The sequence below is a fragment of the Carcharodon carcharias genome, chromosome 14 (assembly GCF_017639515.1).
Source record: "Carcharodon carcharias isolate sCarCar2 chromosome 14, sCarCar2.pri, whole genome shotgun sequence".
Lineage (NCBI taxonomy): Eukaryota > Metazoa > Chordata > Chondrichthyes > Lamniformes > Lamnidae > Carcharodon > Carcharodon carcharias.
In genome coordinates, this window is record NC_054480.1 from 128,128,165 (window position 1) to 128,416,522 (window position 288,358).

The 288,358-nt window shown below is 45.2% G+C and overlaps 4 protein-coding genes across 17 annotated transcripts; 1 reads left to right on the top strand and 3 right to left on the bottom strand.

The window, feature by feature from the left end:
* Window positions 1-10,594: 10,594 nt before the first annotated feature.
* On the bottom strand, window positions 10,595-138,388 carry mef2b (myocyte enhancer factor 2b). The gene is made up of 9 exons (XM_041203711.1): window positions 137,894-138,388; window positions 78,818-78,950; window positions 69,478-69,681; window positions 65,677-65,817; window positions 59,671-59,851; window positions 25,502-25,671; window positions 23,996-24,098; window positions 14,248-14,398; window positions 10,595-12,913 (listed from the first exon to the last, which is right to left on the bottom strand). The coding sequence occupies exons 2-9, from the start codon at window positions 78,869-78,871 to the stop codon at window positions 12,607-12,609; spliced, it is 1,311 nt and encodes a 436-aa protein (XP_041059645.1). The 5' UTR covers window positions 78,872-78,950; window positions 137,894-138,388; the 3' UTR covers window positions 10,595-12,606.
* Window positions 138,389-219,666: 81,278 nt separating this feature from the next.
* tmem221 (transmembrane protein 221) lies at window positions 219,667-236,175 on the top strand. The gene is made up of 2 exons (XM_041204844.1): window positions 219,667-219,754; window positions 235,210-236,175. The coding sequence occupies exon 2, from the start codon at window positions 235,254-235,256 to the stop codon at window positions 235,695-235,697; it is 444 nt and encodes a 147-aa protein (XP_041060778.1). The 5' UTR covers window positions 219,667-219,754; window positions 235,210-235,253; the 3' UTR covers window positions 235,698-236,175.
* borcs8 (BLOC-1 related complex subunit 8) lies at window positions 225,495-249,545 on the bottom strand. 14 transcript variants are annotated; one of them, XR_005945156.1, is made up of 8 exons: window positions 249,442-249,512; window positions 247,539-247,651; window positions 246,375-246,439; window positions 244,214-244,321; window positions 242,085-242,112; window positions 240,880-241,702; window positions 239,258-239,337; window positions 232,444-233,086 (listed from the first exon to the last, which is right to left on the bottom strand). XR_005945156.1 is itself a non-coding variant. In XM_041204838.1 (6 exons), exons 1-5 carry the CDS (start codon window positions 249,491-249,493, stop codon window positions 242,119-242,121), a joined length of 417 nt encoding a protein of 138 aa, XP_041060772.1. In that variant the 5' UTR covers window positions 249,494-249,512; the 3' UTR covers window positions 225,495-225,660; window positions 242,085-242,118. The 14 variants fall into 14 exon arrangements, 9 of the variants coding, with proteins under 9 accessions (XP_041060772.1, XP_041060770.1, XP_041060776.1 ...); XR_005945159.1 differs by lacking the exon at window positions 240,880-241,702 and having other exon boundaries at window positions 232,974-233,086; XR_005945158.1 differs by lacking the exon at window positions 240,880-241,702 and having other exon boundaries at window positions 232,974-233,086; window positions 242,085-242,170.
* A 16,683-nt stretch (window positions 249,546-266,228) lies between these two features.
* mrpl34 (mitochondrial ribosomal protein L34) lies at window positions 266,229-274,567 on the bottom strand. Its single transcript, XM_041204919.1, has 2 exons — window positions 274,460-274,567; window positions 266,229-266,658 (listed from the first exon to the last, which is right to left on the bottom strand). The coding sequence occupies exons 1-2, from the start codon at window positions 274,492-274,494 to the stop codon at window positions 266,337-266,339; spliced, it is 357 nt and encodes a 118-aa protein (XP_041060853.1). The 5' UTR covers window positions 274,495-274,567; the 3' UTR covers window positions 266,229-266,336.
* Between the last annotated feature and the right edge of the window lie 13,791 nt (window positions 274,568-288,358).

Consider the following 288,358-nt stretch of genomic DNA (forward strand, 5'->3'; position numbering starts at 1 on the left):
AGAGGGTCATCAGAGCTGTAGGCTCCATGCTGCTAATAGGGGGCTACATGCCTGAAAGGCTCAGGTCCAGTGGAGGGATTTCCTTTCCATGATGTCTCACCTGCCTGCGCATATCCCAACTTTTTAATATTTCATGCACAGAGCAAGGAGGGCATCCCTTGCAGTTTCTGACCTGTGTTAGCAGCATCCATCTTTCCTGGTGGCGCTGCCAAGGTTGTAGAGGTGTCGGCCTTCTGATTTGACATGCAGCATTGAAATCCCATCCTTTACAGGATTACAAGTTTGGAAGTGGCCAATTAGGTGACTGCCTCCCATGGATTGAGCACTGGTCATGCTGTCAGGCTTGGGACCCCCATTTTGTCCCAATGTCAGGGTGTGAAAGCCAGTTGGAAAATTCTGCCACTTGCTTCTCCAGTTTGAATGAGTCTAGGACTAGGGGGTCACAGGCTCAGTATAAGGAATCGGCCATTTATGATTGCAATGAGGGGAGACATCTTCACTGAGAGGGTTGTGAATCTTTGGAATTCTCTATCCCAGAGAACTGTAGATGCTCCATCATTGAATATATTTAAGACTGAGGTCGATAGATTTTTGAACTCTTTAAGGGGTTTAATCAAATGGGGAGAGGGTGGGAAAGTGGAGTTGAGATCAAATGTCAGCAATGGCCTTACTGAATGGTATAGCAGGCTTGAGGGGCTGCATAGTATATGACTACTCCTGGTTCTTATGTTATTTTACATCCAACTGAGAGGGCAAACACAGTCTCAGATTAACACCTCTGATTGTGCAGTCCTCTCTCAGTACTGTTCTTGGATGTCTGCATTGACTTTTGTGCTCGAGTCTCTAGAGACTTTGGACTTGAACCCACAATCTGCTGACTCAGAGACAAGCATTTTACCCACTAGGCTGAAAAATACCTGGGGGTGGGGGGATGGGGGAAGGTGAATGCCACCCCCTCCCCAGAAAAGACCCGCCCCGCAGCCATTATGGATTTGGGACTTCCGTTCCTCATTGGGGTGGAAGTCCCGCTCTCTGGAGCAGCCAGCCAATCGGATTGGCTGGCAGCTCCATCAGTCCCGGCTACGCCAGGAAGGTGTCAGGCGCTGTTGCCAGGACTGCAGAGGGACAAGAAGATCAAGGCCCACGGGCTCCTGGGGCAGTTAGATCTGGGGTCTCAGGCCAGGAGTGTTTGGGAAGGTTAGGTAGAGGGTGGAGTGTGGGTGGGGAGAGGGTAGGTTTAAGGAAGGCAGTGGGTAGGAAGGAGGGGGCTGTTCGACCTAAGGTGGGGGGGGGTGGCGGGGAGCACCTCGTGGTTGGCTAAGGGCAGCCCCTAAAGAGCCTCCCTTCCTTCCCGCCCTTTAATCATTTCAGTTAAAAAACTGGGCTGTCCGCTCCTGTCTGGCTGCCCACGCCAAACGTTTCATGCTGTGGGCAGCATTTTAACAGGGTCAATTGGCTTCATAACAAGCCTGATTGACCCTTAATTATCCATATACATATGGCCGGTAGGCTGCTGATTTGAGCAGCCGCCTGGCCGCCTACCCCCTGTATTATGGGGGGGGGGCTCGGGAAGATGGTTGGATGCCCCCCCCCACCCCCACAAACCCTGGTGGGAATCACTGGGGCCCATAAAGCCCAGCCCATGGTTGACAGTTCCATTTTGCATATTATAAGCACTAACATTAATTTTCTATTCCTCCGTAAGTGGAAGGGAAGGGATTGATGGACAAAAATAATCACTCACAGCGAAACAGAATGTGACTCGTTCTGTCAGTGTGGCAAAAAAATCAGCAGCAGTGTAAATAAGCACAAATTCAACAAGAAACTGCCTTAAAGTAACAACACAACCTGAGGGGGGTAAGGCAAAAGAAATATCTGCCCATCTTGAATAGCCCAGAGGAGAGCAGGTGTGTGGTTACTGCTGTGGGATCCCAGCTATATATTAATTAGGAATCACAAGAGGCTAGACAATCTGTGTATAAATAATACATCATTATCAATTTTTCAATGCTCATGGAAAAGGAGATAGCTTTTAATGGCTTGTGTGTTCTCAGTTGAGAAATCGAGTTATCTCTTTCACTCAGTGACATAATTATCTAATGCTTTCTGAATAATACAAGTTCCCAACCTCCTACGTGGTCAGAGTGTGTGGGGGTTTTGCTCAGGTGGAGGGAAGAATTTGGATTGGTCAAGAGCTGAAGTGACTGACATTTTGTTCAGCACGTTACAGAAGGACAGGGAGGCAGCCCAGTTTATATCTTTAGCCCGGCTTGTAACAGGCTTCTTCTTATCACCCAACACCCCTCGCTCCTTGCCAGAGGGTTTCAACTTTTTAATGGGAAATCTGTGGGTTGAGGACACTGTCTGTCAGGGGAGGCGCGAAAGGCTCCTCAGTATCTCCTTGTGTTTTGTGACCAAGTGAGTGGTGTTAAAGAGATGCTGTTTGTGCTGTGTTACAAGAGTAAACTTGGCTTTAAGATGATTCAAAGACTGAGCGAAAAAAAACACGTAGTAAAGGAAGAGAGAAGCAGACAGAGAGATAGGGCAAGAGAGAGAGGATGATGCAGCAAGAGAGAGAGTGAAAGAGGAACAAAGAAAGGAGAGACAAAGAACAAGGGAGTGATACATAGAGAGAAAGAGAGTCAGAAGACAGAGAGAAATAGACATAGACAGAGAAAGATGAAGAGAGAGAAAGTAAAATATGGAGATAGAGAAAGACAGATGAAAAGGTACAATCTAACCCTTGTATAACGGTGTTCCTTGTACTAAAACATTTTCCAGTAATTAAAATTAAGAAAACCCAAATCACACAGGATAATAAGAACTTAGAGCTAAAAAATGGGATAATCAGATACCTTGAATTACGCAAGTCTCAATTAAGAGTAGACAGTACATAAAACAGACAGGCACTGTCCAGCATGAACTATTGGACAACAAGCACAGCAGCAAAATTTCCTCTGTTCTTGTATTGAAGCTGATGACACTTTTTAAATGCAAATCTTTACGGGCAGGATTTTGAGTTCGGTGTGCAGGTGTGGTCGGCGCGCCTGGGAGTGGCTGGGAAACGGGCCAATGTCAGTGATTGGCTCCCAACCATGATTTCATGCTGGCTGGCCAATTAACGGCCAGACAGTATTAAAGGCACGCTGAAATGCTCAGTGTTGCCGGGGCGGGAGCAGGAGGAGGGCGAGCGCTGAATTCAGCACGGGCGCGGGGAGCACTCACAGAAAGCACCCTGAAGGCAGAGAGCTGCCTCAGGGGGCTGAAGAATTCAAAAGCCATAAATAAAGATTTTCAAATGCTGAAAAAATTTCCACACTTCAGGATAAGTCACCTGAACATATGGTGATGTAAAATCTGTCCAAACATTTTTATCTTTTTTACAATTTATATTGGAAACCTTATCCCGCCCTTGGATGAGGTTTCCTCAAAAAGGCAAAGGCCGCCTGGCTGATTCGCCCGCCTGCTAACTGTATCGTTGGACGGGCAGCGAAAAATCACCATTGAGGCTTTAATAGGCCTCTTAATTATCAGTGGGCGCGCTACCAACTCTCACACGCGCCCGCCAGCCAAAGTATCATGAGTGAGAGATGACGTCGGGATGCTTGCCTGCATCATCATGCAATATTTCATGCTCGAGCCTCTTGGCTCTTGTTGTAGAAGAGGTAGAGGAACAGAGGGACCTTGGAGTGCATGTCCACAGATTTGGAGTGTACCTCCACCACTGACACTGACAGTAGCAGCAGTGTGCACCATCTACGAGATGCACTGCACAGCAACTCACCAAGCCTCCTTGGACAGCACTTTCCAAACCCATGACTGCTACCACCTAGAAGGACAAGGGCAGCAGGCACATGGGAACACCACCACCTGGAAGAACCACTCTAAGCCACTCACCATCCTGACTTGGAAATATGTCACCATTCCTTCACTGTTGCTGGGTCAAAATCCTGGGAATCTCTCCCTAACAGCACTGTGGATATACCTACACCACATGGATTGCATGTCCCATGAATGAATAAAAAAAAAAATTCCTGTAGGCAGCAGGACAGGTAGATAAGGTGGCTAAGAAGGCATAGAGAATACTTTCCTTTATTTCACAGAATCACACAGTGCAGAAGAGGCCCTTCGGCCCATCGAATCTGCACCGACATGTGAGAAACACCTGACCTACCTACCTAATCCCATTTACCAGCACTTGGCCCATAGCCTTGAATGTTATGAAGTGCCAAGTGCTCAAGGCACTTTGCTGAGGCATAGTATATAAGAGCAAGGAGATCATACTAAAACTGAATGAAACACTAGTTAGACCACAGCTAGAGTACTGTGTACAGTTCTAGCCATCACATTACAGGAAAAATGTGATCATGCCAGAGAGGGTACAGAAGGGACTTATGAAGATGCCGTGAGGAATGGAGAAATTTACCGGAAAAGATTGTATAAACTGGTGTTTCTTTTTTGGAATAGTAAAGGCTGAGGGAAGATTTAATTGAGTTGCACAAAGTCCTGGATAGAGTGGATAGGAAGGAGTTATTTCCATTAGCAGAGATTTAAAGTAATCAGTAGAAGAATTGGAGGGCAGCTGAGAATAAACGTTTCCACTCAGAGGGTGCTGCGAGTCTGGAACTCACTGCCTGAAAGGATGGTAGAGAGACTAAAACCCTCACTACACTAAAAAACATTTTGGATATGCACTTGAAATTTCATAGCCGACAAGACCGAGGACCAATAGGCGGAAAGTGTGATGGAGCCGGATATTTCTTCTCTGGCTGATACAGACGTGATGGGCCAAATGGTCTCCTTTGCGCTATAAATTTTCTTTGCTTCTATGATTGTTATTTTACGGGAGATTTTAACTTGCCCAAATCACTTATGCAGCAACCGGCAGCCCCACCACCTCTGTCAAATCTAGGGAAAAACACTGACGCCTTGGGAGTCACCATCACCTCCAAAGTCACACGACTGTCAGTCGAGGAAATAAATCAACGTTCCTCACATCAATAACCCTACCTAATACCATCGTGGCATTAGGTTCAGCACAACGACTGCAGAGGTTCAAGCAGAAGGGCCCCCACCATCCCTTTCACAGGGCAATGCCAGTCTCGCCCACGTTTGGGGAACAAAGAGAAAAAATAATTATTTCACAGGGATCATGGCTCTGCTAACATCTCATGTAAAAAATTTCAGGAAGCATTAAATTCAAGTAGCGCTCATTTCAGAAGATGCTAATTTCAGCAAATGTTAGTTTCATGAAGTGTTCGTTTCAGAGCCTTTATCTCCTCCAATGAGTGATTCATCCACTGTAATTGCAAAGCAGCTGCAACAGATATTGGTGCACAAGGACATCTAGTGGCTCCACACACATGCTGCAGCAGCTCCTCATTACTGGGCCAAAGCCAAATATTGCAGATGTTTGAAAAAAATAGAAAATGCTGACCAGGTCATGGCAGCATCTGTGGAGGGAGAAACAGGGTTAACATTTCAAGTTGGTGACCTTTCACCAGAACCTCGTTGTCACAGTGGTGGAAGTTTCTGCTCAGGAAAGGACATATCTTATAGCGACTAAATAAACTGTTTTTTACTTGCATTTCTAAAGCATCTTTAACCACCTGAGGACATCCTAAAGCATTTTACAGCCAATGAAGCACTTTTTGAAGTTTAGTTACCATTCTAAATGTGGCAGCCAATTTGCACACAGTAACCAGCAGTGTGATAATGATCAGATAATCTGTTTTAATCTTGTGATGTCGGTTGAGGGATAAATGTAGTCCAGGGTTTGTGGAAGAATTACCCAACTCTTTTTCATCAAAGCATCTTTTATGTCCACCTGAGAGATCAGACAGAGCCTCAATTTAACACCTCATCTGAAAGATGGCACCTCTGACACTGCAGCACTCCCTTAGTATTCTCTGAAAGTGTCAGCCTGTATTCTGTGCAAAGTATTTGGAGTGGAACTTGAACACACAGCCTTCTGACTCAGAGGCAAGAATGCTACTCATCGAGCCAAGGTTGCCACTATGTGTGTTTGGGAAGCTCGGAAATGGGATTCTGGACTTTTCAGCTAGTGCGCTGGCAGCACTTTCTATATTTCTGAGATCCAATGGGCTTGATTGAAATGCATTATTCTATTCAGTCAAATATAAAATACATTGTTGAATTACTAAAACACCTCTGGTGTTGCTTTGTTTGTTGAATTTCTCCCTTCCCCTGCTTTTCCATGGCAAGCACCAACTCATTGAAGTTCAGCCCTAGCTCAGCCAATTCTTCATGTGTGATCCTAGGCAACGAGCATCCACAGGCTGTTTATCCACATGCCCAAGCCTGATCAGATCCTTACCTGATGCTGACACCCACATGGACCTACTGCAGCCACCATCTCATCCAGCTGTGGCTCAGTGGGAAACACACTTATCAGTGAGCCTGAAGGTTGTGGGTTCAAGTCCCATTCCAACCCTAGGCTGATATTCCAAAGCTGTACTGAGGGAATGTAGGTACTGCTGTTTGGAGGAGGTGTTAAACTGATGCCTCTTGCACCTGTTTGTGTGGATATAACAGGTTATGGCTACTATTATAAAGAGCAGGGGAGTTCTCCCCTGTGTTCTGGGCTACTATTTATTCCTTGATCAATGTGATAAAAAAATTATCTGGTCATTATTGTGGGTGCTTACCATGCATTAATTTGTTGTTGCATTTCTGACATTACAGCAGTGACTACACTTTAATCGTACTTTGGGTTTAAAACACTTTGAGATGTTTGCTAATCATGAAATCATACATTACAGTAAATATAAGTGTCTTGTTATATATCTGTAAACCCAGACAGTGAGAGTCACAGGGAAATTTCACTTCAAGTCTGACCCTGTCCCTACAAGAACAGCTTTGTAGTCTAGAGATATTGGATAAGTAGACGGGCAGAAACCCTAATTTACTCTTCCTTAGCTCAGGAGCACTGAAGTTAACAGCAGCACCAATTTTGCTGCTCTAACTGCTTAGCTAATCCAGCACAGACCCCATCCTGGGGTTTCGTTTCTCTGCGGCTGCTCAGGGCTCTGCTGCATTTAACAGCTACTCACTGACCCACCCTGACTCTTGGTCCTAATGGTCTCTTCCTAAATTTAGTTAACCCCATCAGACTTTTCCCATCTCATTCAGCAAAAAAAAGAGCTTGTGCTTCTAAAGCACCTTTCATGATCTCAGGACATTCCAAAGTGTTCTACAGCCAATTAAGTACTTTTTAAAGTGTAGCCACTGTTGTAATGTAGGAAACATAGCAACCATTGAACAGCAAGCTCCCACAAAGCACAATGTGATAACAACCACACAATCTGTCTTTTTCTCAATGTTAATTGAGGGATAAATGTTGGCACTTCTTCAGAACCTTAGGTCCACAGATGGCGGATGAGATCTTAGCCTGGCATCACTTCCGAAAGATGGCATCTCCAAGGGTGTGGTACTCCCTCAGTACTGTGTTGACACTATCAGCGTATCACATATCATGATAAATAAAAGCAAAATATTGCGGACACTGGAGATCTGAAATACAAACAGAAAATTCTGGAGAAACTCAACAAGTCTGGCAGAAAATGCCAGACCTGCTGAGTTTTTCCAGCACTTTCCATTTTTAATTCATACATTATGATCACTTCCCCACTGACCTTGGTGGATGGACCTTCTCATGTTTCAACTGAGAAAGGCTCCCTGGGCTTTGGTAGCATGGTGGCTTTGATAATAGCTTTGTGGAGTCTGAACCTCAGTTTTATGAACTTGAATTTAATAAATCTGGTCATTTGTGGGCTTGCGATGCCCATAAAACCTCGAGTGATTCACCAATATCCTACAGAGAGGGAAACTTGTCTGTCCTACCCTTAACGGTTCTCCCTATTTGTGATTGGAATTTAATACCCTCTTAAAGTCTCTCATTGACAAAAGAGCATCAAGGAATGGAAAATAAATCTGGCCGTGCCATCGTCATCCTTTTTCATCGTTGGTTTTAGTTTTTCTACCATTGGCAGCTGTGCCTTCAGCTACTGAGTCGCAAAGCTCTGGAATTCCCTCCCTAAACCCCTTCATCTCTCTGCATCTTGCCTCCTTTAAGATGGTCCTTAAAACCTAACTCTTTGATGGACATTTTGATCACCTGTCCCAACAGCTCCCCATCAAAATTTTGTCTAATTACGCTCCTGTAAAGCAGCCTGGTATGTTTTATTGTGTTAAAGGTGCTAGAGAAATGCAGGTTGTTGTTTTTGAGGCCAGTGACATGGTATAATAACTGGCGACTGATCCAAACCCATCTCCTTTCTATTGGCCAGCTGAGGGTTAAAATGACCCCACCTCCCCCACCCACCCCCGACCCTGGCACTAATTTGGTTGCTTCTAAGTTTCCAGGTTTCTGCTTTAGTTGGCTCTGTGTTTAATCCCCACATCTCACTCAGTTTTGCTTTAAGGAAGGACAGCAATGGGACACAATGAAGCATGGTAAGAACTTTTATTTGTTTTTTTTTTAAGTTATCCCTGGAGAATTCCGCCTCTATCTTTATGTACAGGCCCATTCTGGAGGTTTGAGGGGTGGAAAAGAAAGACAACACTGCAATATTCAAATGGAATCTCTAAAGCCAATTCGCAGAACCTTCTGGAAAGGTCGCAAACATTCTGAAATGGTACGGCAGCAAAGAACGCAGCTTGGATGGGCAAAATAAACAACATCACTGAGCATCAGAGGGAGTCTCCATAGGGATTACACTTCATTCAAACTAATGGGGAGGTGGGGTGGGAGCGGAGATTGAGTAAGACTGTCTCCTGTTGGATCATCTGCATCGATTTTTTTTTTACTAATGGTCGTTAGCAAACTGAACAAACAGACCCTTTGATTGCTGGTCATCGCCTCCCAATTACATGCAGATTCTCAGATCCCCTCATCTACCTGCTGCCTGTATCTTTCCTGCCATCAAATATAATAGCCTAAGACACGCTGAAATATCCAATGCCATGCCGATTCAGAATTGCTGTATCCTCTCCATTTCTTGATGTAACACCTTCTCCGTGCCTTTAACACTCTTCCCCCACCCACAATAACCCTGCCTATAGCATCCTCTCCACTCTTTCCTCGCTTGTAACACTCTACCCAACACTCTTCCCCTGCCTGGAAGATGAAGCAAACCAAGAGGCAATGGTCGGGTGACAGAAAGCTTAGGCTTTGAGGGCCTATAGACTGTCAGATGAAGGGAGGGCTGAGGGGTAGGAGAAGTGTCACTGTTTTGAAAATGAGTTAGATGAAGCGATTTTGTGATGAGTCTTCATTTCATCGCAGTGAGGATGCAGGGAAGGGTGGGTACAATTGGGGATTTGGAGTTTGAGAGGAAAAAAAAGAGAGGAAAGTTTAGGGAGCATTCATTAGAAATGTTACAATGGAGAGAGAGAGAGAGAGTTTGGAAACTAAACTGAGAGGAATCGGCTAGGGCAATAAACTTGTTCTTGCACCTTGTCCAAAGATGCGAGGAAGGTGCTAGAAGAACTTTCCACTGGATGGATTTGGATCTTATTAGGGAGGGAGAGCAGAGTAAGCCTCAAAGGGTTGAGATGATATCAGACACAGATAAAAGGACATTGCAGCTAAATACAAGAACTGTGCTTTTTTTTTTTACATGCTTTAAATACAAAAATAAGATTGAAACTCAGTGTGTTCAGAGTTTGCAACACACCTTAAGTAACTCTCATTATAAATTAACTGATAAAGTACTGACATTTCTTGCTGCTCTGTAAGTCTCAGCAATAATTGTCATCATTTTCATCCAGGTTGTTGCTATATTTGCTTTCCCTTGGGCAGTACAGAGAAGGACAGGGTAACAGAGCTGGAGGATTCAACAAAGTTATTAAGATCTTCTTACTTTTGTAGGATAAAAGGTATAATCGTGACTACAATACCGGATTGGGTTTGGGGGATGTGGGAGAAGGAGATGGATAGTTTTCAGATGGGTTTGTTGGAGTGGGGAAGGGAATCTGGATCTGAGCTCTAAAGCACCCTTGTATTCCCCAAAAATTTATACAAACTCTTACCAATCAAGGCACCAATCATTGGGGGGGGGGAGAACAGCACTCCCTTTCAACAAAATAATATGTTTGGTGCCTTTATCAGCCGATTGGGATTTCTGAGGGAATGTTTCATTGCATCGCTATGCTCCTTTTTGTTCCAAAGGCACTGGCTCTTAGTGAGGTACTGTCTTCCAGACATCAGAGGGGAGTTGAGGGGATGGGAAGGAAGAGGAGAGGGGAAGGGAAGGGAGAGGAGGAGGAGGAGGGAGGTGAGGCGAGGGCAAGGGAGGCGAGGCGAGGGAAGGGGAAGAGAGGCAAGGGAAAGGGGAAGAGAGGCGAGGAAAGGGGAAGAGAGGTGAGGAAAGGGGAAGAGAGGCAAGGGAAGGGGAAGAGAGGCAAGGGAAGGGGAGGTGGGTCGAGGGAAGGGGAAGAGAGGCAAGGGAAGGGGAAGAGAGGCAAGGGAAGGGGAGGTGGGTCGAGGGAAGGGGAGTTGAAGAAAAGGGAGGTGGGTCGAGGGAAGGGGAGGTGGGGTGAGGGAAGGGGAGGCGAGGGGGGAAGGGGAGGTGAGGGGCGTGAGGAGAGGTTAGGGGTAGTGAGGGGAGAGGTGGGTGGCAAGGGGAGAATAGGGGGAGAAAACAGGAGATGAGGGGAATTTATCTTAAATGCAGCTGGCAAGCTGCCTTATGATTGCTCCCAGACCAGGAACCTGTTATTGAAAGACATTGTGTCACTCACAGAATCACACCCTCATGACAAAAATGTGGCACAGGCACCCTCTCCCCGATGGTACAAAAAAAAGTTTGCCATACACGTTCCCTTTTACCCCCACCTTTAAACGGGTTTCACACCACAGAGACTAGAGTGACACAGAAATCTATTCGCACTGCGAAAAACCTTCACTTTTAAAAAATAAAACTGAACAATATTTAACAAAGCAATGGTTTCCCATTTGAAACTGGGGGGGTGGGGGGTGGGGGAGCGGTTTAACCCTCAAGATTCGAATATTCAGGAGCATTGAGAACCTGTGATACATTCCCTCTGCATCCGGGAAAGCAGAGAAACCCAGAGCTTTATTTTTGTTCTACGGTTAGATTAACTGTGAGCTACGATGCCCAGAGTTTACAGAAACACATTTCCAGCCTGTGATATCCACAAAATAAATGATAGAATGTGTCGTCTCTATGATCTAACGAAAGGCTGTTTTTAACCTAACACCAGTTTTTACACCCTACCTCATTTTACTTTTGGTTGGAGTGAGCGAGGGGTGATATCAAAAGGGATGCAAAGCCCGTGTTCCTCCCAATCCTGCGGGATTCCTGCCCAGCAGCCTAGGTTAAAATGAGCCCTCAACCCTTCCCAAAACACCTTGTCTGATGGGTGCAGGAGTGAGAACGATCTGTGGGGCATGAACAAGAATTGCTCCGACAGTCTCCATCTTCAATTGCGTCTCCCTGTCCCATCTCCTCCACGCCCCCCCCACTTCTCAAAATGGCCAGATGTTGGATTACCAGCTGCTTTCCTGGGTCAGCTATGTTGCCCTTGTGGCACTGTGGATTGGTGCAAATATGCCAATGTGAGGCAGGCAAGGATGAAATCCTGATCTCGGTTGTGGATGAGCTCAGAGTAGAAAGTAGTAACCCTCTGCTGCTGGACACCCACACCCATGGTTTACCGGGGAAATGCACCCCTCCCCATCCATGCAAAACTGAGGAAGTTGCCCGTATCAATTCCTGAACGTACAAGGTAGCATAATTTTAGCCAGGGCAGTTTGCATGGTGAAGGGGGTTGTGGGGGACTGCATTTTGCCCCACCACCCTAGTGGGGTAAACGGGGGAAACTTCCAGCCTCGGTTCCTGTGCCTGATCACTACCCAGCATTCCCTTGCGCGTGCTTCAATGGAGTTCAAGCGAGAAGAGGACTGTGCGTGGCCGCGATGCCACATATAGTCAAACAGCCTGCCATTACACACGTGAGGAAGGGCCACTTGGGACAGGTGTTACCAGAGATGCCCAGCACCCGGAGAAACCATCGTCCCAGGGTGGCCTGTCCGGCTCTCCCGCCCTCAGCCACGGACCAAGAATTGAGCTTAGGATCTTTCATGGTCCGTGTGGCAGCAAACACCTGAACGGGGGTGGTGGGGGGAGGGGAGGGGAGGTGCGTGAGGCACATTTACCACATGCTTCCACAGAGGTGAGCCGCAGATACTAAAGGGGGTGGGAGGGAGAAGGAACAAAAAAAAATAATAAATGCATCTAAGGACAGAAACAGAGCGACAGAAACCCGCGTGAAGGCCTCTAGCCAGCCGAGGTTCTGGGGAGAAGCCACAAAGAGGGACAGAAAGAGAAGCTGAGGAGCAGGGAACACCCCTTTTCCTGCTCCCCCAACCCCCCCCACCCCAATCAAAGTGGTAAATGCCAGCCTGGTTCTCAAAGGGCTGGCCGATTCGATGGTAAATTAATCCCTGGCCCCTATGATGGAGAACACAGGAAGAACTGCAAAACAATAAAAGCAAGATCCAGGAGCTGCCTCCGTCAGTTTTTTTTTTAAAATGGTAAATTTCAGCATAACCGCGGGGCGTCATCTCTGCCAGCCATCCACAAGACGCATCCGCTTGGCTGTGAGGCTGTCCTCATCCCTGGCTGGGGGCCGGGTCAGCACAATGGGGCACTGGTAGCCCTTGGCGTAATCCTTGGGTTCTTCACAAGGGCTGTGGGCGCCGTCCAGCCCGCTGAGTGCCAATCGTCCCTCGTGGTGCTGGAACATTCCACCACCCCCTCCTCCTCCATCGCTGTGGGGGGAGGCACGTTCCGACTTGATGCTGACCGTTTGAAAGGTGGGCAAGGTCAGGCTGGAGCTCTGGCTCAAGTGAGAGTTGCCAATAACCCTAGCGGGGGGAACAGAGAGAGAGAGAGAGAGAAGGGAAAAATAAATTAGGTAGTGGTTGACGTACATGTTAACTCCATCTACCCTGCACCCCCCTGCATTGGTTCCTTCCCTAATAAAAACCCATGAACCTCAAAAGTTTTACTGTTTTCTACTGACCCTCAACAGCTTTTTGCGAGAGAGTTCGTCCCAAATTTCCACTCCCCTTTGTGTGAAGAAGTGCTTCCTGACATCACCCCTGAACGGCCTGGCTCTCATTTTAACATTATGCCCTTCTAGGTTCTGGACTCCCCCCACCAGAGGAAATTGTTTCTCGCTATCTATTTTTTGTCAACTCCTTTAATCATCTTAAACACATCAGTTATAAGCTCCTTAAATCTCCTATCCTGGAGGGAATGCAGGCTTAGTCTGTGCAACAGTCCTCGTAATTTAACTTTTTAGCCTCAACCGAGAGTCCATCTAATCCTTGAACCTTTCGTGAAGCACCTTTGTCCCAGCAGTCACTGTGTGAGGAGCTGAGGTTAATAAACAGTGTGTAATAAATGATCTGCTTTCCATTCTACTTGACAGGCACCTTGATGTTAATGCTTAATCAAACTCAGCTTGGAATAGTCTCTCAAAAAGAAATGCACGATTTTTAAAAAAAAATTAAAAATAAAGTTCAGGATCAAGGTCATCAGGTTTTAAGTTACAGTCCTAAAGAAACATGATGTGATTTGTTTCTGACACAATGCAGTGTGATTATTGCCAGGCCCTGTGTGTGTACAGTGCACATTCTCCAAGCTCAGCCATGTTTATGGGCCAAAAGCAGGAGGCAAATCCAATGCTTTCACTCCAGGCTTGGCGGCTCCATGTTAAAAATCAAACTAGCATTAGGTGGGGCCTGGGAACAGATAAGGTATGATTATGGCTGCATATAGTGACATTACAGGTCCTGCTGAACATGGAGATGAATGGGTAATTCTCCTGTCAATCACACCTGACGGTCACACTGCTGTAAGTGACTGGGATGAATTCCATACACACACACACACACACACACACACACACACACACACACACACACACACACACACACAATCTGTGTTATGTAACTATCCTCCATTCACTGAACCTTGCTAGATAAATCACCCTGCTATTATCAGAAGTTGCTGTAGTTTAGATCATGAGGTCGGTTTGCTGTAGTTTGCCGAGGCTCTTTTTAAATAGACTTTGTTTAGTTTTGCTGCTGTAAAATAAACTGTTTGCAAAGAGCTCCTGTCTGCCTCCAGCTCTTTGGCGAACAGAGCTGCCTATTGACACTCAGGATGGTTACAGGCAGAGTGTATGACTTACCCCAAATGGGGGTGTGCTGAAGATTGAAGGTCATTCTGGTGCGGATGATGGTGTTGGTGCTGCCGTGGCTGCCAAATAGCAGCCTGGTCCTGATGGACTCCACCTGGTGAGTTGTACACAGAGACAGAAGCGTTGTCATTCAGTGAGTAACCTGTAGATCAACAGGGAACAGGAAAAGAAGGTGACATTTAATTAAACTCGGTGGGTGTATGTGAGATTGGAGGAACTTTAGAATAAGCAAGTTGTTGAGGTCTGAAATGCATTGCCTGAAAAGGTGGTGGAAGCAGACCGAATAGCAACTTTTAAATGGGCAAGATTTGAAAAGGAAAAACTTGCAGGGCTGTGGGGAAAGAGAGAGGGAGTGAGACTAATTGTACACCTCTCTCAAATAGTCAGCACAGGCACAAAGGGCTGAATGGCCTCCTTCAGCATTCTAGGCTTCTATTTATTTAATCAGCATCAGCCATGGCTGTTAGTGGCTCTCCTGCATCTGAGTCAGAATGCTGTGGGTTCAAGTCCCACTCCAGAGGCTTGAACACAAAAGCTTCACTAACGTTCCTAGTGCAGGTACTGAGGGGGTGCTGCACTGCCAGAGATGCCAGCTTTCACATGACACATTTAACCAAGGCCAGTCTGCCCTGTCAAGTGGGCGTAAAAGATCCAATGGCCACTATTTCAAAGAAGATCAGAGAGTTATTCATGACATCCTGTCAATATTTCATGCTCAACAAACATTAAAAAGAAACGATCTGGCCATCAGGGGAGATGGTGTGTAAGAAGTGGTAATGTCTCTGGACAAGTGGCCCAGGCTAATGCTCATGGGTTCAAATCCCACCACGGCAGCTGGTGGAATTTCAATTCAATTAATAAAATCTGGAATTGAAAGCTAGTCCTATGGTCACCATTAACGAGGCAATCATTGATTGTTGTAAAAAACAAAACTCATCTAGTTCACTAATGCCCTTTAGGGGTGGAAATCTGCCGTCCTTACCTGGTCTGGCCTACATGTGACTCCAGACCCACAGCAAAGTGGTTGACTCTTAACTGCCCTCTGAAATGGCCTAGACAGCCAGTCAGTTCAAAGGCAATTAGGGATGGGCAACAAATGCTGGCTGTGCTGGCGATGCCTACATCCCATGAAAGAATATATTTTTTAAAATGTCACTGCTGTTTGTGGGATCTTGCTTTGCGTAAATTGGCTACTTTATTTCCCCACATTATAACAGTGACCACATTACAAAAGCGCTTCTTTGGCTGTAAAATGCAACATCCTGAGGTTGTGAAAGGCGCTATATAAATGCAAGTGAGTCTAACCCCGGCGCATATCAAAGACCCCTGACTCTCCTGCCAGTCGACATGATAAGCTGCAGAGGCAGGTGTAAAGCAAAGCCAAATGCAGGCTGATCCAGGGATCACAAAAGGTGACAAAATGGGGTGAGCAACCATACAACTAATTGCCAACTCTGGTTGAACATACTTCTGTCCAATTCCAGATGTGACCTCTCTTCTCCAACCGCCTGTCTGGTCAAACAGCCCTCATACTTTCCTGCCATTCCCCCAACGATCTTCTTTAATTAATAAACAAAAACGTTCAAAGGAAATAAAATAAACACCAATCCCCTCACTCCCCACCCTAGGATTTGCTCTCAGCCAGTGTCCCGGTGATGAATGTTTAATTTCTGGAGGCTCCAGGGCAATCCTGGAGGGTTGGCAACCGAGGAGACAATCCTAACTGGAGCAAGCGGCAGCCACACCAACTAATTTATGTTACTGATGCTAGTGAAGCCTCTTTTTAAGCCATCATCGATGGGGACAAAATTAAACTCGGCCCAAGAGCAAAGAGACTTTACTTTGCCCCTTAATGGGCTGCACAATGATCAACATCAACAGTAAAATTAGCCTCCACAGGAAACAAAGATCCAATTCTCAGCCTGTGACGATCAGAACTCAGAAGGCTGTGAATCTTTGGAATTGTCTACCCCAGAGGATGCCCAGTCATTGGCCTGAATTTTACCTTCAGCGTGTGGGCGCGAGTCCAACACGTCGGAACGTAGTATGACAGGAGGTGATGGTGGGCGTGTGTTCCACATGATATTTTGGTCGGTGGGCGTGCGCTGGAGTTGGCTGCGTGCCCACCGATAATTGAAAGGCCTTTTAAGGCCATTAGGAACCTAGTTAACTTGAAATTTACGCTGCCCGTCCAGCCTAACGGTTGGTGGGCAGGCGAAAAGGCCAAGAGGCCTTCACATTTTTTAGGGAACCTCATCTGCGAGCGGGATGAAGTTTCCTAAAGCTAATACTAACTAAATTAAACCTTTATTTTGGAAATAAAAACATGTCCCATCCCATGTGACACGTTTCATTAAATTTTTAACATCTTTATTTATTTTTTTTTAAAAAGCGCTTCAATCTCCCCGAGGCAGCTCCGTGTCTCAGGGAGACTGAAGCACTCTTTCACGTGGATGCGCAAACTGCATGCTAGGCCCAACTCTCCCTCCTCCCCCAGCCCTGCACAGGTTGGGCTCTGTTTGCGATCCACATGCAGGGTGGGCCTGCCCGGCGTGAAACCACGGTGCGGGGCTGATCGTGAATGGCGGTCATCTCTCCGCCCGTCTCCGCTGAACCCACCCGACGAGGGGAAAATTCGGGCCATTGAGTATATCTAAGACAGATGATTGATTCCACTAGTGCCCAAAAATCCAAGGATGGGTGGGTGTGGGGGGGGGGGGGGTGGGGGGGGGGGGGGGGGGGGGGGGGGGGTGGGGGTGGGGGGGGGGTGATAGTCGAGTTGAGACAGGAAATTGATCATGAACTAATTAAATGACGGATCAGATCCGAGCGGATGGATGTCCCACTCCTTTGCCATTTTCTTATGTCGGCTGTTTGCTGGATTCAGTTGTCCTAGCCTCATTCAGCCATGAGGTGGCAGTATTAAGCAACAAGCCCAGCAAGATTAGTCAGGGAACATCAAACTTCCACTTAACATTGTCCATGCTCACTGATAAATTTATAGTCTGAAACCAATGTCTGCATTGTGCTCACCTCTTAGACCTAGGTTACAAAGCATCGCACAATGAACGTGGCCGCAAAGGAACTCTGTGTGTATGCTCTCTGCTCTCTGGGAAGCTAATTATAAACAGGTATGAGCCTGCGAGCAGCAGCAAGCACAGTTCCGTTAACATCAAAAAGTTCTATTTCAGATCAGAGTGATGAGCAAAAAAGTCTCCTCTATCTTCTGGCCATAAGGGACTAATGTAAAATGGACTTTGCACATTCACTCCTGCTCCTAGCATTGGTGTGGTCAACGCCACAGAACAACTCCTAAATTGACAAGGGTCACATTTCACTTTGTGGGACCATGCTGTGCGCAATTTGGCTGCCACATCTTCTACTCAGCAGTGCTACAGAATGGCTGCTGTTGAAGGAATTAAGAACAGTCACACTGGCATTGTGAGCTGCTATTGTGAAGTTAGAGTTCAGTTGTGGGCACACCATAGAGAGAGCTTTACTCTGTACCCGGCCTGGGAGTGTTTGATGGGGATAGAGGGAGCTTTAGTCTGTATCTAACCCTGTGCTGTACCTACCCTGGGAGTGTGGGGGCAAGGGATCAAAATTGGGAAGATGTAGTAAACCAAAGAGTAGAGGCAAGGCAAGACAGAAAGGTATTAATGTGGGAAATGATGAACAGTCTGTGACAGGAAGGGACAGATCTAAGAGTAAATCAGCAGATAAGGCTAGATGCTACAAAAATAATAAAAGGACAAAATTAATGGCTCTGTATCCAAACAAACGTAGCATTCAAAACAGTTGAATTGATAGCACAAATAGAAATAAATAGGTACGATCTGGTAGCCATTACAGAGACATGCTTACAGGATAACATAGATTGGGACCTGAATATTGAAGGGTACGCAACATTTAGGAAGGACAGGGAGTTAGGACAAGGTGGAGGGGTGGCTCTGTTAATTAATGATGGTATTAGCACATTAGAGAGGGATGACCTAAATTCAGGAAACCAGGATGTAGAAGCGGTTTGCGTTGAGATGAGAAATGATAAAGGCAAGAAGTCACTTGTGGGAGTGGTGTACAGGCCCTCTAATTGTAACCACACAGTAGGACAGAGCAAAAAGAAGGGATAATGGGAGCTTGTCAGAAAGGTACAGCAATAATCATGGGGGATTTTAATCTACATATAGACTGGAAAAATCAGATGGGCAAAGGTAGCCTAGAAGAAGAGTTCATAGAATGTTTTCAAGATAGTTTCTTAGAACAGCACGGTCTGGTGCCAACCAGAGTGCAGGCTATACTAGACCTGGTACTGAGCAATGAGACAGGATTAATTGATATCCTCATTGTCAAGGCACCCCTAGGTGGCAGTGATCATAATATGATTGAATTTTACATTCATTTTGAGGGAGAAATGAGTGCGTCCAAGGCTAGCTTTTAAAATTTAAATAAGGGCAATTATGAGGGCATGAAAGCAGAGCTATCTAAAGTGAATTGGCAAATGAGGTTAAGGGATAGGTCAACAGAGGTTCAGTGGCAGACATTTAAAGGGATATTTCAGAATACACAGAATATATACATTCCAATGAGAAAGAAAAATTCCAAGGGGAGGGTCCACCATCTGTGGTTAACTAAAAAAGTTAAAGACAGTATAAAACTTAAAGAAAAAACATATAATTACACAAACATGGGTGGCAGATCAGAAGATTGGACAGAATATAAAGAACAGCAAAGAATGACAAAAAGATTAATAAAGAGGGAAAAATTAGAGTACAAGAGAAAGCTAGCTAGTTATATAAAGATGGATATCAAGAGTTTCTATCGATATTTAAACAAGAAAGGAGTTAACAAAGTGAGCATTAGTTCTATGGTGAGTGCGCCGGGGAGTCGATAATGGAAAGTAGGGAGATGGCAGATGAAAAACAGGTAGTTTGCTTCTGTCTTCACTATAGAGGACACAAGTAACATCCCAGAAGTAGCTGCAAATCAGGAAATTGGGAGGGGAGGAGGAAGGGGAACTCACGATAATTACAATCACCAGGGAAGTGTATTGAGCAAATAGTTGGGGTTGCGGGCTGACAAATGCCCAAGTCTTAATGGACTTCATCCTAAGGTCTTGAAAGAAGTGGCTAGTGAGATAATTATGATGCACTAGTTTTAATTTTCCAAAATTCCCTAGATTTGGGGAAGGTTCTATTAGATTGGATAATAGCAAATGTAACTCCTTTATTCAAAAATGGAGGGAGACAGAAAGCAGGAAACTACAGACCAGTTAGCTTAATGTCTGTCATAGGGAAAATGTTAGAAGCTATTATTAAAGATGTTATAGCAGGGCACTTAGAAAAAAATCAAGGCAATCAGGCAGAGACAAGATGGTTTTGTGAAAGGGAAATCATGTTTAAACATTTTATTGGAGTTCTTTGAATGAGTCATATGTGCTGTGGATAAAGGGGAACCAGTGGATGTCCTGCACTTAGATTTCCAGAAGGCATTTGATAAAGTGTCACATTAAAGGTTATTGTGGAAAATAAAAGCTCACTATGTAGGGGGTAACATATTGGCATGGATAGAAGATTGGCTAACTAACAAGAAGCAGTGAGTTGGCATAAATAGGTCTTTCTTTGGTTGGTAGGATGTGACGAGTGGTGTGACACAGGGATCAGCGCTGGGGCCTCAATGTTTTACAATTTATATTAATTACTTGGATAAAGGGACCAAGGAAAGGTTGCTAAATTTGCTGATAACACAAAGATAGATAGGAAAATAAATTGTGAAGAGGACATAAGGAGGCTGCAAAGTGAAACTGGTAGGCTAAGTGAATGGGAAAAGATCTGGGAAATGGAGTATAATGTGGGCAAATGTGCAATTGTCCATTTTGGCAGGCAGAATAAAAAAGAAGTTTATTATCTAAATGGTGAGAGGTTGCAGAGCTCTGAGGTTCTGAAATTCGGAGGGATCTGGTGTCCTAGTGCATGTAGCACAAAAGGCTACTATGCAGGTACAGCAGGTGATTAGCAAAGCCAATAGAATGTTATCATTTATTGTGAGGAGGATTGATTACAAAAGTAGGGAGGTTTTGCTTCAGTTGTACAGGGCACTGGTCAGACCACATCTGGAGCACTGTGTACTGTTCTGGTCTCCTTATTTAAGGAAAGATGTAAATGCATTAAAAGAAGTTCAGAGAAGGTTTACAAGACTAATACCAGGAATGGTTGGACAGGTTTCTCTGGTTGGTAGGATGTGATGAGTGGTGTACCACAGGGATCAGTGTTGGGGCCTCAACATTTTATAATTTATATAAATAACTTGGGTGAAGGGACCAAAGGAATGGTTGCTAAATTTAGGTATCCACTGGAGTTTAGAAGAGTAAGAGGTGACTTGATTGAAACCTTTAAGATCCTTTGGGGTCTTGACAGAGTGGGTATGGTGAGGATGTTTCCTCTTGTGGGACAATCTAGAACTAGGGGTCACTGTTTAAAAATAAGTGGTCGCCCATTTAAAACAGAGATGAGGAGAAATTTTTTCTCTCAGATGGTCATGAGTCTTTGGAACTCTCTTCCTCAAAAGGCAGTGGAAACAGAGTTTTTGAATAGTTTAAAGGCAGGGCTTGATTAACAAGGGGGAGGCAAGAATGTGAGGTTGAGGTTACAATCAGATCAGCCATGGTCTTATTGAATGGCAGAGCGGGTTCAAGGGGCCGAGTGGCCTACTCCTGCTCCTAATTCATGTGTTTGATGGGGACAGTGTAGAGGGAGCTTTACTCTGTATCTAACCATGTGCTGTACCTGCCCTGGGAGTGTTTGATGGGGTAAGTGTAGAGCGAGCTTTGCTCTGTATCTAACCCCGTGCTGTACCTGTCCTGGGAGTGTTTGATGGGGACAGTGTAGAGGGAGCTTTACTCTGTGTCTAACCCCGTGCTGTACCTGTCCTGGGAGTGTTTGATGGGGACAGTGTAGAGGGAGCTTTACTCTGTGTCTAACCCAGTGCTGTACCTGTCCTGGGAGTGTTTGATGGGGACAGTGTAGAGCAGGCTTGTCCTGGGTTGGATGCAGCCCCACTGCCTCCAAGGCATTTTCATCTGGCCCGCCACATCGTTGGACTCAACTTTCCGGACAGAATGTTGAAAAATGCTGAGAGCCTGCCCATCCAATCACAGGCTGCTTTCTCCCGGTACTGGCTGCCGATTGGCAGCCACTGGTGACCCTATCAGCAGCCAATGCAGGGAGGAACCAACGTGTGATTGGACGGGCTTCACGTAATCAGTTGCCAGTTAAGGAGGAGGAGGAGCTCAGAGCAACAGGTAAGTTCAGTGGGGGGGGGGGGGGACGTCTGCAGAGGGTCTGGGGGTGCTCGGAGCTGGCGGGCCCATTGGGGAAAGGGGGTGTGGTGGTGGCGGTGGGGGAGCACAGCTGAATCCCGGAGCTCTGGCGGCCTTGGTTTTGATTTTCACCAGGGATTGGGGGTTGCGGGTGCTTGGTGATGGGGAGATGGCAGCCCCGATGTCGAGGGGCCTCCATTTTATTTTTCTCCGCGTTCTCAGAGCTGGTGGGGCTGGACCCCAGGTGGCCTCGAATTTAATTGACTCAGGGGGGTGCTCGGAACTGCGACTTTGCGCCGAAGGGGCATAGTGGGGGGTCAGGCCGGTCTTTGGGTGGGTGTCCTACTGCAAATTTAAGCTTGGGGGGTTGCAAGGTTGGGGTGTGTGTGTGAGAGAGAGAGAGAGGGGCGAGTGTGGGTGTGTGTGAGACAGAGAGAGAGAAAAAGGCGAGTGTGTGTCTGTGAGAGAGAGGCGAATGTGTATGTGTGCGAGAGAGAGAGGCGAGTCCATGTCTGTGAGAGAGAGAGAGGCGAGTGTGTATGTGTGAGAGAGAGAGAGAGGTGAGTGTGTGTCTGTGAGAGAGAGGCGAGTGTGTATATGTGCGAGAGAGAGAGGCGAGTCCGTGTCTGTGAGAGAGAGAGAGAGGCGAGTGTGTATGTGTGCGAGAGAGAGAGAGACGAGTGTGTGTCTGTGAGAGAGAGGCGAGTGTGTATGTGTGAGAGAGAAAGAGAGAGAGGTGAGTGTGTGTGTGAGAGAGAGAGGCGAGTGTGTGTGAGAGAGAGGCGAGTGTGTGTGAGAGAGAAAGAGGCGAGTGTGTGTGTGTGAGACAGAGAGAGAGAGAGTTGAGCGTGTGTCTGTGAGAGAGAGTCGAGTGTGTATGTGTGCGAGAGAGAGAGAGAGGCGAGTTTGTGTGAGAGAGAGAGGCGAGTGTGTGTGTAAGAGAGAGAGAGGCGAGTGTGTGTGAGAGAGAAAGAGGCGAGTGTGTGTGTGAGACAGAGAGAGAGGTGAGTGCTTGTGTGTGAGAGAGGCAAGTGTGTGTCTGTGAGAGAGAGAGGCGAGTATGTGTGTGTGTGAGAGAGAGAGAGAGGTGAGTGTGTGTGAGAGAGAGAGAGAGAGGCGAGTGTGAGTGTGCATGCGTGTGAGAGAGGTGAATGTGCGTGTGTGATAGTATGTGTGAGAGAGAGTGTGAGAGAGAGGGTGAGTGAGAGAGAAAGAGAGAGAAAGAGGCATGTGTGTGTGTATATTTTAGAGAGGGGTGGGAGTGTGTGTCTGGCTCATTCTAGTTTCAGGGTTCTCATTCACCCTCACCCCCACACACCAAGAGGCACTTCACCCACTCTCACAGTGGGCGAGGGTGATTGAGTGAGCACTCTGAGACTGGGAGTGAGCTGAACACTCCCATCTTTTCAGACTGGTGGGCAGCCTCTTTATGGTCGTCTTTATTTATTGCTCATTTTTGAAATAATCAATTTATTGTTGTGACTATTTTGTGCTCAGCAAGTTGTTCCTTTCATACATCAGCATTTTAAAAAAAATTTAATGTTGTGCTGAACGTTACCTTTCTGAAAATTGTTCATCACCCCCATGAGTGTGAGAAAAATTGAAGTGTGCCCCCCACCCCATGCAAAAAGATTGGACAAGCCTGATGTAGAGGGAGCTTTGCTCTGTATTTGATGTATTGGTTAGGAATCAGATGGAGTGTTTAATGTGCAGCCAATTCCTTATTGGCTGGTTTACATTCTCACCGAACATTAAAGTGATCCCCGAATGTGCACACAGCTACAGAAACAATATAGTAACGAGTAGATAATCTGTTTTTAGTGGTATTGATTGAGGGATAAATATTGGCCAGGTCACTGGCAAAACCTCCCCAGCTCTTATTCAAACAGTGTCACGAGATCCTACTTCACCTACTAGAGAGGGCAAATGGGTCCTGGGTCTCATCCAAAAGACATCACCTCTGATAGTGCAGCACTTCCTCAGTGCTGCTACGAGGAATATCAGCTTGGATTATATTCTCAAATTCTGCAGAATCTTCTGACTCAGGGGCAGGAGTGCTACCAACTGAGCCAAGTTGACACATAGGGCACAGGGATATACTGCCACTAGCCCTAGCTATCTTCTGCCACCTTTTTCACACAACAGCCTATGTAGTGGGTGTTGTCAGCCTGTTTGACTGAATGTGTTACAGATGAGACTAGTTCTAGCACCTTATCATTGGCCTATGATCAATCAACTCAGTATAGGTCAAGGACAATCAAGCCTGAGATCTTCCTGCTCTCTAAGGCTTACAGAAGGAAGCACTGACCTGCTAAAGCATTAGAGGTTGCCTTTACTGCCCTGTAATATGGGAGTGAGGATGGGGATGGAACAATCGCAATGGAGTACATGTATACTAGTATACTAATCAGCAAATATTCCTACCAGTTAGGCTGGAGGAGTAACCCCCTAATCCATGGCCAGTTAGACTGGGAGTTGTCATGGTAACCATCGGTGAGGTGGGTTGTAGAGTTGAAGTATTCGTTCTCTAGTGGGAGAAAGGAAGGTTAAAAATAGCATATAAAATTCTTCACGTCAGAATATCTTTTTTTTGCATAATTGTATATGAAATATCCTAAAATGGGACATCAAACGCTTCCATGTCAGAATCAAGCTCTGCCTGTCAGATGTAATTCCTGCCCTCCACCCTTACAAACTTTTCCTTTTGTTCTTTCCCATTACCACCCATCCCCCCACTACCCCCCCACCCCCCCCAGCTCCCAAAACTACCTCCCCCCCCTGCCCTCACCCTCCTAAAAACCTCGCTGGTCATCATCTCTCTCTCTCCATAGATGCTGCCAGATCTGCTGAGTATTTCAATGACTGTATCATGGTTTAGATCCAATGTAAAGCTCCCTCTTGTCCATCAATGAAAGTCAGTCTGAACTATTTTCCAGCCACTTTAGTTGTCAATTTAGTGTAAAGTTATAGGTAGTTTTACAATGTAGACTTGGCATGGGAAATTGGATTGAGTACTGATGGAAAGCAACCAAAGTCACCTCTGCAATGATGAATCAATAACTCCCAGGTCAGTTACACTACAGTTAGACAAAGGAAAAAGCTTCCTCTATCCTGCCGCTTCTTTGGCCCAGACTCAGAATACTACCCCTTACACCTCTGGGAGTGGCTTTTCAATTTTAGCAATGGCCTCTCAGAGTTAGGTTGCCAACTTGTTTCAAATCTGCACCCATGTTATTCTGTTGGCCAACAGCCTCTGCCAATTGGATTGTCCAAAGTCAATGGTACAGCCTATCAGATAGGTGAGACATTCATCCAATCAGTGCCTTAGACAGGGTGTGACAAAGCTTCGCTACATTGATTCCTGGGATGAGAGAGTTGTTCTATGGGGAGAGATGAGTAGAATGCATCTATACTCTCTGAAGAATGAGAGGTGTTCTCATTGAAGCATGTAAGATTCTGAAGGAGTTTGAGAGGCTGTTTCCCCTGGCTGGAGAGTCTAAAAACTAGGGAGTATAGTCTCAGGTTGAGGTGGACCATTTAAAACTGTGGTGAGGAGAAATTTCTCCGCTTAGAATCTTTGGTATTCTCTGCCCAGAGATCTGTGGATGATCAGTGGTTGAGGATATAAGATTTTTGGAATGTAAGGGTGTCAGATGGGGGAAGTGGAATTGAGGTTGAAAATCAGTCTTGATCTTATTGAATAGTGCAACAGATTTGAAGAGCAGTATGGCCTACTCTTGCTCCAATTTCTTATGTTCTTGGGTTATTATTAAGGCTTTTCATCCATGTCCCCAAAGGCCAGTGTGTTACCCCACTGCCAGTGTGTGTTTTCCCAGGATTATCATCTAAGTGCAGAGGAAAGTCAAAGGGATTCTGGTAACCAACGAAGTGTAGGAATAAGTGGCCAACCAATTGGAATTAAGCACTCACCAGTGACGCAACCATGTTCCTGGAGCCAGTTGAGACCACGTGCATTTCACCTCTGCGGTTGTCGGGGCCAAGGTTCACAGGGGTCGGGGACCTTGTTGCCATGTTTCTATTAAGGTTACCAGGGGAGACCAGCATCCCTGGTGAGACATGGGTATTCAAGTAACCAGCACCTGTCACACAAAAGGAAACCAGCATATGGTGATAAATAAACAGGTAAACTCAATTTGACCACATTTCCATTGCTGGTTTATCTTTAAAACTGGAGAAATCTAAGTGAATGGCCAAGGCTCACAATAGAAGACAAAATTAATGGTGAAAATATTAGGTGAAAAGGTAAGGGATATTGAGAAGTGGTGGGATTTGAACCCATGTCTCAAGAGCATTAGCCTGGGCCTCTGGATTACCACTATGCCAACGTCACCCCTTTAGACATTATAGCTTAGATAATAGAATCATGCAGATTGTTGGAGGGAGCAAAGGTAAAACATCATCCTGCTCTATGACCCTCTGAGATCCTTGTGTTTCTCCAATTCCATCTTCCTGTTCATCTCCCCATTCCTTTGCTCCACCATTGGCAGCTGTGTCTTCATCCACCTAAGCCCTAAACTCTAGAATTCCCCACCTAAACCTCTCCATTTCTTTTTGTTTCTCTCTCTGCTCCTTGAAGACGCCCCCCGCCCGGTACAACTCAACTCTTTGACGAAGCTTTTGGCCATCTGTCCTATTATCTTGTTCTTTGGCTTTATTATGAAAGGAATTGAACATAAAAGTAAGGATATTACTTTTATACAGTTTTACAGGGCATAGATGAGATCGCATGTTGAATACTGTGTGCAGCGTTGGTCTCTTTATTTAAGGAAGGATGTAAATGCATTAGAAGCGGTTCAGAGGAGGTTTACTAGTTTGATACCTGGGATGAGTGGGTTGTCTTATGAGGAAAGGCTGGACAGGCTGAGCTTGTTTCCACTTGGAGTTTAGAAGAGTGAGGGGTGACTTGATTGAAGCATATAAGGTCCTGAACAGTATTGATAAGGTGGACGTGGCAAGGATGTTTCCTCTGGTGGGTGAGTCCAGAACTAGGGGGCACTGTTTTAAAATTAGGGGTCACTTTTAGGACAGATGAGGAGAAATTTTTTCTCTGAGGATTGTGCGACTTTGGAACTTCTGCCTCAGAAGGTGGTGGAGGTGGGATCATTGAATGCTTTTAAGGCAGAGATAGATTCTTGTTAGGCAAGGGAATCAAAGATTATTAGGGGAAGATGGGAACGTGGAATTCGAAACACAAACAGATCAGCCATGATCCTATTGAATGGTGGAGCTGGCTTGAAGGACTGAATGGCCTAATTCTGCTCCTATTTTGTATGTTTGCAATTACGTTGCTGTGAAACGTTAGCTCTGTTTCTCTCCACAGATGCTCCCTGGCCTGCTGAGCATTTCTAGCATTTTCTGTTTCTAATGCAGAATGTAGCACTGGTTAGACCCACCCTAAAGCTTCCTCTACTCTGCCCCACCAATGGATCTCAGCCTCAACCTCATACCAGTCACTTGTGTGGCCATTTTGAGCAAGGTTACTAATTTAGTGGCAAATTATGAGTCGTTTATAATGCAGACTGGGTGTCCTTGAATGATAGCATCCAATATTTTCTCTACACTGACCTGAAACGTTAATGCTGTTTCTTACTCTGCAGATGCAGTCCAGCCTGCTGAGTGTTTCAGGTTGATTACACTCCTGGAAGCACCTTGGGATATTTTACAATGTTAAAGGTGCTATATAAACGCAGGTAGTTGTCGTAAGAGGCCACGTTTGAGAGTTTCTGATGTGCATTGAGTTTACTTGACAGAGGAAGAGCCTGGTAGATCAGGGAATTTTTAATAAATTGATTCTCAGGATATAGGCCTCACTGGCAAGTCCAACACTTATTGCCTGACCCTAGTTGCCCTGAGTTCCGAGCAGCCACTCGGGGCAGTTGAGAGTCAACCATGCTGGTGTGCGACTGGAGTCACGTATAAGCCCAGGCCCGGTGAGGACAGCAGGTTTCCTTGTCTAAGAGGATATTATTGAACCAGTTTGGTTTTTTGACAACAGCTTTGTGGCCACTTCTACTGATGCCAGCCTTTTATTTCATTCCTTTGAAACCAATTTAAATTCTCAAACTGCCATGATGGGATTTGAATTGCCGTGGCCAGGCCTCTCGGTTAGCATTAAAATAACCACTGCACTGCTACACCCTAATTTGGGTTCAGAGTTGACCTGTGAGTGTTTGACGCTGACACCATTTGCTCAAAATAGAACGCGCTTCATTCTCCAACACTAACACCCCGATCCCTGTGAATACACAACAGTTATACTGCGTGAAGTTGACAGTAGGCTTAAGTTCAATTCCTGATCTGTACTGAGCTGATCTCAGCGGGGACTTCACTTATTGTCTGGCCTACACAGAAAAATGAAAGACTTGCATTTCTGTAGTGCTTTTCACGACCTCAGGATGTCCCAAAATACTTTACAGCCAATGAAGCACTTTTGAAGTGCGGTCGCTACTGAAATGCGACAGGCATATGCACTGCAAACTCTTACAAACAGCAATGTAATAATGACCAAATAATCTGTTAATACCAGATAATGACCAGGTAATCTGTTTCAGATTTTCATTGAGACACAAATATTGGCCAGGACACTGGGGATTACTTCCCTCCTTTTCTTCAAGATAGCACCATGAAATATTTTACATCCAACGAGGGGTGCAGACAGAGCTTCAGTTAAACATCTCATCTGAAAGACAGCACCCCAACAGTCTGTACTAGTACTGGATCCTCAGTCTGGATTTTTGTACTTAAGCCTCTGGACTGGGACTTGTACCCACAACCTTTTGATTCAAAGGCAAGAGGGATACACACTGAGCCCCAGCAGATACAGAAAGGTCACTTCAGATAAGGTTGGAGAAAGCTGTCATAGAATCACACAATCCAGGAGGTCATTCAGCCCATCGTACCTGTGCCAGCTCTTCAAAGGAGTTTATCTAATTAGTCCTACTCCCCCTGCACTTATAGCTTTACAAGGTTTTCTCCTTGTCGTCTTGAATGAACTGTCACCCTAGTAAAAATAAATCTTTGAGTAGCAATACCAGCTTAAAGACTCCTCAATCTGTGAAATTGTGGCTTGGGGCATTACCTGAATCTCTTGCTTTGTGAAGATGGTACATATCTTTTGATAACAGATGACAGAGGTAAGGGATGGTTTCTATTGAGCACTGGGACACAATATCAAAGTACAGGGGTGAAACCAAGACATTAATTCTCCACTGCTAGTGCTAAAAATAGATTATGGTCACCTCTAGTTTCTCACCCCGACTCAGCCAAATGCTGTACTTAAAATACTTGGACAATGACTTCTGTACACATCTTGAAATTAATTTGTTCAGACTTAGGTATCAGTTATGTTAAATATAAACCACCCGAACCTCTCAACGATATTTCAGCCTGTCTTTCACTCCTAGGTGTCTGTTACCTGTTATTCTATATAAACCACCCAAACCCCTTAATTAGATTCCAGCCTATAGTTCACACCCGTGTATCTGTTATTCTATATAAAAAAACCTAAACCTTTTGATTAGGTTCCACCCTGTAACTCACTTCCGGGTATCTGTTTTTCTAAATATATAAACCCTCCCTGAACCCCTCAATTACATCCCAGCGTGTAACTCACTCCCAGTTATCTGTTATTCTATATAAACCACCCAATCCCATGGATTAGATTCCAGCCTGTAACTCATGCCTGGGAATCTGTTATTCGATGTATAAAACCCCCCTCAATCTCTCGATTAGATTACAGCCTGTAACTCTCTCCCAGGTATCCATTTTTCTCGGTACAAATCATAATAGGAATGAACTTTAAGCAGATGTGATGATAAAGGGACATTGGATGTGACTGTGGTCAACCTTATTAACACTTTTAACACTTTCTTTAAAAATCAATTTCAGTGGTCATGGCGTCATTGATGAATATTCTTTTAGAAATTGTCGAATAAAGGGTCACAGTGGCAGGTTTCCCAAGGGGAGGAAGAGATGATCAAGAGCATTAACCACTGCCCCACAACCTGCCCCTGTTAGCCAAGTGACCCTCCTGCATTTAACCTTGGTGGAGGATCGCCAACGCTCCAGCATTGCCCTGGAGGCTCCAGATTTAAAGGTTAATCTCCTGGACACTGTAGCAAGCAACCTCTGGAGAGAAGTATCGTAGGGTCAACAACAGGAATGTTTGTTTGTTAGTCATTGTTTATTAGTTATAAAAATGTTAGACTAGCTGGGGATGAATGAACTGCATGGTTGACAGTGGAGAATCATCCAATTTGGTAGTAATGGGTTAGGGTTAGTCTATTCACTTTTCAAATGTCCATTGAAAAGCAGGGCGCCATCAAGATGGACATGGGCAGTCAATGGCCCAACAAGTCCATCCACCTGTTTGGGGTGGGGGGGGGGGGTGGGGGGTGGCAGGTTGTGGGGGATACAGGGGGTATTTGGATGTAGGGGGTCATGTGATCAAAATTCTAGGAATATATTCAATCAGGATTGGTGACCCTACGTGGCCTTCATTGGTCCAGGCTTCTTAAAAAGGAATGTATAAAAGTGAAAGAAAAAACATACAATATGGCAAAGATTAGTGGTAAACCAGAGGATTGGGAAAGTTTTAAAAACCAACAGAAGATGACCAAAAAATAAAGAGGGAGAAAGTAAACTTAGAGGGTAAACTAGCAAGTAATATAAAATCGGACAAAGCTCCTTTAAATATCTAAAAAGGAAGAGACAGGCCAAAGTCTAATATAGGCCCCTTAGATTTTGAGGCTTGGGAAATAATAATAGGGAACCAGCAAATGGCAGAGGAGTTGAATAAATACTTTACATCAGTCTTTACAGTAGAAGACACTAATAACATACCAATAATACTAAATAATCATGGGGCAAAAGAGAGGGGGCGGAAGAAATAAATACAATAACAAACACTAGAGAAAAAGTGTTAGGGAGACTAATGAGGCTAAAGACCATTCAGTCATCTAGACCTGATGGGTTGCATCCTAGGATATTAAAGAAAGTGGCTGCAGAGATAGTGGATGTACTGGTAGTAATCTTCCAAGAATCCTTAGATTCTGGAAAAGTCCCAGATGATTGGAAAACTGCCAATGTAACTCCCTTATTCAAAAAGGGAGGGAGACAAAAAATAGGTAACTATAGTTAGCTTAACTTTTGTCATTAGGAAAATGTTAGAGTCTATTATAAAAGATGTAATAGCAGAGCATTTAGAAATGCATAATATAATCAAGCAGAGTCAGCATGGCTTCATGAAGGGGAATCCATGTCTGACAAATTTATTAGAATTCTTTGAGGAGGTAACAAGCAAGATAGATAAAGGGGAACCAGTAGATGTAATATATTTGGATTTCCAAAAGGCATTCGATAAGGTACCACACATAAAGCTACTTAATAAGATAAGAGCCCATGGTGTTGGGGGTGGTATATTAGCATGGATAGAGGACTGGCTAACTAATAGAAGACAAAGAGTTGGGATATGGGGGTGGGGGGTGGACATTTTCAGGATGGCAACCTGTAACTAGTGGAGTGCCACAGGGATCAGTGCTGGGGCCACAATTATTTACAATATATATTAATGACTTAGATGGGGGAAGTGAATGTACTATCACCAAGTTTGCAGACAATACAAAAATAGATGGGAAAGCAAGTGGTGAGGATGACACAAATAGTCTGCAGAGGGATATAGACAGGTTAAGTGAGTGGACAAAAATTTGTCAGATGGAATATAATGTGGGAAAGTGAGAGGTTATGCACTTTGGCAGGAAGAATAGAGGAGCTGAATATTATTTAAATGGAGAGCGACTGAAGAAAGCTGCAGTTCGGAGGGATTTGGGGGTTCTTGTGCATGAACCACAAAAAGCCAACATACAAGTTCAACAGGTAATAGGGAAGGCAAATGGAATGTTGGCCTTTATTTCAAAGGGAATGGAGTATAAAATAGGAAAGTCTTGCTAAAACTATACAAGGCACAAGTTAGGCCACGCCTAGAATACTGTGAACAGTTTTGGTCCCCTTATCTAAGGAAAGATATACTGGCATTGGAGGCAGTCCAGAGAAGGGTCACTAAGCTGATCCCGGGAATTCTCTTATGAGAAGAGGTTGAGTCGGTTGGGCCTGTCCTCATTGGAGTTTAGAAGAATGAGAGACAAGCTTATTGAAACTTATAAGATTCTTAGGGGGCTTAATAGCGTAGATGCTGAGAGGTTGTTTCCCCTTGTGGAAGAGTCTAGGACCAGAAGGCATAATCTCAGAGTAAGGGGGCGCCCATTTAAAACAGAGATGAGGAGAAATTTCTTCTCTCAGAGGGTAGTGAATCTGTGGAATTCTTTACCGCAGAGAGCTGTAGTGGCTGGGTCATTAAATATATTCAAGGCTGAGATAGACATATTTTTAATCAGTAAGGGAATCAAGGGTGATGGGGAAAGGCAGGAAAGTGGAGTTGAGGATTATCAAATCAGCCATGATCTCATTGACCATAAGACATAGGAGCAGAAATTAGGCCATTCGGCCCATCGAGTCTGCTCTGCCATTCAATCATGGCTAATAAGTTTCTCAGCCCCATTCTCCCGCCTTCTCCCCGTAACCTTTGATCCCATTACCAATCAAGAACCTATCTATCTTGGTCTTAAATATACTCAATGACCTGGCCTCCACAGCCTTCCGTGGCAATGAATTCCATAGCTTCACCACTCTCTGGCTAAAGAAGTTTCTCCTCATCTCTGTTCTAAAAGGTCTTCCCTTTACTCTGAGGCTGTGCCCTTGGGTCCTAGTCTCTCCTACTAATAGAAACATCTTCCCCACGTCCACTCTATCCAGGCCTTTCAGTATTCTGTAAGTTTCAATCAAATCCCCCATCATCCTTCTAAACTCCATTGAGTATAGACCCAGAGTCCTCAAACGTTCCTCATATGTTAAGCCTTTCATTCCTGGGATCGTTCTCGTGAACCTCCTCTGGACACTCTCCAGGGCTAGAACATCCTTCCTGAGGTACGGGGCCCAAAATTGCTCACAATATTCTACATATGGTCTGACCAGAGCCTTATAAAGCCTCAGCAGCACATCCCTGCTTTTATATTCTAGTCCTCTCGAAATTAATGCCAACAATGGTGGAGCAGACTCAGTGGGCTGAATGGCCGACTTCTGCTCCTACGTCTTGTGGTCTTATGGTGTTAACAGGATGTGGGTATGGCTGTCAAAGCCAATATTTACGGCCTAACCCTAATTGTCCTTGAGAAGTTGCTCCCCGATCTTGTATTCCTTCGTTCGTGCCTTCACCTGCTCTGCAATGGTAGTCAAGAAGGGATTCAATACCATCCCATCTCGTTTAAGAAACTGTGAGAGGGACAAGTGTTGAATCCCAAAAGATGACAACAGAACATTTGATGCACGACAGGATTATCCTTTTCTCCAGATCGCAAATAAAAGCACGTTTTGTAATGGAATAATGGTGTTAAAGCATTTTCTTAAATCCCCAACCCTCCCCTTCCTCCTTTCGCCCCTTCCTCCTTCCCCTTCCTCCCTTCCCCCCCACCCTCCTCCATCCCCCCTCCCCCCTAACCCTTCTCCCTCCCCCTCCCCCTTCTCATCTCCCCCCCCCTCCCCCCCTCCGTGGGATAATCCTTGGCTTCTATTTGGCAGCTGGGGCACAGTTCTGCATCTGTGATTCTTACTGTGTGGGAAACAGCATTTTAAAGACTCAGGTCCCATCAGTCCACCTCCCAGCATGTTACAACATCCCTGGGAGTTGTCCTCAAGCAAGATCATTGGGGTGATGGTGCCTGACAAAACATTAGAGAGTACACGGACTAGGGCTCAGTTCAGCTCGGGTCCACATAGAGGATAAGATCAGGCAACGGCGAGACTTATGGTTCATGTAAACCCTTTGCACATTGTGAGCAAACCCACTTCCTGTACACACCACGACCCTGTGGCTACAATCACAGGCTTCGGCCTACACAACACCCACACCAGGCACGATATTACTGTGCACTTCCATCTAGGAATGGAAAATATTTATAAGCCAGAGTTAACCCTTGCGAGAAGTTTTGTATCTTTTTGCCCCATACATTATGAGAATTGTCATAGGTTCTATTTTTATCATTTGCTGATTTTTGTGGGTGGTGAATTATGTCCAGATTTTCATTTCCATAGTTACCACACTACTTCTTTTCTTTTCGTTTTCAAGTTAAAAGTTCATGCTGATGAGAGATTGAAGTCTTACAGCTATTTAGCAGCAAAGACTCAAACTAGAAAGAGCTTTCCCTCATTTCTACCAAAGCACCAGTTCATACTTGTTTACAGAACCGACAATCAAAAAAGGAGGGAATCCTTCACAGATTTATTTCCTCTTTCTTAAAAATTAGCATTGCTATGGCATCTTTCATGATTAGGACTTCCCAAAGTGCTTTATAGCTGATGAAATATTTTTCAAGCTTAGTCACTGTCATAATGTAGGAATCACAGTTTTCAATTTCTGCACAGCAAGCTCTCAAAAACAGCAGTGAGATAATGACCAGATAATTTATCTGTTAGTGAAGTTGGTTAAGGGATAAATATTGGCCAGGGCTCTGGGAGTAAATCCTACGCTCTTCTTCGAAATGGGGGCCATGGGATCTTTTACAAAGGGTACCCTCAAAGGATAGAGTAGGTCTCAATTTGACTTCTCATTCAAAGGACCCCTGACAGTGCAGCACTCCCTCAGTGTTCTAGTAGAGAACAGTATAAGGTTATTGATCGGAACAATGGTGCTGTTGTATAAGACTGTAGGCATACCAGAACTGGAATAACATTACAATAATACTAGATCTGTAGGGGACCTGAGGCTGATAATAATAGCCATGTACCTAGGGGTTTTTAGGATCAGGAGCAACCAGCCCTGGAACTCCTTCACTAAAACACTTGGCCTCCCTATCTCTCTCCCCTCCTTTAAGGCACCCCTTATAACCTACCTGTTTAACCAAATTGGGGTCAAACAGCCCTAACATCTCTTTATGTGGCTCAGTGTAAAACTTTGTTTGAAATTTGCTCATGTGAAGGGAAAACATATTGGGATCTTTTACTGTGTGGAAGGTGCTATGTAAACGCAGGCCCTTTTAATTGACCGGTACAGCAGGCGCTCTGCATAACGAGGGAGCCCACGTGGTGACTCAGTGTGAATCTGTGCGTTGCACTAGTGAAATCATTCAGGCAGTGATACAGTCAGCTCGTCCTCTAACCCCAGCCTCTCCTAGGCACTGGGTCAATTTGAAACCGTGGAGCTGCATAGCACTGAGTAATGCTCAACAGGAAATCCGGTGTGCTCGCCAAGATACAACTGTGAAAATGATGTCAAGTTTCATTTTGACGTAGAACCCACAGATGATACAATTGAACTTCTTAAAAATCCCTCCCTGGAGCGGCAGCACTAACATCCTGAGGTATCTTCAAAACAACACTTAATATACAGCCCCGGTCTATCCCTTTTTTTTTTGCATGTTCGCATATACAAGCATTGGCCATCATGTGGCTAATTGACAATCCAGATGAGCTACAATTACATTCCTGACACTTAGAAAAAAGGGAAGAACTCTGATTTTATACAGCACCTTTCAGAACCTTGGTGTCTCCTAAAGCACTTTGCAGCCAATTAAATACTTCATTTGAACTGTAACCACTGCTGTACTGTAGAGAATAGCAACAGCCAATTTTCACACAGCAAGATCCCACAAACAGCAGTGCCAGATTGTTTGTTTAAGTGTTGGTTGTGCATACTGATCAAGAGGCCATTTGGGTGAGGTGCCATAAAACCACACATCACACCAAGGAGAAAATTGGCATTAAAAAAAAGTTAATTGGGCCTTCTAAAAATTGTTGCCTCTGAGTTAGTTGTTTCAAGAGCAACTAATAACAATGATACTTTAAAAATTCTAATCCTTGTTTTCAATCCCTCCATGGCCTCATCTCTCTCTTTCCCTAACCTCTCTCACCCCATAACCAAATTTCGCTGCAAGGCGGAGGGAGCGGGATTGTCTCAGGCCCGCCAATCCCAGAAGCAGATCCTAGGTGGCTCTGGGAGCTGATGATTGCCGAGGCTGGCTGGTTAGAAGGCTACTGGTTTTAGACAGTGTTAGGCACTCCAACCCTCACTCCTTACACCCCTCACCCACCCACGTGCCACCTCCATGCTAACTCATGCCCCCCATGCCACCTCAGACTCCTATGCCCCCTAATACTCCCATGCCAGCACATGATCCCACCCATCCCATACCTCCTCACATACCCATGACAACTAATGCCTCCATGCACCCCCAATCTCTCTTATAGCCCCCATGACCCCTCATATACCAATGCCCCTTCAGACTCCCATGTCACTTTCATAGCCACTCACCCAGTATCCACCAAAGATAGACCTCAGGGGCCATGTGGAGATGAAAAAGAGACCTCTAACAATCTAATACTGCTCTCACTCCTGAACTCTTGATATTGAAAAAAAAACTTCCATTCAAGAAACTCAGTCAAAGCTTTTAAATCTCAAGTGGTTAATCTCTTATAAAAACAAGCAAACTTCTCTACAGACCCTACATCAAAGGCGGCTAATCCTTTAATTGCCTCTTTAAACTGTAAATCAAATGGTGAACTCAGTTCAAACTGTGAACCCTGCTGAGATAATTGTAGCTTTGAAACTGAGCCAAGCATTCAGAATAGCACAATATTATCCCTTGGGGAAATGTTAGCAAAGACCTCTACAGAAACTGTACGATCAGATGGTAACATTTTTTCTTACACCAGACGGCCTTTCAATCAAAGCAGTCCAGCAGTGGGTTTTTTTAAACTGTCACTGACAGCTTAAGCCTGTTTTTTCATCTTTAATGAGGGGATATAAAAAAACTTAAGATCTTAACACTTAAACAGAGCTTATCTGGCCTTCAAGAGCATTTACGTCTACTCCGTCAATTCGTGACTCCCATAGTGCAGGTTAAGGCCTTAGCAACATCAGAATAGGGTCTGTTTGAACTCAACACTGGGTTCAAATGGTCCTCCTGAGCTTGGACTTCGGCCTGTGTGAATCATGCCCCACCTGTTTCTCCCTGCCGGCAAAAATGGGACGTCAGAAATGGGATTGGGGCTTCCGCACATGGGTCCCGCCTTTGCAAAAATCTAGCCCTATGGCTTATTAGTTGTAAAAATAAACATAAGTGGTCAAAGAAAATGGTTTTTAATATATACATTTCGGCTCTTGCTTTCTCCTTAGGTTTGCGCTGATCAGTTTCCTGGAGGTTAATCTTCAATTTCTGGAGAGTCCTTGGCAGCTCTATGAAACGTGACACAGTTCATTTTATGCACAGTTGCTGTTCTGTACCTGCGTGCCTGCTGCCCTGTACATTCTCCATCTGAGTCAGTCATTGATGACTCCGTGTATTCTCAGGCAAGACCAGCTCCAACGTGAACCAGAGAGTTCCAGCCACAACAAAGTCACTGATTAGAGTCATGTCATTTCAGGTCAAATCCGCCTTCTTTATTCAGTTTATGGTGAAACTCCTTTTATTCAAAGCACTTCTCCCTCGAGTTTTTAATATTTGTGCTGATTCCCCAGTCCTGATTGTTGACAAAATTGAGTCATGCTTTCAGTTAGGAACTTCAGTCAATGTACTCTTGGAAGGAGTTGGGGGGCACAGTGAGTTAACCACGCTGGCCTTTCACCTCTGAGGCCTGGCTTCAAATCAGGCCAATACTGACACATCCCAACAAGGGTATGCCAGAAATATTAATAGACTCCCTGGCTCCCCCACCTTTTAAATATTAAGATATTTATGAGGAGCCTCTACATAATTGGAAATTCTAGCAGATATTCCTGCAGACCCCTGTGAACATCAAGACATTTATGGGGATCCCCTATAAATGCTAATACATGGCTAAGCTTTCTGTTGTAACATCCTAAAGACAGGTTCAGCTTGACTGAGTTGCTACAAGGCAGACGGATGTAGGTTCATACCTCAGTCAGTATTTGAGCACATAGTCCAAAAAAAGACTTGCATTTATATAGCGTCTTTCAAAACCTCAGAACATCACAATGCGCTTTACAGCCATTGAAGCACTTTTTGAATTGTAGTCACTGTTGTAAGGTAGGAAACACAGCAGTCAATTTATGCACAGCAAGATCCCACAACCAGCAACATGACAATAATCTCCGATAATCTGTTTTAAGCGATGTTGGTTCAAGGATAAATATTGACCAGGACATGGGGAGAACTCCCCTGCTGTTCTTCGAAATAGTACCATGAGATCCTTCACAACAACCTGAGAGGATAGATGGGGCCTTGATTTAACATACCATCCTCAGGACTGCACTGGAGAGTTTGTCTGGATTTTGTGCTTAAATTTCTGGACTTGGGCTTGAACCTACAATGTTCTGCAGGAGAGGGGTGAGTGTTACCCACTGAGCCATGGCTGACTAGGCTGACAACCAATGTATTGAGTGAGTATTGCGCTGTTGGAGGTGCTGACTGCCTATTCAGTTGGAAGTAGTTGATATCACGCTACTGTTCAAAGAAGCTCAGGCATTTCCCCATCAACCAACAGCAAAAACTGTTTAACTCACTGCTGTTCGTGGGATCTTGCTGTGTGCAAATTGGCTGCCATGTTTGCGATTAACAAGTGGATAGACTTTAAAATTAGACTAAACTAATAATTCAGACAGCACAAATTCAAGTCCCACCATGCCAGTTTGAGTTATTGAACTTTTAATAAAAATCTGGGAACAGTAAACATAACCTTGAAGCTGTGAGTTTTGTCATATAAACTCAACTGACTCGTCAATAGGCCATTATGGGTGGAAGCCTGCCATCTTCAGTCAGACTGGGCCCATATGTGACTCCAGCCCAATGCCAAGATGGTAGATTCCTTACGGCCCTCTGAAGTGGCCTAGCATGCCACTCAACTTGTTTTAAATGTATTCTTTCATAGGATGTGGGCATCACTGGCAAGGCCAGCATTTGATGCCCATCCCTAAGTAACAGGCTTGCTAGGCCAGACCAGGTAAGGGTGACAGATTCCCTTCCCTAAAGGACATTAGTGAACCAGATGACACTTTATGAAAAAATGTCAATTGATGATCGTCTCATGGGTCACCATTACCTTTCAAGCCCAGGTTTATTAACTGAATTTAAATTCCATTGTGGTGGGATTTGAACCCATGTCCCCAGGGCCTTAGCATCTGGATCACTACTTCAGTAACATTATCTCTACACCACCAACTCCCCATAGTTGTACCTAATGAAGGAAGGCCCATCAGCACCTTTTCAGGGTATAATGATCTTTTCATTGGTATAATGACACCCACATCCCAGGAATGAATTAAGAAAAGGAATAAACAATTCACCAAGGATGTGAAAGGTGCTGCACAAATGCAAAGAGTGCCTCCCTTTCTTCCAAAGGGACAATAATATTTTTTAATAAAACTTGCAACAAAAGTAAGTATATAGCTGCAGAAATGCCAGTAAGGCATAACAAATTTTAGACACCCTGTTTAGTGAAAGTTCACCAACAAGAATCAGACAGGCAGCCTTGCAAAAACCACGTGATTTCCCCACCTGAGAGTTAATGATTCTTTCATGGAATGCTGGGACTTCTCAAGGTCTTTCCATGATTCTCTCACTGAGACTCATCCCCTCCCCTGACCCCCAGGATTTCCTCACAGCTGTGGGAGGCCTGAATGTACGGTGCTACCAATTTTTGTGTCAATGTTATTTTAATCGCTCCACCATTGGTGACTGTGCCTTCAGCTGTCTAAGCCCTAACCTTTGGAATTTCCTGCCTAACCTCTCACCACTCTCCCTTCTCCTTTAAGATGCTCCTCAAAACCCAACTCTTTGATCAAGCCCTGTCCTAACATTTCCTGATGTGGTTCAGTGTCAAATTGTGCCTAATGCAGCTCCTGTGAAGTGTCTTAGGAAGTTTTACTACAGACGCTAAATAATTGCTTGTTGTTGTTGTAGACGTGAAATTGTTCTGCGTGGGTGTGAACGCAGCAGGGAGATGGGTAACTCAGATAAAGCCTGACCACACGAGAAAAGTCATGTGGGGTGACCCTCTGTTCAAGAAGAGAACTGGCACCATGACTGGTTTCCACCCACTGCAGGTATAATCCTGACCTGATGGGAAACCACAGTTTGAAAGGTGCCAGCTGGAAACTTTGAAAACTTTGAGCAGAATGTTTTTAAAGTGTTTTGCTCTTGCCCACTTTCTTGCTGCTGGGTAGATGTGGGGGAAGGGGCAGGGATGGGATTGGTGGGGGCGGGGGGAGGTGGGGGCAGGGAATTGCGGGGATTTGGGGGAATAAATGTCAAAGCCTCTTTCTGATTGCAGGTTGGTTGAGAGACAAAAGCTGCTAGTGGTGATGTTATTTGAGTGTCAGCTGGGGCTCAGTAGGTAGCACTCTTACCTCTGAATCACAAGATTCTCTGCTCAATTCCCATTGCAGGACTTGAGCACGGTAATCTAGCCCGGCACAACAGTGCAGTACTGAGGCAGTCTTTCAGATGAGATGTTAAACTGATGCCCATCTGGTCTCTCAGTGGACTTACAGATCCTAAACAAAAACAGAATTACCTGGAAAAACTCAGCAGGTCTGGCAGCATCGGCGGAGAAGAAAAGAGTTGACGTTTCGAGTCCTCATGACCCTTCGACAGAACTTGAGTTCGAGTCCAGGAAAGAGCTGAAATATAAGCTGGTTTAAGGTGTGTGTGTGGGGGGCGGAGAGATAGAGAGACAGAGAGGTGGAGGGGGTTGGTGTGGTTGTAGCGACAAACAAGCAGTGATAGAAGCAGATCATCAAAAGATGTCAACAACAATAGTACAATAGAACACATAGGTGTTAAAGTTAAAAGTTGGTGATATTATCTAAATGAATGTGCTAATTAAGAATGGATGGTAGGGCACTCAAGGTATAGCTCTAGTGGGTTTTTTTTTTATTTTATATAATGGAAATAGGTGGGAAAAGGAAAATCTTTATAATTTATTGGGAAAAAAAAAAGGGGGGAAACAGAAAGGGGGTGGGGATGGGGGAGGGGACTCACGACCTAAAGTTGTTGAATTCAATATTCAGTCCGGAAGGCTGTAAAGTCCCTAGTCGGAAGATGAGGTGTTGTTCCTCCAGTTTGCGTTGGGCTTCACTGGAACAATGCAGCAAGCCAAGGACAGACATGTGGGCAAGAGAGCAGGGTGGAGTGTTAAAATGGCAAGCAACAGGGAGGTTTGGGTCATTCTTGCGGACAGACCGCAGGTGTTCTGCAAAGCGGTCGCCCAGTTTACGTTTGGTCTCTCCAATGTAGAGGAGACCACATTGGGAGCAACGAATGCAGTAGACTAAGTTGGGGGAAATGCAAGTGAAATGCTGCTTCACTTGAAAGGAGTGTTTGGGTCCTTGGACGGTGAGGAGAGAGGAAGTGAAGGGGCAGGTGTTGCATCTTTTGCGTGGGCAAGGGGTTGTGCCATAGGAGGGGGTTGAGGAGTAGGGGGTGATGGAGGAGTTGACCAGGGTGTCCCGGAGGGAGCGATCCCTACGGAATGCCGATAAGGGGGGTGAAGGGAAGATGTGTTTGGTAGTGGCATCATGCTGGAGTTGGCGGAAATGGCGGAGGATGATCCTTTGAATGCGGAGGCTGGTGGGGTGATAAGTGAGGACAAGGGGGACCCTATCATGTTTCTGGGAGGGAGGAGAAGGAGTGAGGGCGGATGCGCGGGAGATGGGCCGGACACGGTTGAGGGCCCTGTCAACGACCGTGGGTGGAAAACCTCGGTTAAGGAAGAAGGAGGACATGTCAGAGGAACTGTTTTTGAATGTAGCATCATCGGAACAGATGCGACGGAGGCGAAGGAACTGAGAGAATGGGATGGAGTCCTTACAGGAAGTGGGGTGTGAGGAGCTGTAGTCGAGATAGCTGTGGGTGTCGGTGGGTTTGTAATGGATATTGGTGGACAGTCTATCACCAGAGATTGAGACAGAGAGGTCAAGGAAGGGAAGGGAAGGGCCCCAGCTATGCCTGTCTCTTTATGGGGTATGTGGAACATTCCTTGTTGCAGTCCTACTCCGGCCCCCTTCCACAACTCTTTCTCCGGTACATCGATGATTACTTTGGTGCTGCTTCATGCTCTCGTCAGGACTTGGAAAAATTTATTAATTTTGCTTCCAATCTCCACCCCTCCATCATTTTCACGTGGTCCATCTCTGACACTTCCCTTCCCTTCCTTGACCTCTCTGTCTCAATCTCTGGTGATAGACTGTCCACCAATATCCATTACAAACCCACCGACACCCACAGCTATCTCGACTACAGCTCCTCACACCCCACTTCCTGTAAGGACTCCATCCCATTCTCTCAGTTCCTTCGCCTCCGTCGCATCTGTTCCGATGATGCTACATTCAAAAACAGTTCCTCTGACATGTCCTCCTTCTTCCTTAACCGAGGTTTTCCACCCACGGTCGTTGACAGGGCCCTCAACCGTGTCCGGCCCATCTCCCGCGCATCCGCCCTCACTCCTTCTCCTCCCTCCCAGAAACATGATAGGGTCCCCCTTGTCCTCACTTATCACCCCACCAGCCTCCGCATTCAAAGGATCATCCTCCGCCATTTCCGCCAACTCCAGCATGATGCCACTACCAAACACATCTTCCCTTCACCCCCCTTATCGGCATTCCGTAGGGATCGCTCCCTCCGGGACACCCTGGTCAACTCCTCCATCACCCCCTACTCCTCAACCCCCTCCTATGGCACAACCCCTTGCCCACGCAAAAGATGCAACACCTGCCCCTTCACTTCCTCTCTCCTCACCGTCCAAGGACCCAAACACTCCTTTCAAGTGAAGCAGCATTTCACTTGCATTTCCCCCAACTTAGTCTACTGCATTCGTTGCTCCCAATGTGGTCTCCTCTACATTGGAGAGACCAAACGTAAACTGGGCGACCGCTTTGCAGAACACCTGCGGTCTGTCCGCAAGAATGACCCAAACCTCCCTGTTGCTTGCCATTTTAACACTCCACCCTGCTCTCTTGCCCACATGTCTGTCCTTGGCTTGCTGCATTGTTCCAGTGAAGCCCAACGCAAACTGGAGGAACAACACCTCATCTTCCGACTAGGGACTTTACAGCCTTCCGGACTGAATATTGAATTCAACAACTTTAGGTCGTGAGTCCCCTCCCCCATCCCCACCCCCTTTCTGTTTCCCCCCTTTTTTTTTTCCCAATAAATTATAAAGATTTTCCTTTTCCCACCTATTTCCATTATATAAAATAAAAAAAAAACCCACTAGAGCTATACCTTGAGTGCCCTACCATCCATTCTTAATTAGCACATTCGTTTAGATAATATCACCAACTTTTAACTTTAACACCTATGTGTTCTATTGTACTATTGTTGTTGACATCTTTTGATGATCTGCTTCTATCACTGCTTGTTTGTCGCTACAACCACACCAACCCCCTCCACCTCTCTGTCTCTCTATCTCTCCGCCCCCCACACACACACCTTAAACCAGCTTATATTTCAGCTCTTTCCTGGACTCGAACTCAAGTTCTGTCGAAGGGTCATGAGGACTCGAAACGTCAACTCTTTTCTTCTCCGCCGATGCTGCCAGACCTGCTGAGTTTTTCCAGGTAATTCTGTTTTTGTTTTGGATTTCCAGCATCCGCAGTTTTTTTGTTTTTTTCTCTGACTTACAGATCCTGCTGCACTATTTTGAGAAGAGTTATCCCAATACTCTCAGCCAATATTTATCTCTCAATCAACGTCACAAACACAGAGGGCAGAACTTTACAGCCCCGTTTTGCCGGGAACAAGGCCAGAAAACGCGACGAGACATTCTAAACATCATTGGCTTCAGTGGGAACGTAAAATCCCGCTGCCATAAAATTCTGCCCAGATTGTCAAGTCACAATCTTACTGCTGTTTGTGGGATATTGCTGCATGCCAATTGGTTGCCTTGTTTCTTACATGACGACAGTGGCAATACTTCAGAAGTACTTCATTGGCTGTAAAGCACTTCGAGGCATCCGGTGGTCATAAAAAGGGCTACGTAAATGCAAGTATCTTTTTTTATTTGGGCCAAATAATTCAGAGGACCCGAGTTCAAAACCCCACATAGCAGTTTGGGAATTTGAATTCAATTTAAAAACATAATTAAAAATCCGGTTTCAGTAAAAGTGGCCCTGAAGCTGTCAAATTGTTGTTAAAACCAAACTGGTTCTCTAATGTTCTTTTAGGGAAAGAAACCTGCTGTCCTTACCCAGTCTGGGTCCATATGTGATTCCAGCCCCACACCAACCTCTTAATTGCCCTCTGAAGCAGGATAGCAAGACATCGTATGCCTACTCTGTTATGGGCATTTCTAGAAGGCAACTCACCACCATCTCAGGACAACTAGGGATGGGAAAAAATGGCAGCCTTGCTATTGATGCCCACGTCCCGGAAATCATTAAAATAAATTCACCACAGTTTTGCTGAAAAAAAGAGACATGCTGCTGAAGGGGGACAGGGAGTTGTGAGACAGAGAGGTTTAGTAAGGGAATTCCAGAGCTTAGGGCCCAGCCAACTAAAGGCACAGCCGTCAACGGTCATCTTGTTAAAGGCACAGCCGTCAACGGTCATCTTGTACTCATCAGGACAGATGCAAGAATACCAAATTTCAAAGGGAGCAAGAACCTATGCTGCATAAGGAAAGGGTGCTGATTGGTAGGCAAGTCGACTTTGATTGGTCAAGGCCTTGTGCTTTTTTTGAATTAAACAAAAGTGTGGGGGACAATAGTTCCCTGGTGCATTCTGCACGGCAACATCGACCTACCACCCAATCGGCACCATTTTCCCTTGTATAAATTGTTGCTCCCTTTGAAATTTGGTATTCTTGCATCTGTCCTGATGAGTGCAAGATGAAAAGCTTCGACAGCATGTCCCTTTTTTCAGCAATACTCAAGTTCATTGCGGATCCCTTGATGTTGGCTAGAAACCTTAGTGGTGACTTTCATGAGCCACAAGGTGTTAAACAATGACAACCTCCTATTGATTCCCATGGATCAGCACCTCACATCTCTCCCACACACAAACCCTCTTTGCACTCATGCTCCCCACCACTTTCCCCCACCAGTGGCTAAACAAGTCATGCAGTGAAGTACTGAGGCATTCAGCCCAAAAAAAAGAGATAAATTCAATCCCAGCTCTGCTGGCAGTAATTGGATCTCAGTTGGGAGCTACAATTTTTCTTCGTCCTCATGGAGAGGAAAAGCATATGGGGTTCCTGTTTACTAATTGCCACCAATGACATCCCAAGAAGGTTGGCATGTGTGCGAACATTAAATTGAAAATACCGGTGATCTGGTTCAACTGCGATGCTGACTGTGGCCGAATTGCTTTGCCAATGTTTAGCACCAAAGCCAGCATATGGTGTATGAGCAATTGCAAGGGGCAGTGGGGGACACTGGAAGATGCAGCAAAGCCATATTCCAAGAAAGCGCCTTCCAGATCGGGATTATAGAATCTAACGCATAAAAGGAAATTATTTGGCTCATCCTCCCTGAACCAGTTGTCTGAGAAAGATATCCACTTTAGTCCTTAATCCCCTGCCCTTTCCTTGTAAATTTTTCTTCATTACTATTTCCCCGTAATAAACACATCTCGATTTTAAAATTCTCATCATTGTTTTCAAATCTCCCTAATGGCCTCACCCCTCAATCTCTGGAATGTCCTCCAGCCCTACAACCCTCCGAGATATCTGTGCTCCTACAATTCTGGCCTCTTGGGCATCTCTGATTTTAATTGCTCCACCACTGATGGCCATGCCTTTAGCTGTCTGGGCCCCAAACTCTGGAATTCCCTTACTAAACCTCTCTGTCTTTCTACTTTCTATCCTCCCTTAACATGCTTCTTAAAACCTACCTCTTTGACTCCAGCTTCTGGCCACTGTCCTGATATCTCCCAACATGCCACAGTATCAAACTTTGTCTGAAATTGCTCCTGTCTAGTGACTTGGGACATTTTACTACAATAAAGGTGCTAAATAAATGCAAGCTGTTGTTGTGTTAAATGGGTTTGTAGAATGTGAGAGAATTGTGGAGGAGATGACAGCTTGAGTCAGAAAGACAAAACCCTTTGAATCTGCCAACTAGCCCCTTGGGAAGTCTGAGATGGAATATTGAGCTCAGAGCTGACATTGCAACATTCTCCACATCATCACTTCTGATAGTCTTTGATTAAGAGAATATTTCAAACAAACACCTTCCTGTTCCCTCCCGATTTCCTCTGCTGGCTGGGCTAGCTGTCCCCTTCATTTCCTGTGCCTGTTCTAACATTATACTGCTGTTCCTTCCCACAAGCTTGCTAATCCACCACCCCTCCCTGACCATTCTTATCCCTCTTAACTCCCCCCTCCTCCTCTAAAGTCCCAAGTCCTCCCACCCTTCCCACTCCCTTCATTGAAATGAAAGGCCAATCTGACTCTTTGCTAATGGCCTCTAATCAATGAGCCTCCAGTATCCCTTTAAATTTATTTTTTGCATCTTCACTGGGATGGATTGGATAGATGATGGCTGTATACCCAAAAATCTTCTATACAGTGAGCTAGCCACTGGGTCGCCATACCTCTGCCACTAGGACACAGGTAAGCAAGAGATGAAGGTGTCAGACATTGACACCGACAGTCACTGATGGCGGGACCTCTGCAGGCTGACTGTTCGGAAGGGCCTTGGTAGAGGTGAGCAGAGACGAAAAGCTCAGCTGGCCAAGAAGAGGGCCCAGAGAAAACAGAGGCCAGCCGAATCGTGCACCTTCTTAACCCACTGTCTTCCTCTACAGCAAATGCGGCAGAGACTGCCGTACTGGAGTGGGTATCCAGAGCTACATCAGGTAATGTTTAACACAGCGTCGGCCACCATGGTGCAAACCATAGTCTCATGATATTGAAAGCTGCCACTTGCTCCACACTGGTAGAACAGTGGGCGGCTATGGAAGAAGTCGTAGAGGTGATTAACAATCTGACAGGTCTCAATGCAAACATTCCTTCCATGACTGTGAACATCTTTACAGCCCATGTGTTGGGGCAGGCAGGGAGATATTTTCTTCTCCGCCGATGCTGCCAGACCTGCTGAGTTTTTCCAGGTAATTCTGTTTTTGTTTTGGATTTCCAGCATCCGCAGTTTTTTTGTTTTTATTTTAGATAGGGAAGAGATGTGCTCCTGCAGCCCATGCAATGAGGGGTTGGGGGAGGCACCTACTAGGTACAAGTATTCCACTGGATGTCAAGCCAGAATTCAGAATGGAACTCCAGGCTACCTGGAGTGAGGTTTGAACCCTCTACCTTCAGACTGAGTAGCAAGAATGGCTGCCACTTAACCAAAGATTGTCTCCCCTCCCTTAAGGTGCTGTTACATAAGGTTCTGTCCATCGATGTATTGTGAAACAAGCCAATGTTCCAGGAACAGATAACCCTGATCAGAATATGGATCTGTGATTCTCCTGTTGAAGTTAAAAGGAGCCAGTTTAAGCTCTAGAAATGCAGATGTTTGGTGTCATCTGATATTTCCATGTCTCCCTGTGAATATGGAACATGGCACGTTTACAGAACACAGCTAACCTCAGCGCACTATGGCACGAAGCTCCCATATGGTGGGAGGATACATACATACAGGATGCAGTGATAATTTTAAATATTTTTTTTAAAACAACCTTCAGTCTTCCCCTCTACCCACAAGCTTCAGATTTTCAAAACCGAAGCCTGGCATCACATAACCGCTGCTTCCTGCTTGAGCTCATCTTTTCACCCTTGGACGTGGCTCTTCACTCTGGTTTCTCAATATATATATAGATATATAAATATATATATATATATGAAAGAAAAAGCTGTTAAAAAAAAGCAATTTTGCTGGGTCTGGCATGGGAGAATTTAGCCAGGTTCATTTTAAATTATCGTTCTTGATCCCTCTACAGCTAACCCCAGCTGGGAAGCACGCCTGGGGACTGTGGTGTGGCTCTCCCATGAAGCCTTCCACAGACGAATATCCAGGAACGCAATTCCTATTGTGATTGGCTGCTTAACCCTGGTACCAGAGGACTGCTGGAGCTCATGGAGGTACACAGCCCTGCAAGAGCAGCAGAGCAGGGGAGAAAGTGCGACGCAACAGAAAAACGGAAGCAGCTTCTAATTAGCATGGAAAGATTCCAGGGGATGTCTTAGAGAGGTGCTGAGTTTAATACTTCCCTCCACCCTTCCTCCCTACAGCAACTTGCGTTGGATGTAAATTTCAAGTCATTACCCATTGTACCGAATACAGCGAATCAGTATCCATCACACAAGCCTGCGACATGGGAACATAGGAACAGGAAGAGGCCTTTCAGCCCATCAAGCCTATTCCACCATTCAGTGAGATGACGGCTGATCTGTATCCTACCTCCATCTGCCACAATTGTTCCATATCCCTTAATACCCTTGTCAGGTAAAAATCTGATATCAGATTTAAAATGATTAATTAAGCTAGCAAATACTGCATTTTGTGGGAGAGAGTTCTATATTTTACCGCCTTTTGCTTGAAGAAGGGTTTCCTAATTTCTCTCCCAAATGGCCTGGCTCTGGTTCTAAGGCGATACCCTCTTGTCCTAGACGCCCACACAGCAGAAAGAGTTCCTCTCTACCCACCATAATAATCCCTTTCAAAATCCTAAAAAAAAAACGTAATCAAGTCAGATTTTAATCTCTGCTCATACCTAACCTTTCGAGTCCTGGTAACATTCTGGTGAATCGTGCTGCACTCCTTCCAGAGCCAATATATCCTTCCTAAGGTGCGACGCCTAAAAACATACCCAGTCACTCCACGCCCTGACCATGGCTTCCACACGTCCACTATTCTCTGGGAAAAGAACAATTAAAAGAACGCCAACATCCGACCTGCCTTTTCGTAATTTTCTTTTTTTAGGAAGGGAATTCCAGAGAAATGGGATTCAGGCAGCTGAAGGCACCAGCACCAATAGCTAGGCAAAGGAAGGACGGAGGCCAGGCTACTTTTGTGAGCACGAATCCTGGATTAGGAACTTGTATTGCGGGTTACTCTCTTGTAGGATGCAGAATATAAATCATTGAGCCAGGCAAGGAGAAGGGGCCAGCAGAGAGGGTCCTCCCATGGCACAAGGGGTTACCCAGTCAGGGGTTGATCCAAACAGTGTTTCCTGGTGTTGTTCAGGGAAACAAAAGAAGTAAGTTTGCCAGGGGTGTTGGGGGTGCGGTGAAGTTTGGCTCTGAGGGTCTTGCACTTTGGATGCCATGAATCTTGTTATATTACAAAAATGGCATCTGACATGTGTATGCACACATAAGGACCACGGTCAGAGGTGCAGAGCAGGCAGACCATGAGGTCTACCAGCGTGCAACGCTGATTTGGCTCCAGCATAGCCATTTTGGAGCTGTACGCTCCAGCCAACATCCTCTCTTAACCTCAGTTACATAACACACCATCCCCACCGAGATCATTTAAGGGATCATCAACTACTTGCAGGTTAATTGCCCGATGATTTCTTCTCGCCATAGCTGCAAATCTGTGTGTTTCTGGTGCTCTTCCAGACCCATTTAAAGTTTCAGTAATGTACAGGGAGTGATCTGGCTGTCTTCCACTACAGTAAAAAAAATCTTGGCCTGGAGTGAGAGAGGCTACCGAGAATCTGGGCCATAGCAGAGAGATTGCAAAGCCTTCTCTCACACTACTAATTACCTTGAAACCCACACTTGCTGAAGGACATTTATCATCTTCAAAATATAAATCAGAGCCTATGTGATAACCCAGACCAGTTTCGATTGCCTAAAGGGTTCAGAGAATCATTACAGAGCCTCCAGACAAAAAGGACTGATGCAAACCATTCTGAAGTATCCAGGTGATCCCAAGGACTCTTAGTGCCAGCTAATTTCTGTCTTCTGCAAGGAATTCTCTCTCAACTCCAGTTCCTATTTCCAACCTTTGACCATGAAACAGATCATTTGTTTGCAGAAAATTCACTTTCAACTTGTCTATCCACTTCTTTTTCCCTCCCTCCCAGTGCTCCCAAGCGTCAGGCACAGCTCCTTCCACCAAGAAGCTTGAGGGTAACTGATGCTACTGTGCAAATATTAGAATCTGGATGATGAAGAAACAATTATCATAGAATCACACTGCACGGAAGGTGGCCTTTTGGTAGAACTATCCAATTAGTTCCACCCCCCCCCCGCTCTTTCCCCATAGCCTCGAAAATCTTTCCCTTTCAAATATTTATCCAATTTCCTTTTGAAAGTTATTATTGAGTCTGCTTGAACCATCATTTCAGGCAGTGTGTTCCAGATTGCAACAATAACAATACTATCTAGTTACCCTCACTGAAAGCTGATCAGGCCCTGACAAAGGATTCTCCGAATACCGCGAGGAATCCACAAACACACTGACCACTTACTCTGTAATAAACCCCAAATACCCCAGTATACTCTGGCCTTGTCCGTAACTGTATTTTGTTTTTCTCAATCTGTTATCGGTCCTGTTCCCAAACAAAAATGCACCAAGTTCAGCCAGTACGTCTAGAGGACAAGGACACTGTAACTTGTAAATAGGCATAGCCGAGTAGGGAAAATGGTCAACTAGGAATGGTTGACTATCTTATAATTCCCTTGCCAACTATTGAGAGAACATGGTGGACAGAAGAGTGGGGGACACTCCTTCACAGACAGGGAACCAAAATGGAAACGACATAGAATGTACAGCACAGAAACGTGCCACTCAGCCCGATGGATCTACACCTCCTCTTTGTCCAATCTTGTCCATTCACTTGTCTTCTCTTGGCTGGATGACAGCCTGGCTCAGTCATTAGTACTCTTGCCTCAGGATCAGAAGCTGTGGCTACAAGGCCAGTCCAGGACCTGAGCATGTAATTTAGGTTGAACCCAAATTCTCATCCCCTCTCCCCATCTGTTCATCAAACCATTGGAGGGAAAGCCTTCAGCCGGTCTGGACTTCCCTCCCTGTAAAAATAGTTACACAAGAGCAGATGTTGGATTTTGAGTGGTACTTTTCTCAGGATAGAATGGAGCTGCCAGTGTGTGAACTGCATGCCAGTGAACTGAATCCCTCCAAGCAAAAGCTACATCTTTTTCTGGCAGAGTTGAAGATTACTTTGCACAAGAGACAGGTATACTAGAGTGTAAATCAGGGTCAGCGTAATCGCCTGGGCTAGTTTCGATCTCCTATTGGAGTCTGAGAGGCATTTGAGTTTTTATCCCTAATCGTCCTTGTTTTTTAAAATCTATTTTTCACCCCTGCCCAGAAATTATGAGGCTCGAGGTCAGGTGAGTGCCTGTATCAGGACCCCACGGGTCAGGCTCGGTGGAGGGCCCGCTGGCTGGTGGGCAAGTCCGCCATCACCTGGATTAAAATCCGCCCGATACTTCAGATAACGTGTTCCTCAGTGCAACATAGTGAGTACCAACAACAAGGGCGTCTATTAAATTAGCACTTTTAACATCAAAAAAATAAATGTCCTCCGGTCCTCCCTGAAGCAAAACAGATGGCAATCCATGAAAGGAGAAATTAGGAGGGGATACCACAAGTTTGTTTAATGAATTGGGTTTTGAAGAAACCTTCAAAGGAGAACAGAAAGCGGAGAAATTTAGACCAAAAAATGGGACAGGGAAAAGATCCACTGAGCCTGTCCCATGGGGTCCTGGTACCTCATGCATCATGATCCAGCATCGCTGGCTAGGCCAGCATTTGATGGCCATCAGTAACTGCCCTCGAGAAGCTGGTGGTGAAGGTACTGGCACAGAGGCTAATCACTTCTGTTTTAAATCTAGGTTCGCCAGCCTACCGGTCAGGTTACTGGACGAGCGATACAGAGGCCAGCATTTTCCGTGCCCCCACATGCCGGAGCGTAAAATAATGCACAGTGACGTCGGGCGTGTGTCCCGCATCATTCCAATCTTTTGTTTGGCGGGTGCGCAATGGAGTCGGCTGCGCGCCCGCCGAACTGTCAAAGGCCTGTTAAGACCATTAATAAAACAATTAACCCAATTGAGAAAGCTGCCCGTCCAATCTTAAGGTTGGTGGGCAGGCAACGAGCCCAGGCGGCCTTCGAATTTTTCATGAAACCTTGTCCACGGGCGGAATGAGGTTTCACGAAGGCTTCATTAATTAATTTTTATGAAAATTCATTAACATGTCCCAGCTCATGTCACACTGTGCCTCAGGGAGATTTCTGCCCTCCTTTGCGCGCATGCGTGAAAGAGCGCAAGCCCCAACTCTCCCTCCTCTCCCCCCCCCCCCGCCCGCACAGGTAGCGAGCGCTACTGGGCGTGCATCACGCTGAGCGGGCCTTAATTGACCCGCCCACATAAAATTCTCCCCCGAGACTGGATTAATAACTGAGAACCTGAGTTCAAATTCCACTATGGCTGTTTGAGAATTCAAATTCAGTTTAAAAACCTGAGAGTAAAATCTGGTATCGGTGGAAGTGACTGTGACACTGTTGGACTGCTGCACAAAAAAAATAGCAACTGATTCACTGATGCCTTTTGTGTATAAAATTATGAGAGGCCTGTATACTGTGGATGGGAAGGACCTATTTCCATTAGCAGAGAGGTCAATAACCAGGGGCATGAATTTATCATAATTGGTAGAAGGCTTAGAGGGAAGTTGAGGAATCATTTTTTCACCCAGAGATGGTAGGGGTCTGGAATCACTGCCTGAAAGGATGATAGAGGCAGAAACCCTGATCACACTAAAAGAAATACTAGGATACGCAATTAGAACGCACTTAGAATGCTGTAAAAGAAACTAAACTGGACCATCCAAATAAATACTGTGGCTACAAGATCAGGTCAGAGGCTAGGAATCCTGCGGTGAGTAACTCACTTCCTGACTCCCCGAAGCCTGTCCACCATCTACAAGGCACAAGTCAGGGGTGTGATGGAATACTTTCCCCTTGCCTGGATGAGTGCAGCTCCCACAACACTCAAGAATCTTGACACCACCCAGGACAAAGCAGCCCGCTTGATTGGCACCACATCCACAAACATTCACTCCCTCCACCATTGACGCACAGTAGTAGCAGTGTGTATCATCTACACGATGCACTGCAGGATCTCACCAACACTCCTTAGGCAGCACTTTCCAAAGCCATGACTGCTACCATCTAGAAGGACAAGGGCAGCAGATAGATGGGAACACCATCACCTGGAAGTTCCCCTCCAAGTCACTCACCATCCTGACTTGGAAATATATCGCCGTTCCTTCACTGTCGCTGGGTCAAAATCCTGGAACCCCCTCCCTCACAGCACTTTGGGTGTACCTACACCACAGGGACTGCAGCGGTTCAAGAAGGCAGCTCACCACTGCCTTCTCAAGGACAATTAGGGATGGGCAATTAATGTTGGCCCAGCCAGTGAAGCCCCACATCCCGTGAGTGAATAAATAAAAAAACCTACAAGGTTCCAGACCAAGAGTTCGAAAGTGGGTTTAGGCTGGATGGCTCATTTTCAGCTGGCACAGACACAATGGGCCGAATGGTCTCCTTCCACACTGTAAATTTTCTATGCTTTTTTTTAAATAACGGAAACGTGCTGCCCTTACCTGGTCAGGCCTGTATGTGACATCAGCTCCATGGCAATATGTTTAACCTTTAACTGTCCTCCGAAGTGCAATTAGGGATGGTGAAGGCATGCCAACCTAGCCAGCAGTGCCCACAGCTTATGAATGAATAAAAAATATCTAAAGTGATTTATTATGTGAAGCAGCTTGAGATGTTCTGAAGAGAGAATGGGCAGCATTTGGTAGGGTATTCTAATGCAGGTGTTAAAAATGACAAGGGAATTCCAAAAGGTAGGTAGATTGAAAATATTTCCTCTGGTTGAGGGAGTCCAGAACAAGGGGGCAGAACATTCAAATTAGTGCCAGGCCATTCAGGAGTGACCTCAGGAAATACTTTTCCACACAGGGGGTAGTGGAAATTGGGAACTCCCTCTCCACAAACATCTCAGGTGCAGGAGTCAATTGAAGTGATCAAGATGGAGCCTGATAGATTTTTATTAGGTAAGGACATCAGGGGACATGGAACCAGGTGGGGAAATGAATTTGAAGTAGAGATCAGCCATAATCTATTAGTATGGTGGAGCAGACTCGAGTGGCTGAATGGCCTACTCCTGCTCCAACAGTACCCAAGATAAACGGAGCTGCTCGTACTCACTGAGCACTTAATTCAATGCAGTAATTTTTCATCTTTTTGCACTGCGCTGTTCTCTCTCAGGCAGGAAAGTGAGTCATTCTGTGCTCATGTTTCTCTGCAACTAGCCCACAGGAAGCATGTGAGAGCCATCTGCGAGCAGCCCACTCTGTCTGCTGGGCAAGAGGCTGGCCCACGCTGAGCACCGCACAACTGTGGAGCTCGCACATTGCAACCACTACCTTATCATGTCATGTTACGTTAGCACAGTCACCACTGTGAAGGAATATGGTTATTCTCAAGTTCCACAGTGCTCCTGCCCCCTCACTCATGTCTGAATCAAAAGGAGGGGGTTAAAATACTCTTGTATAAAACCCATGGGTTGGAAACTGTGCGGCACTCATGGAGTTAATGAGCTCATTTGTTCCTGAAGCAACCAGAGCAGGAAATGGTACTAAGTACTGTACACTGTGGTTGGATGAGTCAGCAAGCAGATCTTAACCCATTCATATCCTATCTCTCCCACTCTTCTTTTACAGTGGGTTTGCACATATCTTCCAACCCAGTTCCTGCTAAAGTCCTACCTTCTCATACACCTGTTCTACTTAAGAGAAAGGGACTCTGGGTCAACCATGGCTCAGCTAGATAGCATTTCTTGCCTATGAACAGAAAGTTCAAGTCTCACTTCAGAGACTTGAGCACATAATCCAGGCTGACACTCCCAGTGCAGTACAAAGGGAGTGCTGCACTGTTGGAAGTGCCGTTTTTTCGATAAGGCATTAAACTAGGCCCCTGTCTGCCCTCTTAGATGGAAGTAAAAGATCCCATGGCCATTATTTTGAGGAATAAACGAGTTCTCCCGAGTCTCCTGCCTAATATTTATCCCTCAACCCACATCAACAAATCAGATTATCAGGTCATAATCACATTGCTGTTTGTGAGAGCTTGCTGTGTGCAAATTGGCTGCCGCATGTCCTACTTTACAACAGTGACTCCACAAAAAGTATTGTATTGGCCGTGTAATGTTTTGGGATGTTCTCAGGTTATGAAATGCGATATAGAAATGCAACTTTCTCTAGTTGGAACAGCCTATGTTTCCTTACAACCCCGCCGACTCTTGGGATTCCCTGCTTTGTGATCGACCAAAGTGCAGCAGGTTCATCCAGGAAAGCACCGCACACATTGAGACACTTTGTTGGGAATGTGCAGAGGCTAAGTTGAGTCATTGAAGGGAGCACACAAATCCTCTAAGCAGCCCATCTACCCAACCCTTCAAGCACCAAAGACCCTGCATGTGGCAGAGCCTGCCGATCGCATATTGGACTTATCAGCCGCCTCAGAGGCCATTGACCCGGAGTGGCAGCAAGTCATCCTCGATCCCGAGGGACTGACTAAGAGGCTGTAAAACAAAAGCACAATAGCGCAGAACGCTTCATTCTGCAATAGAAATAAAAAATACTGGAAACACTCGGCAGGTCAGGTAGCATCTGTGGAGGTCTTTCCTCAATAAAAGATGGCAGTTCTTGTATGTTAACCTGACCCTTTCACCCCTTCCTTTGTTTCACAAACAACTGGCTCTGTCCCAGTTCAGGACCAGAGCCAGATTCATCTACTCTGGATGATTTTTAGTCTCCCAGTTGGTGATTAACATTACTAATTCATGGCTATACTATCTGCATTGAGGAGATCATGTTTTTTTAGCTGCCCCCCAGCAATTATTGGTTTATTTTATTGTATTCGACCAGTGTCTGGGTTTTTGGTTTTTGACCCTTTTATTTGTCCAGTCCCGATTGTAGTCTAGTGTCATTAATTATTGGTCAAGGTGTTGATTATTGGCTGTGTCATTGATTAATGGCCATCTTCCCAGTATTAAAGCCATTTTTCTTTCTAACCAGCCTCTATATTGCCGATTATTTAGATCCTCAATACACGTTTGAGCCCCTAAATATGCAATCCTGCATTGCAAATAAATCTGTTTTCAAATTTACGTAGATTCCGCTCAACCCTGAAGTCTTAACATTTGATTTATTTCTTCCAGTTGAAGGATGAATAGGAGGCTGTTGGATTGTGTTCTCTGAGAATCTCACCAGAGTTTTGATTTGTGAGCTCTCTTTATGGATTTTAGTAAAGGCAGCTGACTGGGCTATGGAGCCCAAGCATTCTCAGCTTCAATTAACAGTCCATGCTGAGCGAGCTGAACTCAGAACAGGTACTATTTGAGCACTAGGTGGCTTCAACTCTCCTGGGCTAGGAAGGGAATGGGGTGAATCAAACAGAAGTCTGTACCTGACTACTGTCCAGTGAGCTCCACTGGAATGTGTGTGTGTGCAGGGGTGTGTGTGTGTGCAGGGGTGTGTGTGTGTGTAGGGGTGTGTGCGTAGGGGTGTGTGCGTAGGGGTGTGTGCGTAGGGGTGTGTGCGTAGGGGTGTGTGCGTAGGGGTGTGTGCGTAGGGGTGTGTGCGTAGGGGTGTGTGCGTAGGGGTGTGTAGGAGTGGGTGTGTGTGGGTCTGTATGTGTGTGTGTGTGAGAGAGAGAGAGTGTGTGTGTGTGCATGGGTGTGGGTGTGGGGTGTGTGTTTGGGTGTGTGTGTGAAGGGGTGTGGGTGTGTGTGTGTGTAGGGGTGTGGGTGTGTGTATGGGTGTGGGTATGGGTGTGTGTGTGAAGGGGTGTGTGTGTGTGTGTGTAGGGGTGTGTGTCTTCGCAAAACTCGTGCCATCAGTTTTCCCTTTACGGCACTTGACATGCTGATCGCAGCTAGACAGAAAGGCTCATGGACATTTCAAAAAGCGAAATGATGTTATGCTATTCAATGGACCAAACTGAGCTCTTCAAATTGTGTGGGCTTCATGTAAATTTCATTCAAAGAAACCCAAGCAGATGTGAGTTGAAGGAAGGATGCCTGTGATACAGCGTTGTAGCTAGGGTTCGGAGGACATAAAAATAGCAGCCAGATTCAGGAACAGAAACAAGACTTTCTGATGCCAGGAACATTACCAAATATAAGGGACACTAGGCTTTACCAGTAATCAAACGTTGATGATTTCTCAATAAACCAGCAGAGATTATTGATTCTCTTCTACAGGTTAGGAAAATGACATTTCTCTTTAGGCAGAAACCCAACATGATGTAACATCTGTGGTTTAGTGAGTAGCACTCTCATCTCAAGTCCCACTTGAGTGATTTGAGCATAAAAATCTAGCCGGACATGCCTACTGCAGTACTGAGGAAGTGTTGCACTGTCAGAGACACTATCTTTTGGATGGGATGTTAATCCGAAGCCCCCGCCTGCCCTCTCGGGTGAATGTGGAAGATCCCATGGCACTATTTCAAAAATGAGCAGGTGATTTCTTCCTGGGCCAATATTTGTCCCTCAATCAACATCACTAAAACAGATTAACTGGTTGTTGTCACATTGCTATTTATAGGAGCTTGCTGTGCACAAATTAGCTGTCATGTTTCCTGCAATCGTGACTAACCTTCGGAAAAATATTTCTATGGCTGCAAACGGACTTGAGGTGTCCTGAGATCATGAAAGGCGCTACAGAAATGCAGTCCTTTTTTTTTCTTTTCGGGATCCCCATACCAAACAATTGAGAAATTCAAATGAGGGGGCTCTACCTTGGCCTGACTTTCAATGCACACTCTCTTCCTGTTGGCATCTTATCCACTTACATTCAAGCCTTGGTAGATTGTACAGAATCTACATAATAATTGAGAATTAGGGATTTTGCATGCTCATCCTCCAAAACTTTGACACTATCCCACAGTTTGTGCGGGAACTAAAACTGACTAAAAGCCCACATATAATGGCTCAAGGACCTCATTCTTATAAATGGGAACTACTTATTTCCTGAAAATAGAAAGAACAGTGAAAGATATGGGAGAGCTGACATGAGAGCAGGAATAGGCGATGTAGCTGAGGTGAAGAAAAACAGCAGTGCAGAATTTTTTTTTAAACTCGTTCATGGGATGTGGGCATCCCTGGTTAGGCCAGCATTTATTGCCCATCCCTAATTGCCCTTGAGAAGGCGGTGGTGAGCTGCCTTCTTGAACAGCTTCAGTCCATGTGGTGTAGGTACACCCACTGTGCTGTTAGGGAGTGAGCTCCAGGATTTTGACCCAACGACAGTGAAGGAACGACGATATATTTCCAAGTCAGGATGGTGAGTGACTTGGAGAGGAACTTGCAGGTGGCGGTGCATCCCATGCATCTGCTGCCCTTGTCCTTCTAGGTGGTAGTGGTTGTGGGTTTGGAAGGTGCTGTCTAAGGAGCCTTGGTGAATTCCTGCAGTGCATCTTGCAGATGGTACACACTGCTGCAACTGTGCGTCGGTGGTGGAGGGAATGAATGTTTGTGGATGGAGTGCCAATCAAATGGGCTGCTTTGTCCTGGATGGTGTCCAGCTTCTTGAGTGTTGTCAGAGCTGCACTCATCCAGGCAAGAGGAGAGTATTCTATCACACTCCTGAATTGTGCCCTGGAGATGGTGGACAGACTTTGGGGAATCAAGAGGTAAGTTATGCTCCGTAGAATTCCCAGCCTCTGTCCTGCTCTTGCAGGCACATTGTTTATATGGCTAGTACAGTTTAGTTTATGGCCAATGGTAAGCCCCAGGATGTTGATATTGGGGGATTCAGCGATGGTGATGCCATTGAATGTCAAGAGGAGATGGTTAGATTCTCTCTTATTGGAGTTGGTAATTCCCACCACACAAGTGGCGGGCAATGTTATTTGCTACTTATCAGCCCAATACATATTGTCCAGGTTTTGCAACATATGGACATGAAGGGAGAGATGGCATATTTCTGTGTTGTAATTGTCTATGACTCTAAGATCCTCACTGCAAGCCCAACTAAGCCTACCCTACATGCTAAGATGTTGGCCTACAGAGTCAGTTAGAGCTAATGTGAGAAGCATCCCAGGCCTCAGTGGGATGCCTACTACCTTTTCAGGTCTGACTGGCTTACAGCATTGCAACCCTGCCAAATTCAGCCATGAACTTACCAGGTGCACAGCAGAGGCCCAGCTTGGTTCCAATCTCCCATCGCTGAGGATGGCAGCTTGTTACAAACTCAATCACATTACCGTGCCTCATGAGAGCATTGAAAAAATTGAAGGAAATAATTGTACTCGTCCCTGCACTAGGTTGGCTGCTTTATAGAGAGATGTGTATTTATTTAGCACCTTGCACAACCTCAGGCCATCCCAAAACACTTAAAACCAATGAAGCATCCTTGGAGTGCGGTCACATTGTCATGTAGGAAACACGGCAGCCAATTCTCGCACAGCAAGATCCCACAGACAGCAAGTGATAATCTATTTTTTAGTGATGTTGACTGAGGTATAAAGATTGACCATTACACCAGGGATCAGTCCCCTGCTCTTCCGTGGAATAGTGCCTATGGGATCTTTTACATCCACCCGAAAGGACAGATATGGATGGGCGTTGGTTTAATGCCTCATCCAAAAAACAGCACTCCCTCACACTGGCCCTGGAGTGTCAGCCTAGATTTTTATGTCTTGATTTTGTGTCTGAAATGGGACACAATAAGATCAGAAGATGCTGATTTAAGATAATTAGTAATACGAGTGAAATTGTTACTAAATAACTAGACACTGAGGTGGAATGGATCACTTGAAAGGGCAGGGGAAGCAAATTCAACAGTAACTTTCAAATGAAAATTGGATAGAAACCTGAAAAGGACTATTGGGAAATAGTAGATCGAGGAGGCTAACTAGATAGTTCTTTCAAAGAGCTGACACAAGCATGATGGACCAAAAGGTCTCCTTCTACACGGTAAGATTCTAAGAGAATGTCCCCAAATTAACGAGGCATTGATAGTAACTGAAGTAAGGGAACATTTGCAAATGCTTGTCAAGACCAGTACAGTTTCAGCAACATACCTGAATGAGAAATTGTGGACACTTGTGATGTCAACCCTGATGAATGAGCACTTCGAGGTACAATTGGCTGTGGCAGTGGAGCTCGATTTAGGATGGACCCAGTCGGGTTGCTGTAGGCCAAACTGGTGGCACTCTGTGCTGCAGCCAGAATGGACACTTCATGGTTAGACAGTGTGCCTGCCTGAGAAGGGGAGAGAGAGAGAGCGGGAGAGAGAAAGAGAGAGAGAGAGATACAGACAGACAGACAGAGACACAGAGACAAAGAGAGAGAGAAACAAGAAGGTGGAACAAAAGCAAGAAATCGCAATGTTAACGCTTCATTGTGAAACTCCATGATAACTAACAACAACAGCTTGTATTTACATAGCACATTTAAGGTAGTAAAATGTCCCAAAGGGCTTCACAGGCGTGTAATCAAACAAAGGAGATATTGGGACAGATGACCAACAGCTTAGTCAGAGGTAGGTTTTAAGGAGTATCTTAAAGGAGGAGAGATATGTAGAGATGGAGATGTTTAGCAAGAGAATTCCAGAGTTTAGGGCCTAGACAGCTGAAGGCAGGGCTGCTAATGTTGGAGCAATGAAATTTGGGGCTGCGCAGGAGGCCAGAATTAGAGGAGCAACGACATCTTGGAGGGTTTGGGGGGCTTGGGGAGGTTACAGAAGTAGGGAGGGGTGGCTACGGAAGGATTTGAAAACAAGGATGAGAATTTTAAAATTGAGGAATTGCTGACCAGTAGCTCAGCGAGCACAAGGGTGATTGGAGCACACAAATTGGTGCAAGTCCAGAGAAAGGCAGCAGAGCTTGGAGCAAGCTCGAGTTTACAGAGGTTGGAAGATGGCAGGCTGGCCTGTAGGACATTGGAATAGTCAATATAGCATCATAACCAATAAGAAATATGCCTTCCCTTTGGGACGCCAAGAAATGGTCGATTCAGAGCAGATAGGGTCCGTTTCCAGAATCCTCCATTAGTGAATCACTGGTGTTGCGAAAGTCAATGGTCAGAAGCCTGGCCCTTTTAGAGGTTAGGGGGCAGTCAACATTGAAAAGTTTGACTATTACAAATAAGTTAATGCAAGAAATAGGAGCAGGAGTAGATCATTCGAGTCTGCTCCGTCATTCAATAGATCATTGTTGATTTGATAGTGGCCTTAACTCCACTTTCCTGCCTGTAACCCATAACCTTTGACTCTCTTGTCAATCAAAAACTGTCTAACTCAGCCTTGAATATATTTAATGATGTTGCTTTTGCAGATCTCTGGAGTAGAGAACTCCAAAGATTAATAACCCTCTGAGAAGAAATTCCTCTTCATCTCTGTCTTAAATAGGCAACCCGTTATTTTGCAGCTGGGCCCCCTAGTTCTAAATTCTCCCATGAGGGAAACATCTCTCAGCATCTACCCTGTCAAGCCCCTTCAGAATCTTATATGTTTCAATAAGATCACCTCTCATTCTTCTAAACTCCAATGAGTATAGGGTCCACCTGCTCAGCCTTTCCTCATAAGACAAACCCTTCATCTCAGGAATCAATCTAAAGGACCTTCTCTAATCTGCCTTCAATGCAAGTACATCCCTTACTATATCCTAAGTGAGGAATTTCAGCAGGGATTTATGCACCCAAGGCATCACCTCATGCAAGGGTTTTTGATAGAGCAAATAAAGAGAAACTATTTCCAGTGGCTGAAGGGTCAGCAACCAGGGGCCACAAATTTAAGGTAATCAGAGAAGGGACGAGAACATTTTTCATGCAGCAAGTTATTATAATCTGGAATGTACTGCCTGAGAGGGTGGTGGAAGCAGATCCAATAGGGAATTTGGGAAACATTTGAAAAGGGAAACATTTGGAGAGCTATGGGGAAAGAGCAGGGGAGTGTAACCAGTTTGATAGGCCTTTGAAACAGCCAGTACAGGCACAGTGGGCCAAATGGCCTCCTTCTTGTTCTATCATTCTATGATTCTAAGCAAGTTACTTCCATTATTTGGGCCACGAGGATGGCAAAATGACTTTATTATATTCTTCCATCCTTCTGTGCATTCTCTTTGATGTTGCTTTCCTCTCCACAGTCCACCTGACTGCAGGATATACGATTGCTTGCTCACCTTAGGGCCTGTAGTTTGAATAGGAGACTTTCGCTATCGCTGGGAATGCTGGGATATTCCTCTTTCCATTGCGATCACTTGCATTGTCTCACTCTCCAGCAAAAGCAAGCAAACAAAGTGCCAGGAATAACTGTTACAATCGCAATTCTCTGTGACAAGAAGGCATAATATGAGGAGTTCCATTGAATGTGGCATGTTTCCTACTGCTGCTGGTGCATCCCACCCCAGGTCCCTGTTGTGAGTCACAGTGCCTGTTATAGCCTCCACATTTATGGAAGTTGGGGAGGAGTGCCCAGTTTGGGAAGGGAACATGGGTTCTGCAAGACTTCAGTAGAGAAAACAAAGGGTGAAACGCAACAAAATAAGTTGCTGTCTTGAATCTCCATGAAGAAAATCAGAAATAGGAACAGGAGTAGGCCACATGGCTCTTCTCAGGAATCAACCTAATGGACCTTCTCTAATCTGCCTTCAAGGCAAGTACATCCCTTACTATATCCTAAGTGAGGAATTTCTGCAGGGATTTATGCACCCAAGACATCACCTCATGCAAGGGTTTTTGATAGAGCAAATAAAGAGAAACTATTTCCCCACAGTTCATTTCGATCATGGCTGATTTGGGCTTCAACTCCATTTTCTGGCCCACTCTCCATATCCCTTAATTACCTGAGAGACCAAAAATCCGTCTGTCCCAGCCTTAGATGCATTCAACATTCACAAGATTCACAACCCTTTGAGTGAAGAAATTTCCCTCATCTCAGGCCTAAATGATCAGCCCCTTATCCTGAGACTGTGCCCCTGTGTTTTAGATTCCCTGACCAAAATCTCTTATCATCCATCCTATCAAGCCCCTTCAGAATTTTGCAGGATGCAATGAGATCACCTCACATTCTTTTAAACTTCCAGAGAATATAAGCCCAATTTACTCAGCCTCTCATCACAGGACAATCCCCTCATCCTAGGGACCAATTTAGTGAACCTTGGCTGTACTGCCTCCAATGCAACTCCCCTAGTTTAGGTTGTCCCTCCCTAAAAGACAGTCCTCCCACCCTCATCTTTTCAAGTGGGCCATACCATTGAGGGACATCACAAAGTGAGCAGGTAATGCAAGACTCAACACACAGCATCATGAGAGGACAGTCCATTTGACAAAAAGGAAGCACAACGATTTGACTGGAGTAATGAAGGAATATTTCCAACAGTTTGATCATCTGAATATTTTCAGGGTTACAGGTCTGTGCTGTGGGTGACTGTTTTTGTGTCCTTATATAGTCTTGTCTTTTGCAGTGCTCAGTACTGATAAATAAACTTGCAGCCTGCCAGGGAATTTGATGGTTCAGTTAAGATTTTGGATCAAGGTCTCAGGCACCACGGTATCTGGAGTAAAGTAGGGGACAGCTTGCAATACATCATCTCTCATAACCTAAATAGGATTTTTTGTCCCTATCTTTCTTCCCCTGTAGACAAGGGCTTTGACTGGCATGAGCAGCAATAGGTACTGACTATTCTCCCGTGCCTTACCAAATTAGCAACTCATAATATGCAGCCATTGACAGGAGTGTTTGCAGGTCATTACACATTACAGCTGTCCGATAACAGGAGCTTTCCAGTTAGCATCACTGGACAAGTATCAGGAGCAGGAACCCAGCTGATTTTTTTCCCTTTATTCTATCATGGGATGTGATTCCCAATTGCCAATCAACCAAATCCCTGTGGCTCTGGAGTCACATGTAGGCCAGGCTGGGTAAGGAGGGCAGATTTCCCTCCCTAAAAGACATGAATGAACCAGATGGGTTTTTACAACAATCGATGATAGTTTCATGGTCACCATTACCAAGACCAGCTTTCAAATCCAGATTTGTTTATTGAATTTGTTAATTAATTGATTTTGAGTTTCACCAGCTGCCATAGTGGGATTTGAGTCTGTGTTTCCAGAACACTATCCTGGGCCTCTGGGTTACTAGTGAAGTGACACTACCACTATGCTACCATCTCCCTATAGCCCAGGTCCATTGAAACCATTTGCAGCCCCTCACATGAGCCAATTTGGCATTGAGAGGAATTCTAATTTGGAACCATAGAACCATATTACTCACTACCACTCAAATGCAGAAGGAAGAAAGAACTTGCATATATCTAGCGCCTTTCACAAGCTCGGGATGTCTCATAGGCTTTACAGCCAATCAAGAACTCTCTTGTACCACACTAACTGTTGTAATGTGGCAGCCAATTTGCACATAGCAAGATCTCACAAACAGCAATGAAATGATGGCCGATAATGCCTATTAGCACAAATGGTTGAGGGACAAATATTAACCAAGACATGGGGATAACTCCCCTACTCTTCTTCAAAATAGTGCCACAGGATCTTTCGCATTGACTTGAGAGAAGACTCAGGGGCCTGGATTTAACATCTAATCCTATAGCACCTCTGAAACATTCATGTCCTGAGTGCACAGGTTTGTGGTATTCAGGGTACGGTAACTTTTGTTTTCATGTAGTTCCCAGTTCCTGCCACTTGATACTGCTAGTGGACGACAATGTAGGATTACAATGTGCCAAAAAACTGTAATATTGCATCTCCATTGGACCAGTTATGCTGGTCTGGACCTCTCCCATATAGCAGTTCATGTATAAAATTAAGATCTGGGAATTGACCGTATTTCTGCTCTTATGATGAGCTCAGCATCTTAGACATTCTATATTCTGCATTGTTTCTCTATGTGCTGAGGTGCTTGTACATTATCATTGTTGGCCATACAACCCTCAGATCTCTATCTTCCAATTATGGTACAAACATACGAATTAGGAGCAGGAGTAGGCCACTCGGCCCCTTGAGCTTGCTCTGCCATTCAATAATATCATGGCTGATCTGAATGTAACCTCAACCCCACATTCCTGCCTACCCCTGATAACCTTCCACCTACTTGTTAATCAAGAATCTATCTAGCTCTGCCTTAAAAATATTCAAAGTCTCTGCTTCCACCGCCTTTCGAGGAAGAGAATTCTAAAGACTCACAACCCTCTGAGGGAAAAAAATTCTCCTCATCTCTGTCTTAAATGAGCGACCCCTTATTTTAAAAGAGTGACCCCCCCTAGTTCTAGGTTCTCCCAAGAGAGGAAACATCCTCTCCACATCCATCCCATCTCTTGCCCATCCCCAGTTTTCATCACTCCATCATTGGCAGCTGTGCTTTCAGTTGCTGAGACCCTAGGCTCCAGAATTCCCTCCCTCTCTGCCTCCTCTCCTCTTTTAAGATGCTCCATAAAACTGACCTCTTTGGCCAAGCTTTTAGTCACCCATCCCAATATTTTCTTACGTGCTCAGTGTCAAGAATGTTTTTATTCATAGTACTCTTGTTAGGCACCTTGGGGGGCTTTATGATGTTAAAGGTGTTGCATAATGCAAGTTGCTCTTGCCACTGTTTAGCTAATAAATGTCTTCTGCAATGCCCAATATCTTTTGGGTACGTGTGCGTCATTTGGAGGTTAGGACAGGAGTCCCTGGGAATGTATCAATATTTGAAAGATTCTTCCAACAGAAATTCATTGGTGTAGAATATACAGAATTTGTTTAGAGATTTGTTTACACAACAAAGGAGCCTAAGAAGGCGAGAGGATAAAATTGCCCCAGAACATTCAGATCTAATTTGTACTTTGTGATTTCAGAGAAGATTTATTCCCATGGGTTGATGATGGTAAACGAAGGCCCAACTTTTTCACATAGGGGGCAGGTAGAAACCAGGAAGAAAGTCAGCATTTCCCTCATATAAAGTTTTGAGAGGCCAGAGATTGAGTCCTATAAGTAGGCGCCATTTGGTTGTAAAAAGTATGTGATGTGGGGAGATGTCAGGAGGAAGAGAAAATAAATTCTACAAAAAAAAATATAAATCATTCCAAGCTACTTACACAAACCCTCTGTCTGTTGTTCATGTGATTCACCGCTTCATACTTTCTGTATTTGTCGTTTACCTCCAGGCTTGGCTCAATGGAGTCATCAATCTCCAGATCTGGACTCTCACATCCATTTAAACCCTTTTTTCTCAGCGTCTAGGTAGAAATCACAGTTTAAGAGAATATTCAGCACCACATCCTGAATATTTTCCCAGGGTAAACTCTTTGGCAACCTTGTCATGATTTTGAAAAGTGCAGATGAGCAGAGAGAGGCCTTGGTGTCCATATACACAAATCCTTAAAGGTGGCAAGGAAAATTGATAAGGTGGTTAAAAAAAAACATAGGGAGATTACTTGGATTTATAAATAGAGGCATATAATACAAAAGCGAAGAGATCCTGCCAGAACTTTATAAATCACTGCCAGGTCTCAGCTGGAATATTGTGGACAATTCTGGGCCCCACACTTCAGGAAAGATGTAAAAGCCTTAGAAAGGAAACAGAGGAGGCTTGTCAAGATGTTTTCAAGGATGAGGGAGTTCCAAACTGAGAAGAGTCCAGAAAGGTTCAGGATGTTCTCCTTGGAACAGAGAGATTAAGAGGTGACCCAATAGTCAAGGTGATGAGAGATTATGATAGGATAGATAGAGAAAAATTATTCCCACTGGTGAGTGGGTCGATAATGAGAGTTCGTAGATTTAGAATCAAATTGGTAAAAAGAAATACAGGAGACATACGGAAAATCATTTTTCACTCAATGTTGTCAGATTCTAGAATGTGCTACCTGAAAAGATGCTGGAAGCTGATTTCATTCATAATTTTAAAAGGGTGTTGGGCAGGTACGTGATAGGGAGCTCACAGGGTTAATGTTAAAAAGCGGGGCTAGGGTACTAAGCACGACTGCTCTTTCAAAGAGGCAGCACAGGCACAACAGGCCAATGGTCTCCTTGTGTGTTGTACGTTTCTGTCATTCTATCTTGCTAGAGACTCAAACAAATGAATTCATAGGCAAGATAAAGGCCAAATCTTAGATATGTGACTAGCAGATTCTGTACAGAATGTTTGGTTGGCATGGAAACGGGCCTATATCCAAAGTATGCCCACTTGTCCTTTAGAAAATTCTGATCAGCAAGTCAAAACATGCTCCCTCAAAATCCAGACTACGTGCTGAGCTAACACCCCTGATGTTTTAAATTTCTAAGTGGCAGCAAGGGAGGAGAATGCTCCCTGCTGATTTTTCTGAATGCCCACCATCAAAATGGCACCCAGGGCAACAATTGGCAGCTTATAGGTGTAATTGTTTTGCTGCTGCTTGTACAAATGACAGGAAAAGAAAAGCACAGCGATTAGAACTTGCTGCACAAAACATTCTGCTTTCATTACTGGTACACTGTGATGTGAAAAGGTTGATATTTTATTTGTACAACACATGAGGCTCATCAGAACCCAGTGAAAACTTTATTAACAACCAGCTGAGTTTTGAATGAACTTTATTAGTACGGGGGTAGGGTTTCATAGCAGTTATGTTTCTGAGCTAGTAGTCCAGAGACCTGAACCATTGTCCAGGAGACATGAGTTTAAATCCCACAATGGCAGCTGGGGGAAATTTAAATTCAATTAATGAATAAAAAAATCTGGAATAAAATGCTAGTTTCATTGTTAGTGATCTAATTAATGATCATGAAACTTCTCGATTGTTATAAAGACCCAACTGTTTCACTAACATTGTTTAGCAAAGGAAATCTGCTGTCCTTACCTGGTCTGGCCTACATGGACCCACAGCCCTCTGAAACGGTCTACCAAGCCACTACAGAAAAAGCACTGTGGGTGCACCTATGCCAGCTGAACTATGGTGGTTCAAGAAGGTGGCACTCCACCACCCTCCCAAAGGCAGTTGGGGATGGGCGATAAACACTGGTCTTGTCAGTGATGCTCACAACTCAAGGATAAATATGATAATATACACAGAACATGTTAATGTTGCAAATACTGTGACAATTGAGTGCATGTCCTAGCTGAGATTAAGGATAGCTGATGCTCATTGGGGAAAGGTTAGGGAAAATTTTAAGAACCAGTTTCCACCTGTGTGGACGGAAAACTGCGTAAAAGGGAAAAGTAGTCTGCACTTGTTATACTGAGTTTTGTGGATAAACCTATGTTGAAGACAGACTGGCTCCAGCTTATTTTTTAAATGCCCCCTATGATCTTTCTGTTGGGTCTTGCTCACTGCATTGTCCTGCAGATCAATCTTCAATTCCTGGAGACTCCAGGGCAATCCTGGAGGGCCGGCAACCCATGCCAGCTCTCAAGCGACTCCCATTAAACACCTTGTGCACAGCAAAACAAAATGGTTGAGCAAGATCCTTAATTGTATCAAATAGTGAGCGGTTCAAGGTAGACCATCACCACCTAGGAATATCCAATAAATGCCAGTTTTGTCAGTGAAGTCCATGGGCAGGATTTTCTGGCCCCACCAGTGGCAGGCATCATTGCGTGCAGGATGGGAAAATTTGGATCCTGTCCCGCCTGTGACGATGTCTGCTGCTGGCGGAGCTGGAAAATCCTGGCCTGCGTTTCCAAAACAAGCATTAAAAAAAGGCAAAGAAAAGATTCCCTATTTCTACCTTCTCCCCAGTTTAAAATCATAAAACAAGGTTTAGGTTTACAACAGGCCATTTTAGAAACAGGCCATTCAGCCCAACTGGTCCATGCTGGGATTTACGCTCCACATGAGCCTCCTCGCAGCCTCTCCATCTCACCCCATCGACACATCCTTCTATTCCTTTCTACTTGTGTGTTTATTAGCTTATCCTTAAATGCATCTACTCTATCTACCTCAATCACTCCACATGGCAACGAACTATTGAACATTTAAAAGGATTCAATCCTTCCAAGAATTTAAAACGCAGGTTTAACCTTAGATCATTTGGGGAAAATAGAGCATGGGGAAGGGAGGATAGGGGTAAAGTTAACATTGAAATGGAGACTTTAGGCTTTATCTGGTGTGGTCGGGTGTGGGGAGTGGTGGTGGTTTATGGGAAATTCTAAGATTTGCCCTGGGAGGTGGCACTGGAAGACAGTAGGCCAAATGGCTGACTCCTGTTCCTAAGTCCTAGACTCCTACTACCCATGCCCAACTTAGACCCCAAGCAGCATTCAGTATTCAGAATTTATCCTTATTATGTTTGACAAAGTTGGAAAGCAGCCACAAATATTTGAAGGGAAATTGATATGCTTTTAGGATTCTTAATCAAATATAGGATGTGACACAGCAAATGAAGGAGCATTAACTTTGAAATCTTGAGCTGAAATGCTGTGTAAATGAAGCAAACCTACTCTATCCTCTTTTGGTGGGCCTTGTCCCTTCACACCTCTCTTTTGTTGTTGGCAACTTAAGACTTGCATGCTTCTTCACATATATAGATCTAGCTTGGAATTATTTTGCAACTAACATGGTAGCTGCGAGTGGTTAGAGTCTGGAATGCATTGCCTGAATGTGGTGGAGGTAGTTTCATTTGAGGCATTCGAAAGGGAACTAGATTGTTATTTGAAAAGGAAGAATGTGCAGGGCAGAATGGGAGAATGGCACTAAGTAAATTGCTCAATTGGACAGCTACTGCAGACACGATGGGCTGAATGGTCTGCTTCCGTGCCGTAAAACTTCTGTTATTCTGTAATTCTGTGCCCCCAATACTCAGTCCATCGTTATCTGACCCACAATGAAGGCAAGTTGGAAGAAGACTCCTCTGTAGATGACAAGAGTTGCATGGAGGAGTTGATGGGTTGGCTCATTGCCCATGACTGGTGATCTCCTTACCTCTAGGATGTCAGAGTTGGTGCGGCTCTCATGCGGCTCGCTGTACTCTGTGTACTTGAGCAGCACTCGGTCCATGTCAGTGCTGGCATACTGGAAGAGCCTGTTGGTGCTGTTGAAGATGATGAGTGCAATCTCGCAGTCGCACAGCACGCTCAGCTCATACGCCTTCTTCATCAGGCCAAATTTCCGTTTGGTGAAGGTCACCTGCAAGAAAAAGAAAAGAAAGACTTGCATTTATATAGTGCTTTGCACGATCGCTGGACAACCCAAAGCGCTTTACAGCAATGAAGTGCTCTTCAAAGTGTAGTCACTGTTGTAATGTGGCAGCTAATTTGTGCACAGCATGCTCCCACAAACAGCATTGTAGAAATAACCGGATAATCTATTCTTGTGTTGGTGATTGAGAGATAAAAATTGGTCAGGACACCATGCAGAACTCCCTTGCTTTTCTCCGAAACAGTGCCATGGGGTTTTTTTTTCCCACATCCACCGAAAAGCCACTAGGGGCCTCGGTTTAACATCTCACCCAAAAGGCAGCACCTCCAGCAGTGCAGCACCCTCTTGGTACAACACTGGGGTGTCAGCCTTAATAGTGGAAAGGTGAAATATTATCAGGATAGGGGAGGGGGAGGGGGAAGAGAAATAAGAGAAGTCAGAGGTGATTTGAGGTTGATGAATGTTAACAAAGCAACATAACTTAGTCCCATTGGTGGAATTCACCCAAAATCACTCAATGGTTCTTTAAGTTAAACACACATTCCAGTGGTCCCCCACCCTATACTTGATGTAGGTAAATGCACATCCTTTTGTAGTACTGAACCACGTAAAGTGAGAGCAGCTTGCATTTATGTGGTGCCTTAATGTAAGACTGTGCCCAACAGGTCGATGTGATGTGTCTTGCATGTGGTTGAAGAGAATTAGGATACTTCTTGCTTTTTGTGTGCTAGCTAGTGTGCTTCTCACTTTCAACCAATGCCTTTGGCTAGCAGCAATGTGAAAAGGAGAGCCAAATGTGTAAGTCTCTCCCTGTCAGTACAGAGCCTCTTCATCAGCAAGTCTTCAGCTAGGTCTCCTTGTGGTGCAACACAGAAACAAGGTCCCTCATGACCCCAGGTTAAAGCATCAGAGGAAGTTGGAGAAGGTTTGGACCCCAGGCATTCAGTGCCCAGGTCCACCGGCATGTGGAGATCCCCCGAAACTCATGAACCAAACTCCCAGCTCTGGGGGAATACTGCCTTGTAGATACCTCAGGGGAGTTGAAGGTTAAGGAAGTAAACCCAGACAAAAAAATCCAGAATGGAGCCCAAAGGCAGACTGCTGTCCAAATATGTAACCCCTGCAACTGAGTCGATGCTCTACATTCCTTTGGAACCAACCAAAGAGGTCACCATTTGGTCTCCATAGATTTGGTCCAGATTTACGCTCAGGAGAGGACACTCCAGTTCCTCTGAACAGAGTTGACCACCAAGTAGCAAACCATCTTCTCCCTGATGAAGGGGCTCACTACTTGTAGCCAAATTTTCTGATGATGCAAAGATAGGTAGGAGAGCAAAATTGTTAGGAGGATACAAAGGGATATAGGTAGGTTAAGTGAGTGAGCAAAAAAATTGTCAGATGGTGTATAATATGGGAAAATGTGAGGTTGCCCACGTTGGCAGGGAGAAAAGAAAAGCAGAGTATTATTTAAAAGGAGAGAGAAAGCAGAAGGCTGCAGTACAGAGGGATCTGGGTGTTCTTGTACGTGAATCACAAAAGGTCATTATGCAGATATAGTAAATAATTAGGAAGGCAAATGGAATTTGGCCTTTTTTGCAAGGGTGATGGTGTATAAAGGTAAGGGAAGTCTTGCTTCAGCTGTATAGGGCATTGGTGAGATCACACCTAGACTACTGTGTACAGTTTTGGTTTCCTTACTTAAGGAAGGATATACTTGCATCTGAAGCAGTTCAGAGGAGGTTCACTAGGCTGATGCCTGGGGTTGTCTTATGAGGAAAGGTTGTGCAGGTTGGGCCTACACTCATTGGAGTTTAGAAGAATGAGAGATGCTTTTGTTGAAACATCTCAGATCCTGAGGGGGCTTGACAGGGTAAGTGCTGAGAGGATGTTTCCCCTCATGAGGGAATCTAGAACTATAACAGTTTCAGAATAAGGGGCTTCCCATTCGAAATGGAGATGAAGAGGAATTTCCTGCTCCTGATTCTTGTGATCTTATGTCTCATGAGACAGATGGCTGCCAGAGAGTTTGATGTAAAACATCTCAAGCTGTTTCACCTGAGCATCAATCACTGATCATGGTTCATTAAGGAGGGGAGACTGTGGTGTAGTGGTAATGTCACTGAACCAGAGGTCCAGGCTAATGCTCTGGGGACATGGGTTCAAATCCCACATGGCAGTTGGAGGAATTTAAATTCAGTTAATGAATTTAGGATTGAAAGCTAGTCTTAGTAATGGTGCCATGAAACTATCATCAATTGTCATAAAAACCCATCTGGTTCACTAATGCCCTTTAGAGAAGGAAATCTGCTGTCCTTACCTGGTCTGGCCTACATGTGAGTCCTGATCCACAGTCATGTGGTTGACTCTTAACTGCTTGTCTGAAATGGTCTAGCAAGCCACTTCGTTCAAGGGCAATTAGGGATGGGCAACAAATGCTGGCCTAGCCAGCGATGTCCACACCCCATGAAAGAACAAATAAATAAGTGAGTCTTGCTGGAAAACACAAACATGGGGAAGTTGAGTTGGGGCAGGATTGCAACCTCAGTGTGATTCTCCACACAGTTGAATAGAAAATATTGAATTTATGCTGCACCTTACCACATTTCAAGCCAAGGGTTGTTACGTGCAACAACTGGCTTTGAACGCAGTGATATTTAATGTGTCCCACATCCTCATGCCAATTCTATGAGATGAATGGCCAGTCAGCCTGCTATCAGTGAGGAATAAATACTGGCTAGGCTACCACCTTACTCTTCTCAGAATAACATAATTGGATATTTAATGTCCACCCACAAGAGCCACCAGAACAGGCAAAGTTTGGCTTGCACTAAAGTTGGTGCCTCTGACAATGCAGTGCACCATCACTACTGCACTTGCAATGTCAACATGGATTATATGCTCAACGGCACAGGAACAGGACTTGAACTCAACTTTTTGACTCTGAGGTAAGTGTGCTACCCACTGAACCACAGGTGAGAGATTCTGCCAACTGAGGCCAGTTGTTACTCAGTGAAAGCGCAGCACGTAATTCAGGTTGAACAACCTTCCGACACTTACTGTCTAGTCTGCTGAACAAGGGATAAAAACCCGCCAGTAGCCCTGGAACTGTGTCCCAATATGAGTCACCTCCTTCAAGAGGGGAGGGAATAAACTCACTCAACTACAAACACTTATAAGTTCTATTGCACAAAACCCTGTGAGGAGGGGTGGGGCAGGGGGAAGAGATATTACAACACCCAAAACTTCAAATATTTGAAGGGAAAAAATGTGCAAAGTTACAGGTAAAAGAACTGTGTAAACTGTGAGGAGGACAATGTAGAACTTCTACAGGACATAGACAAGTTGGTGGACTGAGCAGATAGGTGGTAGATGAAGTTCATTGCTGAGAAGTGAGAGGTGCTGCATTTTGGTAGGAAGAATATGGAGAGACAATATAAAATAAGGGGCACTACTCTAAAGGAGCAGGAGCAGAGGGTCCTGGATGTATATGTACATAAGTCATTAAAGGTGGTAGGACAGGTGGAGAGAATAGTCAATGAAGCATAGAGTATCCTAGGCTTTATTAATAGGAGCATAAAATACAAGAGCAAGGAGGTTATGCTGAGCTTTTAGAGGACATTAGTTAGATCTCAGCTGGAGTATTGTGTACAGTTTTGAGTGCCACACTTTAGGAAGGATGTTGACGCATAAGAGAGAGTGCAGATGAGGTTTGCAAAAATGGTTCCAGGGATGAGAAACTTCAGTTATCAAGATAGATTGGAGAACTTGGGACTGTTCTTCTTGGAGAGAAGAAGGCCAAGAGGAGATTTGATAGCAGTGTTTAAAATCATGAGGGGCCTGGACAGAGTAGATAGGGAGAAACTGTTCCTGCTCATAAAAGGATTGAGAATGGGAGGGATAAATGGATTTGCAAAAGAAGCAAATGTGATATAAGAATTTTTTTTTCACACAGTGGTTTGGGTCAGGAATGTATTGCCTGGAAGTGTGGTATAGGCAGGTTCAATCAAAACATCCAAGAGGGCATTAGATGATTATTTAAATAGAAACAATGTGCAGGGTTACAAGGAAAAGGCAGGAGAATGGCACCAAGTCATAATTCTCATTGGAGAGCCGGTGCAGATACAATGGGCTGAATGGCCTCCTTCTGCACTGTAACAGTCCTGTGATTCTGAGAACAGGGTGGAATGAGACTAATTGGACAGATCTTTCAATGGGCCAGCAAAGGAATGCCACCTTCTGTGTTGAGGTTCTATAATGGATTCTCTGACTATTGTTAGAGATGAATAGGTGCAGACATTGAAGGAAACTGAGTCTCCACTCTGACATCCTCTCACACGAAGGTGAGGTGCTGAAGAGAAATAACACAATGAGGTGGCGTCAGACCACAACAAGGGTCCTGCAGGGTGACTGTGGCTGCGCACGTCCAGCAGAAGCCTGTCGGCATAGACTGCACAGGTCCGACTGTGTACTCTGCTCCTGTGCAGAGTCTGCATCAATTGGTGTACTTTAGACAGCGCCCAGGCAACCGTTTCCCAGTATGAGTCAGTGGCTCAGAGAGGAGAGAAGAGCAACAAAAACCTTTGCAGCTAAATCAATGCCTGATGCATAAATTAATTTGTCAAGAAATCTCTGTAATCCCCTCCAGCCCTACAATTCTCTGAGATATTGAAATTCCTTTAATTCAGGTCTCTTGAGCATCCCCAATTTTAATCACACCACCATTGGTGGCCATAACATCAACCACCAAGGCCATAAACTCTGGAATTCCCTCCCTAAACCTCTCTACCTCTTTACTCTCTCCCCTCCTTTAGGTCGCTCTATAATCTATCTCTTTGACCAAGGTTTCAGTCACTTGACCTAACATCTATTTAATTGTCTGTGTCAAACTTTGTCCAATTGCACTGCTATGAAGCATCGGGATGTCTTACTACATTCAACGTACTACATAAATACAAATCATTATTGTAGGTGTTGCCAACCCTCCAGTATTGTCCAGGAGTCTCCAGAAATCAAAGGTTAATCTCCTGGACAAATCAGCACAAAAAGAAGAGGCATTAAAAATAGATTGTGTGTTTTTACAATTTTCTTTTAACATACTTTGTTTGAGTTGTACAAATATTGCTGATGGGGAGAAAAGGTTATTTGACTGGGTAGGACAGTTGGACACAAGGAATATGCTCAGAGAGAGTTGGCAAACCTAGTCGAGCAAGGCAGAGAGGAGATTTCTACTGGACTAGTAATCCAGAGACCTGCAATAATATCCCAGAGAACAAATCCTGCCACGTCCATTTGAGAGTTTGAATTCAGTTTCAAAAAACAAAACCTAGAAATAAAAAGCTGGGATCAGTAAAAGTGATCATGAAGCTGTTGAATTGTCTTAAAAGCTCAACTGCTTCACCAATATCCTTTAGGGAAGGAAACCTGCTGTCCTTACCCCGTCTGGGCCCACATATGACTCCAGTCCCACACTAAAAAGAAAGACAAGCTTGCATTTATAATAGCACCTTGCTCAACCACTTAACGTTCCAAAGTGCTTTCCAGCCAAAGTACTTTATTGAAGTGTGGTCACTGTTGTAACGTAGGAAACATGGCAGCCAATTTATGCACAGCAAGATCCCACAATATGATAATGACCAGATAATCTGTTTTTTTCAGTGATATTGGTTGAGAGGTAGATATTGGACAGGGCGCCTGAGAGAATTCCCCTGCTTTTCTTTGAAATAGTACCATGGGATATTTTACCCGAAAGGGCCTCCGTTTAATGTCTCATTGGAAAGAGGCACCTCAGCATTGCAGCACTCCTCCCTATATCACTGAGAATGTCAACCTAGATTGTTGCATCCAAGTGCTGGAATGGGAATTGAACCCGCATCCTTATCACAAAATTGTTACCGCGCTGAAGGAGGCCATTTGGCCCATTGTGTCTGCACCAACTCTGTGAACAAGCGACTCGCTTAGTTCCATCCTCCGGCCTTCTCCCCATAACTCTGCACATTCTTCCTTTTCAGGAAACACTCTAATTCCCTTAGTGCTTCAGTTCAGTCTGCCTACACCACACTCCCAGGCAGTGCATTCCAGATCCTAGCCACTCGTTGCTTGAAAAACCTCTTCTTTATATCACTATTGCTTCTTTTACTAATTACTTCAAATCTGCGTTCTCGATTCTTTCACGAGCGGGAATATTTTCTCCCTATCTACTTTGAAATTTTTCCCTGTACACCAAGATCTAGGTCATTAATATATATCAGGAGTCCCAACACTGACCCCTGGGGAACTCCACTACAAACCTTCATCCAGCCCGAAAAACATCCATTAACCATTACTTTCTGCTTCCCGCCACTCAGCCAATTCCGTATTCATACTGCTTCTTGCTCACAAGTCTTTTGTGTAGCACTATATGAAATGCCTTTTGGAAGTCCATGTACACAACATCAACAGCATTGCCCTCATCAACCCTCTCTATTAGGTCTTCAAAAAACTCCAGCAAGTTAGTTCGACATGATTTTCCCTTAAGATGATTTTCCCTCCTGACTCAAGAATGCCACCAACTGAGACACGGCTGACCATAACTAGGACTCTTAGCTTCCTTTAAAGTAGCCTTGCACTCAGGTTTATCAAACCTGTGCCACCAATTCAAGAAGGTGGCTCAACACCACCTTCTCAGGGGAACCAGGGATGAACAATTGGCCAGTCTTTGCCAACAATGCTCACAGTTCAAGAACAACTAAAAAAATGTATAAGTTTGCTTTATATAGTCAGTGAGAGAGAACTCTGTGATGACAGTGTGAAATCATAAACAAGAAAATTGTTTAATATTAAATTAACAGGGACCGAAACTGATACTTTGATGAGAATACCACAAGCCAAAGATAGCCAAGAGAAACGAAAGATTTTGCACATGGTGAGTGATTACCCGGGTCTGGGAATTCACCTATGAGAAGCTCTGACAACTTTAGAACATTGACTGAATGGGCACTGACTCGTCAGTCTTATGACTTGCTGACTCACAACCAGAGATTAGGCAAATCTGATGCAAATCTGTTTGTCGTTTCTTTATAAATGGACTTGAAAACAGTGCGTGGTCCCTTGGGAGCTTATCCTGGGCCAAAAGGGCATTCGGAAAAATAGAGATAGAGCTTGCATTTACATAGTGCCTTCTACATCCCCAGGACATCCCAAAGCTCTTTATAGCCAATGACGTGCTCCTTGAAATATAGTCACTATTATAATGAAGGAAACACAACCCATAATTTGTGCACAGCAAGCATCCACAAACAGCAATATGATAATGAACAGAAAATCTCTTTTAGTGACGTTGATTGAGGGGCAAATGTTGACCAAGGCGCTTGGGAGAATTCCCCTGCTCTTCTTCAAAATAGAGCTATGGGATCTTTCCTCTCCACCCAAGAGCACAGATAGGGCTTCAGTTTTCATCTCACCCAAAATAGGAGTTACAGTCACTGTTGTAACATAGCCAATCTGTGCACAGCAAGCTCCCACAAACAGCAATATGTCAGGCAGCTAGGAGTCAACCAAGACTATTCAACCATGAATCGCAAACCACAACATCCTCACCTTCCAGCCAGAGCAACAGGATGGAGTTTGGAAGCAGGACCTCTGGGTGTGTTTCTCTCAACAGCTGGCATTGCGGTCACCCAGTTACTGCAGCTGGGCCCTGCTGATCCAGCTGAGGGGAGGGGAGAAACCCTGATACCATTCTATGCTGTGTGGCACAGTGCCTCCCTGGGTCGTGCACCTGTCCGTGGAGCCATGGAAGGAGCTGGTAAATTGGTAGCTTTTATTCTTAAATTAACCAGAACCATTAAGGTTCCATTAAGGTAGGCATAAATGAATATAATCGGGGATTCAGGAGAAATTTTTCCCAGAGGGTGGTGAGAATGTGGAACTCACTACTGCGGGGATTAGTTGAGGCAAACTGTATTGAAGGAGAAGCTACATAAACACATGAGAGAGACAGGAATAGAAAGATATGCAGATAGGGTGAGATGAAGAAGGCTGGGAGGAATCTTGCGTGGAGCTGTATCAACAGCATGTGCCAGTCAGGCCAAATGGCCTGTTTCTGTCCTGTAAAATTCTATGCAAGTTATTCCGAGAGTTTCTCCTGTCACTTTAGCATTCCCAGGCAAAAAAGGTGGAATTTCAACTGGGATCGTGGAACAATCTATTCCAGGATGCTCTTGGGATTTAACCTAATCAAAAGCTCCCTTATATAGTGATGGTCCCCTGTTATTGCTGACCCAGGGCGTGACCCTCTCTTCACAAAAATAGAAAACTTCCTTTCCTGCAATGCTTAATGCCTCTGAACTGAACTGAAGATTCCTGTTTTAGTTTTAGATTTATGCCAGCAACCTGGGAATTCTGCCTCCGACCCTCACACGAGCAGATGGCCGACTTTCCCTGGGGGACTCTTGGTGCCAATCCAGGAAAACGCCCCCAACTGAGCATCTTCCCACAGTTAATTGTAAAGGAAATACCTTCCTTAAATCTGTCACCTTCCTTTCTGACCTGGGGCTCTTTATCCATGTACTTGATGTCACCTCACTTCACTATGGGGCAACCAAAACCCAGGTTTTCCCAGCCTGCTCTCGTGTGCATACAGGTGGCCAATGGCAGAATAACACTGGCAGAAGGCCAAAGCTGGTAAAGGGGCACACCGCATAAAAAAATTGAGGAGAGTGGAGAGTGATTTCAAAAAATTTGTTGGCAACCTGTTGAGTATTTTAATTGGTAAATTCAGTGTGCAGTGTGATACAGAGCCTTCCAGGTTCAATGCCCGCTATACGAAGTTATGTATCGTGAGGGGTGCCATCATTGGCTTGGGATGCCCTGGAATGGGAAGGGGAGGTGTATTATCCAGGTCCCCACTCTTGATCGCTGTGTAGCTGCAATGTGTAAGGATGTGGACTTGGTTGTGATTCCCACCACTGCCAAATAGCTTGTTGATGGCTGTATTTCACGTGAAATACTAGGAATGACTTGGCAACAGAAAGTTTAGGAAAATTAGGTGGGGAAGTCAGTCGTGGACAGGGATCAGTTGCATAGAGAGTTCAAGGTTATGTCATTTCCTCTCTCCAAACCCCCTCCACAAGCGGGAATTCCATACCTGTCGATTCCGCTGGTCAACAATCCGGGAGATCTGTATCTTCTTTCTCCCCATGTTTCACTCTCCGTTTGTCTAACAATATCGTCTTTTTGACGTTTCAAATCCAAATACAGAACTGTTTTTTTGTCATCACCTGGGGAATGGGGAAATAAATACACATTATTATATGTATGTAATTACTTATTGTAGTAAAACATTTTACATCTATGCATAATTCTGCCTATAAAGCCAGCATCGTCACATTTATAAATTCCTATTCATAATGGAAACTGTAAATGTAAACATGTCACGCTGTAATTACATCATCCTGTCACTGGTGGCACTGAGCCATCTCAGTTTTATGTCTCCCAACTTCTTGTTCTGCAGGGAAACTTCCTCAGCTGCATATAGTGACAGTACTATTCCAGGAGTTACAAAGTGTATTTACAACGCCAACAGAGCACTCCTCTAAATGACTGGGATCGATTCCACACGCATACTTTATATTATGTAACTATCCTTCACTCACTGCATTTTGCTGAAGAAATCATCTGCTTCAATCATGAGCTCAATAGTCTTTAAAAACTGCTTTAAATAAAGTCTATTTACTCCGCAGAGTCTGTTTACTGCAAGATACTGATTGTTGTAAACCCTGCTATAAGACGCGCCCGCCTCCAAATCATTGGCAGTCACAGTTGAGTACTCTGATCCAATCAACCCTAATTTGCCAGCTCCCAAATCACTAAGTTTTTCTATTTAAATATAAACAAGAATCTAAAATTCAAAGTAAAGGAAGGAGAGAATCTATGTCTTTCAAATGGGGAATAAATTATTCTGTGACTCTCATTAGCATGAGTCATTAAACCTGAAAGAGAATAATTACAAGCAATTTGGAGAATGGAGACGTGGATTTCAAATCAACAATAATCTCACCGATTAGCAGAAAATTTAACCAATCATATTTTTGCTGGCTTTTAGCTGTTTGATGGTCCTGGGTGATGATGATGCTTAGAGATTATATATTCTAATTAGTAATCTTAGGTGTTCTTCAAACCAGCACAGTCATTCTGGACTTTCAAATAAAATAACTTATGGTTATTGTGCCACGTAGGCCTGAATTTATTTACAGGCCTCAGCTGCCATCATACGAGCTTTGCACTGTGATCACACCCATCGCCTTTTAACCCTTACAGGTTTTCTCTCTTCTCTCCTCAAGGCACTGACTCCATGGATGCCGGCTGCTCTCCATCCAACTTTTGATAAACCCTGATAGGTGCAAAAGGGTGCTTGTCCTCACTTGCCAGGAGAATTCACTTGACAGCAATTGAGGGGGCTAGGATGGGAGAGGTCCTCTGGCTGATTTCCCCACCCCCAGCAAAAGGGCACTGAAACCTTCAAGACGAGTCAATGCATACATGAGGGTGAAGGGAATAGAAGGATATTGGGGACAATAGAAGAGATTCATATGAGTATAAACGTCAGCACAGAATAGTTCTGCTAAGAGGTCAATCTCTGTAATGTAAGTTCTCTGCGGTGCACAAGCAGCCCAGCTGTTGGCGTGCAACTGAGCAAAGACCAGGCAAATTGAGTGAGAGACTCAAGAATCGCAGAATCATAGAATAGTACAGCATGGGAGGAGACAACCATTCGGCCCATTGAGTCTGCGTTGGTTCTTTGGAAGAGCAATCCAGTTAGTCCCACTCCTCCACATTTCCCTCATATTCGACAAATATTTTCCCTCAAGGTGGTTATACAATTCCACCTTGAAGGCCATTATTGAATTTACATCCACCATCCTATTAGGCAGTGCATCCCGAATCCTAACCACTCATTACAAAAAGGTTTTTCTTCATGTTGCCTCTGGTTCTTTTGCCAATCACTTCAAATCTGTGCTCTCTGGTTAGCAACCCTTCAGCCATTGGAAACAGTTTCTCTTTATTTACTTTATCTAAACCCTTCATCGTTTTAAACATCTCTGTCAAATCTCCTCTTAACTTTCGCCAGTCTAAGAAGAATAAGCCCAGCTTCTCCTGTCTCTCCAAATAACTCAAGTCTGTCATGCGTTTGCATACTTATGCATGAGTGTGCATGTGGGCGGGGGTATATGTGTACCCGTTTGTTGAAATGTCTATATGTATGTAACCAAATCCAGTGACAAATGAGTTATTGAACTGGTTGCCAACATTTAATGTCTAACAGGGCAAGCTGGCCATATGGGCAAGTCTGAGACTTCATGAATGCCCCTGAATTCCACAATGCTACATTGTCAGGGCCTCTCCACGTTCCCTGCACCATTTTGGAGAGCCCTAGAGGTACTTATATAGTGTAGCTGAGGAGTGACACCTCAACAAGGGTCAGTTTCTTCAGGACAAAAGAGAGAGAAAACATCTGGGAAGATAGAGGGGAGATAGTTAGTGAAGAACATTTCCTAAAACTTCAAGCAGACCTGGTAATACTATGTGGGATGTCTCACCCTGCCTTATTCACCACTGATGGCTGTGCCTTCAGCTGCCTACACCTTGAGATCTGGAATTTTCTCCCTAAAACTCTCGCCCTCTTCCCTTAAAATGCTCATTGGAACTCTACTTCTTTGGCCAAGCTTTTTGCCACCTGCCCCAGTATCTCCTAAGTGCTTCAATGTAAATATTTCACAGTCATCCCTGTGAAGCAACTTGGGGGTGTTTTAATCCTTTAAGGCGCTTTGTAAATGCAAGCGGTCGCTGTTGTTGGTGAACAGATGAGGCAACGGAAAGAAAGCCCAAATCATGCAGCTTTATACACACCGGAGTTTTGCTGCTGCTTTCATTTCTCTCCAGTATGGGAAACTGTGGGGAATGAGGTTGTTTATTTTACCAACACTGAAATATTTATGTGTGAACCGCAGCTCCTTCAGGAACTCTCCAGGCTCAGTTGCGTCAGAGAGGGGCGGGGGCAGGGGGGGGGTGGTTGCTGTGGGTGAGGGAGAAGGCAGATGCAGAGAAACTGTCCCCAAAGTCCCTTGACGTCACTCGGGTATCGGGTCATGAATGAGATTACTGTAGGTCGCTTACAGCTGGCCTGAGCCAGCTTGAGACATGTACAGCAATTTGTCCCAGTTACTGTCAGGGAAAAAAAACTTGGCTGCAAGCTTCAAGTTAGCAGCAGAACACAGAAAATCAAAAGTGATCCCCTGGTACAATATTCATCGCTCTGCATCTCAAACTCCCAACTCCCTACCTAGCACTGCACAGACTGGAGTGATCCAAGCAAGAAAGGCAACTAGGGACAGGCAATGAATTGGATAAATATTTGAAAAGGGAAAGTTTACAGAGCTATGGGGAAAGAGCAAGGAAGTGGGACTTATTGAATAGCTCTTTCAGAGGGCCAGCACAGACACAATGGGAAGAAGGACCTTCTTCCATGTTGTAACTTTTCTGATTCTAAATGTGACCCAAGTCATCTTGTGCTTTCCAATTTTTTCTGCCTTTTTGCATCATTCGTTCTTTCAAGTGTCAAGCCGAGGGAAAGTAACCTGAGCGCAAACTGAAGGCTCTGGACAACATCATCTTTATATCAGTCACAGTGGAAATTCGAAATGTTAATGTATCGGTGAGGGTTTGGGATGGGGAAGATGGAGGTGATGCTTAGCTAATGTGTAATTAGAGTAACCAAGAAACTCACCGTACAAGGAGGAGGAAGTTATCAATTCATAACAGCAACAATATTTATATAGCGCCTTTAACCTAGTGAAATATCCCAAGGTGCTTCACAGGAGCATTTTAAAGGAAAATATTGACATCGAACCACAAAGAGATATTAGGACACGGTGACCAAAAGCTAAGTCAAAGAGGTAGGTTTTAATAAGTTTCTTAAAAAGGCAGGAGAGAGGCAGAGAAGGTGAAAAGTTTGGGAAGGGAATTCCAGAACTTAGGGCCTCAGCAGCATTGGGAGTGGTGAAAATCTGGGGTGTGCAAGAGGGCAGATTTGGAGACAATGCAGAGATCTCAGAGGGCTGTGGGGCTGGAGGAGGTTACAGTGATAGGGAGGGGCGAAGCCATGGAGAGTTTTGAAAACAAGGTTGAGAATTTTAAAATCAAGGTGTTGTCAGACCAAGTGCCCAATTTGGTCACTATGCACAGGGATGATGGGTGAATGGCAATTCAGCACTTGGGATATGGGCAGCAGAGTGTACAATTAAAAGTGATGCTGAAGGATTACACAAAAGGTTACATGCAGGAAAGGTGTGACTGTGCTGATGTCGTGTGGGATTGCACACGTGCACAACGTGTTATCAAGACCACTGTTTTTTTTAATTCTTTCATGAGATGTGGGCATCACTGACAAGGCCAATATTTGTTGCCCATCCCTAATTGCCCTTGAACTGAGTGGCTTGTTAAGCCAAGAGTCAACCACTTTGCTGTAGGTCTGGCGTCACATGGAGACCAGGCCATGTAAAGAGGGCAAATTTCCTTCCCTATAGGACATGAGCAAACCAGATGGGTTTGTACAACAGTCAATGACAATTTCATGGTCACCATTACTAATACTAGCTATCAATTCCAGATTTATTAGTTGAATTTAAATTTTAATGCAGCCACGGTGGGATTTGAACCTGTGCCCCCAGAGCATCAGCCTATGTGATTACCAATCCATGACATTACCACTACACCATCTCCTCACTAAAGCGACTAAACAAGTCCACAGTTTTCTGTGTTGTATTCAGGTGCATTTGGCTTCTCTCTTAGCTTTAATCATGGGAATCTGGAGGAGGTGTTTGAGTGGAGGATTAAGTATTGTGTTGGAAAATGCATAATATAATGGGAACATTGTTCAAAAAAGAATGAAATAAAATATACAGGAGTTTTTGATCTCAGTAATATAGTGCATTCTATAATTTATTACAACAGTGCCTTCCACCCTCAAACTCTTTCCCCTGGAGTGTCAGCCATGGCTCAGTGGTTAACTCCGAGTCAGAAGGTTCCAGGTTCATGTCCCACTTCTGGACTTACGTACAAAAATCAAGAATGACCCTCCAGTGCAGTATTAAGGGCATGCTGCACTGTCGGAAATGCTGTTTTTCAGATGCAGCATCCTCTTAGGCCAACATAAAAGATTCCGTGGTACTATTTCAAAGGAGAGGTGGGGGCTCCTCCCTAGTGTCCAAACAAATATTTATCCCTCAATCAACATCACAGGAAGAGATGATCTGTTCATTGTCACATTGCTGTTTGTGGGAGCTTGCTGTGTGCAAATTGGTTTCCTACAATATAACAGTGACTACACTTCCACTGGCTATGAAACACTTTTGAATGGTCTCAGGTTATGAAAAGCACCATCAAAATGCAAGACGATCTTTTTTTTTTAAAATAACAATGAAAGCAATATCACAGGAACACCAAGCCCCCTTCCGAGACAGACACCATTCTGGACATCAGCTTCGTTTGGCTAAAATCTTTGAATTCTTTACTTAATATTGTCATGCGGTACCATCAGAGCAAGGCTGCAGTTCAAGAGACAGCTCATCACCATCTTCTCAGGGTAACACAAGATGGACAAATGCAGCCTAGCCAGCATCCTGTATCAAATAAACACATCAAGATGGATACACACCTGTGTAACATGTATGGAAAGTACACGTTATACACAGGGCATCATACGCACAGCACTGCGCAGAATGTTATACCCAATAACAACAACTGATATTTATCAAGCACCTTTAACATAATACAATCTCCCAAGGCGCTGAACAGGAGCATTATAAAACAAAATATGACACTGAACCACATAAAGAGATAGATCTGATGAACAAAAGCTTGGTCAAAGAGGTAGGTTTTAACAAGTGTCTTGGAGGAGGGAAGCGAGGTGGAGAGGTGTAGGGAGGGAGTTCCAGAGCTTAGGGCCCAGGCAACCGAAGGCATGGGCATTAATGATGGAATGATTAAAATCAGGTATACTCAAGAGGACAGAACTTGAGGAGTGGAGATGGTTGTGGGGCTTGAAGAGATGACAGAGATCGGGAGGGTGGAGGCCATGGAGGGATTTGAAAAGATGTGAATTTTAAAATCAACATGTTGCTTAACTGGAAGCCAGTGTAGGTCAGCGAGCAAAGGGGTTACAGGTAAACAGGACTAGGTGCAACTTAAGACATGGACAGCAGAGTTTTGGATAACCCTAAGTTTACCAAGGGTCAAAGCTGGGAGACCAGCCAGGAGTGCATTGGATTGGTCAGGTCTAGAGGTAACAAAGGCATGGCTGAGGTTTTCAGCAGCCGGTGAACTGAGACAACTGGGACAAAGTAGGTGTTATATATAGAAGATTATATGCAGTGTCTTATACATAGTGAGATGAATGGGGATCATTATATATGGGTTGGGACCAACCAAATGAACAATTTGTTGTTCCCTTCTTTTCATGATGGGCAGGATTGGGCCTGAGGGTGATATCATCTGGAGTTAAATCTATACTCACTCTTCAGACAAAGCACAGTAAATTTAGGAGCTGAGGGGAGAAAATTGGCAGAGGTAAGTGGGAGAGGGGGGTTACTCCAAACGCAGGGAAGCAGTTTGATTTTATGATTTTTCTTCCTACTACACTAGCTTCTCCAATCAGAGGAATTCCGGTCACTACTGGTTAGGACAGGCTATTGAACCATGTTAACCATGATATGCAAATTAGTGTACAAGAATGTAGCCAGAGGGGGCATTTTAATGCAAATAACTAATGACGCTCATGCACATAACGGCTGAAGTGCATTGTATCTCCATAGGAAACAGGAAGGGAACTAAGAACTTGTACCCTTATGCAATTATGTGGATTATGTTACGATCTGGAATGAACAACATGAAAGAGCAGTGGGAGCAGATTCAATTGTAATTTTCAGAATGGATGCTTTACCCCATATCTAACCCCATACTGTATCTGTCCTGGGAGTGTTTGATGGGGACAGTGTCGAGGAAGTTTTACTCTGTATCTAACCCCGTGCTGTACCTGTCCTGGGAGTGTTTGATGGGGACAGTGTCGAGGGAGCTTTACTTTGTATCTAACCCCGTGCTGTTCCTGTCCTGGGAGTGTTTGATGGGGACAGTGTAAAAGGAGCTTTATTCTTCATTCAACTCATGTTGCACCTGCTCTGGGAGCATTTGACATTGATGCTTGGAGCCCAAAACGAAAAGTATTCTGAGCACTACTGTCATCACCCTTCACTCTGATAAACACAACAAAATTGATAAAGCAATTTAAAAATGCTTCACTAAAAATACATGTCTCCAAAAACTTTACTTCTGCTGTCACACTCTGTTACAAATTTGTATGGACACACTTATAATGGAATCTGCCTATGTAAGCTGGTCACACAGTAATCACACCCTCCCACCAGTGGTGGCACTGTAGCACCTCAGTTTTACAGCTTGCTGCTGAAAACCCCTATTCTTCAAACAATTTGACTTCCTATGCGCCCTCATTTGCTATTTAACTAAATACAGTAATAAGAAATTGCATTTATATCGCAACTTTCACAATTTCAGGACATTCCCAACTGCTTTGCCAAAAAAGTAATTAATTGGCTGAAGTGTAATCACTGTTGTAATATGGGAAATATGGAATGCAACTTCAAGTCCAGCAAAATTCCCAGCAATGTGATAAATAATTAGATCATTTGTTTTTAGGTGTTGGTTGAAGAGTAATATTGGCCTGGGACACTGGGGAGAACACTCCTGTTCTTCTTTGAAATTGTCCACCTGTGCACAGACAGGGCCTTGGTCTTGACTTTCCATGCACTAGGCTCCCACAGGAGCTCGGCCAGTCCAAAATGTTGTTGAAATTGGCTATTATTTCACAGCCGTGACCCTGCTAGTGAAATAGAGAGGGGGCTGAGAGACCAGTGCTGCTTGTTGGGAATCACAAGACAGAGGCTGGACAGGATGTATCTGTCCACCCACTGATCCCACACTCAGAATGGATTGGAGGAGGGACAATCACAGTATCGAGGCTTTGAGTCTCACGGAAGCAAACTAAGGCCAGATTTTATAAATAACTGACAGTAAATAAATAAAACTGTGGAAATATCATAAACAGAACTAAAATTATCAAGGGGCCTTGATAAAACAATATATCAGACAGCAGGGAGCTGACTCTGGTCTCCCAGTGCCAGTGGTCTATGGACCTGAGCTGCAGCTTGCAACTTAAAGCTTGACTGCAGTAGAATAATGACTAACCCCAGGTGAACTGATAACCTAGAGGCGAGCGATGGTTTAAAATAAGCCATTGACTCTTCAAGCAAATAGTTTGAGCAGCTTGCGAGAGCTTTTGAAATAATTGGCCCTGATACTGGAACCCAAATTCTTAAAGCAACCCATATCCCTCTTGCTAGTTGCTACACACCACTAATGCTAAACCAGCGAAAAGAAAAAGGTGCATACATGCAGTGGAGACAGTTATTGCCAAGATTTCTGCTTCTGTGACAAAAGGTTATGCATCCAAGTCCCACTTCAGAGCACAAGAATCAAGGCTGATTTTCCAGTGCACTAGTAGCAAACACTTCATAGGTAGAAACTCTGTGTTTATGAAGGAACCCAACAGCAACTAAACATGTGCTTACACTTCAGACACTATCTCTACACTACTCCAACTGCTAACTACTGACTACAAACTACAGATGTAGCCCATCCTACTCTGTTATTGGATACTAAGATCATGTGATCTTCTATTATAACATTCTTCTTAAAGGTATATTACACACCAGATTAGCACATCCCTCCCTCTTTTCTCAGAAATACATTTGTATTTATAATTTCCTCAAAATAGCAAAATGTTTACACTGATAAGTAATTTACAAATGCAGTCTTTCTGAGATTTTTTTTTACTCATGTAGAGTGTCTCAGCTCCACATCTTCAGATACCTTGTCAGGAACCTCCTTTTCTGGAGTTGCCGGAACATCAGGTGCTTCGGTGGGTGTCTGCAGGTCTGTATCCTCCATTCTTGAAGGAACAGCAGATACTTTAGACGCATCTGTGTTAGGCTGAGTTCTCTCAACAGGAAGCGTTGACCTGGTCGTGAACTCTGGTGGAATAATTTCTTGGTGATTTGTTTCTCTCTACCTTAGATGATCCACATGTCTCTATATGACTTGGCCTTCCACTCCACATGGTAAGATAGAGGTCCAGTCACTGCACTTATTTCACCCGATAACCACTTTGGTCGTTCTCCAAAGTTCTTCACGTATACCGCCTCTCCTATGGTAAACTTCCTCTCACGACTATGGCAGTCGTGTCTAGTTTTCTGACTTCCTTGACTCCTTTCCACCTTCACCCTCCCCCACCCCAAATTCGGCATTATTAATCCTGAGATGGTGTTTCATCAATAATTCCACAGGTGTGACACCTGTTGTTGTGTGAGGGGTGGTCCTATAATGGAAAAGAATGTGTGCTAGCTTGGTCGTTTTAGAATCTCCAGTTAGTTTCTTCATGCCTTGAATGTTTATACCGCCCTTTCAGCCAGTCCATTTGAGGAAGGATGGGACGGTGAAGTTTTCACATGAGTGATACCATTGAGGCTGATAAGCTGCTGAAACTCAGCACTCGTAAATGCCGTGCCATCATCAGAAATGACTACCTCTGGTAGTCTGTTAATGGCAAACTTTGACGTAACTTCTCAATTGTAACAGAAGACATTGGTGATTTCACCTCATATATGTTCGTCCATTTTGAGTGGGCATAAACAATGAGCAGAAACATTGTTCACATGAAAGGTCCCACATAGTCGATGTGTAACCCCACCCAAGGTCTTCCTGGCCATTCCCAAGGGTGTAATGGAGCTGTAGAAGGTAACTTTTGCAGTTGCTGACGTTGCATACAATTCTTCATTAAACTCTCTACTTCACCATCCATCCCAGGCCACCATAGGTATCTGCATGCTATGGTCTTCATTTGGGATATACCTGGATGTGCACTGTGTCTTTCAATTAGCAATGACTCTCTACCCTTTGGAGGTACTATCACTTGTGCTCCTCACAATAAGATACCACCCTGGCTGCTTATTTCTTCTGTTAAAGTATGGTTTAATTTAGTCAGATATAGGCTTTTGTGACCAACCATGAAGTATTTGTTCTTATACTTGTGATAGGACTGGGTCCCTACTTGTCCAGTCTCTGATCTGTTGAGCACATACCGGTGATGAATCTAAGAAATGTAACAACAATATAAGTTCTTGTGGAACTGAGACTCCCACATCCTTTTCTTGCAAAGGCAAACTAATTGCATCAGTGTTTGCAATTTGACTACCAGGCCTATGAAAGAAAGTATACTTGTATGCTGCCAGGATTAAAGCCTTATTTATGTTTCTGTATTTTCTTTCTATGTGCCTTTTTCTTTCTAGCTCTGACTTTAATCTCGGCCTCCTTTTCAATTTCAATATTGGCCTGACTAATCTCAGATGTAAGCTCAACTTGAGTGAACTCAGTGGTTGAGTCTCTCAGAATTTCATCATCTGTCTGCTTCTTGGAAAATTCTGCGACTTTTGCCTTCAAAGCCTCTTTGGCTTCACGTAGCTGATTCTTCAGCTCTTCCATCCCCTTTTTGTATTTGTTTGCTGCCTCCTGGAAAATTGAGCATTTTTGTGTCTTCTCTGCCAACTCGTTCTTCAGTTTGTTCAGAGAAATGCTGAATTCTTTCTATTTCTCTTCATACTTTTCCTGTGGTACAAAATTTGACCTGAGGGAATCTTGTCGTTTGTGAAGGTTTTTCAACAGGTTTTCTTTTTCCTTTCGGAGGTTGCTCACCTTGTCTCAAACCTTGTCCTTAAGCAGGGTCTCTTCGAGTTCCTTCTGTTGTTCTTCCATGTTTTGGTTCAATGCAGCCTGCAGTTCTTCAGGTTGTTGAGTCTTTACATTCCTCTTCCAAAGCAGAAACACTTCCAGCTTCCTTTTGGAATCTCAGTGGGCCCTCAAGGTTGATTTCCCTTAGCCAGTTTCGCCCTAGGAGCCTTGGTCTCTGCATCTCAGTACCAACACTGGTAGCTTTACCGATTGGCTCCCATAATGAACAGTTACTTTACTTATGCTTTTAAGTTGGATGTTTTCACCAGTGTAAGTTTTTAATTGGGCAGTTGCTTCTTCAAAATTTAATTGATGTTCCCCATTATTCAATATTTGAAGCGTACTTCAAATATACTCAGAAGGTATGTAACCCCAATTACTGTAGTGGAAGGTCCCGTGTCCACTTCCATTTGAACAGGTTTGCCATTTACTTTCACTGTTACATAGATCGGTTCTGTTTTTCCAACATTCAAGTTATAATATCTGAATCTGTTGCTTCAAGCTTTTCTACATTGTAGATGCAGGGTAGATGGTGGCATAGTGGTAATGTCACTGGACTTGTAATCCAGAGGCCCAGGCTAATGCTCTGGGGATATGGGTTCAAATCCCAGCATGGCAGCTGGTGGAATTTGAATTCAGTTAATAAATCCGGAATATAAAGCTGGTCTCAGTAATGGAGACTATGAAGCTATCGTCGATTGTTGTAGAAACACATCTGGTTCATTAATGCCTTTTAGGGAAGTAAATCAGCCATCCTTACCTGGTCTACATGTGACTCCAGACCCACAGCAATGTGGTTGACTCTTAACTGCTCTCTGAAATGACCAAGCAAGGGCAATTAGGGATGGGCAATAAATGCTGGCCTTGCCAACAACACCCACATCCCATGAAAGAAGAGAAAAATCTCTTTGTTTTTCCCTTTGTTTAAAAAGTCTGCTTGACTCTTTCCTTACGCTGTCTCATTTTGTGACCATTTTTATCACAATAAAAGCACTTTTTTTTTTAAAGTACCAATCATTAAAAGATTGTTTATTTCCACCTCTATTGATATTACTCGATTTCGCTGCCAAGTCATTTTTTAAAAAAAAAATTTCCCGCCTCTCAGTAGAGTGTTGCATTTTTGTGCCCTTTTTGGCCAGGCTTCCTGCCCGATGTGGAGGATGGCACCATTTTGCACTCCCTGTATGGATTTCGAATCTCCAACTGCACTTTCTGTTGCCAGTGCAATCTCTAGCGCCTTCTTAAAATCCAAACTTGTTTCGGACAACAATTGCTTCTGAATCGTGCCCTCACTCACACTGCACACTACACGATCTCTAAGCAGATTGTTTAACCAAAATCACAGTGCTCCGTTAATTGCTTCAAGCTTGCCACATAGCTTGCAACTGTCTACCCCGCGGCTCTAATTCTTGAATTAAACTTGAACTTTTGCATCATTACTGAGGGCTTTGGTCGGTAATGGCCCTTCACCAGGTCCACTAATTCATCAAAATTTCTTGAGTCGGAAGCACTGGTGCCATCAAACTTCAAATCAAACCATAAGTTTTGTTCCCACATGTACTTAAGAGGATCGCCTGCCTCTTCTCTTCCCCCCGCAACCTGATTAGCTTGGAAAAAGAATGAGACACATTCAACATAATGGAACCAATCGTCTGTTGCTGGGTCGAAAGGATCAATTTTTCCGAATTGTGGCATGCTGTGAGGGAGTCACTTCGACGATTTGAACGGAGCTTCTACTTACAATTGCTGTGCGAGGTACACTGCCGATTTTGTTTCACTTGTTTGCTTCTGTTTAAGTTGTTTAATCCTCGTCACCAGTTTGTTGAATCCTATCCACCAGTTTGTTGGATCCTGTTTACACACTTGTTGTAAGGGGTGGCCGATTTGACACTAATGATAGAGTTGAGTAGCAGACACTTCATAGGTAGAAACTAAACATTTGCTCATGCATCAGACTCTATTCTACACTGCTCCAAATACTAACGGCAGGCTACTAACTACAGAGGTAGCTCGCGTTTCTCTGCTATTGGATACTAAAATCATGTGGTCTTCCATTATAACATTCCTCTTAAAGGTATATTACACATCAGATTACCACAACTTGGAAAATAAAAGTGTCTAAATCAGGTAGAGGAACAGTTCTGAGGGGGGTATGGATGTACAAATCATTAAAAGTATTGGTGCTCATTAAAAAGGTCATTAAAAAAGCTAACCAATCACTAGGGTTCATTTCTAGAGGGACAAAATTGAAAATCAGAGAGATGCTTGATTAAACTCATTTCAAATCCTGGTTAGATCACACTTGGAACATAGGAGCAGGAGTAGGCCATTCAGCCCATCGAGCCTGCTCCGCCATTCAAACAGATAATGGCTGATCATCTCCCTCTACACCATTTTTTCCCACTATTCCCATATGCTTTGAGGTTATTATTATCCAGAAATCTATAGCTTTCTGTCTTGAGCATGCTCAATAATTGAGCTTCCATAGCCCTCTGAGGTACAGAATTCCCAAGAGTATCTTGTGAAGTTCTGGCCTCCATTTTATAAAAAAAAGGTATATGGTGGTAATGGAGTATGTGTAAAAACGATTTGCTAGAGTGATATCAGAACTGTGAGTTTATACCTATCGAGGGAGCAATGTTCCCTTTAAGCCTCACAGCCGTGCAGCAATCTGAAAGTACCTGTGCAGGCTGCACACAAGTTAGCCCCTTTGTTACCGTGCTTGCATGACTGCGCAAAAAAAATTAAAGGGCCTGCGAATTTAAACAAATCTGCATCACATTACAAAAACAAAATAGAAGGTACATTGGAGGAAGGATTGAAGGGGCTGGAGCTGTTTTCTCTAAAATAGAGAAGAATGAGTGGTGACCTGGCAGAGGTCTTTAAGGTTATGAAAGGGTGTTGATAGGGTAGACGTAGAGAAGTTGTTTCCACATGTGGGGGGCGACCAGAACTAAGGGTCATAAATACAAGATATTCATTAATAAACCCAACAGGGAATTCCAGAGAAACCTTTTTACCAGGAGATTGGTGAGAATGTGGAACTCACGACCACAGGGAATGGTTGAGGTGATTGGAACAGACATATTTTAAGGGGAAGCTGGATAAGTACATGAGAGAGAAAAGAATAGAAGGCTATGTTGATAGGAATGGGGGGGGAGGGGTGGTGGGAGGGATGGGGTTGTGGTGTGGTATGCGGGGGGGGGGCGGCGTGGTGGGGGGGTTGCGGATGTTGGGATGAGGAACGGTGGTGGGCAGGCTCATGTGGAACATAAACACCAGAATGGACCAATAGGGTTGAATATCCTGTTTCTGTGTTGCACATATAAAAGATTGTCGGAAAATAAAATTCTTGAAGAGGACGATGGCAAATTACCTCAGCTACTCTTGACTAGTAACTGACGCAAGAACTTGTGTATGGGACTTGAGTTACTACTTGTTGTCAGGCCAGAATATGACTTATAATCGGGCACCTGGGTTAAAAGAAAGGTCAGAGAAATTTCATACAAACTCTAAGTTTGCATCTGCCAGAAGGCCAATCATTTATCTTACATGCTGCTAATTATATTTTTCTTTGCTCTGTTATTGCAGAAAAAAAGCCAGCTATTATTAAAACAACGAGTTATATTTTGCTGCATCTGGGCTTCCAGTTCTTTAATCATTCTCATCTGTGTTGCCCTGCTTTAGGGGTGATTATCTGCAGAGTTCTGGAACTTCAAAGTCTAGTTTCGGGCCCATCCTTCCAGTAATTTGGAGGAATGAAAACCAGAAGCTAAATGGGAAAGTTAGAAGGAAGGCGGCGGTCCACGTGTATGATTGGGTTTGCTTGCATTTCACCAGCGTGCTCAAAGCAGTGAGCTCTCTCATATAGAGTCAGGAAGGAGCCCTCTGCATTAGGATTACCCTATTACTCTATTGTCCTGGTGTTTCCAGAAATGAGCGATTAAACCACGACTGCAATCCAATCCATGAGAAATATCATATATTGGAAGTATCATAGCAGGATGCATCACAGGAGGCCATTCAGCCCATTATGTCTGTGCCAGCTCTTTGAAAGAGCTATCCAATTATTCACATCCCCTGCTCTTTCCCCATAACCTAGCAATTTCCTTTTGAATGTTATTAACGAGTCCAACTCCACCAGCCTTTAGGTAGTGCATTCCAGAACATTATAACATGTGGGTGCTTAAAAAAATGTTGTTCACTTTTACTCACTTTCTTTGAGTACTTTTGTTTATTAAAATATTGGAGCTATGGCAGGGGGGTGGGGGAAATGGCTGATTGAATGGAGATGGAAGGTTATGTGATTAAACTTCCAGGAACTGTCCAATCAGAGTTGACAACTCTACTGTGCACACTAGGGCATAGCTCAACCTCTCTAAATGCCTCTATTATCTCCGCTTTGTCAGACTGCTTGTCTAATATCCAGTACTTGTTGAACAGAAATCCCTCCAACTAAAATATTGGGAAGACCAAAGCCATTGTCTTGATTCCCCACCACAAACTCAGCTCCCTAACCACTGACTCCATCCCTCTCTCTGGCAACTGTCTCAGGCTGACCCAGACCGGTCCCAACCTCGGTGTCCGATTTGACTCCGGGATGAGATTCTGACCACTTATCTGCACCATCACCATGATTGCCTATTTCCAGCTCCATAACATTGCCCGACTCTGTCCCTGTCTCAGTTCATCTGCTGCTGAAACATTCATCCGTACCTTTTTTATTTCTAGGTTTGAATATTCCAATGTTCTCCTGATCAGTCTCCCGATTTCCACCCTACATAAACTCTACAAACCTCTCCTGCCCACATCCCAACTCACCCAACCCTGTTCACCCTGCACTTGTTGATCTGCATTGGCTCCCAGCCCAGAAACTCCTCAATTTTAAAATTCTTATCCCTGTTTTCAAATCCCTCCTTCATCTCATCCCTTCTTATCCATGGAATATCCTCCAACCCCACAGTTCTCCAAGGTATCTGCATTTCTCTAAATCTGAACTTTTGCACATCCCCGAATTTAATTGCTACACCATTGGATACCCTGCCTTCAGTTGCCAAGGATCGAACTTCTGGAATTCTCTCCCTATACCTCTATACTGTGTTTTCCTGCTTTAAGGCAACCTTTAGAACTTACCTCTTTGGCCAAACTTTTGGTCACCTGTCCAAATCTCTCCTTATGTGGTTTAGTGTTAAATTTTGTTTGAGAGTGCTCCTGTGAAATGCTTCAGGACATTTTACTATATTAAAAGATGTTATGTAAATGCAAGTTGTTGCTGTTGTTTGCATATTAGTGTCATACAGGTGTCAGCCAAGGCTCTGTGGGCAGTGCTCTTGCCTCTATGTTATAGGAACATAAGGCCAGGAGTAGGCCATTCAGCCCCTTGTGCCGTGGTTGACCTGTAGCCTAACTCTATCCACCTGCCTTCAGCCCAAATCCTGTGATGCCCTTGGCTAGCAAAAATCAAGTAATCTCTTATTTTAAATTATTTACTGAGCTAGAATCTACTGATTTTGGTGGGAGAGAGCTCCTCTACCATCCTTTGTGTGAAGAAGTGTTTCCCAACTTCTCTCCTGAATGGGCTAGTTCCGACTATAAGACTATGGGCAGAATTGCCCCACATTTGCACTAAGTATGGTAGCGGGTGGGAAAAAGAATGTTTTACCCACCAGTGTAATGGCAATTTCTCACGCCGTATCGTCCCAAACCCGGCGCATTAATTATGCATTCCCGGGAAACACGCCGTTTCCATGGCAGGCAGGTTCCGATTTGCCCGTCATGCTGTCACCTCGGTGCTTCGTTACGCTGGGTGTCACATTTAAAGTACAGCTGCGCTCACACATTTCAGAGCTTCCAGCCCAGGACTGCTGCAAATAAGATATGGTCCTGAAAGGCAAGAAGACTGCAGCCCCCAGTTTAGCACATGTCCCTCAAGTGCCTTTTGGAAGCCATGGATGTCTGCGTGATGTCCTCTACTCCTGTTCTGGCCGCAGGAGGGGCAGCAACATCACCAATCCAGCTTGGTAGGCGGTGGCAGTGGTGGTCAGTGCCAATGCCACACAGAAGAGGTTGGCCATCCAATGCAGATACAGGATGAATGGTCTCATCCGTGCCATAAGGGTAAGGCAACCATCTCATCACTCTAAACTCACACACTCACAAGCCCGTCACAAATTCACTGGCATCTCACTCACTGCCAGCTCAAGGGACATCAACACTCACTCTCTCACACAAACCCTCACATCACCATCTGGCCTCATCTCCTCTGGAGACTGTCTCCTCAGCCCTCACCATCTTGAGGCCACTTGCACAAATCAACTTGTGCCCCCACTCAAGCCCTGGGACACCCCCCTTCCTCAGTAGAGCCCTCACCCTGCAGCCTCTTCCCATTCCTGAGGCCACTTCTCCCTCTTCCCCAACCAAGCCCTAGCCCTGCAGCCTTACAAAGCCTTATGGCTGGTCTGGTAGGCAGAGACCTGCCCATGTGATCCCCCTAAAAGTGCTGTGGTGCTTCTGTGAAGCCTGGCGCTGGTGACTGTGGGTGCTGCCCAAAGCAAGATAGGCAAACAAGCCTCAAGTCACATGTGAAGTGCAGCTCACCAGGTGCACGTCACTTATGTGCAGTTGTGAAACACGTTGGCATGCAATTATGCTGGCATGGGCGGACAATCCAGCAATGGCGGGGGGAAGCGGGGTGGGGGGGGATGAGTCCAGTGGACTAGCCTTATATGATATGCAAATATATTATAATGAGGTTCACAATGTCCGAAGGTGGGAAACACAGCCTGCCAGAGACGGACTGAGCAGATGATCGCAAACTGGTTTCACTATGGTTGTGAAACTGATTTTTGGCCTTCTCGCCATATTGTCCACTCACTCCGCTGAGCAGGCCCGATGCCAGCGGGCATGTACAATTCGGTCCTATGTCACCTTGCCCTGGATTCCCTCACCAGGGGAAAGTAGGTCATGGGTTCAAGACCCACTCTAGTGACTTGAACACACAATCCAGGCTGATGCTCTCATGCAGGACTGAGGGAATGCAGCACTATTGGAGGCACCGTCTTTTGGATGAGACATTAAACTTAGACACTGACTGTCCACTCGGGTGGTGAAAGATCCCATGGCACCATTGTGAAGAAGGGCAGGGGGGTTCTCACTGCTGGTCTGGTCAATATTTATCCCTCAATTGACATCACTTAAAAAAGCAGGTTAACTGGTCATTATCACTTTGTGGGATCTTGCTGTGCCCAAATTGGCTGTTGCGTTTCCTATATTACAACCGTGGCTGCAATTCAAAAAGTACTTCATCGGCTGTGAATTGCATTTTGACGCTCTGAGGTCATGAAAGACATTATATAAATGCAAGTTCTTTCAAGTCTTTTAGGTTTACTGCAACCATTTTGGAAGTCTTCTTTCCACATGACAGAAGAGTCTCATAGGAAGCAGAGAAGAGTTGAAGGGGGGAGTTGGACCTCGCAGAGTTCAGCTATGAATGCAGGTGCGTCGAGAGATTTGGGGCCTTTTCCTGCTGCTTCAATGTCTTTAGCCAAGGCTGGGCATTCAGTGATAGATGATGGAATTGGGAGGAGGAGGAAGCTGGGTGGGCTGTTTCCTGTGTAGTAGCCTGGGAATCTGTATACAGAAATCTTACAAATTCCTATAGACTTTGGTGGAGGATGGAGGTTAGAGAGGTCACCTCTAGCCAACCTTACTTTGACTAAATTTAGGATTTGCTGTGAAATCAGAAAGGAACAAGAAAAATACCTCATTGTGAAAAGGCAAAACCTCACTCAAATGTGGACTAGACACCTGTATTTATATACTGCCTTCAACATAGAAAAGCATCCCCAAGTGCTTTACATTTCAATGTGAGAACTAAGCAAGATTCAGGGAGGGATGTTATGGAACGCAGGAACAGGAGGAGGCCATTCAACCCCTCAAGTCTGTTCCACCATTCCGTTAGAGAATGTCTGATCTGTACCCCAACTCCATTAACCCATCTGTTCTCCATTTCCTTTGGAAGCCTTATGAAATCTATCTATCTACCTCAATCTTGAAGTTTTCAATTTCCAGAACCCAGAACCTTTTGGGAAAAGAGAGTTCCATATTATCTCTGTACCTTGAGTAAAGACTGATATCACCCTGGAAGGCCTGCCTCTAATTTCAAGGTTATGCCTCCTATTTTTGGACTCTCCCCACCAGAGGAAATAGTTTCACTGCATTCGCCCTAACAAATCCATTTATTCTTTTGAAGACCTCGATTAGGTCATTCCTCAAGCTCCTAAACTCAAGGGAATACAAGGAGAGGTGACCTTAAGTGCGCTGGAAGAGATAAGATGACTTTTAGAGGAGAGATCCAACAAGCTGGAGGAGTTTAGGAAGGGAGTTCCAGATAGTGGTGCTAATATGGCAGAACATTCAATCGCCAGAGGCTGAGGGAAGACTGTGAGGAGAGGGGAAACATTCTACAAGTCAGATCAGCAAGATTGAGTGTGTGCTAAAAGAAATCAACAGAGTCAGCTTGGAACAGTTGGTAGCATTCAAGTCTGAATCAGGGCGTAGTGTGTTCAAACCCCAGTCCAGGTCTTCGGTATATAACCTCAGCCAACATGTCAATTGAGCTACATTAACACCTTAAAATGAAAAGGAATGGAATACTGCACAGGCAAGGTTAAATATTCAATGTTTTACAATGCTGCATTTGTTATTCTCGCGTAATGATGTTACAATTCTATCGTCCAAACAATTTTTACTAGACACTTAAGTAGTTGCTCCTGGTTGACAGTGACTATATTTAGCCAGTCCCTGCAATCTAGGCTTACGAACGGAAATAAGTGATTCCATTCCCACGACCCCTATCTCACCCAGTCTGTCAACACACTGGGCAGCTACAGTCACGGCAATGGCATTCTCTCCACCTCCAATGCAGATGGACCCATTCCTCATAAGGATATAATCCATGTGCCACACAATGCAGCTGGTCAGTCTTGCAAAGGAACTGAGCGCCAAAGTGTTCCCCCATTCTAGACCAATGTCTCCAGGGGTCAGACATTCTTGAAATGCCACAGCGTGACTTCATGGGATCAGACACCAGGGACTGGCAGGGGCAGGAGGGGGAGTGGTGATAGAAACAAGCTGAGATTCCCACGGGTCCCATGGGTAAAGGAAGATCGAACCATGGGCATTCTATTCCCAATAATGCCAAGTTTACTGATCTCAGTAGGCAACAAGCAAGTCCTCCAATTAACCCCTGACTAGGGTGAGGGAAGTATGAAGGAAAGGACATCAACCAGGCCTTACTGCTCCTGGTCACCATCTGGTAACTGATGCTGGGAAGTGCCCATCCATCGAGACTGCCGGAGAACAAGATCAGGACAAGATCAGGTTTGGCCATGACGCACTTCAAGGTCAAACAGCTGGTCGACACTGCAGCCCGCAGAAGGAAATGAGCGGACAGGACTTGGCTCATAAGCAAGATATTTCATAGAATCATAGATCGATACAGCACAGAGGGAGGTCACTAATCTTATTGTGCCTATGTCATCTGTTTGGTGCAGCTGTTCAATTAATCCTATTCACCAGCTCTTTCCCTCAAACACTAAACATTTTCCTTTTCAAGTATTTATCTAATTCCCTTTTTAAAGTTACTGTTGAATCTGCTTCCACTGCCCTTTCATGCAGCACATTCCAGATCACAAAAACCCACTGCGTAAAAGTATTTCTCTAGGTTGCCCTTGGTTTTTTTGCAATCACCTTAGATCTGTGCCCTCTGGTTGCCATTTCTTGACCAGTGGAAATAGCTTCTCCCTACTTACTCCTCAAGACCATTCAAGGTTTTCAACACCCCCACCAAATCTCCTCCTAATCCTCCTTGCTCTAAGGAGAACAACCCCAGCTTCTCCAGTCTCTCCACGTAACTGAAATTCCAGGGACTATTCTCGAAAATCCAGTCTACACCATCTCCAAGGTTTTGACATTCTTCTTAAAGTGTGGTGACCAGAATTGAACACAATACACTGGCTGGGGCCTAGCCAGTGCGTTATAAAGATTCAGTAAAACTTCCTTGCTTTTGCACTATATTCTTCTATTAATGAAGTTCAAGAATTCCATATAATTGTTTTGTTTAAAAACAGCCTTCTCAAGTTGTCCTGTCACCAAAGATCTGTGTAGGTTCACTCCCATGTTTCTCTGTCCTTATATCCCCTTTAGAATTGTACCCTTTATTTTATATCGGCTCTCCTCATTCTACCAAAAGTAATCACTTCACACTTTGCGTTAAAATTCATCAGCCACTTGTTTACATATTTGACCAATCCTCCTGAAGTCTTTACTGCCCTCTTTACTGTTTCCTGCATCTTCAAGTTTTGTATCTGCAAACTTTGAAATTAAGCCCTGTGTATCCCAATCCAAGTCACTAATATATAATCAAACATGACCTTCTTCCTTTCCCTTCCTCATTATACAGCAGTCAGCACCTTATAGGCTCCAAATCCCTAAAACCACAGCAGGGTTCTGCACTTGAACAGGGTACACCAAGCTAATCAAAGAGCCAACAGAATGGGAGAGTGTGGTAGGCTCTCTTCCTGGGTACAAAAGGGAACAACTGACATATTCACAATTCAGAGTGCTGCATGGGCTCTTGGGCGGTATTCCCTCCTTTCATGCCCCTTCAACAAAACATTACTCAGCAAAACGTTATGATCTGGAATGCACTGCCTACAGAGCAGTGGAAGCAGATGCAATAGCAACTTTCAATTGTTAGTGACAATGAAGAAGTTAATGTGGTTTAAAATTGAACAATTCCCTGGGCCTGATGCTGCACCGTGAGGTTTTTAAAAGAGGTATCTACATAAATATTGGATGCATTGATTTTCACCTTCCCAGAATTCTCTAGATTCTAGAACAGACTCCATGGATTATTGGAAGGTAGCAAACAGAACCTCCTTATTCAAAAAGGAGGGAGAAAGAGAACAGAAACTATAGATCAGTCAGTTTGACATCAACAGCAGGAAAATGCTAGAATCTAAAATTAGGGATGTGAGTATTTCAGATAACTAAATGAACAAAAAAAAATTCAAGGCTAAAGGGAAAAGAGCGGGACATTGGGGCTAATTGGATAGCTCTTTAAAAGATCAGGCACGATGGGCTGAATGGCCTCTTTCTGCACTGTATGATTCTCTGAGTAAATGTTTTGTTCTGTTTTTTTTTGTTCTGTTAAGGTTTTGAGTTACTTCTCAGAAGATATGTTTCCGCTTCTGTTTTCTATGGGCAGTGAAGTTTTGATCATGCTCTTCCTAGAATGGTTTTAACCACCAGCCTCTGCTGTCTTTACGAAGGAAGAGTGATAACTAACACGCTGTGGGGGTGGTTGGGTAAGAAATATACCCACAAAAACAGTACGAGGTGAGGGATGTTAACACTAGGGATACACCGTTTTGCATTGCAGGCTCCAGTGCCAGCATCAGCCAGTTGCAAGTCAGCTACAATAGCATTCATTTGCATTCAAATTGTGCCTTTAGCAAGGTAAAATGTCCAAAGGTGCTTTACAGGAGCAATTATCAAACATAATTTGACATTGATCCACATAAGGAGATGTTAGGATTGTTGACCAAAAGCTTCAAAGGGTTTGGTTTCAAGGAGAAACTTAGAGGAAGTGGAGAAATTTAGGGAGGGAATTTGAGAGTTAAGTGCCTGGGGGAAGGGAAAACTATTCAGATTTTTGAGAATGGTTCCAGGGATGAGGGACTTAAGTTATGTGGATGGATTGGGGAAGCTGGAGCTGTTCTCCTTAGAAGAGAGAAGGTGGAGAAGAAATTTGATAGAGGTGTTCAAAAGCATGAGCGGTCTGGACAGAGTAGGTAGGTAGAAACTGTTCTCAATGGCAGAAGGCATGAGAACCAGAGGGCACCAATTTAAAGTGAGTGATCAAAGAACCAAAGGTGACATGAGGAAAATCGTTTTTTTCTTTGCTCAGCAAGTGGTTACGATCTGCCTGAAAGGTGATGGAGGCATATTAAATCATGATTGACCTGTATCTTAACCTCATCTACCCACCTTGGCTCTGTAGCCCTTAATAATCCTACCTAATGAAATCTTATCAATCTCAGCTTTGAAATTTTCTATTGCTCTTCCCAGCCTCAACAGCTTTTTGGAGGGAAAATTTCCCGATTTCCACTCCCTTTTGTGTGGCGAAGTGCTTACTGACATCATCCTTGACATGGCTTTCAAATGGGTAAACACATGAAGAGAAAAGCTTTTCAGGATTACAAAGAAAGGGTTCCGGAGTGGGATTAGCTAAATTGTTCTTGCAGAGAGCTGGCATGGGCCTGACAGAATGAATGACCTCCTTTTGTGTGAGGTAACCATTCTATGATTCTAAGAGCCAAAGGTGAGCTATTGAATTTTGCACTAGGTACTACCACAGGACCATGAACTACTTTAACTTGTTGGTGGACATTTGATGTGCAAAATATGCAAGAGAAGCGTTTGAAACTGTGGGAATGGAAAATATGGTTAGTTTGACTTTGTGTTAGTGTGGAACATGGTCATTTTTCATTTAACAATCCAGAAGGTCCATCTAGTTTGCCTCTACCATCCTGGCAGTCACATAATACCACAATAATGGAACTATTGACTAATCATAGCAATCGATCTCCATCAGTTAGGTTACAACACACCCAGACATGAGGCGGGGAAACCCTTTTGGGAACTATAGAGAGGTGGTTTTGGTTTGATAGGGATGGATAGCTGCTGCTGTGAAGAGTATTTGATAGGATTTCTCATTCTGTGGGAGGTTCAGCGCAATGTCTGCAACCCATTAAACTCAGTCAGTGCAGGTTTGAATCAAAATACAGGCATTTGTAAACATGAACGTAACAAAAGGGTGATTTAATTAAGAAGTGTAAGACGATTAAAGGACTTAATAGGCTTGACATGGATTCCAGAACAAGGAGCAGAATCTTAAAATTGGAGCCAGGTCGTTCAGGGATGATATCAGGAAGCAATTCTTCACACTAAAAGGGAGTGGAAATCTGGAAAATCACCCCCACCCCCCCCACCCCACCCCATCCCCGCTAAAAATCTGTTGAGGCTGGGAAGAGCAATAGAAAATTTCAAAACACAGATTGATAGATTTCATGAGGTCAGAGTCATAGAGTTATATTGAGGGCTACAGAACGAAGGTGGGTAGATGGGGTTAAAATACAGGTCAATCACGATCTAACTGAATAGGGATCAAGTTCAATGGGTAGGTCGGGGAGAGGGTTTGAGCTTATGGATGAAGAGTTGACTGTGCTGGGGAACAACTCTATGTTGGGGTGTCAGATGTAATTGAGGGAGATTCACCGTGTATGACTGGGAGTGATCAGGTTACGGAGAGAGTTGTTGGCTTGGGAGATATCTGCGTTTGGGGTATGGGGAATGATCTGGTTGTTGGTGGGTGGTTAGGTCTATGCGTTGGTGGTTCAGGAGGGGTGTGTCCTTAAGGGTGAGGAATAGCAACACACAGCAAAATACTTCCTGCATTTTGTAGCTGCCAGCCAACATTGGTTAGTGTCATCAGAACCACCTGTCTTTGAGTGGAGTGGAGCCTGGTAAATTTCATAACTGAAAACAGGAAACAAAGGCCCCAGTTAGTGAATTGCTGTATTTGAAAGTAATGCCAGATGTGTACGAGAGTGGAGCCTTTTCTCTTACACATACAAATGAGCCCGTTTTTATGAATGGAGTTATGCTTCCCCTCCAGTTTTGGACTGCATTAATGATGATCATAAGCAGAGGAGAGGAGGTTTTTGTGGGAAATGGAGAACCTATGCCAAACTAGAAGAGTAGGGGGCATTCTTTTGGGACTGAGCCATATCTTTGGAAATCAGCATGAGGAACTCGGCTGTCGGTATTGGCTGTCATCGAGCTCCCAACTTGCACATTCTGTAAACTTGGGTCTCGCATCACCCCTGTGCTCACAGACCCACATTTGCTCCAGGAAAAACCTCTATTTCAAAATCCTCATTTTTGCTTGCAAAGTTCCTCTATGGTGCCCATCCTTACCTCTGTAACCTCCTCCAGCCCTACAATGTTCTGCAATCTCTGCACTCCTCCAATTCTGGCCTATTGCACATCCCCAATTTCTAATGTCCCACCATTGGGAGCCCTGGCATTAGCTGACCTTGGCAGTGGAATTCCAACCCTAAACCTCTCCACCTTTCTCTCCTCCTTTAAGAGCCTCCTTAAAACCTACTTGTGTCCAAGTTCTTGGTCCCAATATCTCCTTATATGGCTCAGTGAAAACTTGTTGGATAACGATCCTATGAACATCTGGGGATTGCTTACTATGTTAAAGATGCTTATATAAATACAGATTATTGTTGTCAATTTAGAATGTTGTACATCAGCAGGATATTTGGCTAAAGGGTGCCTCATAGCTGAGCCCAATCATGTCCCCACCCAAATGATGAACATATGAATGAGGAGGAGAAGGCAATTCACCCCCTCAAGCCTGCTCTGCCCAATAAGACCATGGCTGCTCTGATTGTGGCCTCAACCCCATATTCTGCTAACTCCCGATAACCTTTGTGTCCCTTGTTAGTCAAGAATCTATCTGCTTCTGTCTTTAAAATAGTCACGACCATGCCTCCACCACTCTCCAGGAAGAGAATTCCGAAGACCCACAACTCTCATAGAAAAAAATTCTTCTCATCTCCATCTTAATTGGGAGGCCCTTATTTTTAAACTGTGTCCTCTAGTTTAGTCTCTCCCACAAGGGGAAACATTCTCTCAGCATCCACCCTGTCAAGACCCCCTCAGGATCTTATGTGCTTCAATAAGATCACCTCTCATTCTTCTAAACTCCAATGGATACAGGTCCAGCCCAATTTATTTGAAGAATATACAAAACCAATAATTACTGAAACTGGTATTCCAGAGGCCTGGAATAGCAATCCAGACAACGGGAGTTTAAATCCTATCATGGTAACTGGAAAATCTGAATTCAATTTTTTTTTTAAAATCTGGAAATATGAAGGCTGGCTTTGGCAGAAGTGACAATGAAGCTGTCAAATGGTCAATTAAAACCTCAACTGCTTGACTAACATTCTTTAGAGAAGGAAGCCTGCTGCCATTACCCAGTCAGGGCCTATTTGTGACTCCAGTCCCACTCCAATATGGTTGACTCTTAACTGCCCTCTGAAATGACCCACTCAGTTGGGAAACTAGGGATGGGCAATAAACGCCAGCCTTGCTAGCAATTCCCACATCCTGGGAATGAATTTAATAAAGTATGGAGTTATGGGATAGTGCAGCACTAAGTGAATTTTTAAACACCATCGCTTCACAATTTTACACTTAGTTTTCAATAAACCACAGACCGTATGGCTTCATTCACAACTCTATCCTGAAAATCTTATTCAAATAGAACCTTTTGCACATGGTGGAATTTTGCAATCAAAAGACAAAAAATATTAAACACAGCAGGAGTCACGATGAACAATTTAAAATAACTAATCATTAATTAATAGGGATTTTAATAAAGAGAGACAACAAAGCAATCTGACGGGTTGGTAGCTCACCACCAAGGTAGTGACAGCTGCGTTTCAACAAGCTGTGGTAACCCCCGGGTGAGAACGACAGATTATTCCAACCCACCTCGTCAAAATTATTTCCATAGGCTGATTATGCAAAGATATTTAATTCTTTGCAGGGAACCAGTAATGAGAGGTCATCAATTTATCATTACCATTAGTGTACAGGGACAGAGTGAGATCATAAGTTCCTTTCTTGCTGGAGTTTGGAATACTTGGCCACAGAGAGTGATTGAGACAGAAGCCATTTTATCTTTTAAGGCCAAAGTGGACTAATATTTAAATCAGATTACGGTACAGGGTTATAAAAGAAATTAAAGACTTGCATTTTTATAACGCCTTTCATAACCTCAGGAGGTCCCAAAGCGCTTTACAACAATTGAAGAACTTTTTTGAAATGTAGGAACCACGGCAGCCAATTTGTGCACAGCAAGCTCCCATAAACTGAAATGCAAGACAATCTGATTTGGTTGAGAGATAGATATTGACCAATACACTGGGGAGGATCCCCTGCTCTTCATTGAAATAATGGATCTTTTGGGTCCACCTGAGAGAGCAGGTTTAATACCTCATTTGAAAGATAACACCTCAGACAGTGCAGCACTCCCTCAAGATTTTACTGGGACTCTCAGTTTAGATTTTGCATTTAAGTTTCCAGAATGGGACTTGAACACACAGAGTCAAGAGTGCCACCCACTGATGCTTTTGCATTGAGTTTTGGACTGAATTAGCATAGACACAGTAGGCTGAATGGCCTCCTTCCGTACTGCAAACTTGCCTAGTTCCTGCTCCTATCTGTTCACTCAGTCCTTCACCTCCTGGCAAAATGTGCCTGGTTCAATATTGGTTGAAGGCAGGATCAGTCCTCACTGTGATATTTTCAGCCTATCAAAACTTGTCATCAAGGCTCCTGCAGAGGGCACTTGGGCAAAGTGGCAAAGAGCAGGGAGGAGGGAACACCAGTGGAACCAGTATATTTTACATAGAATGTACATCACAGAAATGGTCCACCCAGCCTAACTGGTCAATGTTTATACTCCACACAAGCTCCTGCCTCTCCATCTCACCCTATCAGCATTACCTTCTATTTCTTTCTTCCTCATGTTGTTTATCTAGCTTTCCCTTAAAGGCATCTGTGCTATTCACCTCAACCATTCCTTGTGGTAGTTGTACATAAGTAAAAGCCAATACCTTTGGGCAAGGAGAAAAGGAAACAGTAGGGTGAGGGCAGGCACAATTGGCATTGGAAACATAAACAAAGCACTAGTCACCAGATAAATTTTCAACAACAACAGTTGGCTTCAGTTTGATTACAACAAAATACACTTCAAGGGTCAGCCAGATCCCCATTTAATTCCTATTCTCAAAGGGCACGGGGTAGGTGAGATCTCATTATCTATCCAGAGCTGATTGGTGCCATAGGCTGATACACACAACTCTTTTCTCTCATCTTAGAAGGCCAATTTTGTAAAAAAAAATATATTCTTTGTCCCCCACTCCCAAGGACCAGTTATTGCTATCAGTGGGTTTTCAAGCTATCCCAAAGAGTGGTTGAGGCCTGTAATGATCAAGTAATTGGAACCAAAGTGGCCACTTGAGGAGGGAGTCATCAAAAATAAACACTTAGTACCCAAATGTGTACACGTGTGGTAGCTTCAAAGAGAATTTCCAAATCCCTCCCCAACCCCACACCAAGGGATCCTTGAACTCTTAATTACTCAATTCCCCAATGACAGCTTCCTGTCAAGAAGCTTACTCATTACCTTAAATCCAAAAGGATGCCAGTCCTCCTAGGCATTGTCTTGCAAGAATGCTTAACACAATGATCATTAGCTCATTTAGAAATTAGGGAGACAGCGGAAAGTTATCAAGAGATGTTGTAGGAGATAGAAGAACCATAGTGCAACAGTAAACTCTTCTTCCTATGGCCCATAGGTGAATTAAATGAAAAGATTGTCCTTTTTTCCTGAAGAAGAGTCATACGGACTCGAAATGTTAACTCCGTCTTTCTCTCCACAGATGCTGTCAGACCAGCTTCTTGCTTTTGTTTCAGATTTCCAGCATCTACAGTATTTTGCCTTTGTCCTTTTTTGCTACTTAAGTTTATCAAATAATCCGACTAACCATTTTCTCTGGTATGTTTCAAAACTCTTGTTTTGGGAGAGGGCTGTCACTCCTCTCATGTAAGCTGCCCTCTGGTAGTCATCCCAAAGTTTGTGTCCTGACATTGGCTATTTGCAGGTTACTGTTCCTCTGAGGGCATCACATCAGCTCCTGACTCTATCCAAATACACATTCTTTCCATCAAGGGTCATTCGAATTGCCAACCCTCCAGGATCGCCACAAAGCTTTCAGGGATTAAAGATTAATCTTGGGACAATATTGTGCCCAATTCTGAGAGAAAAATCAAAGGGATGCTAAACTAAATTGTCTTTTAAAAGTGTTCTCTGAAAGTTTTTGTTTATTAGTTAAAAAAATATTGCCAATACCAGAAAGGGCTGTTTGACTTGGCAATGATAAGTCTGTTCATTTTGCAAATAATGTGGGAACAGAGGCACTGTGAGGATGGATGAGTAAGGTAACCAATGGCAGGAGTGTGGGGACAGGGCAGTTGGTCGTAGGTCATGTGATGACACATCCAGGAATAAGTCCCACCAGGAGTTGGCAACCCGAGGGTCATTAGCTAGTGATCAGGAGCACAATTCCACCCTGCTCCCCACCAACACCCCCCCAACCCCAATTCTCAAACCCACCCCCTTGGACCAAAGATATCAAAGCTACTTTAAGCAGACCTAGTGCCATCCTAGGTGATACTGGTGAACTCTGCAACAACCGGGGATCAAACCTGGAACCTTTGTGTTCACTGCCACACCAAGCATTCCCAATGATCTACTTGACTTGCATTTATGTGCCTTTCATGACCTCAAGACATTCCAAAGTTGAAAATCAATAAAGTACTTTTTGAAGTGCAGTAAATGCCATGGTTTAGGAAACACAGGGAGGAATCTGCACACTGCAAGCTCCCATAATCAGCAATGTGGTTCTGGCCAGATAATCTATTTTATTTTAGTGGTGCTAGATGAGGAATAAACATTGGCTGGAATACTGAGGATACCTGATGCCATGGAATCTTTTATTCCCACCTGAAAGGTCATACAGGACCTTGGCTTAATGTCTCATCTGAAAGATGGCACATCCAACAATGCAGCACTCTTACCTGCAGGAACCTGCAGCCTCACGGGAGAGAGATACCACCGAGCCATGGCTAAGAAATTGAGTTTTGCTATGATGCTCTTCAATTTTCCCTGACCCTCCCATAAGATACTGCCTCACTTCAACTCTCCTCACATCATGGCTGAACAATTGAACAAACATACAATGCCTTTACAAAGGCAGTCAATCTTCTACCTTTTTGTAACAAAAACGGGGGGTGAACAGGAACCCTCTTCACATATCCTCCTCCTTATTCAGGTGCCATGCCCTAAGGGTGTTGGTGACCATGGACTTCCAGTGCATTTGTCCCTGATTATGCTTGGCAAAATACTGCAATGGTTTGCCATAGCCTTCTGCAGTATGGCTGTCCAGGAAACTCTCCCACTCTTACTGCCTGCCATCAGGCATATTGGGAGGAATTAAGGGCTGAAAAACAACCCCATTTGGCCCCATTAAGAATACACCTTCCTTGGACATCAAGTCCTGAAGAGGGACTTGAACCCGGTGTTTCTGGCCCAGAAGTAGGAATGCTACCACTGCTCCACAAGACCTCCCTCTTCACGTATAGTTGCCTTAAAGAAATCTACTTCTTGTGCCACTAAGCAACTTCAGTATTTGACACCAATGCCAAGTACAAGAAATCATGGAAAATACAACAGCACAAACTCAATCTCATAGTAAAGTCCCTAATGGATTTAACTAAACAAGGTAATGAGGCCAAGTCTCTAAATCCCATACCCAACATACTTGCAATAGCTACTCCTTGGTTTTCTGTGTTTCCAGTTTTGCTGGGCACATTTAAGTAAAGCTGTGTAAAAAGAAAAATCAACCTAACAAACAAGATATCCCAAACAAAAGTCACAGGCAACATGCAGATGACACAAAGTTCCTCTGCTTACCTCTGGTTAATATCTCTCTAACCTTCAATTTCCCCCTTCTCAACAGATATGGAACCAACTCACTTTATAATGACCCTGAATCAAAAACCCTTCTCCGGAATTTATTCTGCGAGTTCACTGTTTTGTGGAGATAAAAAGAAACAACTGTGAAAGGGTTTGTTAGCACTAAAAAATGGGACAGGAGGAGGCTAGATGGTCCCTCGAGCCTGCTCTGCCATTCATTAAAATCATGGCTGATTTTCTGCATCAGCTTCACATTCTAACCCTATCCCCTAGTGCACAAAAAGAAACTGTTGCATCTCACTGAAATGTATTTCTGAAACTTCTTGATTTCAGTCAAACTTGACGCTACTCTGATAAGACACAGATACCTCTTCAACATTTCACCCTTTGGCTCATTGCCCATTGTGTGGCCCATTCCTGTCAACTGGCAAATCTTATCTGGCGGGTTGTGCCACTGACTGCTACTTAAAGCAAACTTTGACTGCATTAAAAATCATCTAAGGCAAGGCTATCTTGATCCTCCTAATCATCACTGTCTACAAACCTTCCTCCTCCTGCATCCTCACTTTACTTATCTGATTATCACCTACCCTAACCCATTCTTCCTTGAAGCTTTAGAAAAGTCCAGCTCCTTATCCCTCGCAATCAGCAGTTTTTGAAAATCCCCAGATTAGCATCAATTCAGTCTCATTTTTCTCCCACACTTTTCACCCTGCACTGCCAATGTGGCCTTTTGACCAAAAGACTTGGAGGCGGGGAAAAACACAGAAAAGCTCTTGCTGCAACCTGCATTAACCATTACATGAACATACATACAAATATACAAATTAGGAGCACAAGTAGGCCATTCAGCCCCTTGAGCCTGCTCTGCCATTCAAGAAGATCATGGCTGATCTGATTGTGGCCCCAACTCCACATTCACACCAGCCCCCAATAACCTTTGACTCCCTGGTTAGTCATGAATCTGCCTTAAAAATATTCAATGGCCCTGCCTCCATCGCTCTCTGGGGAAGAGAGTTCCAAAGACTCACGACACTCAGAAAAAAATTCTCCTCATCTCCATTTCAAATGGGACACCCCTTATTTTTAAACTGTGTCCCCTAGTTCTGGTCTGTCCCACAAGGGGAAACATTCTCCCAGCATCCATCCTGTCAAGTCCTCTCAGGATCTTACATGTTTCAATAAGATCGCCTCTCATTCTTCCACACTCCAATGAATACAGACCTAATTTGTTCAACCTTTCCTCCTAGGATAGCCCTTCATCCCAGGAATCAGTCAAATGAACCTTCACTGAACTGCTTCTAATGCAATTATGTCCTTTCTTAAATAAGGAGACCACAACTGTACACGGTATCTTAAATTTTGTCTCACCAATACCCTATGCAACTGTAGCAAAACATCCCTACTTTCATATTCCACTCCCCTTGCAATAAATAACAACATTCTATTTGCCTTCCTAATCACTTGCTGTACTTACAAACTAACTTTTTGTGATTCATGTACCAGACCACCCAGATCCCTCTGTACCTCAGAGTTCTGCAACCTGTCTTCATTTAAATAATATGCTGTTTTTCTATTCTTCCTGCCAAAAGGAAAATGTGAACTTGATTACAAGTTCTATTCCATCTACCAAATTTTTGCCCACTCACTTAATCTATCCATATAACTTTGCAGGCTCCTTACGTCCGCTTCACAACCTTTTTTTTTGTTCATGGGATGTGGATATCGCTGGCTAGGCCAGCATTTATTGCTCAGCCCTAATTGCCCTCGGGAAGGTGGTGGTGAGCTGCCTTCTTGAACCGCTGCAGCCCATGTGGTGTAAGAACACCCACAGTGCTGTTAGAGAGACAGTTCCAGGATTTTGACCCAGCGAAGGTGAAGAAATGATGATATATTTCCAAGTCAGGATGGTGTGTGGCTGGGGCCGGGGGGGGGGGGCGGGCGGGGGGGGGAGCGTCCAGGTAGTGGTGTTCCCATGTACCTGCTGCCCTTGTTCTTCTGGATGGTAGTGGTTGTGGGTTTGAAGGGTGCTGTCTAAGGAGGCTTGGTGAATTGCTACAGTGCTTCTGCAATTATGCTGCTGCTACTGTGTGTTGATGCTGGAGGGAGTGAATGTTTGTAGATGGGGTGACAATCAAGCTGGCTGCTTTGCCCTATATGGTGTCAAGCCTCTTGAGTGATGTAGGCGCTGCACTCATCCAGGCAAGTGGAGAGTATTCCATTACACTCCTGACTTGGGCCTTGTAGATGGTGGTCTGGCTTTGGGGAATCAGGAGGTGAGTCACTCGCCACAAGATTCCTAGCCTCTGACCTCCTCTTGTATTTATATGGCTAGTCCAGTTGAGTTTCTGGTCAATAGTAATCTCCAGGTTGTTGATAGTGGGGGATTCAGCTAGGGTAATGCCATTTAATGCCAAGAGGCAATGGTTAGATTCTCTCTTGCTGGAAAGGGTCATTGCCTGGCACTTGTGTGGCATGAATGTTACTTGCCACTTGTCAGTCCAGGCCAGGATATCATCCAGGTCTTGCATCATTTGGACATGGACTGCTTCAGTGTCTGAGGAGTTGCAAATGATGCTGAACATTGTGCAATCATCAGCGAACATCCCCATTTCTGACCTTATGATGGAATGAAGGTCATTGATGAAGCAGCTGAAGATGGTTGGGCCAAGGTCACTATCCTGAGGAACTCCTGTAGTGATGTCCTGGAGCTGAGATGATTGACCTCCAACAACCACAACTATCTTCCTTTGTGCTTGGTATGACCCCAACCAGCAGAGTTCTCCTCCTGATTTTCATTGGCTCCAGTTTTGCTAGGGCTTCTTGATGTCACACTCAGTCAAATGTGGCCTTGATGTCAAAGGCAGTCACTCTCACCTCTAGAGTTCAGCTCTCTTGTCCATGCTTGAACCAAGGATGTGATGAGGTCAGGAGCTGAGTGGCCCTGGCAGAACCCAAACTGAGCATCAGTGAGCAGGTTATTGCTAAGCAAGTGCTGCTTCTTAGCATTGTTGATGACCCCTTCCATCACTTTACCAATGATCGAGAGCCGACTGATGGGGTGGTAATTGGTCAGGTTGGATTTATCCTGCTTTTTGTGTACAGAACAGGCCTGGGCAATTTTCCACGTTGCTGGGTAGATGCCTGTGTTGTAGCTTTACTGGAACAGCTTGGCTAGGGGTGAGGCAAGTTTTGGAACACAAGCCTTAACTACTCACTACTGCTGGAATATTGGCAAGGCCCATAGCCTTGCAGTAACCAGTGCCTTCAGCTGTCTCTTGACTTGGAGTGAGTCAAATTGGCTGAAGACTGGCATCTGTGATGCTGGGAGACTCTGGAGGAGGCCGAGATAGATCATCCACTTGGCACTTCTGGCTGAAAATTTTTGCAAATGCTTCAGCCTTAAGCCTGAAGTATTTTTAATAATCTTCATCCTTATCTTTCGCACTGATGTGCTGGGCTCCCCTGTCATTGAGGATGGGGGTATTTGTGGAACCTCCTCTTCCAGTGAGTTGTTTAATTGTCCACCACCCATTCATGACTGGATGTGGCATGACTGCAGAGCTTAGATCTGATCCACTGGTTGTGGAACCACTTAGCTCTGTCTTTCATTTGCTACTTATGCTGTTTGGCATGCAAGTAGTCCTGTGTTATAGCTTCACCAGGCTGACACCTCATTTTTAGGTGTGCCTGGTACTGCTCCTGGCATGCCCTCCTGCACTCTTCATTGAACCAGGGTTGATCCCTGGCTTGGTGGTAATGGTACAGTAGGAGTATGCCAGGCCATGAGGTTGCAGATTGTGGTTGAGTACAATTCTGCTGCTGCCACTCAGAGCGTCTCATGGTTGCCCAGTCTGGAGTTGCTAGATCTGTTCGAAATCTATCCAATTTAGCACGGTTGTAATGTCACAATGGGGGGGTATCCTCAATGTGAAGATGGGACTCGGTCTCCACAGTTTGCGGCAGGCAGGTTGGCAAGGATGAGATGAAGTATGTTTTTCCCTCTTGATGGTTCCCTCACCAACTGCTGCAGACCCATTTTAACAGCTATGTCCTTTAGGACTCAGCCAGCTTGGTCTGTAGTATCATCAGTAAATTTAGAAACCATACATTCAGTCCCTTTGTCCAAGTCACTGATATAAATTGTAAATAGTTGAGACTCTAACACTGATCACTGTGGCATTCCACTTGTCGCATTTTGCCAACCCAAAAATGACCTACTTTGTTTCCTGATAGCTAACCAGTCTTCTCTCCATACTAATGTGTTACCCCCTACACCATGAGCTCTTATTTTGCATCGTAACCTTTGATGTGTCATCTTGTCAAATGCCTTCCTGAAATTTAAGTACAGCACATCCACAGGTTCCCCTTTATCCATGTTGCTTGTTACTTCCTCAAAGAACTCCAATAAATTAGTCAAACACGATCTCCCTTTCAATAAACCATGCTGACTCTGCCTGATTTGATTGAGATTTTCTAAGTGCCCCACTATAACCTCCATAATTGATTCTTGCATTTTCTCTATGACAGATGTTGAGCTAACTGGCCTGTAGTTTCCTGCTTTCTGTCACCCTCCTATCTTGAACTGAGAAGTTACATTTGCTATTTTCTAGAATCTAGGGAATTTAGAAAATTAAAACCAATGCATCTACTATTTCAGCAGCTACGTCTTTTAAGACCCTAGGATAAATTCCATCAGGACCTGGGCACTTGTTAGCTTTTAGTTCCAAGAATTTTCTCAGTACTCTTTCTCTGGTGATTGTAATTGTTTTAAGTTCTGCCCTCCCTCCTCTTGATGCACACTTATTTCTGCAATGTTTTTTGAAGACAGAGGCAAAATATCTGTTCAATTCATCCACCATTTCCTTATTTTTCCATTATTAATACCCCAGATTCACTCAGTAGAGGACTAATGTTAACTCTACTTACTCTTCTTTTTTTAAACACCTGTAGAAACTCCCACTGTCTTTATATTTCAAGCTAGCTTTCTCTCCTATTCTAATTTCCCCCTCATTTTTTAAAAAGCCATTCTTTGCTGTTTTTTATTTTCCATCCAATCTTCTAACCTACCATTAACCTTCACAGAATTGTATGCTTTTTCTTTTGATTTGATATTATCTTTAACTTCCTTAGTTCACCATAGATGGTGCGTCTTTCCCCTAGAGTCTTTCTTTCTCACTGGAATGTATCTTTGCTGAGTGTTACAAAATATCTCCTTAAATGCCTGCTACTGCATCTCTGCTAACTTAACCCTTAACCTAATTCCCCTGCTCACTTTAGCCAGCCCGGTCTTCATACTCTCATAATTGCACTTGTTTAAATTCAAAACATTAATCTTAGACCCACTTTTCTCTCCCTCAAACTAAATACGAAATTCTATCATGTTATGATCACTGCTATCAAAAGCGCTTTTACTATGAGGTCATTAATTAATCTTGTCTCATTGCACATTGCCAGATCTGGTATAGCTTGATCTCTGGTTGGCCCTAGAATGCGCTGCTCTAAGAAATTGTCCCGAAAACACACTCATGAACTCATCTTCCAGGCTACCTTTTCCAATCTGGTTTGCCCAATGTATATATAGATTAAAATCACCCATGATTATCGCCGTCCCTTTCTCACAATCCCCAATTATTTCTCCCTGTATATGTTGTCCGTCAGCGTGGCTGCCTGTTACGAGGCCTATAAGCTACCCACACAAGTGACTTCCTACCTTTACTATTTCTCACCTCTATCCAAGCTGATTCTACAGCTTGATCTTTAGAACCAAGATCATCTCTCTCTATTGTACTATGCCATCTTTAATTAACAGAGCTACACCTTCACCTTTTCCCAGCTTCTTGAATATTTCGGTCCCAGCCGTTACCATCTTGCAACCATGTCTCTGTAATAGATATCAGATCATACATACTTATTTCTGTTTGAGCAGTCAATTTATCTGTTTTGTTATGAATGCTATGTGTATTCAGATATAGAGCCTTTAATTCTGTCTTTTTTTAAACTACTTTTGGCCTTATCTGCTGGCACTCTCTGTCCCTTCCTACCACACCTGTTCTCTTGCCTGGTCTTCTCTCTCTAATCAAGCACATCTTCCCACATGTGACCCTTTTACCACACTATTTAGTTTAAAGCCCTTTCTACCGCTCTAGTTACATGACTCACCAGAACACCGATCCCAGCACGGTTCAGGTGTAGACCGTCCCAATGGTATTGCTCCCACTTTCCCCAGTATTGGTGCCAGTGCCTCATGAGCCAAAACCCATTTCTCCCACACTAATCTTTGAGCCACATATTTAACTCTCTAATCTTATTTACCTGACACCAATTTGCTCATTGGTTCAGGTAATAATCCAGAGATTATTACCATTGAGGATCTGCATTTTAAGTTGCTCATACTCCCTAAGCAGAATCTCTTCACTAGTCCTACCTGTGTCATTGGTATCTATGCGGACCATGACCACTGGATCCTCCACCTCCAACTGCAAGTTCCTCTCCAGCCCACATCAAATGTCCCGAACCCTAGTACTGACAGCCATCTGGAATCTTGCTCTTGGCTGCAGAGGATTGTGTCTATCCCCCTGACCAAACTGTCCCCTACTACCACCATATTCCTATTTACTCCCACTGCTTGACTGGTCTCCTGTACCACAGTGCCATGGTTACGTTATTCATCCATCTTGCAGGCCCCACTTTCAACCATACAGGTTGCAAGCACCTCAGTCCAGTTTGACAATTGCAGAGGATGAAGCTCCTCCATTTCTACCCTCTGGCCCCCATACCTGCCTCATTCGCAGCCACACCCTCCTGTCCCTGACTGCTGACCAAATCGGAGGATTCTATCCTAAGGGGCATGACTGCTTTCTTATACAAAGTGTCCAGATAACTTTCCCCCTCCCTAACGTGTTGTAGTATCTGCAGCTCAGCCTCCAGCTCAATAACTCTGAGCCAAAGCTCCTCAAGCCACAGACATTTATGATTCTCTGTAAAAATCCACCCAGTCAGAGGTTACATAGAATTTACAATGCAGAAGCAGGTCTATTCTGCCCAACTAACTCATCCCTTAACTGGCCTTAATTGGCCTCTGCATGGGAAGGCCACCCACAAGGCTTTCCTCCCCAGACTTAAATCAGGATCACCCTCCCACCCCATCACAAGGCCATGCCCCCCACCCTCCATCACATCTGAATTCACCTCTGGGGTTGGGGTGGGAAGGGAAAGGCATTAAATTCCCTCACAGAGACTTGACAACAAAACTTGGGCTGACAATTTAGTGCAGTATTGAGGGATTGCTGTAATGTTGGAGGTGACATTGTTTGGATGAGAATTTAAACCAAGACCCCCTCCACACACTCAGGTGGAACTTTAAGGTCCCATGGTGCTATTTTGGAAAGGTGTTCTCTCCGGTGTTCTGGCTAATATTCATCCATCAAGCCAATCCGACTAAAAACCAGATTATCTAATTATTACCACATGGCTGTTTGTGGGATCCTGCTGTGCAAAAATTGGCTGCTGCATTTCCTACATTAAAACAGTTGCTACACTTCATTGGCTGTAAAGAGCTTTGGAATGTCCTGAGGTCAGGAAAGGAGATGCACAAATGCAATTCTCTTTTTTAAAAGTAGAACAAAGGGGTCCCAACCTTTGCAAAGGGTCTCAACAGATAAACGCCGCTCCACTGCTTCCCAAAAATCAAGTCATTTCGGGAAGAAGGACACGGATTTGACCGTAATCAAAGTTTCCTCCCACCAGCCCATTGCATAAGCCTGTAAACCGGTTATTAATAACAAGCACAGTTAGTCTGCAGCGAGTCACTCAGCACCCCAAACTTAACAGCAACAAATATGTGACTGCACATGACCTCAACAGAGACCTAAGTAAAGACCACGACCTTCAGCACAGGCAGTTTCAATTCAAAGTCCGTGACAAAAGTATATCATACACCTATGTTTTATGTGTGCTCTCCGCACCTCCACAATGGTCAAGTGACCACCAGTCCCCAGAGGTTTTTACGCCATTGTGTTTCAAATCGAATTTAAGCACTGATGGTTCATGGGGATACCATAAAACACTGGTCAAGGTCTTAGCTGGATTATCGTGTTCAGTGCTGTGCATCCTATTTTAGGAAGGAGTTTAGAAGAATGAGAGTTGATCTAACTGAACATTCAAGGTTACGAATGGGCTTGACAGGGTTGACACAGAGGCTGTTTTCACTGGCTGAAGGATCTAAGACACAGGGGCACAGTCTCAGGATAAAGGGGCCGATCATTCAGGACTGAGATGAGGAGAAATTTCTTCACTCAAAGGGTTGTGAACCTTTGGAATTCTCTACTCCTGAGGGTTGTGGATGCGCCATCACTGAATATATTTAAGGCGGAGATAGACAGACTTTGGGTCTCTTAGGGAACTAAGGGATAGGGGGAACAGTGGGAAAGTGGAGTTAAAGCCCAAGATCAGCCGTGATCGCATTGAATGGCGGAGCAGGCTCGACAGGCTGTGTGGTCTCCTACTGCTCCTATTTCTAAACGTTCTTATGTCAAGGCATTGGAGAGGGTGCAGAGGAGATTAACCAGATTGGAACCAGAGATCAGGGTGGCTATTTGTCCAGGTTTATACCTGATTATTTCAGATTTCCAGGATCCACAGTATTTTGCTTTTATATTTAAACCTGACAGTTCTGTTTTTAGCTGGCCTGTCCCCTATAAAGATACCAGACCTTTTTATTTCTGGTATTTTTATTTTGAAATGCCGAGTATTCTAAGAACCACAATTGAACTGTATATTCTTCATCTTCATTAGTAAATATTCCAGGTAACTCTCTGATGTGATCTCTGAACATGGATGCTTGGGAACAAATGGGGTTAAAGCCAATAATCACAGTTAGCAATGGGTGTAGCATTTCATGCATTCAATCTCAAATTGGGATTCACAATGTTCCCATCGGGGGTTTGGCAGGAGAGTGTCCAGGATGCAAGACTTCAGTTGTGTGAAGAGACAGGAGAAGCCAAGATGGTTCTCCTTAGAGTAGAGAAGGTTAAGGGGAGATTTAATGGAAGCGTCTAAGTAAATTGGGTGAAACTATTCTCTCTGGCGGACGGTGGGAGGGCAGGGGGATGTCAGTAACCAGATGACACGTATTTAAGAAAGTTTGCAAAGTGAACGAAGGCAGCAGGGGAATGTTTTTACGCAGCGAGTTATGGTGACCTGGAATGCGCTGCCTGAGAGGACAGTGGAAGCAGATACAATTGTAACTTTCAAAAGGGCTATGGGGAAAGGGTAGGGCAAGTGAAGCTAATTGGATTGGTTAGCACTTTAAAAGACCCAGCAGAAGCACGATGGGCCTATACCAACTGGCTGCCAGGTTCAATGAATATTGTCCATCTGGGTCAGATCATATTGAACGTTGTATTTCAAGAATGCTGTGTTCTTTTAACATACTAGTGAGTGCGTCAGTATTTACACGGGGTCCCCGGGGAGTGCGTCAGTATTTACAGGGGGTCCCCGGGGAGTGCGTCAGTATTTACAGGCGCTCCCGGGGAGTGCGTCAGTATCTACAGGCGCTCCCGGGGAGTGCGTCAGTATTTACAGGGGGTCCCCGGGGAGTGCGTCAGTATTTACAGGGGGTCCCCGGGGAGTGCGTCAGTATTTACAGGGGGTCCCCGGGGAGTGCGTCAGTATTTACAGGGGGTCCCCGGGGAGTGCGTCAGTATTTACAGAGGTGGGGGGGGGGGTCCCTGGAAGTATCCAGCATTTAAAAGGGATCCTAGGTGCATATCAATATTTTATGGAGCCACTGGGAGTGTGTCAGAATTTGCAGGGGATCCCAGGAATAGTGCAGGAGTCGTGTAGAAGTGAGTCGATATTTAGTCTTAAAAATAATTTTAACTTTAGCTTAAATCTTCATTAGTGATTTGATTGTGAATGTACAATAAATTTTAGACAATGTTGATTTTAACCAGTGCAGTCCCGATCAACTCTCACTATCCTGCATTCTATTCCCATCCTGTACATGGGAGAGACAAGCATTCAACGACAAGACTGAATCCCTCGGTTACAGTCACCTTGGACAGAGCACAACATCAAGATTGCCAGTCAACCAGCTAAAAAGGAAGTAGTGAACGATAAAAAGGTTGCCTTCTATCGTCCTGGTAGTCACACAAATAATGCCAATGCTGTTTTTCACTAATCATAGCTGATCAATCTCTTGTCAAAGGGCAGATATTCCTGGCACAGGGGAGTGGGCTGGGGGCAGAGAAAGTAGCAGGGAGCCGGGTTGGGAGAGTCCTGCTGCCAATAAGATTATGAATGGAGACGGGAAGCTTATTTCAATAATTAAAGAACCTTTTGTGGGCAATTTTCCTGGGCTACTGGCATTTTGCCAGAGGTGGAGCGGCCCTCTCACGGGTGTGGAGGCCTCCAGCTTCATGAAAGTGGCCTCTGTGCGGCAGTCTGGGTAAGGTGGTGGGGGTGGGGGGGAGAGGGGGTGGGGGGGGGGGGGGGGGGGGGGGGGGGGGGGGGGGGGGCGGGGGGCGGGGGGTTATCTGTGGGGACCTATTGGAGCCGGAGGCCTTTAATTGGATGGCAAGTCTGGAGGAGGCCACCTAGGAGGCTGCCTGCAGGAAACTAGTTGAGCTGTGGCAAGTGCAGGCTCAGGTCCCCCATTTTGGCCTCTCAGAGTCCCAGGGCCTGTGATAAAATCCCGCTCAATGAGTCTACAAAAGACCAAGAGGCCAGGTAAACACCCACTAGAGGAGAACTTTGGGAACCATAGGTACAAAGTCATCTGTTCCTCCTGATCATGTTACAATCACCACAGGTTATGTGACCCTACCTCTGTGGGATACATGACAAAGAACAATCAGCTTTCCCCACCCTCCTCTACATTAAAGGAGTTCCCAAACCATGGCCCCTGGACAACTCCAACTTACGGAGTTCAGGTAACCCAGTTCTACTTGTCCCTATGGAGGCAGATTTCTGTTTACTCCATTTATTTTGGCTGTGGTGGGAGCTGGTTTACCATAGCTCTTCTACCAAAGTTACTGTTGGAGAACCCCCTGCAAACGTCTGCCCACTATACACCCTTCTCTTATTTGTTCCATTTCAATTTCATGGACTTGGAGATTTAGAGGAAAAAAGAGGGTTTGCATTTGTCTACTGCCTTTCACAACACCGGGACATTTGAAAGTGCTTTACAGCCAAAGGAGCAAAGTTTTTGAGTGTGGTTATTTTTGTAATGTAGGATACATGGCAACCAATTGCACACAGCAAGTTCATACAAACAACATGATAATTACCAGATAATCTTGTATTTTTTCTGGAGGTGTTGGTTGAGGGATAAATATTGTTCGGGACACCGGGGAGAACTCCTCTGCTCTTCTTTGAAGTGGTGGCCATGAAACTTTTACACCCACCTGAGAGGGAAGAAGAGGCCTCTATTTGACATCTCATCCAAACTCTCAGGGTAGGAGGAAACCAGTGGAACACCCCCATGTTTCCGTTGTTATGGACTCTGCTCAGCACAAAACTGAGTCACGCAAACCAGAGAAGTTCCAGATTCAATCTTCTGCATCTCCCAGAATCAAAGAAGGTTAGACTGCAGAAGAGGCCATTCAGTCCATCAGGCTGGAGCCAAATTGATCCCACTCCCTCTGTCCTTACCCCATAGCCCTGCAAATTATTCTCTTCAAGAGTTTATCTGATTCCCTATTTAAAAGTTATTGAATCTGCTTCCACTGCCCTTTCAGGTATCTTTGCTGATTTGACCATAATCAGCTTAGGGGCAATTATAGGGTAATATGCTCCAGCCCCCTTGAAATCCTTTTTAAAAAGAGAGGCAAGAAGAAAAAGGCTTCTGTCTGCTGATTTAGACATTATTTACCTGACAGATTCTGAAGCTACATTTCTTTCTTTTTATGCATTCATGGGTTGAGGGCGTCGCTGGCTAGGCCAGCATTATTTGCCCATCCCCAACAGCTCACCACCACCTTCTCAAAGACAGTTAGGGATGGACAACAAATGCTAGCCTAACCAGTGATGCTCACATCACATGAACAAATAAAAAAAACTTCTGTCAAAGAAGCAGGCTGCTACATTGGATTGCTGTATTTGATCAGTGACCTTCAGGGACAGGTTTGGGCTCAGCTTTAGCTGCCCCTTCCTCCCATGGATGAATATCTAGCCAACACCACAGTCTGAGCTCAGACATTGAAATGTCTGTCTTTCAATGGGGGACACAACTCTTCCTCCAGGTGGTAAACTCACCCAACAATCTTGTCCCATTTTCAAAATCCTAATGCTGCAGAAGAGTTTGAAGAATATTGAAGAAATTGCCAATTTACACAATGATTTCAAAAGCAATAAATTATTCAATTCACTCTAACTTCCACATTTTAAAAATATATCTACCCTACTTCTCTTGGGGCTTGGTGGGGATGGGCGGGGGGTGTGTAGTGGGGGGCTAAGCAATACTCCTCAACCTCTCAGTCAGGCGTCTAAAGACCTCCTGAGGATGCAGAGCAACCCTTCCAAACATGATCAAATTTCTGTCCCACAGATGCCTGGCAGGGCTGTAGTTATATTGTGCGTTGTGATATCTCAGGTAAAGGCAGAATCCGTACTTGGCCCAGCCACAAGTTTTTTAATACGGACAAACAAAAGACAACAAACCCTTGACTTCTCAGAGATGGGAAGTTGTCAAAGTCCAGGCAATACATCTGGAACTTTGATCAGAGTTAACCCCTTCAACTTGTCCTGTGAGCCTCCTTTTTCCTGCTATCACTATGCTGGCTAGTCTGCCTTTTATGTGAGAAAAAGAATGAGACTTACATTTCTATAGCATCTTCTATGACCTCAAGATGTCCCAAAGCGCTCTATATCCAATTAAGTATTTTTGAAGAGTGGCCACTTTTGCACTGAAGGAAACACGGCAACCAATTTGCACACAGCAAGGTCCCACAAAGAGTAATGTGACAATGACTGTGTAATCAGTTTTAGCAGTGTTTGCTGAGAGATCACTATTAGCCAGACCACTGGGGCGAAGACTCCTGTGAATAACTACATGGGACGTCTGAGCTTGTGGAAGCGGCTGTTAAGTTATACAAGTCTTTCTTTTGCCGAAGGAGGTTACAGAGATAGGTTGGGGAAAGCGATGCCAGAGGATATTTGTACACATGGATGAAAATTTTAAAGTGGAGGCTGAGGCATGAAGTCAGTCTCTGTGACTATAAGATATTCACAGAATGTAAAAGTTCATAGAACTATTACAGCGTCCGTCCATGACCTAGGGCTGAAGCAAAGGCTAGGGCAGACAGGCAGTCCAGAAACATCTAAAATGGTGCAGACGCCTTTACCAGATTGGCACACCTTGCAGATTGCCTTTGTTACCTACTGTGCATGTCAGCATTTCAAGTACCCACAATTCCCCCTGACAGAAAGATCATGAAGCAGCTTGTGTTCAAATTCCCAATGCAGACTACAGGGGGCGAGGTTTCCTCCCTGGAAGCTTGGAAATCTACTCCTTAAAGGTCGTCTGTTTTTTTGAAAAAAATATCAAATCATCTTTCGCCCTTTTAAAATTATTATTCATTCTCAAGGTGTGGGCTATACTGGCAAAACAGGAATTTATTGACCACCCCTCCTTACCACTGAGGGGCTTGCTTCAGAGGTCCAGTAAAGATTCAGCCATGTGGGCGTGCTTCTGGAGTCACATATAAGCTCAGGCCAAACAGTTTCCTTCTTCCATGTCCATTAGTGAACTAGTTAGGTTCTCTTTATAAGACAAACGACAGCTTCGAACTCGTTTTTTTGTTCAGTTCCAAGGTTTTACACAAACTGAATTCAAATTCGCAAACCCGCTCTGATGGGATTTAAAATCATGTTCTTAGGTCTCTGGATTACTAGTCCAGTTAGATAACCACTACACTGCACTATGCTGCTGTGTCCTGCGTGGGTGTGCAGGGATGGAGAGTGTTAATTGAGCCTTCCAACAAATTCTCACCAGCAAGACAGAATTTGGTTCACTCCAGCTCCCACCCCTCTGCACCACCTCTCCCTAATTCACCACTGCCTCCTACCGCAACACCCCCAACATCAGATACCCACTACCAAAGGAAATGGGATATTTATAAAGGTGCTTAACAGCTATCGACACTTGGACTGACAGTACTAAGCAATGGGCATCTCTTTCCTTTTCACACTGGCAAAGATCCAAGGAATGAGCTACGTCATAGAGCAGCTCAAATTTCAGGCATTTAAAGACGAGGTACTCACGGACTCCTTTCCTGACCCTCCCCCCACTCCCACCACCCACTCTACTGGCACGGAGCTATATTTAACTTGGAACTAAATGTGTTCTGGACAACTCAGTTCTAAAAATAGTCTCGAAGGCATTCTTGCAATTTAGTGTAATGTGCAGTACCTGCTCCTCCAGCCAAGCTCAGGCTGGAGAATGGGTTAACTCTCTTAGAGAATCCACCCACACTGAAGCCAGGCAGACAAGGAAGCAGAGACATATGCAGGGACAGAGACACACATACAGTGGGAGAGAAATTGGACTTGCTCATGAAATAGTAGGTTTTGAAGAGCAAGAGAGAGAGAGAGAGGTGGATAGGTTTAGCGGGCGAATTCCAGAGCTTGGGGCCAAGGCAGATGAATGATGGTGGGGTGGGGGCTGGGGGTGATGGAAATGGGGTACGTGGACTAGAGACCCAAGTTGAAGGAACACAGAATTCTCGCATTGTGGGCCACAAAGTGGAGCAAGAACTGGGAATACAAGGCCACGCAAGCAAAGACATTAGTGCCAATCGGGCCGTCTGCTGCAGCCCATGGGACACCACTCATTGCTTTTGGAATGGTTTCTCCAGACGGAACGAGATTCTCACAGGCAGGGTCTGCTGAACTTGTGGAGCATGGAGAAAAAAAAATTGCCCACCCCCATACAAACAAAGGCATCACTGGACAATTTGCAGCAATTATAAGTGGAGTGGAAACAAAATTTGTGACAAACAGGAAACAGGATAGGTCCATGCCCTATTTATAGTATTGCAACAGGAAGTTAAAATGGCCTCTGAGGGTCAAAGGTTAAAGAGCTGGTCTATGAGGGTCAAGAATGAAGCCCAGCTAACACCTGGTTTATGATACAAAGACAGAAAAATCTTTCCCCAATCTCCTCTCAATTGCACCCCCCACACCCTGCCACCCTGACCAAACACACATAATATACTAGTGTGCGTGTAATTGTATGAGTAAAATCCTGTTACATTTGCCACAAAAATAAAACTTGAAAGACTGATGTTTTGCTCACTCACTGGAACTCACACCAGCGGCAATGGTAGGATTGCAGATGGGCAACAGCAGACCTCCTGTCCATTCCCTCAGAAGTCCCACTCCTCCCTTCCTTGGCTGTTGGTCCACTCACCTTAACCAAGAGAGCAAGAACTTGCATTTCTATAGCATCTTTCACAGCCTCAGGACCTCCCAGAGCCCTAAACAGCGAGTTGAGTACTTTGAAATGTAGGAAACACAGCAGCCTTTGCCAACAGCAAGACCTACAAATAGCAACGTGCCAGTGACCAGGCAATCTGTTTTCTCAGTGAGCTTTGACAGTGGGGTAAATTTTGGCCCTGGAGGAAACTCCCCTGCACCTCTTTGAAGATTGCCATTGGGTCTTTTACATGTGAAAGCAGACGGGACCTCGGTTTAACACCTTATCTTCAAATTACATTTTGTCAAAGCTTTTTGTTTTGCACTCATTTTTGACTGAAGCTTCAACAAAATGTCTTTTTTCAGCAACACTCAAGTCCTGTGCTACCAAATGACTATCTTATCTGAAAAAAAAGGCACCTCTGACAGGGCAGCACTCCTGCACTGAAATTTCTGCCTGGAATTTGGGCTCAAGTCTCTGAAGTGGGAACCAAAGCCACAACCTTTGGGCTCAGAGGCTAGAATGCTACCCACTGAGGCACAGCAGACACTGTTGAAAGGAACATAATGGGTCATCAGGTTATCCCATAAGTGAAAAGATTGCACACAGAAAATTGAGGCCATTCTGGGAAGTGAAAATTCATCACATGTATCGCCTTATTCAAAGTCCAAGACATACACTACATTCAGAAACAAGATTAGTCAAAATTCTCCTTCTCCAAGTATCTAATTGCATTTTAATCAATATATATGACTCTGTTTAGAGTTGTTTGCAAAATAATTTTCCGGCTTTCTGGAAAAACTCGGTGCTGTGCCGACCGAAATAAAAATTGGAAAAGATGTAAAATGGACTCCAACTCACTGTCATCATTTTATACTATCTCATCAAACTACCTCATCAACTCGTAACTGTCCTCTGAAAGGGCCTAGCAAGCCATCCCGTTGTATCAGGTTGATGAATGACGGGAAATAATTGCCAGTTATGCGCAAATCATGAGAAACAAATTTAAAAATGCTATCTGCAGTGCCAGAGCACCATAAAGTGCCTACTGCTCGTTGCATATGCTAAATATTCACATGGTACCACATACTTTCACTTACTGCACGAACACAATCTTTATTTCTTTACGACGATAAGTAACCTTTACCATAGTCACCGACAATGTCTTAAAATGGTGAGAAAGAAGCTCAAAGACATGCGTTTGTATAACACCTTATTTTTCACATTTGTAAGAGACATCTCAAAGGCAATGATTAACTATGAAGTGTAATAATGGTCTTCATGGGTAGCCATTTTGTGCACGGTAGGATCCCACAAGCAACGATGGGAATGAATGACCAGTTACTCTGGTGGCACTGGTTATTATCATATGGTATCATTATTATAATGATACAGCACAGAAGGAGGCTATTCAGCCCATCATGCCTGTGCTGGCTCTTTTCAAGAATTAATCCCACTTCACCTACTCTTCCCCCTGGACCAGACAATTTTTCTCCCTTCAAGTATTTATTTAGTTCTCTATTGAAGGTTACCATGAATCTGCTTCCACCACCTTTTCAGAATAACCCGTTTTTTAAAAAAAGTTTCCTTGTATCACCTATAGTTCCTATGCCAGTCACTGTAAATTTGTATCCTCTGGCAATCAACTCTTCATCCACTGGAACCAGTTTCTCCTTATTTGTCTATAAAAATCCTTCATGATGGTGAGGGAGGAATGTTGGCCAAGGCAGGAGCCAACAGGTCATAAAGGTTCCCATATGCTAAAGTATCACAAAACCCCCTTTACACCATCAGAATCCCACACCCTCCCATGGGTGACTGAGCCACTGCTGATCTCTAGGGTGGTCTGTGAGTAGTACTCTTGTTTCTGAGTCAGAAAGCAATGGATTCAAGTCCTACTCCAAAGACACTTAAATCTAAACTGACATTCCAACTTAGTACTGAGGGAGTGCTGAGCTGTCAGAGGTGCTGCCTTTCAAATGAGAAGCTAATCCGAGACCCCATTTGCTCTGCAAGGTAAAAGAGCCCATGGCACTAAATTCTCTTTCCTAGAGAACAAGGAGGCAGGGTCATTGAATATTTTTAAGGCCGAGTTAAATTGATTCTTGATTGACAAGGGATCAAAGGGTACTGGGGGTAGAAAGTAGCTGGAAAGTAGCGTTGAGGCCACAATCAGATCAGCCATGATCTTATTGAATGGCTGAGCACGTTCGAGGTATCGAACGGCCTTCTCCTGCTCCTAATTCATATGTATGTATTAAGAGCAGGGGTGTTATCCTTCATGTCCTGGCTAATATTTATCCCTCAACCAACATCACAAAGACAGATTATCCGGTCATTTGTACATTGCTGTTTGTGGAACCTTGTTGTGCAGATTTCCTGCCCTATACCAGTGGCTTCACTTCAAAAAATACTTCCTTGGCTGTAGAGCATTTTGATGCATATGTCCTGAAGTCATGAAAGGTGCTTTGTAAATGCAAGTTTTTCTGTGAATTCAGGAATAGTGCCATAGGATCTTTAATATCCACTTAAGCCAGGAAAGGAAGACTTGCATTTATAAAGCGCCTTTCACAATCTCAGGGCATCCCAAAGTGTTGGAGTGCAATCACTGTTGTAAGGTAGAAAATGGAGCAGCCAATTTGCACACAGCAAGATCCCACAAACAACAATAAAATAAATGATCCAACCATCTGTTTTGCGTGTAGGACACTGGCGAGAACACATCAGCTGTTCTTCGAAATATTGGTCATGGGAAACTTATGACCAGGTGAGAGGGTAAGCAAGGACCTCGGTCTAATGTGTCATCCAAAAACTGCCATTGGGGGGATTTGAACGCCTGTCCCCTATTAGCTATTAGTCTGGGCCTCGGGATTATCACTACGCCACCATCTCCCCTTTCACCCTTTCTATTTTCTCCTCTTTCTATTTCTCATTGCCTTCAAAGATGTCAGTGGGCTTTTTTGCTGGCAATGGTTTGATAACCCGAGGGGATAGCTAGGCCATGTCAGAGGGTACTTATGGGTCAACCGCTTTGATGTGGAACTGAACTCACATATAGGCCCGGGATTAGCTCCCTAAACAACATTAAAGGATAATGTTGGGTTTTTGGTTACTGGTCATTTTTACTGATACCAGCTTGATAATACCCAGAGTCTTTCTAAACTGAATCCTGGTGGGATTTGAACTCATTCCCTGCTTGTTTATAGCTCAGACACACAAATTACTAATCTCATAACATAATCACAATATTACTGTAACTCTAATTTGACAATCTTACTCATTGAGGTATTGGAAAGGAAATATATTGCAAAGATCCAGTAGGAGGCGCTGTTCTGAAGTTGGGTGAGGCACTTTGCTTGGGAGTTTTTCCCACGGGCTTCAGAATCCCACCATCAGAGCCAAATGGGGATCAGAAGTTCACACTGTGTGGGGAACAGTTACCTGCACCCCCTATCCCTCTGCCCACATTGGAATCCCCAACACCGAAGCAAGAACAGGTTGTATTCTCAGGTAAGTGGGGTGCCCCAAGATGGAGGCGCCCTGTCTTTGAATTTTGAATTTTAAAATGGCCTCGAATAGCATCTGAGCCACCATTGTGGAGTGGGATCTTTCCACAGGACAGCCTGTGGCTGCAGCTGGCAGGCAGGGAGGGCCTCCAACTCTGCCTTGGGCTCTGCACCCCATCCCCCTCCCAGGATCGGGATGGAGCCAATGAACCAGCAAGCCTGCGGGTGGTGCAGAATTCCACCCCCAACATCATCACAGGCCCTAAAAATTCTGCCCTCTAGAGGCAGAATAGAGGGAGCTTCACTTTGTACCTACATATGTTGGGCCTGACCCAGGATTGATTAATGTTGACATTGAGTGGAGTGGTCATGTTATATGTCTCACAATCCAAAAGCCTCAGCGATAATCCAGGAGAATGTGATTTCAAATCCCACCCAGGGCGGTTTTGAGATGATTTTTAATTCAGTTTAGAAAAATTTGGGAATTAAATGGTAGCAGTAAAAGTTACCGTCATAGAAATCCAACTGATTTACTGATGTCCTCTAGAGAAGGAGACCTGATGTCCTTGCCTAATGGGTGACTCCAGTCCCACACCAACACATCTGATTCTTAACTGCCCTCTGAAGTAGCTTAAAGTTTCTCAGCACAAGTACAAAAAAAATCCCTGACACGGCTCTGCCCTCAGGCTCAGTGGCGAATTGAAGGCCATGCTCTAACTCTGAGTCAAAGAAACCAAGGGGGGTCCCAGATCGACCATTGCTCCTGGCCTGAGATAACTGGGGTAGCGTTTGAGATGCTGCAACTGACTTCAGTGAGAGAGCGGGCAGAAACCAACCAGGCCTGATACTATCCAGCGCCATACGTCTGCGTGTGTGTATACATTTCTGGTGAGGACAGGGTCAGACCTGGTTGCAATGCCTAAAGCGGTTAACTGCCCGATGTTTACTATCTAGATTTAAGACAATTGGCACAAGGAAGCATCATTAGGAGAAGTTGTTTTGCACAGCAAGTTACAACCTGGAATGCACTGCCTGGAAGGCTGGTGGATCAATAGCAAAGGAAATTGGATCAATACTTGAAAAGAAAAATAAAATGCAGGACTATGGAGCAAAAGGCTGTGGTACCAACTGGATAGCTCTTTCAGAGAGCCAGTAAAGACACATTAGGCCAAATGGCCACCTTCTGTGCTGTGAGGTTCCACGATACTCATGAGGAACAGTCACTTTTGTGAAGTAATGTAGGAATTTCTCATGATAAGAGTTAGTATCATCAGTAAAGGGGAGGGGGCACAGAGAAAGGGAGCTAAAGGGGGCAACAGAAGGCAGGAGTCATGACAAGAGTGCCTCCCCCATCCCAAACTCAGCTGCAAACCTTGTCTTTAAAAATAGCAATTACAATTCTTGGAATTGCCGGAATTTATTTGAGCTCTAATCATGTCTGTCTATCTGTCTGCTATCACAGAGGCTCTGCAGTGGGCTGCAGCAACGTGTATATTTATACGCACACACAGCACACTTAATTGTATTTAAAAATACAAACCTTGTAATTTTCACGTTCTGATGTCAGACTAAAGCACCAGCACAACCTATAATTTGCGGCCTCCAGTGTCAGTCAGACAGAGTTTTATTTAGAAAGTGCAGTTACTTTCTGCTCCCCCCCCCCCACAACCACCCCCCCACCTTCAAGCTCAGCTGAGTTAGAGGATCCCTGCTACCTTCCATTCCAAGATTAACGCAGGGACCACATTACATGAAAGATTGAAGTACAGTGTGCATTTATGTACAACTGAGAGCACAAACAGGCCATTTGGCTCAACTGGTCCATGCTGGTGTTTATGCTCCTCACGAGCTTCCCCCATCCTCTTCGTCTTACCCTACCAGCGTATCCTTCCACACCTTTCTCCCTCATGTTTATCCAGCTTCCCCTTAAATGCATTTATACTATTTGCCTCAACCACTCCTTGTGGTAGCAAGTTTCAGATTCCAACCACTCACTGGGTGAAGAAATTTCTCCCAAATTCCTTATTGGATTTATTAGTGGCTAGCTTATACTTACAGACCCTTGTTTTAGGCTCCTATACAAGTGGAAAAATCTTCTTGCTGTCTACCTATCAAAATCTTAAAGACCTCGAATAGGCCATCTACCAGTCTTCAGTACAGTGGTTATGTTACTGGATCAGTAATCCCAAGACTGGTTTAATAATCCTCAGAATATATGAGTTCAAATCCCAAAAGGGCATTTTGAAATGTTTTGAATTCAGTTAAAAAAAAATGAAAAGCTAGCAAATGTGATTACAAATTCATAAGAACCCAATCCGTTCATAACATTCTTTTATGGAAGAAAATCTGATGTCCCTACCCAGTCTGGGCCTGTACATGATTCCAGTCCCATACCCAATGTAATTGACTCTTAACTGATCTCGGAAGTGGCCGAGCAAGGACCCAGTCAAGGGAACGAGGAATGGACATGAATGCCAGCCTTGCCAGTGATGCCCGTGCGCCGAGAATCATTTATTATTATTCTTTTAAAGGATGTTCACAGGGCCATTAGATCAACAGTCCTTTAGGTCTTTGGGTGGTTTTGGCCTTCCAACATGCAACAGGGCAGATCCAATGTCTCTCAGGATCACATATACATCTGTGTATAACATATTGACCATGGTTTTACATCGAGTGCAGGAAAGCTACCCTTTCACCCGGTGAAGCATTGTGAATTCTCTTCCCCCTTTCCCCCCAGCACAAACTTCAAGCTATTGAAATATGTCAGGGTTTTTCACAGCTACTGTTGGAGGCTATTTTTAAATTCAATGAAATATTTTCTAATACCGTGTGTTAGGCAGTTCAGAGCCAAGAGAAAACCACAGATCCCTATAAAGATGCAATATCTGACAAATGAAAGCATTTCCAATCTGACTCATCATTCAAATTCTTGTCAAAGCACAAGGAAATTATCTTGTCGATTCCAGATTTTATCAAATTCTACTCACGATGCAATGGGCTCTAAAGTCTCAGTTAAATGGTCAGGAGGAATTTGAGGGGTTTCCAAACGTGGAGGGAAAGAGTTCAAAGATCAAGATGCCCACTCAGCCAAACTTGACTACCCAGCATCTAGCTCGGGGTCCATTCTAGCAGCTGGTGCACGTGGTGTGGTTAGTCAGTTCCATTCTTTCACCTCTGCAGTCTGTGTTTGGTTTGAGCTCAGAGTGACAGCCTGAACGTGACTGCTCACAAGGATCTTTTGTCAAATGGGCTTGTGCAGCCAAAATCTAGGTCCCACTGGGTACAACCCATCTGCACAAAGCAGTCCTAACACGAAAACATGCTGGCGTGAGTACAAATGCTATAGGGTGTTGGAGGTTAGAAGTGGATCAGAGACATACTTGACATGGGAGTGTTTGATGGGACAGTGTAAAGGGAGTTTTACTCTGTATCTAACCCCATGCTATACCTGTCCTGGGATGTTGCACCCTTGGAGAACATTTTTTTTAAAAAAAATTAAATAGATGCCAATACCTTTCCAGTTTAGATCCCACTATTTACCATTCACTCTTGATTAGGCCAGCACGAATTACATTTAAATTTCATTCTGCTTTGACAGGCATCAGTCTGTTTGGTTGTACACAGAAAAAATCTCAATAAAACCTAGCCTTCCTGGTCTACTGGGACCTCCGAATGGAAAAGATACCGTACAGGCAGAAACTCGAATGACACCGAATTTACAGCACAGAAACAGGCCATTGGAACCAGGTCTTTGCTTCACACAAGCTTCCTCCTCATCTAACTCTTTATGAACTAATGAATCAAGAGATCACTTTTCATCAAAAGCTCATCTTGTCAAGTTTAGAGTTGATAGTAAAGATTTATTTTCAAAGGAAAAATCACAGAATCACACACTAAAGGAGGCCATTTGGCACATTGTGCCTGTGCCAGCTCTTTGAAAGAGCTTTCCAATTCGTTCCACTACCCTGCTCTTTCCTCATGGCCCTGAACATTTTTCCCTTTCAAGTAATTATTTAATTCCAGGTCATAACAAGTCATAGCATAACAAAAACTTCTGCTCATTCCATCTCTGGTTCTTAAAAAGTCTTCTCCCCAGTTTTCACCAAATGACAGCAATGGACATTAACTCTGACTGGAGTAACATTGTTGCCTCAGAGTGATCTCAAATGGTGAGCGTTAGCGGGTTAGTGTGGCCCAGGGAAGGAACATCCTAGTTAATATTTCCTCATCCAACTCTGCCCTCGTCAATTTCCAGGTGTGTACACTTCCCCCTAGGAACCAGTAATAAGGAGCGTGGACCCCTGGCTGACCTTTCACCCTGTTCTTGCTTGGGGAGAAATCAGAAATGTTGAGGTACAGATCAGCAATAATCTAATTGAATGGCAGAACACACTTAAGGGACTGAATGGTCTTGCCCTATTCTTATATTAGTGAAAATAATGAAACCCTACCAGTTGCAACCTGAGATTTTCTTAAAAAAACTTCCATTTGTAGAGCTCCTTTCACAACCTCAGGACATCCCAAAGAACTTCATGGTCAATGAAGTAATTTTTGGAGCATGGCCACTGTTCTAATGTAGGAATTAAGGCAGCCAATTTGTGCATAGCAGGATTCCACAAACAGCAATGTGATAATGACCAGACAAATTTTTTAAAGGCTTGTTTGGCTGAGGGATAAATTTTGGCCAGGATACTTGAGAACGCTCCTGCTCTTCTCATGGAATCTATTACACCTACGCGAGAAGTCAGCCAGGGCACTCAATTTAATGACCCAGCCAACTGCCTTAGCACACTCCAGGCATGATGCACATGGTTTAACGCCACACCAGAGGCCAAGTGCACCTTATCTGGGTAAGAAAGCGGCATCTTGTCCCTTGAAGGGTCACTATTGATTTTCTGATCTACGCTCGAGACAATATTCTCATGGGCTTCAGCAGCAATTTAACATTGCTCTGCTTCCTTCACTGACGGAGGTGCTTAAACTTGATGATACCCGAATCAGGAGATGTCAAAGATGCCCCTGATCAAAGGCATTTCATCACAAACAGTGCTGAACTTGCATTAGCCAAGCATTCAGTTTATTGCAAATCTCTAGTCATTTTGGGAGATTCCTCTTCACCTTTCAACATCCCACATGAGGAGATCAAAAGAAAAGAGAGATCTTGCCATTTAAAAAAAAATGCTTCCTCGTGCTTAAAGGACACCCCAAAGCACTTCACAGCCATTATTTTAAATAAAAAGGACTTGCATTTATAAAGTGCCTTTCACAACCTTGAGACCTTTACACCCAATGAAGTACTTTTGAAAAGTAGTCTTTGTTGTAATGTCGGAAACGCAGCAGCCAATTTGCTGTATGTGGGAACTTGCTGTGCACAATGAGATAAATGGCCAGATAATCTGTTTTAGTGATGGTGGCTGAGGGATAAATATTGGCTAGAACACTAGGGAAAACTCCCCTACTCTTCTTCAAAGAATGCCTTGGGAATTTTTTTACGTCTATCCAAGAGGACAGAGAGAGCTTTGGTTTAATGTGTCAACCGAAAGACAGCATCTCGGACAGTGTAGCACTGCCCAAGTATTGCACTGGGAGTGACATCCTAAATTATGTGCTCAGGATTGTTTTCTGGTATAGTCTCTGCTACTTTGCAGGCAATTTATCTGCAATTTTGCAATCCAAACTTTGAGAGAATTAGGTCCCATTGCTGTTTTCCTTCTATTTGGGACCTGTTAAAAACATGTCATATTTAAATAAAGGTGGCCCACTGCCTGCATTTTTAAATTGATGCTAACAAATTTAGAGGTAATTGCATTTTGTTTCTTTCTCCGTATTTACTACTGTATTCGCCCATCCTGATTAAAAACACCCACATGTAATGCACTCTGGTCTGCCCTTGCGCATTGAACCAGGATCATCAATGCTCAGAATCTTACAGCAAAGGCAATGGCTAGTCAGCCTATTGTACCTGCTCCAGTTCCCTGATAAAGCTATCCAATTAGTCCCATTCACCTGCTCTTTCCCCATAACATGTATTTATTATTCCTTTTCAAGTATAAATCCAATTCCCTTTTGTAAGTTACTGCTGAAGCTACTTTCACAACCCTTTCAGATCATAAGAGCTTGCTGCATTCAAAAAAAATCTTCAGCTCCTCTCTGCTTCTTTCACCAATTATTTTAAATCTGTGTCCTCCAGTTATCAACTCTCCTGCCAATCAAAACTGTTTCTTATTATTTACTCTATCAAAATCCCTCATGATTTTGAGCACTTCTATCAAATCTCCTGTCTAATCTGAGGAGAGCAACTTCGGCTTCTCCAGTCTCTCTACACAACTGAAATCCTTCATCCTTGGCACCATTCTAGTAAATCTTCTCTGCACCCTCTCCAAGGCCTTGACATCCTTCCCATAGTGTTGTGCCCAGAATTGGAAACAATATGTCGCTGAGTCCTAATCGGTTATTTATAAAGCTTTTTAGCATCTCACCCTTCCTTTTGTACTCTGTGCCACAACTAATAAAGCCCAGGATGCCCTTGGATTGGCATCACCACCTGCCCCAGTCTCCGCTGTTGTAAAGTGGGTGAGCAGGTGGTACCCACATTACACCTTCAATATTGCCCACCTATCACAACAATATGGCCATGATTGGATTATGATGCACAGTGAACAGCGTTTGCCAACCCATGCCTTGCCACCCCCACCACAGTGTGCACTGAATGCCAGCTCTTGGCACTACTGTGCCACCCGCTCATTAGCCCACACACGAAATCTGCTTGTGAAAGCATTGCGCTGGTACTGGTGAATCTTGGTGGGAAAATTTAAGATTACAGTGGGCTGTCAGTCCACTTGTGATGCAAGTAGGAAAGGGCCATGAGTGGCATCAGGTAAAGGAATAGTTGATTATTTCACAGACACAGCCTTTCACAGAAAGCCTATTGACAGAAACGTTTAACCATACTCTCTTTTCCAGATGCTGAATGACCTGCTGCATATTTCCATTACTTCATTGGTTTTAATTTCATATTTCCAGCATTTGAGGGCTGCATTTCCTCTTTTATCTCCGCTATTTTTTCCAGATTTGTCAACAACTTTTGCCTTTGTAATTACAGGAAAAGAAATATTCGCATGACCTCAGGACATCCTAAAGCACTCCACAGCCAATGGTGTTCTTTTATAGTCTATTTACTATTGATTCGAGGGAAACACATTAGCCAGTTTGTGCACAACAATTTCACACGAGCAGCAATGAGATAAATAGCCAGATAATCTGCGATGTTGGTTGAGGGATAAACATTAGCCAGGACACCAGGGAGAATTCCCCTGGCCTTTGAAATAGTGCCGTGCGATCTTTTACCTTGAGCTGTGAGGGTGCAGAGGGTCCCAGTTTAACATTTCATATAGGGGTGTCATCCTGAATTACAAGCTCAGATTTCTGGAGTTGGTCTCAAACTTTGGTCTTCTGATGCAGAGTGCTAGCAACTGAACTGAAGCTGGCACTGATTATCATCTGACATATCTTGTGGGGAGGTCTGCTGAAAGATCACCACTTTGGGAGAACTTCCAGTCTCTAAGAATCCTGATGATAATTTTCAGCCCCCCAAAACACCTCTGTTGAGTAATATTATTTTTGAGGCTGCAAATAATAATTCACTTCAAGAAATATTTATCGAGAACAGAACATATGCCTGGAAATTCTTTTGGCATTATTGTGATTGGCCAGTGTGAATTCGGTGGAAACCCTAGAGACAGGTGTAAACAGAAATTTCACCAATCTTCTGCTAAAGTTACACCAGCTGATCAGTAAAACCTTGGGAGGAAATCTGCAGTGATAATTTATTTTTCAAAATTTTTCCCCCTTTTGTTGTGAAAAAGTGCCCACTCCTGCTTAGGGCATACTGCCACAGGCTCTGGGCATCCTCTAATACCTCAGCCCAACCGGTCATTCTTCACAAGTGAGGATAGGAAGTCAGTGCTGATGGGTTATTCAGCTGTGTGAGGCTGCACTAAGCCAGTAACACCTCACTTTCAAACAGGAGTCACTGGCAGCAGGCAGGAGCAAGAATCTTGCTGAATTTGCACCTCCACTATCCAAGGAACTAAAAACCCATTGTAACCAGCTCTCTGAAATCAATGAACTCAATACTGGGAAGCTCTGTGTATTGCAAGACAAGCTGCATTTATACCAACATCACAAACCAGCTTTCAATATTTAACGAAAGGCCAAACATATTCAAAGAACACAACATATTCAGGCAATGTTACTGCAACTGATAATAAACATCCAAAATTCAGCTTCCTGTGATCTAACTCACATCAAGTCCTTTTCACCAATCACCTGTCTGGCTGACCTACATTGGCTCCCAGTCCAGCAATGCCTCCTTTTTAATACCATCATCCTCGTGCTCCAATTCCTTCGTGGCCTCACCCCTTCCGGTCTCTGTAACCTCCTCCCTGCCCTCTTGAGACCTCTACACTCTTTGAATCCTGGTCCCTTGTGTATCCCCAATTTTAATCGCTCCACCATTGGCGGCCATGCCTTCAGCTGCCTGGGCCCTAAACTCTGGCAATCTCTCCCTGTCTCTCTCTCCTCCTTTAAGCTACTTCTTAAAACCTACCTCTTTGACCAAGTGTTTGGTAGCCTATCCCTAATATTTAATTGCCAAATTGTGTTTCTTTACACCTCTGTGAAACACCTTAAGACATTTTACTATGTTAAAGATGCTATATAAATGCAAGTTACTGTTGAAATTAAATAAAATGTTAATAATAGCATAAAACAACCGTTATATAAGTAAATAATATATAAACGTAATAAATATGACCTTAAGATACAATATTTATAAATAGACTAAATGCATTCATGCATTGGTACAAAATCATATATAACCTCCCTACTTCATTGCCATAGGCCTCTAGGGTTATGGGGAGAGCAAAACATTGGGATTATTTTGGGTTGCTGCAGCAAAGAGCCAACACAGACACAATAGGCCGAATAGCCTCCCTATGTGCTGCAAACTTGTAGGCAGCAACTTTACGCTTTCAATATCGAACCCGTTCAACTGATTTTCCTTTGAAAATGCCACCTGCAGATCTTGTAAAATAAAGCGCAGTTCCGTATTTTGAAATGGGGTTGTAATCTGTCTCACCCGTTTAAAAACTTGCATTTAATGGTGTTTGTCACATGGCTGCGAAGTGCCTCAAAGCGCTCGCATCCAATCTATCAGTGGGATACTGTGACTGCTATTACGTAGGAAAACACATCAGCCATCTAGTACACAATGAGATCGACAAATAGTAATGACCCATTAATCTGTTTTAAGTGCTGTTGGGTGCTGGAGAAATGTTGGCCAGGGCACCAGAGGAACTCCTTACTCTTCGAATAATGCGATGAGATCTTTAAAGCCCACCTGCACTTTCTATATCGACAAGCTCTTGTTTTAATATCCCAACCGAATAACAACACCTCCAACAATTAGATCTTAATCTATGGTCCTGGATTTACGCTTGAACCCACAACCTTGGACTGCCCAGAGGCAAATCTGAGCCAAACTGACAAAACTCCCCTTCAAGGCTGACCGTTCCATACATATTTGTCCTGTAATACATCTTAATGACTTCTTACATATTTAATCTAATCAAATTGCATGGTTAATGCACACACAACACAGAGATAGCTTTCTGTGATGATGAAGATGTCACTAACCTGACACTGGAACCGATTTCCCCAAAATCCACTCCTCTGGCGATTTCTGATTAAAACTTCAACACAAAAGAAAAATCCAGTCCGGGATGATTAAAAACTGGACACGGTTGTTGGAGAGCGGGATTAAAAAAAACTGTTGCTTTTCAAATGCACCGCCTCATCCTCCTTTAGGGGTTGATCTTGGTGCAGACAATGTAAAGACTAAGTCAGTAACACATAGAGACACAGAGTAGAAAGGGGGAGCAAGGAGGAGGGAGTCAAGAGGACAAAATTCTCTCTCAATATAATACTGTACCGGAGATCCCAGGAGCTCTGACAGCCCCTGTCAATTACTGCAGTACCAAGTGCCCGGCCTCATTACACTGCCCCCTGACCTATACTTTAGCTAGTGCTTTTTGCTTTTAATTTATTTGAAGTCGAATGGAGAGAGGGGCTTCTTTCTATCACTCTCCCGTGTCTCTCTGGCTATGTCACTGATCAATGCCGCGGCCCCACGTGAGCCTCCAGCTGATGTGTTTGTTACAAAAAAGTTCCTTCAGTTTCACGGCGGCCTCCGCCCCGTTCCCATTGGTCTACCCACGTTCCGTTATTAGCATACGCCTACTCCTATTGGTCGCCCGGCTTCCTGTATCAATTTCCCCTCCCCGTCTCGTTCGCCACCTTCTCACCCTCTCCTCCATTGGCTGATGCACCTGTCAGTCAATCCCGCCTGTCAATTATTTGCGGGGGAATAAAACTGGAGCACTTTCTTGGTTTTCATTTTTGTAATTATTATATTTATATATTGTATATATCAATTTTTGTATTTAAAAAATATTATTATAGCTAGAATTATTTTCATTCTCCTTCCCCTCTCAGCCACTCAGTGTGCACTAGCCAGACTGTGCGTTTACATTTATGGCGCATTTATAAATGAATCTAATATTAAAAAAGGGGGCAAATCCCAACACGGTCACTGACTCCAGCTTTTAGGGACCGTGTCCAAATGGATTCAAAACAGCTGGTGAAAAAAGAGCAAGAGCATCTTTAACTGCCCATCTCCATTTCTAACTGTATATTTTTAAAAGTGGGAGGCGCAGGATCACGAACAGCGCGCCCAGTTTTCCTCCTACGTCTTAATTTTCCGACTCCACCTTCATCCTGAAAGGTGTCTGTTGTGAATGTTTTCATTTGGAGACGCTCCCTTACTTTATTACATCCTCTCAACTCCATTTTGGCTCCTGTTTTAGCACTTCTGATAAAATATCTATTTTTAAAATACAAAACTTGCACTTTATTCTGAGAAATATTATGAATTAAAGGGATGAAGGTTGTGGTTTCGAACCTGTTACCAGAGTTTGAGCTGCTAGCCTGCTGTACAGAGATTGTTGGCTGTGTTGTCGGTAAACCGAGATATATATCCCAGAACTGGGATAAACATCTTCCGGACACTATTTAAAGAGCAGAGATTTCTCCCAGTGCCTCAACCAACATTCAAAAAGTATGCAGTTTCACAAACGATTCACTGAAAACTTTGCTTCGCTTCTGTCATATCTTCTGAACATAAACATCTGATATTCTCCACCTCCCCTACTTCTGCACTATTATTGTGTTGAAGTCAAGACTCATTGTATGTAGCATCTAATCTAAATCATAGGCTCGGGAAGAAGCAGGGCATGTGGGACTTCGAGGTCAAAGATATTTTGGCCCAATCCTGTGCTGCAAAATTTCTTCCCAGGCTCTCAAAATTGTAGAATACCTCACTCCTCCCAGCCTTCTCTCCCTCATACAGCCTGCAGGTTTTTAAATTGAAAAACTTGCATTTAGACAGAGCCTTTCATGACCTTAGGTCATCTAAAAAACACACTTTACAGTCAATTAAATGTTTTCTTGAGGTATAGTCACTCATGTAATATGGGAAACACTGAAGTGAATTTGCACACAGCAAGCTCTCCAAACAGAAATGTGATAATGACGAGCTAATCTTCTTTACTGATGTTGATTTAAGGATAAATATTGGCTGGGACACCAGAGAGAATTCCACTGCTGTTCTTCAAAATAGTGCGATGGAATCTTTTACGCCCACCTGAGAGGGCAGACGGTTTAATGCCTCATCCAAAAGATGGCACATCTGATAGTGCAGCACTACTGCAGTATTGCACTGGGCGTGTCAGTCTATAATTTTGTGCTGAGATCACTGAAGTGGGACTTAAGCCCACAATATTCTGACTCACAGGAAAAAGCGCTACCAACTAAGCCATGGCTGACACAACTAAAATAATCCTGGTATCACAGGGTCATAGAGTCATAGAGGTTTACAGCACAGAAAAAGGCCCTTCAGCCCATCGAGTCTGCGCCAGTCAAACAAGTACATAACTATTCCAATTCTATTTTCCAGCACTAGGCCTTGTCTGCCATGGCATTGCAAGTGCACTACCAAATACTTCTTAAATGTTATGAGGGTTTCTGCCTCTACCACCCTTTCAGGCAGTGAGTTCCAGATTCCCACCACCGTCTGGATGAAAAAATTCTTCCTCACATCATCTCTAAATCCCCTGCCGTCTCGTTCGCCACCTTCTCACCCTCTCCCCCATTGGCTGATGCACCTGTCAGTCATTCCCGCCTGTCAATTATTTGCAGGGGAATAAAACTGGAGCACTTTCTTGGTTTTCATTTTTGTAATTATTATATTTATATATTGTATATATCAATTTTTGTATTTAAAAAATATTATTATAGCTAGAATTATTTTCATTCTCCTTCCCCTCTCAGCCACTCAGTGTGCACTAGCCAGACCTTAAATCTATGCCCCCTGGCCATTGATCCCTCCACCAAGGGGAAAAGTTGCTTCCTGTCTACCCTATCTATGCCCTTCATAATTTTATACACCTCAATCATGTCCCCCCCCCCCTCAATCTCCTCTGCTCCAGGGAAAATAACCCCAGTCTATCCAATCTCTCCTCATAACTAAAACTCCCCAGCCCAGGCAACACCCTGGTAAATCTCCTCTGCATTCTCTCTAGTGATCACATAATAATGTGATCTATATAATCATATAATAATGATTTCATACTACCTCCTGTTCCATACTTTCCAAAATTGCTGTTAGTTCCTCTGTGAATTCTGGCCTTTCACCTGTGTTATTCAATACTGCCCCCATCTCATCCTCCACACGGAAATAAGGTAAAGTATCCTATAAGATGCCTCAGTCTGGTGATGTCCCTCCATTGTATTACTTTAATCGCAGAATCTTAATCTTTGTTACAGAACCATCTGTTAGGACAATACAAGATGATATTATCCTAATCTTAAGCTTAGGGGCTTTCCAGCCCCAATGATGCATGGGGCAGAAAAGGCATGTACCTGTCAGTTTCCATTTCTAGCTTTTCCTGGAACAGGTCACAAGCCTGTCGCCAGAGGCTATAGCTTGTGGGGGGTGGTGGGGGCGGGGGGTGCGGGGGGGGCCATTCTGCATCAAGTATGGCTAACCAGGAGACTTTCCCACTCTTACTGCCTGCCATAGACATATTGGAAGGATTTACAGGCTGATAATTAACTTGCTTGGCCATGTTATGAGCACACCTTCTGTGACCATCAATTCTTGGACTGGGACTCAAATCCAGACCTTCTGGTTCGGAGGCAGAAGCGCTACCCACTGCACCACAAAACCTCTGTTTATTATTCTAACCAATGGTTCTGTGTTTAGAAATTGATATTCTTCATTTAAAAAGCACAGAAGAATGTCAGAAATAGGAGCAGGAGTAGGCCATTCTGCCTTTTGAAACTGTTTTATTTCTCTGCCTGATCTTCTGCCTCAGCTCCATCTTCCTGTGCTATCCCCATATCGCTGAATTCCCTTAAGTATCCAGAAATCTAAAATCTTGTCTTAAATATACTCAGTGTTTGGACATCCACAACCCTCTGGGGCAGGGAATTCCAAAGATCCACGACCCTGTGAGTGAAGAAATTTCTCCTCCTCTCAGTCCCAAATGGCCAATCCCTAATTCAGATACTGTGACCAACGATCCCTGTAAGCTACGCAGCCCCCAAAGGCCCTGCGCAGTACAGTTGGCCTCTTTTGAATACTGCACATATGCTGGCATTCAAAAAAATTAAAGCGGTCGCACTCTTAAATAAAGCACCCATGCACTCCAAAAAATAACTTAGCAGAAACATTAACTGTGATCCCTAGTTCTAGACTTCTCAAATATCCCCCCAGCACCTACCCTGCCAAGCCTCATGGGAACTGGTCAGTTTAAAAATTATAATTAAAGAACTCCTCCTGCTCTATCCTTATAGCCCTGCAAAATTTTCCCTTTCACGTATTTATCCAATTTCCTTTACAAGTTACTATTAAATCTGATTCCGCCATTCTTTCAGGCAGCGTATTCCAGATCATAACTACATACAAAAAAGTTTCCTCAAGACTCCTCTATCTCTCCTGCCAATCGCCTTAAATCCGTATCCCATGATTTACCAGCCCTTCTGACACTAGAGATAGTATTTTCTTACTTAGGGTAGAATCATCAGTCCCGCTGGTTTTGGGTGTCATGGCGGGTGGCGAGGGGGACAATATGGCGAAACTGCCAAAAAATCAGTTTCATGCCATCGTGAAACTAGTTTGCGATCATCCCCTCCGCCCATCAATGGTGGGCCACATCTGCCACCGCTGAATGTCAGGAACCTAATTTCAATACTTCAGCATCTCATTATAAGCCCTGCTCGCTGGAATCATACTCCCACGTCAAATTTACCACCCATGTCGGTGTGTCTTCAGAACAGCGTGTTTCATGACTGCCTTTAAAAGATGCGCATCTGGCGAGCTGAACTTCAGGGGGAACTCGGAGGTGAGTGCACACAACCTAGCGCAGCGCTCCTGAGCATCGCCCGTAGGACATCAAGGGAGAGATGCTGCGCATTCACAGGGGCCACAGGCAAGTCACTTTTTCCTGGCTGGCTCTCAGTGCGGTGCCTGGTCAAGGGATCCAGTGTGGGTCAGGCTGGTGGTGGTGGTGGTGGGGGGGGTGGGGGGAGGCAAGGCAGCACAGACAGACTGAAGCAATTACTCAAGCACATGCCAAGGGGTCAGTATGAGGCAGCACAGGCTGAAGAAAGTGCTCAAGCACATGCCGGGGTGCGGAGGGGGAGGGTGAGGGAAGCAGCCACTTACTTGGAAAAGCTTGTCAAAAGTGAGCAGCTCCATTGACATGATTGGAGTTGGGCCTCTGAAGCTTTTCTGCCCACTCAAGCAATACAAAGGCATGAAAATGCCACCAAATGCTCCAGAACTTTTCACCACTCGAGTGCAGACTGCAAATTAATGTGCGTTTTAGGGGGCAACAGAGCAATTGCCCAACTGGGCAAGTTGTACAATCCCCTTGTGAAAGGTGGTCATGGTGCAGTCACTGGTGGAGGTGCTCACAGCCCCTTGCAATGTCTTTATTCAGGTTTGGCCCAGTCTCCCCCACGATTAAAGCTAACAGCGCAGCCTTGCAGTGTGGGTTAGGAGATTACCTGTGCCTGAGATGAGAGCACAGTGTTCAGTGCAGTGGGAAAAGCTGCCACCAATTGGTCAAGTGGAGTGGGGCAGAGGTGGGTATTTTTTATTCATTCACAGGATATGGGTCAGCATTTATTGCCCATCCCTAAACGCCCTTGAGAAGGTGGCAGTGAGCTGCCTTCTTGAACTGCTGCAGTACATGTGGTGTAGGCACACCGACAGTGCTGTTAGGAAGGGAGTTCCAGGATTTTGACCCCAACAACGGCGATATATTTCCAGGTCAGGATGGTGAGTGGCTTGGAGGGGAACTTCCAGGTGGTGGTGTTCCCATCTATCAACTTCTAGATGGTAGTGGTTGTGGGTTTGGAAGGTTCTGTTTAAGGAGCCTTGGTGAGTTCCTGCAGTGCATATAGTGGATGGTACACACTGCTGCTACTGTGCATCAGTGGTGGAGGGAGTGAATGTTTGTGGATGTGTTGCCAATCAAGGGAGCTGCTTTGTCCTAGATGGTGTCAAGTTTCTTGAGTGTTGTGAGAGCTCCTACCGATACTGTCATGGACAGATGCATCTTCGGCAGGCAGGTTGGCGATGATGAGGTCAAGTATGTTTTTCCCTCACCATCTGCTGCAGACCCAATCTAGCAGCTATGCGCTTTAGGACTCGGCCAATAGTGGTGCTACCAAACGACTCTTGGTGATGGACATTGAAGTCCCCCGCTCAGAGTAGATTCTTCCCCTTGCCACTCTCAGTTCTTCCTCCAAGTGGTTTTCAACATGGAGGAGCATTGATGCAGCAGCTGAGGGAGGGCGGTACGTTGTAATCAGCAGGAGGTTTCCTTGCCCATGTTTGACCTGATGCGATGAGACTTCATGGAGTTGGGAGTCAATGTTGAGGACTCCCAGGGAAACACCCTCTGCACTGTATACCACTGTGCCACCACCTCTGCTGATGGTGATTGTGGTGTCTTGGACATTATCTGTAAGATATGATTCTGTGAAGATGGCTATGTGAGGCTGTTGTTTGACTAGTCTGTGAGATAGCTCTCCCAATCTTGGCACTAGCTCCCAGATCTTATTAAGAAGGACTTTGCAGGGTCGACAGGGCTGAGTTTGCCATTGCTTTTTCAGGTGTCTAGGTCAATGCTGAGTGGTCTGTCCGGTTTCATTCCTTTTTTGTGACCTTTTAGCAGTTTGATACAACTGAGTAGCTTGCTAGGCCATTTCAGAGGGCATTTAAGAGTCAACATTGCTGTGGGTCTGAAGTCACATGGCCAGACCACGTAAGGACAGCAGATTTCCATCCCTAAAGGGGTGAACCAGATGGGTCTTTACAAGAATCAACAATGGTTTCATTTTTATTTTTGGAGTTTATTGAATTCAAATTTCACCGTCTGCTGTGACAGGATTTGAACCGAGGTCCCCAGAGCATTACCCTGGTCTCTGGATTCCTAGTCCAGCGACAATGCCACTATGCCATCCCCTCCCCAGACAGCCAATGGGCACACTCCAGACAAGAGCTGGCCAGCACTGTCCTGCATGCATGAAGGGGCCTTCAGACTTAACCAAGAGAGGTTCTTAGGACACGTTTGCAAACGCATGTGTCTCTCTCTTTTGATCCTGCAGGAGCAGAACATCAGGATTATGAAGCCTGATAATTTAACAGGATGCCTCATGGCTTACAGGAAGCAGAGAAGTTAAGGAAGAGAGCGGTGGAGGCACCTGGCTTGGCAAAGGAAGGAACACCTCCCTCATGATAAGGGGGTGGCAGGGCCTGCTGCGCACATAGCTAAAGATCCACAGTGAACTGTCACTCGTAGATGCTTTGCTAGACCCAGGGTCTATCAATGTTGCTTGCCATTCCTGCAGATGACGGAGAACCAGTGTCGCCGAAGACTGCACATGTCTTGTGTGGTAATCTGAAGTTTAATACATCTTTAGGAGAATGTGAGCAAATTGACCATGTGACTGTAAGAACCAATAGCTGTGTAGCACAGGCTATTATGTTACTGTTAGTCTAGAGTAGGGTCTAGCTGGAGGGACACACATCATGTTAGTGCTCTGTTGTTTGTGTAAATAAATAGTATGTGCTTCATTTCATCTTGGTCTCTGCATCTGCCGTACATTGTAATTGACTCACCTGCTGATAGGTAAGTGTGCAACCAGTTCACAAACAAAGCGATCCCATAGTAAAACATATCATCCTAGGGAGCTGGTTGGTCACATACGCCATCTGCTGCAGGATTTGACACCATGGGGACAAGGAGAGCATCCACTGCCAGTGGCTGTGAAAGTGACCACGGCGCTCAATTTTTATGCCAGTGGCTCCTTCCAGGGCTCCACAGGTGAACCTGTGACAGATCTAGCAAGCCTCCATGCACAAGTGTATCCAGGAGATCATGGGGGCCAACTTTCCAAAAGCACAGAACTTTGTGCCTTTTGCCCAGGATCAGGAAAGACAGGAAGCAAGAGCACTGAGGATTGCACAGATCTCTGGTTTTCCACAAGAGCAGGGTGCCATCAACTGCACTCACATAGCGCTTAGATCTCCATGGCAACAAGAGGTCAATGACGTCAACTACAAGGGCTTCCACTCGCTGAACGTTCAACTGGTCTGTGACCACCGCAAACACATCCTGCAGGTCTGCCCACGATTCCCAGGGAGCATCCACCCTCTTACATCCTTTCGCAGGTTTCAGATCCCTGACATCTTCCAAGGTACAGAGAGGTTGCAAGGTTGGCTCCTCGGGGAACAAAGGCTACCCACAGAGGACGTGGCTGATGACACTCACGTGGTGGCCTCAGGCTGCAACATAGCAATAGTATAATAAGGCTCATGCTGTGACCTGGACTTTGGTGGAGCAAATGATAGGCATTTTGAAAACGGTGTTCTGGTTCCTCGACAGGTCCAGTGTTGCAATGCAATATAGTCCACCGAGAGCGATGAGCATCATCGTCACTTGCTGCGCGTTCCACAACCTGGCACTGCAACCGGAGGAGGACCTGGCTGAGAAGGAGGTGGAAGAGCTGCACATTTCCTCCAATGAGGGGGATGTCAAAGGGGATGACAATGATGAGATCCTCGCGGGTGAGGATGCCAGCAATGAGCCCATCACACTGGCCAGGTGAGGCAGGCGTGCTTGGGCAGCCCTCAAAACTGCAAGATTTTTGGAGGATGGTGATGAGATGCAGTAAGGACGGTCCTGACATCCTCACCTTGCACCTGTGCATGTTTGATGTTGTGCAGCTGATGGCAGTGCACATACAGGCTCATGTCATGGAGAAGCAGCGAAGGCCCTGATACTCACAAGATTCCAGGAGGATGATGACGACACACAGTGAGGATACTCCATAGATCTTCACATAGACTCTGAGAAGGTTTGAATCCTGTCTGGCTGAGTTCAGCTTGCTTGCGCTCTGTGATCAGGGTCAAATCATGGACTCACAACCGTGAAAGTTTAAATGCACCTGATCCTTTGTTCGCCTTCAGCATATGTCCCCTTCAGGAGCACACCGTCACCAGTCACAGATGCTGAAGAGTTGGGGGCCAGCCCAACCTCCAAGGTGCTGAGAGCACACAGGGAGAATGATGGAACTCTGTGATGCCTGCCCCTGACATTCTAGCAGCAATGACAAGCACCTTCGAGGAGCAGGCATCACTCATGTGTCCAGTGAGTGTGAAGCCGGACCATCGTTTTGGCGTGAAGGTTACACATTGCACAGAGAAGAGGCCCTAGACTGATACACCTGCCTTTACCTTGTGCAGGAACCAATGTTTCACATCTGAGTGACATGGACACTGTCCATCATAACAAGGAGCCATAGGCAAGCAGACATTTTTGGGAGCTTATTTGCAATAGTGAACATTATGTACAAGTGATTAACACCCATGCCCAGGCTGTGCAACTACATTTTCTTAGAAGTCAGGCTCCAAATCAGGCTCCTTGGTTCAAGTCAGAGCAGTTCTAACTTTCTGTGTGGGGAATCCGAGGCAGCTGGCTGAAGCAGAATGAGGGCCAGTGGAACAGCTCCACTCAGAGAGAGGCCCAGGCCCCAGCCCAGCCCCAGGCTCCAGCCCAGTATTCACAGGCTATGCAGACACTGAAGGCAGATGCTCAGAGTCCAGTCTTGATGTCTTTTCAAAGTTCAACTGCATGATATTCAAGGACTCTGCCTCAACCACCTTTTGAGGAAGAGAATTCCAAAGTCTCACAGCCCTCTGAGAGAGAAAAAAATTCCTCATCTCTGTCCTAAATGGGTGACTCCTTATTTTGAAACAGTGACCCCATAACTCTGAAAGAATTACATTTTCCTAACCTTCCTAACCCTGCCGCTACGTCATGGTGCTCTCTTGACATCCACAGTGGAGGTGGAGGCAGCCTGCTGACTGCTATGCCCTGTCTGAGATGACCTTGACAGGCGTCCTCTGGAGAACCAAGACCTGGAGGGCCCCGGACTGCTTTGGGTGTCCTGCTGAGGACCAGCTGCACCCTCCTCGGCCTGTTGAGCTGGAGCTGTGGGAGTCACAGGGAGAGGGCATTTGGATCGGCCAGACATTCCTGGAGTCACCTGAATGGATGGCCCCGGGGTGTCAAGCTGCTGGTCCTCCCCACTATGGGTGCCCAACAGCCCCTGGCTGATTCCTTGAGGGGAAAAGGAGGCCAGAGTGAGATTGAGTTGGCCCACACCCTGCTGCATTGACAGTGTTGGAGGCCAACTACATCGTCAATGATGGGATTCAGCCCGTGCGGCAGTGCAGAACTGATGTACTGAACCAAGGTCTCCATGTTGACTGCCATTATTGACTTTGCCATGATGGCATGCTAGCACTATCACCTCAGACTGAGCGCGGATGGATTCCTCCATTGTGCCTTGCAATCTGAGGAGTGCAGCGGAAATCCTTTCCTGATGTTCCCGAGCTTGTCTTTGCAGCTCCAGCAACTGGGGTATGGCCAAGTCCAGAGCCTCGTCATCCGACTTGGGCTCAGCAGGTTTCTGGGCTCCTCCTCCTGAGCACAGGAGATTTGCGAAGTACCTGCTGTGGATCAGACAGTGCGATGGGCTCACCAGATTGTGATCCCGAGGCTACTCTAGAGCTGGGTCCCACGATGATGTGTGTCTCTGTGCTGCTGGAGGGTGTGGGTGAGTGATGTGATGGGTCTTCAATTAGGGTGTATTCAGATTCTCCTTCTGAGGTGTCTTCGGGGCTTGAGTCAAGGACAGGGCTTGTGGACCCCTTTGGCTGCTTCTCCGATGTGCCTGCGAAAGCACAGAGAAATAATGAGAGCATGGCAGAGGACTGCGGAACTGGGGGATCTCACTCACGCCATGGTTGTCTGATGGATGTTGCGCTGCTGGATCCTCACTTGGTTGAGCACCACCGAACTCACCGTCAGCACAGGAACAGTCCAGATCGTCGCCAGCCAGCTGGATAACTCTATTTTCGTACTCTGTGAGATCCCAGTAGATGCATGATGGGTTTGTGAGATTGTGCGTTGAGAGTGGTGAGAACAGTAACTTACCCTGGTGGAACAGAGGAGATCATTCATCCTCTTTCTGCACCGGGTGGTTGTCCTCTTTTGCAGGGCTTTGGCGCTGGCCATTCCTGTTGCTGCCTCCCATGATGCATCGGTGACCTTGCTTGCTGGTCTTCACCCAGATTGGGGGTAGAGGGCCCCTAGTGGGCGCCTGAGGGAGGAACCATTAAATCTAGGGGCAGCATGTTTCCTCCCTTTAGCAGCCATGGCATTCCAGCAGCTTCCGATCCCTTAGAGAGTGCTGGCCCTGCGCAGGGGCTCCCATTAAGTATGGTGCCTGGATTATTGAAGGCCTGAGGTGACAGCATGGCAGGCGAATCAGAGGCCGTCCCGCCAGCGATCCAGAGTGCTTCCCATTCATGCTTTGTTAATGAGCCGGGATGTGCTGGGAATGGGATGATACGGCACGAAAACCCACCATTGTGGCCGGAGGGTAAAACAACTTTTCTCTCGCCCATACTCCGGCAGTTTGTGAAAATGTGGGACAATTCCGCCCCTAGTCTGTCATGATTTTGAACATCTATATTAAATCCCCTCTTAACCTTGTCTGCCCTAAGAAGTACTTACAGTCTCTCCAAATGTGTAATGTAATCATCATGGAGAATGCAGATGTCGATCCCACTGCCGCTCATATGCAAAGGGAGCACACTGGCATTTGAGCTAATTCCCCTGCATCAAGGAAGCAAATCCTGAACTCCAGATCCCACTTCCATGTGGGATGTCCTGCCCCACGTGCAATTCTGGGTCCAGAATTGGCCTGTTCAGTTACATGAAGACCTATGGCAGAAACACCCGACCCTGAATAGACGCCGTCCTCAAACTGAGGGACAGCCGCTGGCACCTATAATCATAATGTACCAAAAGTCAAGAAAATATGTTGCTGAATTCAATGTGAACAAAATACAGGGCGAGTGGGGGGAAAGAAAAATCTTTCGTTAAAAACATTTTGCATTCCATTTTCTTTGGTGTGATAGACTATTTTGCAACAACAGAGCTAGTGCAGTGAGTTTGTGAACTGTACTTTCACCTCTGGGACCATGGCTATGAACAAACACCAATCGGACAACAGAAGCACTAATTGGCAATCTCACTGAGAAAGGCCACAAAGGCAGCTGGTGTGGGAAATGGAAAGAAAATTAACGCTGGTTCAGTAGTTAATGTCCCTTGTCTGGTTGTTTCGTCAAGGGAGGTCCCAAAGGAAGCCCAGTCCCTTTAAGCTGAGGAGTGTTTTGCATGTATCTTGTTGCAATAATGTAGTTTCAGCAAAGGCCAGGCTAATTCTTGTGAATGATGAACACTTTAACAAAGCTGCAGCAAAGACAAAAGGAATTGCTCCAATGCCTCAATTGCTAATCCTGTCCTGAACTGATGCCCACATTTGTGCTCTTTACCAGACAACAATCATGGCTGGGCATTCTGGCTGATTGCTTTCCCCCTCTCTGTGTCGAATGGGACATTAAGGTTGTAAACAGTCTAGCTCAGCTTGAAACAGTGGTCTAGTGGTCTTGGAGCAGCCTGGAATTGTTGGCCAGGGTGCGGACTTTGTGGTGGTGAGTGGAGAGTGGGGGGTTGGGGGGGGGGGGGGGGGGGGGGGGGGGGGGGGTTGGTAGGGGTGAACAGAATGTTTTCTGTCTCCCGATTGTTTCAATGGAGGAAACTGCAGCTCAGTCAAGGACTTTAGAGAAGGAACGGAGGTTGGAGTTGGGGCAGGACAGAGGGGTTGAGGGCCAGGTCTTTGAATTGGAGGAGTGAGGGGGCAGGAGTGGGTGGCTGGAGGGTGACAGCAGTTTTAAAAAGGGGGCTGCCAGTACCTGAGGGCAGGGATCCATTTGTCAGCTGACCTAGAGGTCAGGATGGGAAGTTGGGTGGTCACTAATTGAACGGGGATGGGGTCAAGGGAGCATGAGATGGGTTTCATGGACAATGCATGCTGTACATCTCCAGAAGAAGGCAGGAGTAAAAGGGAAAACTGAAACTGGCAGCTATGCCAAGGTGAAGTGCCTGAGCAAAGGGTTCCAGATACTTAATGGAAAAGCAGATGGCACAATGACACAATCATTGTTGGCATGGTGATATTGTTGCATAATTAACAACACCCACAGTTATGAAGTTTTAATTTTTTCAAAAAAAATGTAAATTATGTACAGAGAGAGAGGCAAGAACATCAACTTGCATTTCATGGGAGCATTACCAAACAAAATTTGTCACCAAGCTACATAAGGAGACATTAGGACAGGTGACCAAAAGTTTGCTAACAGCGATAGGTTTTAAGGAGCATCTTAAAGGAGGAGAGCGAGGTGGAAAGACAGAGGGGTAGGCCGGAATTTCCAGAGCTTAAGGCCTCAGCAGCTGACGGCACAATGGCGGAGTAATTAAACCTGGGGTTGCTCAAGTGACCAGAATTGAAGGAGCACTGAAATCTCAGAGTGTTGTAGGACTGGCAGAGGAGCCATAGAGTCATTACGGCATTGAACAAGACCATTCAGCCTATTGAGTCCATGCTGGATCTCTGTAGAGAAATTCAATCAGTCCCATAGCACAGAGCTGAGAAGAGTTTAAAAGAGATGAAAAAGTAACAATTAGATGAAGTCAGATTTGGTCTTTGTAAACCTTGTAGATTGTAGGACAAAAGGATGGCTGAGGGAGGTGAGGGTGTCCACATCTGGGTAAGAATTAGTTATAGCAGAAGGCAGTTTGATGAGTCTTGAATTTGAAATAGTGCTGATGGATGGAAGTGGCAGAACATACAGATGAGAAGAATTTGGCAAGAGCTCTCCTACACACAGATTGCAGCCTTCACACAACACAGGGACCAAACAAAAGAGAGCATGACCTCTGAACTAGGGCCAAGGAAATGCAAGCCAGATTGAGGCCATGGAGGTGAGATGGAGAGAGATTAAACACAGGAAACTTTGACTGACCAGGGCGACAGGATTTCCGTGTGTGGATTGGCTATGACTGATACATAGGAATACAATTCAATTAAAATGCATTGATTGATCTAACAGCATAACATGCTCAAGAGTAGCTGCATGTTTTTACAATATGCCTGTTGTCATTCTGAAATTGATAGATTCTTATTCGGTATAGGTATTAAAAGTTATGGAACTAAGGCAAGTAGGTGAAGTTAAGGTCAGCCATGTTCACAAGTGAATGGCGGAACAGACTCTAGGGTCTGAATGACCAGAAACCTGAGTGCTTGCTCCCCCAACCAAGTATCAGTTCTGGATGTGATTAATAACATTTCCAGGGAGACAGTGACATAGTGGTAATGTCGCTGGCTAGTAATCCAGAGGCACAGGCTAATGCTCTGATGGGCTATTTGACCATGTCCTGCTGACACCTGGTCCTCATACATGTGCTCCCTCTAGAAGGAGCCACTGGTTTGCAATCAGGATTTGAAATCCTTTCTGGGATATTTTTTGAAAACCCACCAATGCTGGACATCTGAATTAAACCAGAAAATGCTAGAGAGGTGTGTTAGCTGCTAAAAAATGAAGAAAAGACTGTTTAATATCTTTAGCAAGGATCTTTCATTCTGCAATACAAGAACTTTCCCAGCTTCTTTCCCTCTGACTCCCGCAACTCTTCTCTGCTGAGTCCACTCACCATTTTTCCAACCCTGGTCACAGTTCCTTCCCTGCCTCCTTTTCCCTCTTCAGCAACAAATTTCATTCTGTCATGGCAATAATCTCCAGAACTCTCCTGCGCTCGCTCTACGTCTTTCACCTGCCATTAAAAGCCTCCTCAAAACCTGGCTCGTTCATTTGGCCGCCTCCCCTAATGCTTGATCATTATTAAGTGACCACCTCCCTCCTTTCAGTCCCCCCACTGGATTCTTGATCTCCAATGAGTGACCATCTTTTTCCTTTCAGTCGCTCCCGCTAACTCTTCAACACCTGTGAATAAACATTATTTCTTCTTTTTCACTAGGAAATATCGTAACATGGTTTAATCTGTTAAAGGCATTGGGGAACCATAAAGCAGTTGTCAAAACTGAAAACGTGACTGAGGATCTATTCCTCAAAATCTTTTAGATGCTGACAGAACTTCCATGCAGTTTTGTGTCTTGCTCGCCCTGCCATCTCTAGTCTTTAGTTCCAATCCAAGCATGAGCAAGGTTACGACAAGCTAATGCAGCACAGACCAAGGATTGAACCCTCGACCTTCCTGCTCTGCTCTAACTCAGTTCTAACTCAAAATGTCACCGCATTTTGTCCCTCTGGTTTCTTTCAAATGACAATATCCTGCTCAGGCTAGACTGCAATGTCTGCGTTAAAAACAAAAAACTGCGGATGCTGGAAATCCAAAACAAAAACAGAAATACCTGGAAAAACTCAGCAGGTCTGGCAGCATCAGCGGAGAAGAACAAAGTTGACGTTTCGAGTCCTCATGACCCTTCAACAGAACGGGATGTCTGTGTTGTTGATGTCAGTGTTGAAGTATGTGGAGCTCCAGTCCTGTAGTATTTAGTTTTCGCAAGGCAAAATCTCAACAACTGTAACTCAAGGGTTGCAGGAGAAGGTCCAATACCACCTAGTCAAGAGCTACTAAAGATAGACAATGAATACAGCCCTTCCCAGCGATGCCCACATGCTGAGAACAGCAGTTTTACCAAGTCATAGCAAAATCCTTCACTTAGATCTCCCATTCTAATGGGTGTACAAGGTTGGAAAATCCAGTGGGGCTTCCAAAGGTCAGTGCCTTAATGGATACCCAACTGCTTCGAGATGTGCAGAAGAGTGATATGCTAAATCTCAGAATGCCGATGTTAACCCTGACTCCCAATGACCTGTGGCATTGTCCACAGGACCTCAGTGAACCAGGGTTGCCAACTCTCGGATGGACATAGTTGTGGAGGTTTCCTCACATGACCTCCTTCAAAACGCTTTCCACTGGTTGACTGACAGTCCATCCTTGAGATGCCCACCTTCCAATAGCCAATGGGAAAGCAAATAAACTCTTTAGTACCTGGTTGGATGATTCTTGACTGTCAGTTAACAGCATTTTTTCCCTCATGTCGGATATTTTTACTGTAATTTCTGAAGTTTAATCCAAAATTTCTGAAAACTCCAGGGCAATCCTGGAGAGTTGGCAACTCTATTTAACCCAACCCTCCTCAAGAAACTGCCTTTACTTTCTGATCTTCCACACTTTCAGCAGTTGCTGACAGACCAGCATTGACAAGGCTCTGGGAGTTGGTCTTCCAACTTGAGTGAATGGTTCAGGAAACCTGAGGGAGGATGGGCAGGGAGAAGGGAACATAGGAACAGGAGGAGGTCAGAAGGACATAAATAGGAGCAGAAGTAAGCTATTCAGTTTTTCAAGCCTGTTCCACAATTCAATGATATCATGGCTAATCTACCCCAATGCCACTCTCCCACACTATCCCCATATTCATTGAATCCCCTAGCATCCGACAATTTATCAATTTCTGTCTTGAATATACTCAATGATGGAGAATCCACAGTCCCCTGGGGTTTAGAATTTCAATTCTTTGAGTGAAGAAATTTCTCCTCATCTCAATCCTAAATAACTGACTCCTTTTGCTTTCCAAGCAAGGGAATCATTCTTTCAGCATCCATTGTGTCAAGCCATTTAAAAATATCACATGTTTCAATGAGATCATCTCAAATTCACCTAAACCTGAGGGAATATAGGCCAATCTCTCCTTGTAGGACAATATCCTCATCCCATGAATCAATCTAGTGGTTGAATACAATTCTGCTGCTGGTGGCCCACAGCGCCTCATCGATGCCAGTTTTTGAGTTGCTAGATCTGTTAGAAACCTATCCCATTTGGCATGGTGGTTGTGCCACACAACACAATGGAAGGTATCTTCAGTGTAAAGATGGGACTCTGTTTCCACAAAGATTGTACGGCTGTCACCCCTGCCAGTACTGTGAGGACTGGTGAGGATGAGGTCCAGTATGTTTTTCTCTCTTGTTGGATCCCTTACCACCTGCTGCAGACCCAGTCTAGCGTCTATGTCCTTTAGGACTCAGCCAGCTCCGTCTGTAGTGGTGCTACCAAGCTACTCTTGTTGACAGACATTGAAGTCCCCCACCCAGAGTATGTTTTGTGCCCTTGTCACCTTCACTGCTTCCTCCAAATGATGCTCAACATGGAGGAAGGTGGGGAGTGGTTGTTGGTAATCAGCAGGTTTCCTTGCCCATGTTTGACCTGATGCCACAAGACTTCACAGGGTCCAGAGTCGATATTAAGAATTCCCAGGGCAACTCTCTCTCAACTGTATACCACTGTGCCATCACCTCTGGTGGGTCTGTCCTATTGGCGGAGCACGACATACCCAGGGATGGTGATGCTGCTACCTGGGAGATTGTCTATAAGGTATGACTCGGTGAGTATGACTATGTTAGGCTGTTGTTTTATTAGTCTGTGGAGCAGCTCTCCCAATTTTAGTACAAAAGAGGACTTTGAAAGGTCAACAGGACTGGGTGTGACGTTATCATTTCCAGAACTTAGGTTGATGCTGGGTGGTCCATCCATCCGGTTTCATTCCTTATCAACGTTTATGTAGCAGTTCTGAGGGCAGTTAAGAGTCAGCCACATTGCTGTGGGTCTGGTGTAGGCCGGACCTAGATAGGGTGGCAGATTTCCTTCCCTACAGGGCATTAATGAACCAGATGGGTTTTTACAATGATCGACAATGGTTTCACCATTACTAAGACTAGTTTTTAATTCCAGTTTTATGAACTGAATTAAAATTCCACCAGCTGACAGTCAGTGAGGTAAGATGGAGAAACAGAGAGAACTGGGGATGTATGTACACAAATCTTTGATGGTGGCATGACAAGTTGAGAAGGCCATTAATCAAGTATTCAGGAACCTTGACATTCCTTAACAGAGGAATAGAGTGCAAAAGCAAGGAAGTTCTGCTAAATCTTTATAAAACACTGGTTAGGTCTCAGATGGAACGTTGTGTTCAATTCTGGGCATTGCACTTTAGGAAGAGGTTAATTCCTTAGAGGGAGGCACAAAGAGAAAGTTATCAGGACTGAAGAAGCTGGGATTGTGCTCTTTAGGACAGAGAAGATCAAGGGAAGATTTGTTAAAAGTGTTCAAAATTATGAGGTGTTTTGATAGAGTAAATAAGGAGAAACTGTTTCGAGTAACCAGAGGGCCATAGATTTAAGATAATTGACAAAACAACCAGAGGAGAAATGAATGGAATTTTTCTTTTTACACAGAGAGTTGTGAACTAGAATGTACTGCCAGAAGGGCTGGTGGAAAGGGAACGTGGATCAGACACCCTGCACACAAAACACAAATGCTTTATACACTTTCAAAACAAAGCAAAAATACAATGAGGAAGATCAGAGGTTCCTAAACTCGTGGGGGGGTACCAGTAAGAGATCTAAAAACAGCTCGACACTTCCGTCATTGTGCAGAGCATTGCAGTGTGTCACAATGTAGGGGGAGGGGAAGGAGGGGTGGCAGGGGAAATTGAGTTGCCACTTCCTTCTCTCTGGAAGTGAATGAAGGATTTTTGAGAGCGATTTCAATATCCCAGTTCTCCCTGCCTCACCCTTTCTTGATTCACGCTGGGGTACAATTATCGTCAACCAGTTCATTACTACATAGTATGTTATAGCATGAAGAGTGAAGCCATTCAGCCCATTGAGCCTGTGCTGAATCTTTGAAAGAACTATCCTATTAGCCTCACTCCCCATGTTCTTTCTCCATAAACCTGCAAATTTATTTTTCCTTTTCAAGTATTTATCAAATTCCCTTTTGAAAGTTACGACTGAATCTACTTCCATCGGCCCTTCTGGCAGTACATTCTAGTTCATAACAACTCTCTGTGTAAAAAGAAAAATTCCCTTCATCGCTCCTCTGGTTGTTTTGTCAATTATCTTAAATCTATTACCCTCTGGTTACTGGAAACAGTTTCTCCTTATTTACTCTATCAAAACCCCTCATAATTTTGAACACTTTTAACAAATCTTCCCTTGATCTTCTCTGTCCTAAAGAGCACAATCCCAGCTTCTCCAGTCCCTGATAACTTTCTCTTTGTGCCTCCCTCTAAGGAATTAATCCCTTCCTAAAGTGCAATGCCCAGAATTGAACACAACATTCCATCTGAGACCTAACCAGTGCTTTATAAAGATTTAGCAGAACTTCCTTGCTTTTGCACTCTATTCCTCTGTTAAGGAATGTCAAGCTTCCTGTATACTTGATTAATGGCCTTCTCAACTTGTCATACCACTATCAAAGATTTGTGTACATACGTCCCCAGTTCTCTCTGTTTCTGCATCTTACATGACTGAGCGTCAGCAGGTGGAATTTTAATTCAGTTCATAAATGCTCAGCTGATCCCACCTTGCCAGGTTCCCACCAGGTAGCTTAATTTAAAGTTGGCCCCCATGTCTTTCATTGCTCACAAACACATACCCCCTAGAGTTACTGCACCTTTCAAGTGTTACACACTGACCCCTAGTGTTACCATCATCCAGTGCAGTACTGAGTGAGTGCTGCATTGTCTCTTGGATGAGATGCTGAACCATGGCTTCCATGTGCCCTCTCAGGTGGACATAAAATGTCCCATGGCATTAATTTCAAAGAAGAGCTGTGGAAAGTTCTGCTGCACACTGGTCTCATCTAACACACAGCTCCAGATTCTGATTGCTCAGTGGATAGATGCACAGTCCGGTATGTTACTGAAGAATATAGACTAGGAAATTGCTTAATTCATTCTTTGCTCTCTGCCATCTCCATCAGTCACCATTTGCAGTGTGATTCTTCATCCTGGATTCCCGTTGGACTAGTAAAAACATAAGAAATAGGAGCAGGAGTAGGCCATTCGGCCCCTCAAACCTACCCCACCATTCAATAAGATCATGGCTGATCTACCCGAGACCTCAACTCCTCTTTCGTTCCAGCTCCTCATAGCCCTCAACTTCCCAATATTTCAAAAATCTATCTACCTACTCTTTAAATACTTTCATTGATCTAGCTTGCACAACTCTCTGGGGTAGAGAATTCCAGATTCACTACCCTCTGAGAGAAGAAATTCCTTCACATCTCAATTTTAAATAAGAATCCTCTTATTCTGTAACTATGTCCCCTAGTTCGAGATTCCCCAACTAGTGGAAACATCTGCTCAACATCTACCCCATCAAGCCCCCTCAGAATCTTGTACATTTCAATAAGATCACCCCTCATTCTTCTAGAGTCTAATGAATAAAGGCCTAACCTGTTTAGCGGTTCTTGGTAAGTCAAACCCTACATCCCAGAAATCAGCCTACTGAATCTCTTTTGAGCTGCCTCCTATGCCTGTATATCGTTTCTTAAATACGGGGGCCAAAACTGTACACTGTACTCCAGGTGCAGCCTCACCAACACCCTGTACAGTTGTAACAAGACTTCCCTATTTTTAAACTCCAACCCCTAGCAATACAGACCAAAATTCTATTTGCCTTCTTAATTACTTGCTGCACCTGCATATGGACCTTTTGTGTTTCATGCACAAGAACACCCAGTTCCCTCTGTGCTGCACTTTTTTTGGAGTCTCTCTCCATTAAATAAGTCTGCTTTTTGATTCTTCCTACCAAAGTGCATGACCTTACATTTTCCTACATTAACCTCCATCTGCCAAGTTTTTGCCCGCTCACTCAACCTATCTCTATCCCCTTTAAAATTTCTTATGTCTTCAGCACAACATGCCCTGCACCTATTTTTGTATCGTCAGCAAATTTGGATACATTGCACCCTGCCCCCTCCTCCAAGTTATTAATATAGATAGGAAACAATTGAGGCCCTAGGACTGACCCTTGTGACATACCACTAGTTATGTCTTTCCAACCTGAGAAAGACCCATTAATCCAGACTCTCTTTCATCTGTGTGTTAACCAATGCTCAATCCATGCTAGTGCATTATCCCCAATACCAAGAGCTCCTATCTTGTGCAATAACCTTTTATATGACACCTTATCGAATGCCTTCTGGAAATTCAAATACTCTACATCTACCAGTTCCCCTTTATCAATTCTGCTTGTTATATCCTCAAAGAACTCTAGCAAATTTGTCAAACATTATTTCCCTTTCATAAAACCCATATTGACTGTTTGATTGTGTTAAGCTTTTCTAAACACCTGGCTATTTCTTCCTTAATAATGGACTCTAGCATTTTCCCAATGACAGTTGTTAAGCTGAATGGCCTATAGTTTCCTGCTTTTTGTTTCCCTCCCTTCTTGAACAGGGGTGTCACATTAGCAGTTTTCCAATCTGCTGGGAGCCTCCTGGAATCCAGTGAGTTCTGAGATATTTTGACTAATGGCTCCAGTATCTCTGCAGCCACTTCCTTTAAAAGCCTTGGATGCAGGCCATCAGGTCCTGGTGACTTATCTGCCTTTAGTCCCATTAGTTTTTCAAATACTTTGTCCCTCATGATAGACTGTTACAAGACATTTCCTCCCATTGGCTCCTTGCTTATCTGATATCTTTAGGATGTTTATAGTGTCCTCCACCGTGAAGACTGATGCAAACTATTGGTTTAAATTATCTGCCACTTCCCTTTACCCCATTATGAATTCTCCAGTCACATCCTCCAAGGGTCCCATGCTCACTTTACCTACTCTCTTTCTTTTTATATACCATAGAAGCTCTTGCTGTTTGTTTTTATATTTCTTACCAATTTACTTTCATAATCAATTTTTTCCCTTTTTATTAGTTTTTAGTCATCCACTGTTGGTTCCTATAAATTCCCAATCCTCTGGCCTAAGGCTTTGCATGCCTTAGTTTTTGATTGGATACTTTCCTTGACCACTATTGTTAACCATAGGTGGTTCATCTTTCTCATCGAGTCCTTTTTGACTGGGATAAATTTTTGCTGAGCATTATGAAATATCTGCTTAAATGCCTGCCATTGCTCATCCACTAATCTTCTCCTTAGTCTATTTTCCTAGCTCGCTTTAGATAACTCTTTCTTCATACCTCTGTAATTAGCCCGTATTTAAGTTGAGGACACTGGTTTGAGACCTAAGTTGCTAGTCTTCAAACCGAATTTGAAATTTTACCATGTTGTGCTTGCTCCCTTAACTACGATATCTCTTATTAATCCCACCTCATTACACATAACTAGATCTAAAATAGCCTGTTCCTGGGTAGGTTCTGCGATGTATTGCTTTAAGAAACAATCTGTGACGCACTCTACAAATTCGTCTTCCATGTTACCCCTGCCAATTTGATTTGTCCAGTCAATATGCAAATTAAAATCACCCATAATAATTGTAGCACCCTTCTTACATGCCTCAATTATTTCCAGATTTATACTTTGTCCAACAGTGAGGCAACTCTTTGGGGGCCTGTGGACGACACCCAACCATGACTTCTTCCCCTTGCTATTCCTTATTTCTACCCAAACTGATTCCACATCATGATCGATTGCACCTATATCACTACTCACAACCGCACTGATACCTTCCTTTATTAACAAAGCTACCCCACTTCCTTTTCCTTTTTGCCTATTTTTCCAGAATGTCGAATATCCTTGAATATTGAGCTCCCAGTCTTGCCCATCCTACAACCACGGCTTTGTAATAGCTACCAAGTCATATTCATTTATTTCTATTTGTGCTGTCAACTTATCTATCTTGTTGCAAATGCTGTGTGCATTCAGATAAAGAGCTTTAAGCTTTGACTTTTTTCCATTATTACTCATTCTGCTTCTAGTTTCTGCTGCGCTCTTCTGCTTATATTTTCTGCCCCTTCCTGTCACACTTTGATTATCGTTTGCCTCTTCACTATCCTGCACCTCTGCTCTATCATTTCTTTTTGATTTTCTAAACTCGTCTTCGGTTGAACCTTCCCCCCCCGACTTATTAGTTTAAAGTCCTACCTACAATCTAGTTATATGATTCGCCAGGACACCGGTCCCAGCATGGTTTAAACGAAGCCCATCCCAAAGGAACACCTCTCTCCTTCCCCATTACTGGTGCCAGTGCTCCATGAATTTCTCCCACACCAATCTTTGAGACATGTATTTACCTCGCTAATCTTATTTACCCTACGACAATTTGCACATGGCTCAGGTAGTAATCCGGAAATTATTACCTTTGTGGTTCTGCTTTTTAATTTAGCCCCGAGCTGCTCGTAGTCCCTCAGCAGAACCACTTTCCTAGTCCTACCTATGTCGTTGGTGCCTACATGGACCATGACAACTGCATCCTTCCCCTCCCACTCCAAATTCCTCTCCAGCCCAGAAGAGATGTCCTTAACCTTGGCACCAGGTAGGCAAAGCACAGCCATCATAAGTCTCTGTCTTTGCTGCAGAGAACAGTATCTATTCCCCTAACTATGCTATCCTCGATTACTATTACATTTCTCTATTCTCCCCCCACTTGAAATGTGCTCTGTACAATGGTGCTGTGGTCAGTTTGCTCATCCTCCCTGTAGTCTGTGCCCTCGTCCAGACCGGGAACAAGAACCTCGTACCTATTAGACAAGGGCACTAGCTGAGGCTACTCAAAAGCTAAATTCTAGACACCCCTAGCTACCTCACTTGCAGTCACACTGTCCACTCCCTGAATTTCTTAACTGTGCTCTTCAGCTGTAATAACATCTCCCGATTTAAAACACTTGGCCAATCAAAAGAGACATGGAAGAGATCCCCACCTACCTGTTTTTCTTTGATGTCACACTTCGGCTCTAACAGGTAGAAACAGGTTGAAGGGGCTCTCTGCCGCCGGTTTTTATCTCCCGCTGCTGCTGCCCTTCTCACGCAGGTCTGTTCTCCATGTGAGGGATGTAGGGGCAGGAATGGGGGCAGTAAAGCATCAGCCCAGGCTCCTGACCTTAATTGTTACCCAATGAACCACACTAACTGCACTAGAGGATGCACTCATTCTTGTTCAGGCAAGATGAGGACAAAGTTGAATTCTTCATAAAACCCCCTACAATCAAATAACAAGCCAATGTTCAGTCTTTGCAATGAGGGTGAGGGCAGGCAGCACTCATGGATCTGCACTATAGTATAGCAAGGCACCTTCAGCAGAGGAACGGAGAAAAATGTAAGAAGAGGGTGTAGTATAATGGATTATAGTTATGGTAATGAGTTAGTAATGTGCATCATGATGTAACAGTTACAATCAACAGTCATGTGCATGATACTCTGCAGAACAGGGGTCCCTGTTCCCAAGAATGATGTGCCTACCTAGTAGCTCATCATGTATATAGCGTATATAATGTAAATAAAGTAGCTTTGAAGTAACCTACATGAGTTGGAACACAGTCAGTCATGGTCAGAGGGGAACCTTCCCAATATAGAGCAAGCCACAAGACCAACATATTAAACAGAGTGGGGGGTGTCATCAATGTAACTATTTTGTTCCGACTCAAGGAAAAATTTAATTAACTTGAGCAAAGCTGAAAAGCATGGATGTCACTCACGGTTCAGTGGGCATCACTCTTTGTGTCAGAAGGTTTTGGGCTCAAGCCCCACCCCAGAGACTTGAGAACAAAAGAGAGTGCTGCACTGCCGGAGGTGCCGTTTTTCAAATGAGAGGTTAAACTGAGACTCTGTCTGCCCTCTCATGTGGATGCAAAAGATCCCATGGCCACTATTTGAAGAAAAGCAAGGAAGTTCTCTCCAGCATCCTGCAGCCAATATTTATTCCTCAACCAACATCACTAAAACAGATGATCACATTATCTCGTTGCTGTTTGTGGGAGCTTGCTGTACAAGTTAATTCCTACATTACAACAGGGACTACACTTCAAAAAGTATTTCATTGGCTGTAAAGCACGTTGGGTCACCATGAGTATTATGCATGACAAGTTCTTTATCTGAAGAAGATTGGGGTAGATGGGATTGTTACGACCAGGATCACTCAGCAAAGACTCCTGTCTGTGGAGGGTTATTGAACATTGACAGAATTCCTAGAACCCAACATTCTCGGAACAGTAGGCCATTTCAGCATTAAACCGTGACTCATTGCTGGGACACAGCACAGAGCGCCCTTTATCAGGACTGAGGGACTCGTCACAGACACAGCCATTTCCTGTTTTTATGGGGTAGTTCATACAAAGGCTGGCATTACCATGGAGCGACGCCTTTCAGAATGAGGGATCACCATCAAAATCCATCAACGTGGGTGTGCTATTCTGTGGCCCTTCCCTTCACTCTAACTGTGCAGAGAAACAGTCTCACTATAAAGAAGCCATGCTAATGACTATTAGATTTTCACTATTAGGACCTCTTTTTAATATGAACTCTCAAAGAGAATGTTTTAGATTGAGTGGGTAAATGTGGTATTGACACACACAGGGTTGGAGAATCCCAGCTTCCATCTGATCTCAATTTGGGCCAACAGAGCCACTGTGTTGGGCCACAGTTGGAAAGGGAGATGGCAGTATGGGTCCTTACCCCTGATCCGTATCCACTGGCTTCCTGCCTTTGCTGGAATGCGAATGTGTATGAATATGACATGAGGACAGAATCTAGCTGGGTTATGCTGCCCCCAATTGCCATCAATGTCTGGGTTCACGCGTGAAAAATGGCCATTTGATTGCAGCATTGGAGGAGTGTCAGGGGGGGTGCAGGGGGGGTTGCTGCTGCAAATATGGAACTGGGTCCCAGTATGAATGAGCCAGGAGAGGAGGAGAAGGTAAGCAGAGATAAACAGAAAAAATAGGGTTTTAGAAAGAGGGAGTAAGGGGAGTAGAGGAGAAGGCAAAAAAACACTGGAACATTGGAAAGATTCTTACACATTTTAATTAAATAATCGCCCTTCATTATGTGCTCTGACACAACATCCAACTGGTTCTGTGCTTCCATGTACCCAACAGGGTGGTCGCACTTGAAGGATGAACTAGAGATGAACCTACAATGTGGTGGCCCAAAGAGTCCAGCCTGAATCCCCATTGTGTGCACGTTCCCTTTGGCAATACAGGATTGGGGAATAAATGCAGTTGATGCCTCGAATAGAGTTTCAGCTCCACTACTCAGTAGTCTTGGAAGCTTCAAAAAAACAATCAAACAGTTCAGAATGAGGCCATTCAGCCCATCATGCCTGAGCTGGCTCTTTGAAAATGCCCCACTTCCTTGCTTTTCATTGACAGCTCTGCAATCTTTTCATTTCCAAATATTTATCTAATTCCCTTTTGAATGTTACTAATGAATCTGCTTCCATCACCCCTTTCAGGCATTGTATTAAAAACAATCTTCTAGCTAAGGCTCAGGATTACATAAATTAATACATTATGCTCCTCCACTCTCCCCATCTCCGCTGCTGTTGTCAATAAGCCAAGAAAATGTTATTATTTAATCTTATTTTTTAATAAAAATGCAAGTGGGATATATATTCTCTGGAGTTTAGAAGAATGAGAGGTGACCTCAACGAAACATACAACATTCTGATGGGGCTTGACAAAGTAAACAGACACTCAGAGGTTGTTTCCTCTGGTTGGGGAATCTAAAATGGCAGGGCTGGGGGGGTGGTCACAGTCTCAGGATAAGGGGCCGATCATTTAGGATTGAGATGAGGGGAAATCCTTCACTCAAAGGTCTGTGAATCTTTGGAATTCTCTACCCCAGAGGGTTATGGATGTTATGGATGTTCGTTATTGAATACATTTAATGCTGGGAAAGGCAGGTTTTTGGCCTCTCAAGGGATATGGGGAGCAGACAAGAAAGTGGAGTTGAAGCCCAAGGTCAGCCAAGATCGTATTGAATGGAGGCTTGATAGGCTATGAATGTGGTCTACTCCTGCTCCAATCTCTTGTGTTCTTGTGAGACGTACAGACCAAGGAGACCCCAGCTTCAGCTTCAGGCTGGGTTGAGTTGACATTTCTCAGCCCAGCTGGTGGCAGAGATGCTCCAATTGCCCTCAGTACCCCTGGGATAATGAGGGGAAAGTTAGCTCGGGCTCCCAGTCCAGATCATAATCCATTTCCACATATTCCTTTATTGCAGCAAAGTTTATGTAGAAGTAATTGGAAAGAAGATGATTGATGTACTGAGAAGTGATAATCGTGCTGTTTTTCAGGGGAGATGTTAAATCAAGGCCCTATCTGACCTCTCAGGTGGATGCAAAAGATCCCAAGGCTCTATTTCAAAGAAGAGCAGGGGTATTGGCTCCGTGTGCCTTTACGAGAGCCTTCCACATCACCCCAAAGTACTTTATAGCAATAAAGTACATTTGAAGTATAGTCACTGTTGTAATACAGGAAACAAGGCAGCCAATTTATGCACAGCAAGATACCTTGAAAGGCTGTTAAAGGAAGCCAGGGAGGAAATGATGGATGCTCTGAGAATCATTTTCCAATCCTCACTGGATATAGGTGAGGTACCAGAGGATTGGAGGTCTGCGAATGTTGTACCATTATTTAAAAAGCATTATTTAGCCATTATTTAAAAAGGGATAGACCAAATAATTATAGGCCAGTAGTCTGACTTCTGTGGTGGGCAAATAATTAGAATCAATTCTAGAGACAGGATAAACTGTCACTTAGAAAGGAATAGATCTATCAGAGATAGTCAGCATGGTTTTGTTCGGGGAAGTCAAGTCTTATTAATTTAATCAAATTTTTTGAGGAAGTAACAAGGAGGATTGATGAGGATAGTGCAGTGGATGTTGTCCACATGGATGTTAGTAAGGCATTTGACAAGGTCCCACATGGCAGGCTGGTCAGAAAAGTAAAAGCCCATGGGATACAGGGGAATGTGGTGAGTTGGATGAAAATTGACTCAGTGACAGGAAACAAAGGGTCATGGTTGATGGATGTTTTTGCGAATGGTTCAGTTGCATCCATTTGCAACTGAAAATGATTTCCAGTGGTGTTCTACAGGAATCAGTGTTGGCTCCCTTGCTGTTTGTTATATATATTAATGATTAGGACTTAAATGTGGGTGGCATAATTGGGAAATTTGCAGATGACAAAAATATCAGCCGCATAGATCACTGTTGTCTCCAGTTGAGTGGGCAGAAAAGTGGCAAATGGAACTCAGTCCAGAAAAGTGTGAGATAATGCATTTGGGGAGGGCAAACAAGGCTAGGGAATATACAATAAATGGGAGGATATTGGGAGGGGTGGAGGAAGTGAGAGACCTTGGTGTACATATCCACAGATCCTTGAAGGTGGCAGGACAGGTTGGTAAGGAAAGCATATGGAATGCTGTCCTTTATTGGATGAGGTATTGAATATAAAAGCAGGGATGTAATGATGGAACTGTATAAAACGCTGGTTAGGCCACAGCTGGAATTTTGCGTACAGGTCTGGTCACCACATTACAGGAAGGACATAATTGCTCAGGAGAAAGTACAGAGGAGATTTACAAGAATGTGGCCAGGACTTGAAAATTGTAACTATTAGGAAAGGTGGGATAGGCTGGGGTTGTTTTCCTTGGGGCTGAAAGGTGACCTGATTGAGATGTACAAGATTGTGAGGGGCCTAGATAGAGTAGACAGCGAAGACCTGTTTCACGTAGCAGAGAGGTCAATTACCAGTGGGCACAGATTTAAGGTGATTGGTAGAAGGACTAGAGGGGACATGAGAAACTTCTTCACCCAGAGGGTGGTGAGTGTTTGGAATTCACTGCCTGGTCTGGTGGTGCAGTCAGAAACCATGAACTCATTTAAAAGGCACCTGGATCTGTATCCTAAAGTGTTGTAACCTGCAAGGCTACTGATCAGGTGCTGAAAGGTGGGATTAAAATGGACAGCTAGTTTTTAAAAATGTTTTCTTTCTCGGCCAGCACAGACATGATAGGCTGAATGGCCTTTTACTGTGCTGAAACCTTTCTATGGTTCTATGGTTCTAATGTGAGAATGACCAGATAATTGTGTTAGTGATATTGGTTGAGGGATAAATATTGGCCAGGCCACTGGGGAGAACTCCCCTGTTCTTCTTCAAAAGAGTGCCTTTGGATAGCTCCACACGAAAGGGCACGTAGGGCCTCAGTTAAACATCTCATCTGAAAGGCAGCACGTCCAACAGTGTAGCATCCCTCAATACTGCACTGGGAGTGTCCGTCTGGATTTTGTGCATGAGTATTTAGGATGGGGCTTTAACCTTCAACCTTATGACTCAAGGGTGAGAGCGCTACCGCAAGAGGCATGGATGACACTTGAAGAAGAGGATGATCCAAAAAATAACAATGCTAGGTAGAATTAGGTTGGCATTTTCCGATCATTCAGCAGAGGATCTGCAGAAACCTTGGAGAAACACTATTTCCTACATTTCTCTAAGATTTCTATGTATTATTCACCAATATTACATGGATGGTTGGTAGAAACACGTATGAAAATTCTACCCCGTCCCAGATCCTCTGTGTCATCAATTCTCTTTTGATCATTGCTCCTTTAGACCTTCCATTCTTCTTTCTCCAGAACTCTCCATCCCGCACAATCTTCTTCCCACTCTATCCTCACGCCGTTCAAATCGAGACTCATTGTCGATACCTCTGGCCATAATTAGACTTGTCTCCAACTCAAACTCAATCTTTTCCAAAGCCCCCAAACTATAGAAATCCTCATCTTTCTCAGTCACCCCTTTCACATATAAACCCAAAGTCTATGCCAATTTATGCACAGCAAGGTCCCACAAGTAATGTGACAATGACCAGATAATCTGTATTTATATGTTGATTGAGGGATAAGTATTGGCCAGGGCACTAGAGCCAACACCCCTGGCCTTCTTTAAAATAAAGCCTTGGGATCTTTTGCATCCACCTGAGAGGTCAGACAGGGCTTTGATTTAATATCTTATCCGAAAGACGAAGCAATTTTCAGCTCATCGATCATCTTCTCTCCTCATCCTTGGTGTATTTGCCTCATCACCTGGGTTTCTCAGATTCCTTAAGAGAAGTTGTTGATTAGGTAGCAAAAAGTTTGATGAACCCTGAATGTCCGCCCACCTTTAGCACATCACATGCTAAAAACATATTTGTTTTAATTTCTTGTTTCACGTGTTTATGAATCACCCTGTCACACTTCACTGTCCCCCTGAGACATCAAAGTTCTCCTTTATAGGTTCTGCTTTATTGGTTAACTGATAAGAAGAGGCCTCTGTGAGTCTATTTATGGCCAATGGTATTGGTTCTTGGAAATGAACAACAGTTCTTATGAGATTCATATGCAGTGAATTCACCAAGGCCCATCCTCACAATAGGGCGTCACCCTCTGCAACAACAGAAGCCAAACTGTCAGATTTTCAACAGTCCTGTCTTGTTTGTTCTTTCTTGTTGCCAAATGTACCATCCTTCTTCCTTCCTGTGTCTCCATGATGCTGAAAACAAGGCTCAATATTCTATTACTTTCTGCCCACCATGGCCGAATGGCAAGCTGAATTCTTCTACGCTAGTCAAACTCTTCAGTCTTACAACATATTTTACTTAAAAAAATATCTATCCTTAGTGTTGCCCACCATCACCATCTCCTCTCCTATTCTCTGGGAACATGGGTTCCAATCAGGCCAGACTGAAAGGATGCAAATTTACTTTTGGTCAATTTTAAGAGTTCTGTGTGAAGGATTCCGAAGCAGGTTCAAACCAGTTTCCAGCCTGCATGGGTCCACGCCACTAATTGTTAAGAAAGAATTAATGTACATTCAGTGCTTCACAGGCAATTAAGTACTTTTCGAAGTATAATCACTGCTGTTATGTAGGAAACATACCAATTTGTGCACAGCAAGCTCCCACAAACAGCACTGTGATCATGACCAGATAATCATCTTTTTATGATCTTGGCTGAGGGATTTATATTGCCTGGACAAATCCAACCTGGCCAATTACTGCCCCATCAGTCTACTCTCGATCATCAGTAAAGTAATGGAAGGGGTCATCAACAGTGCTATCAAGTGGCACTTGCTGAGCAATAACCTGCTCACTGATGCCCAGTTTGGGTTTCGCCAGGGCCAATCAGCTTCTGACCTCATTACAACACTGGTTCAAACATAGACAAAAGAGCTGAACTCCCAAGGAGAGGTGAGAGTGGCTGCCCTTGACATCAAGGCTGCATTTGACCGAATGTGACATCAAGGAGTCCTAGCAAAACTGGAGTCAATGGGAAACAGGGGGAAAACTCTCCGCTGTTTGGTGCCATACCTAGCTGAAAGGAAGACGGTTGTGTTTCTTGGAGGTCAATCATCTCAGCTCCAGGACATCACTGCAGGAGTTCCTCAGGGTAGTGTCCTAGGCTCAACCATCTTCAGCTGTTTCATCAATGACCTTCCTTCCATCAGAAAGTCAGGAGTGGGGATGTTCGCTGATGATTGCACAATGTTCGGCACCATTCGCAACTCCTCAGATACTGAAGCAGTCCATGTCCAAATGCAGCAAGACCTGGACAATATCCAGGCTTGGGCTGACAAGTGGCAAGAACATTCACACCACACAAGAGTCAGGCAAGACCATCTCTAACAACAGAGAATCTAACCATTGCCCCTTGATGTTCAATGATATTATCAGCACTAATCCCCCACTATGAACATCCTGGGGGTTACCATTGACCAGAAACTGAACTGGATTAGCCATATAAATACTATGGCTACAAGAGCAGGCCAGAGGCTAGGAATCATGCAACTAGTAACTCATCTCCTGAATCCCCAAAGCCTGTACACTATCCACAAGGCACAGGTCAGGAGTGTGATGGAATACTCTCCACTTGCCTGGATGAGTGCAGCTCCCACAATGCTCAAGAAGCTTGACATCATCCAGGACAAAGCAGCCTGCTTGATTGGCACCACATCCATAAACATTCATCCCTCCACCACCGACGCACAATAGCAGCAGTGTGTACCATCTACAAGGTGCACTGCAGGAACTAACCAAGGCTCCTAAGACAGCACCTTCCAAACCCACGACCACTACCACGTGGAAGGACAAGGGCAGCAGATAGATGGGAACGTTGCCACCTGGAAGTTCCTTTCCAAGTCACTCACCCTCCTGACTTGGAAATATATCTCTCCTTCACTGTCACTGAGTCAAAATCCTGGAACTCCCTGCCTAACAGCACTCTGGGTGTACCTACACCACAGGAACTGCAGGTTCAAGAAGGTAGCTCACCAGCTGCTTCTCAAGGGCAACTAGGGATGGGCAATAAATGCTGGCCCAGCCAGCGAAGCCCACATCCTGTGAATGAAACAAAAGGACACCAGGGAGAACTCACTGACCTTCTATTAAACATTGAATCTTCTATGTCCATCTGAGAGGGCAGAAGGGGCCTTGGTTTAATATTCATTCAATAGTGCAGCACTCCATCAGTACTGGCACCAGAATCTCATCCATGGCCCTAGGTGTGCTCAAGTTGTTGTTATTATTGTCACCATTTCTGGAGTAGAACTTAAACCTTCTGAGGCATGGTGTGCTACCCACTAAATCACAGCTAACACCTAATTATAAATCAGAAGTCTCCTTCAAAACACCATATGGAATGCCCCACAGTGCTGTTGATGGCTGCATTCAGAAGCTGCAATCAAGGCACATTGTTGGTCCGGAATAAAAGGAGTTCAACCTCTCATGAAGTCTACAATGTCCACCCCAAAAAACATTAAGTACATCGAATAAAATCACTTCAATGATCATAGGGGGTTTGGCACTGACCTGTACAGATCGAGATGGCTATACATATACGTATGTATGTTCCGTCTGTCGGGATGCTAACATTAGAATCATAGGGGAGAATCTTCAGCACGGTGAGCGGGGGCGGGACCCACTTGCCAAGGCGTAAATGATGCGGGTTGATGTTGTCTGCGTGCCCGCCGAACTGTCAAAGGCCTATAGAGGCCTTTTAACTAAAAATTAAAATAATTACTGGAGCTGCCTGTCCAACCTTAAGGTTGGCAGGGGACAGACAAAGAGCCCAGGCAGCCTTTGCGTTTTTGATGGAACTTCAACCACGAGCAGGATGAGGTCTCATGAATGATTTTAAATTTTCTCAAAAATTTTTATTGGTATCGATGCACATGTCCCAGCTCATGTGACAGTTTCACATGAGGGGACATGTCATAAAAATTTTTTCAACAATTTATTGAACTGTTAAAACTTAAAATTAATCTCCCTGAAGCAGCTCTATGCCTCAGAGAGGTTTCTGCACTCTTTCGTGTGCAAGCGTGAAAGAGTACACCCTCGACTCAGGGAACTCCCCCTCCTCCCACACAGGGAGTGCACAGACCCACACAACACCACCCCCCACCAATGGAGGGAAAATTCTACCCATAGATTCTTACAGCACAGAAGAAATTCTACCCATCTGGCCTGTGCCAGCTCTTTGAAAGAACCATTCAATGATTCCAACTCCTCGCTGCTCTTTCCCATAGCCTTGTAATTGTTCTTCCTTTTCAAATATTTACCTAATTCCCTTCTGAAAGTTACTATTGAATCTGCTTCCATCGCCCTTTCAGACAGCACATTCTAGATCACAACAACTCACTGTAAAAAAAATTATCTCCCTCCAGTTCTTTCAGACGCTTCCTTTCCTCATCTCTTTCCTCTCCACCCACAATATTCCTAAACTGTTCCATACTTCTTACGACTGAAATCTTCCGACTCTCTGCAGTTCTACACTTGGAGTGTCCAGCAGAGATTTTTCAGTGGGCCATGTGTTCACTTTCACACTGTAAATGAAGAGGGTGTAAAGTTACAAACTTGGCTAAGGAGAGGAAAACTCAGTCCAGGCTCCTGTTTGACTCCTTTTGGAGGGTGTGCAAGTGTGGGTTTGGGATGACCAGGGAATCACACTCCTTTAAGCTTCCCCTGATATCCCACTGAGACACTTCATCAACAAATAGCCTGAAGAAGGGTCACTGGGAAGGAATACAAGAACTTGGCATGTAACAGATTCCATCCTGAGTCAGCAAGTTGAGGGACGGAGGGAAAAAAATTGGAAGGAGGAGAGGAAGAAGTAGTCCAGTAAATAGTATGACTATATTATTTCAATAGCTGTGTTGAACACAAGCCTTGGCTGATGAGTTAGTCCTGTGAGGCCAATTACTATTGTATTAATCAGTCTCGTTAGCAGCTCCCAGAAGACTCTCAATTTTGTCAACTTGATATGACACGGCAAAGGATTTTGTTTTACTGAAAAGGAGCATTAATTGACATGATCTGTGAGGGGAACCTTTATACTTTGTCTGCCATTATGATATGTCGATGCTTTGCATTTTCTTAGGCCACGGAACAATAGAAAGAGAAAGTGATAAAGAATTTGTATTTTTATCTCAGGGCGTCACACAGTGCTTCCTGCTAATGAAGTATTTCTGCAGTGTGGCCATTGTTGTAACGTAGCAAACGTGGCAGACAACTGGTGCACAGCAAGCTCCCATAAACAGCTACAAGATAAATGACAGTATAATCTGGCAAAATGGCCTCTTTCTGTGCCATAAGTTTTGTCGGTTACTATTTTCCGGTGATGTTGGCTGAGAGTTAAATGTTGGCCACCTGGCTAGGGAGAATGCCCCTGCTTTTTGCCAAAGTAGCGCTGCAAGATCCTTTATGCCCATCTGAGAGAACCTGGTTTAACTTCCTATCAATAGGCAGACTGACAATGCAGCACGCCCTCAGTTCAGTACTGCAGTTTCAACCTGCCTAACACACTCAAGTCTCTGGAGTGGGATTTGAACTCATGACCTTTTGACTTTGCAGCAAGAGCAGCTGGGAACTTTGCACCTGCTGCCAAAGTCAACCTGTACTTCATTACTAAAGCTGCCTCCCCTTTCATGTTAAATACTCCCTTTCCCCTTCAACTCTTGAGTCTTTACAGAACTTTAGTCTGTCCTGTGTCGAATGCTGCACTCATATTTTGGGAAGGTTTTCCAAAACTCCTCAAAGGGAATTGGGGTGGAAAAACAGCTGGGCCTCTGATGGCTGATGATTCTCTTCAGCCTCCACACCTTCCACTGTCACACACGTCCTCATCTATCTCCACGTTATTAGAATACCCATGGTCATTCCTTCCCTTAGCATTGTTATTCTAAGAATTGGCGTGCCAATTCTGTTTCCAGTGCAGTCTTCCTCCTTCATGGGTCCACACTGTGTTAAAATGAAGACGCGATGCTCCATCTCTTACTCTAACTCACACTTGCCCAGGATCCTAAAACTGTTGCACTCCCTAAATCCCTCACTTTTGCCATTTTTCTTATAACAGACAAACAAGCAAAACACAAGTGTAATATCAGTTAAGAACCAAAAGAACTGATGGCGACATGAAGAAAACCTTTTTTTAACACAACAAGTGGTTAGGACCAGGAACACACTGCCTGAGAGTGTGATGAAGGCTGTTTCAATCATGACTTTCAAAAGAGAACTGGATGATTGTCTGATAATTTGCAGGTCTACGAGGAAAAGGCAGGGGAGTGGGACTAGCTGAGCAGCTCTTGCAGAGAGCCAGCATGGACACGAAGGGCCGAGTAGCCTCCTTCTGTGATGTAACTATTTTATGATCCTATGATTCTGTAATTCCTAATTCATCTCATTTCAGTATTGGTAGTATCTGTGTTACTGATTGTGCTGCCTTGGCTTGTCAACAGAAAATCAGTCAAAAAGGTGAAATATGCAAGGAGCCAGTATCAGGCTTATTCGTGGATACCTGAGTGCAACTTCCACTCTAACCTGACATTGAATTTCTCTTGGGATGAATTGGTAGTGCACACAGGAATCAGGGTTCTTCCTTTCTCAGCTCAAGTGCCATCTCAGGGACCGACCAGTGTAGGTAGTGTCCAAGGAGTGACCTGCAGGGTAACACATCTGTTTACGTGGGTGGAAAGGGGTAGAGGGAAATTTTCCCTGTGGTTGAAACAATTGGCACTGAGTATCAATCCCTGATTCAGTCATTTGACCATTGACTTCTGCGGAATGGTATGTGCGCTGTACCTCATTATTTGGGGCACCACTTGAGAAGAGTGGAGGGTGCTAATCTGCCTTTTCTGTCAAAACAGTTCAAAGGCAACAAGCAGCAAGTTGGCAATTTCACACGTTGACTCAGTAAGTGTGGCCAGAGATAGTAATGAGAAATTCAGAATTGGCACATACTAATTTCCCGGATTAGCTGTTCTCCAATTACGCCCAGTTAGCTACGGGCAGGGTTGGGAGAGGAATTATTTAGTTTGCCCACTCTTGACCACTATCCAGGGACAGGATCAGGTTGGATTATGGGTTGGTTGTGTTCCCTGTTCAACAGCCCACCACCAGCTAACTGTTTAAGCTCATAAAGGATGACGGTCCATTTGGGCAAGAGGGAGGGGCAACTGTTATCTGAGTCCATCCAGCAGTCAGCAGTTTTAGGAGGGAGGGCAGAAAACTGGGAGGGGGGGATACTAAATTGTCAAAGAGAAAAAACTTTTAACAGCAACACAAAAAGAGAGAAAAATCAGTTCAGTCAGCTGTTGCTTTCTGCCTCTTGGTATTCAACATGTGTCAATGCTTAAATTAGAAATGCAAATTCCACTGTGTGGGGGTTTCAATTGAAACAAATTCTAGAAAACAAAATTCTGATAACCATCACGGCAAAGAGTTTGACAATTTCTGCGGTAGTATTTCTTCATCGCCATTTGCATCAAATCAATATTCCCCTTTCCCAGAGTGATTCAGTGTATCTCAGCAACTAGCTCCAGTCTGTGCTGACCACACCTGTACCATTCGCCTCAGTGGCATTTAGCAAGTGAAGGGTTAAAAAAAATCTGCCAAGGTCACACCCCTATGATTGCTGCCCTATGGCCCCTGTGTAAACCCTTGTGTCAGGCATAGACAGGGTCAAGATGTTCCACTCAATTAGATATCCTGTCTCTCACTATATGGAATTTACAAAAATTATTTTCACTTATTCTTGGGTTGTGGGCGTTGCTGGCAAGGCTGGCATTTATTGCCCATCCCCAGTTGCACAATGTTCAGCACCATTCACAACTCTTCAGATACGGAAGCGGTCCATATCCAAATGCAGAGAGACCTGGACAACATTCAGGCTTGAGCTGATAAGTGCCAAGTAACATTCGCGCCACACAAGAGTCATCTCCAACAAGAGAGAATCCAATCATCTCCCCATGATATTCAGTGGCATTACCATCATTGGTACCCCACTATCAACTTTCTGGGAGTTACCACTGACCAGAAACTGAGCTGGACTAGCCATGTAAATGCTGTGGCAACAAAAGCAGGTCAGAGACTGGGAATTCTGCAGCAAGCAACTCACCTCCTGACTCCCCAAAGCCTGTCCACTATTTACAAGGCACAAGTCAGGAGTGTGATGGAATACTCTCTGCTTGCCTGGATGAGCGTAGCTCCAACAACACTCAAGAAGTTTGACACTATCCAGAACAAAGCAGTCCACTTGAACAGCACCCCATCCACCACCTTCACCATTCACTATCTTCACTGCCATTGCACAGTTGCAGCAGTGTGTACCACCTACAAAATGCACTGCACCAGCTCATGAAGGCTCCCTGGGCAGTATCTGCCAAACTCACGGCATCTACCATCTAGAAGGACAAGGGTAGCAGGTGCATGGGAACAGCACCAACTGGAAGTTACCCTCCAAGTCACTCACCATCCTGACCTGGAAATATATCACCGTTCCTTCACTGTCGCTGGGTCAAAACCCTAAAGCTCCCTTCCTAAAAGCACTCTGGGTGTATCTACACCACATGGACTGCAGTGGTTCAAGAAGGCAGCTCACCACCACCTTCTCAAGGGCAATTATTGATGGACAATCAAAATGCTGGCCCAGCCAGTGATGTCCACACCCCATGAAGGTATAAAAAAAATTGGAGTGGAGAATAGAAATCAGTGGAGAAAGATTGTTCATAGTGCGGCCAACCCTTGGAATGGGAATGGATAAAGGACAAGACCTTCAAAAGGTGGTGGTGAGCCACCTTCTTTACCACTGCAGTCTATGTGATGTAGGTACACCCACAGTGCTGTTATAAAGGGAGTTCCAGGATTTTGAATCAGTGACAGTGGGGGAACATTGATTCCCAGTCAGGTTGATCCATGACTTTGAGGGGAACTTGCAGGCAATGGTGTTCCCATGCATCTGCTGTCCTTCTAGGTGGCAGAGGTTGTGAGTTTGGAAGGTGCTACTGAAGGAGGCTTGACGAGTTGCTGCAGTGCATCTTGTAGATGGTACACACTGCTGCCACCATGCGCCAGTGGTGGAGGGAGGGAATGTTGAAGGGGCTGGATGGTGTGCCAATCAAGTGGGCTGCTTTGTCCTAGATGGTGGACAAAGTGAAGAATGTCCTTTTGGATTCAGGAAACAAAGATTTACAGGATAACTGGCTTTTGATCTGCTCACAGACATTGTCCCCAAACACCTCTTTAAGCAGCAATGAGCTAGCCACTTCTCCAACTTCCTCAACAGCCCTTGGGGGAATTAATTGTCTCTCCGGGACAGTTCTCATGTGGTTTAAAAAGCACAACTCAGATTGCTGACTTATAACAAGTTTCATTCCAGAGGCTCATTAACACATGATGGACATTGAGGATAGTCTGATGGGCCTTGCCAAAAAATAAATAATAATTCCTCCCTAAAATTTAGAATTATCTTCAAAAATACAGCAACCTGAATCCCAGGAACCATTCTTTTTATTTGGTTTTGGGATGTGAGTGTCGCTGCATGGCAAGGCCAGTATTTATTGCCCATCCCTTGAGCAGGTGGTGGTGAGCCACCTACAACTGAGTAGCTTGCTGGGCCATTTCAGAAGGTAGTTAAGAGTCACAATGCTGTGGGTCTGGAGTCACATGCATGCCAGACTGGGTAAGGAGGACATTAGTGAACCAGATGGGTTTTTATAATAATCCAGATCAGCACTGTATCCCAAATTTATTAATTAACTAAATTTAAATTCAGTTAATTAAAAAAAAAATCATTCCCTGCTGCTGGCGGGATTTGAATTAGTGTCTCCAACACATTAGTCTGGGCCTCCAGATTACAGTCCAGTACAATCACAACCATGCTACCTTTCTTCTTATTTATTCTTTCATGGGATGTAGGTGTCACTGACAAGGCTGGCATTTACTGCCCATTCCTAATTGCCCTTGAACTGAGGCCAGTTTGCTAGATCATTTTAGAGCACTGTTAAGAGTCAACCACATGCTATGAATCTGAAGTAACATATAGGCCAACAATTGACGATGGCTTCATGGTCATTATTGAGACTAACTTTATATTGCAGATTTTTATTCGTTGAAGTTAAACTCCACCAGCTATCATGGTGGGATTTGAACCTGTATCCCCAGAGGGTTAGCTTTTGAATTACTGGTCTAGTAACATTATCATTGCACCACCTGCAAATATTGCTAGCGTGCCTTATAGCACAGACCATTCTTAGTGTTTTTTTTCACACAAAAGGCTGGTATGAATCTGAAACTCTCTCCTCCAAAAGGCTATGGATTCTGGTGGTGGGGGGGGCAATTGGAAATTTGAAGACTGAGGTCAATAGATTTCTATAAATGTATCAAGAGAAACAGAGTAAAGGCAGGCAAATCGAGTTAAAGTATAGATCAGCCATGATCTCACTGAATAATGGAGTAGGCTTGATGGGCTGAATGGCCTCCTTCTGTTCCAAATGTTTTTAATTTTATGCTCATGTAAAGATTTGGAAATTAAACATTCACAATTCATGCATTTATGGTCAGTAACATATGCTCCCAGGTCAGGTATTAAATAAAGAGACAAGGATTTACATTTACTTAAAGCCTTTCAAAACCTCAGCACATACCAAAGTGTTTTACAGTCAATAAAGTGCTCTTCCAATGTAGTTACTGCTGTAATGTAGGAACCACAGCAGCCAATTTGTGCACAGCAATTTCCCACAAACAGCAATGTGATAATGACTGGATAATCTGTTTTAGTGATGTTAATAGAGGGATAAATATTGGTTAGGTCACCGGGGAGAATGCACTGCATTGGAAGTGTCTACCCCAACTACTTGCCTCAAACCAAGCTGAAACAAGTGCTGTTATTGAGCCCAACTGATAATTACCCATTTACCACTGGGCGCTGCAGCCTCTCTTAATGCAATTGCTATTTCAATGGCAAGTTAAGGGCAGTGTTGCATTTAAAGGCCTAATTTGGACTCTGTTGGTAGCATTATCACCTCTGACTCAGAAGATTGTAGGTTCAAGTCCCATTCCAGGGATTGGAGCATAAAATCTAAACTGACATTCCCCGCTGCAGTACTGAGGTGTATTGTGTTGAAGGAGATGTTAAACCTAAAGCCCTCTTGCATTACAACAGTGACCACATCTCACCAGGCACTGGTCAGGTTATGAAAAGCACTGTATCAATGCAATTCCTTTTTGCATGATCTTGTTTGACATCTTGTGCAGTTGCTGATTGACTGTACAACAGTGCTCAGCTCTGACAGAGTTAACCTGTCAGACATGAGACCTTGTAGTCAGAACAATCCAACACTCAACCCCCATCTCTTTTTATTTAACTTCTCCTTTCAATACTGCTTTTGCAGCCATTGCGGTGCAGTGATAACTAACAGAAATAGCATTCCTGTCTCAATGCGGTGAACCCCAGCCCATCTCTTTTGAGGAAAAGGCTTATCGCCTGAGACAGGTGGCTCCACCCATGCAAACCCTGACTCGGATATTTCTGCACAATGCATGTGAGAGAGTGACCAGCAATGGATTCCAAGCAGAGCGTTAAACTGATGTTTGCAGGGCCAGCTAATCTATCTCGAGCCTCTGCAACAATCTCCTAATTATAGAAACCTCATGCAAACACATTTATCACCAACTGGACTCCTTGCATTTACATACATGTGCACTTGGGTTCACAGAAATTCTATTTCTTTTCTCAGATCTTCTTTTCCCCTCAAGGCTTGAACTAATCCAATACTCATTCATGGCCCGAATGCTGCCATCACGTCAGAGAAATCTCTGACTTTTGGATAGGATAGAAGAACAAGCTTGTTATGTAGGCCTTCTCACACCTCTTGATCTATGTATAATTCTAAAAATTCATTCTCAGAATATGGGCATCACTGGGATGTGCAGCCCATCCATTCTTGCCCTGATACAGCTGGCTATCCTTCCAGGACATTTCAGAGTGCAATTCAGAGTCAGAAAGGGACAGCAGGTTTCCTTCCCTAAATTAGATTTTTTTTATATATGAGTGGGATGTGGGCCAGCATTTATTGCCCATCCCAAATTGCCCTTGTTCAGGGGGCAGTTAAGAGTCAGCCACATTGTTGTGGGTCTGGAGTCACATGTAGGCCAGACCAGGTAAGGACAGCAGATTTCCTTCCCTAAAGGACACTAGTGAACCAGATGGGCTTTTATGACCTTGACAATGGTTTCACTTTTAATTCCACAATTTTATTGAATTCAAATCCCACCATCTGCCACAGCAGGATTCAAACTTGGGTCCCCAGAGCATTACCCTGGGTCTCTGAATTACTAGTCCAGCAACAATACCTCTCTCCCACCACCTTCTCGTATGTTTTCATAAATTATATAAAGGTGAGACTGCAAGGTCACATTTTATATGTAACAATTCTAATTTCCATATTTTTAAAACTGAAATCAAATTCTCAAACTGCCATTATGGAATTTGAACTTGCATACTCCCTGAACTACTAAACCATTAAAATAACTACCATACTACCACATCCAGATATGTACAGATGCGTCATCAATATTATTTTGATGATTGCATTTCTGAGTCTTCTTCTCTTATTCCTCACAGTAACCTATACCCCATCCTGAATTCATCCCCTCCTTCAGTCATCTTCACTTCCAACAGGAATTGCCAAGATTAGCCAGAGGTTCACTGATTTAAATTCATTGACAAAAGGCCTAGAGAGGTGAGGAGGAACCTGTTCACACAAAGAGTTGTTGAGATCTCGAACGCACTACCTGAAAAGTTGGAAGCTGATTTCATAAGTAATTGTAGAAGTGAATTGGACAGGTACTTGAGGATGAGGAACTTTTGGGGATGGGACAAAGAGCATGGTTGTGGGACTAAACACAACTGCTTTCAAAGAGCTAGCACAGGCACAATGGGCTGAATGGCCTCCATGTGCTGTAAGTTTCTACGAGTCTATGACTAATTCCTGCTATAACTCATCTTTCCTCCAATTCTTTGCCGCGTTAGTGGCACCCCACATAGTGAGGCTCAGTCCTGCACTGACCTGGACTCCCCCAAACAAAGATAATTTTGTGAAGCACACTCCCTTCACCATAGCTCCTCTCTGAGATGGCAGAATTTGTAGAGCTTTTCGATGTTCAAAAACATTGTGACTTTAAAATGGATTCCTGTTAACCACTTTCTGAAACAACTGTATGAGGAAGTGAGACAGAACACAAATGTGTCTGGAGATAGACTGAAGTTTCGGAGAAAGATAGTGAACAAGATGCTCACAGTACTGATGATTGCATAAATACAAGAATTGAGAGCAAAGAGGAGGGAGACTTGCATTTTTATAGCACCTCTTACCATGTCCCAAAGCGCTTTACAGCCAATGAAGTGCTTTTGAAGTGGGGTCACTGTTGTAATGTAGAAAACACAGTGCCAATTTGCACACAGCAAGCTCCCATTAAATGCAATGTGATAAATAGTTAGATAAACTTCAATGAGTGTAGGCCCCAGCTGCTCAACCTATGCTCGTAAAACAACCCCCTCATCCCAGGAACTAGCACAGTGAACCTTCTCTGAACCGACTCCAATGCTAGTGTGCCCCTCCTTGGGACCAAAACTGCACACAGCGCTCTCGGCTTGTTTTCCTTACAACAGAGAGGGTTAAGGAGATACTTAAGTGCGGTGTTCGAAATTATGAATGATTTTGACAAAATAAATAGGAAGAAACAGTTTCCACTGGCAGGAAGGTCTGTAATCAAAGAACACAGACTTAGGGCAGAATGTTACGGAACCGCAGGCGGGCACATGCCCAACCTGATCAGGAGTAAAATAGTGCATGATAATGTCGGGCGAGCATCCCAACATCATCGCGCACTCAGGTGATATTTTGCTTGGCGGGCACACGCAGGTGCCAGACAAGCGCCTGCCTTTAATTAAGCGGCCACTTAAGGCCCTGAAGAGTCCAACTGAATGCGTATTTTCCTTGCCTGTGCGATTTCCAGCTCATCGCACAGGTAAAATGGGCAGGCGGCCAGCCAACATTTTCACAAACCTCATCCAAGGGCGGGATAAAAAGGGTCAGCAGCATTGCCTGTGTGAGTAGTGAGGAGTTTTGGAGATAGCTTGCTGCTGGTTGCTTATTGGTACTTGGCAGCCTCATCTCTGTTCGGCACTTCATTCTTAGTATTTCCAGGCTTCATTTCAGGGCTCATTGCTGTCTGCAAGGCCCTCGGAGGATTCACACCGCATGGGGCCTTCCAGGTATCAGACAGCCTTCCTTTATGCTGGTAATGGGGATTGTGGTCTCCGCTGGAGCCACCTCCTCTGAGGAGGAAGAGAGGGGCAGAAGGGAGAGGAGGCCAGGTGTCACAATGCAGCTTCCAGGGGAGCGACCTGTGGGAGGAGAGTCGCAGGCACAAGGAGCGCAGGGTCAGCAGGTAGTCCAAGGTGGAAGGGGCCGCAGAAAGCGCCACTATCCTGCTGCTAGGGTTTACAGGCAGCAATGCAGCTACCTCAATATGTCTGAGGTGCAATGCTGAAGGAGGCTCTGCCTCTCAAGGGAGACTGTGACCTCCATTTGTCAGATGATTGGGCCTGAGATCAGCTCCGACTGTGTGGGTGGACATTCCATGCCAGTGGCATTGAATGTCACAGTGGCCCTCAACTTCTATGCCTCTGGCTCTTTCCAGAGGTCAGTGGGGGATCTGTGTGGAGTCTCCCAATCAGCTGTCCACAGTTGTGTCAAGCTGGTGACAGAAGTTCTGTTCTAGTGGGTACTGACCTTTGTTCTTTACCGTTTGGACAAGGCCAGCCAGGCTGAGTGAGCCAGAGGCTTTGCAACAATTGCTGGGTTCCACAGCATCCAGGGTGCCATCGACTGCACACATGTGGCCATCAAGGCACCAGCGGGTCAGCCGGGTGCCTTTGTTAACAGGAAGGGATTCCATTCCATGTACGTGCAGATAGCGTGTGATCACAGGATGCAGATTCTGCAAGTCTGTACAAAGTACTCTGGCAGCTCCCATAGCCAATACAACCTGAGACACTCTCAGGTGCTGAAGCTTTTCAGTGCTTCAGCCCGAATGGATGGATGGCTACTGGGTGAAGAGATGGCTCATGACTCTCTGCCACACAAGACCAGAGGCTGAGAAATGTTACAATACAAATCATGCCTCCACAAGGATGGTGGTAGAGAGGACCATAAGTATTCTCAAAGATGCGCTTCCAATGCCTGGACCGTTCAGTAGGTGCACTACAATAACCCCCAGAGTGGGTGTCACTGATAGTGGCTGCATGCTGCGCTCTCCACAATCTGGCGCTGGAAAGGGGGAACCCTCTGAAGGAAGAGGATCTTGACACAGCTGCACAGGCCACAGAGGACAAATCCAGTAGTGAGTCAGAAGAGGAGCACGGTGAGGAGAATGCTGAGGGTGTGGAGGCAGACCTCGGTAACCTCCAGGGAGGCAGGGATGCCTTGATCCAACGCTCCTTAAGCTAGGCTGCCAAAGATCAGCTTCCACCACATGCCAGCGCTGCCACCTCCATCCTGGATGTCGGAAAAGGCCCTTTCATTTGAACACAAAGAACACTCAGTGCCTGAGCGATAAAGTTCAGAGCCACTTACAGCCAGCATTACACACTGGCGTACCCTGTACCAATAAAATAAAAAGGTGAAGCATATACAGACCATGACGACAAAAGCCAAAATTTATCTCATTTTGACAATTCCCAATTATTTACATAAACCTCTCTGGTCTTCATTCTCAAACCAGTATAGATAAGTAAACATAAAAGCACATAAAATCACTTGTGACCTGTCCCTCTTGTGCTCATGGTGCCTTTGACTTCTGCTTGCGAGTGCATTGGAGACAGCTGCTGACCCTGCTGTCTTGTTGGCTTTGATGACCTTGACGGTCGTCCTCTGGCCAGTGGAGCCTGTGCTGGCCCTGCCTGGGAGGGAGCAGCCAGTGCCACGGCTGGTGTCTCTCCAGTCGCTGCAGCCTCATCCGACGCCACAGTCACTGGCAGAGGGGCAGAGGAGCTGCTGCTGTCATCCAGAGTGCCCTGAGAGGAGCCCACAGAGATGAAAGGCAACTCCTGTGCCAACTTGAGGTCGCTCTGGACCTCCCTGCACAGCATTGATGGATGGGCACCGAGCTGGGATACTGGGTGCCTCATCCATTTCCTACCCTGGCACTGACCACCTGAGGTCAGTGTCGGTGTGAGGGCTTGCAGGTCCGAGCGCAATCCCAGGAACCTCCCTATAGCTGCCTCTCCATGAGCCATCACTGTCTCAATGGGAGAGGCAAGGGGCTCACCCATGATGGTCAACGCAATGCTCATACTCTGCCTGGACTCCTCCACAACAGAGACAATGGCACGCATACCCTTACGGACCTCTGCCAGATCCTCCCGTACATTTTGCTGGATATCCAGCATCTGCTGCCTAATGGACAACTCCAGAGGCTCATCATCAGCCTTCAACTGAGCATCATCCTGGTCCCCAGCAGCCCTCCGACTGCCGGCACCCTGGGCACTCCTTGCCTCCACCTGCACCTCAAGCGATTGTGAGTACTCTCACCAATGTGCACCGAGGTACTAGCCACCGAATGCCCACCGAGGCGCTGGTATCAGCAGTGGTGCCTGCTTCAGAGAGCAGGTGTGACGCAGGTGCAACAGAAGCTCGGTGGTCCTCCGGTGTCAGCAGCAGCTCTTCGGGGTCTGGAGAGCGAACGTCAGCTGGTGAACCTAAAAGGGAGAACAAGGACATGTCATTAGTTAAAGTCATCACGCTGTCACTGTGCATGCCTGGCACCCTAGTGAGACAATGGAAATCTGCATCATGGTGCCATCTTCTTCCAATGATCAATCAGGACTCCAGATTTGAGGCTCACATCAATGAAGAGACTGCATTAGAATGGTTGCACAAGTCAAAAGTCTCACCTCTGTGCACTGCACTCTTACCTTCATCTGGCACCCCTGCCTCTCCATGCCTGGTTGCATGTGAGGCAGGCCGGCTCTCGAGCTCCAGGGCATCTTGCTAGTATCTCAAGAGGATCAGGAAGCTAGTGGGGCCTCCACTGGTCGGCAACCTTTCTATTTTGTTGTGAGCCGTCTTCTCCTGAAACAACAGAGGAGCATGGACTATTCCACCCTACCTGCAGCGCCATTGCAGCCTGGCCAACCCCAGCTGAGGAGTGCCAGGCAGGGCACATCCGAGTTGTGGCCCTTGAGCTGCAAGGCACTCAGTCCAAGCAGCTAGGGATCACCCCCTTGGACAGCTCCGGTGTCATTGACAGTTGGCACTCAGACTATAGCACCCCTGAGGTCCATGGGGGGACGTCCAGACCTTAACATAGCTGCACACTGGCCCATGCCAACACAGTATTCACCCTTCATAAGCGCAGCAGGTCATTGAAGGGCTATCGGCACCATAGCCATGTGCGCCACACCACGTCATGGCTGCTCACCATCGCTGCCACCTCCTCCCATGCCCCCTTGGTGAGGTGCGGTGATCTTCCTCCTCCTGTCTCTGGAGATGAGGGTGTCCCTCCTGGCAGCCACCTCCTCCAGGAGGAGGACGGCGAGGCACTCATCAGAAAAGTGGGGTGTGGGGTGGTGGTTGGGGTGGAGTGGGGCGGGGTGGGGGGGGGGGGGGGGGCGTGGGGTGGTGCGGAGTGCCCACGTGACCTGTCCTCCCGTCTGCCATGTCTAGCCACATTCGGGTCCATTGGGAAGGTTCGGGGGATGTCCTCAGTAGCAGCCTTCCAGGGGCTGCCCGGGCCACTTTTAAACTGGCCGCCGGGTCGCCATTGGGCCCAGCGGCCGACAAGCCTCCGGCCAGTGCGGGGCCATGTTTCACGCTGAGCGGACCTTACTTGGCCCAACTGGGTGACATCACTGTCAGAGCCTGATCGCGGGTGGCGGGTCCGTTTCACAGCCATTCCTGAACCTGCCCATCACGCCCGCCTGATGAGGGGAAAATTCTGCCCTTAAGGTAATTGGCAAAAGAACTGTAAACAAGATGGGGCAACTTATTTTTTTACGCACTGAGTTGCTGTGTTCTGGAATGTGCTGCCTGAAAGGGTGATGGAAACTAGTTCAATAATAACTTTCCTAAAGGAATTGAGTATATATAGTTGAAAAGGAAACTATGGAGGAAGAGCAGGGAGAATTGAGAATAATTGGACAGCTCTTTCAAAGAGCTGGCACAGACGTGATGGTCTGAATGGCCTTCTCCTGCTTAATCTATTTGATATCCAAGAGGAGATAGTTCTTACGCATATGATTGAGATTATTGAGAAGTGGGATGAATCCACTCCCCAAGTAAGCAATGAAGGAAGTTTCTCACCACAATTAGGGTACATGGAGAGAGACTGATACTCAGGAGATTTCTGCAGCTACAAGGCACTAGAGGGAGGTAAAAAGAAAAGAAAAACTTGCATTTATATAGCAACTTTCACAATCTCAGGATACTCCAAAGCAATTTACAGACAACAAAATACATTTGGAATATAGTCACTGTTGTAATGTAGGAAATGTAGAAACATTCACAATACATGTTGGCCATGCCAGCAACACCCACATTTTATTAATAAATTTTTAAAAAGCATAGCAGCCTATTTGTGTACAGCAATCTCCCAGAAACACCAATGAATAATGACTAGACAATCTGTTTTCAGAAATGTTGGTTGAGGAATAAATAATGGCCAGGAAACCAGGGAGAACTCACCAACTCTTATTCAAAATAGCACCAATGAAACTTTTGAATACACAGGAAAAAGTAGGCATTTAATGTCATATCAGGAAGACAGCGCCTTTGACAGTGCAGTACTCCCTTGGGAGTGTCAGCTGTGTCACCGTAGGTTTCAGTGCTCTAGTCCCTGGAGCAGGACTTCAACCCACAACTTTCTGACTCAGAGGCAAGGCTGCTATCAACTGAGCCATGAGCAACACACAGCTGCTGTAGCTGGAACTATCAGTACATGGCTTGAATTTTTGATCTACAAAAGAGTAAAGGTTTAGAGGTGGAGACAGGCAGGAAAGTGGATCTGAGGCCATGCTCAGATCAGGCATGACCTTATTGAATGGCAGAGCAGACTCAAGGGGCTGACTGGCCTACTCGTGCTCCCATTTCTTAACCTCTTAATTTCTTATAACACTTTCTTGATGTTTCTAAGATCTAATTGGGACTACTTAAGCTTACGCTGCCACTGACCAAGAATAAGAACATAAGAACTAGGAGCAGGAGTAGGCAATTCAGCCCCTCAAGCCTGCCCCTCCATTCATTACGATCATGGCTGATCTCATTTTGGCCTCAACTCCTGCTCTCTCCCCCATAACCTTTCAACCCATTACTAATTAAAAATCTGTCTATCTCCTCCTTAAATTTATTCAGTGTCCCAGCATACACTGCACTCTGAGGTAGTGAATTCCACAGATTCACGACTCTTTGAGAAAAGTAATTCCTCCTCATCTCTCATTTAAATCTACCACCCCTTAGCCTAAAACTATGGCCTCTCATTCTAGAGTGCCCCAAAAGGGGAAATATCCGCTCCACGTCCACTTTGTCTATCCTCTTTAGCTTCTTATATACCTCAATTAGATCTCCTCTCATCCTTCTAAACTCCAGCGAGTATAGGCCTAAACTGCTCAATCTCTCCTCATAAGACAAGCTTCACATCTCTGGAATCAATCTAGTGAACCTCCTCTGAACAGCCTCTAACGCAACTACATCCTTCCTCAAGTAAGGGGACCAAAACTGTGCACAGCACTCCAGGTGCAGTCTCACCAATGCCTTGTACAGTTGCAACAACACTTCCCTATTTTTATACTCTATTCTTTTAGTAATAAATGCCAAAGTTCCATTTGCCTTCCTTATTACCTGCTTTACCTGCATACTAGCTTTCAGCGATTCATTCATGAGGACACTCAGATCCCTCTACACTGAAACATTCTGAAGCTTCTCTCCATTTAAATAATAAATCACCTTTTTATGCTTCCAACCAAAATGGATAACCTCACACTTATCCACATTAAACTCCATCTGCCAAATTTTGGCCCATTCATCTAACCTGTCCATATCCACTTGTAAATTCCTTATTTCTTCATTGCACCTTACTTTCCCACCTATTTTGGTGTCATCTGCAAATTTAGCTATGGTACCTTCTATCCCTGAATCCAAGTCATTAATATAGATTGTAAATAGTTGGGGCCCAAGGATCAAACCCTGTGGCACCCCACTAGTTACAGCTTGCCATCCAGAAAAAGACCCATTTATCCCGACTCTCTGCTTTCTGTTGGTTAGCTAATCCTCTATCCAAGCTAATATATTACCCCTAACTCCGAGTGATCTTATCTTGTGTATTAATCTTTTGTGCAGCACCTTATCAAAGGCCTTCTGGAAGTCCAGATATACTACATCTACAGGATCCCCATTATCCACTTTGCTTGTCACATCTTCAAAGAACTCTAGCAAATTAGTCAAACATGATTTACTCTTCATAAAACCATGCTGACTCTGATGGATTGCATTTTGACTTTCCAAATGCCCCATTATTACTTCCTTAATAATGGATTCCAACAATTTCCCAACGACAGACGTTAAACCAACTGGTCAATAGTTTCCTACTTGCTGCCTCCCCCCTTTTTGAATACTTCTGGGTGGATACTATTTCTTCAGTCAATGGCAATGAACCTAAGTTCTTGAGAACCCTTTCTAATGCATTCACATGTAGGACTGAGAGAAGGAGAAATTTCTTCACTCAGAGAATTGTGAATATTTGGAATTCTCTACCTAGAAAGCAATGGATGCTCAGTCATTGAGTATGTCCCAGATTAAGATCAATAGATTTTTCAGCACTAAATTAATGGGGAGATATATGTGGATAGGGTGAGAAAGTGAAGTTGAGGAAGAAAATCAGCCATGATCTTATTAAACGGCAGAGAATGTGTGTGGGGCTGGAAGGCCAATTCCAGCTCATATTCCTTACATTCTAACATGAGAGAACTCTAGCCATGAGTTTGACACTAATGCGAGGGACAAGTTATCAGAAGCTGGTCCTTCCAGGTCAACAGTGTCCATGAAATGAATGTCACCTCTGACCTCTATCGCTCAAAGGAACCTTTTCATCCATACTTTGTTCGATCTCATCTCACTCAAGCCATGGAAGGAGGTCGAGCAAGCAAGATAGCTGGCACAAAGACAAGCATTCAGAAGCAGTTGTAGATAAACTTTCTATATATTTCTATAGTATTTATCCACCAGCAGAATGAGCAACAACAGATATTTAGTGTATATACAGACTGAAAGTATAACTAATAGAGACATCCTTACAGGTTCCCACCATATGTGAGATTCGCAACACTGCTTTACATTTATTGGTTTATGATGCCACTACTGACAACATCTTGCAATCTTGCTGACTGCTTCTGGTTAATAGGTATTCGCTTCATCCTGGCCTCCCTCAGTCTATCCCCAGCTTGTTCCTCTCACTACCCTCTCTCAGATTCGGTGTCTGTTTCAGTCTTTCTCTGTGGTTCTCATTATTTCTCTCTCTCTGCTTCTGTGTGTGTGTGTGTGTGTGTGTGTGTGTGTGTGTGTGTGTCTATCTGTCTGTCTGTCTGTACTCCTCTACATATCTTCCTCTTTCTCTCTTCTGCATTTGTGATTCTCTCTCTGCTTCTGTCTATCCCTCTTTCTGTTTCTGTGTATGCATTTCCCCATCTCTACTTCTCTCTATCTCATTTTTGGTGCCTCTTTCTCTTTTTCGATCAATAGATTTTTGTGAGGTAAGAGTTCCAAGGAAGGTGGAAATAAGATGAGTACATGAAGTTGAGAGGCAAATCAACCATGATGGTTGAACAAACTCAAGGGGCTGAATGGCCTCCTCCTGTTCCTAATTACATCTGTCACTGAAGATGAGCAGAGGTAATGTTTTCACCTCTGTTTGTTAGTCTGTTTTACTGTAAGCAAAATATCTTAAAAACCAATGTATAACTTTCAACTAGATAGGGTACAGCACAAGGAAGAACAGATTAGCCTTTGGTAAAGGTGCAGATCTGAATTCTGGAATTTTTTAAAGGATCTGTTAACATTGGGAGATATGGCGAATCAATCTTTTTTAGAATGTTGTGTATTGTCTCAGCTGCTGTGATTGAATTTGTCACAGCTGTCAAAATGTGAGCAGGGTTTTCAGAGCAGTTTGTTAGAGGTGGATTGGCCTGAAGCTTGTTTAATGTGATGGAAGTTTAGTAGGAAGCTTTATTTTCTCAGTTCTGTAGTTACAGAGCATCAGCCAGACTGGGAAAAGCTTTAAAGAAGAGCTGCGTAATTGTAATAACTTTGAGTTAACACAGCCCGGCAGAGGAGTACTCTACTGAGTGTCCTCTTCACTTGTGTTTTCTGAAATCAGGATTTTTTTGTTCAATAGTGCCTGAGTTGTGAATGCCTGAACACGTTTCACAAACTACCCCTGGGAGCCTATAGAGCGGGGGAGTTTGCTTTCCACCAGTCTGCAGTTTTTCCTTTAGCATTCATCACTTAAATGCTGGGGTAAATACTCAGGCACCACCTTACCTCCCTCTTGTGGCCCATCTTCATGCAAAGCCACATTAGATAGAGGTTATATAATGGATTTGGTGGAAAGCAGGGTTACAACTGAAACCTCTCAGCTTTGGGAGTTTGATACAAATCTAGATGAGCTGATGGTCTTCTCCGATGATTTAGTTCAGATAGGAGCTAATGGAAATGAGTGAGTCAATAGTCAAAGCTGCATAGTGTGATACATCAGCCACTCAGAATTTGTATTCAGATTGCTAATTTAAATGAAGACAACAGTAGAGGTGCTGCATGAACTCCATCCAAAACTCTGCCGCTTTTATCTTAGCTCTCACCAAGTCCTGCTCACCCATAAACCCTTGTGCACACTGACCTACGTTGGCTCCCGTTCCAGCAACACCTCAACTTTAAAATTCTTATCTTTGTTTTCCAATCCATCCATGGCCTCACCCTATTTTATCTCCGTAATCCCCTCCCCTACACTCCTCTAATTTTGACTTCTTGCTAATCACCATTGGTGGCTGTGCCTTCTGCTGCCTGGGGACTAAGTTCTGGAATTCCGTCCTTAAACCTCTCCACCTCTCCCCTCCTCTTTTTATATGCTTCTTAAAACCTACAGCGTGTCATCTGTCCTAATATCTCCTTGCATGACTTGGTGTCAAATGTTATTTAATAATGCTCCTGCAAAGTATTTTGTTTTACTATGTTAAAGATGCTACATAAATGCAAGCTGTTGTTGTTCTTTGCTCTCAATGCCTTGGGGCCAGGCAATTTCCCTCTTCTCATTGCTATTTAAGTTACACACGTGGAGATTGTGTCAGGACTACAGTTTTTCATGACCCTGGGATAACCTGAACTCTCTCTCTCTCTCTCCAAAGGCACGATTTACAAGCAGCCGCCAACCTATGTAAACCTCCAGCAGTCACACCAGTCCCTAATTTACCTTCCTATTGAAAGCACAGAGCATGCCTGAATAATGGTCTTAAAGGCTTGCAGCTGAACAATTGCAAATTCAACTCCAGATCCCAGACTGCCCGAGAGCATCACCAGCAGAGGCCCATCAGTAGGGTTTAAGTAAACTGGGAGCGGAGGGCGAGGTTTGGAACGATTTGGACCAACTGTACGAGCTTAAACTCTTGCTCATTCTGTGCAAGCCTCCCTTTTAGCTTGAGATGAGGTGTGATTCTTATTGACTTCTGCTTTTTTTTTGTTCTCTCAGCTCTGTCACAAGGAGGATTGGAAGAAGCGAACACACAACTCAAACCTGGGCAGTCAAAAATAAACTGTGTGGTTTCTAATGTGAGACAAACGCAACAACCGTCAAGGATGGAAACTATGTTCTTCTCTCTAGTGCCCCAACCCTCCCAGTACACCATTCTCTTATTGCTAGTGTTTCCTTTGTCTTGGAATATGGGAAAAGGGGGAGGCCATTCAGCCCCCCCCAAAGCAGTCAGATCATGGCTGATCTGTATCTTAACTTCATTTGTCGCTGTAACCCTCAATGACATTAACGAACAAAAATCTATCATAGTCAGTTTTGAAATTTTCAATAGCATTCCTCCCGCTCCCACATGCGCCCCACTACCCCCCCCTCCAAACTCGCCACCCAGCCTCAACAGCTTTTTGGGAGAGAGTTCCAGATTTCCACTACCCTTTGTGTGAAGAGGAGCTTCCTGACATCACCCCTAAAAGGCCTAATTCAAATTTTAAGCTTATGCCCCCGGTTCTGGATTCACCACACCAAAGGAAATAGTTTCTCTCTGCCGACTCTTATCAATTCCTGCAACCATCTTTAAAACACTTCAATCTGATCAGCCGTTAATGTTGAATACTCAGTGGAATACAAGCCTAGTCTATGCAGTCTGCCCACACAATTTAACCCTTTTAGTCCTGGTACCATTCTGGTGAATCAGCACTGTCCTCCCAGAAGCAGGCATGCACTCAAAGAATACCCAATGTCATGTTAAAGGCATTTTGGGCATTGTGGCCTCATAGCAGACCTAAGGTGTGCTGCAGCTGGTTCCTGGATAGTAGCGTGTGCAGGGAAAGGATACCTGATCCTAAAGGACTGAATTTATACTCTGGTGTTGGGAGAGTGTGAGGTCCAAAATGCATAATGCTCTGTACTGTTCTCTCAGAGAGTGCAGCCCTGGGAGATTTTAACACCCTGGTCTCATTTACATTTGCAGATGCTGAACCCTCCTATCACACACTGCTGGCTCTCTCTGACAGGGAGCTATCACAGTCCCCCTGTTCTTCCACCATAGCTCTGTAAATCTTCCCCCTTCAAAGTATTTATCCAATGTTCTTCTGAATGTCACTATCGAATCTGCTTCCTTTCAGGCAGAGCGTTCCAGAGATAACTCTATGCAAAAGAAAATATTCTCCTCGTCTCCCTATCTGGTTCTTTTGCCAATTATTTTAAATCTGCCTCCATTAATTACTGACCACTCTGATGGGGTCCCCAAATAAAATGGTGACTAACATAAATAGTTCAGGAAATTTCGTAAGATCTCAACCCTATTCTCAGCTTACTCATTCCTGAACTGCATCATGGAGGCAATACAGCACAGAAAGAGGCCATTCGGCCTATTGACTCTATGGTGGCTCGCTTTAGAGCAATCCAGTCAGTCCCATTCCCGCAAAACCACCAAGTGGGCCGGCTATTCAGCTCCTCAAGCCTATACTGCCGTTTAATTAGATCATGGCTGATCTGTATCTAATCCCATGCTGTGCCTGCCCTGGGAGTGGTTGATGGGGACAGTGTAGAGGGAGCTTTACTCTGTATCTAACCCTGTGCTGTACCTGTCCTGGGAGTGTTTGATGGGGACAGTGTAGATGGAGCTTTACTCTGTATCTAACCCTGTGCTGTACCTGCCCTGGGAGTGTTTGATGGGGACAGTGTAGAGGGAACTTTACTCTATATCTAACCCTGTGCTGTACCTGCCCTGGGAGTGTTTGATGGGGACAGTGTAGAGGGAACTTTACTCTGTATCTAACCCTGTGCTGTACCTGTCCTGGGAGTGTTTGATGGGACAGTGTAGAGGGAATTTCAGGAATTCCTCACTGATGTAGACAGTCAGGTGGCCAAATATCAATGCAGTGCGATTCAGTTCTCGAAAGGGTTTTGAAGCTAAGGTTGAAGGAGTGATTTCCTGCACCATTTCTCTCTTCTCCATCCACCTCACCACCCACCACCACTAGCTCCCCCCAACCCCCTACCTCCACCCCCACCCAAGGCAAGATCGGAAGATTGAGCAGCAATTGTAATTTTACAGGGATGTTCCCTTATTGACCTGAACTCACAACAAGTTTCACTGATTGACCCTTAGGAAAACTGTACATGGATAGGCCAATTTCAGATCAGCGAATCAGATTCCAGGCAGTCAATGTTTACAATAATTAAAAAGGTTCATTAGGATTCATACACAGGAACTAGTTCTAATGATGAGGGATCCAGAACACAGGGTGGAGAGCAATAATCAGAACTTCACTCTGTACCCAAACCACGCTGTACAGTATAGGGAGAGCGTTACTCTGTAGCAAGAAAGACTGGAACAGGACTCAGCTATTCAGCTCCTCAAGCCTATACTGCCGTTTAATTAGATCATGGCTGATCTGTATCTAATCCCATGCTGTACATGCCCTGGGAGTGGTTGTTGGGGACAGTGTAGATGGAGCTTTACTCTGTATCTAACCCTGTGCTGTACCTGCCCTGGGAGTGTTTGATGGGGACAGTGTAGATGGAGCTTTACTCTGTATCTAACCCTGTGCTGTACCTGTTCTGGGAGTGTTTGATGGGGACAGTATAGAGGGAGCTTTACTCTGTATCTAACCCTGTGCTGTACCTGTCCTGAGAGTGTTTGATGGGACAGTGTAGAGGGAGTTTTACTCTGTATCTAACCCTGTGCTGTACCTGCCCTGGGAGTGTTTGATGGGGACAGTGTAGAGGGAACTTTACTCTGTATCTAACCCTGTGCTGTACCTGCCCTGGGAGTGTTTGATGGGACAGTGTAGAGGGAGTTTTACTCTGGATCTAACCCTGTGCTGTACCTGTCCTGGGCGTGTTTGATGGGACAGCGTAGGGAGGGCTTTACTCTGGATCTAACCCCGTGCTGTACCTGTCCTGGGAGTGTTTGATGGGGACAGTGTAGAGGGAGCTTTACTCTGTATCTAACCCCGTGCTGTACCTGGCCTTGGAGTGTTTGATGGGACAGTGTAGAGGGTGTTTTACTCTGTATCTAACCCTGTGCTGTACCTGTCCTGGGAATGTGTGATAGGACAGTATAGAGGGTGTTTTACTCTGTATCTAACCCCGTGCTGTACCTGCCCTGGGAGTGTTTGACAGTAAAGAGGGTGTTTTACTCTATATCTAGCCTACACTAATGCTGACACCTGAAATGTAAGAGTGCAACATTGTCCAAACTGAAATATGAGCAAAATATCACCTCTCTAAAACTGTGTCAGTATTTCTCTATCACTCTCTGTTGGCACTATTTGAAGTATGAGTGTTTGTACTTCTCTTTCCAATCTCTGTCTCTGTCTCTCTCTCTGCTTCTTTTCATCTTTTTTCTATTTTTTCTTTGCCATTGTCTTTCTATGAATCTGTCCTACATTTGTTCTTTTTCTCTTTCTCTATGTCTGTTTTGCTCCCCTCCCTTTTCTCTGTCTCTGATTATCTGTCTACCCAACTCTGTCTGGTTGTCTGTCTTTCCCACACTATCTATCTCTTTATCTCTATCTCTCACTCTCTTTCTCTGGTCCTTAATTTTCCATTTCTCTCTCAGTTAATCTCTCTCACACTTTTTCCCTTGCACAGTTACACAAAGCTTTGGTTAGATCCTATCTGGAGTAATTGCACTCAGTTCTAGCACTGCACCTGAGCAAAGGTTTGTTGGCTTTGGAGGGGATGCAGTGAAGATTCAGAGGGTTAAATTATGAGGACAGGTTACATAGACTTGGTTTCTATTTCCTTGAGTCATAAGGTCGAGGGGGTAATCTGATCAAGGTGTTTAAAATGTTGAAGGGAATCAATAGGGTAGATACAGACAAACAATTTCCTCTAGTGAGTGAATCCCACAGGGAGACAGGAACCAGGTCATTTCAGAGAAGTCAAGAAGCACAATTTCACACTATGTGTTGCAGAAATTTTAAAACTCTCAAAGATCATAGATGCTGGGGGACAACTGGTGCTTTCAAGGTGGTCAATAAGTTTTTTTGCGGGTGAGAGTGTCAAGGAAAATAAGGCAAAGGCAAGTAACTGATGAAGTGCAGACCAACCGTGATTTGACTGAATGGTGGATTAGCTTCAAGGTGCTTAATAACTATAATATCTCACATATATTTTTCTTTCTCTCTGTTTGTCTCCCTCACTCTCTCTTTATACCTTTCCTCATGCACTGTGTCTCTCCTTTCTCTAGCTCTCTCCATCTGTTTCTTGCTCTCTGCTTTTTTTTAGTTGCTCTTTTTCACAGTTTCTCCTTTTTTTCTCTGACCCTCCCTCTCCCGCACTCTCTGTGCTTTTTTATTCTTTCTCCTCTCTCTCTCTCTCTCTCTAACCACAGGCACTAGGCCTCCGTATCTGTCAGGTTCTGTCTCAGTGTGCACTCAGACCTCAACAGGAAACCCTCAAACGCTGACCTTATCGCAGCTGCTGGCTTCAGGAGGCGAGCGGAGCAGAGCACCCTGAAAGCTGCAGCATCTGCTGTGTAGAGGCAGCCACACACACACATAGAGCTGGAGGGAAGACCATAAGTCTGACGTCAGGTGGCAAGCGTAAGAACATCTCATGGGATGTTAACGATTTTGCATGGGTTTTCCCTGCACTAACAGGGAAGAGAAATCATTGGAGGACCAACTTCACATACCCAGCGGGCAACCTTCAACATCTATTCCTAGATTTGGAGCCACATTCCGGGACTTTATTTTCTGTGTTAATTGACACTCTCGCACCTCAGTCACAAGGTTCTGGGTTCAAGTCCCACTCCAGGGCTTAAGCACAAGAATCAAGGCTGGCACTCCAGTACAGTACTGAGGGAGTGCTGCATTGTTGGAAGTGCCGTCTTTCAGATCAGACATTGAACAGGGATCCCATCTACCCGCTGGGGTCCCGTGACGCTATTTTAAAGAAGAGCTGGGGAGTTCTCCCCCGGCGTCCTGGCCAATCTTTATTCCTCAATCAACATCATCAATCAGATTATCAGGTCATTATCATGCTGTTGTTTGTGGGGTTTTCCTGTGTGCAAATTGGATTCCACGTGTCCTACATTACATCAGTGGCTACTCTTTAAAAGTATTTCATTGACTGTAAAGTGCCCTGAGATGCTCTGTGATCATGTGAAAGGTGCTACATATTCTTCCTCTCTCTCTCTCTCACCGTTCAAAAGAAAAGATCTGCATTTCTATAGCGCCTTTCATGACATCAGGATAGCCCTGATCATTTTTGCAGCCAATAGAGTACTTTTTTTAATTGTAATCACTGTTATAATGTAGGAAATGCAGCAGCCAACATGCACACAGCAAGACCCCACAAACATCAATGTGATAAGGATCAGATAATTTAGTTGAGGGATGAATGTTGACCAACACACTGAGGAGTCACCTGCTCTTCTTCAAAATAGTGCCATGGGTTTGCTTACATCTGAGTGCAAGGGCAGATAGAACCCCATTAAATGCCCCAACTAAAAGTCAGCACCCCTGACAGTGCAGTACTCCTTGGTGCAGCACTGGGAGCCTTGATTTTGTGGTCAAGTCTCTGGAGTGAGGAAGGGTCCCAGATCATGACAATTTTGCTCAGGACAGGGGGAAGGCTTTTACTGGCACCAGGTGCCTTCAACATCCCTTCATTTATGAGCCAAAGCATCAAACTATTTGACTGTGTGAGGCATCATAGTTAAGTCTGAGCCTGTCCTCACTTGATGTACGCCTGTGTAGCGGGGAGGTTGTTGGGTGAGAGGGAACCATGGCTGACATTTCTTTAACCCCTCTCCTGAGTCCAGAAACATCAAGGGGACCTGTTTGAACACCCAATGTAGTGATCAGCCAATTCGGCAGACACCAGTGATTTGGCCTGGGGCCTTCCAAGTCTGTGTAGCTCAGTACCAGACCCGGGATTGGGGGGGGATGGCGGGGCAGCACATTGACTGCAAGTTTCTAAAGATTAAAACCACAGGCCCCAACAACAACAACAACTTGCATTTATGTAGCAGCTTTAACATGGTAAACATCGCAGGGCGCTTCACGGGGATGTTATCATCGAATAAAATGTAGCACCGAGAGCAAAAGGAGATATTAGGACAGGTGACCTAAATCTCGATCAGAGAGGTAGGTTTTAAAGAGGGGCTTAAAGGATGGGGAGAGGGAGATGTGAAGAGGTTTGGGATGGGAATTCCAGAGTTTAGGGTCTGGGCAGCTGAAGTCACGGCCACCAAAGGTGGAAGAATTAAATCAGGGATTCAAGAAATATTTCAATAAGTCATTATTTTAAAGTTCAGAGGGTAGGGGCCTAGTCCAAGCAGAATATAGTGATTGATTTGATAGTTGTCAGTTCATGCTCAGGGTCCAATGCCCCATCACCTGGTAACGTGACTGTTTCTAAGATACACAGATAAGAGGGCAGCTGTCTCCCTTTATCTGATTATAAGAGCCTTTGAGTTTCAGGTGAGTGTCCCTTTAAGAGAACATCATCACCACCAACCCCACCCCCCCAACCCCCCAACCCACTGCCCCCAACTCCTCATGGCAACTGCTGGAAGCTCCTCCTCCACATTTGTTGGCAATCAGCTCCCCCTGTTGCTGCTTGTTGGCATTTCAGCCTGAGAATTCATCCATGCCTTTGACAACAGCAGAAAATGCATTTGAAGATTTAAAGATCCCATAGCACTATTACGAAAAAGGGCAGGGAATTTCTCCCCTGGGGCTAATATTTTATCCCTCAGCTGAGATCACTAAAAGAAACAGGTTAGCTGGGAATTATCACATTGCTGTTTGTGGGAGTTGCTGTGTGCAAATTGGCTGTGGCATTTTTTTACATAACAACAGTTGACGATAGCCGGAATTTTCCAGCCCACCCGGGGGTGGGGCTGCTGAGCCATTGAAATCTCCGTTCACATCTGCGGGACCGCAAGATCCCACCAGCATGAGGGGCTGGAAAACTCTGGCTTATGTTTCAAAAAATTTCTTAATTGGCCTTAAAGCACTTAGGAATGGTCTGAGGTTGGGAAAGGTGCTATATAAATGCAAATTCTTTCATTCGTTCTATCTCACGTGATATCTTCATGCTTCCAGGTTTTTTTTATTCTTTCATAGCATGTGGTCCAGCATTTGTTGCCCATCCCTAATTGCCCTCGAGAAGGTGGTGGTGAGCCGCATTCTTGAACCGCTGCAGACAATCTGGTGCAAGTACACAAACAGTACTGCTGGGAAGGGAGTTCCAGGATCTTGACCCAACGATAGTGAAAGAACGGTGATATAATTCCAAGTCAGGATGGTGGGTGACTTGGAGGAGGTGGTGGTGTTCCCAGGCATCTGCTGCCCTTGTCCTTCAAGGTGATAGAGGTCAGAGGTTTGGAAGGTGCTGTTGATGCAGCCTTGGTGAGTTCCTGCAGTGCACCTTGTAGGTGGCACACACTGCTGCTACTGTGCGTCAGTGGTGGAAGGAGTGAATGTTTAAGGTGGTGGATGGGTTGCCAATCAAGTGGGCTGCTTTGCCCTGGGAGGTGTTAAGCTTCTTAAATGTTGTTGGAGCTACGCTCATCCAGGCAAGTATTCCATCACACTCCTGACTTGTGCCTTGTAGATGGTGGACGGGCTTTGGGGAGTCAGGAGGTGAGTTAATCACCACAGAATTCCCAGCCTGTAACCTGCTCTTACAAGTACAGTAGTTATATAGCTGGTCAGTTCAGTTTTGGTCAATGGTTGAACAGGCTAGGCTTGTATCCACTGGAGTTTAGAAGAGTAAGAGGTGACTTGATTGAAACCTTTAAGACCCTGAGGCATCTTGACAGGGTGGATGTGGAGATGTTTCCTGTTGTGGGAGAATCTAGTACTAGGGGGTCAGTGTTTAAAAATAAGGGGTCGCTCATTTAGGACAGAGATGAGGAGAAAATTTTTCTCTCAGAGGGTCGTGAACCTTTGGAACTCTCTTTCTCAAAAGGCAGTGGACGCAGAGTCTTTGAATATTTTTAAGGCAAAGCGAGATAGATTCTTGATAAGCAAGAGGGTGAAAGGTTATTGGAGTAGGCAGGAGATTACAGTCAGATCAGCCATGATCTTATTAAATGGCAGAGCAGGCTCGAGGGGCCAAGTGACCTACTCTACTCCTAAGTTGTAGGTTCATATGTATGTATGTTGTATAAATGTAATATGGTACCCTCCAGGATATTGATAGTGGGGTTCCAACAATGGTAATATCATTGAATGTCAAGGGGAGATGGTTGGATTCTCTCTTATTGGAGATGGTCATTGCCCGCCACTTGTGTGGCATGATTGTTACTTGCCACTTATCATCACAAGCCTGAATGTTGTCCAGGTCTTGCTGCACATGGACACTGACTGCTTCAGTGTCTGAGGAGTTGCGAAAGGTACTGAACATTGAACATTGCGCAATCATCAGTGAACATCCCCACTTCTGACCTTACGATGGTGGGAAGGTCAACGATGAAGCAGCTGTAAAATAGCTGTGCCTATGACACTACCTTAGTCTTGTTGGGTTATTTAACCAGGGGTTGGCACCATTTCTGAGCCAGCTCCTGTTCTCTTGGATGTCCATGCACATTCCAGCAGGCAGTCACTGAAAGAAAAAGAAAGTCTTGCATTTATATAGCACCTTTCATGACCTCAGACTGTCCCAAAGCATTTTACAACCAGTGGAGTATTTTTGGGGTGCAGTCACTGTTGCAATGTAGGAAATGTGACATCCAATTTGTGAACAGCAAGCTCCCACAAACAGTGATGTGATGATGACCAGATAATCTGTTTTTTTAATGTTCACTGAGGGATAAATATTGATCAGGACACCAGGGAGAACTCCCCTGCTCTTCTTCAAAGTAGCATCCTGTGGTCTTTTACATCCATCTGAAAGGCCTTGGTTTAGTAACCTCATCCAAAAGATGACACTGCCAATAGTGCAGCACTCCCTCAGTACTGCAGTCGAGTGGCAGCCTGGATTATTGTGCTCAAACCCTGGGGTGGGACTTGAACCTACAATCTTTTGACTCAGAAGACGAGAGTACAAAATCACTGAGTTGATTTTATTTCCCCATCCCCCACCCAGGTCAACTGTAAGTCTGAAATAAATTATTGTGAGGTTTATAAATACACTTGGATCACAATTTGCACGTAACACAGTCTTTAACGCAGACAAACGCCCCCCCAGGCATTTCACCAAGTCATAGGGGCTAAATTGAAACTGGGACATAAGGTAACAAGAGGACAGATGACCAAAGCTCAGTCTAAAAGAAAAGGTAGGATTTAAGGAGCAACTTAAAGGAAGAGACAGATAAAAGGTGGATAGATTTTGGGATGGAATTCCAGAATTTAGGACGCAGGTAGCTGAAGGCATGGTGGATCAATTAAAATCAGGGTGTGTAAAATACCAGAATTGGAGGACCATAGATACCTCAGAGAGTTGTCGGTGTGAAGATTACAGAAATCATGCTGGATCTGAGCATCGGGATTTTAGAACTGAGGCATTGATGGACCGGGAGCCAATGTAGGTCAGCGAGCACAGGGAGAGATGGATGAGCAGGGACCTGGTGTAACCTAGGAAATGGGGCAGCAGAGTTTTGAATGCAGTGCTTACCAAGATACCTGTGAGAAATCAGTAGTTAAAAACTCTAGGGGCACATTCTAACCTGGGTTTTCAATGGAATGTTAAATTGGGGATTTTGTTTGGCAAGGGGGTGATTCACCTCCGGACTCAAATGAAATTTAGAATTTATCCCTGGGCTGCTCCCCTTCAGCTAGATACTGCAATATTAATAAAGGCCATGGGAGGGAGCCAGTGAGGTGATTGACTGGCATGGGCTGTGTGCGCACATTGGGGCAGATCAGGGCGGAAGAAAATGGTGTCCACTTTTAACCTTTGAGATAATGTTTTCTCTATTCCTCTCCCTCTCTCCCTGGGGTATGGTTCCAGGGGCAACAGGTAAGGGAGGGGTCAGAAAGGGGCTTCCATCCCCAGTCACAGTCTGGTGACTCCCCCTGCAGAATTTTAAATCACTGAAGGAGGCCATTCAGCCCATCATGTCAGTGTGGGTTCCACTTCCCATTCAATGATTTTTTTTTTAAATAGCTACCCAATTCCCTTTTAGAAGCCACCATGGACTCATCTTCTTTTAAAACGTCAGGATGTGGGTGTCACTGGCAAGGCTGGCATCTATTGCCCATCTCCTTGTTACTCTGAGATGGTGGAGGTGCATCCTCCTAATCATCAACAGTCTATGCTCATCCAGCAGAGGTCACTTCCGAGGGCAGACCACGTATGGAAGGCACGTTTCCTTCACTAGAAAAAAGGATTTATTTTTCAAAAGGAATTCAAATTACCAAACAACCCTGGGTGTGATTTAAACTCACGTGCTCAGGATTACTTGACCAGCAGCATTATCACTATAATCTACCCCACTGCCACCCTCACTTCTGGTCAGGAACTCTGCATCAGACCAGTAGTCTGGTCACAAAGAAGAGACCTTCCTGTGGTAATGCCTACACCGCCCAATAGTCTGCAGCATTCAGTCTCTATGCTCAGACGAAGAATGATCAAGATACCTGGGAGGTGGTGGGGGATGGGGGTGGGGGATGGGGGTGGGGGGGGGGGGGGGGGGGGGGGGGGGGGAGGGGGGGGGGTGCGGCGGGGGGAATGTCAGTGTTTGTGGCATTGTAGCCCAGGTTGAGTTAGTGCATTAAGGGACAGAGCTCTACAATTGGACTTCTCCATAGTTTCGCCGACAGAGAAAATTCAGGTTTGGGTCCAGTCCAATTCTGAGAGGCATTGGATTTAATATTCATGAAAATGTTGCCGCAAAAATTCTGTTAGGTCCCTTAAACAGTTAATGAACATTCTCTTTGCTCCTCAGATCAGGTTCCCACAGTTTGGAGATATGTGCTAATCTCCGTTGCTATGGAAACTCTGGGAAACTTAGACGATGCAAATGAGACAAGAATGGAAACTGCATCTGGGTCAGTGGCTGCTCATCAGCAACTGGGATCCTTGTAATTAACAGGGAATGAGGGAAGAGGGGAATGGGAAAAGAGGGATGAATGGGGAAAGGGGGCGGGTGAAAGGGAGAAGTGGAGGAATGGGGAAAGGGAGGGGGAGTGGGTAAAGGGGGGGAAATGGAGGAAGAGGAGGAGAGGAAGAATGAAAAAAGGGAGGTGGTGAAAGGGAAGGGGAAGGGTGAAAAGGCGAAGTGAGGGGGAATGGGGGAAGAGAGGGGGATGGGGGAAGAGAGGGAAATGGGGGAAGAGAGGGGGAATGGGGGAAGAGAGGGGGAATGGGGGAAGAGAGGGGAATGGGGGAAGAGAGGGGGATGGGGGAAGAGAGGGAAATGGGGGAAGAGAGGGGAATGGGGGAAGAGAGGGGGAATGGGGGAAGAGAGGGGAATGGGGGAAGAGAGGGGGAATGGGGTAAGAGGGAGGAATGGGGGAAGAGAGGGGAATGGGGGAAGAGAGGGGGAATGGGGGAAGCGAGGGGCATGGGGGAAGAGAGGGAGAATGGAGGAAGAGAGGGGAATGGTGAAGAGAGGGGGAATGGGGGAAGAGAGGGGAATGGCGAAGAGAGGGGAATGGGGGAAGAGAGGGGGAATGGGGGAAGAGAGGGGAATGGTGAAGAGAGGGGAATGGGGAAGAGCGGGGGAATGGGGGAAGAGAGGGGGAATGGGGGAAGAGAGGGGGAATGGGGAAGAGGGAGGAATGGGGGAAGAGAGGGGAATGGGGGTAGAGAGCGGAATGGGGGAAGCGAGGGGAATGGGGGAAGAGAGGGGGATGGGGAAGAGAGGGGAATGGGGAAGAGAGCGGAATGGGGAAGAGAGGGGAATGGGGGAAGAGAGCGGAATGGGGGAAGAGAACGGAATGGGGGAAGAGAGGGGGAATGGGGGAAGAGAGGGGAATGGGGGAAGAGAGGGGGAATGGGGGAAGAGAGGGGAATGGGGAAGAGAGGGGGAATGGGGGAAGAGAGCGGAATGGGGGAAGAGAGGGGGAATGGGGGAAGAGGGAGGAATGAGGAAAGTAGGAGGAGTGTGGAAACAGGAGGAATAGGGAAAAAGCGGGTAGAGGAAAGGGAGAGGGGAAAGGGAAAAGAAGAACGAAGAAAGGGGGAATGAGGAAAAGAGAGAGAATTAGGGAAGGGGGAGGGGAAAAGATTGGGAAAGGGGGACTGTTCAGTAATCCAGTTGAATACAGACTAGATTTTTGTTTGACTGTGATGTATGTATGTGATGCCAGCGAGTAAAATGACCTTTGTATCAAAACCAGTGACTTTTTTAGATGTCAGTGTTTGTGGCATCGTAGCCCAAGTTGAGTTAGCGCATTAAGGTTTCAGTTCTCTATATTGTTAACGTGAATTTAATGATTATAAATCTCATTCCAAACTCTCAGAGCACTCTTCAAAACAGTTAAGATAACTTAAAGCAAGTGCGGTTTTTTTTTAGATTCGTTCGAGGATGTGGGTGTCGCTGGCTAGGCCAGCATTTATTGCCCATCCCTAATTGCCCTTGAGAATCATAGAAACATAGGACAGCATTCTACCCCCCCTCGACCGTGGCGGGGGTATTCTATGGGAGCGGGCGTGAGCGGGTGGGTTCCCGATCGGCGCACCCAATCGGTGGCGCTCCACCATTTTATGTGGGTGGGCCAGTTAAGGCCCGCCCAGGGTGACACACGCCCGGAAGCAGTGTGAGGGCGGATGGGATTCTCTGAGCTGGGAGTGTACTCTTTCAGGCGCATGAGCGCACAGATCTCCCTGAGGCAAAGTGCTGCCTCAGGGCGATCGGCTCAAGTGTGAAAGTGTTATTAAAGGCTGAAAAAAATATTCCTGACATGTCGCCTTCACGTGACACATGAGCAGGGACGTGTCAATTACTTTTGTTGAAAAATTTTGCGCACATTTTAAATCCCTCATGAAACCTCAGGCCACCTGTGGATGAGGTTTCATGACTTTTCTGAAGGCTGCTGGGGCTCCCGGCCTACCTGCCAGGGCTCCGGCCTACCCGCCAAGGCTCCCGGCCTGCCTGCCAACCTGAAGGTCCAGGGCAGGTCCATTCAATAGGTTAATTATTTTTTTAAAGGTCTTAAGTGGCCGCTGACAGTTCGACGGGCGTGCAGCCGGCTGAACTGAAAATCTAAATGACGCGGGGTGATGTCAGGACGCACGCCAGACATCACCCCCACCCCCACCTCCCCGCCACCCCCCCCGGGTCCTTTTACACGTCGGAGAACGGGCCCTGCCTCCACTCGCCGGCTGGAAAAAGCTGCCCGTAGAAAATATGAGCAGGAGGAGATCATTCGGCCCTTCGAGCCTGCTCTGCCATTCAATATGATCATGGCTGATTCTCTATCACAACGCCTTACTCCCGCTCTCTCCCCATATGCTTGGTGGTTCTCAGCCGCCTTCTCGAACCACTGCAGTCCATGTGGTGTAGGCTCACCCAAAGTGCTGTTAGGGAGGGGGTTCCAGGATTTTGACCCAGCAACAGCGAAGGAACAGCGATATAGTTCCACATCAGGATGGGTGTGACTTGGATGGAAACTTGCAGGTGGTGGTGTTTCTATGCATCTGCTGCCCTTGTCCTTCTAGGTGCTGGAGGTCGTGGCTTTGGAAGGTGCTATCCAAGGAGCCTTGGTGAGTTGCTGCAGTGCATCTTGCAGATGGTACACACTGCTGCTACTGTGCATCTATGGTGGAGGGAGTGAATGTTTATTCTGGTGGATGTGGTGCCACTCAAGTGGGCTGCTTTGTCCTGGATGGTGTCGAGCTTCTTGAGCATTGTTGGAGCTGCACTCATTGAGACAAATGGAGAGTATTCCATTACACTCCTGACTTGTGTCTTGTAGATGGTGGACAGGGTTTGGGGAGTCAGGAAGTGAGTTCCTCTCTGCAGGATTCCTAGCCTCTGACCTACTCTTGTAGCCACAGTATTTATATGGCTAGTCCAGTTCAGTTTCTAGTCAATGGTAACCCCCAGGATATTAATAGTGGAAGATTCAATGATGGTAATGCCATTGATGTCAAAAGGAGATGGTTAGATTCTCTCTTGTTGGAGATGATCATTGCCTGGTATTTGTGTGGCATGAATGTTACTTGCCACTTGTCAGCTGAAGCCTGGATATTGTCCAGGTCTTGCTGCATTTGGACATGGACTGCTTCAGTATCTGAGGAGTCGTAAATGGTGCTGAACATTGTGCAATCATCAGCGAACATCCCCACTTCTGACCTTATGATGGAAGGAAGGTCATTGATGGAGCAGCTGAAGATGGTTGGGCCTCGGACACCACCCTGAGGAACTCCTGCAGTGATGTCCTGGAGCTGAGACGATTGACCTCCAACAATCACAACCATTATACTTTGTGCTAGGTGTGACTCCAACCAGCAGAGAGTTTTCTCCCTGATTCCCATTGATTTCAGTTTTCCTCGGGCCCCTTGATGCCACACTTGGTCAATTGCAATCTTGATGTCAAAGGCAGTCACTCTCACCTCACCTCCAACTCATTTGTTCATGTTTGGATCAAGGCTGTAATAAGATTAGGAGCTGAATTTGAATTAAGGAAAACTTCAAATTCAATGGCAGCCTGACCTCAGGACACCCTGACCCATTTTTCAGCCAATGAAATCATTTTGAAATGCAATCTCCAATGTAGGAAACACAGTGGCCAATTTGCGCACAGCAAGCTCCCATAGACTGCATTGTGATAATGACCAGGTAATCTTTTACTGTGTTAGCTGAAGGATGAATTTTGACCAGGACACCAGGGAGAACTCTTCAAAGTAGCGCTGTGGCATCTTATGTGCACTCGAGAGATAAGACAAGGCCTCAGTTTAACATCGCAACTGAAAGACACTTCCAACAGTGCAGCACTCCCTCAGTACTGCATTGGGAATGTTGGCCTTGATGTTTTGTCTCAAGTCTCTGGATTAGAATTTGAACCCACAATCTTCTGACTTGGAGATGAGAATGCTATCAATTGAGCCAAGGAAGATTATAGAATCAGCACAGGATCTCATAACTCAGGAGGCCACTCAGCTCATTGTGCCTCTGTCTGTTCTTTGAAACAGCTATCCAATTATTTCCACCCCTTCCCTTTCCATAAAGTCCTGCATAGTTTTCCTTTTCGAATATATCCAGTTCCCCTTGTGAAAGTTAAGTTGAATCTCCTCCCACCTCCCTTTCGGGCAGTGCATTCCTGATCACAACAACTCACTGCATAACAAAACAAACCATCCCCAGTTTTTTTGCTTTTATCACTGCATAAAACATGTCTCCTTATCTCCCCCTGTGGTTCAATTGTCAATTATCTTAAATCTATGTCCTCTGGTTACTGACCCTCCTGCCAGTGAAAGCACTTTCTCCCTATTTACTCAGTGAAACATGTCATAATTTTGAACACCTCTATTAAATACCCCATTAAACTCCCTGATCGTCATTTTAAAAACTCTCTATGGCCTCATCCCTCCCTATCTCTGTAACCTCCTACAGCCCTACAACCCTCTGAGATATTTAGGTTCCTCCAATTCTGGCCTCATGCATATTCCCAATTTTAATCACTTCACCCTCGGCAACTATGTCTTTGGCTACCTGGGCTCTAAACTGTGGCGTTCCCTCCCTAAACCTCTCCCTACCTCACTCTCTCTTTCCTCCTTTAAGATGCTGACTGTAAAAGCTTCTATAACGATGTGAAGAGAAAAAGATTAGCGAAAACAAATATAGGTCCCTTACGGTCAGAAATGGGGCTAATTATAATGGGGAACAAAGAAATGTCAGAGGAGCTGAACACATATTTTGGTTCTGTCTTCACAAAAGAGGACACAAATAATTTTCCAGAAATGTTAGGAGCCAAAGGTTTAGGGAGAGGGAGGAATTGAAGAAATCAGTATTAGTAAAAAAAATGGTGCTCGAGAAATTAATGGGGTTAAAGGCTGAAAAATCCCCTGGGCCTGAAAATCTACATCCCAGAGCACTAAAGGAAGTGGCCCTGGAAATATTAGATGCTTTGATGGTCATCATCCAAAATTCTATAGACCCTGGAGCAGTTCCTACAGATTGGAGGGTGGCAAATGTAACCCCACTATTCAAAAAAAGAGGGAGAGAAAAAACCGAGAATTACAGACCAGTTAGCTTAACATCAGTAGTGGGGAAAATGCTAGAGTCTATTATAAAAGACGTGGTGACAGAACACTTGGAAAGCATTAACGGGATTAGACAAAGTCAGCATGGGTTTATGAAAGGGAAATCATGCTTAACTGGAGTTTTTTGAGGATGTAACTAGTATAGATAAGGGACAACCAGTGGATGTAATGTAATTGGATTTCAAGAAAGCTTTTGATAAGGTTCCACATAAAAAGCTAGTGGGCAAGTCAAAGCACATGGGATTGGGGGTAATATATTGGCATAGATTGAGAATTGGTTGACAGACCGGAAACAGAGTGGGAATAAATGGGTCTTTTTCCGGGTGGTAGGCAGTGACTAGTGGTGTACAGTAGGGATCAGTGCTTGGGCCCCAGCTATTCATGATATATATAAATGACTTGGATAAGGGAACCAAATGCAATATTTCCAAGTTTGCTGACGACACAAAACTGGGCGGGGTTGTGAGGAGGATGCCAGGAGGCTTCAGGGCGATTTAGACAAGTTGTGTGTGTGGGAAAACACATGGCAGATGCAGTATAACGTGGATAAATGTGAAGTTATACGCTTTGGTGTGAAAAACAGAAAGGCAGAGTATTATTTAGCTGGTGATATAATAGGAAATGTGAATGTACAAATGTGGGTGTCCTTGTACACAGTCAATGAAAGTGAACAGGCAGGTGCAGCAAGCAATTAGGAAGACAAACAGTATATTGGTGGCCTTCATTGCAAGAGGATTTGAGTTCAGAAGTAGGGATGTCTTACTGCAGTTACACAAGGCCTTGGTGAGACCACACCTGGACTATTGTGTGCAGTTTTGGTCTCCCTACCTAAGAAAGGATATACTTGCCATAGAGGAAGTACAGCGAAGGTTCACCAAGCTGATACCAGGGATAGCAGGACTGTCAAAGGAAGAGAGATTGGTTCAATTGGGCCTGTATTCACTAGAGTTTAGAAGAATGAGAGGGGACCTGATTGAAACGTATAAAATTTTAACGAGCTAGACAGACTCGATGCAAGGAGGATGTTTCCCCTGGTTGGGGAGACTAGAACCAGGGGCCACAGTCTCAGGATACAGGGCAGGCCATTTAGGACTGAGATGAGGAAAGATTTCTTCACCCAGAGGGTGGTCAACCTGTGGAATTCTCTACCACAGAAGGTTGTGGAGGCCGGGTCACTGAGTATATTCAAGAAAGAAATTGATAAATCTTTGGATATTAGGGACATCAAGGGGTATGGAGGGAAAGTGGCGTTGAGATAGAGGATCAGCCATGATCATATTGAATGGCGGAGCAGGCTCGAAGGGCTGAATGGCCTACTCCTGCTCCTAGTTTCTATGTATCTATGTATGCTTTAAAAAACCTCTTTGGTCAAGCCTTTGGTCCCCTGTCCTAATAGTTCATTATATGGTCCAAATATTATTTGACAATACTCCTGTGAATCATGTTAGGACATTTTTCCTCTGTCATTGTTGTTGCTTTAAGGAGAAGGGGAGGTAGTGGGATAGTAATAATGTTACTGGGGGGGGGGTAATCCAGAGGCCCAGGATAGTGGTCTGGGGACATGGGTTCAAATCCCACTTTGGCAGCTGCCAGAATTTGAATCTAATTAATAAATCTGGAATCAAAAGCTAGCCTAAAGGTAACCATGAAACCATTGTCAATAATTGTAAAACCCCATCTGGTTCATTGATGTTCTTTAGGGAAGGAGATTTGCTGGCCTGCATATCCAGATCCAGATCCATAGCAATGTGGTTGACTTTGACATAGCACTCATTGCATCAAACTGCTACAAAGTCTAAAAGGAATGAAACTGGATGGACCACCCTGCATCAGTCTATATACCAGAAATGACGAGGGCAAACTCAGCCCTGTCAACCCTGCAAAGTCATCATTACCAACATCTGGGGACTTGTGCCAAAATTGGGAGAGCTGTCTCACAGACTAGTCAAGCAACAGCCTGAAACAGTCAAACTCATGGAATCATAACTTGCAGACAATGTCCCAGGCAACACCATCACCACCCGTGGGTATGTCCTATCCGACCGACAGGACAGACTCAGCGATATACACTTGGGGGGGGAATTGTCCTGGGAGTCTTCAACATTGACTCCAGACCCCACGAAGTCTCATGGCATCAGGTCAAACATGGGCAAGGAAACCTCCTGCTGATTACCACCTACCACCACCCACCTCCTCAGCTGATGAATCAGTGCTCCTCCATGTTGAATACCACTTGGAGGAAGCACTGAGGGTGGCAAGGGCACAGAATATACTCTGGGTGGGGGACTTCAATGTTCATCACCAAGAGTGGTTCAGGAGCACCCACTACTGACCAAGCTGGCCAAGTCCTAAATGACATAGCGCTAGACTGGGTCTGCAGCAGGTGTTAAGGGAACCAACAAGAGGGATAAACCTGTTTGACCTCCTCCTCACTAACCAGCCTGCCGCAGATGTGTCTGTCCATGGCATTATTGTTAGGAGTGATCACTGCACAGTCCTGTGGAGGCAAACTCCTGTCTTCACATTGAGGATACCCACCGTCATGTTGTATCCCACTACCACCATGTAAATGGGATAGATTCCAAAAAGATCTAGCAACTCAAAACTGGGCATCCAAGAGGCGCTGTGGGCCATCAGCAGCAGCAGAATTGTACTCAACCACAATCTGTAACCTCATGGCCCAGCATATCCCCGACTCTATCATTATCTCCAAGCCAGGGGATCAACCCTGTTTCAATGAAGATTGTCAGAGGGCATGCCAGGGACAGCACCAGGCATACATAAGAATGAGGTGTCAACCTGGTGAAGCTACAACACAGGATTACTTGCGTGCCAAACAGCAGAAGCAACATGTAATAAACAGAGTTAAGCAATCCCACAGCTCAACGGATCAGATCTAAGCTCTGCATTCCTGTCACATCCAGTTGTGAATGGTGATGGACAATTAAACAACTCACTGGAGGAGGCTCCGCAAATACCCCCATCCTCAATGATCGCAAATCAGTGCAAAAGACAAGGCTGAAGCATTTGCAACCATCATCAGCCAGAAGTACTGAATGAATAATCCACCTCAGCCTTCTCCTGAGGTCCCCAGCATCACAAATGCCAAGACGGATCTTTGGTATTGAACCACTCTTTGTCGATTTTGTTGTTGCGGTGATGGGTGCTTGTTGTTCCATTCTGTTTCCTGTAGGGTGGACAGATGTCGTTCTCGTCTCCATGTCATTTTTCCCGCTTCTTCCTTTGTCATGTGGGTCACCTCAATGTCCTCTGTGTTGCAAGATGGCCATTCATGTTATGAGAATGTGGTTTTTTAGTAAGCTCACCTTTGCTTTTGGCTGTGTGATGTACAATGGGCAATTGGTGAGTGCTACTTGGTTCCCGCATCGTTTGAGGCACTGTCAGGCGGGCCAGGAGTTGCAGCATTTGTTCTGTGGTCACAGTGTTAACTTCATCAACAGTCAGTGGAGCTGGAGGTTGAGGCTCTTGTTGTGGTTCGTTGTTCTCTTGTCTATCCTCCGCTGGAGGAATCATGGTAACCATCTCAGTTGTTGGCTGGTCTGACTAATGAGGGCTTTCCAGCATCAGTAATGAAAATGGATAAACTTGCTCTGCAAAGAGAGAAGATAGTTCCGAGGTGAAGTCCCAGTCAGGATACTCTTTCTTGTTTGAGCTCTTGGGAACTCGCAGTTCTATATAATTTATGACATTGATTATCTTGACATCTTCTGTTATTTTAATGAGATTCAGGACCATACAGCCATCCCTGCTCAAGAGATGACGTACATCAGCTCGAAGATTTGTTTCCGCTATACCTTAATGTTTTCAGAATCATGCCTATGACCAGAAGATGGATTCCTCCAGCCCATAAAGTGATGTGTCTGTTGTTCGAAGCCAGAGGTCACTCAGCCATGGTTCTTTGTCCAATAGGACCATAACACTGCCTCCCATGTCCAATTTAAAGTTTGTGAGACGGCCATTAACTAAAATGTTTGCATTCCAACACGGAAATCCTGGATCTTTGACCTCACCCAAGAAGCCCGGCTGTGTGTCCCCTTGGTGTGCTGTCTCGATCCTCATGAATCATCTTTGGGTCTTCTGCGCGTTTAGACATTTTGACCTTGGACAGTTTGTCAGTATCCAATTTTGTCATATTGAAATTATTGGACTGAAACTGTAAGACACTGATCTCACCTGTGGGGGCACTTTGCTTCACAGCACTGGCATGGTTGCACTACTGGTCAATTAGGGTATTGCTTCCCTTGGCCTGGAGTGTCCCTGTTTCTGTGCTGCTTCACTAATTGGATTGTGGGGTTTCCTTTGTATCACGGTTTGCTTTCTCCTCTTAAAACGGACCTGTGCTTCACATGGAGATCAGGCTGTCTGACAATCTGGATAGCCTTCTCAAGGGTTAGATCTCCCTTCACTTGCAGCATGACTGAAAGTGCATCGTCCACTACTGCTACAAATATTCTCTCTCTGGTAAATTCGGATTTCAGGTCTCCGTATTCGCAGCCTTCAGCCATCCTGTATAGATTATTAATGAATGAGTCGACAGGTTCTCCCGGCTGTTGACCATGCTTATTAGGTTTAGCCCTTTCAAGGATTTTGTTACTTCTTAGGTTAAAATAAACATGGAATGATTTTAGTACTTCACATTTAGCAGAAGACTCACTGATTTCTTGTCCAGCAATAATGTTGTCCGCTAAAGGGCTTACTGAATAAAGCAGCATGTTAACTTAAAATAAAAGCAAAATACTGCAGATGCTGGAAATCTGAAACAAAAACAAAAATAGCTGGAAAAACTCAGCAGGTCTGACAGCATCAGTGGAGAGGAATGCAGATGACGTTTCGAGTCCTTATGACTATTCATCAGAACTAAAGAAATATAGAAATGAGATGAAATATAAGCTGGTTGAGGGGGGTGGGACAGGTAGAGTGGGATAGAGGGCCAGTGATATGTGGAGGCAAAGAAGAGATTGCCAAAGATGTCATAGACAAAAGGACAAAGGGGTGTTTGACCGTGGTGATATTATCTAAGGAATGTGCTAATGGGGACATTAAGGGTAGCAAGCAGGACAAGCTAGTGGCAGATGGCCCTAGTGGAGGTGAGGTGGGGGGAAAGGATCGAAATGGGCTAAAAGGTGGAGATAAAACAATAGATCGAAATAAATTTAAAAATAGGTGGGAAAAGAAATTTTTTTTAAATTATAAATTATTGGAAGAAGGAGGATTGGAAAGGGGGTGGGGATGGAGGAGAGAGTTCATGATCTGAAATTGTTGAACTCAATATTAAGTCCGGAAGGTTGTAAAGTGCCTAGTCGGAAGATGAGGTGTTGTTCCTCCAGACCTCCCTGTCACTTACCATTTCAACACTCCACCCTGCTGTCATGCCCACATGTCTGTCCTTGGCCTGCTGCAATGTTCCAGTGAAGCTCAACACAAACTGGAGGAACAGCACCTCATTTTCTGACTAGGCACTTTACAGCTTTCCGGAACTTAACACTGAGTTCAACAATTTCAGATCATGAACACTCTCCTCCAACCCCACCCCCTTTCCGATACCCCTTTTTCCAATAATTTATAATTTTTTAAAAATATACATTTTTCTTTTCCCACCTATTTTAAAATTTATTTTGATCTATTGTCTTATCTCCACCTTTTAGCCCATTTCGATCCCTTCCCCCCACCACACCCCCACTAGGGCCATCTGCTACTAGCTTGTCTTGCTTGCTACCCTTAATGTCCCCATTAGCACATCCTTTAGATAATATCACCATCGTCAACACCCCTTTGTCCTTTTGTCTATGACATCTTTGGCAATCTCTTCTTTGCCTCCACCTACCACTGGCCCTCTATCTAGTACTGCCTGTCCCACCCCCCTCTACCAGCTTATATTTCACCTCATTTCTCTGTTTCCTAAGTTCTGATGAAGAGTCATACGGACTCGAAACATCAACTGTATTCCTCTCCGCAGATGCTGTCAGACCTGCTGAGTTTTTCCAGCTATTTTTTTTTTGTTTCAGTGTGTTAAATTGCTGAGCTTCTGTCATTTCATTCAGGCCTGAAGCAATCATGTATCCAAGGAATCTCCTTCTCCAAAGTCCCCAATTATGTGATTGACCTGGGCCTTGGATAAGTCCAAACTGATCTGATTAAAACATTTTAAAGTGTAGGTTCAGCTTTAAGAAGTTGCTGAAATTCAAGATGGCTCCACCATTTGTTTGAAGACAAAGGGTTTACCCGCGCTTGCTGGTTTTGGTGGGCTCCTTCGGCAATGCAGCTTGTGCTCAGCCTTGAAAAAAATTTAAACAACGGCTGCTTGGGTCAAGTAGCTGCTGACTGCTCCATTTCAGCGCTATGCATTAGGGTTGTGAAAGCATCGAATCCTGGCCTTTGCTGGTCTTTAAAGCTGATTCTTTGGTCACGATTCTTCCAAATTAATTTTTTTGTCTTTTCGGAGCAAGCTCGAGTGCTTAGGTGCATCTGTTCAGGCACCGACTTGGGAATCTGGTTTTTCCAATCGAGTCTTTAAATGGAAATTTCTGACCACTGAACAATTTCAGTTTCTCAGGACTTGCTGCATCATGGAATTTAAAAGTTTTAGCTTGTCCCTGCTAGGTCTGCTGACTCTGCACTCTAGGAATTGAAGCTGGAGTTCTAAGAGATTGTATGGAGTCTTCTACTGCAGTGAGGAGTTTTAAGTTTCTGCCTTCAGCTTCCAAGCCTTTGTTTGGAATTTGTGCCTGGCAATTTTCCTCTGTGTGTCTGCTTGTTCAGCTTTTCTTCAGGTCAGAATGCTTCTTTGAGTTTTTCTTTCGTCTGGCAGGATTTTAGTTTTTCTCTGCATTTTTCGAAAAGTCTTGGGTTTTTTCATTCACTGCCACCATGTTATAGGGTGTTGGATACCGTTCAGTATATTCTTAATAGGTTAACTCGATGTATTTATTAACTACAAGAACTATGTACATATATACAGTCAAGGGTTCAATCTAGGAGCTGTTTCTATGCTTGCATGTGCACATGGCTCTGTCCAACACTAGACTGACCCCTAGGTGCGAGTCATGTGTTTTCTTATATCACTGTGTAGGCGGTTTTGTACTCAGTCCCACATTAAATCTATATGTGCCAGACCCTTATGTTACACGCAGGTCCAATAACACTTGACAAACTCAACACCATCCAGGACAAAGCAGCCCACTTGATTGCCACCCCATCTACCACCTTCAACATTCACTCCCACCATCTCTGGCAGCAGTGTGTACCATCGATAAGATGCAATGCAGCAACTCACCAAGGTTCCTTTGACCGCACCTTCCGAACCCATGACCTCGACCACCTAGAAGGACAAGGGCAGCAGACGCATGGGAACACCACCATCTGCAAGATCCCCTCCAAGCCACATACCATCCTGACTTGGAACTATATCGCCATTGTTTCACTGTCGCTGGGTCAAAATCCTGGAGCTGCGTTCCAACAGCACTGTGGGTGTACCTACACCACATGGACTGCAGTGGGTCAAGAAGGTGGCTTACCATCACTTTGTCTGGGACAATTAGGGGTGGCTAATAAATGTTGGCCTAGCCAGTGACACCACATTCTATGCACAAATAAATTTTAAAAAACAGCTTCTATGGACTTCACACAACCAAATTCCCTCATCCCTATTGTGTTTTGAAACTGTTTTGAGAATGCCTCCTCCACAGTAACTGACTGACATTCAGCTGCTAATTACGTCATGTCAAGCAATGGCTCAGTGGCTGTGCTCTTTTCCCCAAGTCAGGAGATTGTGGTCCGAGTCCCACTTGAGCACAAAAATCAAGGCTGACTCAGCTTTCCCAAGGAAAATCCGGGATCGGCAATAAACCCTGGATTTGCCAATGATTCTCACATTCCCATGGCCAAATTTTTAACAAAAAGCCATGGCCTGAATTTTACCCTTGGGGTGAGCCAGAAGCGGATGTAAAGCCCTCTCCCGGCCAAGGTTGCGCTGTTACGCTGGGTGGTCCATTAAGGCCAGCCCCAGCGTGAAACACGACTGCCAATTGGTTTCTCCGTGTGCAGGGGTGGGAACGTGCCGGGCGCCAGGTTCAATGGCGACCCGGCGGGGTGTTGAAAAACGGAAGAGGCAGCTCCCTGAAGGCTGCCAGGAGATGTTGGGGGGGAAGCTGTGGGAGCTGTCTGGAAGCTGTTCAGGAAGCGTCCTGGTGTGCAGACTGGGCCTCAGCACCTGGTGGTCATGGGAGGCAGGGGAGGGCAACTCTGCCTCCTGTTTCTCAGATGAGTGCCTGGGAGTGCTGGTCAAGGAGGTCAGTGCCAGGCAGCATGTCCTAAAGCCCAGGGACAGTGAGAGAAGGCCATCTGACCTGACCGAGAAGGCCAGGTCAGTGGGCACAATGTGGTGCGCCACACGTGGCTTCAATGCCACAAAAGGTTCAATGATCTTCTGCGGTCAGCAAGGGTGAGGGCAGAGATGGCATGGACCTGTGCGGAGAACTTTAATCAGGTGCCCGTTGCTCGGAACGTTCAGGGGTCTAAGAATGCGTATGCCAACTGGAACCGAAGCCTGCCCTGCCAAGGTTGCTAAGGGGTGTCAGCATGACTGGCCTCAGTGCATTGCAGGGTGAGATATGCCATAGTGGCAGGCCCCCCCGCCCCCTAATGCCCGGGTGGGGGAGGTTGGTGGGGAACCAGGAAAGGAACTTCAGGGAGACAGAGCAATAATGAGACTATCCATTTTTCCCTGTCAGAAGAGCAGTCATAACACTGTGGAGCGCTGCGGAGCACGGCAGAACGGGTGGAGGAGTGACAAATCTGTGCATCCTCAGGAAGCACGAGAGTGATGTACTGAAGCTGAAATGCCCCTGGCCAGCTCGCTCCTCCGGTCACGGTGAGGCGGGGGTGTGGGATGAAGGTAAGAGTGCTGGCGACAGATGCATGTGCAGTGGGACCTGGAAATATAATGGGCTCCTCTCATCAGAAACTGAACTGTCATAGCCAGAGAGCCCAATGAAGCTCCGATGCAGATGGCACCACTGCTTCCTCAGCCCGCCTAGCAGGCACAGTGACTATGGTGATGGAATGTACTAAACTTTTGTCTTCCTCCCACAGATGCACCATCCGCAGGAGCCGCCGGCAACCCCAAGGACCACCCACTGAGCTCCGAGGAAGACATCACACCTGCACCAGCATCACACTGTCTCTCTGAACCAGGCACCAGCGCAGATACTCACACATCGGTGGGCACTAGTTCTTCGGCTCTGCGGGTAGCGCACAGTGGCGAGGGCACATCATACTCGCATGAGGAGCTGGCAGCGGCAGAGAGGTCCCAGGGAGTTGACAGTGGGAGCACAGCTGGAGACCAGGACCATGCTGCGCATGAGGCAGATGACAGGCCTCTGGAGTTGTCCATCAGGAGGCAGATGCTGGATGTCCAGCGGGATGCGCAACGAGAACTAGCGGAGATCCATGAGGGTTTGTGTGCCATGGTCTCTGTCCATGCGGAGCATAAGTTCTGCATTGACCCTTAGCACCAAGCGCACAGCCTCCTCCATTGAGAGAGTGGCAACTCTCATGGAGAGATGGCCTCAGGAGCAGACTCAGGGGTTCCCTGGGTTGCACTCGGACCTGCAAGGCCTCACACAGGCACTGGCCTCAGGAACTCACTGCCAGTGTGACAGATGGATGAGGCACCTAGTCTCCCTGCTAGGTGCTTGTCCATCAATGTTGAGCAGGGAGGCACAAATGCACCTCACGCTGCTGGGCAAATTGCCTGTCGTCTCTGTGGGCTCCTTTCAGGGTGCTCTGGACGAGGGCACCAGCTCCTCTGCCCCTCTGCCAGTGGCTTCTGCAACTGATGATGCTGTGATGACTGAGGATTGCACAGCCATGGGGCTGGATGCACCCTCCAGGGAGGAGCCTCCTCAGGCTCCGGCAGCCAGAGGACTACCACCAAGGTCATCAGGGTCACCAGGACAGCAGAGTCAGTAGCAGCCTCCAACACCACTGTCAGCGAGGGGTGGGGGGGCACAAAGATACAGCACCCACAGGTGTATGTTGAAGGCACCTTGAGCACAACAGGGGCATGTCACAGATGACGTTATTTGCATAAATTATTTTGGCACTTGTGTTCAGGATGGACACTTTGTTTGTTCTTTGTTTGCTCATGTGAATTAACATAAACATTTATTTGACTTAAATAGGCTGAGTTTGTTGGATGGTATGAATAGGTGCCAGATGTAGCACAGGCTTGTAAATGTATAGTGTTGTGTGGTGCTGGCACACTGGGTTCTCATTTATTGATTGTTAGCAAAGGAGACAGTGCTATTGGCTTGATGAGGCACTGATGCCTTGGGTGCCTAGCTGAAGGTTCGCTGCATCAAAGCATCCCTGGTGTCTCTGCCTCCATGAGGGTTCTTGTCCTCTGCCTCGAGGTCCTCACCTTGCCCCTCTCCAAGCTCTTCCTCTGAGCCATCACTTGTGACATCCTCTGTGGCCTGTGGAGCTGCCTCGCTTTCCTCAGCCTCCAATGGGTCCCCCCTTGCCAGAGCCAGGTTGTGCAGGGCGCAACATGCAACGACTATGAGGGAGACAGGCTCTGGAGGATACCACAATGCTCCCCCTGACCGGTCCAGGCATCTGAAGCGCATCTTCAGCAACCTGATGGTCCTCTCCACCACCGCCCTTGTGGAGGCATGACTCCTGTTGTATCGCTCCTTGGCCTCAGTTCTTGGGTGACAGAGTGGGGCCCTCAGCCACCTCTTGTCACCCAGGGGCCATCCATCCTCTCGTGCAAGAGTTACAAACAGTCTTGGTACCTGTGAGTCCTGCAAGACGTAAGCATCGTGTGAGCTCCCAGGGTAACGGGCACAAACTTGGAGAATCTGTGTACTGTGGTCACAGACGTACTGAGCGTTCATTGAGTGGAACCCCTTTCTGTTTACGAAAGCTCCCGGCTCACCTGCTGGTGTCGTGATGGCCACGTGAGTGCAATCGATTACACCCTGGACACGGGGAACCCAGCCATCGCAGTGAAGCCTCACCCTCTCTCCGCCTGGCTTGCCTTGTCTGTCTGGAAGTGGATGAACGTGCGGACACGTCTAAAGATAGAATCAGTCACGAGCTTGTCACAACTGTGTGCAGCTGATTGAGAAATGCCACACAGATCCCCCCCCAAACCCCCACCCACTGAGCCCAGAAAAGAACTGGAGACTTAGAAGTTGACCACTGCGACCTTCAAAGCCACCGGCTTGGGGTGTCCGCCCACACAGTTGGACTTGATTTCTGGACCCATCATGTGACATTGCTGTCACTGTGTCCCTGGAGAGGCAGAATCTCCTGCGGCACTGGACCTCGGACATCTGGAGGTAGCTGGAGCGCTGCCTGCACACTCTAGCCACTGGGTAGTGGCATCTTCGACATGCCCTCCTGCCTTGGCCTCCCTGCTGGCCCTGCACCAACTGAGCCCCCGCCTCTCCTCTTGAAGGTCTATCCCTGGGATGCTGCCCACACCCACCTGGCCCCCTCTCCCTCCTGCCCCTCTCTTCCTCTTCAGAGGAGGTTCCACCAGTGGAATACACTATCCCCGTTAGTTGGGATGCAGAGGGGCAGTGCCTTGAAAATGAAGGAGCGACTGTGCTGCAATACTCAGGGGAACCTTCCCAGGAAGATGAGGACCTGAGAAGCTGAAAGGCCGGCCTGACAACCAAACGAGGTGCAAAGAAACTCTGGGGCAGCTCTGCCCTCACACAGCAAAGGAGCAGCAGTGACAGAGAAAGTGCTGCTGCTCCCGGGGGCCTTTCATCCCACCCAGGGAAGAGGAAATGATTAAAACGTGATTTCCGCCCACCCGTTTAGCCCAGTATGATGAGCTAAAATCGCACAGGGCAGCATAAAATCACTGCTTATTGGCTTGTTAATGGCCTTAATTTGGCCCTTTAAACGCCGACGGGCGCTGATCCGATTCACGCACCCACCCACCCACCCACCCACCACAAAATCGCGTGCGCAATGATGTCGGGAAGCACGCCCGACGTCACTTGACGACATTTTACGCTCGGTCGGGTCGAGCAAGTTGCTGAACCCCCCCCGGTGTAAAATTCTGGCCCCTAACTGCTGTCTGTCCCAGCTGCTGTGTGAAAATCGACTGCTCGTGCCTCCTACATTACAGCACCGAATGTAATAAAAAAAAGAGGTAAATGCTGGGAAAAAAAATTCAGCAGGTCTGGCAGCATCTGTGGAGAGAGAAACAGGGTTAACGTTTCGAGTCCAACATGACCTTTTTGGTGCCGGTTGAGGTGCTGAATAAACACAAGTGCTTTAAAACCTTCATGTTCGGTGCATATATTCTAAGCTGTCAGTTTTACTTTGTTTAAATGCTGTACACTTAAAATGCAATAACTTTTACAGCTGACCTGAATTAGGGGCTGTGCCTGATTTATCCCAATTTTGTTAATTTAGTTCGATTGTTTTAACTCGAAAAGAGTTAAAATGCAATAACTGACCGGAAGTGACAGCTTTAAAGTGGTGTAAGGGGCTTTAGGAAAAGTTGGTGCTTAAGTTTTCCACTGGTGCAGTCATGCAGTCAGCGGACAGGAGGGCGGCTGAGGCGGCAGCTCCGGGCTCCGGATACCTGTGCCCGGACCGCTGCCTGGCCGCCCTGCTCTTGCTGGCAGGCCTGGCCGCCCTCATGTGCCTCCCCTCGGCCACCCTCTTGCTCCACCTGCGGCGGCAGCCGGGCGAGAGCCAGCCGCCGGTCCCCGGGATCCCCGGGGCGCTGCCTCGGCGGCTGCTGCGCTCCGTCTCCCAGGGGCTGGCGTCCTTCTCGGTGGCGCTGCACCTGTGCTGCCTGCTCCTGGCTCTGATGCAAGGCTACCTGGCCGCTGAGGTCTGCGGGGGAGAAGCGGACAGGTAAAAAAAAAATGGACAGAGACAGTGATGTGTTGGGAGGGGAAGGGGAAGGGGGGTGGGGGTCGCTGGCTTTAATGATTATTGACCAAGTGCAAGTGGCTTTTCACGGGTGCAGCGACGGTTCTGTGGCAAACCGTTCGGAATCAGGATAGTTCCCCAGGAGGAAGCCACTCAGCCCATCAGAGCTGTGCTAGCTCTTTTGAAAGGGCTACCCAGTTAGCGCCCAACGGGTTGCGTTGCTGTGGCGCCTTGAATGCAGTCAAACATCCCAGGTTGTTTCACAGGAGGGTCATCAGCAAGATTTGACCCCCCCGCCCCCCAACAAGCCACATAAGGCAGCTGACCAGAAGCTCGGTCAGAGCGATGAGCTTTTCGAAGTGTATGAAAGGATGAGAGAGAGAGAGAGAGAGGGGGCGGGGTAGGGAGGCAGAGAAGTGTACGGAGGGAATGCCAAAGCTTAAGGCTTCAGCTTGGCTCCAATGGCAGAGTGATTAAGAGGCCAGATTTGAAGAGGACAAAGATCCCGGAGATTCGTAAGGGCTGGAGACTACAGAGTTAGGGTCTGCAGGGATTTGAAAGCAAGGATTTGAATTTTAAAAAACGAGGTGTTGTTTGACTGGGAGCCAGTGTAGGTGAGCAAGCAGGTCATGGTCTGTACAGGACACGGGCAGCAGAGTGTTTCAGTTAATGGAGGATAGAATGTAGGAAACCGGTGGGGAGGTGGTGTTGCAGTAGTCAAGTCAAAAGGTAACAAAAGCAGAGATGAGGGTTTCAGCAGCCGATGAGCTGAAGCAGGGGCGGAGTTGGGCAATGTTCAGGAGGTGAAAATAGGTGGTCTTAATGATGGCACAGAAGCTCATCTCAGGGTTAAATATTACCAAGGTCGCAATACAAGTGCAAAATTGTCCCTGTCCTGGTTTTAAGGTGTTATGCACAGGGTTACCATAGTTATGCTACTAGTATTTTTAGTTGTTCGCAGCATGGGGACATCACTGGCTAGGCCAGCATTTGTTGCCCATCCTTAATTGCCCTTGAGAACTTAGTGGTTTGCTAGGCCATTTCAGGGGGCATTTAAGAGTCAACCACATTGATGTGGGTCTGGAGTCACATGTAGGCCAGACCAGGTAAGCACGCCAGATTTCCTTCCCTATAGGACATTAGTGAACCAGATGGGTTTTTAACAACAATCCACAATGGTTTCAAGGTTTAATTCCAGTAACGCAAAGGCCTAGACTGATAATCCAGGGGATGTGAATTTAAACCTTTTTGTTATTCATTCATGGGATGTGGGCTTCACTGGCTGGGCCAGCATTTATTGCCCATCCCTAGTTGCCCTTGAGAAGGTGATGGTGAGCAGCTTTCTTGAACAGCTTCAGTCCATGCAGTGTACGTACACCCACAGGGCTGTCAGGGAGGGAGTTCCAGGATCTTGGCCCAGCAACAGTGAAAGAACGGTGATATATTTCCAAGTCAGGATGGCAAGTGACTTGGAGGGGAACTTCCAGGTGGTGGTGTTCCCATCTATCTGCTGCCCTTGTCCTTCTAGATGGTAGTGGTCGTGGGCTTAGAAGGTTCTGTCAAAGGAGCCTAGGTAAGTTCCTGCAATGCATCTTGTAGATGGTACACACCTGCTGTTACTGTGCATCGATGGTGGAGGGAGTGAATGTTTGTGGATGTGGTGCCAGTCAAGTGGGCTACTTTGTCCTAGACGGTGTCAAGCTTCTTGAGTGTTGTGGGAGCTGCAGTCATCCAGGCAAGTGGGAAGTATTCCATCACATTCCTGATTTGTGTCTGTGTCGATGGTGGGCAGGCTTTGGGGAGTCAGGAGGTGAGTTACTCGTTGCAGGATTTCAAGCCATTATATTTATATGGCTAGTCCAGTTCTGTTTCTGGTCAATGGCACCCACCAGGATGTTGATAGTGGGGGATTCCGTGATGGTAATGCCATTGAATGAAAAGGGGTGATGGTTAGATTCTCCCTTGTTGGAGATGGTCATTGCCTGGAACAAATGTTACTTGCCACTTGTCAGCCCAAGCCTGGATATTGTCCAGGTCTTGCTGCATTTGGACATGGACTGCTTCAGTATCTGAGGAGTCGCGAATGGTGCTGAACATTGTGCAGTTAGCAAACATCCCCGTTTCTGATCTTGTGATGGAAGGAAGGTCATTGAAGCAGCTGAAGATGGTTGGGCCGAGGACACTACCGTGAGGAACTCCTGCAGTGATGTCCTGGAGCTGAGATGGCTGACCTCCAACATCCATAACCATCTTTCTTGGTGCTAGGTGTGACTCCAGCCAGCAAAGAGTTTTCCCCCTGATTCCCATTGACCCCATTTTTGCTATGGCAGTGGCAGTGTGAGAATTTGGAGGCAATTTAAAAATGAATCGCTAGACCATGAACCTGTTGCACTGGTGAACAGGTTCAGTATGAACTTCAGGGAAGAAAACTAGCTCTCCTTACCAAGTCTGCCGTGTGACTCCAGTCCCACACCACTCTGGTTGACTAGAAATGGGTGGTTGGTTAAAATCTGGCCCATATGCCACAATGTTGGTCTGAGTTCCTGGCAATAATGAATTAAACCTGGGAATGTTCCATTCACTGATTCTGACAAATTCAGGAGCCAATGGCCCTGGCAGTAAACCCACTGCTAAGGCCGATTTGGGTCATAATGTTTATAGGACACAGCTTCAGTGAGGTCACCGCCATGGAATGTCATGAGCTTGAGGCCAACTAGAATCACTGAATTGTTACAACACAGAAGGAGGTCATTTGGCCCATCTTATCCATGCCAACTCTCTGCAAGACCAACTCAGCTGATCCCACTATCCCTTTCTCTTTAGGGTGCTTAACTAATTCACTAGCCTAGTCAATATTAGGATAAATTGAAGTCCCTGGAGCATAACTCCTATTCCATCCATAGCTGATTGGTACCAAACTATGTGAAGTCACCCCTAGGAGGCTGAGGTGAGCTTGGCACCATGTGGAGTATAACTCCAGTGTGGACTATGTAACATGGAGCAAGTCACAGTCCAAGTTGGGTGGTATTCTCTGGGGATCTACGCTCTGCAGCTACAGTGCTGGACAGTTGGAATAATGCAGTAATTCAGCGCAACGAGGCCAGCTTGAATTCTGAGAGACAATGGGCTGGATGTCCAAGTCTGCCCAGCTGGTATTGTGTTGCCCAGCTGTTACAGAAGCTGCTCGATTTTCATTTAGATCAATTTCTTGTTCAGTTCTGTCCTAACAGAGTTCATAGTCACTTCAGCATTTTTTAAAGGGCTTTAAGGAATAATGCAGGAAGCATGACCCCCAATTTTTGCACAGCAAGCTTCCATAAACGACAATATGATAATAACCAGATAACCTTTTTTTTAAGTGATGTTGGCTGAGGGGGAAATATTGGCCAGTTCACCAGGGAGAGCTCTACCACTCTTCTTTGAAATAGTTGAACATGGGATCTTTTATGTCCATCTTTGACAGCAGACAGGGTCTAGCTTTGATGTCTCAACTGACAGATGGCACTCCTTGACAGTGCAGCATTGCCTCTACTGAAGTGTGGTGCCTCAATTATCAGCTTGTTGATGTCTCTCTTGACCGCAGTGGAAAGCGCATCTATCAACTGAGGCAGCAGGGAAAGAAGTAAAGTTGTTAAAGAATGAAAAGCTTTGTGGCTTTGACCAAGACCTGATTCTATAATCAGTCACAACGTGGGGGGAAAGCATTCAATTGCGTGAGCAGTGAGTCTAATGAACCACAGTCTTTGTGTGAGCCTTTTTGCAATAGAAAGACCACCCCAACCCCCCTCCAGGACAGGCCCCTTTCGCAGGGAGCCAGGTTGGCCCAGATCAGAGTGAACGTGCCACCTTAAACCTGCCTGTTCTGCAGCCAGCACCGGTTTGAATTAACTCTTTTTAAATGGAATATCAATACGTGCGAATTTGCTTCCATCCATCGCTGCTTTCCCACAGACTTTGTTTGACGAGAATTCATTTCGAATAGCAGTTTTACCGGGGGTTGTTTTGGTTCCAGTTTAGAAGGGACGGAAGAAGGGGAAGGTATTGAGTGAAAGGACTCGTCAGGTCACAGTGTAAAGCGACGCTGTAAGAATACTTGGTAAGCTTCTCGTCCTGAGTATTTCTATAAACAATGTCCTGCAGCATCAACATACACTTACATAATGCCTTCAACATAGTAAAATGTCCCAATGCACTTTAGGGCTGTGTTATCGGACAAAATTTGACAATGAAGCCATTATAAAGAAGGCTCTCCTTTATACCGTGCTTTTCACAACCACTGATGTCTCAAAGCACTTTACAGCCAATGAAGTATTTTTAAAATGTATTCACTACTGTAATGCAGGAAACGCGGGAGCCAATTTGCACACAAAGCTCCCACAAACAGTAATATAATAATGACCAGATAATCTAATTTTGTGATGTTGATTGAGGGGTGAATATTTGCCAGCACACCGGGGAGAACTCCTGTGCTGCTCTTTGCAATAGAGCCATGGGATCTTCTGCATCCGCCTGAGTAGGCAGATCGGGCCTCGGTTTAAAATCTCATCTGAAAGACAGCACCGCCAACTGTGGAGCACTCCCTCAGTACTGCACTGGAGTGTCATCCTTAATTTTTGTGTTCAAGCCCCGGAGTGGGATTTGAACCTGGAACCTTGTGATTCAGAGGTAAGAGTATATTACTATCTGAGTCATGGTTAGCACATAAGCAAATATTAGGATGGGCGGTCAAAGTTAAATTTTAAGGAATAACTTAAAGGAGCAGGGTGAGATAGAGAGGTTTGAGAAGGAACCTAAGTGCTGCACTGTCAGAGGTACGGTGAGACATGAAACCATCTGCCCAGTCAGGTGGATGTATTAAAATCCAATAGCACTATTCCAAAGAAGAGCAAGGGAGTTCTCCCCGAAGTCCTGGTAAACATTTATCCCTCAACAAACATCACATAAACAGATTATCTGATCATTATCCCATTGCATTTACAGCTTGGCTGTCTTGTTTCCAAAATTACAAGCGGTTACACTTTAAAAAGTACTTAATTGGCTGTTAAGCATCTTGGGGATGTCAATGAGATTGTGAAAGGTATGACGTAAATGCAGTAACCCTGGGGAGAGATTTCTCCCCGCTGTGCGGGCTGGGCAGTATCCCTGGGGAGAGTTTTCTCCCCGCCATGCAGACTGGGCGGGAGTGGACGCACAGCCAATCGCCACCCGCAATCAGCTGCACGCCGCCAATTTACGCGGGTGGGCCAATTAAGGCCCCGCCCAGTGTGATGCGCACCCAGAAGCGCTCAGCGTTCCCTGTGAGGGTGGGGGAGGGAGAGTCGGGGCCGAAAGAGCGCAGAAATCCCCTTGAGGCAGCTCCCGTGCCCCAGGGAGATTAATCTGATTGTGAAAACTTGAAATAAAGAATTGAAAAAAATTACTCAGACATGTCCCTTCCTGTGACAGTGCCACATGAGCTGGGACAATTTTTATTAAACTTATAAACCCTTCATGAAACCTCATCTCGCCTGTGGATGAGGTTCCATGAAAAATGTGAAAGCCGCCTGGGCTCTTCGCCTGCCCCCTCCACCCTCCCACCACCGCACCCCCCCCCCAACCTTAAGGTTGGACGGACATCCCTGACAAGTGCCTCAAGTAGTTGATTAATGGCCTTAACAGGCCTTTGACAGTTTGGCAGGGGTGCAGATGACTCTGGTGTGCGCCCGCTGAACTGAAGATCGGAATGAGGCACGGTGACATCGGAACGCATACCCGACATCAGCGCGTGTCTCTTGACGCGTCGGCCTGCGAGGGCGAACGGAAGATTCAGGCTCCTGACTCAGGCAGAGTCGGACTTCTTTCATTGTTGTGGGTGGCAGCGTGTCCTACTCTGCTCTCAGCATGGATGCCTGCTTCAACAAAACGGGATAAGGAATTTTGTTAATGTTCCCTGCGTTTTTGATCCCAGAAGTACGTGGACGATGCGAGGCCCACAGGCCTGGAGGGAGGGATATAAGTTACACCGTATATGTGGGGAGGCTGTGAACTGCACTTTCCTTAGAAAGCACACGCAGAATCAACTTGCACCCAACATGCTGAAACGTCCCAAGGCACTTCACAAGAACATTATCTGACAAATCTGGCACCAACCAAGCCACATAAGATAATGAGGAGGACAGGTAGAGTAGGCCTTAAGAAATATCTTAAATGCAGGAGAAAGGTAGGGAGGCAGAGGTTTAAGGAGGACATTTAAGGTGGGTGAGCATAGGGTTCCAATCTGGTTGGGGTCCCTCTGCTGGTCAGTTGGGTGATAAGCCTTGTGTCTTTTGGGACACTACTGCCCCCTGGTGGATGGTCAGATCTTGCTGTACCTCTTGGTGGCTTTTCAACTAAGTGGGGCATTACCCTCACTCTTTCTGGGCCAATTTGGGAACTTTTCTGGTCCACATTTAAATTTGCCATAAAACTACCGGCCGGGCCAATCAATGGCCTCCTGGCTGTGGCCTTTGGCTTTGGAGGGGGTGCTTTCCTAACTTGTTCCATGTCCCCTGGAACACCACTATCCTCAAATGGTGGTGCAGTTCCACTTGAGGCATCACACTCCCTATATGCTCATCGGTTTGAGTACTCCCTTTGTCCCTATTTAATGTCGGAAATGTTTCTGTTGGTCATACTTCAGGCAAGTCCTTACCGTTTTCCTTCCTGGGGCTTAATAACCTGTCTTCCTTTAGACTCTTCAGCTATGTGGGACATCTCCCTCACCATTTATTTCCCGGCTTTGGCACTTCTCCGGTCCCTATTTAATTCTGGGATACTCTGTGGACTTTCCTGGACCTCTTTTGACTTTACTGGCCTGGTTTCGAACAGCTTTCGCTCAAGGTTCATGGCTATTTCACCTTTTGGGGCCTCTTCTCTTTCACTGGCTAACATCTTGCTGCCAAATCATTTCCAAGAAGGAAATCGCTTCCCACTACTGGTAGTTCAGGGACAATTCCTACTATAATAGATCCTGAAACAAGGTCACAGTCTAGGTGGACCTTATGGAGGGGCGCAAGCACAGATCCTCCTCCCACTCCACGGGTCACGGCTTTGGCCTTCAGAAAGGACCGGGATGGGGGGGGGGGAATAGGTTTAAGTTAAAGTTTCCCTCCAACATTAAGGACTGAGCAGCCCATGTGTCCCAGAGCAGTTCAATGGACTTGCTTACATGTTGGGAGGGGTGGGGGCACACTGTTCCTGACAGGACAAAACTCCTGAAGCTGTCTGGGAGTTTGTCTGGCTCAGACACACATGTTGCCATGCCCACCAAAGGGTAAGTTTCTGTAGCGAGAGCCTCTGCCTGCTCTGCTGCACTAACCATTGGGGCGTCTTTCAGGGACCTACTCCTATGGTGCCCTATTAGACCAATAGGCCTTTCGTGCATTCTCCAGTACTCAGGTTTGGAATGGTCTATTTGATTGCGATGAGAACACACCGGTCTCTGGAGGTTCTCCTTTCAGGCTGAGATGGGTTTCTAGAACCCTCTTTTGTGTTTCCTTTTCTGGGTGGGGGGGGCCTGTTCTATCTAGATCACCCTGCTTGTCTTTCCAGTGCTCGTGGGAAGAGTTTGGAAAGAGCCTGCCCGAGTTTCCAGGCCTAAGGGTGAGATCATAGATGTCTGGTATGACAGCTGAGTCCCAGGCTGTGAGGATTCTCTGTTCCTCCAAGTGTATTCACAGGTTGGAGGGTAAACAATTTTTAAACTCCTCCAACAATACCAACTCACACAGCCCCTCATAGGTACGTGGGATTCTTAATAGGTTTTATCTATCGGTCAAATGCGATTTGCTTCAGCCATTCAAATTCAGCGTAGGTTTGGGTGGGTTTCTTACGAGCGTTCCGGAATTGCTGGCGACATGCCTTCAGGGCTAACTCATAGGCACTTAGGATAGCAGCATCGGTCGGCTCATAATTCAGGCACACGTCAGGAGTCTGCATGGAGTCGGCTCTCCCTGACAGCTGCCCTTGAATTAAAAATATCCAGATACCCGATGGCCATTTTAGCTGTCCTGCTATTTTCTCAAAAGTGGCAAAAAATTATGTCACAACATTCTCTTCGAATTTGGAAACAAACCTAGCAAACTTGAGGGCCTCAGAGAGTGGTTCAGGGTTAGAGAGATAGGGGGTGCTACCAGGCAGAGGGAGATTCTCCCTTGCAGCTTCCAGTTGTCTAGGGTCTCTATCACTTTGAGCTGCTAGCTCCATTTCCAATTTCCCAGCTCAAGATTAGCTAGGCGAGGTGTTTCAGAGTCACGGTTGAGCTCTAGATCTAGCTGCTCTACTGGTAACATGAGATCCAAACGCCCTACCATTAGCTGGATCAGTTCACTTCTTTTCATTTTATTGGGCAATTTTAACTATACCACACCACCCCCCCCCCGCCAGCTAAAACTTTCAATTGTTCTGTGCTAATGGCTGGCAAAGCTGCGCCAGTCAAATCCCCTGTTTGATCCACATCTGGGCATCAAAAGCTGCCATTTTCTTAAGCGTTAAGGGAAAAGAAATTTGCTGTGGTGTTTTTTAAAATTTGCTCCAGCCAACGAGCTTTCCCCTTTTTGGCTTCCAGTTGACTCTTTTGTATCAGATTTGGCTCGTCTCTTAACTTGGACTCTGGTCAAATTCAAATGGGATCCCAGACTTGAATTCCCAATTTCTGTTATGGACAGGAGGGGGTTTAATTTATACAGCCCTGATTCCTCCTCTCACCACCCGTCCGTAAACAGAGATGTGTTTTGTTTTGTTTTTCTGACTTCCCCCTGTATAAACAAGTGGCGTTTTTCCCAATCCCTCAGTTTCAGGTGTCATCCAATTTTTAGTAATAACCCCACAGCAAACTCGAGATAGGTATACTCAGAGGGTTAGTTTATTTGCACACACTAAAAATGATGCGGGGGTGGGTGTCGCTACTTAGCCCCCCCAGAATAAAAGCAGCAAGATAGAGTAAGAAAGGGTTACTTGGCAAAGACCACAGTGCAAAGAATTATTGTTTCACATGAATTCAGAGTCTAGAATCAAAAGTCCAATTATGTATTTTTTCAGAGGTTGGCAGGTTGAAGACTGATGCTAAATAATTCAATTTTCCAGTAGAGATGACTTCCACAGTGGAATAGGCACACAGAGATTAATTAGTCTTGTAGACGCTGGTACAGAGGTTGCAGTAGAAACAGTGGGAGGGGGGCAGGGGTGGTGGGCAGGTATTCAAATCTGGAAAGAGCCCTTTTTCTAAGTTGCTACGTGCTAGATGGAAAATGGCAGACTGATTGGCAGTGCAGCAAGGCAGTGTGATTGGTTCTTTCAGCTGGCGGGGGGAGGGCGGGGGGGGGGGGGGTGTTGTCACATGATTCCCACCCGTCCACTTTGGCATTGACAAGGGATGTATATTCCTTTGTCCGGATTCTTGAGATCGTTAATGTACCAACCTTTAAGAATTTCAAAGGAAGTTGCAGGGTCCTTTATCCTAGCAGACTGGTAGTCTCTGTTGGCCAGGCCTGATTTAGGAAATGCTGATGACCTTTGTATAATTCACTTTAAATTTGATCTCTTCAGAGATAGTGAGGTGTCAGCTTCGCAGATATTGCCAGAAAGTTCCTTTTGGTCAGGATTACAGGCTGACATAGCTTCAGTCTTTTTAAAGTCTTTGTCCAGTTTTTTTTTAAATTTCAGAGTAGCTACATTGATATATATATATATATATATATATATATATACACATTTCATAAAAACATCGTGTGGCATCTTAGCTCCATGACACACATGTGGCCAGAATCGGGGGAAGAGAAGATATCTCAGAGAGTTGTGGGGTTTGAAGGGATTACAGAGCTAAAGAGGGGACGAGGCCCTAGAGGGATTTGAAAACGAGGATTAAAATTTTAAAAACCAGTTCAGGAACCTTGTTTGATCGCCCACACTATTATAACTGTTGCTTTTGTAAAATGATAAGTTATAGAAAATTAATCTCAGTGAGGTAGCCAGGATTCTCACCCCGGGTCCATTTCTGCTTTCTCTCCTGTTCCAGAACTGGTTGGATTCTTCTGAATAGTCGATCTTCCCGCCGTGTGGCCCTCAGTGCGTTCTGTCTGGGTGTCATCGTATATCTGGCTGGTAAGTTGTGAAACAGCAGGGATAACATCTTCCAAACCCTCCTGTAGGCAACACCTGAAACGTCAGTTTAGATCTCTTTTAGATGAGACACTAAACCAAGGTGCTCTCAATTGGACATAAAAGATCCCGTGGCATTATTTTGAAGATGAGCAGAGGCGTTCTCCCTGGTGTCCCTAGCCAATATTTATCCCTCGATTAGCATCACTAAGACAGATTATCTGGTCATTATCCCGCTGTTGTTTGTGAGAGCTTGCAGTGCGCAAATTGGCTCCTGCATTTCCTACTGTACAATGGTGACTACACTTCAAAAAGTCTTTCATTGCCTGTAATGCGCTTTGGGATGTGCTACGGTCACAAAATGTAATCTTTCTTCTTGAGAGGATAGCGCTCTCATTTTGGAGTCAGTAAGTCAGTCCCGCTCCTGAAATTTCAGCACTAATCCAGGTGGCACTCCGCAGTGCAGTACTAAAGGAGCACTGCACTCTCTGAGATGCTGCCGTTTGGATGGGATGTTAAACTGATCCTCCATCTCCCTGTGTGGATGGACGTAATAGATCCCGTGGCACTATTTTTGAAGAACAGAGCACTTTCATGGTCTCCTGGACAATACTCATCCCTCATTTGCCACCATCAAAACCACATATGAACTGTTCATTGATATCGTGTGGTACCTTACCATGTGCACATTTCCTGTCACGTTTCCAATACAGCGGTGGCTACAGTTCAGAAGTAAACCATTAGCTGTTCAACACGTTGGCACATCCAAAAATATGGCATAAACGCAAGCTCTTTCCTTTTCCCTACATTCAACCACGTCAATTGTTCCGATACCTCAACCAACTGGCCATTTGTCATGTATTAGCCTGGACTTTTGAGGGCTGTGACTGTGGAATGGCGGGGCACGGCAGGGTGGGGTGGGGGAAATGTGGCAGGGTGGGGAAGAGGATCAGGTCAACCTCAGTCCTGTGCTTAACTGGCATGCACACTTGCATGAGTTGTTGGTTAGTGATCAGGAACAGGATTCACAGTGTCAGCCAGACCTGGAGAACAAAGGTGGGTTTGCCCAGTAAACTAGCAGAGGACCTTTGACCTTCTTCACCCTATGCCCAAATCCAGTGACCCCCACCCCTTTCCTAGTTCCTTACCAAGGCTAATCTGAAGGCAACCACCGGGAAATGCACAGGAGCAACCTTAGGGTGCTGAGCCCAACGATAGCACTTCTACTCAGGCTGTCAATCACACCTGGGCCCTTCACACTTGGGCCTCCCATTATTGTTGGCCTCAGCACTTAGCAATGAAATCAGAACCTTAACAGGCGTAGGAAACAGACTGTGAGAACAGACCCACAGTCTGTCACTCTGTGACACACCTTGATAAAATCATTATACTGAAAGACTTGAAACAGGCTGGGACTCTTTCCTCTGGAAGGTAGCAGGACAGGTAGATAAGATGGTTAAGAAGGCATGTGGGATACTTGTCTTTATTAGCCGAGGCACAGAATACAAAAGCAGGGAGGTTATGCTGGAACTGTATAAAATGCTGTTTAGGCCATAACTGGAGTATTGAGTGCAGTTCTGGGCACCACGTTATAGAAGGATGTGATTGCACTGGAGAGGGTGCAGAGGAGATTTACCAGGATGCTGCCTGGGCTGGAGGGTCTGAGCTATGAGGAAAGATTGGATAGGCTGGGGTTGTTTTCGTTGGAGCAATGAAGGTTGGGAGGGGATCTGATAGAGGTGTATAAGATTATAGGGTGGATAGGAAGGCACTTTTTCCATTAGTAGAGGATTCAATAAGCAGAGGCATAGATTTAAGCTAAGAGGTAGACGGCTAAGAGGTGAGTTGAGGAGAAATGTTTTCACCCAGAGGGTGGTGGGAATCTAGAACTTGCTGCCTGAAAGGGTGGTTGAGTCAGAAACTCTCGTTACATTTAAGAATTATTTAGATATTCACTTGCATTGCCATAGCCCCCAGGGCTATGGGCCAAGCGCTGGAAAGTGGGATTAGTGTAGTCAGATCCTTGTTGACTGGCACAGACACGATGGGCCGAATTGTCTCCTTCTGTGCTGTAAACGTCTAGGAGTCTAAAAGAAAAGGCTGAGGGGTAACCTAATAGGGTAGATGTAGAGAAGATGTTTCCGCTTGACAGGAAACCCAGAACTAGGAGGTCATAAATACAAGAGAGTCACCAATAAATCCAACCAGAAGTTCAGTGGAACCTTCTGTACCCAGAGGATGTAGTACCAACATGGATAGTTGAGATGAATAGGACAGATACATTTAAGGGAAAGCCAGATAAACACATGAGGGTGAAAGGGATAGTTTAGGGTGATAGTGGTGAGACTGGGAGAAGACTTGAGGAGCATAAACATTAGCAGAGGCCTGTTGCACTGAACAGCCTGTTTCTGTAAAATCCGATGTAATTCAGTGTGCTGAACTTCAAAATTAGAGATGGATGATGACGAGAGAGACCTGGTGACAAATTCTCTAGTGTGTGGGATGGGGTCACCTGTACTAAAGATAGAAAAGCATCTTGTTATCAAGGCAGTCTGTTCTCTCCATCCATTTATTTAGTACAATACTCACGCACAAGGTTTTATGGTTAATGCAAACCCACAGAAGTAGTGTCAAGTATTCTCCCGAGGTCAGCCCCTTTTCTCAGCAGTCTCTGTATCCCAAGATCGGCAGTGAGGACTTTCAAACAAAGGAACCATAAAGTCTTGTACAGAAAACAAACCTGTATCTTTAGGACACCATGGAAAGGGTGTAGATGGCTAGGAAGGTAATGGAAGCCAATTTCCTTTGTACATAAACTCAAACACGGAGCAGACAAGTGAGTTCCCTGCCCTCTTATACAATAGTGCAAGTTTTCTGGGGGATGCAGGGGCAGACTACTGGGATAGGTACAATTCATCTGCACGTGACTTAACTTCTCTGAAATAGCTGCTTCCGTGCTGTTGTAAAATTCTGATGGGAAGAAGTTGAAGCCGTTTCCTTGTAAAAGCTGAGCTCAGCAAAGTAAAGAGGTTTCTTTCTATGCTTGTGAAAACACACATACAAAGACACGCACGGGTAAAACACACCAGTGCCAATAACTGTCCATCTCCTTCAGAACCTTATCCCATCTGATCCCTTTTCTTCGCGCTGTCCGGAACGAGCCTTGCGACCATTGTTCACTGAATACACCATCCAACACTGCGGAGAAATCAAACCGTACGTCAGCCCCATTAGTGTTAGACTCGATGGGTAAATGTCTTGCTGGGTAGATACTGACCCATAAAGATGAGATGTCCCTAGGTGAGATCTCTGATCTCGCCCAGGACACCAGTTTGAACACTACAATTAGCCTCAATACCTGCGTGCTGAGGAGGAGGGGTCAACTGGGGGGAGGGTAGGAGTGGGACATGGTTCCTACTCCTAGATCTGTTATGATCTAGAATCCAGAAAAAAGTAGCAATGATAACTTTCAGAAGCAAATTTGATAAATACTTGAAAAGGAAAATAACTTGTGGCTCTGTGGAAACAGAGGGCAAACAGGATCTCAGTTTAACGTCTCAGCCAAAAGTCAGCACCTCTGACAGTGCAGCAATCCCTCGCTGGGGTGCATCAGCTTTAACCTTCATGGACTCAAGTCTGTGGAGTGTTGAACCCACAACCTTCTGAGTCAGAGTGCTGAGGAGTCACAGCTGATACCTCTAAGTGACCAACACTTTGAAATGGCATTCTGTGATGATTGGATGTGGTGTTGTATAATAGTCTGAGGGAATGTCTGAGGGAAAACAGCAATTCTGAAGAGGTCTGAAACAAAAACTGATCTTCCCACCTTGGGCAGAGACAAGAAAACAATAGTTAAGTCCGAAAGTGATCCCTTCGGTCAACGACATCTGAAAGGAGCGAAGTTTGAGATCCACAGAGGCCTAATCAGTAGCTAATATCTGGGAATGTTCTTGAAACCAAAAATATAGTTAAGCTTCCTGAGGCAAAAAAAGGGTTTTCCGGCCTCAGACTAGTTCCTCTTTATCTGGAATGCAGACGTGGGAACAGGAGGAGGCTATTCAGCCCCTCGAGCCTGTTCTGCTATTCAATTAGCTCATGGCTGATCTGTTGCTAAACTCCATCTACCTGCCTTATTATTGTAATCATTAATATCTTTACCTAACAAAAATAGTTCAACCTCAATTTTAAACTTTCAATTGGTTCCCAGCGTCTACAGCTTTTTGGCAGAGAGAGTTCCAGATTTTCAGAAGCCTGTGTGTGAATTGCTTCCAGATATTATCCCTGAATGTCCTGGCTCTAATCATAAGGTTATGTCCCCTTGTTCCAGACTCTTCCCACCAGAGGAAACAGTTTATCTCTATCTGCCTTATCAACTCCTTTAATCATCTTAAGCACCTCAATTAGATTACCCCATAATCTACCATACTCAAGAAAATACAAGACTAGTCTATGCAACCTATCTGCATAATTTAACCATTTTCATCCCAGTTACCTTCTGATGAATCTGAAGTGCAAACCCTCCGAGTACATCCATCAGGAAGTTTAATGCCCAAAATTAAATGTAGCGCACATGTACCTCTATGCCACTCAGTGTAGAGAGCTTTACTCTTAGATGGCTGGTATGGAAAAAAGAAAAATGTCTCTTTGGAACAGAGGCTGGGGCAGTGTAAAGGGAGCTTTACTCTGTATCTAACCCCGTGCTGTACCTGTCCTGGGAGTGTTTGATGGGGACAGTGTAGAGGGAGCTTTACTCTGTATCTAACCCCGTGCTGTACCTGTCCTGGGAGTGTTTGATGGGGACAGTGTAGAGGGAGCTTTACTCTGTATCTAATCTAGTGCTGTACCTGCCCTGAGGAGTGTTTGATGGGGACAGTGTAGAGGGAGCTTTACTCTGTATCTAACCACGTGCTGTACCTGCCCTGGGGAGTGTTTGATGGGGGCAGTGTAGAGGGAGATTTACTCTGTATCTAACCCCGTGCTGTACGTGCCCTGGGAGTGTTTGATGGGGACAGTGCAGAGGGAGCTTTACTCTGTATCTAACCCCGTGCTGTACCTGCCCTGGGGAGTGTTTGATGGGGACAGTGTAGAGGGAACTTTACTCTGTATTTAACCCCGTGCTGTACCTGCCCTGGGAACAATGTAGGGGGTGTTATTTTCACGGTGTATCTGATGCCGACATTTGGTAGACACAAAAAAAAATGAATTGAAAGAAACAGCTTCTTGCATTTTCCCAGTTGTGGTACTGATGCTTGGAGATTTTTTATCATGCATTATTATCAGCTCTGTGGGATTTTACAGCGATCCCTGTACTTTTCTTCCAGCTCTCTCCATTTACGTGCTGTTGGAGTTCGAAAACGAGAGCGCAATGGCAAGCGCCAGTGTCCTCGCTGGTGGGGTACTGGTGCTCTTCATCATTGTCATCCATGCCCTGGTGAAGGCTTGGTGTGCGGGCAGGGCCAGACTCCCAGAGCGTGGCACCACACTGTTTGAGAACAACCCCACCCCGAGAGGCGGCTGGCAGGAGCCGGAGCGTTCGGATCACAGGGAGGAAGAGGAGGAAGAGTCGCACTTGCCGGCTTTCCGCAGAGAGACCGCCTACGAACGCTACCGGGAGCAGAAGGCCTTTTACGTGGCCACTTCGGCGAGCCGTGCCGGCCTTGCAGGGCGTGATGGGTACGGGCGTTCACAGGCGCTGTCGGCAGAACGTAGCAGGCCGTGTGCCGGGCCGTGGGATGGGGTGACGCATGAAATGAGGCGGGTCCTGGCACGCAAGGGAACCGTCTGCAGGAAGGACTCAACGCTGGTCTGAGCCCGGTGTCGTCAGCAGTGACCAGACTGGTGCAGCCGCTGCCAATATTGGCAGAGATTCCACAGGCGCATGCGTGACCCCGTTAGTGAAGACTTTTCGTACCACCCTCCCTCGTCCTCCCCCAATGCCGTCCCTGCCTCACCCTTCTGCTCGGAGAAAGATTTTGGACTGTGAGTTGCAGGGTCAGCACGGCATAGGCAATGGGGCAACAACAGGTAAATCGACAGGACCAACCTTCTGAATGAACCAAGAAAGGAACACAGAGCAATGGAGAAGCAAGCTGGTAAAGTTAAAGTCAAAATCAGATAGCAAAAAAGAAAGGGGAAGAAAGACTGGATTAAGAAAAGATTGAAAAATATAGACAAATGAAAAGCAAGAAAAATATTCAATTTTAAAAATCTCTAACAATTTACTACCTACAGGAATGAGATTCCAGTTTCAATTATTCCCTTTCAGGGCCGAAGAAGTTGAGCAGGAACGTAAATTTCCTCATTAAAAGTTACTTACGCTGTTATGTCGCAGTCCTAACTTTCTGCAGAGAGTTTATTTAACGCACAAAATGCAGCAATTTCACTAAACTCACGGGAAAATTGAGGGTGAGCTGCTATTTACACATCACTGATGGCAGAGCGGTGCAAACTGACCAGCAACTCATGGCGATCAGCAATTCACAGGGTATATCTTCCTCGCCTCAAGTTGCTGGGACAATTTCCACTTTGGTAAATGCGAGCCTCATGAAACTCGCCATTATTTTGGCAGCAAAGTCTGTTCCAATTTCTTCAGAAGTGGGAGTCTCACCTTCATTAGGAGTGAAAGCCACCACTGAGCACCAAGTGCAGGTGAAGAAATTTACCACATTTGATTACTGGCTGGGGCAATCTTTTTTTAAACTTAAAACAAGGGCAAAAAGTTGAATTAATTGAATGAGAACAAGAATGTCTTAGTGCTGCTACTTTTTAACCTAAGAAAACAGACTCCTTTTGCAGATATATATTTTTGACTAGACCATAAGACATAGGAGCAGAAATTAGGCCATTCGGCCCAACGAGTCTGCTCCGCCATTCAATCATGGATGATAACTTTCTCAACCCCAATATCCCACCTTCTCCCCATAACCTTTGATCCCCTTACCAATCAAGAACCTATCTATCTCAGTCTTAAATACACTCAATGACCTGGCCTCCACAGCCTTCTGTGGCAATGAATTCCATAGATTCACCACTCTCTGGCTAAAGAAGTTTCTCCTCATCTCTGTTCTAAAAGGTCTTCCCTTTACTCTGAGGCTGTGCCCTCGGGTCCTAGTCTCTCCTACTAATGGAAACATCTTCCCCATGTCCATTCTATCCAGGCCTTTCAGTATTCTGTAAGTTTCAATCAGATCCCCCCTCATCCTTCTAAACTCCATCGTGTATAGACCCAGAGTCCTCAAACATTCCTCATTTGTTAAGCCTTTCATTCCTGGGATCGTTCTCGTGAACCTCCTCTGGACCCTCTCCAGGGCCAGAACATCCTTCCTGAGATACGGGGCCCAAAACTGCTCACAATATTCTAAATATGGTCTGACCAGAGCCTTATAAAGCCTCAGCAGCACATCCCTGCTTTTATATTCTAGTCCTCTCGAAATAAATGCCAACATTGCATTTGCCTTCCTAACTATCGACTCAACCTGCAAGTTAACCTTAAGAGAATCCTGGACTAGGACTCCCAAGTCCCTATTCCCTTTGCCATGTTGCAGTCATTAATGTAAAGGTGCCAGCTTCCCTCCACAACCCTCTATGTTCAAATCTTGGGAGATGTCAACAGGCTGCTCAACTCTGGAGGGAGTCACACCTGAACCTGAGCCCTTTTCCTGCCGCCAGTGGAACCTTTGACTGATTTTCCATCTTCACCCTGGGGGAGATGAGGCTGATCCCATGGGAGCTTCCTCATCAATATCCCTGGACGAGATGAACTAACTTAGCACAAACTTGGTTTGAAACTTGGGATGTCTCTGTGCCTGCTGTCTTAACGTCAGTCAGCATTCCACCTCAGTACACCTTTGCACACCCTGCACAGCTTTATGTCATGTCAAGTGGTGGCTTGTAATAAGTTTGGGTTTATTTCAAGCTGGGTTTGCTTAGAATTCCAATTTCCTCTGCCCCCTTAGAGCTTGGGACTCGGACTGCTGGGGAACATATGCATTTAATGGCTATTTGGCCTTGGAAGGCATCGCATCTGAGCTCCATACTTTTCTTCCAGTTTCCACACATACATAGAGACATGTATATTTTCCAGGAGCAATCACTAAATAGTGATTAAGAGCAGAATCCCAAGCTGACGCAGCCCCCTCGCCACAACTCCGCAACACACACAGAGCGTCACACACTTTCCCGTGCTGGGTTAGTTATGCTAGGTCAGGGTGGTGAACTGAACCCCTGAGATGCTGAGGCCAATTAAAGTGAGTCACCCTGCCCATCATCTCAGCTAACTGTAAACAGACTGGGGGTTGGGGGGGGGGGGTCAGAGTGAGAGGCAGCCCCTCCAGCCATACAGAGGATGGAAGGAAAAGAACTAATTTTTCACAAAGTTTTATGTGAGGGTATTTATGTTTTCAAACAATGCAGATTCAAGTTGGGTGGTTTGGGAAGGGGATTTACATTTTTGTACTCAGCTTCAGACGGACAAATTCTCACCCCCCTCACAGTTTATTACAGTGAACAATTCTCTGATTCTGTTACTTAGACAGCGGAGGTGACAATTGGTACAATGATGGTTTCACCTGTCGCAGGAAGGGTAACAATCCCAATAGGTTAAAGCATAAAATGCGCTTAATCGCCAACATACGGAAACATTCCTGTTTCCCGGAGTGACGCCAACTGATACATAAGGCAGATCTTTGGGAAGTACTGCTCGACTGATCGCTCGGAATGCCATTAAATGCAGAATCGTGCCGAGTCAGTTATGCTAGGTCAGGGCGGTGAATTGGATGTTACAGGCTTGTAACTTGGCACTCCCAGAACAGACAAAGGGGAAGGATTAGGCCCGGCTGCGAAGCCCTCTATGGTTGAACAGCCCACCAATATTCGCCAAAGCTGAAAGCTGGTTCATAGACACTTGGGTGGTCTATCTTACCTTATGGGGCATCACAACCCTGCTTAATCCTCTCTTGGCATCACAATCCTGCTCAATCCTCTCCTTCCCTCAACAATAGATGCACACACCTTCCAGTAAGGGGTGGGGTTTGCAGATCACACCAACAGCATTTGGCATTAGCCCCGAGTCTAAACGTACTGATCTAACTGATAACCTCCTCTTCCCTAAGCCTATCCATTGATGCAGGGCTGTGAAACTTCCTTGTCAATCTAACTCAGTACTGTGGCAGGTGGTGGGCTAACGAGCTGAGATGCTGTGAATCCAAAGGAAGGGATTAATTCCCAAACAACACACAAGAGGGCACTTGGGTCAATGAATTCCCAACCTTGCTTATCTGGTCAAGTGAAAATCGGGTGCTTTGGAGGTGAAGTGGGTGGTGGGAGGTATGGGAAGGTTTAATGACAAACAAAAGGTCGCCTGTAGCTCACCTGGCTTTTTGAAGATGAGAATGATGCTCACACGACTCATTCTCTTCAAACCAAGCTCAGGACATTCTTTACATCACTTCCTGCGATGGACAAAAAAAAAACAAAATAGCTTGGTAACTGTTGTCCAATCAGAAAAGAAAACACCATGCATGCGCATAGGTTAAATTTCTTCCCTGTCGGAAATGCCCTTATATTGATGTTTTCCCAACACAGAAAGTAGCTACAGACATCAAAATGAGAGAGACTGACCACTTGACCAGTCAGCAAGTCTTGGGCAGTGATGGGTTGGATCTGTTGGGCACTGATCCAGTTAGACCAGGAACCTTCAGCTTCTCAACTGTAACAGAGCTTTTCAAAAAGCTTGATGTCTGTTTAGTGCTTGAATCACCAAACTGTAACCACTTGCCATTGACTCATTACGGCACAGAAGGAGGGCATTCAGTCCATCGAGTTCATGCCAGCTTCCTGTAGAGCAATCCAGTCAGTCCCACCCCTTGCTCTATCCTCACAGCCCTGCAAGTCTATTCCCCTCAAGTGCCTATCCAATTTCCTTTTGAAGTCATGGATCAACTCCACTGCCATCGTCCTGAGGTGCTCCTCACTCCCCCCTCATTTACCAGTGGCTCATCATTGCTCAGTCTCCTTCAAATCTGTTAGAGCGATATAGGATGATTGGTATGTGTCACCTTCACCTCTGAGAATCTCGGGCTGCTTCAAGGGTCCCAGCGACTAGCTGGAGGGCCGTTCAGATTAGCTCCCCCTGCTATCTGATGCCTCCCTCAGTCACAACACTTCCTTGTATTCCTCGTTTTATTGCCCACTGCTATTGGAAGATGAACTTCCTCCTCCAAGTTCAAACTGCTGCATCCCACACAGTGCTCCCCCAGGGGCTGCCAATCCTCTAGGATTACCCTGGAATCTCCAGGAATTAAACATTTAATCTCCACGGCTCTGCTGTGAACAGCTACAGAATAATCACGGGGCATTTAAAAAGAAAAATTGTGAATTCCCCCCACCCCCCGCATTTTCTTTGAACGTTTATCAGTTATAAAAATAATCGGAAGATGGGTTAAAAAGGATTTGTGGTAATTGAAAACTTATACACTTTCCAGTTGGCCATGGGAAGGCAGGAGCCATAGGATGGAAATATTGGGCGACCAATGTCAGCAGTGTGAGGCAGGAGAAGGCAGGTCATAACATGAAATCTCTAGGAAGTGTAGCACAGTGGTTAAGTTATTGGACTAGTAATCCAGAGGCCTAGACTAATGATCAGACGCATGAGTTCAAATCCCACCACAGCAACCGAGAAATTAAATAAATCTGGAATAAAAAGCTAGTTTCAGTAATGGTAACTATAAAACTACCAGGATGTTGTAAAAAAAAATAAAAATCCCATCTGGTTCATTAATGCCTTTCAGAGAAGGAAATCTGCCATCCTTGCCCGGCTTGGCCTATAAGAGGCTCCAGATCCAGAGCAATGTAATTGACTTTTAAAAGCCCTATGCAATGGCCTACTCTGTTGTCAGGAAATGATTCACCACAACCTTCTCAAGGTCAGTTAGAGATGGGCAATAACATTCACATCCATGAAATTCAATCAGAGTTGGTAACCCTAAGCTCACCTCAAATTCCAATGGACAATCATTGCTCTCAACACATTCTGTCTCAAGACCTCAAAATTCAGACTCTCTTTCCTTCTTCAGTCTTCCCTTCCTCCTTTTGAGGAATGGTTGAGCAGGTTGGGCCTATACCCATTAGCTTAGAAGAATGAGAGGTGATCTTATTGAAGCATATAAGCTGCTGAGGGGGCTTGACAGGGTAGGTGCTGAGAAGGTGTTTCCCTTCGTGGGGAAATCTCGAACTGGTCTAACTGGGCAGCAGAGTTTCAAAATAGGAGGGTCTACCATTTAAGGTGGAGATGAGGAGGAATTTCTTCTCTCAGAAGGTCATTAGTCTTTAGAATTCTCTTCACCAGCACCGAATATATTCAAGGTTGGGTTAGACAGATTTTTGATTGACAAGGGAGTCAAGGGTTACGGGGGCCTGGCAAGAGAGTGGAGTTAAGGCCACAATCAGAGCAGTCACAATCACAATCATGACCTTATCGAATGGCAGGGCAGGCTCAATGGGCTGAATGGCCTACTCCTGCTCCTAATTCTTATGATCTTCTGTTCTTCTTCCTACTGTGGCCTTTCGAAACCCGAGCTTGGTCTCACTACTTCTCGATTGGCCTCATCTTCTCCTCAACTCCTGTTGACCTTTCCTGTACTGCTTGACCGATTGCTTCACAAATTAACATAATACAAATGGTGCCGGGCTTGTTTGCTCATGTTGTCGAAATGCCTCGACAATCCCGTTAGGTGGTCAGCTGGGCTGCTCTGATCTTGCTTCTGTACCCACACACCTAACCTACTGACCAGAGGAGCGTGGGGGTCGTTGAACAGCCTGTGGGGAGAGGAAATTTGAAAGAAAAATATAACTCTTGGCACTTTAGCAGACCTTCCAACCTTGAGGTAAATTTCATTAGAGTGGTAACAGAACCAAATGCCAAAAGTTGAGGTATAACCAAATTGACTAAGGATTCAAATATTGCTTTCGGTCCAGAGAAGCTTCAGACTGCCACTTTATGGTCGATACAAAATATAAGCAAAGCAATAACCAAACATATAACAATGAAAGCATTTTAGGAGATTGCTCAAAAAAAAAATGTGACGAGTTGGAAGGTCCACGTTGGTCAAGTATTCAAGATTCAACTGTGCTTGAGGCTGCATAGGCCCCAAGCCTGGCATTAGATTTTGGTTTTGCCCCAGATTTCAGCAATACTAACCTGGAAAGGGAGGGGTGCACGCTTGGCTCTGCACTCAGGAAGAAGAGAAGGAGGGAGGTTCAGGAACTGCCTGTGTAACAATGGAACTGTAACAGACACTCACATCACTAAAGCTGCATGCAGCGATGGGTAAAAAGAAAATAAAATGCAAATGCAACATAAACACTGGAGTACTGAGAGTGCATTTTAATATTGTGCAATTTAAATCATGTCACAAGCAGGGCACAAACTTGACCCTGCCACCTATCACAATCTAGTCAGCCTTTCAGATTCCGGCAAATCTATCATCTCACAAATACTGAGGGTTGAGATAGATAGATGGATTTCTTTCAGAAAATAACATTTTATGACACAGTGGAATAATTTGAGACATGAGGTGTGATGAGTGTACCACACTTGGTAAGAAAAAGCTGATGGCACCAATGGTTTTCTAGGCTCTCCACCACCAAGGGATCTCCCTGCCTCATGTCATGACAGACATATGAATAGGAGCAAGAATAGGTCATACAGCCCCATGAGCCATTCAATAAAATCATGAACTCCACTTTCCTGCTCTATCCCCATCTCCCTTGATTCCCTTTATGTCTGAAAACCTATTTATCGATCACAGTATTGAATAATACTCAGTGACCAAGCATCCATGGATCTCCAGGGTAGAAAATTCCAAAGATTCACAACCCTCTGAGTGAAGAGATTTCTCCTTAAATCAGTCCAAAATGGCCAACCCCTTATCTTGAGACTATGACCTCCCAGTTCCAGGCTTTCGAGCCAGAAGGAAAACAGCCTCTATCCTGTCAAGCCCTCTAAGAATTTTATGCTTTTCAATAAAATCACCTTTTATTCTTCTAACCTTCATAAAATGTATTCTCATTCTTCTCAATCTTTGGGTCTGTTGTAGACTGATTAAAAAGGGACTAATTGCCATGATTAGGCAGTGACTCCCATTATCACCAGCCAGAATTTCTGCACCATCACCCTTCAGTGATCCTCTGTTGTAAAGTGCAGATGGACATAGCGGGAAGACAGGAGGGCTCTCCGGTGCAATGCCTCCTACAGTTGAATAACTTCCTGACACACTCAAGGCTCGCTTATAGAGAATGGCTACTTCTGGTGAGGTATAAGTGAACAGGGGCAGTTTCCATGGAGCAGGACCCCAGCAAAATAGGGCCTGTTTGGAAGAAGTTGGGTGACGCTTTTGGAGTAGGAGCAGGGTAAAGCCTTCATTTCTTCAAATCTGTAATTAAAGAGTTTCTGAGACCTCCAAGGTCGACGGACCATCAACGTCACACAGGCTGCAGACAGCAGTCCCATAGTCTTACATCACTGAAAAATGCCTTTCACTGAGCAAAAGGCTTGCCTTGCCTGGGGAGCATGAAGGTGCAGATGGTTTGACACAATCGAACAGTCTCTGCATAGAGAAGGGCTTATCAAGGTTTCCCACCCACACCCTCCATCCCAGCTAAATAACTTGATGCAGGACTGCATCATGATGCTGATGGAGGCACAGGACATAGAAAGAGGCATAAAGGGGAAGAGAGACAATATAAAAATAATGTCACTTGATGCCATAATAGACACTCAGTACTCACAGAACTTAAAACAACTACCAAGAAAATAATTCAAACCAAACATCAAACTATATAATCCCCCAGGAGGTTTCATTAAATCAGCACTTCATCACCATCACATTTGTTGTCTATTTCTCTCTATCTCATTAAAAATCTAGTGCAGATGTCACGCTTCCTGTTAAGAACTCATTTTCAATTGTTGAAAGGCGTGACCAAAAATAAGTGATGTGTACCATTGCAAATTGCTATGTCAACATTTCCTATTCAATTTTTCTATGTCATCTGTCACACTGTAGGCTCTGGCCACTAAGTGGTATCGTGACATGATATGTTTTCCCCTACCCACTGAAGTTGTCAGGTCATTCTAGGCAAGTCAGCCAGCTTTGGCTTAAGCAAATTCTAACTTCACCTCAATACGCAAAGGCTGCATGGCTACCCAGGCCTGAGGTGCTGCTTGTAATGATTCCCCCTGACACACACCCAAGCTGACAGCGGAATGATTAAAACTGGGAGACTGGAAACTAGAGGCATACCAAGCAGAACCCATGACCCTCACAGTACCTGCGGCTCTGCAGAGAGCTCATCTGGTCCTTGATGCTGATGGCTCGTCGGAGCAGCCCCTCAATGTTCTTGAAGTATGCCCCACTGTTGGACATACTTTTAACAGCACTATACAGGGAGTGGGGGAGAAAAAAATATAAAGAGGCAGAGTTAATCCCTTCAGGGTAGACACCAGCAATGGCTTAGTCAGTAGCACCTTGGTTTGGAACCAAAAGGGTTGTGGGTTCAAGTCCCCATTCCAGAGACTGGAGCGCACAATCCAGGCTGATACTCCCCATACCGACAGGGTGCTACACTGCTGGAGATCTTGTGGATGTGACATTAAAGCAAGATTCCATCTGCATCTCTCAAGTGGTAGAAGATCCCAAAGCACAATTTGAAGAAGAGAAGAGGATGTTTCTCTGGTATTTTGCAAAATAATTATCCATCAACCAACATCTATAAAAGGTGCACACAGAGTCACCTTGCTGAGCACAAATCAGCAGCTCCGACTCCTACATCACAACAGTGATGACACTTCAGAGAAGTATTTCATTGGTTGTAAAGTGGTTTGGCACGTGCTGAGGTTGTGAAAGGCACTGCAGAAATGCAAGTTTATTTTTCTTTTTTCTAAAATGGTTGTATTTCCCCGGTTGAAGAAATTTTGCTTCAGTGAAATAGTCAGGCTCTGACCTTTCACTTGATACTGGAGTCAATGCCAGGCCTGAGAGCTGGGAGGAAAGTCTACTCTTGTCTATGTGCCACAAGAATGCTGCAATGTTAAATGAGTTTGGGTTTCAACTGAGGTCCTAGTGGACATGGACAGCCAGCGTAAAACTGGCACCAACTGTCAATGTCACTCAGAGGGAGACCATGGGCCAGGAGAGCTGGTGTGGCAAATGGAAAAATGCCAAAATGGTGTAATTCGGAGACATGGTGTTGACAGCCTGTGCTGTACCTGTCCTGGGAGTGTTTGATGGGACAGTGTAGAGGGAGCTTTACTCTGTATCTAACCCCGTGCTGTACCTGTCCTGGGGGTGTTTGATGGGGACAGTGTAGAGGGAGCTTTACTCTGTATCTAACCCTGTGCTGTACCTGTCCTGGGGGTGTTTGATGGGGACAGTCTAGGAGGAGCTAAAAAAGGAACTCCAGCAGGGAGCACCACCTTCAATGGAGGGAGAGAGAAACATCTGTAACACCTTCTATTCAATCCATTTACAGAGACCGTGCTGCAGATGGAACAATTGCCCGCATTGAGCATTAAATTTTATTCATTCATGGGATCATACAGCATTACACACTCATTTTAGTTACAACATGGGTATATACAGACTAAGCTCCCTCTGCACTGCTCCCATCAAACACTTGCAGGGCAGGTACGGGGTTAGACACAGAGTAAAGCTCCCCCTACACTGTCCCATTAAACACTACCACTTATGATGGAAGGAAGGTCAATGATGAAGCAGCTGGAGATGGTTGGGCCAGGACACTAGCCTGAGGAACTCCTCCAGCGATGTTGTGAGACTGAGATGATTGGCCTCCAACAAGCACAAACATCTTCCTTTGTGCCAGATATGACTCCAACCAGTGGAGTTTCCCCCGATTCCCATTGACTTCAGTTTTGCTAGAGATACGTGATGCCACACATGGCCAAATGCTGCCCTGATGTTAAGGGCGGTAATCCTTATCTCACCTCGTGATTTCAGCTCTTTCGTCCATGTTTGAACCAAGGCTGTAATGAGGCCAGGAGCTGAGTGACCCTGGTGGAACTCAAACTGAGCATCATTGAGCAGGTTATTGCTGAGTAAGTGCTGCTTGATAGCACTGTCAACGGCACTGTCCATTTGAGTACAGGTTCTACCAGCCTGGGCAGCACATCAATATCCCACCTAGGCATCCAGTCAGTAAATGCCAGCTGGCTATCTGACAATGGGAGCTTCATGTGCCAGTATAATGCTGCTTTGGTCCGCTGCCTGTGTATGGAAGGGTTCTCCAGCTGGGATCACTACACAGTCATTAGGAGGGGAAATCCTGCCTCATGAGGAGCCCAGATCATTACAGTATCTCCATTCGTCAACCCTACTTCAATTAACTTACATAACACAGAGCAGGGTTGATGCTGGCACCTTACACTCAGCACCGATTGAAAGCATTCCCTTCATCTTTCTGAGGACAGTCTCACCTGCAGGCGTATTCAACAGTATATATCGCACCTTGGCACTGCTCCTCCACTCCTTGCATGTCTGTCTGTGGGGCAAATAAAAGGAGGGAAATTTAACAGACCAATCCTGCTGATCAAATCACAGCATTTTATTTTCAGGATAAGGGAATCTTTCCTTTCATAAAGCTAGACCGATCAAACCTGCGTCTGCAATGCACTCGGGCTCCCTGTACCATCGACACCATGGGATGGGTTCCATGGGGCTGATACATAGGTATCAACACAAAAAGAAATCAGTGTGTGCATGTGGCTGTGTGAGGGCAGTTTACCCGCAAGTGACTGTGTTACTTCCATAGGTGATAGTGCAGGTGCTGTTTCCTTTGCTTGTAAAAGAGAGCATGCTCTGTTAGCTGCATGTGATTGTGAGCCCACGTGTGATCGTATGAGTTCTGTTCCCTGTGTGTTTGCTCTGTAAAAGGTGCTGTTACACATGAGGACTGCAGTCAGCCCCATCGGTGTAGTGCCCCCTCCCTGGCCGGTGTCGGTGGTGAACTAATGGAGGAGGAAAAAGCACCACTGCCCAACTCACCCCCGTTATTCTCCTGTTCCCCAGTCACAAACACAGGGTGAAGAAGTGAGATCAGCAGAATCAACATCCACACAGCAGGAGAAACTGAGACAAGTCCCTGATACCTCAGTGGCTATATGATGCCTGTCCAGTGCAAAATAGGAAATCTGGACTTCAACCTGTGTTAATCTGGCTGATCCTGGCCAGGGGTAACACCCAGGTCAATGTGACGGGATTTTGGTACCTTCGAGGTAGGAATATTTGGGAAAGGGTGGGAGTGGAGGGACAGGATGATAAAAAACAGAAACAAGCCTGCTTGAGGATACTACCCAGGAAGTCTAGCTGGAAAGCTCACAACTGTGTTGAGAACAGTTGGCCACGATGGTTCCTGCAGTCAACTAGCTTCTGTAGACAGCAGATAACTAATATTGCTGATGAGGCAGTAGGAAGAGGAAGAGAGCTAGGGTAGGAAGGGTGGGAACAGGGGGAGATCTGCCTGGTTATTTCCTGTCAGCAATGGACAATGAAAATGGACACAATTGGAGCAGATATAATTCAAATGCAAGGCAGCAATTCCCCATCACTCATTCGCCGCCACCCCCCGGCCGCCGCCTCACCTTGTGCTGCACCAGCTCTGGGAGGGATCGGCGCACGTGCTCTTGCAGTCGGTACAGAGCCACCGATGGCTCATTGGCCAAGAAGTACATACTTTCTGTGAATTTATCTGTAACTGAATGAGAGCCCAATCATTAGACCATGTGTGACTTATGGAGCTGCCCTCTCTCAGGCAGCCACAGCGCATGATTTATCCGGCACAGATTATTGAAACAAAATTGTATTTGTATAGCGCCGCTCAAGTAGTAAACCATCCTGAAGCTCTTTGGTTAAGCAACACCTCAATTTTAAAATTCTCACCCTTGTTTTCAAATCCCTCCGTGGCCTCACCCCTCCTTATCTCTGTAACGTCCTCCATCCCCACAATCCTGCGAGTTATCTGTGCTCCTCCAATTCTGGCCTCCTAACCCTTCCCCATTTCCAGCGTTCTAGCATTGGCGGCAGTGCTTTCAGGTGCCTGGCCCCAAGCTCTGGAATTCCCTCCCTCTCTTTCCACCTTTAAGAGACTCTTTTGAAACCTACTTCTTTGTCCAGGCTTCTGGCCACCTTCCTAACACCTCATGCAGCTCAGTGTCAAATTGTTTTTGATAACCCTCCTGTGAAGTATTTTGGGACACTTTATTATATTAAAGATGCTTTATAAATACAGGTTGTGGCTGTAAAGCTTTATGGGACATCCTGAGGCAAGTTTATTTACTTAACTTGAATTTAAGACTACCTGTTCACTTTTAAATGCTCCAACTGATATTCTTTAAAAAGGCACAAAAAATTAAAATCAGCAGAGCAGACTTCGTCACATATAGTTTTCTCTCGAAGACATTTTCAATATCACCTTCCCTCTCTCAGAGCATCAATGTAAAACCACGGCCCAATGTGATTAACAGTCTCCAGCCCCATGTTAGCTCAAATTCATCTTCCTGGCAGGAAATTATTGAGCAATTGGAATACAGCAACATAAACAAAATGGTAACTGAGGTGCTGGGAAATAAACAAACATTCAACATCATAGGCTAAGTGAACTCAGTGGCGTTGAATCTAGAGTGAACATGTCATGGACAATTTGAGCACAAGAGGTCACTCAGTCCATCTCTTTCTTGGACTCCCCTCTGTCCTCAATGCCTGACCACTGACACTGAACTCTCTTTCCCTAGGGAAAGTCAACTCTGGCTGGACAAATTCCTGGAGGTTTTGTCATTTGACCTCCCACCACACGATCCAATCAAACAGCATTTTGTTTTCTCCCCTCTCTCCAGTAGCAATTTAAAAAAAACACATACTTCTTTTATATAGCACCTTTCATGACCTCAGGACATCAAAATGCACGTTACACCCAATGAAATACTTTTGAAGTGTAGTCACTGTAGCAATGAAGGAAACACAGCAGCCAATTTCTGCACAGCAAGATGCCATAAACAGCAATCACATTCCCAGAGCTGCACTGTCGGTAGGTGCTACCTGAACGAGACATTAAACCGAGGCCCTATCAACGCTCCTAGGTGGACGTAAAAGATCCCATGGTGTTATTTCGAAGAGGAGCAGAGGAGTTCTCCCTGGTGATCTGGCCAATATTTATCCCTCAACCAACATCGCAAAAGCAGAATATCTGATCGTGATCACATTGCTATTTGTGGGAGCTTGCTGTGCATCAATTAGCTGACGCGTTTCCTACATTACAACAGTGGCTCCACTTCAAAAAAAAAAAGTACTTAACTGGCTGTAAAACACTTTTGGGGATGTGCTGAGCATTTGAAAGGCGCTATATAAAGGCAAGCTCCTTCCTTCTTATTCTGCCTTTAGAGCCAGTTCTGTCGATTCCCACTTCCTGCCCCTTTAATTCCATCTTTGGCTGCTCACAACCCCTCCTGAGGGTTTTTAGGTGGGAGGGAGGTCTGCATAAAAACGTACATAGGAAGCTCTCACCCTTCTTAACTTTCAAGTGCATCTCTTGTTCCTCCATCTTCAATCTGCAACCACTTCCTGCCCCATCCCCAGGAAATGCTCACCCATCCTACCTTCCCCTCTAGAAAACTAACACCATCAACAACAGTTCCACCCTCCCCCTCTGTTCTTTTATTTATTTCAGTTATGTTTTTTTCCCCCCCAGATCATGGTTTATTATTTTGTGGACAATTTTCTTTTAATAACTTCCCCTTGCCTTGCAAAAGAGGACTAAAATCAGAACTCAATTGCGGTGGTGCCTTCCTAGTGTGTCCCAATAGCACAACTGGAGTTGGCAACCTTCCAGGATTGTCCTGGACTCTCCAGGAATTACAGATTAATCTCCAGGATACATCCAAGAGCAAACTGATAGGAGCATTTACAATTTTTTTAAAAAGTTTTGAACACTTTTATTCACTAGTTAAATAAATATTGGAGTGGGGAAGAAATAGGCTGTTACACTAACCATCAAGCATCATCCAATCAAGCAATGGAGAGTCTGTTTAGCTTTCAAATGGTCAGTGGGGGAAAGTGGAGGGCACTGCCAGGATGCACATGTTGGGCAACTGATGTTAGGAGGGTTTGGGGGAAGCACTTGGGGGGTTGGGGGGTTGTGGTGGGGGTGCAAGCAGTTGGCAATGGGAAGCGTTGGGATTACAACTCCAAGAATACATTCAACCAACAATGGGAAAACCTGCCGGTGTATCTCTATTCACATGAGTCAGTACATTGTGTGTTGGTCAGCTATTTGACCACAGGGGGCATCACCCCCAAGCACAATCTGTTTCCCACTTGATATCCATATGGAGGCCATTATGCTGTACCACATTGAAGTTACAACATCAATTTGCATTTATGTAGCACCTGTACCGCAGAAGAACCTCCCGAGGTGCTTCACAGAGGGGTGATCGATAAACATGGACTACTAAGTAAGGAGATATGAAGAGGGATGACCAAAACATTGGTCAAAGAGGTGGATTTTAAGGAGGGGCTTGAAGAGATAGAGGTGCTTTGGGAGGAAATTGCAAAATATGGAGGCCAGACAACTGAAAGCATAGCCGCCAAAACCAGAAGGAAAAACCAGTAAAACTTGGAAATGTCAGGTACAGGTCTGAACTAGTCTTCTGTACCTTAAAATGGAACTCCAGTTCGGACCAGTACCAGCCATTTCAATATAAAAGCAAAATACTGTGGATGCTGGAAATCTGAAACAAAAACAAAAATAGCTGGAAAAACTCAGCAGGTCTGACAGCATCTGCGGAGAGGAACACAGTTAACAGACTCGAAACGTTAACTGTGTTCCTCTCCGTGGATGCTGTCAGACCTGCTGAGTTTTTCCAGCCATTTCAAGTCTTACTGGTTTTTCCATGTGCAAGAGGCTAGAGTCAGACTTTGAGCGGGTTAACCTGATTCAATGGCGGACTGTGCTTGAGGGGCTGAATAGCCTCCTCCTGTTGCTAGGCTTCTGTGTGATGCTGGAGGAAGTTGTGGAGATAGGGGAGGACAATCCTTTGTTGTGGAAAGTCCAGAACAAGGGGACATAATATTAAAATTAGATCTCAGCTATTCAGGAGGGAAATCTGGAGCTACTCTTTCACAAAGGGTAGCAGGAATCTAGAACTCTCTTCCCCAAATGTCTGTGGATGCAGGCGGTCAATTGAAAATTTCAAGACTGAAGTCAATAGATTTTTGTTGGGTGAGGATATCAAGGGATATAGAGCAAAGGTGAGTAAATGAGGTTGAGGTACCTATTAGACATGAGCTAATTGAACGGTAGAGCAGACTCGAGGGGCTGAATAGCCTCCTCCTGTTTCTGTGTCACTGGAATTTTATATCAAATGACAGCAGGTTCCACACTTGAGTGTGAAAAGGCCACAGCTTGGCACAACAGGTTCCAGGCTGAATCCCTTGCCTGTGTGAAGCCCGTCTTCTGGGTGTGGGAGGAGTTAACCAGCCTGAGTTTGAGCTGCTGGTTGCTCTCCACTGCCCCCTGCGGGCAATGAATATATATTTATAAGTGAGTGAGGATTGATTCAGATTCAACTGCGAAAGCCCCCATGGTGGAACAGCATTCCGACACACACCTCTCCACACTCGCAGATGAGCTACAGAAGGGCTCCTATGCCAACTATGCAATAGATCCCAGAATGAGTCAATTCCTTCTGGCAACTTCAGTCTCCACCTGTGCTGAGATAGATGATCCCTTCTGGAAGGCAGCAGTTAAACAATCAGAAGGGCTTCTCACTCCATCAGTGGTGCCTGTCTGAAGCCGCATAGGTGGGAACATCATGTGAGCACAGAATTGAGTTTGACTGTGAAGCCTTACCCAGTCAAGCAGCTCATTACCTATTTGTTGCCTCAGCTCCCATAGGTGAACAATGACAAATCACTCGGGCATTGGTGGAAATGCAGACAACTGCAGAAACTTTCTCCCCAAGAAGAGTCAAGCTGGTCCCTTCAGGTGGATCTGACCCCCACCCCAGGAAAGTCAGCACCGCAGGAGGACCTGTTTCCCAGGGAGAATCAGCACCCATGGGATGACCCATCCCTCAGGGAGGGTCAGCACCTTCAATACAGGAAGGCAGAAAGCAGGAGGGAGCAATAATTATATAAAGTCAGAGAATCAGTTCTGCACAAACTGCATCCTGCCCCCTCCCCCACAAACCATGCGACCTCAAAACATCTAAAATGAAATAATAGTTTGTTTTAATGATATAGCTTTCAGAATGTCCTGCTGGGTTGATTGAATGAGCCCTGTGCATGAGTAGGCCAGCACTCTGCAACAGGCTTCAGCTGAATATTAATGACACAAAGTGGCAGTTCCTGCCAGTACTGTACAAGAGCAGAATGCCAGTCTGCCAGCCTGCTGTCTGCATGTCACTGGGGTATATTTTCACAGTACTCGTTTTTCTTGAGTCTCTTATTTCTCTCCCTCCATTTTTCATCCTCTCTGCTGAAGGTGCTGACATATGCAGGGACATGATTCCTGTGCCAGTACATTATCACAGGACATCATTGCAGCTGAACTCCATCGTGCCTTTAACCCACAGACATTTTCTATCAGGGCTCATCAGAAATTCAGCAGGAGAAGCAACTTATCAACAGTCCACTCACCACCTTAGACATTCACTCCTTCCCCCATCACTTGATCACAGTAGCAGCAGTGTGTACCATCTACAAGATGCACTGTAGCAACTCACCTAGGCTCCTTCGACAGCACCTTCCCAAACTGCAAACTCCACCATTTAGGACACGGACAGGAGGCACATGGAAACACCAACACCCAAGTTCCTCTCCGAGTCACGCACCATTCCGGCTTGGACAAATATCGTTGTTCCTTTCTCACCTCTGGGTCAAAATCCTTTGGCTCTATGACAGCACTGTGGGAGCACCTTCACCACAAGGACTGCAGCGGTTCACTACCTTTTTTTAAATTATTTCGCAGGATGTGGATGTCACTGGCTGGGCCAGCATTTATTGCCCATCCCTAATTGCCCTTGAGAAGGTGGTGGTGAGCTGCCTTCTTGAACCGCTGCAGTCCATGTGGTGTAGGTACACCTACAGTGCTGTTAGGGAGGGAGTTCCAGGACTTTGACCCAGCGACAATGAAGGAACATCGATAAATTTCCAGGTCAGGGTGGTGAGTGACTTGGCAGAGAACTTGCAGGTGGTGGTGTTCCCATCTATCTGCTGCCCTTGTCCTTCTAGGTGGTAGAGGTCACAGGTTTGGAAGGTGCAATTAAGGAGCCTTGGTGAGTTGTTACAGTGCATCTTGTAGATGATACACACTGCTGCAACTGTGCATCAGTGGTGGAGGGAGTAGATGTTGAAGGTGCTGGATGGGGTACCAATCAAGCGGGCTGCTTTGTCCTGGATGGTGTTAAACATCTTGAGTGTTGTTGTAGCTGCATTCATCCAGGCAAGTGGAGAATACTCACAGAACTCATTTCTCGTTATCTTGACTCCCTTCTCTCTCCCCTTGTCCTGTCCCTTCCCACCTAAATCCATGATTCCTCTGACACCTTACGTCACATCAACAATTTTCAGTTCCTTGGCCCCAACCGCTTCCTCTTCACCATGGACGTCCAATCCCTCTACACCTCCATCCCCCACCAGGATGGTCTGAGGGCCCTTAGCTTCTTCCTCGAACAGAGGCCCAAACAATCCCCATCCACCACTACTCTCCTCCGTCTGGCTGAACTTGTTCTCACACTGAACAATTTCTCCTTCAACTCCTCTCACTTCCTCCAAATAAAAGGTGTGGCTATGGGTACCCGCATGGTCCCCAGCTACGCCTGTCTCTTTATGGGGTATGTGGAACATTCCTGGTTCCAGTCCTACTCCGGCCCCCTTCCACAACTCTTTCTCCGGTACATCGATGATTACTTCGGTGCTGCTTCATGCTCTCGTCGGGACTTGGAAAAATTTATTAATTTTGCTTCCAATCTCCACCCCTCCATCATTTTCACGTGGTCCATCTCTGACACTTCCCTTCCCTTCCTTGACCTCTCTGTCTCAATCTCTGGTGATAGACTGTCCACCAATATCCATTACAAACCCACCGACTCCCACAGCTACCTCGACTACAGCTCCTCACACCCCGCTTCCTGTAAGGACTCCATCCCATTCTCTCAGTTCCTTCACTTCCGTCACATCTGTTCTGATGATGCTACCTTCAAAAACAGTTCCTCTGACATGTCCTCCTTCTTCCTTAACCGAGGTTTTCCACCCACGGTCGTTGACAGGGCCCTCAACCATGTCCGGCCCATCTCCCGCGCATCCACCCTCACGTCTTCTCCTCCCTCCCAGAAACACGATAGGGTCCCCCTTGTCCTCACTTATCACCCCACCAGCCTCCGCATTCAAAAGATCATACTCCGCCATTTCCGCCAGCTCCAGCATGATGCCACCACTAAACACATCTTCCCTTCACCCCCACTATCGGCATTCCGTAGGGATCGCTCCCTCCGGGACACCCTGGTCCACTCCTCCATCACCCCCTACTCCTCAACCCCCTCCTATGGCACCTCCCCATGCCCACGCAAAAGATGTAACACCTGCCCCTTCACTTCCTCTCTCCTCACTGTCCAAGGGCCCAAACACTCCTTTCAAGTGAAGCAGCATTTCACTTGCATTTCCCCCAACTTAGTCTACTGCATTCGTTGCTCCCAATGTCGTCTCCTCTACATTGGAGAGACCAGACGTAAACTGGGCGACCGCTTTGCAGAACACCTGCGGTCTGTCCGCAAGAATGACCCAAACCTCCCTGTCCCTTGCCATTTTAACACTCCACCCTGCTCTCTTGCCCACATGTCTGTCCTTGGCTTGCTGCATTGTTCCAGTGAAGCCCAACGCAAACTGGAGGAACAACACCTCATCTTCCGACTAGGCACTTTACAGTCTGCCGGACTGAATATTGAATTCAACAACTTTAGGTCTTGAGCTCCCTCCTCCATCCCCACTCCTTTTCTGTTTCTTCCCCCTTCCTTTTGTTTTTTCCAATAAATTATATAGATTTTTCTTTTCCCACCTATTTCCATTATTTTTAAATATTTTAAAATCTTTTATGCTCCCCCCACCCCCACTAGAGCTGTACCTTGAGTGCCCTACCATCCATTCTTAATTAGCACATTCGTTTAGATAATATCATCAACTTCAACACCTATGTGTTCTTTTGTTCTTTTGCCTGTGACATCTTTTGATGATCTGTTCCTATCACTGCTTGCTTGTCCCTACAACCACACCACCCCCCCCACTTCTCTCCCTTCCAGCCCCACCCCCCCCCCGCCAACATCTTAAACCAGCTTATATTTCACCCCCTCCTTGGATTCACCTAGTTCTGTTGAAGGGTCATGAGGACTCGAAACGTCAACTCTTTTCTTCCCCGCCGATGCTGCCAGACCTGCTGAGTTTTGCCAGGTAATTCTGTTTTTGTTTTGAGAATATTCCATCACACTCCTGATTGTGCCTTGTAGATGTGGACAGTGTTTGGGGAGTCAGGAGTCAGGAGGTGAGTTACTCTCCATGGAATTCCCAGCCTCTGACCTGAGCTTTTAGCCACAGTATTTATTTAGCTGGTCCAGTTCAGTTCCTGGTAAATGGTAACCCCCAGGGTGTTGTGGGGGATTCAGTGATGGCAATGCATTGAATGTCAAGGGAGATGGTTAGATTCTCTTCTGTTGGAGATGGTCATTGCCTGGTACTTGTGTAGCGTGGACATTACTTGCCACTTAACAGCCCAAGCCTGAATATTGTCTAGGTCTTGCTGCATATGTATATGGACTGCTTCAGTATCTGAGGAATTGCGAATGTTGCTGAACATTGTGCAATCAACGACAAACATCCCCATTTCTGACCTTATCAAGGGTAGTTAGGGGTGAACATTAAATGCCGACCTTGCTGGTGATGCTCGCATTCACAGAATTAATATTTTAAAAATCCAGGCTGATTTTCTCCCCCACTTCGCTTATCTCCAAAAACTCTGCTTTCCTCCAATTCTGGCCTTGGTACATCTCCCACTCTCTCATCCCACCACTGACAGCTGTCTATGCCCTAAGACCTAGAATTCCTCTCCCCCTCCTTAAAATCTCCCTCCTCGTTTCAGTGTCAGATTTTTATCTGATTGTGCACCTGTGAGGTACCTTGGGATACTTTCAGATAAAGGTGCTATGCAAATGCATGTTGCTGTTTACATTTTATAAGTCTGAAAATTGGAGAAGGGCGTTTCTGATTGGTAGATAAATTCTAAATCAGAATCACAGAATGGTACAAAAGGAGGCTACTCTGCCCATCATGACCATGCTGATTCTTTGGTAGAGCTATCCAGATTGGTCCCACTCTCTAATCGCTTTCCCCGCAATCCTGTAAATTTTACTCCTTCAAATATTTATCCAGTTTCCTTTTGAAAGTTACTATTGAATTTACTTCCACTGTCCTTTCAGGCAGTGTATTCCAGATCACAACTCTTTTTCTTCTGGGGGTGTGTGAGGTGAACCAAGCACACGATTACCTCTGTTTCCATTGCTATATTTTCCTGGAACAGGTCACCAGCCTGGAACCAGGGTCTATAGCTTGAAGCATTCCATGCCACATCAAGCATGGCTGACCAGGAGACTCTCCCACCCTTGTTGCCTGCCATGGGAAGGATTTGCAGGTTGTTAATCAACCTGTTTGGCCACGTTATGAACACAGCTCCCTTGGCCATCAAGTCCTGGGGGATGAGATTCAAACCGGAAGCTTCTGGCTCAGAGTTAGGGACACAAGGACCACCGATTGTAACAATCCACTGCATTAAAAAAGTTTCCTCCTGTCGCCTCTGGTAATGTCAGCAACCTGAGAACACATTAATGGGAAAGAGGACCTAAACTTTAGTTGTTTCGTAATGCAGAGCTTGAGTATTGCTGAAAAAGAGACATGTCAAAGCTGTTCATCTTGCACTCACCAGGATACTACGCAAGAATACCAATATCAGGGGAAAACAACAATTTATTATTGTATGAGAAATTCAATTGGTGCATCCTCCATGGCAACGCCCTTACCAATCAGAGTTCACATTCCAATCAATTAGCACTCTCTTCTCATACAGTATAGATTGTTTTCCCCTATATTGGTATTCTCGTGTAGTGTCTTGAGGAGTACAAAACAAAAAGCTTCAACATGTCTCTTTCTTCGGCAATACTCAGATTTAAACTTTACACATAAACCTCTGAGACTACATGGTACAAACCTAAACACTTCACAAAGCCAAGACTGCCCACCCACACCACTCCCCCAAACCCAACCTCAGAGAGACCAGAGAAAACAGCCGCAACAGCACATCCTCGTTATCTTGTGCTTGCTCTGTATAATAATCGGGTGCCTCTAACCCACTTCTAGCCTTTCGTACCCAGCAACAGAGCTGTTCCTAAAGAACGTACATACACACACAAACACACACTGTATTAAAATCACAACCCTGGGCTCTGCCTATTTACAAATGAAACAGCCTGGAAATTAGGTCAGATTCCTTGCAGCTCCTGCACTCTCCGACAGACCTTTTGGGAGCCCTTTTTTTTGCAGCCTGTTACTCTCCTGTTTCTGTTGAAGCTTTGCAATCTGTTCTGACATACAAAATAAAATTACCCTCGCTCGGCTTGGCTTAAAGGGCCATCAACGTCCAGTGGAGACTGAGTGTTTTAATTTTTAAAATACAGGCCTATTTGCTACTTTGGCCACAGCTGGTGACCGGGATTCAAATTGCGCTCAAAATTGTCGTCGTTTTCAGAAGTGTTGAGTAAATAGGCTGCCTGCTGAAAGATAAGCTGCCATAAATCCCACCCCACTTCCAACTCATTGGCTGGCACACTGACTTCAATAATCACTTTGTTTAGTTAATTAATTCTCTTGGAATGTGGGCATCAGTGGCAAGGCTAGCGTGTATTGCCCATCACTAGTTGTCCTGACTGAATGTTTTGCTAGGCCATTTCAGAGGTCAGTCAACATGTTAGCCAGGTCATGGCTGGTTTCCTTCCCTAAAGGACATCCAGTGTTGGATAAGCAGAAATTCCCTCTAGTTAACTGCTGGGAAGACTGAAACCATTGTTTTCAGTCTCTGCTCCAAACTCCATTCCTCAGCTCCTGACCTGGCAACAGTCTGAGAGTAAATCAGCCTGTTCATGACCTTGGTGTCACGTTTGACCCTGCAAGATGGCCTTACGATCTCATATTCGCGCCCTCACTCAGAGCTCCTATTTCCACCCCCCGTAACATCGCACAACTTCACCCCTGTCTCAGCTCATCTGCTGCTGAAACCCTCATCCATGCCTTTGTTACCTCTAGACTTGACTATTCCAATGTAGCCCTGGCTGCTCACCCGCATTCTGCCCACCATAAACTTGAGTTCATCCAAAACTGTCTGCCCCTCTCTTAACTTGCACCAAGTCCTGTCACCTCTGTGCTTGCTGGCCTATATTGGCTCCAAGTCGAGCAACCTGTTGATTTTAAAATTCTCATCCTCATTTTGCAATCCCTCCAGGGCCTCACCACCCCACCGCAACCCTGTAATCTCCTACAACCCTCTGAGGCATCTGTGTTCCTCTAATTCCAGCCACTTGAACATCCGCAACTTTAATTCCTCTACCATTGGCAGCCATATCTTGAGTTGCCTGGGCACTAAGCTCTGGAATTCCCTGACTACACCTTAAAACCAACCCCTTTGACAAGCTTTTGGCCATCTGACTTAATATGTCCTTACGTGGCTCAGTGTCAAACTTTTTTTTGTAATGCTCATGTGAAGCACCTTTAGATGTTTTATCACCTTAAGGGTGAAATGTAAGTTTTTGTTGTATTTATTGTTGTATTAATTAACCATTTGGGATTTTACAACAATCCCAGAGCTTCAAAGCCAATAGATTTTCTTTAAAATGAACTCCAAAGCTCAAAATTCTGCAAGTGTATGCACACGTTCCTTGAATTACAGCATTCATTCAGAGCTCTGCATTACTCATCAGTAACATCAGGAAAGGTCGCTGTCTAAGACCTTTCTGCCATTGTGCACCAAGGGGCTGGGAAAGGTATAGACCCCTCGGGCTGTACAGCTCACAATGAATGTATGCATTGAAAACTAATTGTATTATAATTGTATTGAAGTACCTCAGGGTGCAACATGATGTATGTTGATAACTCCAATACCATTGCACTGTCTGACTGTCTATAATGACCATATTGAAATGATTGTAATATTCATTGATTGTACTGAAGCACCTCGTGATCCATGTGTAAAAGTTGAATCTGATTGTACTTTGTGTGATGGCCATTTAGAAATGTTTTGTAATGTTCTTTCAGATATTTTATGAATAAAGTATGTTTTTCAAAAAAAAATCAGTAACATTAACCGCTGCACCACTGTACTGCTGAGACGTGTTAACACAGCACAGAGTAGGAATTAAACCTGGATCTTCCTCTTCTCCCTATGCATCAGCTCCATAACCCAAGGCTCCATTGATAGTTTATGTAATTTCCTTTATAGTTATCTTCTTGCATTATTAATGGAGGTGATATCCAGTCTCCCCTCCTATGAGAGATTTAATGGCCTTTTGTTGGCCCATGGCCAGCAGCAGTTTAATTTGATGCTTAGGAGGTGGTTTATACATTGGCTCCCACTAATTGCGCATCGCAATGATGTTAATTTGTGTGAGGGATACTCTGTACCTCTATCAATGCTGGACACAGCAAGGTCAAAATGTGTCAGCTAGAGATTAACCAAAAAAAAATCTGCAGGATTGGTCTGCCTTCCTCTCTGTTCAATTCCATTTCTTCCCCTTTCATTATATGGAATTGGAGGTAATAGGCTTGAGTCTTTGGAAGAAAGTGAGACCAGGCTTGTATTCAGATGGTCAATTCATTCCACTTGGAAGCAAACACAACCCAAAGGCTGGGATTGACTGTTCAGCTGCCTCCACCCAGTAGACCTGAATGCATAAGCTCCAAGAGCTAACTTTACATCCCCTCTCTCTTATCACATCTCCAAATTGTTTATTGAAGGAAGAAATGAAATCAGCTGAGACAAGGTCCAAGGCTTCTCTATGGAATAATGCTTAGCGAAGTTAGCCTGTTTCCCTTCTGTTCTGGAGGCTGCTGCTGTCCCTCAACATCCCTCTCCATTCCCTCTGCCCAACTGCGACCAGTGTCACCATCTGTCTAGTCTTGGTCTGGATTGTTAAATTTTGAGAGAGTATCCAGAGGTTTATGAAATTCAAAGCAGATAACAGTAACTTGTCTTTGTACAGTACCCATAATGTAATAAACTGCCCCCAAGGCACTTCACAGGTACACTGAACAAAATTTGACATCAAGCCACATAAGGAGATGTCCAAAGCTTGGCTATGAAGTAGATTTTAAGAAGCACCAAAAAAGAGAAATGTGGAGAAGTTTTAAAAGAGAATTCAAGAATTTAGAGACTAGGCAGCTGAAGGCATGGTGACCAATGGGGGAACAATTAAAACTGGGAATGTTCAAGAAGCCAAAACGAAGAGGTTTCGGAGGGCTATAGGGCTGTAGGAGGTTACAGAGATTGGGAGGGGCGAAGCCATGAAGGGATTTGAAAACAAGAATGAGAATTTTATAATTGAGGTATTGCTTGACAAGGAGCCAATGTAGACCAATGAGTAACACGTGAACAGGAGTTGATGTGAGTTAGCATAAGGGCTGCAGGATTTTGGATGAGCTCAAGTTTACAGCGGATAGAAGGTGAGAGGACAGCCAGAATTGCATTGGAATAGTCAAGACTAGAGGCAGTAAAAGCATGGGTGAGAGTTTCATCAGCAGATGAGCTGAGGTGGGGCAGAGGCAAGTGATAGAGGTGGAAACAGGCGATCTTGATGATGGAGACAGAAAAAGATTTGTAAAATGGGAAGTCTGTTTTTCATCACCCTTGCACCTGCTGTGGGTACATTATTATTCAAACCTCAGAGCCCAAGTTTCAGTTCCACCCTCTATCCATCTTTGGACCAGGCACAAGCCTATTAGGATATTATAAGCTACAGAATTAAATATCACATAGCTGAATGACACAAATCGATAGAGATGAGCATGTAGGGAGCTGGGAAGAATTTCTTAGCTGATGCAGAGAGGTGAGGTGCACTATCACTGTGGGGGTTAGGAACATTGTTTAGAATTCATTCTTCCATACCTAAGGAACGATATACTGGCGATAGAGAAAGCGCATTGAAGGTTCACCAGACTAATCTCCGAGATGGCGGGGTTGTCATACAAGGAGACTGGGCCTGTATTCCCTAGAGTTTAGAATAATGAGAGGTGATCTCATTGAAATGTACAAAATTTTAACAGAGCTTGGCAAGGTAGATGCAGGAAGGGTGTTTCCCCTGGTTGTGGTGGGGGGTCTAGAACCAGGGGGGACAGTCTCAGAATAAGAGGCAGGACATTTAGGACCGAGATGAGGAGGAATTTCTTCAGTCAGAGCGTAGTGAATCTTTGGAATTCTCTACCTGAGAGGGCTGTGAAGGCTCAGTCATTGAGTATATTCAAAGCAGAGGTCGACAGATTTCTAGATATTAATCACATTAAGGCATACGGGGATCGTGTGGGAAGATGTTGTTGAGGTAGAAGATCAGCCTTGATCAAGTTAAATGGCAGAGCAGGCTTGAGGGGCCGAGTGGCCTACTCCTCCTTCAATATTCCTATGCGAGCATCGTTGGCAAGGCTAGTATTTATTGCCCATCCTTTGTTACCCTTGAGAAGGTGGTGTTAAGCCATTTTCTTGAACTGCTGCAGACCGTGGGATGAAAGTGCTACAATAGCAATGTTAGATGAGGAGTTCCAGGATTTTGAGTGACAGTGAAGAAATGGTGATGTATTTCTAAGTCAGAATGGCTTAAAGGGGAGCTTAGAGGTGATGACTTTCCATGTACCCACTGCCCTCTTCCCTCCAGGTGATGGAGGTCGCAGGTTTGGAAGGTTGCTGAATTGCTGCGGTGCATCATTTAGATAGCACACACTGCAGCCACAGTGGTGGAAGGAGTGGGTGTTTAAAGTGGAAGGTGTCACCCATTAAGAGGCCCTTAATTCTGTCCTCTATGGGGAAAGTATAAAGGGAAAAGAAAGAGTTCCAGCTCTATAGCACATTTGACAACCTCAGGATTTCCCAAAGCTCTTTACAGCCAAGGATGCACTTTTTTGAAGTGTAGTCACTTTTGTTATGGAGGAAACACAGCAGCCAAATTGCACACAGCAAGTTCCCAAACAACAATGTGATAATGATTAGCTAATTTGTTTTTAGTGATGCTGATTGAGGTATAAATATTGGTTAGGATACCAGAGATAACTCCTCTTCCTCAAAATCATACCTTGGGATTTTTGTCTTTCTTCTAGCCAACAGGGCATTTGGGTCTTTGACTTAATATTGCATTCAAAAGACGACACTTGTCAGTGCAGTACTCCCACTGTACTGCACTGGGAGTGTCAGTCTAGATCTTTTGCTGAAGTCTTTGGAGTGGGCCTTGAACCCACAACTTTTTAAGTGAAGGGCAAGAAAGAGCTACCCACTGAGCCATGGCTGACAAGGATAAGATGCCAGTGCTAAGAACAAGAAAGCAATCAGATAAGGCGGCATCTAGAGCGAGAGGCAGGGCATAAGAAAGCAACATCGCTAAATCCCAGCTACAGGTATGCTGCCTGGAAAACACAACTACTAGGAACATACCCTATGGGATAGAAAAGGTAAAACTGGAAGTGTCTTTAGAGACTCCCAAGGGTGCAGGATAGGAGGGCACGGGGTTTGGGCTATGAAGGGCAAGTATAAGAAAGACATCAGTAAATGGGTGATTGACAGTTGGTGACAGGGTCCACAGTGACTGTGGCCAGGAAAAAAAATTGTAGGGCTATGAGGAAAGAGCGGTGGAGTGGGATTAATTGGATAGCTCTTCCAAAGAGCTGCCACAGGCATGCTGGGCAGAATGGCCTCTTCCTGTGCTGTAAGATTTATTGGCACTGGGTGCATTTAAGAACCAGCCAGTGCTGTAATGGGGAGACAGTATGATTGTTATGCCAGCAAGGTGAGAAGAAATAGGTTGAAGGGTCTTCAGCATCTATAGCGAACCTTGTGAAAGGAGGCACCAAAGTATATTTCATTCACGGTGACCTTTTAACAAGAGTGAGTGAAGGACAGATTTATTCTATTCAGAAACAAGCTAACTTTGATGCCAAACCACTGTCGCCAGGTTTAACTTACTGTCTGACAGAGAATCACTGTAGAGCTGGCTTTCATCCAACTCCAATGTTTTAGGACAGCTCCACAGGCTTTGAACCACAGACTCGTTCCCCTACAACTCAGATCACCCCTCCCTCCTTGTTCAATCCATCCAGAACCTCTTCCCTCTCTCTCTCCGCCCTGTAGTATGCTGCTTGCCGGTTGTCATGACATGCACTGTTGGAGGTGCTCTTATTGGATGGGCTTCCAATATTTTCCTGTCCCATAGTTTTATTCTAATAGGTAGAGCCAAACACAACAGCAGAGCCCTCCCCATACAACATTTTTAAAAATGTATTCCTGGGATGTGGGCTTCACTGGCTAGGCCAGCATTTATTGCCCAACCCTAGTTGCCCTTGAGAAGGTAGGTAGTGGTGTTCCCATGTATCTGTTACCCTTGTCCTTCTAGATGGTAGCGGTCTTAGGTTTTGAAGGTGCTGTCTAAGGAGCCTTGGTGAATTCCTGCAGTGCATCTTGTAGATGGTACACACTGCTGCTACTGTGCTTCAGTGGTGGAGGGAGTGAATGTTCGTGGAAGTGGTGCCAATCAAACGGACTGCTTTGTCCTGGATGGTGTCCAGCTTCTTCAGTGTTGTAGGAGCTGCACTCATCCAGGCAAGTGGGAAGTATTACATCACATTCCTGACTTGTGCCTTGTAGATGGTGGACAGGCTTTGGGGAGTCAGGAGGTGAGTTACTTGTCGCACAATTCCTAGCCTCTGATCTGCTCTTATAGCCACAGTATTTATATGGCTAGCCCAGTTCAGTTTCTGGTTAATGGTAACCTCCAGGATGTTGATAGTGGCGTTTCAGCAGTGGCAATGCCATTGAACATCAAGGAGCGATGGTTGGATTCTCTCTTGTTGGAGATGGTCATTGCCTGACACTTGTCAGCCCAAGTCTGGATATCATCCAGGTCTTGCTGCATTTGGACATGGACTGCTTCAGTAACTGCCGAGTCATGAATGGTGCTGAACATTGTGCGATCATCAGTGAACATCCCCGCTTCTGACTTATGGAAGGAAGATCATTGATGAAGCAGCTGAAGATACTTGGGCCTAGGTCCAACATGGTTGGTCTTTCCATGTTGTTGAAGTCTGACCCGTATTGCACCCCATTTCAATAGATAACCAACAAAAAGACACTCACTGCTTTTCCTCTACAAAAAAAGGACACAAGAAAGGTGTAAGTACACACGCATACACTATACAAATGCAAGTATCGGGATCACAGGCTATGGAGGCTATTGCTCATTCTTTTACTTACTAATCAAAAATTTACTAAATCAAAAAAACATCTGGAATCCCACAAGAGGCTAGTGGCTAATTTGTTTGATAACACTGCTGTCAGACATGAGTCTGGCCAGTCACACCACAAGCAATATGGCATAGCTTTGGGACTAAATAACTAGTGTTTAATATTTCACAATGTTGACTGGTGTGACCAACAAAACTGTCACATTAAATACAGATGAGGGATTTCTTTTCCTGAGGTTGGAAGCAGAGCCCATTATTGGGGACATGGCAAATTTTGCAAGCCCCCCCTGCCAACCTACCACATAGCGGCTATATGTTGAATAATTAATGATTGGAAAAGAAATCAGCCAACAGCTGCATGTGAGGCCCCCGTAGTGGAGCAGGGCCTTGTATAATTTATCTTGACATGTATTCATATCTGGGAGCGTTCACTGCTGAGATTGAGTCTCAAAAAATGCAAAAGGTTTCATTCAGAAGCATTAAAATTATTTGTCCTGATTCACTCAAAGTTTTGCTTAAAGGCAGTTATTAAAATCACTCAACATAACTTACGCTTGACAATAATCTCAAGTGTAGGCAGCCCTCCTAAGTGACCATTCTGCATATATGAACCTGAGCAATATATCAATGAACTACTCGGCTGTTGGGGCATCACAGCAAAGCTCACAACTACACGATGTTCATGTGTCGCCAGTGAGAGCCACATAGAGATCAGAAGCAGGAGCAGATGATTTTCTCCTCTTTCCCTTCATCCCAGTTGAGGCAAGGCAAATTGTAGTTGCCCAAATCTTGCTGGACGAATAACTATTAAGAGGTGTGCTGGGGGCTTGCGAATCTGAAGAACTTTCCAGATGATCCAAGCTGTTCCTCTATCTTCTTAGCAAAAACATTTCACCCTCAGCCCCTCTACTATTTTTATGAGCTTGCTTCATTTCGACAGTAATTGTCTGTTAAATTTGCTGCAGAAAGTTAGGGTTGGAACGGAAGTGTAAATACCCTTCTAAAATGTAATAATGTGATCTTATTGAAACAGATAAGATCCTGAGGGTGGATGCTGAAAGGATGTTTCTCCTTGTGGGAGAGACTAGGACTAAGGGACACAATTTAAAAATGAGAGAGGAGATGAGGAGGATTTTCTTCTCTCAGAGTGTTGGGAGTCTGTGGATCTCTCTTCTCCAGAGAGTAGAGGCAGAGTCATTGAATATTGTTAAAGCTAAGTTAGATAAATTCTTGACTAACAGAATCAAAGGGTAGAGTTGAGGCCACAGTCAGATCAGCCATGATCTTATCAAATGACGGAGCAGGCTCGAGGGGCTGAATGGTCAACTCCTAATTCATACGTATGTATGTTGATACCATGCAGCTCACCCTCTCTGGCTCAGAAAAGGAACAATTTGAACTGTTGAGTCTCATTCTTCAGGTAGGCAATTCTTACTTTTCTGTTCTTTCTCTTGTTTTTCCTCTCGCTCTTACCGGTCATCCAATCTTTCATTCCCTCCCTTTCTCTACCTGATTTGATTCTATTTCAGCCTATTTCCTTCTTGGTCTTTAAATCACATAGGTCACATTCACTGTTTCCACTTCAGGGAGTGCGAGGGTAACCATTCACCAGTCATTCAGAGGCCCCAGTGTCCTTGCAACATCCAGGGCAAAGGTACTTCCTTCTGAAAGGAAAAAAAGTGTAACTAACGGCAATGTCTGGGTTCCCCTATTCCTGAATGATAACGCCCCAAAAAAGAACAACAGACATCCTATAAGCCCAAAGAGTTTAATACAATATGTACAAAGATATTCAGAGTGCAGTATAATCTCTCAGCTCGTCTGTTCCTAGTCGGTTCAGGTCTACAAGAATTACATGACACTCAATGAGTCAACGATTTCCGGCCCTTGAGCATCCTGCGCAGTATCACCTCGATGCCGCCCCTTGTGCTGATGCGCTTCTGCCAGCCGTGAGTCCGTATCCTCTTGATAGTCTTTGGTTGGTACTCAGTGCCGCGCTTCTTCGTCCGGACCTGCCCCTGACCCCAAGGGAAAAACCAGGAGCTCAGGCCACCGGTTTCCGCCCGCCCCGCCGAGGAGCTTGGGATCAGGAGGCTGCTGGGCCGTGACAGGAGGGAGCTGCAGAACTTGCACAGGCCAGAGCTCGAAGGCACAACAGGAGCCAAGAACTGCGCTGGCTGCCACCTGCAGGAAGCAACAAAGATGACAGAAGATGCATTAGAGAGCTTTAGGTTTAATGTAAACATTTGGGATTTATTTGAACAAAAAATACACCGACCTTCTCTGCCACTTCCTTAATGCCTTGCTAATGAATGCATTTGGTAAAGGATGTGATAAACATCTGGTCAGGAATTAAATTAAGGGCTGTTAGGATTGAGGGAAAGAGAGAGAGAGAGAAAGAGGTGGATAGTAGAGATCTATTTCGGTCCCCATCTGGGAGTCATATATTTCTCTCCTTACATGAACATGTGAATTTGGAGCAGGAGGTCACTTGGCTCCTCAAGCCTGCTCTGCTATTCAATAAGATCATGGCTGATCTAATTGTGGCCTCAACTCCACATCTCACCTACCTCCTATACTCTTTGATTCCTTTGTTAGTCAATAATCTATCTACCTCTGCCTTAAAAATATTCAATGACCCTGCCTCTACCATTCTCTGGGGAAGAGAGTTTCACAGACTTATTTTTATACCCTGTTTTCTGCTTCAGAGGGTGGTGGAGGCTGGGGTCATTGAATATGTTTAAGGCAGAGGTCGATTGATTCCCTTTTGCCTAACAAGAATCTATGGTTATCGGGGGTAGACAGGAATGTGGAATTGAAAACATAAAGTAACCGCCATAATTTTACTGAATAGCGGAGCAAGCTCAAGAAGCCAAATGGCCTCCTTCTGCTCCTATTTTGTATAAAAACAAAAAACTGTGGATACTGGAAATCCAAAACAAAAACAGAATTACCTGGAAAAACTCAGCAGGTCTGGCAGCATCGGCGGAGAAGAAAAGAGTTGACATTTCGAGTCCTCATAACTCTTCAACAGAACTGATTTTTCTTTACGAGGAGAGGGGTGAAATATAAGCTGGTTTAAGGTGGGTGGGTGGGGGGGGTGTGGTGTTGGTGTGGTTGGAGGGACAAGCAAGCAGTGATAGCAGCAGATAATCAAAAGATGTCACAGACAAAAGAACAAAAGAACACAGAGGTGTTGAAGTTGGTGATATTATCTAAACGAATGTGCTAATTAAGAATGGATGGTAGGGCACTCAAGGTATAGCTCTAGCGGGGGTGGGGGGGCATAAAAGATTTAAAAATAATGGAAATAGGTGGGAAAAGAAAAATCTACATAAATTATTGGAAAAAACAAAAGGAAGGGGGAAGAAACAGAAAGGGGGTGGGGATGGAGGAGGGAGTTCAAGACCTAAAGTTGTTGAATTCAATATTCAGTCCAGAAGGCTGTAAAGTGCCTAGTCGGAAGATGAGGTGCTGTTCCTCCAGTTTGCGTTGGGCTTCACTGGAACAATACAGCAAGCCAAGGACAGTCATGTGGGCAAGAGAGCAGGGTGGAGTGTTAAAATAGCAAGCGACAGGGAGGTTTGGGTCATTCTTGCGGACAGACCGCAGGTGTTCTGCAAAGCGGTCGCCCAGTTTACGTTTGGTCTCTCCAACTTAGAGGAGACCGCATTGGGAGCAACGAATGCAGTAGACTAAGTTGGGGGAAATGCAAGTGAAATGCTGCTTCACTTGAAAGGAGTGTTTGGGCCCTTGGACGGTGAGGAGAGAGGAAGTGAAGGGGCAGGTGTTACATCTTTTGCGGAGGTGCCATGGGTGGAGGTTGAGGAGTAGGGGGTGATGGAGGAGTGGACCAGGGTGTCCTGGAGGGAACGATCCCTAAGGAATGCCGCCGGGGGGGGTGAAGAGAAGATGTGATTGGTGGTGGCATCATGCTGGAGTTGGCGGAAATGGCGGAGGATGATCCTTTGAATGTGGAGGCTGGTGGGGTGATAAGTGAGGACAAGGGGGACCCTATCATGTTTCTGGGAGGGAGGAGAAGGCGTGAGGGCGGATGCGCGGGAGATGGGCCGGACACGGTTGAGGGCCCTGTCAATGACCGTGAGTGGAAAACCTCGGTTAAGGAAGAAGGAGGACATGTCAGAGGAACTGTTTTTGAAGGTAGCATCATCAGAACAGATGCGACGAAGGTGAAGGAACTGAGAGAATGGGATGGAGTCCTTACAGGGAGTGGGATGTGAGGAGCTGTAGTCGAGGTAGCTGTGGGAGTCGGTAGGCTTGTAATGGATATTGGTGGACAGTCTATTACCAGAGATTGAGACAGAGAGGTCAAGGAAGGGAAGGGAAGTGTCAGAGATGGACCACGTGAAAATGATGGAGGGGTGGAGATTGGAAGCAAAATTAATACATTTTTCCAAGTCCCAACAAGAGCATGAAGCAGCACCGAAGTAATCATCGATGTACCGGAGAAAGAGTTGTGGAAGGGGGCCAGAGTAGGACTGGAACAAGGAATCTCCCACATACCCCATAAAGAGACAGGCATAGCTGGGGCCCATGCAGGTACCCATAGCCACACCTTTTATTTGGAGGAAGTGAGAGGAGTTGAAGGAGAAATTGTTCAGTGTGAGAACAAATTCAGCCAGATGGAGGAGAGTAGTGGTGGATGGGGATTGTTCGTTCCTCTGTTCGAGGAAGAAATTAAGGGCCCTCAGACCATCCTGGTGGGGGATGGAGATGTAGAGGGATTGGACGTCCATGGTGAAGAGGAAGCGGTTGAGGCCAGGGAACTGGAAATTGTTGATGTGACGTAAGGTGTCAGAGGAATCACGGATGTAGGTGGGAAGAGACTGGACAAGGGGAGAGAGAAGGGAGTCAAGATAACGAGAAATGCGTTCCATGGGGCAGGAGCAAGCCAACACGATCGGTCTACCGGGAGAGTTCTGTTTGTGGATTTTGGGTAGGAGGTAGAAGCAGGCCGTCCGAGGTTGGGCGACTATCAGGTTGGAAGCTGTGGGAGGAAGATCCCCAGAGGAGATGAGGTCAGTGACAGTCCTGGAAACAATGGCTTGATGTTCAGTGGTGGGGTCATGGTCCAGGGAGAGGTAGGAGCAAGTGTCTGCGAGTAGACGCTCAGCCTCTGCGAGGTATTTTGTATGTATGTTAATAATAGAAGCTTCAATGTAAACTTGTGACGGCAATTACATCCTCCCACCAGTGGGGTTGCTGTATAATGTATATAGGCAGTTCCCGTTAAAAACATAGCAAAAGCCATTTATAATGATAGAAGTTGTGTGCAGGTGTAGGGCTTTTTAATATGTATAAAATAAAGTAGCTGGAATAGGAGATGCTCACTTGGTCCATTTTTATATGTTAAAGCACATTGTCAAACTATTTTTAACTCTCTCCTGCATTAGGGTCATACAATGATCACTGAATTGTTGGTGGTGCACCACTGTGTTTCCACTGTCCCACTGTGGTAGCACATCAGTACCACTGATTCATTTCAATATCTGAGGCAGGAGTGTGAGGGGAGGGGAGATTGGGTTGTTTGATAGGAGTAAATGAGGAGAAACTGCTTCCACTGGCAGGGAGTGTGAGGGTAATCAGAGGACACAGATTTAAGATAATTGATAAAAGAATCAAACTGAAGCTGAGGAGCAAGATGTTTTCATTTGCGGAGGAGAACTAGGGGCCATAAATATAAGATAGTTGCTAATAAATCCAATAGGGAATTCAGGAGGAACCTCTTTACTCAGGAGGGTGGTGAGAAGCTGAAGAATGGCTGAGGCGGACTACATAGATATATTTAAGAGGAAGCCAGATAGGTACCTGAGGAAGAAAGCAATAGAAAGTTATGCTGATGGGGTTGTAAATGGAAGGGTGGGAGGAAGCTCGTGTGAAGCATACATTCTGCATAGAACTGTTGGGCTGAATGGCCTAATTCTGTGCTGTAAATACTGTATCATTCTATGTAATTTTTTTTAATAGCATTTCACTCCCCAGCAGTCTTCCCTCTTCTGTCTATATTCATCCTCTTAGATAACAGCACTTTCACTGCCACTAGGCTTTTTAACTGAAACCTGCAGTGCTCAGCCCATTAATACATGGGCATATAAAAACTAGCCTGGCTGCTTGCCAAGTTCAACTCTAAATAATGGAACAAGACTGTCTCTCACTTTCTGTCCTGCCAGCTGGAAGACTCTGTCTCAACTCCATTTGGGTACAGTCTCCAGTCTAATTTATTTTTTGATTGTAAGCCCGTTTAGCAATCTCATTCGGAAAGAGACCAAAAGGGAGCAAAACAGGCACAATCAGTCTATCGCTGACTTCCAACTGACCCATTTCATTTCTGGCAATATCTGTGGAGTACGAAACAGAGTTTCAGGTAGATGCCCTCTCATGAAAGGTTTCTACTTCTCCTCCACAGATGTTGCCTGACCTACTGAGTATTTCCAACATTATCAACATCCTGGGGGTTACCACTGATCAGAAACTGAACTAGACGAGCCATATAAATATTGTGGCTACAAGAGCAAGTCAGAGGCTGGGAATCCTGCAACAAGTAACTCACCTCCTGATTCCACAAAGCCTGTCCACCAGCTACTAGCACAATTCAGGAGTGTGATGGAATACTTGCCTGCATGAGTGCAGCCCCCACAATGCTAAAGAAGCTTGACACTATCCAGGACAAAGCAGCCCGCTTGATTGACACCCCAACCACAAACATTCACTCCCTCCACAAACAGTGGCAGTGTGTACCACCTACAAGATGCACTGCAGAAGCTCACCAAAGCTCCTTAGACAGCACCTTCCAAACCTATGACCACTACCAGAAGGACAAGGACAGTAGACAGATGGGAACACCACCACCTGGAAGTTCCCCTCCAAGTCACTCAACATCTTGACTTGGAAATATATCACCATTCCTTCACTGTCACTGGGTCAAAATCCTGGAACTCCCTCCCTAACAGCACTGTGGGTCTAACTACACCATATAAATTGTAGCGGTTCAAGAAAGCAGCTCACCACCACCTTCTCAAGGGCAGTTAGGGATGGGCAATAAATGCTGGCTTAGCCAGCGATGCCCACATCCCATGGAAGAATTAAAAAAAACTGTTTTTATTTTGGATTTCCAGCTCCCACAGTATTTTGCTTTTGTTCCACTTCATTTCTATCATTTTCTGCAAAAGATTCTATATGCTCATGACCCCAGAGATAAATCAGGCATTATACTTAAATGTCACACTAAATCAGGCATTACACTCAAATGTCTCACTAACTTTACATATATTGAAAATTCTACATCCGTATCTATTTGGTGCTGGGTTTTTCCAATCCGGCTGTCTAAAAACTGGAGTTGGCCCAGCAACTGGACAATTTTAGAATGTGCCATGCATTTTGTTCTATTTTACTCAATTAGATTAATTTACCTGGACAATTCGTCAAGGCGCGGCATGGCACTGGACTTGTTACCGGCTTCACCACTTGTGCGCTGGTCTACTCCCGTGCTCCAAGCAACACTTGCCCCCCACCTGACCCGCACTGGCCTGAACCACCCGTTACCCAAAGCGCGTGAACCGAAAACCAGCAAAATCCAAAATCTTGCGCAGCCTCAGTCCCGAGGCTGCAGGTTTTGAGAGAGTGTACCTGTATATATAAGGCAGCGTTTACTGCCAACACCGCACATGTGCAGTTCTGGTGTTTCTCCTCCAGGTTTATTGTCTTACAGGCTCATGCAGCCATGATTAATTGGGGTGGACATCTTTGAGACTGGCACACTGTATCAGACTAGCAGCAGAACAGGATTTCACAGACCTGACACTGCTAGATTGAAATCCATTCAGTGTCAAAGAGAAAAGGGTTTGCACCATTTTAATACAGAAGTAGTCGATAATTTAAAGCAGCAAATTAACGGGCAGAAAATCTTGGAGACACTGAGGCAGCATCTTGCGTTGAATGTCTCCAGAGCTTTCTGTTTCGAGTTGAAGCATCAGCAATATTTTTCTTGCCTCTGTTGTGAATTGTTAATGATGGCTCTTTGACAATTATTCAACATAATTAAAATATTAGGAGTGGGAGCCACTTCAGTGCAGCTATTGTTTGGTGTCTGTGCTGTTTGAACATTGTTAGTGGAAATGTAATTATTTAATCATTTTTCTGCCATTCATCTGAAATTATAAAATATTAAAAAACTTAAGGTCTGCATACATTTCCTGCCTACAAACCCCACGTTTTGGGAGCACTTTTACAGAATAATTGGCAGGCAGTAACTTCTACACAGACTATGCGCATACACAGACGGCCATATTGTGCTGGCAAGAGACACACATATAATAGAAACTTCCTATATAAATTATACTACACCCATAGAGGTGGGAGGGTGTAATTACAGCATGACAAGTTTACATAGGAAGCTTCATTATAAATTTGGAATTTATAACATCAAGATATAAACATAGGGAGAGAAACATATGGCTCCTACATGGGGACAGAAGTAGATCTCTGCTATCTATCTTATCCTTTTCATTCTCTTTTTTTTATCCATCCTAATAACTCCTAATTTAGTTCCTGACCAGCTGTTTATCAACATCATTTGCCAAATGTGTTAATTAGCACAGCATTAAAAAAAGGAGAAAAAAGGTTCAGAACAATTTTTTTGTTCAAAGAAAAAATACTTACTATTTAATTTTTTTTACATCCAGCTGTAGTGACCTGCCCTTCCAGAAACACCTATGGAGCATAAACACCACCATAGACTAGTTGGGCTAAATGGTCTGTTCCCATGTTTCAATTTCTACACAACAAAGCTATCTGATCCCACCAAAGAGATGCTAACCTCTATAATTTTGCGCTCTACATTTGTAGATGTACGTGCACAACGTGACAGGGCAGGTTTAAAAAAGCATATGGGATCCTGGGATGTATAAATAGAGGCACACAGTGCAAAAGCAAAGACGTTATGATGAATCTTAATAAAACATTGGTTCAGCAATTGGGGTATTGCATTCAGTTCTAGGCACAATTCCTTAGAAAGAATGTGACGACTTTAGAGAGGATGCATAACATTTATAAGAATGGCTCCAGGGATGAGAGACTTCAGTTTCCTGGATGGACTAGGGAAGCTGGGAATATTCTCTTTAGAGAAGGTTGAGAGAAGATTTGATAGAGGTATTCAAAATCATGAGAGGGCTGGACAGGGTAGATAGGGAGAAACTGTTCCCATTGACAGAAGGATCCAGAGCCACAGGACATCGATTTAAGGTGACTAGCAAAAGAACCAACGGCAGCATGAGGAAAAAAGTTTTTTATGCAGTGAGTGGTTAGGATCTGGAATGCACTGCCTGAGTGAGGTGAAGCAGATTCAATCATAGCTTTCAAAAGAGAGCTGGGTGAGTTGCTCTTGCACAGAGCCTGCACAAACAGGACAGGCCAAATGGCCTCCTCCTGCGCCGTAACTATTCCAGAATAACCGATTCCCCCTCCCAACCATGAAGAATATTCCTAATTACCTCCTAATCAGACAACAGGTGGCCAGCTGCCCTCGAGCATCAATTCTCCCATGATTGCCATTTTCCATCACTAGACACTAACACCCCACCCCATCCCCATCCCTAACCCCACTTCCCCCCCTTGTATCAGTTCAGGCAGAGTGCAGGCTGACTCTTCAACTGTGGGTGGCATCACGCCCACTACTGCAGCCTCTGACCAGTAGGGGGCGGTAAGAGGTGGCTGCAGCGCCCCCTGTCCGGCTGCGCGGGGAATGTGGGAATGCTGGGCTACGATGCCCCTCAGAGTCGAAGAGTCAGAGGTCGTTCGCTGCCCACGAGCCTCGGGCAGGTTCAGAGACCCCAGAGATGAGTGAAAGTGGAGGGCGCTCGGGGGGGTTGCGGCCCCGGAGACAGACCTGCCCCAGAGAGAGGGGTAAATTCCCGGGCTCCTGGGGGACATCCCTCCCGCCCTGGCTTCCACCCCCCCGCCCGGGTACCTGCAGCCCCGCACCGCCGCCCTCAAGAAGCTCATCCTCTCCCACGACTCTTCTCAGGCTCCAGCTGAACGGCGCAGGCCCGCGCATCCACCCACCATCATCTCGCCGCTTCATTGGCCATTCTGCCCCAGCACCTCATCCAATAGTAAACCGCTTTGCCAGATCAACAACAACGCATGCGTACCACGCTATGCATTCTGGAGATTGTAGTTCACTGATTCCCCCTCAACGGCAGCTTACATTATTTGTATAGCACCTTCAGCACAATAAAATATTGCTGAAAAGAGAGACTTTTAACATTTTTTTTTGCAAAAATATACTTTATTCATAAATCTTCAAAAACATTTCGAAACATTTCAAATCACCATTACAAAAATACAAACAGGTTCAACTTTTACAAACTGAAACACAAGGTGTATCAGAAAAATCAATGAATATTTCAATCATTGGCAGACATACATTTTAATCAGCCCCCCAGTGCACTGTGGCAGAAAGGTCTTAGGCAGCGACCCTTCCCCATTGCGCCTTTGCGGCGGCTGCCCCAAGCTTAATTGAGTACCTCAGCACGTCGTCCTGGACCTTGGAAAGTGCCAGTCTGCAACACTCGGTCGGGGACAACTCTTTGCGCTGGAAAACCAACAAGTTTCGGGCAGACCAAAGAGTGTCTTTCACGGAGTTGATGATCCTCCAGCTGCAGTTGATGTTTGTCTCGGTGTGTGTCCCTGGGAACAGCCCGTAGAGCACAGAGTCCTCTGTCACAGAACTGCTCGGGGTGAACCTCGACAGAAACCACTGCATCTCTCCCCAGACCTTCTTTGCAAAGACACAATCTACAAGGAGGTGAACAACGGTCTCTTCCCCACCACAGCCACCTCGAGGGCAACGTGCAGAGGGGATGAGACTCCTGGCGTGTAGGAAGGATCTTACAGGGAGGGCCTTTCTCACCACCAGCCAAGCTACATCTTGGTGTTTGTAGGAAAGTTCTGGTGATGAGGCATTCTGCCAAATGACTTTGTCAGTCTGCTCAGGGAACCATCCCACAGGATCCACCCTCTCCTTTTCCCTCAGGGCCTTTAAGATGTTACGTGCCTACCACTGCCTGACGGACTTGTGGTCGAAGGTGTTTCTCTGCATAAATTTTCCCACGAGGGACAGTCCAACTACTTGGAGCGTTCCGCGGCATCGTGGCCAGACCCATCCTTCGCAACACTGGGGACAGGTAGAACCTCAGCATGTAGTGACACTTGGTGTTTGCGTACTGAGGGTCTATGCACCGCTTGATGCAGCCACACACAAAGGTGGCCATCAGTATGAGGGCGATGTTGGGCACGTTTTTTCCCCCTTTATCTAGAGGCTTGTACATCGTGTCCCTGCGGACACGATCCATTTTCGACCTCCAGATAAAGCGGAAGATGGCTCGGGTGATCACCACCACACAGGAGTGTGGAATGGGCCAGACCTGCGCCACGTACAACAACAGCAAGAGTGCCTCACACCTGATGACCAGGTTCTTACCCGCAATGGAGAGGGAGCGTCGCTCCCACATGCCCAGTTTCCTTTTCACCATAGACACTCGCTCCTTCCAGTTTCTAACGCATGCCCTGGTCCCTCCGAACCATATCCCCAGCACCTTCAGGCCATCAGCCCTGACAGTGAAGGGGACAAAGGATCGGTCAGCCCAGTTCCCAAAGAACATGGCCTCGCTCTTCCCACGGTTTACCTTGGCTCCCGAGGCCAGTTCGAAACGGTCGCAGATGTGGATAAGTCTGTGCACCGACAGCGGATCCGAGCAGAAGATGGCGACATCGTCCATGTACAGGGAGACTTTGATCTGAGTGCCTCCACTACCTGGGATCGTCACTCCTCTTATGCCCGGATCCTTCCTGATGGACTCAGCAAAGGGTTCTATGCAACACACGAAAAGAACAGGCGAGAGAGGGCAGCCCTGCCTGACTCCAGATTTAATAGGAAAGCTATCTGATTCCCACCCATTGATTGAGACTGCACTACTGATGTTAGTGTAGAGCACTTGGATCCAATTGCGAATTCCCTCTCCAAACCCCATTTTGGAGAGTATATCCACCATGTAGGTGTGCGATACTCTGTCAAAGGCCTTCTCCTGATCCAGGCTGATGAGGCAGGTGTCCACACCCCTGTTCTGTACATAGGCAATCGTATCCCTGAGCAGCACGAGGCTGTCAGAGATCTTCCTGCCTGGCACAGTGCAGGTCTGGTCAGGGTGGATCACCAATTCCAGAGCGGATTTGACCCGATTGGTGATGACCTTGGACAGAATTTTATAGTCCACATTCAACAGTGAAATGGGTCGCCAACTTCTAATTTCCTCCCTTTCCCCCTTGTGCTTGTAGATGAGGGTGATAATGCCTTTCCTCATGGATTCTGACATACTGCCGGCCAGGAGCATACTCTCGTACACTTCTAGCAGGTCTGGGCCGATCCAGTCCCACAGAGCCAAACACAACTCCGCCGGCAAGCTGTCGCTTCCGTGAGTTTTACTCTTCTCGAAGGACTCAAGGGCCTCAGTCAGTTCGTCAGGAGTTAGCGCTTTGTCCAGACTCTCCCGTGTACTGTCATCTAAGACCTCCGTGATAGAGGACAGGAAGGACTGGGAGGCCGTGCTGTCTGTGGGCTTCACATCATATAATCCAGCATAGAAGGATTTGCTGATCCTCAAAATGTCGGACTGCGATGACTTTACTGAGCCGTCTTCTTCCTTCAGGCTGCTGATCACAGAGCTCTCTCTGTGTACCTTTTGGAAGAAGAAACGTGAGCACGTCTCATCCTGCTCCACGGAGCGGACTCTGGAATGGAAGATGATCTTGGAGGCCTCCAAGGCAAAGAGCGAGGCTTGCTGGCTCTTCACCTCTTGGAGTTCCTCCTTGATATCGACCCCCATCGACTGCAGCTGGAGCAGGTTCTGCATGTTTTCCTGGAGTCGGGACATTTCCCTCTGTTCCTTTCTAGCTTTCTGGGTGCCCTTGAGGATGAAAAACCTCTTGATGTTTCCCTTGATCGCTTCCCACCAGTGTGTCAGTGACTCAAAGAGGGGTTTCATGGTTCTCCAACCTTTGTAATCCCTCTTGAGCTCCTCAATGTTCTCTGGGGTCAGCAGTTGCACGTTTAGCTTCCATACCCCCCTGCCAACCCTCTGGTCCTTCTCTAAGTGACAGTCAGCCAGTAGGAGGCAGTGGTCAAAGAATAACACCGGCTTGAAGTCGGTGGATCTGACTGTGAATGCACGGGACACAAACAGGAAGTCTATCCTGGAACAGACGGACCCGTCAGGCCGCGACCAGGTGTATCTACGCTGCGCTCCGTCTGCAGGGTTGCTGATGAAGTCGTGCAGCTTGGCATCCTTTACTGTTTCCATCAGGGATCTGGACGTAGTGTCCAATCTGCTGTCGGCCCTGCCGGATCGTCCAGCCGCATCGATGATGCAGTTGAAGTCACCGCCCAGAATGACCGGTCTGGAGGTCGCCAGCAGCAGTGGGAGCTGCTGAAAAACCTCCAGCCGCTCAGCCCCTTGTGAAGGGGCGTAGACGTTAATTAAACGGAGTGGAGCATTCTTGTACATTACGTCTGCTACGAGGAGGCGCCCGCCCACCACCTCCTTAACCTGGGAGACGGTGAAGCTGCCTTCCCGCAGCAGAATCCCCAGGCCGGAGGAACGAGAGTCGTTTCCTCCCGACCAGATCGATGGCCCATGGGACCACCATCGTGACCATTGCCTGTAGCAGCTGAGGTGCGGTATCGCACACTCCTGCAGAAACAACAGGTCAGCTTTGACCTTGGCAAGGTAGTACAAGGTCGCAACACATCGCGTAGTAGATTTAATGCTACGCACATTTATGGATACAATCTTTACACCCATTTTAAAGCAGTTAGTTGCTTACCAAACCTGTTGTCTCTGAGAGTTCCTTCATGCCCGTGGTGTGCTCAAATTGCTTCACTTGGGATGGGCTGAGGAAAGCGTCCTGAACCTCCCCATTTGCGGTGTTCTGCTCGGGTGGCATCTGGGGGTCTGTGCAGAGAGCGGGGTTTGAAATGTCCTCTGTTGGAGAAGCTTCTCCAATCCTCTCCCCCTCTGGGGCGTTGCTGCTCCCGGCTTCCCGGAGCTGGGGTGCGCTGAGCGCCTCACTGTTCCCAGATTCCTGGGGTTGTGGTGCACTGGCCTCTTCAGGTTGTGGGCCAAGTTGGGGTGTGCTGGTCTCCTCATTTTCTCCAATGTTCTGGAGCTTGGGTGTCTCGTCCTCCAACTCCCTAGCATTTTGCCGCTTCTTCTGTTGGCGCCACCCTGGCACTTCTTCATCCGAAGAGCTGCTGCTCTTGTTATCTGTGTCGGATAGGAGACGCTTCTTGACTCTTGTCTGGGAAGAGGCTTGGTTTCTTTTTTGCCCCTTCTTCCTTTTTGCTCTCTTCACCAGCTGCCACTCCCCCTGCTGCTTTCCCACTGCTGCCTCCTTCTCGTCCGTTGATTTGCTCTCCTGAGGAGTGGGAGGTTCAGGGGGCAGTGCTGTTGATTGGCTGTCTGTTGCCCCAATCTTTTCCTCCACCTTGTCTCTCTCTGTGTCCTCCTTTGTCCCGTTGTTCTCCCTGGGGGCCTTGGTGATTGGAGTGACAAGAGGCATTTCTTCTGCTTCCCCCTCGTTGGCTTTAGCTGCCTGTGCATAAGTACAGCAACGTTTAGGGCAGGTCTTGTAGAGGTTACTTGCCTCGCCACACAGGTTGCAGCACTTAGCCTGTTTACAATCTTTTGTCTGGTGCCCTTCATTTTTGCAGTTCTTGCAGAGGACAGCACTGCAGTTGGCCACCACATGACCAGAGTTGCCGCATGAGCGACAAAGTTTGGGTTGCCCAGCGTAGACAAGGTACCCACGGCTTCCCCCTACAGCGAATCTGGAAGGGGGGTGGAAAACGGCTCCCTTACCGTCGGTCTTGAGCGTTACCTTAACCTGGCGTTTACACGTCCAGATCCCCAAATTATCTTTAACTTCAGTGCAGCTCCCAACCTTATCGACGTACCTGGTAAGGAAGGTGAGCACGTCAGTGACAGGGACGTAGGGGTTGTACAGATGTACTGTCGCAACCCGTTCACGATGCAACGGTAGAACAAAGAGTGGCTCCGCCGTCAGGATCTTCATTTCTGGCAGGTCTTTCTTTTCCTCAAACACCTTCAGGAGTTTGACACAAGCTGCCACTTGCTTGAAGGTCACATCAAAGAAACCAGCGCTGGGGAAATCCTGTAGGCAGTAGATCTCTGCAGCCTCGAAACCACACAGCTTGAATAGGATCCTCTTGGTGAAGAAGGTCCTATCCATTCCTGTTCCTTGCTTGCTGCCCTTCACCATGACTCGGATGGTGTTAGATACCCCATGGTAAGGGGTTTGACTGGTTATAGCCATTGCTCTTTCCCTGGCAGAAACGCGATGAAGGTCTCTCCCCTGCCAGGTAAGACTTTTAACATTTTTTCACAGGATATGGGCGTCACCAGCTAGGCCAGCATTTATTGCCCATCCCTAATTGCCCTTGAGAAGGTGGTGGTGAGCCACCTTTTCAAACCGCTGCAGTCCATGTGGCGTGGGTACACCCATGGTGCTGAGTGCTATTGCCGAAGCTTCTTGCTTTGCTCTCATCAGGACAAACACAAGAATGCCAAATTTCCAATGATCACAACAATTTATACGACAGGAGAAAATGGTGTTGATTTATTAGCAAGTTGACTCTGATTGGCTGAGGTGTGGCCATGAAGAGAGCAACAGGAAACTATTGGCTCTCCAAACTCCCCCATAATTCAAAAAAGGCATCAGGCTTGAACATATTCCTTTCGTTTTTGCAAAGAACAGGTCCCTGCGTATGAATGCATGTCACTTCTAGCAAGTGTAAATGAGCCAGGTTATGTGCCAATCAGAGTATACTTGCCAATCAATCAGCACTTTTTTTCCTGTAGTATATATTGTTATGATTATTTAAAATTTGGCATTCTTGCAAGACCCAACATGTCCCTCTTTTCAGCAATATTAAAGTTCTGTACTACCAAACAACTGCATATAAAATGTCCCAAGACTCTTTACAAGAGCATTATCAAAAAAAAATACACTGAGGCAAACAAAGAGACATTTGGACTGGTGACTGAAAGCTAGGTCAAATGTATTGGTTAGCACTTCTGAAGTGTAACCACTGTTGTAGGAAATGTGGCATCCAAATTGTGCACAGAAAGCTCTTACAAACAGCAATGCTATAATGACAAGATAATCTGTTTTTGTAATGTTGATTGAGCAATAATTCTTGGCCTAAGACACTGAAGTGAATTACCCTGTTCTTCCTCAAATTAATGCATTGGGATCTTTTATGTGAGAGAGGCATGGGAGAGATTTAAGGAGGGAATTCCAGTGCTTGGAGTCTATGCAACTGAAGACAACATCTACCAATGGTGGAGCAATTAAAATCAGGGATGTGCAAGAGGTCAGAATTAGAGGAGTGCAGGGAGAGGACTTCTTATTAACTAAGCAGAATGTCACTGGGTTGCATCAGGTGTCTTCTGTCAAATTAATCTAATAAAAGCATCCCTTTTAAATGTGGCACCAACAATAAACATCAAATTATAAATGAAACCAAAGGAAACGGATTAAATTAAGTCATATCATTTTCAGTGTCAAGCAATGAGTTCCAGTCCCTCTGGTGCCTATCAGTTAGAGAATTAACTCAGGAGAAGAGGGAAAAAAGCTGTCTCAAAACAAAAACAAACCACATGAGCTTTACTTTTCATGAATGACAATGCCATCTACATCTTATGCGGTTAGTATCTTGCCACCTGTTAGATTTTTCCATATGCACCTGCTTACATTGGACAGATGTGGCATTTTAATTCTTCATCAATAAAAAACCACATGACAATGATGGTGATTTTACAAGGGTTGGTAACTCCAGTTTTGTTATAGTGGGTAAGGTTAAACTTGGACAGTGGAGTAATCTGCCATTATTAAATGGCGTCCTGTTACACACCTTGCCAGAATTAGTTTCTATTCATTTCAACAATATATAATGGGCATTCAGTCTGATACCACCAGTTGTTCACCTCCAATTAGGCTGAAAGTTACTCTCACACATTTTAAGAGCTTATTTGAATAATCCCTTCATAATTTTTTCTTCCTCTTTTGCTCCTCTCCTAAAGATACTGACTTATAAAGAGTAAGGGTAAATAGAGATGGTAAAATTTCACAAGACAATAGTTAGGCCACAGTTAAGGCACTATGTACACTTTCAGGCACCCGTTATATATAGGACATTAAAACCATAGAGAGAGTGTAGTGTAGATTCACCAGGAGGATTCTAAAAGTGAGAAACTAGTCTGAAGAAAGACTTGAGTTTATTTTTATTTATTCATTCTCAGGATGTGGGCATTCCAGCTAAGGCCAACATTTATTGTCCATCCCTTTTTCCCCTTAAGAAGGTGGTGGTGAGCTGCCTTCTTGAACTGCTGCAGTCCACGTGGTGTTGCTACACCAACAGTGCTGTTAGGGAGGGAGTTTGAGTATTTTGACCCAGAGAAGTGAAGGAATAGTGATAAAGTTCCAAGTCAGGATAGTGCGTGACTTGGAGGGGAACCTGCGGGTGGTGGTGTTCCCATGAGTCTGTTGCCTTTGCCCTTCTAGGTGGTAGAGATCGCAAATTTGGAAGGTGCTGCCCAAGGAATTTGACGATTTGCTGCAGACCATCTTGTAGATGGTACACCGCTATTGTGCTCCTGTGGTAGAGTGAATAGTTTGCCAGCAAAGTGAATTCCCTTGTCCTGGATGCTGTCAAGCTTGTTGAGTGGTGTTGGAGCTGCACTCATCCAGCCAAGGAGAGAATATTCCATCACACTCATGACTTCTACTCTGAAGGTGGTGGACAGCTTTGTGGGGTCAGGAAGTGAGTTACTTGCTGCAGAATTCCCAGCCTCTGAACTGCTCTCGTAATCACAGTATTTATGTGGTCAGTCAGTTGAGTTTCTAGTGAATGATGACCTCCCCAAGGATGTTGATGGTGTGGAATTTGACAATGGTAACACCATTGAATGTCAAGGGTTGGTCATGATTTTCTCTTGTTGGAGATGATCATTGACTGGCACTTGTGTGGCGTGAAAATTAGATGCCACATATCAGCCCAATCCTGGATGTTGTCCAGGTCCTTCTTCATTTGGGCATGAACTGCCTTCATTGTCTTAAGGTTTTACAAATGCAGGGAAACACTGAGTTACTGAGACTACTTGCTCTGAAGCAGGGAGAGGCTAAAAGGGGATTTAATTGAGATGTATTTTAATTATGAAGCAGAGGTGTTTTCCTCTGGTTTCAAATTCGGTGTCAATGTTTTTAAATTGTCATAGAGGAAGATCATGATAGATTTTTCTACAGACGGTTTTTAGAACATGGAATGTTTTGCCAAGGAGAAACATAGATGAAGAGACCGTGATATCTTTTAAACAAAAAATGGATAAGTACTTGAAGCAGAGGAAGATACAAGTGTCATGAGAAGACAGCAGGCAGTGGGATTTGTTTTTGAGATTTCTAGTTGGCACAAAATGGGCCAGATGGCTTCCTTCTATGCTGTAGGATTCATGAAAGCTTCATGCTGAGATAGAACACGTAGGATTTACAGGACAGACACAGGTCATTCAGCTCAGGTGTTTATGCCTGATACGAGTCTCCTCCCTCACTATATTTGCTTTATCAAACCCCATCAGCACATCCTAACTTTGTGAAGCATATCTTTGCCCAGAGAATAGCAAGCATGTGGAACACTCTGCTGGCTGGAGTAATTAAGATGAATAGACGACATGCCTTTAAGGGGAAACTAGATAAACACATGGAGGAGAAAGGAGAAACACCTGGGCTGAATGGCCTGTGCCTGTGCTGTGGCCATAAGACCATAAGACATAGGAGCAGAAGTAGGTTATTCGACCCTTCAAGTCTGCTCCACCATTCAATGAGATCGTGGTTTATCCGATAATCCTCAACTCCACTTTCCTACCTTTTCCCCATGACCCTTGACTCCCTTACTGATTAAAAATCTGTCTATCTCAGCTGTGAATATACTTAATGACCCAGCCTCCACAGTCCTCTGCAATAAAGAATTCCACAGATTGACTACCCTCTGAGAGAAGAACTTCCTCCTCATCTCTGTGTTAAATGGGTGACCCCTTACTCTGAGATTATGCTCTCTGGTCCTAGACTCTCCCACAAGGGGAAACAACCTCTCAACATCTATCCTGTCAAGCCGCCTAAGAACCTTATAAGTTTCAATAAGGTCACCTCTCATTCTTCAAAATTCCAATAAGTACAGGCCCAACCTACTCAACCTCTCCTCATAAGAAAATCCCTCCATACCCAGGATCAACCTAGTGAACCTTCTCTGGACTGCCTCCAATGCCAGAATATCTTTCCTTAGATAATGGGATTTCACAATACTCTAGGTCTGGTCCAACTAGTGCTTTGTATAATTTTAGCAAGACTTCCCTATTTTTATACTCCATTCCCTTTGAAATAAAGGTCAACATTCCATTTGCCTTCCCTATTACCAGCTGAACTTGTACGCTAGCTTTTTGGGATTCATGCACGAGGACCCCCCCCCAATCCTTCTGTGCTGCAGCTTTCTTCAGTCTCTCTCCATTTGAATAATACTCAGCTCCTCTATTCTTCCTGCCAAAGTGCATAACCTCACACTTTGTAACCCCACGTTATATTCCATCTGCCATGTTTTTTCCCATTCACTTAACATGTCTATATCCCTCTGTAGGCGCCTTGTGTCATTCTCACCATTTGCCTCCCCACCTATTTTCGTGTCACCCGCAAACTTGGTGATAGTACACTCATTTCCCTCATCTAAGTCATTAATATACATTGTAAATAATTGTGGCCCCAGCACTGATCCCTGTGGCACTCCGCTAGTTACAGGTTGCCATCCTAAAAATGACCCTTAACCCAACTAACTCACTGTCGTCTATTAGTTAGCCAATCCTCTATCCATGCTAATATACTACCCCCAACACCATGAGCTCTTATCTTACTAAGTAGCCTTATGTGCAGTACCTTATTGAATGCTTTTGGAAATTCAAATATATTACAACTGCTAGTTCCCCTTTATCTATCCTGCTTGTTACTTCCTCAAAGAATTCTAATAAATTTGTCAGGCATAATTTCCCCTTCTTGAAGCCATGCTGACTCTGCTTGATTATATTATGCATTTCTAAATGCTTTGATATTACATCCTTTATAACAGACTAACATTTTCCCAATGGCAGATGTTAAGCTAACTGGCCTATAGTTACCTGTTTTTTGTCTCCCTCCCTTTTTGAATAAGAGTGTTACATTGGCAGTTTTCCAATCCCCTGGGACTTTTCCAGAATCTAAGGATTCTTGGAAGATTACTACCAGTGCATCCACTATCTCTGTAGCTATTTCCTTTAATATCCTAGGATGCAACCCATCAGGTCCAGGGGACTTATCGACCTTAAGTCCCATTAGTTTCCCTAGTACTTTTTCTCTAGTGGTGGTTATTGTATTTATTTCCTACCTCCCTTTTGCCCCGTGAATACTTAGTATCTCAGCATGAACCATAGAATCTTACAGCACCTAAGAAAGTTTCATCAGCCTGCTGGGAGTTGGTGGTAGGGCGGCGGGTGGGCGGGGGTGGGAATGGGGCAATAAAAGTGAGAAGCAATGATGACCTTTCACCCTCCTTGGTCAGGTCGACTGAGACCCGTTTTGTGCCCTGTTCGTATCAGATAACTGAGCACTGATCAAGCAGCAGTTGAACCCTCAAACGTCCACTTGATACACCTCAGATGGAGCTTCATTTACCATCTGAGCCACCAATGGGAAGATGTCATGACACATTTGTTTGATTCTAAAGTAAATGTCTAATTAAAATCTTAAATCTGAAGAAAATTGAATGCCCATTCTTATTAGTTTGCACAATGACATTCCAGGCTAAATGACTGCAAAATGCCAGTGGACACAAATCAATGCCAGAAATTGGTTTCACAGCGGGTACTGTCCCTCTGTTAGTGAGGCAGAGATTGAAAACTAGGGTTTTGTTTTACTCTCCTAAATTAACTTTTTATTTGCTAAAAGCAATTCATCAAATAGCAAGCTCACTGCAATAATATATTATATTATTATGATCTGCCTGAAAGGAGGCTGGAGGCAATTTAAATATTAACTTTCAAACGACAACTGGATAAATACTCAGAGCGGAAGGAGTTGCAGGGTGCCGAAAGAAAGACTTGCATTTCTATAGCGCCTTTGACAGCATCCTAAAGCTCTTTGCAGCTAGGGAACTACTTTTGAAACGTAGCCACTCTTGTAATGCAGGAAACACAGCAAGCAACTTGCACACGCTGCCTTGGCTGCCAACGCCGTACATGTGCAGTCGTACTGTTTTACTCCGTGACACCCTTGCGAGCGACAGAGTGGACAGTGACCAGGAACAGAGATGCTCATCTCACCTTCTCTGAGTCAGTGGGGTGGAGGGGAGGAATGGGGCCGGGGATCGGGATGGAGAGGGAGGGCAGGCTTCTGATCCAACCGGAGGACGGTTGCAATTCAGGATTACAACCTCCCTATCCTGTATTTGCAGGTGCAGAGCTTCTTCCCAGTGACGGGCCCAGGGTTAAGGGGGAGAGGCTTCAGAGCGGGAGATTCAGAAACAGTGAGGAGGCCACTCCCTGACCCACCGCAACCACTGCGCACCCCCCCCCCACCCCCCCCCCCCCCCCCCCACCCCCACCACCCCCCACAGCTGTGGGGCTCAGAAAACTGCATGAGCAGCTTTGGGATCTGAATATGATTCAACTGGCACCGTGTCTCCTGCAAATGACATTGTTGGTTTTCTGCGCATGCGCGAGTAAGTGCGCGCACACAGACGGGTATCGGCAGCCATCTTGTGTGGCCATCTTGCATTGGGAGGAGACACAGTGTTTGTGCACAGCAAGCTCCCACAAACAGCAAAGTGTTAATGATCAGGTCATCTGGTCATTATCTGATGTTGATTGAGGGGTAAATATTGGTCAGGACATGTGGGATAATTCCCATGCTCTTCTTCTAAATAGCACTATAGGAATTTATATATCCACCTGAGATGGGAGACAGGTCTTGGTTTAATATCTAATCCAAAAGATGGCACATCTGGCAGTGCAGCACTCCCCCAGTATTGCACTGGATGGTCGGCCTAGGTTTTGTGTTCAAGCCTCTGGAATAGAACTGTAAATCCTCAATCTGTCTCACCCAGAGGTGAGAGTGCTACCAACTGAACCACCACCGACATGCAGGTAGATCGGGCAGTGGGACTATTTGGTTATCTCTTTCAAAGGGACAGCACAGGCTATGGGCCGAATATCCTCCTTTTATGCTGTATGATTCTGTGATTGCCATTGAAAGATTCAGACTGGGCTGATGCAACAGGCTGCAAAGAAAGAGAGAGATTAAAGCAATTGAAGGGTTTGAGAAGGTTGGAGGATCATGCTGGGGTTATTAGTAGGCTGCTGAGTTTGTTTTTCAGCTCAGTAAAGCTGAAACTAATGCACCCTCAGGGATTGGAATTTTCCATTGAATGAATATTCCCCCACATGCTGAGAGGAGATAGATGAATAAATAGATACACAGGTAGGGAGTCAGGAAGCTAGCTAAATCTAAGATACATAAAAAGATAATTAACTAGTTCACCCATCACCCATGTGCTCAATGACCTATATTGACTCCCAGTCTGGCAATGCATCAATTTTAAAATTCTCATCCTTGCTTTCAAAACCCTCCATGGTCTTACTGCTCCTTTCTGAAACCATCTGTAGCCCTACAACCCTGTGAGTTATCTGCGATCTTCCAATTGTGGCCTCTTGAGCATCCCTGATTTTAATAGCTCCTCCATTGTTTTCAGATGGCCAGCCCCTTAAACTCTGGAATTCTCTCCCTAAAGCTCACTCTTTCTCCCTTTCTCTCTCCCTCTCTCTCTCTCTTCCTTTAAGTATCTCCATAAAACCTACTTCTTTGACCAAACTTGTGGTCATCTGTCCTAAAATCTCCTTATGTGGTTTGTTGTCAAATGTTGTTTGATAATCGTTCCTGTGAAGCACCTTGGGATGTTTTACTACATTTTTTTATTCATTCATGGGATATGGGCATCATTGGCTAGGCCAGGATTTATTGACCATCCCTAATTGCCCTTGTTCAGAGGGCATTTAAGGGACAACCACATTGCTGTGGGTCTGGAGTCACATGTAGGCCAGTACAGGTAAGGACAGCAGATTTCTTTCCCTAAAGGTCATTGAAAGTGCTTTATAAATGCAAGTTGTTGTTGTAGTTAGGTAAATTCATAGGTAGATTTATAGATAGAAAGATGTTCTCAGATGGATCCATGTTTTGATTTGTTGAAAGACAGAATTTTAAGCAGGTACAAAGAAAGAAGGGTAGATTCATGTATAGATGAAATAATAAAATATAAAAATTGAAAATATCTGAAATTTATGCTGCCTGTTCACAGCAGGACAACCTGCAAGTGGAAAGAGGAAAGCCATTTAATGCTGCAGCAGCTATCAGGAGTCTATGAAAAATGCTACCAAAATGCTAGCCAAAATCTTTTAGATACTGTCTGCTTTGCAATGTATTTTCATTGTTTATTGCTTTCATTTTGGTTGTTGGAAAGTTTGCCAGAACATTACTAGATAGATAGGTGAAGATAAAAGAGGAACTGATACACTCAGAGAGATGAATGTATGGTATACAGAAAGCGTTGGATTCTAGGAACATATATGATAGGCATATTTTAATTTAAAAACAAACTTCATACAGGATCATACAGGACTTGCTTATCAATAGCAAGACTGTGTCCATGTGCTTGTTCGAC

What these genes read in the sequence shown, in the direction of transcription:
- mef2b (XM_041203711.1), bottom strand. Translation starts at nt 78,871, where the DNA reads ATGGGGAGAAAGAAGATACAGATCTCCCGGATTGTTGACCAGCGGAAT. An exon ending in ACAACAGACAGAGGGTTTGT is followed by an intron (nt 59,852 to 65,676) that starts GTAAGTAGCTTG and finishes TCCCCTTCTCAG; the next exon opens with GCAGGCACACTGTCTAACCA. An exon ending in TTACTCCTCCAGCCTAACTG is followed by an intron (nt 14,399 to 23,995) that starts GTAGGAATATTT and finishes GTTGATCTACAG; the next exon opens with GTTACTCACTGAATGACAAC.
- tmem221 (XM_041204844.1), top strand. Translation starts at nt 235,254, where the DNA reads ATGGCAAGCGCCAGTGTCCTCGCTGGTGGGGTACTGGTGCTCTTCATC.
- borcs8 (XM_041204835.1), bottom strand. Translation starts at nt 249,493, where the DNA reads ATGGAGGAACAAGAGATGCACTTGAAAGTTAAGAAGGGTGAGAGCTTC. An exon ending in ACTGTTGAATACGCCTGCAG is followed by an intron (nt 244,322 to 246,374) that starts GTGAGACTGTCC and finishes CTCCCTGTATAG; the next exon opens with TGCTGTTAAAAGTATGTCCA. An exon ending in AGCTCTCTGCAGAGCCGCAG is followed by an intron (nt 242,113 to 244,213) that starts GTACTGTGAGGG and finishes TCCTGAGTGCAG; the next exon opens with AGCCAAGCGTGCACCCCTCC.
- mrpl34 (XM_041204919.1), bottom strand. Translation starts at nt 274,494, where the DNA reads ATGAGCTTCTTGAGGGCGGCGGTGCGGGGCTGCAG. An exon ending in GCGGCGGTGCGGGGCTGCAG is followed by an intron (nt 266,659 to 274,459) that starts GTACCCGGGCGG and finishes TGCTTCCTGCAG; the next exon opens with GTGGCAGCCAGCGCAGTTCT.